General features: G+C 36.3%; 1 protein-coding gene and 1 long non-coding RNA gene across 4 annotated transcripts; one reads left to right on the top strand and one right to left on the bottom strand.

The window, feature by feature from the left end:
- Positions 1 to 64,252: 64,252 nt before the first annotated feature.
- Positions 64,253 to 274,495, top strand: PDGFC (platelet derived growth factor C). Of its 3 annotated transcripts, none has more exons than XM_004040554.5 (6): positions 64,253 to 64,463; positions 185,213 to 185,408; positions 225,129 to 225,309; positions 263,231 to 263,438; positions 268,121 to 268,338; positions 272,902 to 274,495. In XM_004040554.5, the coding sequence occupies exons 1-6, from the start codon at positions 64,346 to 64,348 to the stop codon at positions 273,016 to 273,018; spliced, it is 1,038 nt and encodes a 345-aa protein (XP_004040602.1). In that variant the 5' UTR covers positions 64,253 to 64,345; the 3' UTR covers positions 273,019 to 274,495. The 3 variants fall into 3 exon arrangements, with proteins under 3 accessions (XP_004040602.1, XP_055240081.1, XP_063561690.1); XM_055384106.2 differs by having other exon boundaries at positions 64,331 to 64,463; positions 268,121 to 268,149; XM_063705620.1 differs by lacking the exon at positions 64,253 to 64,463 and adding an exon at positions 67,659 to 67,677.
- LOC129532860 (uncharacterized) lies at positions 148,409 to 160,017 on the bottom strand. Its single transcript, XR_008678792.2, has 2 exons — positions 159,812 to 160,017; positions 148,409 to 148,703 (listed from the first exon to the last, which is right to left on the bottom strand). It is a non-coding gene; the product is annotated as an uncharacterized lncRNA (long non-coding RNA).
- Positions 274,496 to 288,358: the final 13,863 nt, after the last annotated feature.

Here is a 288,358-nt window from a genome sequence, read left to right as displayed (position 1 = left end):
CACCTCTCAATCTCTTGAATAAACAAATAGGTTAAGATTTGGTTCTACAATTCCCTCTTTTGAGTATAGATTTGGACATGATCCCAGTGAATATATTACCAAGGCATAACGGAGGATTTTCTCTAAGCTGTAACACTTTAAACCCAATGCCATCCAATTGAATCTTAGAGCCTTCTAAAACCTATTTAATTCATAGCTGTTTTGATTATGCATACAAAGTACACAATCATTTTAACTGGGACTAGCCAAAGGGAAAATGTTGAAAAATGTATACTTATAAATCTTTATTAGTCTACATGCTTGGGCTATAATTCTAGTATGATTCTGATTATACACTGCAGTAAGGTAAGGAGCTAAAGACATAGCTATTTTCCAAGGTTCTAAGTAGTAATATAAGTAGGACTCACTACCAAGAAACTAGGCTTACCAGCTGGGGCAGACAGTACAGCGAAAGGTAGACCTGTTAGAAAGTATTGACTGAACTTCATGCATGACTACCAAAACAAGTATGATAAAGTACACTCTTGAGTCTTTAGGCCTGTAGTTGAGCTGAGATACTCCAAAATATGGTTCTGGGTAGCTATTCATATCTTCTCGAAATTTTATAGTTGGGTTGGTTGTCATAGTCAAATTAAATAAAACATTGAGACGTTTTGGGGTTATGGCCCAAATTGGTCTTATAAATATTTGCCCCAATTCTGTACCTCACTGTGGAAGCTTGCTATAGTAGGGATGTTGCAGAAAAGGAAAGCTTAAGAACTCTAAATATTAATAGCTTGGAATTCAATGGTGTACACCACCAGAATTTTAGCGGCATTGAAATTTAATCCAAACCCTAGGGCTTCCTTTATTTGAAAGCACTTGATGCAATTTTCTTCGCTTTTGGTTGAGGAGAATGCTGACACCTTAAGCTCAGCATCTGAAACTGTACATTAAAGTATAAAAATTGGCCTGGTGTGGTGGCTCACGCCTGTAATCCCAGCACTTTGGGAGGCCGAGGCGGGCAGATCATTTGAGGTCAGGAGCTGGAGACCAGCCTGGCCAACATGGTGAAACCTCATCTCTGCTGAAAATACAAAAATTAGCTGGGTATGGTGGCGCACGCCTGTAGCCTGTAGCTACTCAGGAGGCTGAGGCAGGAAAATCGCTTGAACCCAGGAGGTGGAGGTTGCAGTGAGCTGACATCACACCACTGCACTCCAGCCTGGGTGACAGGGCGAGACACTGTCTCAAAAAAGTATATATATATATGCATAATAATATATAATTATAATAATTACATTATATATAATTATATTATATACAATATAAATATAATTATATATTAAATTATAATTTAATTATATATAATTAAAATCTGAAATTTTGAATATGTGAAACATGATACGAAGCACTTGAAGAGATTATTAATTCCTCTATTTTCATTTTGGGAGATAAGTTTTCCTTGAGAAAGAATTTGCCCTAAATTTTTGCTATCGTGTCTCAGAATCAACATGAAAATCCCTGTGCTCAACTCCCTAGAGATTCTGATTTAGTAGGTTGGCAGCGTGTATCCTAGGTGCTTCCATTTTAAATGGCCTACAGAGCACTCTGGAACACACTGCACATTGACCTGCCCTGTTGTAGAATGCATATAATTTTCAAAGCAGCTGTTGCTCTCCCAAATGTCAGGAATTAATCTGTAATGAGCATGTGTGTGTTAAACGAATCAAATTGGGTATTTAATTTAATTTTGTCTAACATTTGATAAGTCTATGAAGCATTATGAGAGAAAATTTTGCATACCCTCCTTATCGTTTAAATCACTGCTTTAATTTCCACTATCAAGCACCATGACTACTGCGTGAAAAAAAATGAGGTCTGATAAATGATGAAATATATATATATGTATATATATATATATATATATATTTTTTTTTTTTTTTTTTGAGAAGGAGTCTTGCTCTTTCGCCCAGGCCGGACTGCAGTGGCGCTATCTCGGCTCACTGCAAGCTCCGACTCCCGGGTTCACGCCATTCTCCTGACTCAGCCTCCTGAGTAGCTGGGATTATAGGCGCCCGCCACCACGCCTGGCTAATTTCTTGTATTTTCAGTAGAAACGGGGTTTCACTGTGTTAGCCAAGATGGTCTCGATCTCCCGACCTCATGATCGGCCCACCTCGGCCTCCCAAAATGCTGGGATTACAGGCGTTAGCCACCGCACCGGGCCTAAAAATTGTATATTTTAATAAATCAACATCTGATAGTGTTTTCCTGTCATAATCAAGTGTGCGTGTGTGTGTGTGTGAGAGAGAGAGAGATAGAAAAAGAGAGCAAAACAGAAACAGACAAAAAGATAGAATATTCTTGGTTGGAACAACTGAAGACACAGGAAACCATGCCTGAACACAATGCAGTTGTAGCATGGGACCACATCCCCAAATAAAGGAAGACCATCAGCAGATGCTGGTTGTTACAAAGTGTGGCTTATGTCTCTTACACAACAAGCCTCTACAGATTAGTGATGGTAGTCCACCACTTTAAAGTTCTCTTATGAGTTAGTCAAGTTGTTCTTCAGCAACAATACTGATATTATAGTATGATGTTATGAGATTTAGTGTCTAAAGAAGGCACCATGGATGGGAAGAAGAGATGTTAACAAGGTAACTTAGAGGGAGAAGAACTCTGTAATTATTAAAACTTCCTAGCTTTTGTAGACGTTTATGGCTAGGTGGAATTGTTTCGTTCTATTTCTTATTCAAGTTTAGGTAACCGTGTTGAGAATCTAGATGTTTTTCTAAAAATAAAAAAGACAGAAACTGTTAGACAATATCACTATCATTGGCCAGTTCCTAGATCTTGCTTTTAAAAGCTAATATTGTATAATATTAATTGTATAAAACCTCTAGATGATATGTAAAAATGTACATGTTATCTCTTTAATATTTTATATATTACATAACTTTCTGAATTAGTTTGTGTCAAATTTATCTTACTTTCCTTTTAGAATTTTGGAATCTAAGACACATTGTGGCAGTCTTTCCTAAATCACGCATTTATCATTTTATAAAATTTGTATCAGACATGTAGAAGAATGTCATCTGCAATAAGCACTTTAAAAATATAAATGAAGTAGACACCAGAAGACTTTGCCTACAGGCCTTCCTGAAAATACCAAAGAATTGTTCCTACATATTTCCCTCTCATGACTGTAAATCTTCAATGTCCATATGCCCTTATGCCGCACAGCATCCGAATGCCTTCTGCAATCCTATAGATTGCCCCATCTTTGTGCCTCCTTTTCAGAACCCTTCTAGTTATAGTGATAAGTCTTATTATTTTCTTTATGTATTTATTAGTTGGCAAATGTATTTACTCTTTTCTAAAATAAACACTTGAGGGTAGTTAACAGCTTTATAATTAGATTATTATTATTATTATACTTTAAGTTCTGGGATACATGTGTAGCATATGCCGGTTTGTTACATAGGTATACATGTGCCATGGTGGTTTGTTGCACCCAATAACCCGTCACCTACATTAGGTATTTCTCCTAATGCTATCACTCCCCTAGCCCCCCACCCCCCAACAGGCCCTGTGTGTGATGTTCCCCTCCCTGTGTCTATGTGTTCTCATTGCTCAACTCCTACTTATGAGTAAGAACATGTGGTGTTTGGTTTTCTGTTCCTGTGTTAGTTTGCTGCGAATGATGGTTTCCAGCTTCATCCATGTCCCTGCAAAGGACACAGACTCATCCTTTATTATGGCTGCATAGTATTCCATGATATATATGTGCCACATTTTCTTAATCCAGTCTATCATTGATGGACATTTGAGTTGGTTCCAAGTCTTTGCTACTGTGAATAGTGCTGCAATAAATATACTTGTGCATGTGTTTTTACAGTAGAATGATTTTTAATCCTTTGGGTATATACCCAGTAATGGGATTGCTGGGTCAAATGGTATTTCTGGTTCCAGATCCTTGAGGAATTGCCACACTGTCTTCCACAATGGTTGAACTAATTTACACTCCCACCAACGTGTAAAAGTGTTCCTATTTCTCTACATCCTTTCCAGCATCTGTTGTTTCCTGACTTTTTAATGATCACCATTCTAGCTGGCATGAGATCGTGTTTCATTGTGGTTTTGATTTGCATTTCTCTAATGACCGGTGATGATGAGCTTTTTTTCATATGTTTGTTGGCTGCATAAATGTCTTCTTTTGAGAAGTGTCTGTTCATATCCTTCACCCACTTTTTGATGGGGTTGTTTGTTTTCTCTTGTAAATTTGTTTAAGTTCCTTGTAGATAGATTCTGGATATTAGCCCTTTGTCAGATGGATAGATTGCAAAATTTTTCTCCCATTCTATAGGTTCCCTGTTCACTCTGATGATAGTTTCTTTTGCTGTGCAGAAGCTCTTTAGTTTAATTAGATCCCACTTGTCAATTTTGGCTTTTGTTGAGATTGCTTTTAGTGTTTTAGTCATGAAGTCTTTGCCTATGACTATGTCCTGAATGGTATTGCCCAGGTTTTCTTCTAGGGTCTTTATGGTTTTAGGTATTACATTTAAGTCTTTAATCCATCTTGAATTAATTTTTGTATAAGGTGTAAGGAAGTGGTCCAGTTTCAGTTTTCTGCATATGACTAGCCAGTTTTCCCAACACCATTTATTAAATAGGGGATCGTTTCTGCATTGCTTGTTTTTGTCAGGTTTGTCAAAGATCAGATGGTTGTAGATGTGTGGCGTTATTTCTGAGGCCTCTGTCCTGTTCCATTGGTCTATAGACCTGTTTTGGTACCAGTACCATGCTCTTTTGGTTACTGTAGCTTTGTAGTATAGTTGGAAGCCAGGTAGCATGATGTCTCCAGCTTTCTTCTTTTTGCTTAAGATTGTCTTGGTTATACGGCCTCTTTTTGATTCTATGTGAAATTTAAAGTAGTTTTTTATAATTCTGTGAAGAAAGTCAATGTCAGCTTCATCCCTGGGATGCAAGACTGGTTCAACATATGCAAATCAATAAACATAATCCATCACATAAACAGAACCAATGACAAAAACCACATGATTATCTCAATGGATGCAGAAAAGGCCTTTGATAAAATTCAGCACCCCTTCATGCTAAAAACTCTCAATATACTAGGTATTGATGGAACATATCTCAAAATATTAAGAGCTATTTATGACAAACCCTCAGCCAATATCATACTGAATGGGCAAAAGCTGGAAGCATTCCCTTTGAAAACCGGCACAAGACAAGGATGCCTTCTCTCACCACTTCTGTTCAACATAGTATTGGAAGTTCTAGCCAGGGCAATCAGGCAAGAGAAAGAAATAAATGGTATTAAATTAGGAGGAGAGGAAGTCAAATTTTCTCTATTTGCAGATGACATGATTGTATTTTTAGAAAACCCCATTGTCTCAGCCCAAAATCTCCTTAAACTGATAAGCAACTTCAGCAATGTCTCAGGATAAAAAATCAATGTGCAAAAATCACAAGCATTGCTATACACCAATAATAGAGAGCCAAATCATGAGTGAACTCCCCTTCACAACTGCTACAAAGAGAATAAAATACCTCAGAATCCAACTTACAAGGGACGTGAAGGACCTCTTCAAGGAGAACTACAAACCACTGCTCAAAGAAATAAGAGAGGACACAAACAAATGGAAAAACATTCATGCTCATGGATAGAAAGAATTAATATCATGAAAATGGCCATACTGCCCAAAGTAATTTATTGATTCAATGCTGTCCCCATCAAGCTACTGTTGAATTTCTTCACAGAATCAGATATTTAATACACATTTAATATGACTTATAGTTAACAGTTTCAGAGGTAGTTTTGTATTTTATTCTTAGATATGATTTTAGAAATTGATAGTTTCCGATGAAAATATCTTAAATCATTGTTTAAACTGCTTTCATAAAAGTCTTATTATATATATATATATATCTCCCTTTCCTCCCCCTCTCTCTCTCAAGACAGGGACTTCAAATTCAGGTTGTACTTGACTTTTGAAAGTACTTCACTGAATTGTACACAAGGATATGTTGAGCTCCCTTTAATTCTGATAAATTTAAATATTTTCAATATTTCATAATAAGCAATTCATTTTCTTTTAAATTGGGGATATTTCAATCTATAATTAATTTTAATAGAATTATACAAGTAAATAAGCAAGAGGGAAAATAAAACCTATAACAATAAATAACGACCAGTAAAACACTGGAGAGAAATACTTGATTTTTCACACAAGCCCAGGGAAAAAATGTGTAAAACTAGTACATGTCAAGCCAAGGGATATATATATATATATATATATATATATATATATAGTTTTTGAGACAGACTCTTGGTCTATTGCCCAGGATAGAGTGCAGTGGCATAATCTTGGCTCACTGCAACCTCCACCTCTCGGGTTCAAGCAAATCTCCTGCCTCAGCCTCCCAAGTAGCTGGGACTACAGGCACCTGCCATCATGCCCGGCTAATTTTTGTAGAAAATTAATTTTTAGTAGAGATGGGGTTTTGCCATGTTGGTCAGGCTGGTCTTGAACTCCTGACCTCAGGTGATCAGCCAGCCTCGGCCTCCCAAAGTGCTGGGATTACAGGCTTGAGCCACCGTGCCCGGCCCAAGCCAAGGAATTTTATAATAAAATTCGTGAATAACAATGAAAAAATGTTGAAGTACGTGTTGAAAAGACACGCATTAAACTTCTAGTCTTATAAACGGTATTTTTGCTTTTTCCACTATTTTAAATTCAAAACTTTTTTTCTGTTTTGCTATATATATGCTCATATCTAACAGAATTTCCTTTTCTGGATAGCACTCTAGAATAGTACTTTGGATATTAAGGTCTTCAGGATCTTGCATGAGACCACATTTAGAACATAGCATCAAATTAAATATGTAATTAATACAGAGGGAAGGAATTTCTAAAATGACTCAAAACTTTAGAAGGCTTAAATTCTTTCTGCTCATAAATGGAGACATTTCGTTGGTCAGCTGAGAAACGCAAGTTCAATTCTCTTTTAGTCTTGTTACAAATGACAAACCTCAGACTTCATTGATTTGCATCAATATGTAGACATGGTATTGGCAATTCTATTTCACATCCCCTGAATTTTAAGCTGATGCAAACGTAGAATAAGCCAATATACTGACAAACCAAATAAACTTGGGAAAAAAAAGTCCCAATTCTCAACAACATTAATCATAATATTTTTCTCAAGAATTCTTGAGACCTCGTTTGTGATTTGTTTACTTCCGGTTGTATTAGAAAAAAATTATTGGTGGACTGTCTTTTCTTTAGGGCAGTTTTCCTCAGTATTGAGATATTGGTGCTTGTCATCCTTTGTCAGAAACACAATGGACTCCAGGTCAATATATATTTTGGAAAAAATATATTTATTATTCTTATATTTATATGAATAAATACAAATGACGTATTACCCCTGGTGCTTCTACCTGTTTTATTCACCATGTTTCAATTGCAAGCTTTTGCCCACATGAAGAAAATATACATTTATATTTTACATGTTAATTTGGTAAGCTTTAAAGATTCACTTTTAATGCAGGATACACCTCCTTCATTTATTCAAAAGAGACTGATTGAACATCTAAAATTTAGGAACTGTGGAAGATACTGGGAAAAATTTAAAAATTTATATATGTCATTTGCATATTTTTCTAGTAGTTGTTACTGAGTATATACAAGGGGCTAAATCTCAGAAATAGAACTAGGATGGATATCGAATTACATTAAGGCATACTTGCTTCTTTGCAATAATTTTTTTTTTTTGGAGATTGAGTCTCGCTCTGTCGCCCAGGCTGGAGTGCAGTGGTACAATTTCAGCTCGCTGCAACCTGTGCCTCCTGGGTTCAAGTTATTCTCCTGCCTCAGCCTCCTGAGTAGCTGGGATTGCAGCATGCCCAGGAATACACCATGCCCGGCTAATTTTTATGTATTTTGTAGAGACAGGGTTTCACTTTGTTGGCCAGGCTGGTCTCAAACTCCTGACCTCAAGTGATCTGCCCGCCTTGGCCTCCCCAAGTGCTGGAATTACAGGCATGAGCCACAGCGTCCAGCCTGCTTCTTGCAAGAAGAAGAATGTGTGTGAGGAGAAAGGATCCATTAAAGGGGGAGGTTGTGATAAATTACAGATCGCTGTAAATGCAAATTCTTTTCCAATCTTTCCTCTGAGAAGTGAACTTCAATTTAATCTGGACTGTCATTAGTGATTTATATTAATAATAGAGTGCATTAGAAGTAATATTGTGGGACTTTTAAGGCTAGGTCATCAAATGACGTCCAGCTTCATCCCTGGCTCTCTGGAAATGCTCATTCTTGGGAGATTTTTCCCTCTAAGAACCCAGTAGGCATTCAGTGAGAGGCTGCAGGGCTTGTGTCCTGGTCAGAAGGCACAACTGAGCTCCCAGGTGAAAGCCAGCATCAGCCACTGGCCTGCAAATAAGCCATCTTGGATACCCAAACCAGGAGAACTTACAGGTAACCAGAGCCCCAGATGATGTCTATCTTCAACTCTGGTAGAGACCCCAAGTTACAACCAGGGTATGGTATACTTTAAGTTTTCTAAACAAGCATTTATAAATGTAATTTTATTCCCTCAATATTAACTCACCATCACGAAGTAGGTGCCTGGAGGTCATTTACATTCAGTGTTAATGTATGTTAGAATATAGCATGGTAACGGCTGGGGTTGGTGGCTCACGCCTGTTATCCCAGCATTTTGAGAGGCTGAGGTGGGTGGATCACGAGGTCAGGAGATCGAGACCATCCTGGCTAACATGGTGAAACTCCTTCTCTACTAAAAATACAAAAAAAATTAGCCGGGCGTGTTGGCCGGTGCCTGTAGTCCCAGCTACTCGGAGGCTGAGGCAGAATGGCGCGAACCCGGGAGGCGGAGCTTGCAGTGAGCTGAGATCGCCCCACTGCACTCCAGCCTGGGCGACAGAGTGAGACTCCATCTCCAAAAAAAAAAAAAAAAAAAAAAGAATACAGCACGGTAACAAACTGGGAAATCACAGTGGCTCAACACATCAAGTTTTTATTCCTTGATCACAGTACATATCCAACTTAAGTTGGCAGGTGGCTCCACTTCATCAATTATAAAAGGATCCAGGTTAATAGATGCACCACTATCTCATAGCTACACCTCCTGGAACGCAAGTTCTCCTTGTGTGCTGAGGCAGGGGAACTAGAAAACTGGAGAATCACATATGGGCATTTCAGTCTCACTCTTTCACTTTCGCTTACACTGACATTTAATTGGCCAGAAGTAGTCAGATAGCTCTCACATGTAGGGGACCATGCAAATATAGAAGAGCAATGGGAATATTTGGTATTGCTGACTCTTCCACACTCACAGACTTGGATTCCAGTCAGATATTTCATGAAACATCTAACTTACATACTAATGTTAAGTGTGGACATAGATAAATTCAATGAAAATGTAGAAGCTTGAAAAATAAAAGAAATAAGAGGAACATGACCAAGAATAGAAATAATAATATTAAGAGGGAGAAGAGTGAAAATAAGAAGTGACGTTTATTTCAAATTTATGGTACTCTAGGTATGTTCTAAGACCTTAACATGTGTAGGCATGTTCTAAGATCTTAAGATACATTACTGCATTTAATCATCACAACTAACTCTAAAGTAATTATTATTATTATCATCTGATATGGTTTGGCTGTGTCCCCACCCAAATCTCATCTTGAATTGCAACTCCCAAAATTTCCACCTGTTGTCCGGGGACTGGCTGGGAAGTAATTGAATCATGGGGGCAGGTTTTTCCATGCTGTTCTTATGACAGTGAGTTAGTCTCAGGAGATCTGATGGTTTTATAAAGGGCAGTTCCCCTGCACCTCCGCACATGCTCCCTTGCCTGCTGCCACGTAAGACGTGCCTTTGCTCCTTCACCTTCTGCTATGATTGTGAGGCCTCCCCAGCGATATGAAACTGTGAGTCCATTAAACCTCTTTTTCTTTAGAAATTACCCAGTCTCAGGTATGTCCTTATAGCTGCATGAGAATACGCTAATACATCATCATTTTACTGAAGAGAAAACTGAAATACAGAGAAGTTGAGTAATTAGCTCAAGGTCACAAAACCAGATGATGGTGGAACTAGGATTTGAACCCAGGCAGTCTCACTCCAGATTTGACTAAAATTGAAAAAAAAAAAAAAAGAGGTCAACACCTGGAGCAGATCATCTTGTTTTCCAAAGAGCATCACAGAGTAGCATCATTATTATATTAAAATGCTTTAGACCAGAATCTAAGCTTTCTAAACTCAGAAGTATCATGGTCTCTCAGGAGTGACTGCAGACTGATATATGATAAGATGTCACTACATTAATTTACAATGAGGCTTCATATTCTCCAAGAGATTCAGTCTCTTTGTTTAGAAAAGCTGCAAGTGAAATATAACTCTAACAAAGGTACTTGTTTATTACTTTATAATTAATGGTACAGCTGCTAAGTAGACTGAGTACCCAAGTTCTCAGACTAGAGCAACCTTGCTCTCAGGGAAGTTGACATTGAACCTCAAAGATGCCTGGTGATGAGGAAGTGAAACCAGAATAAGTTAATCATGAGACTCCGTTATTTACTGGCATTAAAAAGAGTAGAATGATCCCCTCTCTATGATAAGAATTATACTTGCCACTGAGATGAGTCAAGTGTAGTCTCTATCCAAACTGACCATCACCACTCGTCCCCACTCAACAACACCAGAGTCTCAAATCTTCTCAGTTCACGGTGCCCTTAGTGTCCCCAGTTTTTTTTAAATAATGTTGGCTAACATTATTAAAAGAAATACCTAACAGTTCTTTTATTAAGTAGTGAGGGCCAAACAATTTAATAAGTATTCATGTCCTATAACTCAGTAACCATATGAAAAAAATGACACATACATTTAAAAATTAATATTTATACATTATTATTTATTAACCACATTTATTTACTAATGGTAGATGAACACCTACTGGACCTACTCAAGTTCTCAAACTTTGAAGTCAGATTAGACAACAGCACCTAATTTCCTGTTCCTTGTTGATTTTTAAAAGGTACTTGACTTCAAAACTTAGATTCTCAAGGGTATGATATCACTGAAACGAAGGTAGTCCAATCTACTGTTTTATGTAGCTTGTACTTCCAGCTTCACAAGTGACCTAGTAGTCTGTGCAGTGGCCAATAGATGTCGGGTATGACTGTGCCTCCTTTGAAAATGACTAATACAGTAATTTTGAGCACTCAGTTGCTCAGGCTACTTAGCAGCTGTTCCATTCATTATAAATTAATAGACAAGTACCTCTTTTTAGAGTTATATTTCCCTCACAGCTTTTCTAATCAAAGAGAATGAATCTCTTGGAGCATATGAAGCCTCATTATAAATCTCCTGAAAAACACCACACTCCAGTGTGAACCTGGGGGCCTTAGACAATGTGTAGACAGGCACAGTCAAGATTTGTTTCTGAGAATTTGTCCATACTACCTTGAATGACCAATCTGCCTTTGACTTGACCCATTCTTGCTTCATTTATGTTAATATATTCTAACTGATACTTTGGCCTGGGGTGAAGTCCTTAACTTCTACTATTGACTACACTTCTTCTCAGACTTTCTCTTCTGTTTAACACTCAGATGGCAACTTCATTTACTTTGTTGCCAAATTCTTAGGGAGAACTTCAACATTGCTTCCATGGACAAATAAGAGAAACTACGCAAAAGTACTCAAGGATATGGTATAAAACCTACAGTTATAAAGTTGGGCAGATCATGAATCTAAAAAGCTTTGGTCTAGGCACTGTGCTACTTTTAATATCAGCCAAGTCTCAAATGAAACATGTATGCTAATCTTTGAGACATCCAGCTCTTCACCTCCACCACTTGGACTTGTTTTATAAAATCAGCAACAACATACATGACTAACGTCTCAGACCAGGTGAGGTTCTCATAAGTATCAAAGCATCCTCTACACCTCAATATACAATGTTTCTTTCCTTCTTCCTCAATTTAACAAAATATGTTTTATTGTTTCTATCATAAAGAAAGAAAATAGTTAAATAATGAATTTGACTAACTGTGAATATATTTATCTACTCAGTCACCACTGCTGCAGATAATCCACCTTAGAGTCAAATTCTTAGGATGTAAATGAAACACAGTGTTTAAAAAGAAACTACAGATTGCTTCTATTCAATTTATATTTTATAGATTTTAGTAATAAAGAAGCATTTAAATTTGTTTTTTTTAATTTGTTTTCCCTTTTCAGTGCAGTATCACTCAGGAATAAAAGGCAAGTACATAAAATAAGGGAAAAATATTGGTTCAATTCCTTTTTCCATAAAAATGATCCCACTGATTGTAAAAATCCTCCACTATAAAAGATGAAAGGCTATTATCAATATCAAACACCTCTTTTTTTCAAACATCTTTCTTTACCCTTAGCAAACCATTGGAGGGAAGAGTGAAGATCGCTTAGCAATAATACAATCTTCCCTTCAATATGTGTAAAGAAAAGCTAGAACGGTTTTATTTGTTAAGATTATCTCTTAGCCTGTTTCCTTAATAGATTCTGATACTTCATCTTACAAATATATTGTATTTATTTATTTTTTAGGACTATTGAACATGATATTTGATTAAAATCTGGCACAAACATTAGGCAATAATCTTCTGGCTCTATTTCTAGAAAACTATTATCTTGAAAATTACTCTATTAGTCAGATTTCACTGTGGTTACCTGAGGAATAAACATTGTCAAAATCCCAGGAGCTTCTAACAACCATATTTACTTTTCTCTTATATTGTATGCTAGTGGGTCTGCTCCAAGGCTATGGGTGAGCTTCAGATGTGCTCCATACAGCTCTTATCATTCCAGGGCCCAAGTGTGCAGCACCCCTACCTTCTATTCAATTTATATTTTATAGATTTTGTGATGCTCATGTGATGAGAGGCAAGAACATAGGGAGCTGGTGAGAATTCAATGCTCCATGAAGCCCCATCTCAGACTTGTTGCAATGTCACTTCCATCCATATTCCATTGACAAAAACAGGTGAGTGGTGAAGGCCAACCTCAGTGAGACGGGGAAACAGGGTTTTCCCAAGCAGGGGAAAACAGAGAGGAGAATGAATACTTGTTGAACAATAATGCAATCAACCTCCATCTGTCACGTTCTCTTGCTTCCTTTCATGTACATAATTGACTCACTACTGCTCAAAAGGAAGGTGATATGGTTTGGGTCTATGTCTGTGCCCAAATCTCACATTGAAGTGTAATCCCCAATGTTGGAGGTGGGGCCTGTTGGGAGGTGATTGGATCATTCAGTCAAGTTCTCATAAATGGTTTAGCACCATTCCCCTAGCCCTGTTATCACGATAGAGTTCTGTTGAGATCTGATTGTTTTAAGTGTGTAGCACCTTCCCCTCCTCTTTTGCTACTGCTCTGGCCATGAATTGCCTTCCCCTTCGCCTTCTGGCATAATTGTAAGTTTTCCTGAGGCCTCCCCAGAAGCCAAGGAGATGCCAGCATCATGCTTCCTATACAGCCTGCAGAACCATGAGCCAATTAAACCTCTTTTCTTTATAAATTGCCCAGCCTCAGATATTTCTTTATAGCAGTGCAAGAATGGGCTAATACAGAAGACATTGAAAGTCTCATCTAATCATGGCACCAGGATGTAAGTACATGATCTCATGACAGTCTCTGCATGAAGTCTTAGTGTGAGTCTGTTTGATTTTGAGGCCGATGAAATATAAAGACAAGTGATCTACCCTCACATATACCCTAAATACAATTGTAAGACAAAGCAGGTTAATCACAATAAACACTCCATCTGAAAATAGGAAGAGCGGGAGATGCAGAGCAGTCACTGGCTCATGAAATTCTGAAACCTTGCTGGGCAAATGTTGCAGACATCCTCTCTACTGAAGATAGCACCTGTTTTTGTGATTAGGCCCCAGTTTGTCTTCCTGCGAATGGCTCCTCAGTCTATTTTCTCCACGGCTCTTGGAACCACCTTCTGGGAAGCCCTTCCTCTTTAGTTCTTCCGTCAGATCTTAAGAGGCCTTTGGGGTTTCTGACATTTAGGGTGGTTGGGATGCTTTCTCAGCCTGCCTCCTGGCCATGGAATTGGCACACAAGTGATAGTTTGTGTTTAATATAGTGATACTCTTTTTTTAAAAAAAAATCCAGGCTAGCAGTAGCATTAAGCAATCCAACTTGTTCAGAAAGTTTATTGACTTATGTTCTTTATTCTAGGCCTGTAGTCATGCCAAAATTCTTTTTGAGCCAGGTATCTGTCACTAGACTTAATTACAAGTACTTCTTACTTATCAACGCTCTCAGGGACCAAGTCCTTTGTCACTTTTCCTCAGCCATTTTCTTCCAACTGAAAGGAATTATTGGAGGCCACAATCTGAAATTTTAAAGAAATGTGTGATTGGCACGCACCTTGATTTGTTTTTGCTCTGAGGTTGTGTCTTGAATAGTAATCCATATTTATGGCTCAAGGGATTTCTCAATTTTATCTTTTACTAACAGAAATGAGAGACTACTTCATTCTCCAGTGCTCCAAAATTGCTTAGACTCTCTATATAACCCTCCATTCTCACAAACATTATAGTTCATATCTGAGCTTGTCCTTTGTGTATTAGCTTGAGAAATAGAGCAAATGGCAACAAACTCCAAACACCAAACGCATTAAGTGCACGCGTAGTCTCTCATATATTCAAAAGCACTTAAAAGTTTAGCCAAATATTTCCTGATTGCCTACCATAGGTTGTCATTTTTCCAGATTCCTGTAAGTTTCCTTACCACACAAACCAGCTCCAATCTAGTACTCGAACACTCAATTTCTTTGTTGTCATTGTGAAAAACACTTCATTTCTAGGTACTGATATTTCTAGTTGTAAATTAGTTTCCATAACAATAAGAAAAATAAACAATCTCAAAATCTCAGTGGCTTATATTACAATTACTTATGTCTTCTTCATATTGATCATTATTGGCTCTAGCTGTGAGCTGCAGCAGTGCTCAGCCCGTGAATTGAATTGGATTCAGATGTGCTCCACAAGATAGTAGGAACTGGTAATGTCTTTTAACGTCCAGAATTGACAATGTGCTAGTTCTGCCTACATTCTATTGGCCAAAGCAAGCCATATAATAAAGCTCAACACTGATAGGATAGCAAAGTACATTTATCTCAGTAGCAAGAGAAGATGGAATATTTGTTGACGGGTAATACAGTTTACCACAGTTGCTAAACATTTTGGTCTAACTATGATGTCAATCAATGAAAAGAAATGAAGACATAGAAGGATCCATATTATGTGACTAATGATTAGATGCCTTTATGCTTCCAGTATTTACATAATATTTATAATAATAGTTTAAATAACTAGTTATTATTTTGAAATAAAGCTAAGGCCTATCTACTCCTTGCTCTTCAGAAATTTCTTTATTAAAATACTGTCCCAATTTTCTTACTGCTAGCACATATCCTGAAGTAAGTGAGCATGCAGTAAGATATTTAGGTCTGTATAACACGAGTTATATGTGACTCAGGATAGCAGTGGGAAGTGATAATAATTTCTTTACCTGCAATATCAAAACATATAAAACTGAATCTATCTCACCTTTGGACAAACTTCAACCTTTTCTAGTCCATATAGTGCTACACTGAAGTATATTTGGCAAATATGTTGCCTTTTAGTACTACCATAATATTGTCAATCTGCCTATCAACTAGGTTTACCTTGGCTTTCCGTTTAAGAAATACGTTTTTCTATAACGTGAACCAGGTATAAAGTAAAATCTCTTCAACCATCAAACCTGCATTCTTTCTTCCCAGCATCATTAGTGGAAAGTTTGGAATTCTTTTGAGTTATATAAATTTTTAGCTTTTATCCTTTGGATAATATTTACATACACCAATCAGACTTAGAGAAGTCATCCTGAAGCCTACTGCTGAAAGGAAAGTGTGAACAAAGGCACAGTGTGCTTCTCTGATGAAGAATTTGGCTTATCCAGTCTCAGCACCTTTAAAAATATCACTCAGCACCTGATAGTCATTTCAGAATGTTAACAGATCTTTGGCAGTCTGCAATAAGCAACTATATCAGTGCCATTAGCCTTATACGTGTGTCCTATAATTCAGCCATTCTATGACTATTATGTTATCTGTCTGTCAGATTTCATAACTGTAGGGAGAAGGGTAAAAGATTCAATGCTTCTAAAGGAATTTTATACCAGCTGCTCATGTCAGTTGTCTGCTTGTTCATTTTATAACAAGCTTAAATTCATAAGGAGGGGTATAACTACTTTGAAGACAAAGACAGGGGCCATTACGAGGGTTGGGACCATCTCTCATTTCTTCAGGGGCACCATGTCATTTCATTCACTCATCACAGCAGTTGGACCTGCCCTGGGATGCCAGCTGGAAAATTCTAGAGAGGGAAGATGAAGTAAATTGCAGACTTCTGATTCTTAGGGATATAGGCTTCATCTGAAATCTCCTCTTGGTGCATAAATCAAAGTCAAGTCTAAGATTTAAGGGTGATCTAAGACTCAAATACATTAGTCTCGGATTCTCCAATGTAAACCTCAATTCTCTACTATTTTCTTCCACTTTTCATAAGTAAGAAGGAAGACCTTTGCCTAAAAACAAGTGACAGAATAGTACCATGAGATAAATACTTAAGAAGGAGCACCACACACCCCTATAATAAAATGGCTAAAATCGAAAGCACTGACAACACCGAGTGCCGAGGTGAAGCAATAGGAACTCCCATTCGTTGCTATTGGAAATGCAAAATGGTACAGCCGCTTTTGAAATCAGGTTGCGAGTTTCTTCTAAAAGTAAACATACTTACATGTATGATCTAAAAATTGCACTCTTTGGCATTTACCCAAATGAATTGATAACTATGTCTATATGAAATCCTGCAATGAATATTTATAGCAGCTTTATTCATAAATGCTAAAACATGGAAGCAACCAAGATGTCCTTCAACATGTGAGTGGATTAATAAATGGTGATACACCCATTCAATGGACTATTATTCAACAATAAAAAGAAATGAACTATTAAGCCATGAAAAAGCCTGAAAGAACCTCAGATGCATATTGCTAAATAAAAGAAGCCAATCTGAAAAGGCTGCATAATGCATAAGTCCAACATATGGCATGATAGAAAATGCAAAACTATGGAGACAGTGGTCACCAGAGCTTCAGGGAAAAGGAGGAAGGAGTGGATAAATAGAGCAATGAAACTATTCTGCATAATTCTGTAATGATGGAAACTTGTCATTATACAGTTATGACACAACACGCTCTACAACACAAAGAGTGAACCCTAATGTACACTGTGGCCTTTAATTAGTAACAATGGATCAAAAATGGTTCATTAATTATAACAAATGTACCACACTAGCAGTACCCAACCTTGCTGGCACCAGGGACTGATTTTGTGGAAGACAATCTTTCCATGGACCTGGGGTGGGGTTGGGAGGGGGATGGTTTTGGGATAAAACTGTTCCACCTCAGATCATCAGGCATTAGTTAGATTCTCATAAGAAATTTTACAGGAAGCTTTAAGTTTACTTTCTGCAAACTTAAAACTCAAAAAATTAAAGTCTATTGATGTAAGAAAAAGAATTTAAGACCATACAGCTGTGAAGTGATTAGATTACAACAAATGGCATCATGATTTAAAATTAATTCAACTAATTGCAGAAGTTATGCATGAAAATAAATTTCATGACACATTACTTTTTATTTCAAAACAATTCTGGATTTATTCAGGAAAAAAGTTAAAAAGAAGTTGTGTGAAAACTGACACTATATTTACTATGTATTTAAAAGTCTTATATTTAAAAATATATAGTTTGTTTTCTAAAGAATATTATCTTAAATATATTTTAAAAGAATTTTATAATTTTAAATATTATAAAAAGTAAATATTCTCTTTTAAAATATTTTTTAAGTTGAAGACATCTTTATTTACCCTTAAAGTGCCTTCTGCCATTGCATTAGTTGCAGGTGCTAATTATCTCTTGCCTAGAATACTCATTCATTCATTTGTTCTTCATACATGAAGTACTTACTATATGCTAAGCATTGTCCCAGATTTAATGAAGAAAATGTGATAGAGTTAAATAAAGCAGTACCTCTGACCTCAGGGAGCACACAGATGTTAATGAGACAGAGTGGTACTTTAAATCAAAGTAGGCTTAATTCTGTAACAGTCAAAATCTCAGCAACTGAACAATATTGAAGTCAATTTCCAATTTATATCACATTCTAATGTGGATTGATGTATATGTGGTAGGGGGTGAAATTTGTTGAAGAGAAGCTTGCCTCCATGCGGTGACTCAGAAATTCAGGGTCTTTCTAGCTAGTATCTCTAGCTTCAACATGTGGTCTTTTGGGAAAAAAAAAAAAAGTTGGGGGAGAAGGCAGAAAATGAAGGTAAAATGTACAACGCTGTATATGGTGTTTTACTTGAAGGTATAAGCCTAGTAGCTGTGTACATCACATGGCCCCAACCTAACTAGAAAGGAGGGTGGGAAATAGAATCTTTCTATATTGCCAGAAGAATCTTTTTATATTGCTATATTAAATGGGTTAGTAAAGAACACAGTGTTTTCCTGTCACACAGACACATAATAAAATATTTACAATATAATAATATATATTTTATATAAATATAAAAATATGTACAATATAAAATTGTATATAATTTATAATATAATGTATACAATATAATATATATATTATAATATATATTTAAAATTTAATAAGAAAATATTTACAATATAATATAATATTTACAATATAACAATATAATACAATATATTGTAAATAAGTTATATTTACAATATAACATTGGAGGATGTTATAGCTTTCCACCAATTTTAAGTCATTTTTGCTTAAAAGTTTCTTTTTATTTTCTCAATCTTTGTCTAATATCTTAAAGTTTGCTTTTCTAAATAAATTCATTCTGGCATTTCCTCACATCTAACCTCCATTTCAAAGTTTAAGGTAGATTTTTCAGTTACTGCAGTAATGCCACCACTATAAATGACCTCCAGGTGACAGTGCTAAAGGATATTTGAAAATCCTGAATTGTAATAACATTGTGTGGCAAAATACAGCCCAATATCTCAAAATCACTCAAAGACAGAAACCCATAAATAAATTCACACAATACTGACTAAACATGGGTGGAAGACATGTCTGTTTTCCTGCTAAATTGGTGCCACTGTGTGACGATAATGCCAACACAGTTTACAATTTCCTCTGCCTCATAGTTTTAAACTTATGTAAACTTGATGAATATTTTAAAATTTTATCAGATTCTCAGTATTACCAAGTGTGATATTAATGTTTTTAGTTACTTTTTTAAAAATCACATAATAAACAGCGTAAAATGTGACCAAATTTGTAAACTGCTTTTTCAGTAGCATGGTAAGCTACAGAAAAATCTGTGATAGGTTCTGTCTTTAGCCACTTCTACCTCTTTCCCATTTTCTGTGGGTAACCCATAGAGAATTATAAAGAAGAAGCACAAATCTCATCACGCCACTTCTTTAAGTAAAATGTTCAATACTTCCTCACCCCACCGACTCGATTACCTATAGGAAAAAGGCCAAACTCTAAAGATTTTAAATACAATTCCATATAACAAACATCTAATGAAAATCTGCCAGAAGCCGGCCGGGCGCGGTGGCTCACGCCTGTAATCCCAGCACTTTGGGAGGCCGAGGTGGGCGGATCACGAGGTCAGGAGATCGAGACCACGGTGAAACCCCATCTCTACTAAAAATACAAAAAATTAGCCGGGTGCAGTGGCGGGCGCCTGTAGTCCCAGCTACTCGGGAGGCTGAGGCAGGAGAATGGCGTGAACCCGGGAGGCGGAGCTTGCAGTGACCCGAGATCGCGCCACTGCACTCCAGCCTGGGCGACAGAGCGAGACTCCGTCTCAAAAAAAAAAAAAAAAAAAAAAAAGAAAATCTGCCAGAAGCCAAGTGCTTGCAAGAAACAGAACTGAAAAACTCTTTACAATCTTTGCAAACCTTATTCTTCCATCCGTTTTCTCTACCACTGTCCATCTTTGGCTCTAACATACTTAGCAGTGAGTCATTCCCTGACCACAAGATGTTTTTTATATCTCCTTGCCTTTAAGCATGCTGTGTCAGCCAGAGTTTAGCGTAGGAAACAGGCACTGCAAGCAGAAAGGGATCTATCATAGCAAATGAAATTCTTATAAGTTAATTAGAAGGGCGGGTGCAGAGGGAGTCATGGGACTGCTACTGGACCAATGAGCTCAGAGACACACTTGATGCTGACAGCTAGAGCCAGGTATTCTGATTCTGTCTCCTGCAATTACTATGACTGCCTTTAGCTACAATAGACGCTGGAGCATTAAGTCTAGCTACTACTTTAAACCCTAACTCTCTTTAAACTCTAAAATCTCTGTCGCATTATTTGCTAGTTAAAAAGCACCGAATACAAGGTTCCTACCACACAGCCACATTCCAAATCTCACAGGAATGCATCTAATTAGCATAGCCTACTTTGCATCCAGACTTTGGTTACCAGAAAGTGTAGGAAACATAGTTTTTGACCTCTTTGCCCCCCATAGGTCCCGAATGCACATGGAAGTAAGAATGAGTGCCGAGCCGTATCCAGAACGTAGTTTGTTTCTAATGCCTTGATTGCTTTCCTTCCCTATACGATACCAACTCCAACATCCAGCTCTACTATTTCCTTCTGTGTGATGATTTTCCTGGCTTTAAATCAGGATCACAACATTGCTCAATTCCTAGTAGTACTGTTCTCATAGAATATATTGCATAAAAGGAAAATATAGATTGTCTTGGGTTCTGAGTGAATGGTGCCCCCTGAAATTATTCACCATAATAACCCTGCTGTAGGTCAGACTCCTCTCTGCTTCCACAAATTTACTGTGCTGTGATATTTTGTTCTCGTTGACCCCAAAGAAAGACTGTGAACTTTCAGAAAGCAAAGCCTATATCTTATTCTTATTTATATATTTCTCTTTTCTTTCTGCTATGCCCTAGTGTACAAAAGGCACCTTAAGAAGTGTTTGTTAAATGAGTTAGTGAATGAATGTATGTAGAAATGAATGGGTGAATCAACCAAGCCCTTAAAATACCTTTTAATTATAGATTTTAAATGTCATTTTTGTTTTGGTATCATGAGAACAAAAAGATGACTTCTGGAAACTTTTGTGTATTTGGAGGAAAAGTTTTGCGAAATTTTAGGTATATAGAAGGTTCTTTTTAATCACTTATTTTAAATATCTAAGATGATCATCTGGAAAAAAGCAAAAATACATAACAACTTATATTTGAGAATTACCAGTTGTAAGTCACGTATATTATACTTAGTATTGTTAAAGCAAACTAAATATGGCCTGAGAAGGACTCCGTACTTCTATATTTGAGTCCTTGTGGACAAACTGTAACCTAGCTTAATAGGTAGACAAGATTGAAAACCTAACTTAGAAGTATGCGCCTGTAACAAAAGCTGAGTCTCGGCCAATCCCAGCGGCCATACATCAACCACTCATAGACTGCTAAGTGTTCAAACGGTGTTCAAATAAGGCAAACGCCAACCTGAAACCAATCCAGCTATTTCTGTACCTCACTGCCAATTTCTGTATGTCACTTTCCTTTTTTTGTCTATAAATTTGTTCTGACCACAAAGCATCCCTGGAGTCTCTGTGAATCTGCTGTGATTCTGGTGGCTGCCTGATTCATGAATCATTCATTGCTCAATTACACTCCTTTACATTTAACTGGGCTGCAGTTTTTCTTTTAACGGCATATATGTATGATACTTCATGGCCATGGCCATTTTTTTTTCTGTTTAGGATTTAGAATTAAGCTGGGAACAAAGAGTAGTACCTTAGCATGACTGGCAAAAGATATGATCTCTTTAGAGCTTTGTGGTTACTGAAACTCACTGGAACCATACAACGAGAAACGGGTTTCACTGTGGTAATACACACAGACAAGAGCATAAACTGAAGTTGAAAATCAGTCAGTTCAAGCAGCTCCAAGGATGGCCATCTCCTGTCTCTCTACCTGTTTCTCTCAAGCACATGGCTTCATCACCTCTCTCTTGCTTTCTGTCCATTTGCACTTTTCTCCTCTTGCCAACTTTTAGACTTTATAAAATTATAGAGAAGCTTTATTTTCTGCCTATTTACTCACATTCTTCTTCCTCAAAAGTTTGACTTGCCTAAGATCTTCATGGTTCTGACTAGATTTTCTTGGCATCTCTCTCTTAATCCTTTCAGCTGCTGCTACCTGATTCTGGTTCACATTCAAAATCTTGAGAGAAAGAGCGTGATTGGCCCAGCTTACCTTTTCACACTAGATTACAGCACAGGAAGTTTTCATATCAGGACTGTGTTCTCAGCCACTACGAGGTGGCTTTTCTTTGAGTTGCCGCTAGAAACATTCTAAGGATTCCATGAATTTTGGCCTATCCCAAACCAATGGGAAGATGATTTCTCATAACTCCTTATGCAGTCAGGAATTCCTTCCCACATACCTGTTTACCACAATTATTTGTTACCAGTTATTTCAGGTGCATGAAAGTGCTTCGTTGCTATGTAGCAGACAGTATCTAGGTCCTTAAGCAATATGTAGTAGAGTCAAAAATTGTGAAAGATTTGAGATTTTATCCTGCTTGCAAGCTATGTTAGGTTGCCATAGTTCCATGGATGTGCAGAAGACACAGTCCTTCTTGGTCAGAGAAAAGAAAGTTTATTACTCACAGCAATAGCCATAGCCTAAGTATCCTCATTTTCCTGCCCCAGTTCCATGAGCCCCAGTTGCCACAGGTCAGTGTGACTAAAGCCAGTGGTGCCTGCACACAGGGTGGGTGGTGTTATAAGAAAAGATTCTCTGGTTTAAGACATTCTAATTATTTGTAAGACTGAAAGCACACCTGCACACAACCTTTGCTTGGGAGAGAGACATTATCTTTATTATTATAGTGGACAACAAACAAATCTGCTCTCCATCCCAGTGGGAGACACTATCTCTATTTTCCAAGGCCTTTTGCTGTATAAACATCTGTGAAAAGATAATCCAATATAAAAGCTGTCAGAGCCTCTGCTTGTGAAATATTCATGAGAGACCAGGAGAGAATTTTCTTACATCAGAAGCTTACTCCTTCATAGCCAAAGAGGAATGATCATTTATCTTCATAATTTGTGTAACCAAATGACAAGTTTAATTAACTTTTCTTTTTTTTTTTTTTGTTAATAGCAGGCCTTGCTCTCCTTTTTATTTTTAAATTGTTAATAAATTATAATCATAGGCTGACTCTCTTGATATCAAATATTATTTTGTTCATCAATAGAAAACACAAATTTGCATCAAAATCTTTATTTGGATAATCTTACAATATTCTTTTGATGAATATCTGCTAAACAATGTATTATATGAATTTTTGTTTTTATTCTAGGATTTTGCTAGACTTCTAGCAATTTATTAAAATAAATGATACTAATATTTAATATTGGTTTAGATGGTTTGTAAAAATAAATTTGCATTCCTAATTTGTTGCAATAAAATTTACTATTTTTATGCAAAAATGTCTTATTTTATAAAATGGCAATAAGCAAATACTTTTATTGGCATCTACTAACAGTTTGCTGTCTATGTAGCTATTTTTCTGTGATTCGCAGTAACTTATTTTTTTTTAAAAAAAGAAAACAACACTTTTCTTGATGGGAGCTCCCTAAAATTAGACTTCTAACTAAAACTATGCATTTTTTTCATGTAAAAATGCCTATTTGGAGCAGTGATACAAAAGCTTATATTCTCATTCATGGAATGGAATGAACTAATAAAAATTAGTAAATAAAGATCTTTCTACTGGGTATTTTTAAGTTAGAGGATAATATTATTCCACAGGCATCAGGGCCACTGAAAAGTCACATATTTTTGGTTTTGGTGGAATGCAAAAAAGCAACAAGTCTTGCATTAAGAAGTAGAAAAGATCTACAAATCAAATTACTAACTCTTAAAAGAGAAATAAGCTATTCATATTTCTATGGAAATCACAAGGAAAAGTTCTGTATTAAGATACTCCCAATGCTTGAACAAATTATTTTCTATTATACAGTGCTTTCGTCATCACCTCAATATGAAAAATTATTTATCAAAAAGATCCAATCTATTAATATTCAGAATAAAAATATATTATTTAAGGAAATATAAATTTTGAAATAAACCAATATGCATCTTTATTTTATCTTAGGAAAGTGATGTTAGCCAATTTCCTGGTAAAGAAGGAAAGAAAAGTGAAATATATTGAACCTTTATTATGGATACACTAGACCTTTTCATACACATTGTCTTAACATAAATACAACCTGTAAAATAAATACTATTATCAGTAGTTTTAAGAACAAGGAAATAATATCTCATTGCAGTTCTCATGGCTACTAACATGCCAAAATTCACATTCAGGCCTTGTCTGCCTCCAAAGCTCCTGAATTCACACGGAGTGCTGAGATTTATATTTAGGGAAGAGAAAGACAAAACTAATTCACATAAAGAATATCATAATCCTCCCTGCTCCATTTAATTTGTGATGCATGTCCCTGTAATAGAGCAGATTAGTAGAGTAGATCTTATCATGAGCACATGATAATTCAGAACTTCTCTGCATTAAGGATGTATTCCTGCTGGGTTTCTCTATCTTCTTGCAAGTAATGTATAGGTAATACAGGCTCCAGAGTCAAGCTAAATTTGAATACTTGCTGCACTGTTTTAACAGCTGTGTGATGCTGGGCACATTAGGAAAACTCTTTATCTCAATTTCTTACTTGTTAAAATGGTGGTAATAAGAGTAATTTTTTAATTTTGACAGTTGTTTTGGGAGTGAAGTGAGATAATAAATGTGAAGCAATTTTAACATGCCTGCACAAAGTAAGCGTACACGCTATCTTGTCACTATTCCACTCTTCTCATATACATGCATACATGTGAAACCTGAATGTCACTGGGCCAACCTTGGCTGTGCTGTGACATTACTAAACAAACAAATATAAGCATCTCAAATTCCAAAAGTTCTAATAATAATATAGATCTTACTGAAGGGGTGGCCACACACCATGTAACAAAGCTTCCTAAAAGCAATCTTTCAGCTTCTCTCTTCCCAGGTCCTAGGTAGGCCTTTATCACCCAATTAACTTCGAAAGTCCCCACTTCTTAATATTGATACATTGCAGATAAAATTTCAACATGAGTTTCAGAGGGGACAACCATTCACACCATAGCAAGAAGTCTCTAATTTGTCACATATACTGCATCCCAGAGGGTGAAACACTTTCCTTGGAGACTATTGCCTGTAAGCTGACACTTCAGATACACCTTCAAAAAGCCATTCCAGGAGTTTATGAGGCCAGCTGCTTATGGTTGTGTGCTATGTGATACAATCAGTGGATTCCATAAAAAATGGGCCTACTATCAAACTTCCCTTCATTGGTCGGATGATATGTGTTGTGAGATTTACTACCCGTGGATCAAGTACTCTGTAAGCCTCCAAATAGTGGTGTTGGCTAAGACTCTGAAGGCAGGAAAAAAAACCTCTACCCAAAATAGGTAGCTATTTCCATAAGGATGAATTCTGGCCCTTCAAAGATGATGGGGCCTTCCACCTATGGTGGAAAATCATCTGCATGTTCTACTTGAGAAACGGTGTCATATTGGGGGTTCAGCGTCAGTCTCCATTGCTGGCAAGTTAGATATTCAGAGGCAGTAGTAGGTTAGTTTTGGTAAGTGAGAATCTGTACAGTTTGGGCACATGCATATTTTCCATTTCTGCCATGATGCTCACCTTATCTATGAGTCCATTGTGCCAGTTCTTGAATGGCTGTTGACAAAGTCTGGTCAAGTCACTTGGCTCACATAATTGTTCAGTGCCTTTTCCATGGTGGATGCTTTCTGGTGGGCACAAATGTGTGCTTTTCCAAATATCTTCACACTTCATGCCCATTCCTATATATCCACCTACATGTCTCTACCACCCACTTCTCTATCTCTGATTTTTTAGTACTTTTCTTTCCAGTACTTTTCTGGCCAGGACATTAGCCACTGGTGAAAGTTTTCATGCCTTGTTTCTCTGGGTACTTCTCTTTCCACAAAAGTGGAGGCCCGGCATCACCACTCAAAGTGTCACACATTGGGAATATTTTCCACATCCGTGTTTACATATACACTACTCCCCCAAATATTTTAAATGTCAGAATCACCACAATGGCCAGGACATGTCCCATGTAACCTCTGGTGAAATATTCAGATGTCGGGCCACCAACCTGTGCCAATAATTATCTGTAACCCTCATACCACTTGGGGCAGTATCCTTTACACCAATTAGGCAATGAGTGATCGGTCCACAGACCCTCATCCTTCTTCCTGCTCTCTCAGTCCATGTTCAATACTAACTGCATCAGATTAGGTCCTTCAGAAAGCAGACACCAAGTTGGAATTAGAAGTGCAAGAAATTTATTAAAAGAAACATCATGAAAAAATAAAGAAAAGAGGAAGCAGGAGTGGGCAGTGAGAGCCTACAGACTACTCTGTTGGTCTGACATTTGTGAAAGGAGATTGGCAGGAGGATTGGGTAGAAAGAACCTCTGACTGCAGTGCTGCTTTGAGAAAATCTTGGCCAGACCAGTGGGGAAATTGCATTGTCTATTAGAAGGGCTTCACATCAGGCAGAAATATCTCAACTCCAGTGCCTCTGCCACATTCAGTCACTGACTGAGGGTATCCCAGGGAAAATGTGGTTTCGGTGTGAACACTGCGATAGATCCCAGGTATCTTAATACTTTTTATCTAAAAGCCGGAAGAATTAAAGCAGAGATACAATTGCCTTTGTAAAGAAGCTGCAGTCTCTCATGTTGATCAGAACAGGGGGCTGTTTAGTCCCTTTTATGGTTGCAGAGTCAACTTTTCTTGTCTGAGCGTTGTTTATGTGAGTTAGGAACACCATGGATGGTCTGCCAGCTGAGCCAGTTTTTCACTTTCTCATGATCTTAACAGTGCATTATATTACCTTTTGTTGTCTCTGTGATCTACTAACAGGCCTTTAGTTACTTAACTTACAGGCAATACAGTCTGTTCACAACTATTTGCCGGCATTTGATACTACCTTCCACCTCTCAATTTGGCTTCAACACACTTTTCTGATGGAATCACCCAGTGGCGCCCTACTCTACACATGTTCTCTTCTAACTGGGTGCCTTACAATTGCCAGACCATGCCTTTGTTAATGCTCTTTCCTTGGCCTAAAATAAGTTTGCCCATGTCATAGCTATTCATGATCTTATTAATTTCTTGTTGATTTAACACGAAACACTAACTAACATTAGTAAAAAGTAATATGCAACTCACATCATGCAGCTACAATAAAAGCGTTGACACGTCAATGAATGACCTTGACATTCTGGTGAAAATGAGTCACGGCACAAGAAAATTTGAAATGTCCTGAAATTATACAGTTCACATTTGAAATAAACAAGATGGAGGTTTCCTTCAATGTTATCACAATCCTAAAAATTTACAACATATTGCCAATAACAAGTTGAAAAACTGAAACATCATTTCTAACCCACCAATAATAAGTAAACTTTGACCCACCATGCTATAGAAAAAAATGAGCAATTTCTCTTTTCTCTGTATAATTATTTCTCTATTCTAGCAGGTGTTATTACAAAATTGAGTCACAGGAAGAGGTGAATTCGGCTAGACATCAAATTAATGTAGCAGAAATTTAATAGAAGGATGTATCAGATGGTCAGTTTATTAAAATAGTGTATTATTTTTCTCAATTGTATAATGTTTGTAGAATTTGCCACTTTTTAAAAGTTTATGTTTCATGTGATTTCTTTTCTCTTTCTATACAAAAATGGAGTTTATTATCCAGTTTCATTTTTGTAATTTTGTTTTCTTTTAAAGAGAATGCCTCCAAATTGTATAAGTCCAGGTCTGCACAAAATCTGAATCCACTTCTGATTTCTGCATATATGTTAGAATCATCTAGATGCTCTCTACACTAGCAAAAAACTTTTAAACATATTAATATGGAGTGCTATTTGTGTTTTAAGGTCAGTATGAAAGTATAGTTCTGGTGGGGATGTAAATTTATAGAAACTTCCCAAAATAGCTGGGCGTGGTGGCTCACGCTTGTAATCCCAGCAATTTGGGAGGCTGAGGCAGGCGGATCACCTGAGGTTGGGAGTTCGAGACCAGCCTAACCAACATGGAGAAACCCCGTCTCTACTAAAAATACAATAATTAGCTGGGCATGATGGTACATGCTTGTAATCCCAGCTTCTCTGGAAGCTGAGGCAGGAGAATCGCTTAAACCTGGGAGGAGAAGGTTGAGGTGAGCTGAGATTGCACCATTGCACTCCAGTCTGGGCAACAGGAGCCAAACTCTGTCCCTTCAACAAAAACAATAAATAAAATAAATAAATAAATAAATAAATAAATAAATAAATAAGTTAAAAAGATAAACTTCCCAAAATAAAAATTCAAAAATTTTAAGTACTCTGTGTTTTTCAAAGGAGAACTTTTTAGGCCTTCAAAATATATACCAGACAGTCTCTGTGGTCAGTGAGAGCCCTTATACAGTTACATCTTGACAAAAGCGAAGACAATTTTGTCCCTTTTGATATATTGGCATTGCAATAGAATAGAAAGATAATAGACTGAAAATCACTATACCTAGTTGCTAGTTTCATTTCTACTATAAATTGGATTTTTATCTTCCTTTGGTCAAGATCTTAATCAGTCTCTTTATCTGAAAAACTAGAGGGTTGGTCAAAGTTTCTTGCTATCTAAATCATAGGATGATTATCATCAATTCACCACAATATATAAAAAATCTCCCATTACAAAATACATTCTGCTTTGCACTGTGACACAAAACCAATTAAAAATTTCAAGTATTGTAGCGCCTTAGTGAGTGCTCAGCATTGTGAGTCACTATCAGTGTTTGTCAAGCTCCCACTTAGATGTGTCTCTGAAAATTTTCTATTATATTCAAGGCAACTCCATTTTTAGAGACAAAATGAGAAATAGCTGTAACTGTCCAGGTCAATCAGGCTCTGTATTTCTAGTAACATAGACTCAAATAACAGAAGCTTGAATAAGATATATATATATTTAAGTAAAACAGATCCAGAGATAAGCAAGTCAGAGTTAGCAATGGAAACTTCATGAAGTCCTTACAGACCTAAGTTCCTTTTACTTTCTACTCTGCCTTCTCCAGACCCATGATCCAAAATGGTTGCTGGAGCTTGTCATAGCTATTCTATTTTGTATTTTATTTTTTTGTATTTTTTTAATATTTAAATAACCATTTAAATATGAAATTAGAATAAAATTTAAATAAATAAAAATTTAAAATGTTTTATTTTTTCTATTTATTTTGTATTTTATTTTTATTTTGTATTTTGTATTGTAAGGGAATATGTGTGTTTGTGTATGTGCATGTGTGTGTGTGTGTGTGTGTTTTGTGTACAATGTGTGTGTGTGTGTGTTTAAAGTCTATTTTCTTTGAATTACGTATTTTTAAGTATATTTTCTCTAAGTGTCACACAACCATTTTTACTACAGTTTATTGGGTAAAATTTAGTCGCTCGGCCTTAACTAGCTACAAGAGAGGATGGGGCATGTCCTCAATTTTTCCTGGACTGCAATATGTCCATCTAGCGGTAAGGTTGTTAATACCAACAAAGTAAGGATAGTGCTAGCAGTCTCTGCCACAGCACATTTACTTTACCTTCTAAGAAGTGATTGCAATTTTTACTCTTCATTTCCAAGAATTTGTTTGGGTCCCAGTATTCATCCTCTCTCTTAGGTTTTTCCTGTTTTCTGCTCCATTGCCTTAACCTAATTTCTTTTCATTTTCAGGGAGAATGTCTGGTGATTGTTTTGGATATCTGCCTTATTTCTGCTTTGGCTTCTTCCCAAGACTGTCACTCAAATCATAGTCCCAACTTGGCTCAGCCACTTAAGCCAACTGTCACCATTCATATGACCCACATCCCCATTCCCAAATCCAGCTCAGTTATTTACAACGTGAGCCTCAACCTAACACTCTGGCTCCGTTTTTCTCCAGGAGAGATTATCCACTAACAGCCCAAGCTTTTACAATGAAGACAAGAACTCTAGAGGAAAGCCTTTTCTAAATGTTACTAAAAGATAAGTTTTCATTTTCTAGACCAACTGCTCAGTGACTATATTATTTCATTTTTACTTCCTTTATTACCAAAAATGTATTGAATACTTACCATGCACTGGGCTTTGATTAGCAGAGCGTTCTTTTTCTCTCATATTGACACATTTTTACAAAACACATTCTCAGGACTTAGCAGTAAAAGTGGGTTAATCGTAGATAACTTTTCTCCTCAAGAGAACACTTTGCCACATAAAACAAGAGATCACTGTGGACTTTCACAATGCCCTCCCAGTCTAACATTTCAATATTTCAAGACAGTTATAGCACATTTCCTTATTTATCTCCCTAATTCTTTCAACTCCTAGTCTTCAGTTGTTGGCAGGTATACTTTGGCACTTTCCAGTGGATATTCTTATACACCTTCCAGCAGGAATGGCTTCAAAGATTTAGTCTATTTACTGTTACTGATTATGCAACACATCATTTTTGACAGCCGTAACACTACTTCCTGGAATTATGAGAACACGTTGTACTTAACTGGCAATTGATAGAAAAAGTATAAAAACAATTTATCAAGGAAATAGTCTATGATAAATTAAAAATAATTTAAACCATTTCTTATGTTAAATACTATCAAAATATATTTCAATAATCTAGAAGATAGAGGGGCAGAGAACATTTTTTCAAAGAGTAACGTGATGTAATATAGGCTTTTAGTTTCAATGAGATCAAACTCCTGGCTATAAGGTCAAATTCCTGGCAAATCACCAAACATATGAATTTTAATGTGAGTCCTGGGGATCAGAAGGTAAACAGTGACATTATCTGATGGAAAGGGCTAATTTTATGATCCTAAAACTCTGAAAAGTTAATTCTGAATGTCTTAGTACTCTGTCATCCAATTTTTTTAAATTAGATAAAATATGAAAAATGTACTTTTTCTTCTAGAACCTTGAAAACACCTCTTCTTCCCCTTTTTTTCTTTATCATCAAGGTCCTTCAAACAATTATTTATGATTCTTTTCACCCACTTTGTTATCATTTCTTCATTTCACTTAAAATTTTCTGTATAGTATTACCACAAGTATTATTTAGGATAGGATATAATACAGGAATAAATAAATTCCAAAACTCTATTGGATTCACACACACACACACACACACACACACACACACACGAATGAGTGTATTTCTTGCCTACAGGAAGTCAGCTACAAGGCTCTCCAGGGCAGCTCCCTTCCAAATGAGTCAGAGATCTAGACTGGTTTTATCCTGTGGCTCCAGAATCTCCATATATAGCCACCATAGTCTAAGTGGTTGAAAAAGAATGAGGAGGATCATGCAACAGATTTTCATTGCCTCCATCCAGAAGTGACACATGGAAGTAATTTCCACTCACAAGCTATTGTCATAACTAATCACATGGCTTTGCCTATTTGAAAGAGGACTGGTAAGTATAGTGTTTCACAAATCCACAAAGAAGAGAATTGGCTATCAGGAAGCTTTAGTAATGTCTACCATAACCCTTCATGGAAACCACCCAGTTTATTTTTAAATAAAACAATATAGTATTTCCTAAAGCCTTATATTTCTGAATTTTATTACCATTTCTTTCTTGGATTTATTATTACTGTTTCAAAATTTGTATACACTCACAACTCCTTTTTAACCCTTAGCCAAGGTTGCAGACATCTTTTTAATAAAATGAAAGCATAACAAAAATTTATCTTAGGCTCTGTGGTCTGAACCTCAAAGAATTCACCTAGATTTTTTTTTCTAGCTCTTCATTCCATACATACTGGCTGTGACTTTGTGTCTCTGTTTCCGGTGAAGACTGGAAGCTGTCTACCTCCACACTCAGAAAGGGCACAGAGAACAGAAATCACACTTTATTGTCCACATTAACAGGAGTTTGCTATTACACTGTCTTCATAAGCATAATTTTACTTTCCCTGGAGACTGTTGCACAGGTAAATGATCTGCCTGTTAATTCCAAGAACTTTCTCAAAGACCCATCAACTTTTCAATGGAAAGCATCAATAATTTGAGCCCTAAGATTCTTTAATTTCCTCTCTTCAAAATCCTCATGTTGCTGTTTCCAGCAGTCTTTGACTGTTATATGTGATCATATGCGATCCTAATCAAGTCCCTGCATTGGAAGATTCAACTTAAACCAAACTTCTCATTTTCAATAAATTATGACCTCACCTTCTCCTGCTTTGAGATACTGCCAAAGCTCTGTGGAGGTGGTATTCCTCCTTACAGAGTAAGCAATAAACTCAGCTTTGCCTTAGCAATGGACTGAGTTGGTAGTATCTGGGGAGCCAAGACACTTGATTTCTTACCTGGTTTCTGCCTTTTTGCTTCACTAATTCAGACCAAACCTTTGTGTAGAATGTCTTCTTTTTTCATAATTTAAATTTTACTACTGACTCCATCTTTTATTATTGTTATTATTATCTTTGGCTCTGCGTTTAATAGCCAAGAGTTGGTCTACTCCAGACTTTCCCATTCACAAATCTGGCTCCTTGAAACTTAATCTGAATTTACCTTAACAAATAACTGCTTTTCTAAGAGAACAGAGCAGAACATTTATTAGAAGTCATGAAACCATGTTTTTCCAAGTTACCCATAGTGGATTGAATTAGTGTCTACCAAAAATTGATGTATACCAAGAACCACAGAAGGTGACATTATTTGGAGACAGTTTTTGCAGATAGTGAAGGATCAAGAGGAACTCAAACTGGATTAGGGTGAGTCTTAAAAATCCGATGACTGGTGCCCTTATAAGAAGTGGATGCGCAGAGATACAGAAGAGAAACACAAAGAAGAAGGCCGTGTGAAGATAGAGACAGAGATTGATGTGATGCTGCTACAAACCAAGGGAGCCAAAGATTGCAGGAGTCACCAACAGCTAGGAAGAGGCTAGTAAAGGTTCTTCCCTAGAGCTTTCAGAGGAAGCATGTCCCTGCTAACACCAGGACTTGGGATTTCTAGACTTCAGACCAGTTAGAGAATAAATTTATGTTGTTTTAGGCTACCAGTTATGGTAATTGGTTATAGCAGCCCTAGGAAGCTAATAGAGATTTTTACCTACATTGGAAAAGTTGGAATCATCTTTCACTATTTTCTCTCCCTTCTCTACTCCTATCCCTTCTTGCTCCATAGCCAAAAGAAAAAAAATTGCTGTCAAGTCACATAAATTTTACTTTCTAGTGGTCTTCTTATCTAAGTCTCTGTGCTTTCCAATCTAACCTTCATAGCTATGTTAGATTAAATCACAGAATTGTTCTTATTATGTAAATAACATTTTTAAAAAAATTCTAATAGTTCTGTTTTAAGAATTAAATACAAATTAATTAACTTGACAATTAAGACCCTTGAATGACTGAGCAATATTTCCAGTTATTCTAATCTAGAATCCATACTTTTTGTTTCCTTCTCCTTGAGTACTCTGTATCTTGTTATAATTTGTGAAAATTCAATTTTCTCATTAAGTCGTTTCTGATTATTCTAACCTGTTAACTTATTTTTAAAAATCCAATAGCTTTTTTGCCTTTAAATGAGGTATGCTTTGTCTTTAATATATTTGTATGTATCTTCCCCTTGTTCTGTTCAACTAAAATATAATTTATCTACAAAAAACTGTATTTTTTACTTATTTTGTATGTTATGCATATAGCAGACTTACGAATTAAGTTGGTATTTTTTCAATGAACTTGAATTTGTTAACTAATTTGAAACTGGTAAATCCAGAGACCATGAAATATTGAAAACTTGAAAGAGAAGATACAATTAGCAAACTATTGATCATTTAAGATATGCCACAGAAGGGCAAACTTTCAACACCTCCTCTTTTTTACATAAGACTAACCTCAGTGTTTATTGGCATATTATATTAAATCTTATAATACAAAACAACTTTTTAAAGCTGTATGGCAATTTTACAACTATCAAGTATTGGGTTATATATTTATCATTATCCTGTGAATTTTAAAGACTAGTATCTAGAGCAAGGAAATGTAGGAAAGATACCTGTGCTTCAGTGGAGAACTTTGCATTATCTAGACTCCAGACACTCTTCTGGTTATCTGACTCCTCCCACCACAATGAAAAACAAAAACAAAACAGCAGTTTTGTCTATAACTGTGCCTTCTTTTCAATATTTTTGTTCTATAAATCTATCTCTTCTTTAGATTTTTTTTGAAACAGTAAAAATGTCTGCCTGATGTCCTTATTGATTGTATGAAATCTTTAACATGTATTCATTTTTATATCTACAGGAGTCATGATTTTACTCTTGTTTTGAAGTTAACTTTTAACAGAAGTGGTTTTCTGTTTCATTCTTTCTGGCATTGTTAGAAATCCTGTCTACCATACATATCATAAGTAGAATGTTGGAAAAACTGGAAAATAATAACAGAAGGGTCACCAAAATAGTAAGAAAACTTCAAAACCTGTCATACATTGAAAAATTGAAAAAATTTGGGTGAAATTTAGTTTAAAGAAGAATAGTCTAAATGGGAAATGACCATTGTTCTCAAAAAACCTATAGGGCTACCATATGGATAAGTGAGTTTTCCGATTCAATCTTTTTTCTGACTTTCAAGAAACTCCGATACTAGACTCTGACACTTCCATGGAAGAGGCAATCACCCGTGACTCCACTCACCCCTAAACCCTAAGGAACACAAACTCCCAAGTACTTGGTCCCTGTGTTCAGAGAGAAGGTCTGAGTTTTCGCAGCTTAGCAAACTCAGGAAAAGTGAGCTTTATGACTGCAATTTTTGCTCTGATTTCCAAGTAACTCCAATCCTAGACACTGACTCTTCCAGAAAGTCAAACCAAGCTCAGGTCAAGTTTTATGAGTTTTTAGATGATAAATTTGAAAAATTATGTGAAATACACATATAGGTAAATTTTGACTCGATGTAAATTCAAACTTTTCAACACTTAGAACTATACAGAAATGGTTTGGTCAGCTTTGTGATATAAGGATTTATTTGTCTCTAAGGGGTATTCAAGCCAAGTTGGAAAAAATCTTATTAAAGTTCTTTTACTATTGATTAAATTATTGCCTGTAGAATTGGACCAGATGCCCTATGGAGAATTTTAATCCAGAGTTACTAATTTCATGATTAAAGTACACCTTGGTTTTTGTATGTGCATTTAAGCTCTGGGAGCACCAACACCATCCTAAATATGCTCTCCTAAAGTTACTGTAACTCACCTATTGTGAAGTACATGTTAAGGTGAGACTTTTCCCATAGTCTAGGAGTTTTGGCCCAGAATACAAAGCTGATGACAAGGCATGTTAAGAACCTTTGAAGCAGTTGATTTAAGATAGTCACTTGTAGAAAACAGGATGCTTTTCAGCTTTCCGGAAACATAAAAATGTATCCTCTCATCCAACTGGTTATTTGGTAAGCTGCAGAAATTTAGGTATTTTTAAACACAGGACAAAGTACTTAGTAGTTTCTGACCCTCTGGGTTCATATGAGAGTGATTGGTTGAGACCTTCATAATTGATTATTTCCTAGAAGAGTCTAGGATTGGAGTTGCTCAAAATTCAGAGCAAAGATCGCAGCTGCCAAGGGAGTGGCCAGGCCTTAAAGAATTCTGTGGGCAAAAGAAGTGTAATGTTTCCTAAAGCCAGAAGCAATTGCTTGGAAAGTAGCCAGGTGTGAGTCATCAGAAAAGAACGCTACACTAACTCCTGCTCCTCTGTGAATACCACTGGGGCAAGAGAGGAGTGACAATTGTAAGGAAAATGTTAGCCAAAAAAATGCATTGCTTGGTTAGGAAAGAGTATTGTATTAGAGAAGGGGGAGGGTGAAGATGGAAATGTGGAATTCTCAAATCCAACATGAGAGAAACTTTATTTGGGCATTTGCCATGACAGAAGGCCCATATTCCATATTGCAAGAGCACCAGTCCCTTAAGAACTTGTCCTTTCACTCTCATTCCTCCACCCTTTCCTCATCCTAGGGCAGCCAGCTGCAGCATGATGAGAAGAGAAGGGGTTGTGGAGGGACAAGTTGGGGAAACAGTGAGGCAACCTACTTACTCCCAGGCTCAACCGCAGAATTCATGGCTGCATCTGAGCTGGGATGCATTGAGAGACTGGAATTATGACATTCAATTGGAGCAACGTTTTAATAACTAAAAATGAGATTGTGCCAATATCTGAAAGGCACTGGAAGGCTGTGGCCTCTGTCTAATATATTCGTCAGGCACAGGGGATAAGAATCTAAAACACGGGTTTATAGAGCTGAGGTGAGGGAGAAAAAAGTTGTGTTCAGCTGGCACTCCACCAAGTACAGCTAATTTGATAAACCTGCTTCATTTGTCACAGCAAACTTTCCTGTCCAAACATAAGCTAACCTTTGCTGGTGACTCAGTAAGGTATGGATCTGGTGATAAAATGCCCAATTTTAGAATTTTAATTTCATATCATTCAGTGAACAAAGTTCACAGATTTATACTGTTGGGGAAATTCTTCTTTGCATAACTTGGTAAGATATTGAAGCTTTTTTTGTTTTCCGCCTTTGGCTTTGAAATAGAAAATGCAATAGTAGATTTTGGACATTAGTTATTTAAGAACATTAGTTTAATTCATATGTTATTGTGTGTCTGGAGGATTTTTTTTTCTCCTCAACTTCACATAGGACATCCCACTCTCTATCCACTCTCAGTGTGGACATACAAAGGGGTGGAAGGGAATATTCATATCATAAAAGGGATAGTTTTTAAAAAGTTAATTGGAGGTTGATATAGTTTGAATATTCATCCCTACCAAAACTTATGTTAAATTGTAATCCTCATTGTTGGAGGTGGGGCCTGGTGGAAGTGTTTGTATCATGGGGATCCTGGAGATCCCTCATAGCTTGGTGCTAGTCTCACAATACTAAGTGAGTTCTCACAAGATCTGGTTGTTTAAGTGTGTAGCACCCCCCACCTCACTCTTTCTCTTGCTCCTGCTTTCATCATGCAACGTGCCTGCTCCCATTTTGCCTTCCACCATGAGTAAAAGCTCAGTAAGTCCCCCGCAAAAACCAAGTAGATGCCAGCACCATGATTGTACAGACCGTAGAAGCATGAGCCAATTAAGCCTCTTGCATTTATAAACTACCCAGCTTCAGGTACTTATAGCAATGGAAAAATGGCCTAATACACAAAACTGGTTCCAGAAGAGTTGCTATGAAGATAACTGAAAATGGGGAAGCAGCTTTGGAACTGGATAAAAGACAGAGGTTGGAAGAGTTTAAAAGGCTCAGAAAAAGAGAGAAAGATGAGGGAAAGTTTGGAACTTCTTAGAGGCTCGTTAAATGGTTGTGACCAAAATGCTGATAGTGATAAGGACAGTGAAGTCCAGGCTGATAAGGTCTCAAATGGAAATGAGGAACTTATTGGTAACTACAGCAAAAGTAATGCATATTATGCCTTAGCAAAGAGTTTAGCTGCATTCGGTTCATACCCTAAGTATCTGTGGAAGGTTGAACTTCAGAGTGATGATTTAGTGTACCAAGCAGAAGAAATTTCTAAGCAGCAAGGTGTTCAAGATATGGCCTGGCTGCTTCTAACAACCTAACTCAGATGTGGGAGCAAAGAAATGACTTAAAGTTGGAATTTATATTCAAAAGGATAGCAGAGTGTAAACATTTGGAAAATTTGAAGCCTGGCCATATGGCAGAGAAAGAAAAAGCTTTTTGGGAGAGAGAAATCCCAGCAGGCTGTGGAGCAACCACTTGCTAGAAAGATTTGCATAACTAATAAGGAACCAGGTGCTGATAGCCAAGACAATGGGAAAAAGGTCTCAAAGGCATTTCAGAGATCTCTGAGGCAGCCCCTCTCATCACGGTCCCTGAGGCCTAGGGGGACTGAATGGTTTTGTGGGCCAGGCCTACAGCCCTGCTGCCTTGCACAGCCTCAGGACACTGCTTCTGGCATCCAGGCTGCTCCAGATCCAGCTTTAGCTCAAAGGCACCCAGGTACAGCTCAGCCACTGTTTGCTGGAGGCCACAAGCTATAAGCCTTGGTTGTTTCCATGTGGTCTTAAGCCTGTGAGAGCACAGAGTACCAAAGTGAAGGAGGCTTGGCAGCCTCTGCCTAGATTTCAGAGGATGTATGAGAAACCCTGGGTGCCCAGGCAGAAGCCTGCTGTGAGGAGAAGGAGCACTCACAGAAAACTTTTACTAGAGAAGTGTGGAGGGGAAATGTGGGATTGGAGCCCCCACACAGGGTCCCCACTGGGGCAATGCCTAGTGGAGCTATGGGAAAAAGGCCACCACCCTCCAGATCCCTGAATGTTAGAGCCACAAGCGGCTTGCAACTTCAGTGAGGAACAGCCAGAAGGGCAGAGCTGCTCAAGGCCTTGGGAGTGCACCCCTTGCTTCAGTGTGCCCTCAATGTGGGACATGGAATCAGAGGAGATTATTTAGGAGCCTTAAGATTTAATGACTGCCCTGTTGTGTTTTGAACTTGTGTGGGTCCTGTACCCCCTTTCTTTTAGCCAATTTTTTCCTCTTAGAATGAGAATGTTTACCAAATGCCTGTACACCCACTGTATCTTGGGATTTGATTTTATAGATGCACAGGTAGAAGGAACTCCTTTGCAAATGAGACTTTGGACTTTGGACCTCAGGATTTTGATTGAGTTGATGCTGAACTAAGATTTTGGGGGATTGTTGAGAAGGCATGATTATATTGTGCAATGTAAGGAGGACACAAGATTTACTGGGCCAAAGGCAAAAAGATATAGTTTGAATATATATCCCTGCCAAATCTCTAGTTGAATTGTAATCTCCAATGTTGGAGGAGAGGCCTGGTGGGAGGTGTTTGGGTCATGGGGGTGGATCCCTCTTGGCTTGGTGCTGTCCTCGCAATAGTGAGTGAGTTCTCACAAGATCTGGTTGTTTAAGTTTGTGGTAACTTCCCTGTCCCCACAGCCAGCCTCCACCAACTCTCTTGCTCCTGCTTTCAGCATGTAATGAGCCTGTTCCTGCTTCACCATCCACCATGAGTTAAAGCTCCATGGGGCCGCCCCAGAAGCCAAACAGATGATAGTGTCATGGTCCTAACTTGGCCTTCTCTGCCACTCTGGGAGAATGGGGCAGTGGGATCAAGAAAGGGATGGCCAAAGGCCAGGAAAGCCGCTGTGAGGGATTCAGAGGACTGTGGGGATGGGTGGGAAAAAAGATTGAAAAAGGGAGGGTCAGGGAAGGAATTGCTACAAGTTTCGCCCCTAGAAGGAAGTCCCCATGTCTGGAAACTGAGGTAGCAACAATATGGAAAGAAATTGGAGCCACCCAAAAATCTTTAGCTCCCTTTGTACTCTGTGTGGGACAAAGTATCCCTCTGCTTTCCTTCTTGGCCTGACTCTAATTCTGTCTTCACCCTGCAACTGGAGTGTCTTTCTAAAACATTGTTTGAATCAAGTCGTTCTTCCTATTTTTCCTTGCCCTTAGGTCAAAGTCCCAACTCTAGACCGGGCTTGCAAACCCTATTTACCTCTCTAGCCTTAGTGTTGACCTCTTCCGTTCCTTAGTCCTTAAGAGCCAGTTAAAATTGCATATCTTTGTTTCAATCCCCTTAGTAAGCCATGCTCCTTTTTGCCTTCAGGTCTGAACATATGATATTTTTTTCTGATTAGAATGTTCTCTGTATATGTATATGCTATAAATTCCAGCTATCTCTGCTTAGAAATACTTCTGTCTAGAAAAGCCATCCCTGCTGCCCAATCTGGGTTAAGCTTCCTATCTAATATTATTCAGATGCCTATACTTTTTCTTTCATAGTACTTGGCACCTTGTGCTAGAATAGCTTGCACACACACCTGCCTCTTCCGCCTGAAGCCGGCTCTGTACATTCGGGGAGCTTTTTTTCACTAGTTGATCCTTACTACCTAGCATTTACCTGGCACCCATTATATACTCAACAAACTGTAGTGAATGGTTGAATATTAGGTTTAGTAGAGAACACCAGATCGTTGAAACAAAAATAAAATTTGAGGTTCTTACCTCTGATAACAGAAACAAACCCAGTGTTGATTTTCTAATACCTCTTCTACAATTCTAGAGTTGATCTCAATCTCCATTTGATCAAATTAGTTCAAGGACCTTTATCTGTGTTTCTGTGGTTTTTATATTTATTTTTTACAGAACTTCTACATTTTATTATAAATATTTAGTTATGAATCTGATCCCTCATTAGACATTCAACTGTTAAGAAACTAAACATGTATTTCTTTATTTTTGTATTGGGTTACCCACATAGTAGGTATTCAATTAAGTGCTTGCCCATGTTTAAAGAGTACACTTACAAAAAAAATCCTTTCAGAAAAATAATTCCTCTAGAGGCTAACCTACATCATTACCTTTTTTTTTTTAATAAAACTCTTAAGTTATAAACCACAGTTCAGCAAAATATTTAAAGTGAGAACTAAATTTTGGTTTGTTAACCTTATTATGTGATATTAACAATAAAACACTGTCTTTTTATGCCTTTATATTGATGAGAAGGGAAAGATGTAAAAAATGAATTATTAATACCTTTAAAATATTAATTCACTTTATTCTAATACTTTTGATCTCTTAATGTATGACTCATAAGAAATAATAATTCCTTAATTAACACCTAAAAGGAAAGCATTTTCAGGTTTTTGTAGGTATATTAGCATATGTTTTTATCAAAAAAGTAAATAATATTGTTGTTTTTCTTACAATGCCAGGCAACTGGTAACAGGGAACATAATGGCTCACTGATACACATTTCTTATTTGAAATTTATTAGATTCTGGATGTACTCACTTGACTGAATGCATGAGCATTCAAGAAAACATTTATTAATCCTCTTCCATTCATCTGAGTAGGGCCTAACTTGTTGAAAAATACTTGTTATTTAATCAAAAACATTCTTAGCAATTTTTATATTGGCTTCACGGGACAAAGGGAGTAATAAAACATGAGTGACTTCAATTTGCATAATTGTTACATGTTGTACTTTCGAGAATTGCTTTTCTAATAGTTTCAAGATATAACAATAATTTATTGGGTTTTTTTGCTTGTTTGTTTTGTTTTTGTTTGTTTTATATTTTTTGAGACATCTTGCTCTGCCACCCAGGCTGGAGTGCAGTGGCATAACTTGGCTCACTGCAATCTCTGCCTCTCAGGTTCAAGCAATTCTCTTGCCTCGGCCTCCCGACCAGCTGGGATTATAGGCATGCAAGCCACCATGCCCGGCTAATTTTTATATTTTAGTAGAGATGGAGTTTCACCATGTTGGCCAGGCTGGTCTTGAACTCCTGACCTCCCAAAGTGATCCTCCCATCTCAGCCTCCCAAAGTGCTGGGATTACAGGTGTGAGCCATTGTACCTGGCCAATAATTTATGTTTTAATCTACGCTTTCACCACAACTATGTCCACAAATTAATATAGCTAATTTTGTTCTTAACAAACATCTATTCAAAAGTACTTTGTTATACTCAAAAGGGTGTTTTGGATATCAGTCCTTATACCAATAGGGCTGACATTACTCAAAATATGTTTGGGGGCTTCTGTATTTTAAAGTATATTTTTCTTGTGTTTTATGATCACATGTATATGCATTTATTCATTTAGCAAATATTTAATGAATATCTGCCATATGCCTGACTTTGGGATACAACTTCTTTCTCAAGTACCTGGAGAGTGGGGTGGGTGGTAAAGACATGTAAATAGATACTTATACCACAGTGTGGTCAATGAAATGATGGAGATGTTCACAAACTCTTCTGGGATCACATAGGAAGAGTCATACAACTCAGCATGGGGATTTCCAGAAAGTTTCCAGAGAGAGAGAGACGATGGCTAAGCTATGACACTAGCCAGGGAGGAGAAATATGTACATGGACATTAGCCAGGGAGGAGAAAATTATAAATAAAAGTATGAAGACAAGAAAGTACATGATATATGGCAGGAAACACATGCAGTTTGATATTACTGAACCTAAAGGCAAAGCTGCAATGTGGAGAGATGAAGGAAAAGAGAGAGCCAAATAGATTATTAAATCATGCCACATTATTTTGTAGTGATGGAGGGCAGTTGAATAATTTTACAAAGGGGAATTACATGGTCACATTTGGATAGAAGAAGTGTGAATTTGAGAAAGATAAGACTAGAAACAGCAGGATGAATTAAGAGGCAGCTAAAATAACTCAGGCAAAGATAATGAAAGTCTTAAAGAGTGCAATATTAGTAGGACCAGAAGGGAGAGAGTGAATTGAAGAAACATTTAAAAGATAAAACTGACAGCATCTGGGCTATGAGAGAGAGAGAGAAAGAACTGAGGGTGAGTTCTTAGACTCTAGCTTGGGTGGCTAATCAGCTACAATAATTTATTTTACAGAGACAGAAAGCTCATTTCAAACTGGCTTTGAAGAAATTTGACTAAAAATCCAGAGGTAGTTCTTGCTTTGGACACAAAGGCTCAAGTGCTCTTAGTGTCTCTGCCTCCACCGCCTCCTTGCTCCTTTTGCTTTCCCCTCAAGTGCTCTGCTGCTGCCCTGCCTACCTCCCTGCTTCCCCAGGAGCCCTGGGCCTGCTCATGATCCACAAACAAAGATTTACACGTGGCCAGCCATGGGACCTCCAAGAATCTTCTCCAGCACTATAGCCAATATGTAGGGTCTGTACAAGTTTTTAAATATCTCAATAGCCCTCATCTGAAATGGGACTCATGGCATGCCTTCACTTTATATTAGACATAGGTAATAAAGAGTACTTTTTTATATGAGATGATGAGGCTGATTAATCATATTTTGTGAATGGGAATTGGAAAGTATTTTGGACACCATAGTAAGACGCATGTGTGCCAGTACATAAAACCTAAAAATGTTCAGAGGCCTGGCACATGCATGAAGTTTTAGGGGTCCAATTATCTGAGGTACACTATAAAGAATTTTCCATTTTGAAAGACATATTGTCATTATTTATATTTTCCTAGAGGCAAGCCTTGAGACAAGGCATAAAATGCAACAAGTTCAATTGGAAAGTGATCCCCAAAAAGCACCAGTAGAGAAATAGGAAACTGAATAAAGATATTTTATAAGCAAATTACCATGGTGTGTAAGTGAAAATTTGTCCCGTGGGAACTCTAGAAGCCAATGATGCTTGATCCACTTGAGGGGCAAAGGAGCTTAAATGTTTATGTGCCCACTCCCACTAGTAATTGGTTAAGAACTGCTATTGAGGGGAGTCAATTCCCTGGCACTTCTGGGCTGTCACACAGTTCTGATTACCAAGCAAGTCAAAAAGTTGCATCTGCTGTAAGTGCGATGTTAATCCTGGAAAGGCGGGGTTGATGATGGGAGCACCATTCAGATCCACTTGTGCCTCCAATAAGTTTATTCTGTCCTGTTACTGCTTCTTCAATATGGTGTCTGATAATAATTTATAATAAAAAGGATTACAGTAGCAGAATTTGTGGAACTGGATGCAGTCTCTGCTGCATCTGTTGGACTCAATGATTCAACTAACATTTATCAACTGCTTCCTTTGCTTCCTTCTTTTCTGGTAATCCTCATCCACAGATATTACTTCTAGTGTTCTAGTTTGCTTTCTCAGTGGCATAACACAGACCTCATTCTTGAGGAGTTACAGCCTCTGGCAACCGTGCCTCTGTCAAACAGTAGTTACTGTAATTGCCCACTTAGTACTATCATGAGCCATGAAAGCGCTAACATGCACTGGAGTGCATCTTTGGAGCTCCGTAATCCTTCCTCCTCTAAAATGCAACATCAATCCTATCTCCTCATGCTAATTAGTGTCAATTTCTCCAGTTAGTATAGGAAACTCCTTTCTTTTATTTTGGTTATGTGGGCATAAAGAATCCAAAGTGACCAGGAGGCAGTTGTACTTTAGCAGAACTCTTAATATTGCCTTTTAATTCCTGCCTCTTATTTAGTAGAACTCTTAATATTGTCTCTTAATTCCTGACCCAACACCCAGGAATCAGGGCCTCTAATACAGAAGAGCCCTTTTACCCTTGATTCTGAAACCATATATTCTAGCTATGACATAGCTCCATATAATGGTCACAGATTTAAAGTATATATTGCCTTTTGAAGGTTAGACTCTCAACTCTACAAGGTGTCATCATCAAGCCGAAGCCTTAGCTACATCTTTACGAAGCTATTCTGACAGTCTAACAGAACAACAGCTTCCCAATCCTTCCATATATGGCAAGATTAGTGGATTCTATTATCAAATGTCCATTGTCTCACTTATTTTACCTTGAAAGGGGTCTCTTGGACTGGGGTGATGTTTTGTAGGATGATTCTAATCTAGACACTGTGAGCCTTTACTAGAACAGCTAGAGAAAATAACCAATAAGGCCCTTGAAGATTTGATCAACACTATCAATCATCTTAGATAATAATTGCAAAGTGTTTATTTTTCTGAAATTTGAACATTCACTCAGATAGACCATCTTATGAGGAGGGCATTAAATTAATACCAAATCCAGAAAAAGACATTCCTAACAAAGAAAACTACAGACTATACACACAAAAATCTATTAAAAATTCAGAATTTTCCAACTGAATAAGAAAATATATAAAAAGAATAATATGCTCTGACAAAGTAAGATTTATTCCTGTAATTCAAAGTTGGTTTAACATTTGTAAAGATATCATCATCTTAAAGGATAAAAGAGAAAAACCACAGTCAGACATCCGAGGTTGTCTGAGGATTCCACATCTGTGGATTAAACCAATCATAGATTGAAAATATTTCAAAAAAGAATGTGGTCAGTACTGAGAATATACAGATATTTTTTCTTGTCATTATTTCCTAAACAATACAGTATGATTGTGAGGCCAGGGAAGAAGGATCACTTGAGACTGGGAGCTCAAGACCAGCCTGGGCAACATAGCAAGACCCCATCTCTACAAAAACTAAAACATTAGCCATTCAGGGTGGCACACATCTGTAGTCTCAGCTTATTGGTAGGCTGAGGTGGAAGGATTGCTTGAGCCCAAGAGTTTAAGGCTGCAGTGAGCTATGACTGTATCACTGCATTCCAACATAAATGACACAGCAAGACCCTGTCTTAAACAAAACAAAACAAAAAAAAGTATAACAACTGCTTATATTATATTAGGTATTATAAGTAATCTAGAGATGATAAAAAGTATATGTGAGAATGTGCATAGGTTATATGCAAATACTACACCATTTTATATCAGGCACTTGAACATCTGCAGGTTTTGGTATCCTTGAGAGACCCTGGAACCAATTCCCCAGGATACTAAGGGATTAATGTATACGATTATTTAAATAGATGTATTTGATAAAATTCAATAAATTCTTAGCAAATTAAGAAGACAGTGGACGTTTCTCAAACTGATAGAAGTCACCTAGAAAAAAACCCACAGGCAACATCATATGTTATGGTCAAAGTCTGAATAAATACTCTCTGAGATCAGGATCAAGGCAAGAACATATATTCACCTCACTTCTATTCCACGTTCTACTAGATGTTCTAGCCAATATAATATCATAAGAAAATCAAAGGCATACAGATTGAGAAGAAAGAAAGAAAAATTATCTTTTTTATACTTGAATATTAATTTCCTAGAGGCTTTATAACCAAGTACCAATAACTGGGTGGCTTAAAACAAAAGAAGGCATTTTTCAGGCTAAAAGTCCAAAATCAAGGTATTGACAGAACAATGTTCCCCCAACATTTCCAGGGAAAGGTCTGGTCTTGTTCTTCCCAGCTTCTGGTGGTGGCTGTCAATCTTTGACATTCCTTGTCTTGCAGCTGTATAATTCCAATCCTTGCCTCCAGCTTTACATGATGTTCTCTCCGTGTGTCTGTGTCTTCATATGGCCACCTTCTTACAAAGGCATCAGTCATATTGAATCAAGATCCACCCTAATGACCTCTCTGAACTTGATTAAATCTGCAAAGATTCTATTTCCAAATGTGTCAGTTCCTTCTCACACCGCTATGAAGAAATACCTGAGACTGGGTAATTTATAAAGGAAGAAGGTTTAATTGACTCACAATTCCACATGAGCATGACGGGGTAGGCCTCATGAAACTTACAATCATGGCAGAAGGGGAAGCAAACATGTCCTTCTTCACAAGGCAGCAGGAGAGAGAAGTGCAGAGTGAAGCAGGGAGATGCCCCTTATGAAATCATGAGATCTTGTGAGAACTCACACACTATCACGAGAACTGCGTGAAGGAACTGCCCCGATGATCTAATCACCTCCCACGAAGTCCCTCCCCCAATTTGGGATTACAATTTGGATTACAATTCAAGATGAGATTTGGGTGGGGACACAGAGCCAGACCATCTCACCAAATAAGGTCATATTCACAGGTATGAAGGTGTATTAGAACTCGAAGTATCTTTTTGGGTGGCACATTCAATTCATAACAAGATGACATGATTGTGTACATAGAAAATCATAAGGAATCTAAAAAAGATCTATTGGCATTAGCAAGTAAATTTAGCTGGGTAAAAAAGGTCAATATATAATGACATTATTTCAATTTACTAGCTAAACACAATTGAAAAAAAGAAGTTAAAAGATACAATTCAATTTATTACAGCAATCAAAACCAAGAAATATTTCAGGGCAAATTTAACAAATATGTATGAAATCTGCAGACTGAAAAGTATCAAACATTGCTGAGAGTAACTAAAGACCAAAATAAATGAAAGACATACTGCTCTCATGGTTTGGATGATTTTACATTATTATGACGTAAATTCTCCCCAAATTTATCTGTAGATTTAAAGTAACCCTAATCAAAACTTCAGCATACTTTTTGGATAGAACTTGACAAACTAATTCAAATTATCTAGGACAATCAAAGCTTTAAAAAAGAAAAAGAACAAACCTTGAGGACTAACACTATTTGATTTCAAGACTCACTTTAAAGGTATAAGAGTTAAAAATAGAGTGGTATTGGGGAAAGAATAGACATGCAAATGGTCCCCCACTTATGAGAGTTCAACTTAAAAATTTTCAACTTTATGATGGCACAAAACCATCCTGATTTTGGCGTAATATGTAGTATTAAAATATTACACGAGATATTCAGTACTTTATTATAAAGTAAGCTTTGTGTTAGATTATTTTGCCCAAGTGTAGGTTAGTATAAGTGTTCTGAGCATGTTTAAGGTAGATTAGGCTAAACTATAATGTTTGGTAGGTTAGGTGCATTAAATGCATTTTCAACTTACTATATTTTCAACTTATCATAGGTTTTTTGGGATATAACCCCATCATCAGTCCAGGGAGGGCTTACAGAGGAGAATAGGTTTAGATCCAGGAAACAAATAATTCAGAAATAGACCTACATATATAGGTTCATTTGATTGTCAGTGAAGATGCCAAGGCAATTCAATGGGAAAAGTAAAATCTTTTCCAACATGGTTTCAGAACAAATAGGTATTCATATAGAAAAAAATAATTTTTAAAACTTTGACCGTATTTAAATGTCAACTTGAAATGGATCATTAACTTAAATATGAAAGCTAATCTATAAAACATTCAGAAGAAAACATAGAAGAAAATCTTAACATAAAAACAAAAACTCTGAAATAAAAACATGATAAATAGAACTTCGTCAGAATGAAAAACATTTTCATTTTGAAAGATACCATTAAGCAACTAAACAGGCTAACCACAGAATGGGAGAAAATATTCTCAATTAAAATTTCTGTCAAAAACTTATATCTAGAATACTTAGAAAACTCTCACAATTTAATAAGACAATGAAGCCCTAAGAGTCAGGGCTGAACCCAAACTGAAAACTACTGAAAAAATAAATAAATAAAGTAAAACTTGTTGTGTTAGTTTTCTGTGGCTGGCATAACAAAATAACCCAAAATGTGTGGCTTAAACAACAAAGATTCATTTTCTCAGAGTCTGAAAGGTGAAGCCCGAGGTCAAAGCATCAGCAGACTTGGTTTCTTCTGCAGTTTCCATCCTTGGCTTGCAGATGGCTTCCTTCTCACCCTCTTCCCATGGTCATTCCTCTGTCTGTGTGTGTTTCTAGCCTTATCTTCCAGTGTGTCTGTATTAGTGTCTTATAAAGGACACCAGACAGACTGGATTAGGGCACACCCTAAAGACTTTATGTTAACTTAATTACCTTTTGAAGACTTTATCTCCAAATACGGTTATATTCTGAGGTACTGGATTGGGGTTAGGACTTCAATTTATGAATTCTGGGGGGACACAATTCAGCCCATAATACTTGTACAGACACTTCAGGAAAGAGTTATAAATAGTTAACAAGAGCAGGAAAAACAAAATACGGCAGAGTGAAACTCATTAGAGAGTCATGGGGCCATGAGCTGAGTGCGTCATGTCACTCCAGCCCCATGTCCCTTGGGAAGATCAGAGACTAGGGTCAGAAGCAGGCTTAACAAGGCTCTCTTTGAGTTGCAAGGAGGTGAATTCCCAGAAAACAGAGCTGCTTGAGGTCAGACGGGGCAGGAGATGCTGTAGACCCCACCCCTGGGGAGGAATTCAGGGGAAGTCTCCTAAGTGAGAGCTTGGAACGGATTCAGTGGAATGAGCTCAACAGCTAAGGTTAGGTACCCCACATGGGGTCCTCATAACTGCTGTCCTCCAACCTCTTTAGAAAGAGACAAGAACAAAGAAAAATGAAAAGATGATCAACACCATCAGGCACTAAAGAGATGCAGATTAAAACCACAATAAAACATCACTACACATTCGTATGAATGACTAAAATTAAAACTATTAAGAATACCAATTGTAGAGCAACTATAGTTCTCATATACTGCTGATATAATCATAAAATGGTAAATCACTTTGAAAAACTGGCAATTTCTTAAAGTTAAATATACATCTACCAATGAACCTACTAATTCCATTCAAAGCTATTTACCCATTGGAAATGAACATATATGTCCTCATGAAGATTTTTACATAGCAACTTTATTTATAATAGCAAAAAAAAAACTGAAAACTATTAAAATGTTCATTAACAGGTAAATGAATAAACATGACATAATTACATAATATAAAGATAAAATCAAATGCCTGCTAGTAATGAAAAATAATAAAGTGCTACACACAGCAACAATGATGAAACTTAGAATCATTATGCAGAGTGAAAAAAGCTATAATCAAAAGAATACATATGGTGTGATTCTACTTACACAAAGTTCTAGAAAATGCAAACTAATCTATATTGATAAAAAGCAAATCAGTGGTTGCCTGGGCATCAGATAAAAGGAGGTAACGACTACAAAATGACAAAAAGAAATGTTGGGGTGATAGAAATGTTCTGTGTCATCATTGTATACATCTGACAAAACTCATAAAATTATACACTTAAAATGCATGCATTTAGCTATATATAAATTATAATTCAGGTCTGGCATGGTGGCTCATGCCTGTAATCCCAACACTTTGGAAGGCCAAGGTGGGTGGATCACCTGAGGTCGGGAGTTCGAGACCAGCCTGGCCAACATAAAGAAACCACATCTCTACTAAAGATACAAAAATGAGCCAGGCGTGGTGGCGCAGACCTGTAATTCCAGCTACTTGGGAGGCTGAGGCAGGAGATTCACTTGAATCCAGGAGGCAGAGGATGCGGTGAGCTGAGATCACACCATTACATTCCACCCTGGGTGACAAGAGGGAAACTCTTTCTCCAAACAACAACAACAACAAAATTTTTAAAATCTCATTGAATTATACATATATATATATATATATTTTTTTTTTTTTTTCTTTTTTGAGACAGAGTTTCGCTCTTGTTGCCCAGGCTGGAGTGTAATGGCGTGATCTCGGCTCACTGCAACCTCCGCCTCCTGGGTTCAGGCGATTCTCCTTCCTCAGCCTTGCGAGTAGCTGGGATTACAGGCCTACGCCACCACACCCGGCTAATTTTTGTATTTTTAGTAGAGATGGGGTTTCACCATGTTGGCCAGACTGGTCTCGAACTCCTGACCTCAGGTGATCCACCAGCTTTGGCCTCCCAAACTGCTGGGATTACAGGCGTGAGCCACCGTGCCCAGCCAAGGTTTTTTTTTTTTTTTTTAATGTGTTGTTTTTTGTTTTTTTGTTTTGTTTTGTTTGTTGAGATGGAGTCTCACTCTGTTGCCCAGGCTAGAGTGCAGTGGCGCGATCTTGGCTCACTGCAAGCTCCGCCTCCCGGGTTCAGCCATTCTCCTGCCTCAGCCTCCCGTGTAGCTGGGACTACAGGCACCCGCCACCACGCCCAGATAATTTTTTTTTGTATTTTTAGTAGAGGCGGGGTTTCACAGTGTTAGTCAGGATGGTCTTGATCTCCTGACCTCGTGATCCACCCGCCTCGGCCTCCCAAAGTGCTAGGATTACAGGCGTGAGCCACCCCGCCCGGCCTTTTTTTAAATTATTTTTAGAAGATCTGCAAGTCACTCTTCATTCTCATTTCATTTTAGCTCCAATTATTACGTTACCACTAAAACATCTTTTGTCAAGGTCACCAATAACTTCTATGTTTCCAAATCTACTGTATAATTTTTCTATTTTCACTATTCTCTATTAGATACACTCCACATCTCTGGCTACTGAAAATGCACTTTTTTTCTCACCTTTCACTGTCCTGTTTTTATTATTACAACACATTCCTGTATTCATTTTACCCCGTAGAGTTGGCTTTTCCTAGTCCCTTTTACTTAATCATTCTTCTTGACCCAAGGTCTGCATATTAGATATTCTCGAGGCTATTCCTGGGCCCTTTTCTTTTCTCCATCTACTCTATCACCATTGTCTCCCAGAACCTAACACAATGCCTGATATTCATAGTTGGTACTTGTTGAAGAAAAGGAGTAAATAAAATAGTAGAAATGCAAGCTCAGAATACATCAGTATCAATACGCTATTATGATTCATGATGTGAAAGGAAATATCCAAGAAGTTAATAATGACACTTTAATTCAAATAGATGCTATGAAGTAAATTTTTTTATCTGTCTCCTCATTCTAAAAATAATTTTGGTTAGTATACTCAAACCAAATATATCTCTTATTTATTCAAATTCCTGTTTATGATTCCTTTTATGTTGCAGATTACAATACACATCAAATAAGTGGCAAAGTTAATGATATGAGACAGATGTGGCTATCTCCAGAGCCTACATACAAAATAATAATTTGAATATTTTTAGAGAAAAACAGAGGATGTGATTTACTATCCATAAAAACTCAGTTTGTCTGTATTGTTGAAATTAGCTATGTTTTCTTTGAGAAGGAAAACAGAAAACATATGACTTCAAAAAATATTTTTCATATGATGTCTAATTCTCAACAATTCTAAAGAAGCTGGACAATAATATTTTAAGTTTATGCATACACGATGGTTGCACTTCTTTTAAAATATGCCTAATAGTCACCATAGTAACAGATGCAGAATCTCCTCTATGTGCCTCCTGGTGTTATCAATGTGAATAACAGCACAGTGTTAGAAAGGAAAAACAACAAATTCATAGCAGCACATCCTGAGATCAGTTTTAATAACTGTAGTGTGTTTAATTTACATTTAAATCTAGAAACTATTAATATTTATTATTATTATCATATAATGATACAGAAAATATTTTCTTTTGTATCTAGAAAATATTAATATTAATGCAAATATAATTTGCATATGTATAGAAGAATAGACAGATCCATCAATCAATATCCTTTTACACTACTCTGTGGAGTTCAAACAATATAGTCTTGTTCCTGCAGGGCCACCAGCACAGGCCAAAACAGAAATTGGCCACTGACATAACTCATATTTTTATGAAAGGATAATGACTAAAGACAACATAAAAATCCTAAATTGTTAAACACTTAAAGAATAATTGGGATAACAGATTTTTCTTAAAAAGGGCATGTTTTGACTAGAAAATCTTTCCTTCTTCCTTGAGAGCTTCCTTCCATTCTTCTTTCTTAGATTCCACTTTCTTTTCCCTGCTCCTATATAAGCTTTTGTTCATTTCCTTGTTTTAAATAATTTTTAATATTTTTAGAGTTATCTATACTCTTCGTCTGGCCAGAAATGTCTTCAAGGCCCAAGTAATATTGCCTTTAGCAATTGTCTTTCTGCAAAAAAAATGAGAGAATATTTTGGTAGAAAACAAATAATTACATATTGAATTAGAAGATGTTGGAAATGGAAGGCATCTTGAAATCAACCAGGGTGAATTACATGTTTGCAGTGATAGAAACCAAGGACCAGAAAAGTTGTTGTTCTTGTTGTTGTTCTTCTTTGTCTTCTTCTTCTTTTTGTTAAAGTCACATATCTAATTGGGATAGAACTCAGAATTTCTGCCTGCGAGTACTCTCCAGGGTACTGTGGTGTCCATTGTTTTGAACCAACAATTGATATGTTTTGAAACGTTTTTTGAACTTTCAAAATTAAATTACTAATGAAAACTCACTCTCACTTAAAAAATATGTGCTAGCTTTTCCCTATGAAGCTTTTTGCCTGATCAATTCATGAGGGACATTTAAATGGAGTAGTGGTAAAAACTCCATACCATGTCAGCTGCAAATGTGTCATTTCTGCATATAAAATGTATCAGATGAAACTTACTAAGGGATAAGAAAAATATCATCATAACCAGTATTTTATATCATGCTAAATAGAATAAATATTTATGAGCTTGAAAAGTCATTAAGTAGTTATATTTTATCTGAGCTCATTAATGTAGTTTTTACTACTCTGCAATGAATTTATTTATTCAGTATAATAAAATATCAATATATCAAAATAATAAATTATTGCCAGACAGGGGAAAAAAGTGGCATGTTTGGTTCATCCCATAGAAGTTTTTCTATTTTTTGACATTAACTCAGATCTGAAGTCTAATTTCATAGTAAAAGTAATTTCTAAAAGCACATGAAATGTAAAATAAATTGTCATTTAACTAATTTACTTTAGGTATGAATAGTCATAAAACCGCAACACTTCATATCCCTTGTGAGCTTCGTGGCTCTTAAAATTTCTTCTGTCCAGGCAGCCATAGGCATCAATTATTTAGAGACCACATTCACACACAAATATACATTTTAAACTGTAACATGAAAACTTCAAAAATAATAAAAAAGAATTATATTTGAGGTCATATTTTCAAAACATGAAGAAGATACTTTCATAGAAGTTATTTTCCAAAATGATGACATCTTGGATATGACAGATTGGTTACTAAATAGACAGAGACTTGTGAACCATCTGCTATGTAAGATTTCTCTATCAAAAAGAATTAACTCTATTTAAACCAATCAGACAATATGAGCATGGGCTGTTTGCCAGTCCTGGGAAATAATCTTGTAATATTGGAAAGAATGTTAACACAGTATTTATGAAAAGACAAACACAGCATTGCTTCCATTTTGGAAAGTACCTACTGGATCCTCTTTCCAATTCACCGAAAAAATGGAGTTATATGCATAATTTTCACTTATGTGTGAGCTTAGAGGTTCAGTACAGCTTGACTGCTGTTTTCCATAATTTAGAGCTTCCTTTTACAAGATCCCCAACTTTGACTGACAGCCAAGCAAGAAAATGAACTCCACATGGCTCCAGTCACCCTAATTATGTCAGATGTTGCTGCTCTTCCTTCTATTTTTCTTTCATGAAGATTTAGCGTGGGTATATCTGCATTTTGGTGACTTCATATTTTTGTTAATTTCACTCAAAAAATAATTAAAGTGCATGTTAAACGTGGAGCACCACATATACAAAGTCCAACACTGGAGTGAGGAGGAGGAGGAGGAGAGATGGTTGGCAGATTAAAACAAAAAGAGGAAAGGAAAATTTCTGCTGTCAAAGATTTTATAGTCAATTGCAGGGAGGTATATCGGCAAAACTATAAAATATAACGATAATATTGGGCAGTGAGGTTGAGGATTGGCATACAAAGTTTTTAGAAGGGTAAGAGAGACTCATCCTGGTATTGTGATGGCAAAAAATAGGATGGACTATAGAAAAAGGCTTCTTTATTTAGTAAAAATAATTATTTAGTATTATATTGATTTTAAGATACCATTGCTTATAAAATTCCCCATTTAATTAAAATAGCCTTTTGGGAAGAAAAAAAATAGTTGTTAAGTTTCTTCTTACATTGAATGTAAGCTATCTGAATTTCAGAAATGTTAAAACAGAAAAAAGTTTATCTCCTAATTAAAAAGAATACAATTACACAATCCATTACATGTTCTGCATGTTTAAAACACACAGGTCATTGTGTCAAAGGCTTCACACGCTTTGTCTCATTTAATTCTTATTATATCTGAAGTAGATTCTGTTATTATCAGTTTGTAGTGATGGTGGGTCTCATGCTGGGGATTATGATTGCCGGTATTTGTTTCCTCAGTTTAGGTAAGGGGCTAAGATGTTAGCTTCTATGTTTGACTCCAGTGCTTGGATCTTGGCTGGGAGTCTACACTGCCTCCAAATACTAGTTGAACACCCTCTGTTACATGAGGCAGAGTGATGTAATGGTCAAGTGCATGAACTATACAAGCTAAAAACCCAGCTCTGCCACTTATCACTTGCGTGGTCGTAAATGAAAGGCTTAGCCCCCAGTAGCTCACTTTCCTCCGCTATAAAACTATTATGAATTTATAATATCTATTTCATATGTTTGTTGTGAGAATAAAGCAGTGAATAAACATGAAGTCCTTAGGACAGTACCTGGCACATGGGGAGACTTAGCAATTATTATTTGATAAGTGCAATATGTTAAGTGCTGGGAAAAAAGAAGATGAATAAAAAGCAAAATAGGGTCAGGTGCAGTGGATCACGCCTGTAATCCCAGCTCTTAGGGAGGCCAACGCAGGCAGATCACTTGAAGCCAGAAGTTTGAGACCAGCCTGTCCAACATGGTCAAACCTCACCTCTACTAAAAATACAAAAGCTAGCCGGGTGTGATGGCACAGGCCTGTAATCCCAGTTACTCCAGTGGCTGAGGCATGAGAAACACTTGAACCCGGAGGCGGAGGTTGCAGTCAGCAAGGCCAGATCATACCACTGCACTCCAGCTTAGGCAACAGAGTGAGACTCTAAAAAAAAAAAAAAAAAAAAAAATAGCAAAATAGAATAGACTCATATAATATATTGGGTTATGCATCATTGTGGAAGGAGCATAACAAAAGATGCAAAAACTAAGTAGGAACATGTAAGTTGCCGTATGTCAGGAAACTACAAGACACTCAGAGAGTGTGAGATTTGGGCACTTAAGGAAGAGCAGATCATTGCTAGGAGTATAGATTTTATTCTGCAGGCAAAGGAAGACTGAAAACTTTGGAGTAGGGCATCCTGATCAGGTTTTTGTTTTAACTAGATCAAGCTGATAATCTGATGACAGTTTGGAGAAGCGTAAAAGTAGCCTAGGTAGAAAGCAGTTGGGAGGCCTTTGTGCAAGGAATAGATAGATCATGGGAGAAGATAGGGTGTATACTTAACATGGGAAAAAGCAAATGCAGATTGATGGGATGTGAAAAATAAGTGGGAGAAATGGTGAGGGCAACAATAATGCATTTTTACTTCCATTGTAACTTCTTGGGCTCAACAGCTTGCTTTAATGTTTCTGACAAATAGCTATTTTGATAAAGTTCAAGATACTCTCAAGGTTAGTAGTAACAGAACTGCCTCCCCCTTACAATCTCACCTTCACCAAGAAAATAGCCAGTCATCGCACTAACTTTGATTTTTCCTGTTATTGTCCTTCAGAAACGTATTTGAATACACCTTTTGTGTTTCCTTCATCATAAGTTGTCAGAAGCAGCAACACTTTAATGGTGATTTTACGGCAAGGTTTTATTGCTAGCAAAGGGCACCATATAATCATTTTTCCTTCACAAGGTTTCAGAAGATTAATTATTCATTTCTAGACCCACTAAAAAGAGTATTCAATCAAGATACAGTATTGCGATGTTTTCATTGACCGAATGCCTGTTTCCTGTATGCTTGAGGCATCCTTCTTTGGATATCAGACAAAATCACTATGATTTATTTTTTGTGGTTGGCCATAGAATTTTAAGTTACATATTTATGACTGGAATTGTGTGTAGTCATAAAATAAACACCAAATGCTTAATATAAATGTATACTTAATAAGTTTTAAATGTGTTTTTTAAGACACGGTATATTTATCACTTGCTACATGACATGAGGCAATGCAAACATGATACTTTAAAGTGCCAGTTCTAAAACCAGTTATCTGAACTCCAAGCCAGGCTTCTATACTTATGAACTGTGTGACCTTGGGTAAGCCCAAAAACCTCTCTGTGGCTCAGTTTTTCATGTTAAAAATGGGAAATTCTATTAATATCTACTCAGAGTTTTGTAGTTAATTTATCAATTGTTTAATATGCAGTACAGGATTCCCTTTCTAGAGTAGTTCATTATGAACATTTCAGTAAAAGGAGTTAAAAATGTGATAGATCCATAAGATATTAAATGAAAGTAGGCAGGCTACTCTATTCCCAGACCAGGCAATAGTTAATTTGTATACCAGACTAAATAGATTCTGAAAAATGAGAAATTTCTTCCCATTAGCAAGTTAGGCATGCTGGATGTGGGTGTATACAGTGATAATAATCTTCTGATGGAAATCCAGATAGACAGAAAGAAAGAATATTATGAAGTGCATTGACTTCCTAAAGTACTGTTTTTACTGACGCATAGTACATAATAATTTACCTCAATAAAAATAAATAATAGGAGCTATGGCAATTAGCTGTGTCCACATTTTTCTATTTAGTTTTACGTGTGTTTTAAAAGCCATTTATGAAGGAAATAAATGTAAAGAATTTTTTCCACTTGCTGTCCAGTGGGACAAAAATGGCACCATAGGGTCTTTTCATATGGTATACCCCTTCAAATACAAATGGAATGTATCTATGGAATTAGAATTTCAATTGAAGACTTTTGCTTGCCTGAGGGCTTAACAAGTCACTAGTCCGTTCATGCAGCAGTCTTTGTGCTTTGAATAACTCCAACTAATCTAAAATACCTTTGTAAAATTATCAATAGGGATGCAAATTTGCCTCACCATGCCACTTAAAAATCTCTTGGACTAAGTATTTTAAATTAGAAACATGTGGAAGGATGTCTATAGGAATTACATATATAAGAAAGGTCTAGATTCTGACATCTATAGCTAATCACAAATTGATTCTTCAAAGGGAGTAACTGGGAAAACAGCATATTTCTTCCTAGCCATGATGCTTCAATTCAGTAGCAATCATGAGTAGAAAAAGAGGAATGATAATTCACTCCCTTTGTCCTCAAAGACAAGGAGATAGATTCTTTGAAATAACTGCCCACAGATGGTCTAGGCTTAGGCATTGGCCGGATGACTAACGTTGGCCAGGATAAACAGGATACTCCCGCTAGCCCACGCCTTGGGTGGGCTTCAACCCCAAGGCTAGCTGCCCGAGGCCTTAGTCACTATCACTGCCTCGGGTAACCCATATTCATTTTGACTCAAACATTTTATTTAGGCTGTCCAGTCAGATAGCTGTGTAATGTTGTATTAGTATTCTTGAACACCTCAGGTTAAACATCGGGGATGACATTCAGTCATTGTGAAGAAAACTTAGAAGAGAAATGTAAGAAAGCTTCAGGTAAGATGATTTTGTCCAAAGTCCAGGGCTTAAAGGTGTCAAATTGAAAAGGAGTAAAAGGAGAAGACCTGGAGTTAAATATTAACTCTACCTGTCATTAATATTGTCACTCTGGGAAAATTAATGCCATCTTTAAGGTTCAGTTTCTCTGCTGTAAAATGGGAAACCTATGACCTTCCTTAAAGGAGAAGCTGGAAGATTAAATGAGAAAATATTAATATATCTTAATGAATCTACAGTTCCTGGGACATAGTAGGTGCTTTTAAAAATAAATTTAAGCAAAAGTAATTCTCCCCTCATTTTAATTTTCCTTGGTTTGCCTTGGTATAACTATAAATCTTTTTGAGTAGCCTGCAAGAGGAAAACATGACTTTTTGTCCTCCTAATTTCTTGTAGGACAATTCAAAGAGGATTTAGATGATGAGAAAGAAGAGAAAGTGGTACAGAGGATGAGGGAAACACAAAGGGAAATTGTGCTGATAAAAACAAAATTTGGGAAAAGAAAATGATCCCTTAGGAGTGTTGCAAGTCTGCTTTAAAAGAAAACAAGCAGGTTTATTACTGCAAAGATGATAAGGAAAGCAGATAGTAATAATCATAATAGAAAGGGGGGTCTCTTGATCTATCTTGAACTTCAAAAACAGTTGAGGATACTTTTAATATTAGATTGGTTAAGACATATTTTCCTTTCTTCTAGCCAGCCAGCAATACTTTTTGATGTTCACTGTTAAGTAGTGGGCTGAGACTATCCACCTCTTTTACAAAGGCTAGTAGCCAAGGAAAGGACTGCATTTGAAACAATGATCACAAAGTGAAAGGCTCCTTCTCCCATGACCTTTGAAATAAGAAGGTCACTATCTGAGAAAGGAGGGTCTGTAGCTGTGTCTTGACCTCTTTACTATGATTTGTCACAATGGGGACAACAGCCTTCATATCCTACAAATGATTTCAAGAGAGAGAAAAATGACACCTTATTGACTCTAAGATATGGACAAAGATAGTGTTGCTGTCCATGTTCTTAGGGGATACCCCTTGCTCTCCAGATTGTTTCACATTCCACCAGTGTGACTCAATAGAACAGTATGAGTTTGACCATCTGTTCTTGGCTAACAACAATATTATTTCCTTAGTGTTTACAACTCAGTTATGTACAATAGCTATTTCTTTTCACCTTGACACTCCGCTTAGGACTGCACTTTGCCTCTTTCGAGGCTGTTAGCATGATAACAACCAAATATTGAAAAGTAAAATGTGAATACCTGCACCTATTGAAGGCCTGGGGATTTATTTGGTTTCCTTGAATTCCATGATATTCCTGTATACTTGCCCTAGCCAGTGATTTCCAAACTCTGTCCCCTCTTCTTTTTGATTACCATTAGAACTTGTTTTTTCAAACTATGGCAATAACAGATACAATAGTACTGCTCTAGTTGAGCAAGTTTAGAAAGAAGCACCTGTTCATTATCTCTTTTGCCAGCCACGAAGACATCTCTGATATGAGGCTAGGAAACTTGTGCTAGTAATTTATTATCACAGAAGCACACTGAAGATGAAAAAGTCTTGCCATCATTATCTATAATAGCTCAGAGAATTTCTAAAGCAGTAGGGGGATCAAGACAGAAGCCAGTGGCGATTCCTCATGTAAGGAAAAGGAAACTGAGGGGCAGAGAAGATTTCTAGATCAAGGTTGTACTGTTTATTAGTGGTAAAGCCAGACTAAGCCCCTGACCTCCCATCTCCCAGTGAAATGATCTTTTGTTGTGGTGGTTCAAAGGTTACTAGGGCTTCTCTTTCTTTACGGCTGATTTCTGGCTAGTTACTCCCTCTGAGTTCTGAGTCAGACAAACACTTCTAAGATTTTGGAAAAATCTATGCATACTAAGCCATGATTTCAGTAAGGAAATAGCAGCTTTACTTCAAAGGGAAAGGCCACAGAGAGCCAACTAAAGTCCATTTCTGCAGGCCACACTTCTCTTAACTCCCCATCCTCCAAATCCATTCCCCAGGAAAGTCAGAATGACAAAGTGTGTCTTCTTCTAGAGCAGAGCCTTAGCAAAACCCTCTACCCTCAGCCTCAGCAGGTAAACCCTTCGCAGATTAGCAGTTGATACACTGGGGAGGTAAAAGTTACCTGATGCTAGAAGAATAAAATGTAATGAAAAGTGTCTCATTTCTTGGTTGGAAAAACAGAGTATTGATATATATCTTCGTAACCTAGAGATAGCAAGGTCGTATTTCTCAAGATGAGGTAGTGGGAAAAGTGGAAAGAGAAGAGGATGACTCTAAGACAGACTACTGACTTCATTTATTTATTTATTTATTTTTTTCCTAACACAGTCTTTATTCCTGCTGTGGTCTGTGGACATTTACTTTGCCTACTAATGACATCTCCAGTCCTGCCTTTTTTATATATATTTGTTACTTGTCAGCCATTCTCAAAACACAATGAGTATTTAGGTAGAAGAAAGCTTTCTGAACTTCAGGAAATCATGCTCAATTATCTGCCACTAAAATACTGAAAAGTTCTAGGAAAAGTCTTAAAATAACTTTGCACATATGCCTCTGTGTGTGTGTGCATGCACGTGTGTGTGTGTTAGGATCAAAACAGAAAAATAAAGAGCAAGAAAACGTAGATTTTTTTTTTTTTTGGTGGCAAAAATATGTCCCCATGGTTCCCGCCCCTTTGAGTGTTAAGTGGCTAGCTAAAGGAGTAGGTTGCTTTAAAATCTTATTTCACTTAAAAACATTTAGTAGCGACACCCCCTCCCCCAAATTATCATTGTTAACCACGAAGTGTATTCTTTAGTAAGAATTTGTGGTAATACTCTTCATGCATGCAGCAGCAATGGGCACTCCTTCTTAAGGTTTAAGAAAACATGAAAACCACAAAGAATGTTTGAAATTATTTTCTCTTGGTTGGCGGAACAGATGCCTTTCATCAAGGAAAATGCCTCTGGCCAAAACAAAGCCATATTCATTTAAAATATATTGTTTAGTAATTGCACAGACTCTGGATTATATAAAATTTACTTTCAATGCAAAGATTTCATTTTTCTAGAAAAGGTTAACAAGCAAAATAGAGCAGGAAGACAGGCAGAGGATAATGTGTTAAAAGAATCAACTATGTCAAGGGCAAGAGCAGTTCAAGAAATGACAATGCAAGTACATTGAAAGGAAATTGGCCAATGTGGATGTGATTTTGTCTAGGGGTCATTCAGGAACACCTGGCTGACTTTATTTATAAGGCGATTGTCAATTCAATCTGTAGAATATGGATGAGGTGAAACGCAGAGGTAGAGTATTATTCTAGATCATCTGTAACTTTTCAAATACAACTACCGCACTGAAATTTCAGGGAGAATGTAAGTGACTCCAATAAAGAAACCTGTCAGTCAGTCAAGAGTGTTTATTTATTATCCCCCTGTGCCAAGCACTGTTCTAGCCAATATGAAATGATACAAAATAAAGAGTAGTCATCACCCTTCCAATCTCCTGAGAGCAAATGGATTACATTTGCAGACACACACACACACACACACACACACACACACACACACACCCCTCTATGTGGGTGGTCAGGAAACTCAACTATATGGAAATATAACAACTTCATTTAGAAAAATGCTGATTAGAAAACTAAACTTACAAAATTAGAAAAACTGGAGAATAATGAATTTTACGAAAAATAGATTACAATGGATTCATAAGGCATGCCTTTTATTTAAGTCCCATTATGTTATTAAAATTGGGAATAACCCTTCACCCTCACAAATTTACAAAATATTTTTGGAACATATTATGCAAATATGGAGTCACAATGGTGTTGTGGAGCTGCTAACTCGAATAAAATACCATACTTGATAAAAAACCTTCTGTCCACTAAACTGTAAATCCCTTAAAGTCAAAGATCAGGCCTTATTTGCCTTTAGTGTATATTTAGTACTCTGTAGATAGAAGGGGTAAAGGGATAAGAATGAATGAATGAGACAGGCGGGTGAAATTTTCAAGAATGAGACAGATGGGTGAAGTTTCCCAAGGTTTCTAAAAGGGAAAAACAAGAAGACTAGGATATTCCAAGCAGAAAGGTCTGGTTGATTGGCCCCAGTTGGTGTCCACGTATAAGAAGAGGGCTTGGCATTTTCTTCACCACTGAAGAAGGATCAGCTTCTGGTTTGGTCCAGTAAGAATATGTTCTTGCCCAAATGCCACTCCTTAGTTTCAGGGACATTGCTATTTGGTTTTCTGTTCCGGCCCAAGTGTTCTTGATGGTCGAATTGTTTGCATTGACTTTTTTCCCACAAGAAGTTGGGTGATATTGCTGATTTGCCTGCCATGGCACTTCCTTGTTTTCATTTTGATTATTACTCAAAAATAGCTTCATTTTAAAATTCAACTTTTCTGACTCTCTGCTTGTACCTTTAACACATTGACAATGATTTTCTGCTTCTCCCCAAAGAAAGCACGTTGGATCCTGTCACAGACATATTTAGCAGACATGGAACCACCATAAGCCCTGCTTGGCATGTGTGTTTCATTTCAGACTACCTCATGAGAACTTTAGGTCTTAAAGCATCGGCCTCTCTCTCCAAGTCAGCCTGAACACAAGCCACATACAGATTTCAGTTCTTTCTCGACCTTTTTGGTGTAAATGTAAACAATTCTATCACCAGGGGTTCAGGGCAGCCTAGTTTTGTTAGAGGCTGTATTGTAGGAAAGTCCAAGGTTGCAGGATCATTCTGAGTCCCTTATACACCATTCTCAGAAGAGCTTGCTATTAGCTTAATGCTGCCCAACCACTATGTATGCTTCACGAGGGCAGGGACTTTTGTCTGTTTTCACTGCTACGGCTCCAACCTCTAAACAGTGCCCGACATAGTAGGCATTCAGTAAATATAGTACTTGTTAAATGAATGTTATTATTTTGGCTGCCTTTACTTTTGCTTTATCTGTCCTGCTTTAGGGAGCTGGAAATTGGAGGAAAGCCTTTGAATTCATTTCCCTTCTTCCTTCTGTTCTGAAACTCTGGTCAAGGGTCCTAGCAAAGACCTTAGGGAGTGGGGAGCCCTCCTGGAAACTAATGACAAGTCAGGCGACAGGGGGCGGGAGAAGGAGAGCTGCAGGAAGTTCTTTCCCACTTCTTACTTCTGCAGCACCCTTCACCACCCATCGTGCTCTGTATTTGGGGTTAGAGGTGTTCCGTGGAAGGGAAAGCAGGGGCCGCCTTGGCCACGTTCCTCTCCTGGGCCACCGGGGTCTTGCCCACAGCGAGTCCCGCAGCACCCCCTGTCTGCGCAGCACCTGTTGACAGCCAGTGGGCGGCCAAGCCCGCTCGCGCGGACGCCTCCCAGGGCTGCCCCTCCCAGAGGAGCCGACCCCTTCCCGCCCCATCGGCCGCCTGCGGGAGAGCCGCTGAGCCGCCCCCGCTCGTCAGGCGCGCGCTCCGCCCGGGCTCGGCCCACGGCCCCCACCTCCCGTCTGCCGCCCGGCGGGGGGAAGGTAGAGAAGGGGAGGGGACAAGCCGGATCCTCCCGGCCGCCCCGGCCTTCCCTCTTCACCCCGTGCGGAGACGCCGCGCGTAGCCCCGAGGTTAGCGCGGAGCCTGAGGCGTGGGGGGAGGGGACGGGGAACAACCGGAGCCCCGCGGTGACCCCGAGCGGCCGAATTGCCCCAGGCTTTGAGGAGCGGGGGACGAGCCCGAACAAGGTGAACTTTGGTCGCGGAAAACTCAAGCCAGGTGCCGGAATCCGTGCTGCGGCGCTCCGGACCCGGGGCCAACTGCGCTCCAGGCTGAGGAGCGGGAGCCCCGCGGCCTCTCTCCGCCTGCGCCCGGGCCGCCGTCGGCCCAGAGCCCCCCGGCCCCGCTCCGGCGCCCCGGCCCGTGGGACTCGCCGCGGCGACCTCGCCTTGTTTCTTCCCCCTCCCCCTTCGGGGGTGGGGGGTGGGGCGGGGGAGAGGGGCGCCCGGAGAGCCGCATCTATTGGCAGCTTTGTTATTGATCAGAAACTGCTCGCCGCCGACTTGGCTTCCAGTCTGGCTGCGGGCAACCCTTGAGTTTTCGCCTCTGTCCTGTCCCCCGAACTGACAGGTGCTCCCAGCAACTTGCTGGGGACTTCTCGCCGCTCCCCCGCGTCCCCACCCCCTCATTCCTCCCTCGCCTTCACCCCCACCCCCACCACTTCGCCACAGCTCAGGATTTGTTTAAACCTTGGGAAACTGGTTCAGGTCCAGGTTTTGCTTTGATCCTTTTCAAAAACTGGAGACACAGAAGAGGGCTCTAGGAAAAAGTTTTGGATGGGATTATGTGGAAACTACCCTGCGATTCTCTGCTGCCAGAGCAGGCTCGGCGCTTCCACCCCAGTGCAGCCTTCCCCTGGCGGTGGTGAAAGAGACTCGGGAGTCGCTGCTTCCAAAGTGCCCGCCGTGAGTGAGCTCTCACCCCAGTCAGCCAAATGAGCCTCTTCGGGCTTCTCCTGCTGACATCTGCCCTGGCCGGCCAGAGACAGGGGACTCAGGCGGAATCCAACCTGAGTAGTAAATTCCAGTTTTCCAGCAACAAGGAACAGAACGGTGAGTCTTTCCCCCATTCTCCCCCTGCTTGTTTCTCGCTGTGTGTGTTAACGTTGGCATTGTGCGTTGGTATGTGATGTATACCAGACTGTGAAGGTATCTTTGGTCTCTCTTTACATGCAAATGCACGCTGCGTTCATTGGCATGGACTGTTAAAGGTTAAGTGTAGTTTGCAACTTCGGGAGCTGCCACAAAGCTCCAAGAGGGCAACGTGAGTGCCACTGCAGAGTGAGGACATTCTGGGAGCGATTGTGAACGTCATTTCAAATGCACATTGCAGGTTCGCTCATTGCCAGAGTTAGAAGTTCAAGCACTGCCTCTAAAAACGAATCCAAAATGAATGAGCCTTGGCATGTTTGACTTTACTCAGATTTGGGGAGGGCGAGGGGGGTCGGTCAGGAAATGTATCAGCCGCATCAATTGAAGCACTCTAGGTCGAAGTCATCAATTAATCAATGAGTAGATAGGAAATATAGAGGTCAAGAGGCTGTGTGGTCGTTTTTAGAGGAATTAAAAAGTGTATTTCTCTTGCTCCCTATTTTTTGTTTTTTAAACTTGCCTTTGTACTCTGAAGTCCTTACCTTTCTGGTGGTGTGTTTTTGTATGTGTTGGTGAATGACTGCTATTCTGTGTGTGCTGGAAACGACTTAATCCTGCATAGGAAATGAGAATTACTTTCAGCTTTCAAGTGTACCTGAAATGTTTAGAAAACTCTCAGATGCAAGTTCCCTTGGGCTGGGATTGCACAGAGCTGGAGAAAGGCTCCTTTCATAAAGCCAGAGCAGCTTCAGGGTGTGTAATTTGCTTAGCCTCTGAACCCATATGATTTACATCATTCAATTTCTAAACTCTTTTTCTCTTCATCTACCATTATGAAGTCATTTTTGAGAATACTTTGTAAATAGAAATTTTATACTGCACATGAAACCACAATGTTCATGTAGGCTGTCTAAAATTGGAATATTTAACGCCCTGTTTACAAGTGGTGGCTCTTACTGTTATTTGAAAAGGAATATACATGTTTTTACTGCTTTGTATATCATCTATTCAGAATGCAAGGATTCTGTCACTTCATTAACCACGCAAAATGAACACAAGTGGCATACCTACAAAATTAAGATAGGATGTGCTATAGTTTAAAGTCACAGTGATTTTTTTTCCTTTTCATATTGGGGTGTTTCAAGACTTCAACTTTGAATTTAAACTCTATGAAGTGTTCATGTTTAAGAAAGCACAGAAAGTTTTAGGGTATAAAAGTAGATAAAATAAGGATTCCGCCGACTTTTGCAAACGTTATTTGTATTTGCTGTTGCGCAGCAAGACATAGTATCACATTTATCAGCTAATATTAGTGTGGTGCTTCTTACAACTTGCTAATGTGATGCCACATGGCACCTGCAGGCTCCTTGAGCTGCTGATCAAAGGGCAGCCTAGGGATCTATCTCTAATCACAGTAGCTGCAGAGGACTGGGGGAAAGTGATCAAAGGAGCCACAGCACCAGCTGTACCCGTGCAGGAAACACATCAGAACAACCTTTGTTCTTTCTCATGTAAAATAAATGTCCAGTTCAAAATATTGCTTCTTACTAGCCAAGCTCCTCCATAATGACAACAATGCACAATATTCCTGGCTTCCTGGCTTCTGTTTTTTATTGTTCCTGTCCCATATCATTTCTCCTATTGCCTTGTCTTATCAAGCCTCTCTTGGCATCTGCCCGAATCTCTTTGCTGACCTGTGCTTCTCTTTGTCCTTTCCTTCTACTTCTCTCTTGTGATCCCCATGCTATCATCACTTTGTAAGGGGCCCAGAGCTGTCATGCAGCATGTGGTCATAGGCCACTTTACCCAAGTAGATTCACACCTCCAGGAGAGATGAGTTCATTAAGCCAGGCCACACACATTCTGTTGCCATCTGAGGCTGGGCCATTTCCATTCCTAAGATGCATGATGCTAAAAATTGCTGCTTGTTTCCTAATCTGTGGGTAGAGGATTAGGCTATGTTTGGGGGTTGGTCTATGTTAAGAATGGCAGCAGGAAGTAACTAGAAGTAGAGGAACTACTTGTAGTTTTTAGCCCAAGGAGAAGTGGCACTGGCCAGCACTAGGGGGCAATATAGAGCTATTTTCTTGCACATGCTCAGGTTGATTTTTATACGTCAATGTTTCAAGATTTGAGGATAACAGGTGGGTGCTGAAGAAGATTCCCCTGGAATGTAACCAGATTTGTTAGAGCTACTGCCATTACCGTTACTACTACTACTTCTACTTCTTCTTCTTTTTGTCTTTCAAATTTTCTATTATGTGGGTAATCTTTTGCCCACATACTGAATTATGATTGAATTTTGATTGCTCTGTTGCTGTCTCAATTTTGACAGTTGTACAGTCCTGTAAATACGAACCCTCCTTGAGGATACCACGTAGAAGATCCCATTGGCCCAGTCTGTGCATTGCATCGTTTTGTGAAAGGTCTTCTCTAACTCTGAAATGTCCAAATTGATATATTATGACTATAGCAGCTCATTCTTGTCTCCAAGGACCCCTCCTCATGATACTCTCTTTTCTTGAGTATTCTAAAGTCCCTAATGGTGATTACTCAATCAGGTACCTCGGGCTGCTCAGTTTTAATATTAACTTGGTATTTCAAGAAGAGGTAGAATTGGAAATTGATTGCTGTAGCCAATGCTGCATACGTGGATTTAGACTGGATCATGTGGACATGGTTCAGAATTAGCTTTGAAGGGTTAGTGTCATTTACACTATTGTTAGGTATCTGGTTTTTGACCTACCATTGGATTGCAATTCTTGCCACTTTTACTGTACTAAGTTTTATCCTCTAATATTATAAGTTGACTTCATATACTATACTTAATTTTTAACCTTACTTCTGACCCTGTCTCACATATGAAAACAAGAGTCTTCAGATTTAACTTGAGGAAAGAGATTAAAAGATAACATTGACTTGCTTGGAGGGTGTCTGGCCTGTATACTTGTTGTATGACCATGGTGAAAAATACTCATATTTTGTGCACACTGGTTTTAGATGAGAATGCCTATTGTGGAATGATTAAGTTCTGGGACGGTGCTTCTGAGTTGTAGCAGAAAGAATCATACACTCAGGAACAAAACAAAACCTACTTTGTCTGTTGCATACAGCACAAAGAGATGTCAATGACAAAGTTGTTGGTGGAGGAATGCCTCTTCTACCTGTGTAGTTGGTGAGTGATTTTTAGTTTACTCATAGATTAAGAGCATGCGTATCATTTTTTTCTCATTTTCTTTAGCCATTCTGAATTTTGATTTGGAATACACCGCTATTCGCTATGGTTGGTCTTATTAACATCAGTTATTGTATGTGTTCTTTTTCTCAAGGGCTTTTGTGGCATGTGGGGCAATTTACTTTGGTCTGCTGGTAGTGCCCTTTTGCCTGTATCTTGTGTTTATGGATTTTCCATCTCTTTTTATCAGTGCCAGCTTTCTCTTCCTACTGTCAATGCTCCTGTATCTAACAAAATTTAAATTAAAAATGGAAAATTAAAAAAGGTGCCCAGTCCCCTCGCCATCATTTTTAGGTGGCAGCTTCAAATCTCTGTTTTATCAAAAACAGATAACCACAATATTTAGAACAGTGTCCAAGAGTAAATAGTCTCTAACTGCAGACTAAAGGGACTTTCCTGTAAGTTTCCCTGTAAGTTTTATTGCGTGACCTTTGTGACATTTATTTTTGTTGTTTAAAGGCTTTTTTACAAAAAAAAAAACTTCCTCCTGGTTCTCTGCTGTTTGAAATAGTTGAGGAAGTTGAACAAGTACAGTGCCATTATGTAATGATGAATTTTGTCTTTTCACAGTAGATGATTAAAAAGCTCTATTATGTGGTAATTTTTCTTCCATATCAATTTTAATCATAGATATTGGATGGATGATATACTTTGCTTTTACCACTAAAAAGTGTTTAGAAAGTACAGAGGTTTGTAGGAAGCCTCAGGGACTAATATATCATTTGTTAAATAGTTGTAAATAGAGGATGGGACTGGACATTAAACTTCCCTCAGTGCTGCCATCTCTTCTACGACCTCTAGCTCTGTCTCAGGCACGGAAGCCTTAGCTTTGTCTGCTTGTATTTCACCCTTCCTGAAACTTATTTCTTAAATATCTTCTGTATATTAGCTTCCACTTCATGTTTTTTTCAAGCTTTAGACTGATAAGGTTCTAAGTTTTATCTATAAACTTTTGCACCCTTTGTGGAAACAAAATTCTGATGATAAAGTGATTTGTTGAATAAGTAATAACAAATTAAGACATTCATAAATTTCATAGTAAAAAAAAAGTTTCCAAGACTGATGAAATTTTCCCAGTAGGTTTCTATTTGTATCAACCAAAATAGTAGAAGTCATAAAATCCCTTCCTTTACTTACTCTGATTTTCATGTTTCTAATTTGGAAGCATTATACATAATCAGAATATATAACTCTGTGTAACTCTATGTAATCTCTATATAACTCATTTATTAAGCAATCTCTGTTGCTTCTTGATCTTTTGGCTAAGATCAGTTGTAAACAATCTGTATGTTGTATTATTTTTCACCACCACTGCCTCCAACTATGATTTTATTTTTCAAATCTCCCGTTTTTTAAATCTCCTAAGGAGACATCTAATATTTGATAATCATTTAGTATGCACCAGTGTTAGTTCCATACTGATTACCAAAATGTTGAAATGTTGAAATATTTCCAATGAGTTGGGAAGAGACTAGTGCAACTCCTCTAAGACAAATGGACCAACACGTGATGAAGCAGAAATTCCAATGCCTGGTACTGCTTAAGGCCTCTAAGATACTTCTGCAACCCTGCTGGCCTCTGTCCTGATCGATCAGTGTTCCTGCCATACTGATTGTTAAGCATTTTGACATTTTTAGCTGTGGACAATTTTAGTTCATATTGGGGTTAAAATTTCTATCTTTTTTCCTCTCTGCTTGGCAGCTCAGGCCTGACCCATGACTTGAAGGACGTGGAGTAAGAAGGGGTATGGCTTCTTTCAAGCTCCCTTCCTGCAGCTCTTTGGGCTTTAGCTCCTCAAGGGTTATGGCTGGGGGAGTGATGAGATGGTGGACATGGCACACTCAGCATACAGTTGCAACTTCCAGTCATTTGCCCCTGCCTCTCTGGCTAACACGAACCAGCTGCTCTTGCATGGATAACACCTTCCCTTCATCTAGATTAAATGATTCACTTCCTCAGAGAGGTCTTTTTTCTGACCACTAAATCTAAATTAACCACCCCTCGCTGTCTTGTCAAGGTTAATTAATTAATTATGTAGTACTTAATACTCCTTGATATTCTTGTTGTTTATTAATTAATTAATTTATTATCTACGACATCCCTCACCCCCACCATAAAATCTAAGTTGTTGAGAGCGTGGACCTTGTTTGAATCGCTTCCTGTAGGAACTCCAGCACCTGAGACAGGTATGGCAGAGTGTGCCTGATGAGTATCTGTTGAAAGGTTCTGGAGGTAGTTAGTATCTTATTAAAGAAAGACTATGCTGTTAACTCTAACAACAGGCCATCTTTTAAGATATCTTTTTGGTCTTAGAGCTTGCACACTACTTGACTTCTTAAATAGGAGGATAGCTTGTTCACGTATTGGTAGTGATGGTTGTGCCAATCAGAGTACCACGTTTTACTCTTGATAAAGATTATGTTACCAAGTGAGCAGGTACCAGGCAAATGGATAGGTTTCCTAGAACTGGTTACTCTTTTAAAAGTGTCATTGCTGTGCATAGCCTTATATTTTCTGAAGATGGGGACTGTCGTGTGATGCAGACCAAGGACTCTTGAAAATGTTGCATAGATGACAAGCCTCCAAAATCTGTGTACTTTCTATATTTTACCTGTGGCTCAAGGATAACTTGCACAGGCTAGAACTCAGCAACATGTGTGGTATGAGGAATGCTAGAGTTGGAAAGACCCCAGGAACTTATCCTCATTGATGTGCAGATTGAGGCCTAGAGAGCGGAAGTTGACTTGACTTTGTCAAGGCCACTAGACAGCCACTATTAAACTGCTAATGTGGTGATACATTTTTCCTTATGTGAGAACCAATTAGGAAAATGGAATCCTAGTTTCAAAATTCAGATACTTTTTATAAAAGCATTTCTTTATTAAGTTAGTGGATTGCATGGTTTTCAGATTGGGAGATGAGGTAAGAATCTGTTGCCTCGGAAATATTTACAGGAACAGTAAGGGAAACAATCTCATAATAATCACATTAGTCAAATGGAATGGTATATATCACTATACATATACTGTATATATGTACTATATATACAGTATATATAGTATCATTATATATATACTGTTATATATATATCACTATATATATATATATATATAGTGATAACTTCTGTTTCTGTAGGCATCTGACAAATTGGCAAATAACTGGAAATACTACCTTTATAATGGTTACCATTATGTTAGAACCATACTTTAAGCAAGTATATAGATGAAGGATGTTTATTTTAATATTTTGGCTTATTCAATGATGGTGATGAGTAATATGGCTGACATTGGCATGCTTGGTTCCACAAGGAAACTTTTTGGTAATAATTTTAACATTTCATTTAACAGTACATCTCAATGATAAAAGTACCATAAAAATGAATAAATAAGCATGTTTAGTGAACGCTAGAAAGTATAACCTATTATTTTTGAAATATATTCAGTGAGTGACCTTAACTTTTATTTACACTATATTCTATGGGATAGTCTATTCAGAAGTTCAAGTTTTTTTTTTTTTTTTGGTCAAGACCGTCAGAAAATAAATTCATAGCTATAAACTTGAATGGCTTGCCTAAAATATTATTAATTTACCTTTTTAAACTTTGGTTTGCAAAGTTCCCAAATCTGAAAACAAAGGGAGCTAAAAATTATAAAGAAGAACTATAATAACTGCATTTATAATTAAAGCCAAGTTGTTATAAGTGAGTGATATTTTTGGTAGCATTCGCTAATTTTGCCTTTTACCTCATGGGAATGCATTTTAAATTTAGTTTTGTTAATTTTATTTGTCATCAGATTTCTCGTTAGAATTCATGTGCCACCTTCAAGCCACTTTTTATCATCCCCTAGTGACTGAGTAGGCTCCTCCCTGGACGGTTGTTTGCCCTGTTTCCACACCAGACTATCTTTGCCAGGCTGGCTTCACTAAATTTGCTCTCTTGCTATTCCACTTAATTCCTCTTTTATTTTCAGACTGTGATTTTTTTTTTTGTACTTAGCTTTTTCCCTTTTGTATTTGCTTTGTTTTGTTTTATTTTTGAGACATGGTTTCACTGTCACCCAGGCTGGAGTGCAGTGGTATGATCACAGCTCACTGCAGCCTTAACCTCCCCAGGCTCAGGTGATGTTCCCTTTTCAGCCTTCCAAGTAGCTGGGATTACAGGTGTGTGCCACCACTCCCTGCTAATATTTGTATTTATTTTTAGAGATGGGGGTCTTACTATGTTGCCCAGGCTGGTCTTGAACTCCTAGGCTCAAGCGATCCTTCCACCTCGGCCTCCCAATGTGCTGGGATTACAGAGGTGAGCCACTGTGCCCAGCCGGCTTTTTTTCTTTAGAATAGTAGTTGGGTTGTTTCTTAGTCCACTGAGGTACGTATTGGGTCGTTGCTGGGGTTTGTGGGGCAGAGGCAAAGTAGAGGTCTGATTCCTTAAGGGAAATCAACATTCTCAAACAGAACAAGGCATTTTAATGGTAAGTGCAAGGATGTGGATTTACATTTCTACTATATACACTATGTGCTGATAAACCAGCATGATCTGCCAGGAAGGACCCGGGAGCAGCAGGATTTAGATGCATTTTAGAGGGTAGTTGGATGGGTCTAAAGGGCTCTGAGTAAGCTTCTAGTTTTGCATTGCTTAATAATGACTCTCCAGGAGTGACTGTTAGGTGCCACATGTGTCCTCAGTGTTTGCAGATAGTATGCAGTATATAAACTCTCCGTGAGGTATTAGGAAAAACACCAGGGCTTCACTGGCTAAGTAGCTTAGCTAAGGTCCCACAGCTGGTAGATGTTTGGACCTTGATCTGACTCCAAGCCAGGACTCAGAGCCACGTGCCTCTTCCTTCATAAGTTAAATGGTCTAATGTTTTATTAGAACATTGTTTTCATTCAGCAAATATTTATGAGCATCTGCTCTCTGCTAAGCTTTGCCCTAGGTGCCGCGTATGCAGAGAAGAAGATGCAGACCTGCCTTTGAGAAACTCGGTCAGAGGATGGCAGATCCTTCCTTTTACTTCATGGTCTATTAGTTTTGTGCTCAAAGTGCTATGGGAACACAGAGTGCTTTATTTCACTTCAAAAATCCTCTATTGATTTACTAAGTGGTTGGTTTTGTCTGGAAGGGAAGTTGAAGGAGAAAAGTTCCCACAGAGGAGGTGATGTGTTTTGAAGCGGGTCTGAGAGGGAGAAAAAGAGGGAAGGATCCTAGGCTGAGGGAACAGCCTGAAGAAAAGAATAGAGGCATGAAGAGGCGTATATCATGGGCAAGAGACAAGAAGCATCGAGAATGTTGAGAGTGAGGAGAGGCTAGAAAAAGTGGAAAGATGTCCTAGACCTATGCATTCAAAGGCCCTGATGTTGTGTGTACTTCCTGCAGGGTTGACAGTTAACAAACAGAACAAAAAGAAAAGTCTTCATGTCTAAGATTCCATCAAAACCCTTTCTATTCAGTTCCTTTCTCAGCAGGCAGGCAGTGGCAGATTTCTGCTTTGGTGTATGCAGATAACTACTTGTTGCTGGAATGTTTTTCAGTCATCAGGCATGTTTGGAAGTTGTGAACAGGTTAGAAGGGCAGGCTGCGCAGCCTCAGTTCCACTCTCCTGAGCTGAGCCTGTGTCCACACTACTCTATATTGCCTTCTTTATGTAAACAAAGAGCTATTTTCACACTTCATTCACAAAACGGATGGTGTGCAGAATGATGCTGGGTGAAGGATCCGCAGTTGGGATAAAAAGGAGGCAGCTTCCAGGACACTGAATTAAAGTAATGAAGCTGTTACATCACAGGCAAAGAAAACAGTTTTAACACTTTTAAGATCTCAAGTTTGTGGAAAATTAATTGCTATGAGTCTACACTTCATTGAGTATCTGCATCATTTTTCCACTGACATTCATTCGGGTCCCGTGTATATAAATGCTGGAAAGATTTTGTGGTATTTAAGGATTTGAAATGACTGAATTCTTTTGGTGGATGTACTATCTTGATGCCATGCCATTTTTTGAAGCTATGCTATTTGCATTCTAGGAAATCCTTGTTCATGAGTGGATACTATTTTAAGCATTTCAATGTTTGCATGATAGAAATATACTTCTGTGCTTAAATATGCCCAGTTGGCCATTGCACCTGCCCTTTGAGTCACTACAGAGATCAGAAATCATTAACAACAGAAGTTGGACTTACATGGTACTTATCTCCTGTTGTTTCTGGCAGTTATTTTGCTGCGTATTTATAAGGACATCTGTCTTTTAAGTAGTCATAATTATCTTTTTTTTCTGCTGGGGAATAAATCACAGCTTGTTTCCCATAATGCCATATATATTCATAGTCTAGGGTGATTAGAAATACAAATTGAGAGTCATTAAAGCTTTATAATTTATTTTGCTATGGTAGCAGATGATATTTAAAATCAGTGTGCTAAGAAGAAACATTTGCTTAAAATATAAGATGTGAACAAATTAGAAGACAGAAGTATTCATTTCTCCTACCGGAAATTTCTTGCTGGGTCTGGGAAAAGGGGGAAACTTGCAGTGTTCATTTCTAATTTACTGTACTTTAAACCTGAGATCTTATGTCAGGCAGGGTGCAAATTGTAAAGAACATAGGAAAAACACAGTAATGATTAGTGTTTTCAGATTGCTCTATGGAAGCATGCTAAAGACTCTCTCTTACTAGAGTGTGATTTGCCTTTGGATTACCCATTAAAAGGATGGATAAAATTTAGAAGAATTTCTTATAGTAGTTGGTGGTTTTGTGAATACACTAAAAACAAGGGAAAAAGTTGGATAATGCTGGTATGAAAAGTATAGATCTGTACATCCGTAGCCTGAGATGGGGTGTCCTAGAGGCAGATCTCTGCTGGAAATATGTTAATTTTGTAGATAATAAAAGGCATTAGGGGATTCTTTGTTTTCAATAGTCAGTGACATCTCTACAACTATGCATTTCATTATTGACTTTACTTTTATTTCTAAACAAAAGTTCACTATTTCTGGAGCTATAAATGAAAAAGAACACACACATATATAGATATACACACACACGTGTGTGCATGTGTATATATGTCTGCATCTGAAGTTATAAGAACACTAGTATGCCATGAGGTCTAGTCTCTTGTATTGTAGAGGCAATACATTTTCATGTAGAGCTCCAGAAATAATGTACTTTTGTTTAGAAATAAAAGTAAAGTCAGTAACAAAATGCATAGTGGTAGAGATATCCCAAATTTATAGTTTTATATATATATATAAAACAGTTATATATATATATATAAAATGGCTTCAACTGTATCTTTGCATTGTGTTAGTCACTGTGGTCAAAACTGTCTGTTTCAAAAGCAGCAATCTGAAAATAGCAGGCAATTTCCCAGGTCACAATCTGGCTAGGCTACTGAGAGATGCTGAGTCGAGATACCTAACTGGTAAACACTCACCCTTTAAAAAGTGGTTTTTATCTGTGTTTTCTTGAGAATATTAGCAGTCTTGAGGTTTTAAGCCATGATAATGAAGAAAAAATTAGTAATTAAGTCATCTCTATTCGTATTTTAAAGAAGTTTTTGCTTCACGGTGGAAAATTTATCTTTAATCTGTACTGATAACTTTTAATAGGCATCGGTTGGGCACCCCATTAAACTAACAGCTTTAAAATGGTTTCCTTTTAGAACTAACATTTACATCCTAGGAAATCAATTAGGGTGTCTGGATTTTACACTTCCCTTGCAATCTTTGTTTGCAGTCATTTCTGAGTGGCCAACCCACCGTAGCAAAAACTCAGAGGTGCAAATCTTCTGGAAGAAGTGTAAATGCCACAAGTTTACTTGGAAAAATGGAAAAATAGGACTTCTTCAATGTATCTGCCGAACATTTAAAACTGCATAAAGCACTGGAAATACTTTTGGTGTGTAGGAATGTGTGGTGTTTCAAAACTACAAACATTGTTCTGAAAATTTCCCCGGTAGTGGTGAATTATATGAGACCACGTCCATCTAAGGAAGGCTTGTTTAACTAGCCTGTGGTTCTGGGGCTCATTCAAACACTCTTAAACAAAATAAAGGGAATGGATGTAATAACTTCTTTATGGAAAGGCCATAAAAAGCTACAGGGCCATGTAAACAAATTGGGTCATTTACTAGATGTTTAAGTGATAGATTTGCAGTCCAAATTTAGGGGTGTGTATTATGTTTTATAGGATGGTGACCATGTTCTACCTTGAGAATGAGGTTGCAAGCTTATTTTTTGTTTATTTGTTTGTTTTCATCTAGTGCGTGGAAATCCATTATTGCTATTTTGTATTGCACTTAGAAAGCATACCTAAAATTCTGAGCAATTGCATTTATAAAGCTTTTCAACTTTGAAAAATGGCTAGAAACTCAGGTATGAAGATTGAATTGATCTGATTTCTGGTATCATTAGGTTCTTTTCAAGGAAAATAAGATGATTGAAATAGAAATTTTCCTTCTGGGCTCAGACATGTCTAAACTAATTGTAAAATAATTGTTCTGGCTTACAAGAGTAGACTCATAACTACAACTATGTTAAGTAAAAAATCTAACAACAGTTAGGATTTATAGTTACTGTCACTCTGCCAGTCTTGTAATAAAACTGCTATTATAACCACCCTAGTGTGAGATTCATTTGTCTTACTTGAGAAGTGGGCAATAAGTCCTATCCAAGTTATCTTGCTTTTAGCAGAGCCACTTTATTGCATTAGGATATTAATTTACCTTCTCTGAAATTGGGTATGATGATTGTGCCAAAATGGTTCAGTAAAGGGGAGTTGGGTGGGTGGATGTATAAAAATATGTTGTGCTGCGCATTAATGGTGATGACTAGTGGCAATGGGAGCTAGAAATAAACTTGGAAATTGAAGTAAGCACAGGAAACGAAATAATTTTTATGTTGATACCATAACATTTATTCATTCTGTAACTTCTGTCAATCATGGTTGGCTCATTTGGCCTTAAAGGAAGTGATTGTGTAAGAAATCCTTAGTAAAACTCAATGAGCCTTTCTAAGTTTTGAAAACTGATGGCATCATACCACACTGGCAACTTTTAAGTGTTACTGCTGGAAGGTTGGCAGCAGAAATAACTGCTTCAGCTTCACAGTCTTAAAAAACAACGGACAATGGTGGATATTATAGTTTCTGTGTAATGTGTGACTTGCTAGTTCCTTTTTTTTTTTTAAATGAGTAACTTGATGGTCTTAAGTCTGTGAATAAACCTAAGACCTGCATTTAAACTGGATTTTCTGTGATCTTGAAAACAACTCACACTTTTGTGCCTTAGGCACCTGTCTGAAGCTGAGGCATTGTGGAAAATGCAAAGTGAAATTAGGCTTAGTCTCTGCCTTCAAGTAGTTTATAGTCAAAGGGAGAGAGAAGACATGCAGTTAGGTATATTAGAGAATAAAAAGCGATAGTATCATGTTTGGTGGGAATTCAGAGAAAGGCAAGATTATTTAGTTGAGCCATTAGAAAAGGCTGAGAAAAGTTGTTAGGGGAGATATATATATTTTGAACAAAGGGGCCAGGAAAGATGAGCATCATTTGCATGTGCAGAATCAAAGGTGGGATAGGATTTTGGCAGCTGGAAACCTGGTGAGTAGATATGCGCAGTAAGGAAGTGTGGGAAATTCATGCAGTCTAAAGTGCAGTTTGTTTTGAGGCAGACCTCAGAAGCAGGTTCAGTGGGAAGGTCATTGGAAATGGGAGGCACAAAGGGAGGAACATTGATGTATGACTTGGGCTTGAGTAAACAGAAGAGTGATTCTTCATGCTTTATTGTGAACTCCTTTATCCACCCGCCCATCCCAGCTATGCGGGCAGCCAAATTATGAATTAAATCTGATTCCTGATGGCACATACAAGACAGAAACAGAATGAAGGTTGCTGAACAGTGAAGAATAAAGTCAGAAGGAAAAGGAAACCTCACAGGAAGAAATCCCCTGAAGAGGAAGCCATGAAGGAAAAAAAGTCAGTGCCGTCACAAGGTGGGGAGTGAAGGATGCCAAGGAAGGAGAGAGAGAAAAATCACAGAAATTGGCCCAGATGATAAAATACAGCAGAGACTGAAAAAAACGAAGACCAATGAGTAGCCTATGATTTTTCCAGGTTGACACAAAGAAAAAATCTTCAGTGTAATAAGTGGTGTAGAAGAATGGACGTGGAGTAAAGTGAGGAAGTGAGACATCACGTTTTTAAGAGAGAAGGAGATAGTGGTTCCAGGATGGAAGGAAACGTGTTTTGTTTCTTTGCTTGTTTTGGAGGTTTGGGGGAGAGCCAGAGGAGAGGAAAAGATTAAATGTGTAGCAAGAGATAAGCCTTCTATTTTAGAAAGTTCTCCTACCGTTGATATTGGAACACAGGTGAAATAACTGTAGAGCATTAAGCCGCATACCAAATAATCACAATAAGAACTGAGCTTATTTGATAGGGAAGTGGGTACTAAGTTTTGGAGGAAGTGATCCTTGAGATAATTTTTGACCAAGCGAGGGATTCAGCATTCATAGAACAGCTTCTCGCCATTTTTCTTGAAAATCCGTCTTATTGCCACTTTGATGTCCTGGTACCTATCTTGTGGAAACCTCAGTTCCACTGGAACATCCAATTAACGTGTATATTTAGAGGACTTACTATGTCTCATAATCTGGGCTGCTCTTAGCACTCCAAGTCTGAGAAAGCAACTTAAAACTAATAGATTTTGTCCTGCTTAAATATTATTCCTTCACAATATTTCAAAATATATAATATAGTATGTTAAGTAAGCATGGAATTATTGTCAAGCTAATAAGTACATATTAACATTGCTATTTTTAGGTAAAATAATTATCTTTACATTTGTAAATTTCCTCATTCTCACTGTCATCCCAAACCAGGTGCTGGTTACCTATGACCTAAACTGTGGCACAATGTTCTTCTTCTTCCTTCTATGACTCAGGCTTTTCCAATGCCGTGTCACCCGCAATCGATCATTTGCAGGAGGTTAATGTCAGATAATCTTCTTATAATAGAGTTCTGGTTGTGTCTACTCTAGTCAAGCTTGGATTGGTGCTTCGTAAACTGTAATATACATACAAATCACCTTATTAAAATTCAGATTCTATTTTAGTAGGTCTTGAGTGGGACCTAAAAGTTTGCATTTTAACCATCTCACAGGTGATGCTAATGCCATTGGACTGAGGACCAAACTTTGAGTAAGGAAAGTCTACATTGTTGTTCTCCATTGGCTACTGTGCTGTCACCCCAGTCTTCTAATACAAAAATTACACAAAACTGACCTCTGCTCACCCCAGAGATCTGTACTTTCCTAACTCCATGTATTGCTCTGCCAACTCTTTCAAACAATAAATTAATTTAATCCAATACACAGAAGTGCATGTTGTGATGATTACTGTGTCACATCCTGAAAACAGGTAAACAAAATGTCCTTTGTGTGCTTGATGTTCATAATCAGTGTTGTTTGTATTACACTAGACATATGCTTAGAATGCCCAAGGACTCAGGGATGTTCTACTTTTGGGTCAGGAAGTGCTTCTCACGGGGTTATCATTGAGTAGGGTCTTGAAGGACAAATAATTCACCGGAAAAGGAAGAGAGAGTTCTAAGAAGATGGTGCGGACTTGTGAGAGAGCACAAAGCCTATTCAAAAATGAACTGCTTTTGGTGAGAAGTAAGATTGAAAAATTATTCATTAATTTTGAGGGCTGTGTCAGACATACTAAGAGCATGCTTAGATGCAAACTCATGAGATGCTTGGGCACCACTGAAGGACCCTGGCTGATGGGTAATGATTATAGCCTTCTGCGCCAATTCCTAATAATAAGGGTTTGTCTTTTTGTTTATGCTTGTATTCTTACACCTATAACAGATCATTAAATATTCATAAATTAATCAGGTTTGATTTTTGTTTTTTAAATGCATTTTACATTTTTCGTATTATTATTTTATCAGCAAATAGGGTTTTTCCCAGCTTTGAGTATAGCTGACAATTAAAAACTGAATATGTTTACCAAATAAAATGGAATGTTTTGATATATGTATACATTGCAAAAGGATTACCACAATCCAGCTAATTAATTTATCCATCACCTCACGTAGTTATCTTTTTTTTTTCGTGGTGAAAACATTTAAGACCTACTCTCTAAACAAGTTTCAAATATATAATTGTTTTCTTTCCAAAATAAAGGTACTTCAGGATGATTGTAAAGGACAGAGAAGCTAGAGGCTGGGACAGCATTTTGAAGGCATTTGCAGCCGTTCAGATGCCAGATAGTGGAAAAATAGCCAAGTGAGTTAGTGCCTGGGGTGTGGAATAGAAGGGAACCATCATCTCTCCTTCATGCTGCGTGTTCAAAGCCAACGTGGATTTAAGGCCCTGTCTGACTGGTCCCCTCTCCGCCCCATAAAGCCTTCCCTCTTGCCTTCAGTCTAATATGTCTCTCTTCTCTAAACTCTCAGAATAGTGCAGAATTGACCACTTTCTACCTTGGATTCTAATTATATATGTGTTATAATCTCCCATAATTTTCAAGTGTCAGAGAATAAAATGTTGAATAATCTCTAGCCTAATGCCCCACTGGATGGTAGATCTTTTAAGTGAAGTGAAAACAGCCCACTTAGACCCAACACAGCTTGTTCTGCTGCAGTCTTGGCATCTGGTGTCATAAATCATCATTGATGGGTTCTAAACGAGTCATATGCCTTATTTCACAGCTGGGGGATGCGCCTAACGTCTGGCTTCATTTTAAGGAACTACAAGGGGCTAACTGGAGAGCCTCAATCTTTTTGCTTAGACTGAGTAAAATGAATGCACAAAGAACATGATTGGCAAAATTATAATGATGACTGCTTAGAATGTTATTTCCTCAATAAGAAAAACAAATGTATCATTTCCAGGAAACTTATTTTTAAACAGGGAACTTTAGGATAAAGTTTTATTGCAATCAATTTATTATAGAGAAGAGCATGACCATCGCAAGTTCATTTTCAGTAACTTTGACGTATTTTTTGTTTTGAATTATTTCCCCTTTTGCTCTTTCTAGTTAACATAAGATATAACTCATGTGCTTTCTTATTTTTAGTTTGTTTTTCTTTTTTGCTTTGAGGTTTTGAGATTGACAACTGTGATTTATCCCAGAGAAGGCAAAAATCTTGAAAAAGTCAGTCTTTTAAAAAGTCACTCAAAGAATATAGTTTTTTTTCCCTTGGAAATAAAGTTGATTTTCTCAGCTCTGATCCTATGAGATTATGGGCAGAACTAAATAGTCCTTAGTTCTGGCATGTGGACAAAACAGAAGCAGACCCTGGAGAGAGAGTTCAAAATTCATGACAGTAAGCACATGTTCGGTATGCCAATATTTATGGTGTCACAACCAAATTGAAACCATAACCCTCTGCTATTTACGTAAGTATGGTGCCCAGACTGCACAAGGTTATGCCTATGTTTCCCAGTAAATTTAAGGCAATAGAAATGTTCAGTACCCCTAGAGACCAGACTATTTATTTTCATGTTCATTTTGTTTCTCTATATGAGGCAGAGTGAATTGTCTTAATTTATATTCGTATTTGAAGTCAGCCAGAATGAGAAGGAATGGCATTTAGTGAGGATAGAGACTGGTTTTGTGCTTTCATATGTAATGTATCCAGGCCATTGTGTCCTGGTATTCTTAGTTTCTGAGCTGGGGTGAGTTGGGGGTATTGATTATTGATAGTGAACATAGACTGCTTCTTAGATGGTTAAAGCTCAACGTTCGTATCTTATGTCTTATGCTCTTAGAGAACCTGGGTTTCACCACTTTGGTCAAAAACAGACACACATACTGTTGGTAAGAAGTCATGTTTTATGTCTTTTTATAGCAACTTTGAAAGTATTATCATTCTAAAGTATTTATCATCTGGTAAAATTTTAAGAACAATGAAGTTTCAGAACCACTATTGAGATGAGAGTACATCTTTTTTTCTCTACTTTTTCAAGACAAAGATATCTAGTAACTTAAATTATAGTAACATCGTCATGCACTTGTACAGCAGTATAAATGAGAAAGATAATAGAAAAACCAAACAGCATATCACATTTGCTGAATGTGAATACATTCTTAATGAACCTTTTTAGAATCTCAGACTCCTTCTGATCCCTTTACCATTAGTTGACTTTAGTCTGGAAAACAACTTGAACAGTAACCAGATTGCTAGGTGTCTTTAGTAGGTTGGCTGTTTGATTTGGCTCTTTGAGAGATGGTCCTATATCTCTGTCAAGGGAAAGTTTTTCAAAACAATTGGTGACTGGAAAATGAGGAATGTTTTGTGCAAGAAGGGAGGCTTTCTCGTTTACAGGATAAAAGACATTTTGGAAGAGTAACTCCCAAGTAAGCAAATGAAGCTTGACTATGTAAATCCTTTTACTTAAGGGATAGAATCCAAGATATTTAAGAAGTCATTTTATTTCTTGAGTTCAGTTATTTAAACATTGTGCTTAGGCTTTTTGTTGGTACTCCAGACATTTTATTAAGATTTCCCTTGGTGTTTTCATAAAAAGACAAAATTCATTATGTTTTATTTGTAAATAATTGTCTTAAACCTAGATGAAAGAGAAAACAAACTTTTCTGTACCATATTCTTTCAGACTAGTTATTCAGTGTTTTTTATGCCCCAAATTTGAAAATGATCACAAATTTTTCACTGATCTGTTTATGTCTAATTTTGGTGCTGGAAAAATAAAAACAGATTACTTAGGGTGTTTAAATCCTGTACAGATTAGTAAACAATACCAAGGAAATTTACTTGGTGTTACTAGAAGGTTGAGGAAGGTTACTGGCTTTTGCAGTCCATTAGTCGATCAATTTGTTAAATGTTTAGTGCTAGGAATCTCATTTATCAGGAAATATCTTAGGCATTGGGGAGAATTGGCCTGTGGTATTTACATTTTAGTCTAGTTGCCAAAATTGATTTTCACATTTTGTGTGTGACTTAGCTCTTTGTACTGCAGTAGATCCCAGGTTAAAGCATAGTTCATATCTTAAAACATTAATAGATTTTGTTTCAGTGCTGCCAATAATTTCAGTGAGTAACAAAAAAACTCCTCACTTTCATTAAAATGTTCTTAATGATTTCTGTTTGATTTTCTACGTAGTGATAAATGTTGCCATTTACCCCAGCGGTTTAATGACAACAAATAAGTATTACATTTTGAAGAAACTTAGCAGTATCATTGAATGCCAGTGTGTAATAGCTAATCTATAATTTAGGTTAATTCCATCATTAGTTTGTGACTTGAAATTCTTTGTTTCTGACTGTTTCATGACTTCTTTAAGCACAAAGAGGATATTGGTAGAATCAGGTATGTAGCAAAAGGTCTAGAAATACAGTTTTGATTATTTGAAACACTAGTATTTTAAAATCCAGCAGATGCATTCCTTTGCCTAAATATATTGTGTCTTATGCTATAAAGAGGACATGTTTTGTTTTGTTTTAGTGTACATATTAAAACAGTTTATATCCCAAATAAGCTAATATGACTAATGGTTGTCACTGCCCTAATTTTGGGGAAGAAAGTTTGAATCAGAAAAGTGTTCTTGGAAGAAGAATACTCTTTTTTCCTATCTATTTAGGCATTCACTGGAACTTTCTTTACTCCTAAAATTTATGCTTGAAATGGCTCAGAGTTTGTGTATGTGGAGCATATTGGAGGTTGATTGTATCTGTGAATTTAGGAAAGACTTAACTTGATCCCTTGTGCAATGAAGTCTTTCAAAGAAAACCAGGTTTTTTTTTTGTCTATAAGGTAGAGTGGATATTCAGGCTCAGATTTTAGCTAAATTAAGAAGGACCTTTCTCTGTCCAGAATAGTATCACAAAATTAAGACTGGCTCTGGAAGAGAGACAGAGGATGCCCTCTTTTCATTGTCATACACCATTTGAATTGTGTTTGATAAATTTATATCGTGACCTTGAAAATGAAACCACTCAGAAATCCTGGTTAATTTCTGCCCCATGCATCAGTCTCAAAGGGGAGACCTGCCTTTGCCAACAGACCATTCAGTAAGAAACAAAAATATTAAAACTCCACAATCACAACTTATATGGTCAATAATGGTTTCAAAAATTAAAAAAAAATTGATCCTGGCATATTTATAAGCAATCATATATAAATACAGGAACATGTATATTATGAATTTTCTTTAAACTATTTGCCTGCATTGATTATAGAGAGAATGAAGCCTCACAATGAAATCTGATTGAATAAATTTAAACACTGTTGTGATCACGAGCGTTGTTTTATTAAGTCACTGGAATGTAAGATACATGAAGCCTGAAATTTTAGTTGTTGTTATTGGAGGTTTATTTATTTTCTCCTACTGCTTTATCTTCAGGATCTAGAACCTTGCCTGGCAGGCAGTAGGTACTCTAACATTATTTGTTTAGTGAACGAAGAGAAGGGTGTAAGAAGCATCTACCTCTGGAGATAAAAATACAGTGAGGTGAAAGAGAAGTATATATTTTCCTTTCTCCTTGTTTAGGTTATAAACTGTCATATCCATAGCACCTAGATCAGGGCTTGGTAGTTACTCTGAAATTGAAAGATTCAATAAGTGAATTTTTACATGAGTAAAAATGTGAACTGCTGATTTTATCTGTTATATCAATTGTCATTTTACTTTTGCTCTTTTTGCCAACTTCTAGAATTTTTTTCTTATTTATTTCACAAATTTGTAGTCATTTAGCAATTCAACAATTATAAACATTTGGAAGTTCTGTGTATTTGTGGGTATAAATAGATTTTTTTTCTGATTTAACACCGCTTTCAAATTGCTTATTGAACTATAGTGGAGAGGAAAAAAAAAGAACTTTTCTTCTACCTCTTAGGTTTAGAAGTTAAACTACAAATTAAACTGACAAAAGACAGAGTAACAGGAGAAAAGGCATATTAATTTTATTAATATTTTAAATTTTATGTGCATAAGGGCTTCAAAGTAAGGATGTGAAAATCTTAAAAAGCAGTTAGACTTGGGATTTTCTATACCGTTTTAACGAATGGTGATAAATTGTGGAGGAGTGACTAGACAATGGAAAGGGGATTTGAGCTTCTAGCGCCAATGAAGTTTGGGAAAGTGACCAAAAAACATGGGGAAACTAATATTATTATCTAATCATAACAGATAATGTTATTGTAGTAAGGTTATTTTAGTTAAGTCTGCATATACAGTCTCATTCCAGCACCAGCTGTTTGTCTGTGGTAAGGGTCACTTTCCTCATCCTGGAATGGAGGGAAAGGGGGCATTTATGTCATCTTCAAAAAGGAAAATTTATGTACTACTTTTCGGCAGATAACTGGAGAACAGAGAACTTTTCCCAAATCTGTTTATTCTTACTTGTCTTCAGCTCAAAATAATCCTTATGCCAAAAAGGCATATTTTAGGGTGTCATACTCGAGACCCCTTCATAATCATTGATTAAAACATATGACTGTTTCTGATAGCATATATAGCCTAGGAAAAATGTCATAGGTAGTGCTGGTGGTTGTTGGACATGCTGGTGCTTATGTACCTTTGAGTGAAGCTATTTTTATTTCCTGTTATGCTTACTGCTTGTTTTCCTGAAGGTAAAGCTGTAAGTTACAAATACATGTGACCCAATTCTTAACAGCTTCTGCCAGGACTGACCCTATATCATCTCAGGTATGTCCTCAAGGGGACGTAGGGGAGGGGGAAACAGTTCTGTTTTCTCATTTGTGCCGTCTTGATTTCCATAGAAAGTCAAAAGTCATTCTAGTAATACACACTTGGGAAATGTGAAGTGCTATGACTCATTTTATTTTGGCTTTGCACAGTGTAGAAAATTTCTTGGCTAGGAAGAAATTCCTTTTCAAACTACCAGTCCTCCCCAAACAATTCTCCTCCCTTCTGAATAGGTAGTTCTCTCTTTGCACAGACATTCTTCTGGGCTTAGCTGCTGTGTAACCTCTTAACCCTTCATTAATAATTTCCTGAGGCCAGTTTGTTATAAAGAAATATTGCAGCACAGACAGTGTGTGAGCAAGAGAGAGAGAGAGAAAGAGAGAGAGAGAGACACACACACACACTACTTTTTAATGACCAACTAGAATGGGATTAATGCTCTGAAAGAAATGAAAAAAAAGTACACATTAGACTTTTTCCCCATTACTTTGCATGTTAATCAAGGAGATCACCCCCTTAGGCAGAAGGTAATAAATGCTTTTCAACTTCTCTCCGTTATTCAGAATAAATGGCTCATTTCTATATTGTACACATATTTAAATGCTTTGAGTATTTAAAAGAATAATCATGAATCTTTCAAAGAATTCTTAATAGTAGGAGACCGTTGGTGAGTAAATTTATCTCTTTTTGGTTCTTAACAAAAGAGATAGTCTCTCTTTTCTTGAAGAAATCACCAAGGAACTGGATGTGTTCAGAGATGGACATTTGGGCTTCCACTCTCCTGCGCTATAATCCTTTCTCACCTTCCTCATATTTCAGCAGCACAGAACCTCGGTGAATTTCACACTGGTCCCTTGGCTAGCCAGTAGAGCAATAAACCTCCCATGAGACATGCTGTGAATTATACAGAGCTGTCATTACTCAGGGGATACGGGGCAATGATCAAAATGCTGCCTCCACAGAGAAATGCTCACACTCTAATGTTAAGTGAAAAAGCAGGGTGAGAATAAGATTTTAAATATTTTTATGTATGCCCCCATAAATATTTCTATGTATGTAGAGGAACTAGAATGAAATACACTAAAATGTTGTAAGTATTTCATCTATAAAGGCTGTAGGGCAGCGGTGGGGGTGTTGGTACTTTCCTTTCTAAAATACATAGTATTTTCCAAATTTCCGATAGTAAGCTTATATTACTACTATATTAGAAACAATGCTGTGCTAATTCCTTAAACCTAATTTAAACAGAGGGTTCAGGGAAGGCAAATACAAATAGCATTTTCTCCTATTCTAACGGAAAGCACCTTAATATGCCAAGACTTTTTTTAGAAGCGTAGGAGATGGCATTCTTAAAGGTGGCCCTTCAGGCTTAAGATTTAAAATTGGCTCTTAATTTTATCCCAGAGCTCGATGTGGATATAGTCAAAGCGGCCGCAGCAGTCGGTGCAGGAGAGCCATCACAACAATTATCTATGTTGTTTTTGGCAGTTTATAAGAAATGTTGTTTTCACAAGACCTAAGAGTTTTGTCTGGGAAGAAAGAAGATAGCTGCCAACATTTGGCACCATATGGGGTTTTCGTCTTTTCCTTTTTTTTTTTTTTTTTTTTTTTAGCTTAGTGTGTAGTCTGTACATCCCCTCTTAAGCCTTGAAGATCAAGACAATATTCTGGGAGGTTTTTTTTTTAGTACACTTGTTGGAAACATCTGGAAAATGCCATTAGGTTGCACACCACGGTCTTCATTTATAGACAAGTGTGTGAGATAAAAAACATGGAAAAAAAATCCCTGCTTTGCAGCTGCATTCTATGGCACGCCATCCACAGTGTGTGTGTAGACCGTAGAGACTTGCTATTCACACTTATTGAGACTAGCAGATTGAGAAACTGTAAATTAATTTCCCTTTCTAGGCATAGAATGTCCGTCAACCATACCAGAACCTGTCCCTTATTGAAGTCAGGCAGTTTCTGATTTTGTTGCTACTTTGCTTTTACCCTAAGGCTGCATGCACATTCACACTCTCCACAGTATATGGACATCATAGTCAATGTAGAATATTTTGTCCTAGGAAATATTATTTAGTTTTTGGAAGAAACACTGCAAATTGTGCTTATGACACTAAACTGAATTAAGGATTCAGTTTAAAGGATTGAGGGAAAAAGACTGATAGTGACAATCTCGTTTCTTAGACCTCTTTTTGCTGTTATACCTCAACTAAGGCAGTTGTTTTGTGATACCACCTCTCATTAATTTATCTACACATAAATAAGGAACTAAGCAACAAATAAATAAACAAGGAAACAAAACCACACAGTTTTATTTCCTGAATTTCAGTTTTTCTTGTTGTCCTGTCTTTCATTGTCATCCTTCATTTTGATGTTTACTTAGTTTAATTCCATGTTTCAAATGAAAACTACTGTCTGCAGAGTCTAGAACCCCTGAAAGTGCATTAGCTAGGCCATGTCAGGGGGGAACTTTAAATTAAAAGAGAGTTTTGAGTAGGAAAGTAAATGTGGAGTCTTTTGAGTAGGGAAATAAGTGCCAAAGTAACCCTCTGTGTAACCTGCAGCTAGTCCATCCATAGCAGAGGGTTACAGAACCACAGCTGTTCATACACACAGATCCTGAATAAGAGATGGCTGGGCAGAGGGCTTGTGTGCTTTCCTGCTTTTACCCCTTTTGGTCTTTTTTCTTGTTTACTTCTTAGGAGCTAGAATCCCAGCAGATGAGAGGGCGATCTCTTTGGTCCACTCTGCTGACCTCCCTTCTTTATGTCATTTGAGGTTTGTAATGTTGACTCATTAACACTGCTTTACTAGGCTAGCTGAGCAGAGAGATTCCTATTTCTGCTTCCAGCCTTCTTAACACTGAAACTGAGATTTCTCTGCTCCTGCTTCTTTTTCACTGAAGTAACATTAAAAATTATTTCAAGCATTCCTAAGTAAACTGGGTGATGTCTTCTTACTGCTTTTGGTCTGGAAATTTTCAAGGGCAAGAAAGTCTTAACACATATGAAAACATGAACTGGGAGTGATTGAGATACTGTGTTGCCTAGCCCTCTCCTTCTGGTCTAAGTGAGGTCATTTTCTAGGAGGTGAAGTCATTATCTTAGTCATGTATGTTGTTGGCAGCAAGACTATAACACAAGTCCAACTCTCAGTCCCAGGCTCTGTCTGTCTCATCATGACGTGTCTTTCTGTTCCTGTGGTCTTGATGATAAATAGATAAACTCTGGAGAAAAGACAGTAGCTCTTCCTTCGGGGACCTTGGCAAATTTGAGCTCAGTATTACCTCAGAAAAGGGGTTGTTGTTTAAAATTCTATATAATTTCTAATGCCATGCTCATTAAATAAAATAATACCAAGGCCATTTTTCATCACAAAGGTGGAAACCTCACTATAGCATGCTTGTTTATAATTTTTATTGATAAATGAAATCATCTTGGATGAAATAATATATAGTATACGTTAAAGGGGGTTGGTTGCTTTTCCTAAGTTATACTTTCTATATTTCTGTTTACCATATGCTGTGAAACCAAAGCTATTATTTTTGCCTCATTCTGATAACATAGCCCATATTCTAGGTGGTAGATAAAGAAATATTTCAGCATTTACCTTAAAATTCTTGTTTTTTTAAAGTTGTTTCCTCTCTGTCTTCTCTGCCAGACGTGAGTAATACTAACAACTAGTACTTTCTGTAGGATTCACAGTTCTGTCTGCATATTCCATAGGCTGTTTTTAATAGGCAGGACATAACCTACTTTCATTCAGTTTTTCATAAATATAACAAATGTTACATAGTTTACAAGAAGAAATATCAAGGCTAAAGCCTCTTGTTGGCATGATAACTATTGCCAAATCAAATATGGGAAGAGGATAGAATATGAATTATAATTTCTTAGTTCCAGTAGTTGATTTGGATCAGATGCGATCAGCTCCTGGCAGCAAAGGGCTGAAATCCTTCTGATAATGAGCCTGGTGATTTAGGAGTCAGATTGGGCCCATGAGTGAATATTATAATAGAGGGAGAGAGTGGTACAATGTTGGATGTTTTTCAGAGAGAATTGAAACTAAACTGCTGAGTCTCTTTGGTCATTAAAATTCCCAAGGTGCTTTTTGCAAGATTATGAGTTTTTAGCCAGCATCCTGACCAAATGAGTAATTGCTCTGCCAATCGCTCCTGCAATTTCATTTGTACAAGGTCATTGCATCCACTTCCTGAGCTAAACTGTCACATTAAGGGAGAGTAGCCTCTTTGAGAGAGAGTGATCTCTTTAATTAACAAAATCATTTGCCCCCCTGCTTTGGGAAAAGAGACAGTAGTTGCTTAGCATCTATAAATAGGAGCTATATTTTTTCTGTTTTTTCTTTTTTCTTATAAATCTTTGGTTTTTGGTTTAGACTTCTGTCTAGAAGAAAGCATATTACTGTTGTGAATTTTCCCTACTGATTATATATATATATATATGTATGTATATGTATATGTATATATACACATATATATAATTTAAAATATTAAGAGACGTCTATAAAATCTGTTTATTATTCATTTAACAACTATTTAGTTGGCATTTATGACATATGCAGCAAGATACTAGTCGCAGATTAAAAAGCAATGAGCAGAATGTACAAAACTTGTGGTCTCCTGGAGTTTACATTTCTATTGAGGGGAGATAAAAGGACAAATAACATAAATAAGTAAACTATTGGTATGATAGAAAATGGTCAGTGCTGTGTTTTGGGGGTTAGAGAGTGTGGGGATAGGGCACATTGTTGCAGTTTGAAATAAGTCACCGAGGGCTGACTGAGAAGGTGACTTTGAGCACAGATCTTGCAGAGATGGCAGAGAAGGCCTTCACAGACAGGGCCAAGGGGAGAGGCAAATGCCCTGGGTCAGAATGTGCCTAGCAAGATTGAGGATCAGCAAGGGGGATTGTGTTCTGGAGAGGGGCATGCAGATGAGTGATGAATTTTATATAGAGATGATTATTTCTGCCGAGTGAGAATACACTGTAGGGGAGCAAGGGAGCAAATGCCGTGATAGTGACTTAGGCCAGAGCAAAGTAGGTAAGTGGTCAGGTTTTGGATTTATTCTGAAATGAGAGCTGTTGGTATTTGCTGGAGGACTGGAAATTGGGAGTTGAGATGGATTGTCAGGTGCCAGCCTGAATGTGCCACCTGTGGGACTTGGCAGGCAGTTTTGTCTTCACATGCAGTTTTTGTCTTGAAAATCTTCAAGCTACTTGTTAATTGCCCTAGCGTGGTAACAGTGGACACATGAATTGATTGTGATGGTGAAAGTATATAAGAGACACACATTGGTGATGGATTTTATTTTTCATTTTTAATCATGATAAGAAGTCAGTGCATGTGAGTAGATCAATAGAAGAGAAAGAAGCAAACATTGCATTGATTTGGAAGCATTTAAATAATGCCTAGTGGAAGACAGGCCCTTTTTTTATTTACAGAGGAAGATGTGCCAGAATAAAGAATTCCATTTAATGATAAATATAGCTAAGACATACTCAGTGTTTACCATCTACTAGACATGCATGTAAGCCCTTAACACATATTGATACCTTTAATGATCACAGAAGACATTTGAGTGAAATTACTAGCATTAATCCCAATCTAAGAAGAATTTAAGCCACAAGGCCAAGGTCATGTGGTTTTCAGCAAGGGCAGTCTGGCTCCATGGCACATGCCCTTAATCGTTACAGTGCCTCTAATAGCCACTTTAATTTGTTAGAACTAAAGCTCTAATTTGGCTAGGTGCTAAGCAGACTTGCTCAATTTACAGTTTCATTTCTTAAATGTAGACAAGTCAACGAGAGTTCTTAAATACCTTGCAGTTTATTCTTACTAACACAACATATTTGTTTTAAGGGAAAGCCTGGACGTTTGGGATGAGGAAAATCCATAGTGGAAGAAAAGGCAGAGTGTGAAAATATGGCTTAGTGAAATTGGGTTTAAACTCTGGTTTATTCACTTTTTAGTTACACGATCTTGACTTCACCAGTTAACCCTTCTGAGCACTTAATTCTCTAATTTGTGAAATGTTAACATTAAGAACTAGTTCACAGGGACTTCTGGCAACATGCTTGGTCTGCTTAATAGATTTTAGTTTCTCTGCCCATCTTCTTGGCTAGATAGACTGAAAATGAATGTAGGGGTTTCTGAAAACAAATTGGGTCAAGTGAAAAAAAAAAGGTTTGATACAGGGAGGCCAATGAAACACTCCAGTGTAGCTCCACAGGAGAACATTTAAAGCAAGAGGTTTTGTGCGCTTATAGTGGTGCTTGTCAGAGTTCAAAGTGCATTTGAATCCTCCGGGATCTTGTTAAAATGCAGATTCTACATCAGTAGGCTTGGGGGTGGGGCCTGAGATTCTGCATTTCTAATAATTTGATGTGATGCTGATCCTGCTGGCCTGTGCACCACACTTTTACTAGCAAGGACATATCAAAATAGATTTATGAAGAAGTATCATGGGAATTTAGAGTGAATAATATCAAGGTTGATACCAGTAAAACAGTTTAACAGAGCTTCTCAGAGATGAAATGAGCTACATCATAGGTATTAATTCCCTGCCTAAGGCTGTATTTGCGTCATTTCTGATCTGTGCTGTTGATATATTGATACACCGGGGGGTTGAGCCAGACTTGAATTTTCTGTTACTCATTGGTAGGGGTTACCCTTAAATAGAAGTGCGTAGAGCATTTAAGCATTATTAGTTACATAGGTTCCTGGGCTATAGGGCACCAAGCACAAATTTTTTCGAGGGAATTCACTCACTGAAAAGATAATCAGATTAAATGACTACCAATGCTCATTTTAACCTTGTGATAGGACGTTAAGTCACACATACTCTAGCCGAGAGGGATAATCTGAGATCTGTATGGTATCTGTCTAACACATATTACTAAGCAGAAATCTCAGAATTCCTTAAAGGTTGTAAGAGGAAATTATTCATTGTATTCATAATCATTCATATCCATTTGATTGCTCTCTAATCACAATATTACAATTATACATAATTATATATTGTAATTATACATGTAGTTACAATATAATTATAATTATACATATATAATTACAATATAATAATATTATAATTATATAATATACATGTATATTATATACATGTATTCCTTTAGTGTATTGCTAGCAGTATTTTTTTTGTCTGTTTTAGGTCTTGGTGATTTGTGCCCTTACTGTTTCTCAGAATTTTTCAAAATTTAGCCTGTAAGTTACTAAGAAATGTAAATGGATAGGGCATGGTTATTGACACAAATAGATTCTTCTTTTCCCCTCAATTTTCATACAGCTGTAGTGTTACTAGAAAAAAGTATCTATTTATGGGAAGTGTTTTTCTCTTCTCCTGTGGAATCTTAAAGGCTTATTTTCAAGTATTTCTAGAGCTGCCACCTGTAAAATTATAGTAATTCTATGCTTTGTAGATATTTTTTAATCATGAAAGAAGATAAGCTAGAAAAATAAAGTACATTCGATGTTGGAAAAATGTTATAGGCTTTTTGAATCCTGTTTGCGTTGAGCTCTTGGACCCTCCTCCCCTGGCCAGCCTTCTGGAGCGCCTGTGAGCACAAAGGAATGGCATGTATTTATACTTGTGTAAATACGATCCTGTATGCTCTCCACTGAGAACATGCAGGCGGCCCTTTTATGGTCAACAAGGGGTTTTCCCTCTCGTCTTTAGGCAGACCACAGGGCTACGTGCTCAAGAGTGTATTTTTGATGCCATCCATCAGAATGCTTTCATAATCTGCCTCCCTTTTATAAAATCTTGGAAATGGCTTTGTTATACTTGCCTTTATTCACTAATAGGTCATCCAGGAACTTATGAAGACTTTCATGTAAAACGTCAAAGTTCTTTTATTTTTTTCTAAGCCACCTCTGTTCCTGTTCAATTTTTACTTTATTAACAGGCTCTTCTTGCAAAATAGACCATGTCACCTTATTATTTTGATCACATATCTCAGGACTCTCAGAATTGTTGGTATTCCTTCAACGAATATATGGTATCTTATTTTATCATGTAAGTAACTTCAAATTTTGTCTTTGATGAAGTCTCACGTATTCATATACCAAAAAGAAATTGTTAACCGGCCCAAAAGTTGAAAGAAGGATCATGAGTGGGTAGTGTTTGGAAACAGCATTGAGCAAACACATTATTTGGTATTTTCTTTTGCCTTGGCATTTAAAAAATAGCAAATAATAATAACATTGATTGCAATAACATTATTTTAAAACTGATGCATTCTAGAAAATGATAAAGCTAATGATAAACCACCTTGTTTCTCTCAGCACAGTATTCCTGTGAAAGCTGTTTGGATGTCCAGCTCTAAAATAAATGTTCTGTCTAAAATTACAGAATAAAGTTTGTGGAGAGGCAATAACCTTTCATGGTTGTTGACCGTCATCCCGTGCAGTTTCTCATTTGTAAGAGAATATTTCATTTTCAATCATTTTCTATAAATTGCTTAATTGCATGGGAAAAAATGTTAAATAGCATTACTTTTAAACTGTATACGTTTTTGAAGAACCCCTTCATTATATTTCACTTACCTCACAGATCTCTATCTATCCCTTCAGATTTCAGCTCAGTGATCACTGCGCCAGTATGGTCTTCATTATTAATTCACAATTTAGTTTACAAATACTTATTGAACACTAACTATGTGCTAAGCCGTTGGTCTTTTGGGTCTTAAGAGTCCCTTATACCTGTGAAGACTGTTGAAGATGCCAAAGAGCTTTTGTTTGCATACATTATATCTATTGATAGTTACCACATTGACGTTAGAGCCAAGAAAGTTCAAACATATTTATTTGTTATTCATTTAGAAATGGCAAGGATAAACACATTAACATATTTATGAAAAAATATTTTCCAAAGTAAAAACAATTAGTGGGGAGTGTGGTATTATTTTATAGTTTTGAAATCTGCTTATGTCTGGCTTACTTGAAGACAACTGAATTGTCATATCTGTCTCTGCATTCAGTGATATCACACAGTAGGTAGCCCCAGACAAACTTGACTGTACACTTATAAGAAAATGGGAGTGAAAAAGGCAAAGAAAACACCTCTTATTATTATCCTGAAAATACTTTAGATGTTACAGACCCACAAAAGGATATTCTGGACAGACACCCAGAAATTCCGAGACCACACTTTGAGAACCTTAGACATTGGGTATCGATCAGTGCACAAAAAGGCACAGATCTCTTCGTTTGAGGGCCTCTGTTTATTCTAATAGTACCAGGCAATTTCCCTTTTTAATAGTTTAATTTTCCCATGGCAAGGTAGTCTCCAGAAATGTCAGGGACTTGTTTTTGAATCTCACGCATTGTTTTACATTTCTGATCTCCATTATTAAACATTTATTGAGTAAATAGATAAAATCAATTGTCCAGAGTGTTGAATATATATTTCATAACCTATATTTAGGGCATTTACTTTACTATTTAATAATATAGACAAGATTCCAAAATTTTAGAAAAGACTGGCTTAACTCTCTGGATTAAGTACTGTAATTCTTGAACTTTTTCAGGACACTTGGAAATATTTAAGTACCCAGGAAGGAAAGGCTGATCTTGAAATTGGAAAACAATTGATTTGATGTAATAACTAGGTAGATTTCAGTATGGTTCTTTGACTTCAAACCAGTAGTTTGATTCTTTAAATATGTATTTTTAGTAATTCACATTGTTGAGCAATTAAAGGCTTTCATATGTGAGTAATCTACTTGAATTATTGTTGATTGCTTCAGATATTCTGAGGAAATGAGAAAATCAGCTTTTTCCTTTGCATGTCATTCTATGTAGGGAACAGTGCTTCTAGAAACTAGTGTTGCAGAGCAACTGCAATTGTTTACCAATTTCAGTAACTTCCTTTACAGTAAGCTTCTGTTAACTTTATATACTGTAATCCCAAGTAGTTATATTTCCATTTTTATGTTGCATTCTGTCAACGTGAGGCTGGTAGCAGTTTTAGAAGTTTTGTATTATCTGGGTAATATTTAAGGCATAAGGCTTGTAGAGGAATGATCAGAGTTAGAAATCAATTAACGCTTCTTAGAAGGGGGTGTTAATTTAATTTCTGCTGAGGACACATTGATGTCAACTTGATTTTGAAAGGCATTTTATGTAACAAGCCACAATTTAAATATAAAACGATAAAACATTTTGTGCATATATTTCATTTGGCTAATAATACAAGTCTGATGTGAATTCCACATTGTCATTTAAGTGAAAAATGTGTTTTCTTACATATAAGATTTGTATAGACTCATCTCTTCAAGCCCACTTTTATGAGCCTAATTTTGTTTTTTAGGTTTATGTGAGAAAATCCAGTAACTGAGAATAAGGCCTTGCTGACTATAGGATTTTCTTTCATGTAAGGTTGAAATTGCCTGTTATTTCTTGTTTCTATATCTGACTCATCGAGTTATTTTTCTAGTGAATTCACATTGTTCATGATGTCAGTATTGCAAGTTTATGCACATATTATTGTATAATACAATGTAAGATAATCAGAAAAAGATATAACTTTAAAGCGGTGATCTAGTAACTACAGTAGAGCTTTAGGGTAGAGCTTGGCATACCATTAAGCCTAAAAAACGATATGTAAATTAAGTAGCCAAAGTTCTTTAGTTAATTAATAATACAGGCCCAGCCTTTATTCATCTTAAGGCTGAGAGAGAAGCCATTATATTGTTTGGGTGCATTCATGGACAATACTGAATCACAAATTGCAGACCCAAGGAGGGCTGTATTCTGTATGGTTTTGACCTCTTGTTAATAGGAATTCTGATATTTGATGGGATTGTGGTTTTTACTCCAAGTGAATTTGGTTTTAAAATTTAAAATTACTATACCTATTTTAATACTTAGATTATTTTTCTAAGTATTGAACAATATAAAATAAATTGTATTTATATTAATAATAGTTTACTTATATTATTTATTATTTTGTTGTGCTATTATATTAGTATTTTCATTAAAGTATTAAATATACAGATCATAGATAACTTTTAGATTTTTGCTTTTGAATAAAGTGCCTAAAATTCACTTGCAAATAACCACTTTTAATATTTTCTTACACAGCTTTTTATAACTTTTTACGTATGAATACTTACTCATATCTTTATTTTTTACAAACATGAAATTTTATATGTATGTTATTAAACATGCTTTTTAAAATCTGAGTTTTGTCAGTTTTTTAAATATAAATATTGACTTGTAAGAACCATTGCCATGGTTCTTACACTCTTTTAGATCATTTGATATTATAAAGAAATCTATGGAATATTTCCTTCCCTCAAAAAATGTATCTGCAAGAAAATATGTAAAGTTTTATGGGTCCCAGGACCATGAATCTCTGATCAAGAGTCATTGGTCATGTCATCAGTTCTTAACTGCTTCATGGATTCTAACTTAAGTTTACACAGCTTAAGTTTTATTTAATCAGCACGTTATGACTGGATTCTAGGATTTTTTTTATTTAGCGCTTAGGATCTGCTCTACAGTGAATACCTTGGTATCTACATACCTTTTACATATCTTTATATTTCTTTCATTAGAGTGACTTCCTAGAACTTGAATGATTGGATCAAAATTTTACCTTTTTTCCTAGTATGTTATATATATGTGTGTGTGTGTGTGTGTGTGTGTGTGTGTGTGTGTGTGTATTTTCATATAACAAACTAACTTAAAATTGTAAAAATTTGTCCTTTCATAAGAAATCTGTATGTAAAAGTACTGTTTCACCTCATTTGGCATAATTCTCCAAATCTTTGCCAACCTGATACTACACAAATTTAATATATTAATTTAGTAGGTTGTAAATGTATCATATTAATATTAAGCACATTATTAAAATTGAGAATAATTTTTAGTCCCTGGTTTTATTTCTCTGTAATTTCTTCATTATTCTCTAAAGAACTTTATCTTAAGGTAATTTTTTTTCCACCATGAATCAAGTTGCTACTGAAATACATTTGCCTTTCAACCAATATTAGGGTTGTATTGTATTGTGTAAACACAGGAAATAGTTTAGAGATTTCAGGCACTTTAGAAAATATGTTTCCACCGTGTTCAGATAGGTGAATATGCCTTTCTTATTTATTTATTTAGAAAGGTTTTGTTTTGTTGCCCAGGTTAGGTTGCAGTAGCACGATCACAGCTCACTGCAGCGCCAACCTCCTGGGGCTCATGTGATCCTCCCATCTCAAGCCTCCTGAGTAGCTGGGACTACAAACTGCTACCATGCCCAGATGAATTTTTGGTATTCTTTGTAGAGATGGGGTTTCACTATTTTGCCCAGGCTGGTCTTGAACTCCTGGGCTCAAGCCATTTGCCCTCCTCAGCCTCCCAAATTGCTGGGGTTACCGGTGAGCCACCGTGCCTGACCACCTTTCTTATTTTTAATTATTCAAGTAATTTCTTTGAATCTTCACTTAGGGTTTCATTGTGGTGGTCTGCAGAAGAAATACCTCATATTGGGTTTGTGGTGGAAAGATAAGATTTTATCCAGCTTTAGACATAATTTTGTGTGTTCAAATTATTGAGAAACAAGAATCAATGCTTTAAATGATGATGTTTCCAAGATTGCATCCTTGATCCATTCTCTTAGTATATCCTTTTGTTCGGAAATGCCTTCTATCACTATGGCTTCAATAACCATGTATTTATTGATAATTTCAAATCTCTCTTTTCAGCACACACCTCGCTTTTGTCACTCAGACTCATCTGTCCATATGTGTGCAGTGCTGTCTACGTGGATGTTCCTTTAGTGCTTCAAGTTTGACATGTTCAAAACTGATCTTATTTCTCAGCTCTTAAATTTGGTTCTGGTCATGAATTCCATTGCATAGAGCATAATATTTTTCATCAAATTGTTCACATCAGAAACCTGAGTCCCTCTTCTTCGTTCCTATTTTCAAATGTTTTCCAAGATCTGTTTTTGCTGCTTCGTTGACATATCTTAGGCATTCCTTTCAGTCCCCTGTGCTGCTTAGTTCAAGGCAATAAGATAGTATTCCCGATTACTGCGGTAACCTCTAATTTGTCATTCTTCTTCCGTTCGTCTACTCCATCCCATCCATCAACAATGCTGTCCGATATGTCAGTCTTTTAAAATTTCTTCACAGCTCTGCTTTGCATTTGGATAAAAGTCAAGTTCCTTTGCAAGACTTTCAAATATTTCCTCTTTTTCCAATTGCCTTTTCCTGATTCTTCCCTAGTGTTTCTTCTATCCTACACTCTTCATCTACCTCATGATCTAAATACATGGAGAAGAACAGAAAGCTGAGTGCTGGGATTGGTAGGTTCCAGAGAAAGGGTAAAAAACTGTTGTTGTTGCTGTATTTTTTAAGACAAAGTAATCATTTATTAAACCAACTAATTGTATTAGTTCTTCCCTCTCCCTTGGTTAGGAATGAGTTGAGAAGTGGAGGCCAAGGGGGAGAGAGACCTGAAGTGTGGTAGAAATTCTCCTCTGAGAGTTTCCATTTCTCCCAATTCTGATCCATTCTTGAGATGCAGTCAAGGTTTGAAGTTTGAATACTCTCTAGGGGAACAAGGTCCACCTCATAGTACCTGAAGAAAGATACTTTTTGAAACTCATTCTATTACGACGTTGGGTGGATACTGATTTCACTAAAAGACAGATCCAACTGTGATGGGAAGTCACAGAGCTAGCAAGTAGCAAGGTGTTTTTAGTATTTTCTGACACCAACCAAAGAGAGTGCTTATTTATATTTTAATATTAATCTCCAATGACCATAACAGGAAGAGGAAAGATACTGATTTGTAATTACAACTTCACATGTATTTTCATTCTAGCAATTGTCAGGTTTTTTCCTTCCCTGTCTATGACTCCTAAATAGTCAGTATATAGATTTTATAAAATGTGTACTTGACATTTTAATTTCCTTGAGGGCAAGGACCTTGTATAATTTTGTATTCATGTTGTTTAACACGAGATCTAGCATATACAGTGTAGTCTCATTTTTCATGGTATTGATGGTCTGTAAAGCCATTGCAAACACTAAATTAATGAACAATGAACTGTTGCTGCTATGGCTCTTACAAGATTAGGTTCCTGCGAGTTCCTCGTCACAACATATTCGTCAGCTGATCAATACAAACCTTATTTTATGTGTGTTTCTGTATAAAGACATCTTATTTAATATATAGTCATGTGCTGCATAACCATGTTTTGGTCAATGATGGACCACATATATGACAGTGGTCTCATCAGATTTTAATGGAGCTGAAAAATTTCTATCCCTTAGTGAGGTTGTAGCTTTGTAATGTTGTAGTGCAGTGTATTACTCACATGTTTGTGGTGATGCTGGTGGAAACAAACCTCCTGCACTGCCAGCCCTGTAAAAGTGCAGGACATAACATTATGTATAGTGCATAATACTTGATAAAGATAATGAATGACTGTGTTACTGATTTTTGTATTTGCTATACTATTTATTATTTTAGAGTATATTCCTATTACTCATATTTAAAAAGTTAACTGTAAGTCAGACATGGTGGCTCACGCCTGTAATGGCAGCACTTAGGGAGGCTGAGGCAGGCAGGTCATGAGGTCAAGAGATCGAGACCATCCTGGCCAACATGGTGAAACCCTGTCTCTACGAAAAATACAAAAATTAGCTGGGCATGGTGGTGCACGCCTGTAGTCCCAGCCACTCGGGAGGCTGAGGAAGGAGAGAATCACTTGAACCCAGGAAGCAGAGGTTGCAATGAGCCGAGATCATGCCACTGCACTCCATCCTGGGGACAGAGCGAGACTCTGTCTGAAAAACAAACAAACAAACAAAACAAAACAAAAAAACGTTAACTGTAAGACAGCCTCAGGTATGTTTTTAGGAGAGATTCCAGAAGAAGGCATTATTATCATAGGAGATGACATGTCCATGCCTATTATTGCCCCTGAAAACCTTCCAGTGGGATAAGATACAGAGGTGGAAGACAGTGATATTGATGGTCCTGATCCTGTGAAGGCCTTGGCTAATGGGTGTGTTTGTGTCTTCTGTTTTTCATTAACAAAGTTTAAAGGTAAAACAAAATAAAAAAAATTTAAAATTAGAAACAAGCGCATAGAATATGGATATGAAGAAAGAAAATACTTTTGTGTAGTGATGCAATGTGTATTTTAAACTAAATGTTATTGCAAAAGAGTCAAGTTAAAAAACTTAAAAAGTTTGTAAAGTAAAAAGTTACAGTAAGCTAAGGCTAGTATATTATGGAAGAAAGTAAAATATTTAACAAATAAATTTAGTGTAGCCTAAGCATTTAGCCTTTATAAATTCTGCAAAAGTGTACAGTAATGTGCTAGGCCTGAAATTCACTCACCACTCACTCACTGACTCATTCAGAGCAACTACCGGTCCTGTAAACTCTGTTCATGGTAGGAACTCTATACAGGTGTACCATTTTAAATCTTTTATATTGTATTTTTGCTGTACCTTTTCTATGTTTAGATATATAATACTTACCGTTGTATTACAATTGTCTACAGTTTTCAGTACAATAACATGCTTGACAGGTTTGTAGTCTGGGAGCAGTAGGCTGTACTACGTAGCCTACGTGTGCAATAGGCCATACCATTTAGGTTTGTTTAAGCATGCTCTATGATGTTAGCACAATGACAAAATTGCCTAAAGACACATTTCTCAGAATATATCCCAGTTGTTAAGTGACTCATGACTGTATATTGGTGATTCATTAACATTAAGCACAAGGCACTATAATTCATGCCTGAAGGAAGCTTATCTAACACACATATTTTCTCTGTAAAGTCATGTGTTAGTTCATTTTCACACTGCTGTTAATATAAAGAACTACCTGAGACTGGGTAATTTATAAAGGAGGGAGATTTAATTGACTCACAGTTCCACATGGCTGGGGAGGCCTTGGGAAACTTACAATTATGGCAGAAAACAAAAGGTGAAAGGTGAAGATGAAGCAAGGCACGTCTTACATGGTGGTAGGAGAGAGAGAGGCGGGGAAAGTGCTGCACTTTTAAACCATCAGGTCTTGTGAGAACTCATTCTCTATCACAAGAACAACGTGAGGGAAAACGCTCTTATGATCCAGTCACCTCCCACTAGGTCCCTCCCTTGATATGTGGGGATTACAATTTGAGATAAGATTTGGGTGGGGACACAGAGCCAAACCATATCAAGGCACATCATAGCCTTGTGTCAAGGAACACTAGACAGCACTTCAGCACTATGCTTTGGGAAATTTTAAACAGCAAAATTACCGAATAATAGCAAAAAATTGAGAACAACCTAGCACTAAATATGCTGCAGAAAGGATGCTTGTTTACAGTTTGGGAGTTGGAACAAGAAGGCAGAGCATATCTTTGCTCCACCTCAGCTGTGAACAGCATCATCTTGGGTGACTCAAAGTTTTGTGCTGCTCTGTGTCTGTGCATCTCTGCCAACGACCACAAAAGATGCCGTGTATTGATTTTGGGGTTGCAAATTAATTGTAGCCAGTAGGTGAATTCACCAATATGGAATCTCCAAATAGTAAAGATCTACTGTAGTAAGTTTGGATATTTTATTAAATATATGAGCAGCATTTCATTTCACTTTATGACAAGAATATACAGCTAATAGCTAGTGATATCTACTGTGGGACTGCATTTCATTAGATTTCCTTCATTTAGGTCTTTAAAGAACCCTAGGAATTAGCTGACTTTCTTGTACAGGTGAGGCAACCCCGATTCAGAGAAGGCATGGGATTTGCCCAAGGTCTGGCAGGTAGGGAGCGGCAGAGACTAGGTTCTCAACGGACAAGCCTGCCTCCACCATGTGATGATTATTAACTTTCATCCTATACTTTTGTTTACTTCACTCTTTGTGTGTGTGTGTTTGTGTGTGTGTGTGTTAGAAACTTCTTTTTTTTTTAAATTATACTTTAAGTTTTAGGGTACATGTGCACAACGTGCAGGTTAGTTACATATGTATACATGTGCCATGTTGGTGTGCTGCACCCATTAACTCGTCATTTATCATTAGATATATCTCCTAATGCTATCCCTCCCCCCTCCCCCCACCCCACAACAGGCCCCGGTGTGTGATGTTCCCCTTCCTGTGTCCGTGTGTTCTCATTGTTCAATTCCCACCTGTGAGTGAGAACATGCTGTGTTTGGTTTTTTGTCCTTGCGATAGTTTGCTGAGAATGATGGTTTCCAGCTTCATTCATGTCCCTACAAAGGACATGAACTCATCATTTTTTATGGCTGCATAGTATTCCATGGTGTATATGTGCCACATTTTCTTAATCCAGTCTATCATTTGTTGTACATTTGGGTTGGTTCCAAGTCTTTGCTGTTGTGAATAGTGCCACAATAAACACATGTGTGCATGTGTCTTTATAGCAGCATGATTTATAATCCTTTGGGTATATACCCAGTAATGGGATGACTAGGTCAAATGGTATTTCTAGTTCACCATGCTCATGGGTAGGAAGAATCAACATCGTGAAAATGGCCTTACTTCACTCTTTGAACACAAACAGAGTGTGTTGTTCCTGAGTTTATACTTCCTTTAACTACATAAAGTAAATATTATGCTTGCTTTGATTGCTGAAAGGTAAACTCAAGTGTATTCACTTAGAAAATTAAAAAAAAAATCCCTTAAAAGTGTAAATTGTAGGAAATGTGAAGATGAATTAGACTCCAGATCAAAACAGAGCACATTAAATGTTCTTAATAATAGATTAAATTAGCATTACATTAGTAAGTAAATATCCATCTCTTACCTCTTTTGTTTATATATTTTCTAAAACTTTGAGCTATTTTTACCTCAAATCATATACTATAAATGTCAGGGTTAGTATTGCAGATGCTCTTTAAATGTTGCTGTAATATATTTCTTATGAGTAATGTATAGAACAATTTTGAAAAGAAAGAAGGCTTTAAAATAAAAAAGATAAAAATACATTCCACTACCTAAGTTTTCTGTTCAACACATGTAGTTTAACAAAAAAAAAACTATAAATGTAGTGTTTAAAATCCCTGCAAAGATATGTTCCACTGTAAGTGTAAACCATAATTCTGAATAAATATCTCCACTTCAGTTTAAGAGGATAGTTAACATAGCAAATGTCTGGGTGGTCCAAACTTTCGTGAAGCTTGAACATTCTAGGGAGTAGGGGCCAGTAAACTTAGTTTCTAATATTAACAGCCTTGCATTTGTCTATTGTCTTGGCCTTAGTTGTCCCAGCTCTAATAAACAGTTAAGGTGTGATGCTCTTGAAGATTACTGTGGGTTGTTTTTCTTGGATAGTTATGAAAGAGAATCACTGTTGACTCACCTCCCCCACAGGCCAGCTCTGTGATTGTCAAGTGTTCCAAAGCACATGCAATAACCGAAGACGTGAATGCAATCCTGGGTGACTTAAGCCTTCATGGATCTTTGACTATAATTTAAGTTTCCTTCCCAGTAGAAATATAATACTCTTTGTCCTGTAGCTTGGAGGCACTCTTAACAATCTTTTTATTGTCACTGTTATCTTTTCAGAAACTCTACATTAGCCTTCGGAAGGTAAGCCAAAAAAGTTTTAATAACAGGAAATACCTGCCATTTTACCCCTAATACAAAAGAATTCATGTTTATCGGTTTCAAGTTCTGGGAGGTCAGGATTCTGAGGCTGTCACGCCTTTTGCTTTCACAATTTTTTGTCAGTTTTGTCTATTCAGGATGATTTTACTGCATTCCACACTTGGCTGGCTACCCTCCATCCCCTCAGCCCCTACCTCCAACAATAGGTAGGAGGAAAAAGAAGTTAAAATACAGTTACGGGATTACTGGGCAGGGAAATTAAAACCAATAATAAGATGATAAGGGAAAGCAGGTGAGGCTGAATTTTATGTATAAACCTATACATTTTAAACCTAAATTCTTTTATTTTTATTTTTATTTATTTTTTTGAGACAGAGTTTCACTCACCCAGGCTGGAGTGCAATGGCATGATCTTGGCTCACTGCAACCTCCGGCCTTCCTGGTTCAAGCAACCCTCCTGCCTCAGCCTCCCGAGTAGCTGGGATTACAGGTGTGCACCACCACTCCCAGCTAATTTTTGTTTTTTTAGTAGAGACAGGGTTTCACCATGTTGGCCAGGCTGGTCTTGAACTCCTGACCTCAGGTTATCTGCCCACCTCGGCCTCCCAAAGTGCCGGGATTACAGGCATGAGCCACTGCGCCCGGCCTAAACCTAGATTCTTAATAATTGTCTTGAGTATAAGGAGTCTTAACGTTATAATGGGATTTCATTTCTGTTTTCAATTACATAGTTGTTGTGGAGATGACTTATTTAATAAAATGTCTTTTAAGGTAGTGTAAACAATTCATTCTCCACATTGGTTCCCGCCAAAAAAATGTGATATTAGGATTTGCTAGCCTACAGATCCTACAGATTGATTAAGCTCAAAAATCTTATTGCAGTCTGTGGATATCCTTTCAGTTCCTCAGATTTGATGATGTTTGCCTGATTTTGCACATGCTCTTGGCTCACTGCAACCTCCGGCCTTCCTGGTTCAAGCAACCCTCCTGCCTCAGCCTCCCGAGTAGCTGGGATTACAGGCGTGCACCATCACTCCCAGCTAATTTTTGTTTTTTTAGTAGAGACAGGGTTTCACCATGTTGGCCAGGCTGGTCTTGAACTCCTGACCTCAGGTTATCTGCCTGATTATTATCTGCCTGAAATTATTTTTACACAGGTCTGCCTGGAAAAATCATATAGCAATAAGGACAAACTATATAGGATTTTGTGAATTAAATCTACTTTTGAACAAAAATCTCTTAAATGCAGATTTCTTAAAATCTGCTTACAATGTAGGCGAGTTACCCAGTATTCACACAATGGCATATAAGGGAGATGAAAATTAAAGTATGCTTTTAAGAAGTTAGAAACATGTGAGTCTAATGACAAATCAATCCAGTTAGTCAACCAGTTCATTTAGCTTAAATCCAGAATTGAATGGCAACCCATTTGGTGTTGTAACATCTGGCATATCACCATGTGTGACCCAAAGATTTTTTTTTTTTTAACATTTCTACTTGTGTGGGCCTTTGAGCAGGGCTGCACACTTCTCAGGACACTACAAGTTCTGGCCTGTCAACACAGGCATCTTGAAAGGACCATTTGAAAGTGGGAGAGGTAACTTGTGAAATCAAATATTTAAGAATGTTATCAACTATTTCTAATATCCATAAGTCACTAAAGGATAAATAGCCAGAGAATATTTTCCATTCTACTCTGCATAAAGATTGAGTGCTAGCTCCCTCTTTTCTTATTAGCTGACCTGAGTTAACCCTTACTGAACAGTAAATCATTCACTGAAGGAAGAAGAGGGGAAGAGGAAAGATTTTGTCTCTTTGGATAACTCTTTTGTGTTTTGGTATATTCCGGAAGGCTGTAAGAAGAGAGATTTCATGTGCAGATTCCATGGAGCAAAATGAGTTTTGTTTTTTTAAATGGAGAGTAGTTCTGTTTTTTTTATTGGCCTTTTCTTTCTTTTGCTATGAATGTTGATTTTATGAACTATGAAAATGGTCATTATAAGATATACCACTTTTCTCCCTTTTATTTCCTTTCTCTTTTCTTCCCAACTAATATCTCACATAGATAGTTTGGGATATAGAATGCATTTTTTTTCTGTAATTTCTAAGGTTTGAACAGATACTGATAAAATTTCTTTACAAATATGTAGATACTTGAGTATTTGATTAAGACTTTTATTATTGTTGAGTCATTTCCCAAAAAGTTGACTGATTTGTATATTGTATCTTTTTGCTGGTTGCCATTTTGCACAATTTTTCTTTTAAAACTATTTCCAAATTGAGGTCTCAGTCTATTTCAGAGTATTTAAATAGCAAGGGTGTTACTGCTTCTTTGACTATTGCTCCCAGCTGACCCTCCTACATTGTCCCTTATGGATTCATGTATAGTGACTGTTTCTAAGTATTCCTTCTATTTGGAAGAGTTCATGCATACTCTTTATCATTTCTTTGACCGTTGTGTTTTATTATTTTGCTTGGCTCCCGTGTAAGTACAATCGTGTATTGTTAACAGACAGTTCTCTTAAGAACCAACATCATAGAGATAAACAGTCCTTCAGTAACTATAAACTTTATTATTAGGATAACCAATATGAGAAAAAGTGGAATCTCTTGTAAGCAATGTTTTCCAAAAGTCTATTATGGCTAAATTCTGTTCTTCAGGAGTTGTATACTAAACAGTCTTTAACACCATAAAAGGATGTTTTTCATAGTCTCTTAAAAATGGTAAAAAGAAACTGAAGCAATGGATTTAGATTCAGGGATATCTGGAGACAAGTGTAGAGCATGGATTGGGGTGCAATATCTCTTTGCAATCTATGCATCTTCGAATCTCCTCCATTTGCCATTCAGGCCTCAGCCATTCTTCCTAGCAGCAAGTACCCTGGTATTTTACTGTTCAGCCAGCTATTCTGAGCCTGTGTTTCACCTATGCCTTACCCAGCCAGGTCTTTTTCATTTCTTTTATCCTGAAGCAGTAGCTAGTAATCCCATGGTTACAGATCTAAGTGCAATGTATGAATTTTCAATCTTTAAAGTTAAAATCAGGTAGAGCTGCAGTTCCAGCTACTTGCAAGGCTGGGGTGGGAGGATCTCTTGAGCCCAGGAGTTCAAGACCATCCTGGGCAACATAGCAAGACCCATCTCTTAAAAAAAATCATATAGACGGATAGATAAATGAGTGCTATTAAATGATCTACTGACATGGTTTAGCTCTGTGTCCCCACCCAAATCTCATCTTGAATTGTGCTCCCATAATTCCTACGTGTTGTGGGAGGGACCTGGTGGGAAATAATTTAAATCATGGGGGCGGTTTCCCCCATACTGTTCTCATGGTAGTGAATAAGTCTCATGAAATCTGATGGTTTTATCGGGGTTTCCGCTTTTGCATCTTCCTAATTTTTCTCTTGCCGCCACCATGTAAGGATTGCCTTTCACTTCCCACCATGATTCTGAGGCCTCCTCAGCCATGTGGAACTGTAAGTCTGATTAAATCTCTTTTTCTTCCCAGTCTTGGGTATGTCTTTATCAGCAGCATGAAAATGGACTAATATAGTAAATTGATACCAGTAGAGTGGGGCGCTGCTGAAGAGACACCCAAAAATGTGGAAGGGACTTTGGAACTGGGTAACAGGCAGAGATTGGAACAGTTTGGAGGGCTCAGAAGAAGGTAGGAAAATATGGCAAAGTTTGGGACTCCCTAGAGACTCATTGAATGGTTTGGCCGAAATGCTGATAGTGATATGGACAATGAAATCCAGGCTGAGGTGGTCTCAGATGGAGATGAGGAACTTGTTGGGAACTGGAGCAAAGGTGACTCTTGTTATGTTTTGGCAGAGACTGAAGCATTTTGCCCCTGCCTTAGAGATTCGTGACTTTGAACTTGAGAGAGATGATTCAGGGTATCTTGTGGAAGAAATTTCTAAGCAGCAAAGCATTCAAGAGGTGACCTGGCTGCTGTTAAAAGCATTCAATTTTAAAAGGAAAACAGAGCATTAAAGTTGTGAAAATTTGCAGCCTGACAATGCAGTAGAAAAGAAAAACCCATTTTTGAGGAGGAATTCAAGCTGACTACAGAAATTTGCATAAGTAACAAGCAGCCCGATATTAACCTTAAGACAATGGGAAAAATGTCTCCAGGACATGTCACAGGTCTTCATGGCAGCTCCTCCCATCACAGACCTGGAAACCTAGGAGGAAAAAATGGTTTCCTGGGCCAGGCCCAGTGTCTCTCTGCTGTGTGCAGCCTAGGGACTTGGTGCCCTGCTCTCCAGCCACTCGGGCCACTTCTAAAAGGGGCCAAGGTTCAGCTTGTCCTGTGGTTTCAGAAGGTGCAGTCCCCAAACCTTGCAGCTTCCACATGGTTTTGTGCCTGCAGGTGTGCAGAAGCCAAAAATTGAGGTTTGGGAACCTCCACCTAGATTTCAGAAGATGTATGGAAACACCTGGATATCCAGGCAGAAGTTTGCTGCAGGGGTGGGGCTGTCATGGAGAACCTCTGCTAGGGCAGTGTGGAAGAGAAATGTGGGGTCAGAGCCCCCACACAGAGTCCCTACTGGGACACCACCTAGTGGAGCTGTGAGAAGAGGACCACTGTCCTCCAGACCCTGGAATGCTAGATCCTCTGACAGCTTGCATCGGGTGCCTGGAAAAGCCACAGACACTCAACGCCAGCCCACAATGTCAGCCAGGAGGGAGGCTGTACCCTGCAAAACACAGAGGTGGAGCTGTGCAAGACCAGGGAAACCTACCTCTTGAATCAGTGTGACCTGGATGTGAGATATGGAGTCAAAGGAGATCGTTTTGGAGCTTTAAAATTTGACTGCCCAGTGAATTTTGGACATGCATGGGGCTGGTAGCCCCTTTGTTTTGGCCAATTTCCCCCGTTTGGGATTTTGTTCCAAATGTTGCTGGAATGCAACATTTGGGCATGAAAATAGGAGTGCCTGTCCTCACATAAGTCTGATGGAAGAAGTCCGAGGGAAGAGGCTAGAGAGTGGAGCCCTTGCCAGGGACCCTGCCCTTATCTACCCAATACTTCCCTGCTCCCCTCCTGTATCACTTTTATGGTTTTGTCATGTGGAAATAATCTCTTTTTTCCTGAGTTTTCTTGGTTCTATCATGGTCAGTCTTTAACCTTTAAGGGTCATTAAGATCCTAAGCACTTAGGAATGATAATTCATTTATCCCACAGTTTCCAGTGTAATGCAGTAAATTGATTTGATATTAAATAAGCATTCATTGAATGAACAAAAGAATTAATTAGCTGTAGTAGTGATTACTGTCAGACAACAAAAGATTATTGACATTAGTCAATAGTGTAGTGTAGTGGATCCCTGTCTTTCTGTCTTTTTTTTTTTTGAGACAGATCGTACTTTCACCCAGGCTGGAGTGCAGTGGTGTGATCATGGCTCTCTGCTGCCTTGACCTTCCCAGGCTCAGGTGATCCTCTCACCTCAACCTACTGAGTAGCTGGGATTACAGGCATGTGCTACCACATCTGGCTAATTTTTATATTTTTTTGTAGAGACGGGGTTTCACCCTGTTGCCCAGGCTGGTCTCAAACTACTGGGCTCAGGCAGTCTACCCGCCCCGACCTCCCAAAGCATTGGAGTTACAGGCATGAGCCCTCATGCCCATCCCCCATCTCTCTTTTTTTTTTTTTTTAGTATAATACTGCCTCTAGGACACTACATCCAATCTCTTGCCTTCAAATACTGTATGTATGTAGATGATCTCCATGTATCTATATCTAGAGTTCTGATGTTTCTCTCTAATTCCAAACCTGTATAATTATCTATCTGCAGAGATCTCATAGGCCTCTTAATTTCAACATGACCAAAACAAACTCTTCATTTTCTTTCCTCAAACGTGCTTTTCCCCTATTTTTCTGCCTTCTTAAAGGTACCCGCCAGTACCATGTGCAGAGTTGCTAATGAAGAAAGTCTCAGTGGTTCTGTATCTGCCCTGATTGCATCCCAGTTCATCAACAAGCCAGTGAACTTCCTTCCTATTGACTGCCACCACCACTACTGCACCACAGTAGCATCTTGAGCATCCTGAGTTGTTTGCTTCCACTCATGATTGCCACTATTCACTTGGACCAGAGAGTTTTTAAAAAAATGCACGTAAGAGCCTGTCCAGCCTTTCTTACCCTGGTTTCTGAAGCCTTTATTGATCTGGCCTTTACCTGCTTTACTGACAAGATTATATACTAGTTTTTGCCTTTGCCCATACAGTTTTGGCCAACTGACTTTAAGCCAAAGTCCTGTAAGCTCCTGTAAGCACATGGAGCTCCAGCTTGTCTGGCAAGTTTTTCAGTCCATCCTGTTCTGATGATTTCCTCAGTCTGGAATCTTTTATCTCTGATTATTCTTTCAATTTAGATTCCAGCATAAAGTTCTCCTCCTTCCTGAAGCCTCCTGCAGACCCAGCCCTATGTGCTGCCCTGACTCTTTCACTGTGTGAGGACAGCTGCCAGCACCTGTATTTCTTTGCCTGCATCCTGTCTCTTCCTGGCTTGAGCCTCTTTTTGCTGCCCAGCAAAAAGAGGGCAGCAAAAAGATTGCCCAGACTTAACTGGGGAATCCTTCTCCCCTTTTAGTTCTGAACTAGTGACCAGTAGTATTTGGTGTATAACTATCCCAAAGCTTCCCCACCCCTTAGGTGCATAGCTCAGAAATGTGTCCCAGAATCTTCTCAGTGGGATTTACTGAAGTTGCTCACAATGGTGGTTTTTCATGATAAGGGACCCTTCACTGGTTACTTCATTTCATTGCCCAATTTTTCCTGACTGACGTTTCTTCCACCTCCCTAATAAACTTTTTGCATTTTAATCTTGTTGCAAGATCTACTTCTGGGGGAATAAAAATTAAGACACCTTCTGTGACCCCTAAAGGAGCTACCTTGTCTTTTTCACATCACACCATTTTAATTCTCTGCATGGCTCTTACCACCACCATTTTGCTTGTTACTTTAGGTACAATTTATTTAAAAACTTTTTTTTTCCCACTGAATTTTAAGAACTAGGAAAGCAGGGTATTTTTCTTACTTTAGTATGTCCAATAACTAAAAGAGTGCCTTCTATATTACAGGTGTTCAAGAAATGATTGATGAATAAGTGGGTAAATGATTTTACACAGAATAAAAGGACCTGATTTCAAGAATACAAATTGTAGGTTGAAACTATTCGGCTGCCCATGAATAAACACTTGACTGTGTGCTATTGAAATTTTAACTTTTATATGGAACACTTTGCAGAGAGCAAAAATTGTTAGCTATTCGTTTGGCCAACATATTGAGTGGCTTCTCTGTGGATTTTAGGCTAGGCTGTTTGGCTGGGGTGGCATATTAAGCAGGGCTTTAAATGAATAAAGAATAATATTTGAACTGATGTAGCTTGTTAGAAGAGAGGCCATTTCTTCTCAGGAATAGACATCAGCAATTCCCAGTGGCAGTCTTTTTTACTATTTCCTTCCCCACCACACACAGCTGTCTTCCCACTGGTGGCTCTGTTCCCCCAAACCCCAATATCCCTGTTTACTGCTTTTCTGTCTTCTTTTTCAGCACTATGAGCTGCATAAGTGCAAGAATGGATTTTTTTTGCCATCTCTTTGTCCCCAGTTCCTTACATGTATTAGTAAATGATGAATAGATGTTTTCTCACTGATATGATGTTTGTCTGTTGGTGTGTGAGTTTACCTGTTGCATCATCATCCAGTTTTGGGAATTTTATAGGTTATTTTTATGAGCAACTAGTAGCAAATGTTGGTTACTCTAATGATACTGAATGGAATTTAGAAAAAGAATATTTGCTTTTATATTTCATTTTAAAAGATGGCTTGACGAAAATGGCTTAGAGTTTTCTTTGAAACTGCTTCTTTCTTTACAAATTAATCGCCTTCTGCAGCATTTCCTTTAGTTTTAGTAATTAGAATTGTTTTGAAGTAATTAGTAACCACATACAGTCCTAGTTTTCTATATCTATTCATTGAATACAATTGAATAGTGGGGCTATTTTCTCTTTATTGTTTTTGAGCTAGTTCTCTTAAGCTATTTCTTTTAAGGCTCAAAGGCTGGAGATGTGAACGATGAGAAAGAAGCAGCTATGCCGGGACCGGAGGCAGGTGCATCTAGGCAGAGGGGATAGGAAGCAGCAAGGCCCTGAGTGAGGACCAGGTCAGCCTGGTGAAGGAGCAGCAAGAAGGCCTGGGTGGCTGTAAGGGGATCTAGTGGGGCAGAGTGGATCAACTGGAGAGGCTAGCAAGGGGACTGATTCCGCAGCACAGCTTTGCAGATCATGAAAAGCAGTTTGGAGTATATGCTGAGAAGACTCTGGAAGATTTTGCAGGGAAATAAAGCAATCTGATTTATTTAAAAAATATAGTCTGGCTTTTGTGTAGAGACTATATAACATGTGGGCAAGCATAAAAATCTGGAGTAAAAGGGGTCAATTTGGAAGTTATTAAGTAATTTAGGAAGTGAAGGTGATAACTTGTATCAGGGCAGTAGTGGTCAGGGTGAATGGAATTGCTTGGCACTTTTCTTACTGTCAGAGTAACTACGATGTATCCTTTTTCACAGTCTCATCCATTCTTTGTTTTTCTTCTTTTTTGACCCAACTTCCCAGCTTTCCTCTGCTTCCTCGATCTCTTCACTGGCTTATGTGGAACACCCCCCGACCCCCAACCCAACAGCATCTCATAAAGATTTAAGCTGTGTTCACCATAATCTTCTATAAATATTGCCTCTACCTTCTTGTATTAATTGGCTCACTTCTATTGCAGTTCATTCTCGCACCTCTCTGTAGGTAAACTTACAGTCAGAGTCATAAATGCCCAAAGATACTTCCTATCTTCCTGAAAACCGTGAGTCTTTTGAGGTCTGTGCCATTCTGTCATACTAGACGGCACTCTGCCCTTGCTTTTGATGTCATTGTAACATTCATCACACCATATGTTAATTGTATGCTACTTTCTAATATTTATAGTATATTAAAACTTGTAAGTTGGAGCTGGGTACATTTTGTCCAGGATTATATTCTCAATGCCTGCTATAGTACTTAGCATATGTTAGCCATTGAGTGAATGAATGTTTCCATGTTTGGGCGGAGGAGGTTATAAAACAAAAGATTCTATCCTTCCCAATTCAGTACACATGAACAATGTTTAGCTGAATGCATACTTTGTGCAGGAACTGAATTAGGAACCAGATACACACACACACACACACACACACACACACACACACACACTATGAATCCTTGTGAGATAGGCACAACACTACAGGTCCCTGTCTTCTTTGCTCCTTACAATGTATTTATAAATATCCCTCATTGTAATGATTTTCATTTTCTGATTTCTCACTGGCTAAAGCTCCCTTAATGGTGGGGTTGGACCATGTTCATCACAATTGTCTCCCTACCTAATATTTGCACAATTAAGCAGTTTATTGCATCGATCACTGCACTGGGACTGTAAGGAAATACTAGTGTGTGTTTGTGTGTGTGTGTGTTGTCAGTGTGAATGAGAAGTGTGGGAATAGCTGCTGAGGAGGGAAGAATATTGACAAGGCAGCTAATATGTGGGGGAAATATCAACCAAGGAAATGCAAATCAGTAGAAACAGTTATCTGTGTTTATTTGGACATCACTTTTCTTCATTTATACAATGGAGGGGATTTACCTAGATGAACTCAAAAGACTCTTCCAGTTCTAATAGACCATGATTTTTGCTCAGAGTGATAATATTACTCAGCTAAAAGCTTCGTTGTAAAGGTGTCATACTGAAAACACATTTCTGTGTCTTGGCTTGATCACCCAGGGGAAAAAACCCACCCAGCATTTGTCTTTCTTATCAACCCTCTCTCTTCTCTTTCTACTTTTCTTTTTTTTCTTTTGTTTCCTTTCCTTTCTCCTTCTCCTCCTCCTTTTAGTAAACTTACAGTCACCAAGTTCTCTGGATGTCTGGAATCGCATTCTCTTAATAACCAAATACATCCCATCTCATTTGTTATGGGAAGTTCAGCACCATTCTCAGTATTTTTGAGGCTGGGGTGTGGGTAGTTTTTCTCTGATTATCTGTTGTTCTGAATACATGATGATACCTTGATTAGATTCTGATCACCACCGCTTCTCTCCCTGCCACCCTTAATTTTGTAGCGTTACTTCACGCATGCAGCAGTTCCTTTCTTTTCTATTGGCACAAAGCATTTATAGATTGTAGACCTTCATTGTAGTCTTAGGGATAAATAAGGAGAAGGCTTAGCACAGCATGGGAAGAAAACAACTTAAAATTGCTTAGGAATCTTAAAATTTTTTGACTGCTCTTTTATAGAGACTGTCTTATTGGTTGTCTTATTCTTTTGGTCCAGCTTCTAGTCATATTCATAGCATTCAAGAGGTTCATTCTCAGTTACAATCCATTTTTCATCTCCACTTCTACCTGTCTCCTCAGAGTTACAAATTTTTGTTACTTGATTATGTAGTGAAATTTAACTTTCGATCTGTAACAACTACACTCCAGCCTACCTTGGCATATTCAAAATTGTTCATTATATTTCCCAAACAAAAGAACCGTCTACCAAACCATGCACTTTTAGAGTGACAGAAAAGTAGAAAAAGGTTGGCAATTATAGTTTTTATTTAGGCTTGGCCAGAGCAAATTCTTAGGCATAACTATTCCCAACCCACAGGACAAACTGCAGTGTGTGTGTGTGTGTGTGTGTGTGTGTGTGTGTGTGTTTTCTTTTCCTGTTAAGCTTTTCTAAACCAGAATTTATATATTCCCAAAGTATACTTTCTTATATCATTTTTTTCTTTTAATTAGGGACATCTGCTATTTCAGTTCTTTAAAAAAATTATCTTGAAACTAAAGACATTTTATTGAGGCATTGCAGAGGGTGGGAGAGAGGATCGACTTTGGAGGCAGACTCATCTTTGTTCACATCCCCATTTACCATTTATAGTATTTGGTCTGTAGTGTCAATGGCTTTCATCTGTAGAAATGGTGGTATTAACGGCTACCTCACAGAGTTGTGAAATGGAGAAAATAAGACAATGTTTAGGCAGGGGCCATTTTTCTATGTAATGCATTTCTTAGATGTAATTACAATTCAAAACAACCGGTTGATGTTAGGCTTTGTGTTGGTATGTTTTGTGTTGCTATAAAGGAATACTTGAGACTGAGTAATTTAGAAAGCAAAGGGGTTTATTTGGCTCACAGTTGTACAAGCTGCACAAGCATGGTGCTGGTATCTGCTCAGCTTCTGGTGAGGCCTTCAGGAAGCTTAAAATCATGAATTACAGAGAAAGGAAAAGGGGGAGCAGGCATGTCACATGGGGAGAGGGGAGCAAGATGGAGGGGAGGAGGCGCCAGGCTCTTTTTGATCTGGCATGAACTCATAGAGTGAGGATTCACTCATTACTGGAGGGAGGGCACCAATCCATTCATGAGGGACTGACGCTCATGACCCAAACCCCTCCCACTAAACCACACTTCCAAAATTAGGGATCACATTTCAACATGAGATTTAGAGGGGACAAATATACAAAGTGTATCAGGTTTGTATGTTAATAAGGACAGCTCTGTTCCTAGAGAGCTAAAATATTTTGAAATTCCAATTATGTTTTATACAGGTAACTGTCCAAATTATTACTGTCTTGTCACTATCCAAATGACTACAGGAAGTCATAGCGGATGTGAGTTACTTCAGGGGCAGGCAGCTTCTCGGTGTCCATATCCCCAGAGATGCTAAGGACATCTAGGTGAGCCATCTCTCTGGTCCTCAGCTTCTTGTATCCTCTGTGCTGGACAATAACCAGTTAGGCAATTGCTTGAAGGGTATAGGAAATCTGATAAGCAGGTCTGATAAAGAGGATGATGAAGATAAATAGGAAAAAATGCGTGTGAGAAAACTGAACCAGACTGTCACTTGGGCTGTCTGCTTTCTTTCTCTGGAGTAACTCTCCCTCTTCAGTTGGGAGTATCAGAAGACTTACAGATAAGTTATTTGTACTGCCCCATTTCTGTATCACCAAATTCTCTACTCAGATTAAGATTGTGAATTTGAGGGTCATTTAGGAATGTTGGGGATCACCTGTATGTAAAGCGCATGCATTTTCCTGTATTCCGTTGTCAGTTTTTCTTTTTAAATTTATAATAAGATTAGTGAGAAAACATGATTTTTAAGGCCAGCCTACTTTAAAGACAATGCTTTGCTTCACTTTATTCAGATATCCTTCTATAAATAACTGTCAAGTGCAATACGTTACCAACTTGTATTGCTTATATCAGATGGAATATGTATTCGGAAAGAAGTAAACGAAACATTGTTAACATTTTTATCGATCTGAAAAGAGGACATTTAATATTGTTGGAAGCATGTTCATGCTTGGTAAGTCGTGTTGTAAAATCACTGACTTTTTGGCGTTAGCTTTATTATAGTACAATATAATTAAATATAATACCAAAAACCATCATGAACTGTACATTCAAAACAAGTTCTTTTTGGGAAATTGGGTGATACCATTTTTGAGAGCTTATTTTACCTTTCAAGGATGTACAGTCTAATAAATTAGTGTAAAATATTGATAAACATTTAAGGAAGCCGTCCATGATCTTTTTGGCACCAGGGATCAGTTTCACGGAAGAGAGTTGTCCTTCAGACCGGGGTGGGGAGAATGGTTTTAGGATGAAACTGTTCCACCTCAGATCATCAGGCATTAGAGTCTCATAAGGAGCACACAACCTATGTCCCTCGCATATGCAGTTTACAATAGGGTCCATGTTCCTGTGAGAATCTAATGCTGCTACTGATCTGACGGGAGGCGGAGCTCAGGCAGTAATGCTCACTGGCCTGCTGCTCACCTCCTGCTGTGTGGCCCAGTTCCTAACAGGCCAAGGACTGGTACCAGTCTGCAGCCAGTGGTTGGACCCCTGATTTAAGGGACATGGTCTATAGCTATAACCTTTCTAATTCCCCGTTTCGCCTTTATTTCTTCTAAAGAGATTGTGTAAGCTTTTTCACATCCTATTTGTTGCATATCTTTAGTGTTAAAATAATTGACTTCTTACAGTAAATCTCCCTAGAATAGTTACTTGTTTGTTATGGGAGTATGGGGGAAAATTATACTGAGTGAGAATTTAATTTAAAACTTTTTTGAAATTTGTGAGAAAAGGAATAGTTATTTTTAAAGAGATATATAAGAACAACCAAATTTAAAGAGTGTTCCTGAGACAAAAATATAATGACATGTATTTAATTATGATTTGAAAATTATGTGGTAGAAGTATTTGATTTAAGCAATGCCAGCTTTGTAAAGTATTAGGTTGGTGCAAAAGTAATTGCACCAAGTAATTACTTTTTGTACTAACCTAAAGAGATCAAGGTCCAAAACAAAATGCACTGAGGTATGCATCTAAAATTCAAAAAAGCATTTTTCCCCATTAATTAATTTGATCTGAAAAAATTAAAATGTCTTCTGAATGTTGAAACAGATAAGTGGTTTAGAGTATGAACCTACTTGAACGTCTAATGAAAATAAAAGATTATTATTTATAGTTTGTACGAAGTGGTCCTTTAGCATCCTGGAAGTTTGAAAGCTTAAAAACTTTGCATATTAGCAAATTATTCAGTTGAGTGTAACTCATGTACATTAGGTAGGTTAAAATTGGATTAAGTTAATTTGTTAAAGATTTTGCAAAATAAATATTTCACTAACCCAGAAGACAATGGATGGTAGGCACAGTGGAAATCTATAATAGGCCAAATCTAACATATTGATTCTATAATCTGTCCAGTAAAATGAGTGCCTCAGTCACTGTTCAGTTCCAAGGATAAGTTCCACGTGGGAATTATTTTTCTTTAACAAGATTTTACTTACTGGTAAGGCTGTTGCTTGTGACAGGGAAAGGCTTCAACACAGTGGGAAATCATACAAATCATAACCAAGACAAATTTGTTTCCTTGAGATGGTGGTAGCTGGATAAAGCCCATCTGCCTTATCTCAGAAGTTCATAAAGGCAAAGGATAAATTTCCCATAGAACTATGAATAGTTTTTCTAGGGCTGTGTTTGGGATAGACTTGCCATGTGTGATGAAATGTGAAGTGTGACCTTTGGGACGGTTTCTAGTAATATTTTTCCCCAAAGAATCATTCAATCGGTTCCCAAATGGGTTGAGTGATGAATAGTATTTAAAAATCGATCTTGAAGGCCATCTGTCAAGACTGGTCTCTTATTGGGCCCATACCATAGGTTGGTTTTAGGGTCATGAAAACTTCCTGGAGTTTTCCTTTTTTTCTTTTAGTTTGGGAGGCTATCTGTTGCACGTTGAGGATGCAATTTTTCATTTTATCAAATTGATCATTAGAGGGCTTAAGGGGATATTGAGCTAAGGGCAGCTGGTTCACAGAACCTGTGGCTTTTGCAGTTACATCAGCCAAGTAATTTACCTTCTTTAGTATCAGTTTTTGAGTGTCCTGGGATTTTCATTATTGCAACAGACTTAGAGTTTTGGATAGTTTTTAGTAATTTAGGACATAGTAGCTGTTTTTTATCTTTTGGCCAGTAGCAGTTAGAAAACCTCTTTGTTTCCAGAGTGAACCAAAATAATGTGCCACCCCAAAGGCTCAGCAGCTGTAAGTGTAGCTAAGTGCAGTCCTATTAATTGACAGTATAGGTATTCAGAGAGAGTAGCAAGTTCTGCCTGTTGGGCAGAAGTGGCCTTGGGTAGGGAACCACTTTCGTTGGTTTCAGACAGCGAGACAACAGCATAGAGAGCTTGATATTTCCTTGAGTTATTTTGAATGTAGGATCCATCAGTGAAACAGACAAGCTCAGCATTTGGAGTGGGGGTTTTCTATAGATCCTATCTAGGGCCTAGTAAGGTATGTGACATCTTGTCAGAAGGAAGAAATAAGGTCTGGATTTATAGAGTTGTGGAAAGCAATAGTACCTTAGAAGGTCTTGTTAGAAGTGAGTCTGCTAGCAGAGAGATGCTCAGTATGAAGAGAGTAAAGTAAGACCTTAATAGGACGAGGGACATAAACAACTAATGGATAGCTCATAATTAACTCTTCAATTGCCTTTAAGAAATTTGCAGTGGCTGTGATGGCTTGCATACAGGGTGAGAGGCCCTTTGGCAACAGGGTCTAACTGTTAGACTGTAAATATCGTAAAGGCCTCTGGTTGTCTCTCTGCCTTGGGGTAAGAACCCCTAAGATCTTAGAATTTTGTTCATGAATGAAATAGGAGAAAGGAGGTTTATAATTAGGATACCCTAATTATATGAGCAGTGGGCTCAAGAAGGTTCTTCTTAATATTCCCAAAAGAGGAGTAGGCTTCTTTTGGCCATTGTAGAAGTGTGGGGTGGTCAGTTTTTTAGAAAGGAATAAATACAGAGTTAGAGCTATCACAGAGAAACTTGGAATTCATTTTCTACAGTATCCTGCTAATCCCAGGAACCCACAGAATTTTCTTTTGGTCATGGGGGCAGGAAAAGCCGTTGCTTCTATTCTTTGGGGATCAAGCAAAAGACTATCTTAAATACTTGGGAGAGAGTTAGTAGCTTTTCTTATGAAACTTTGTGATTTTCTTTTCTTTTTTTAATTAAAGCAGAGTCTCACTCTGTTGCCCAGGCTGGAGTGCAGTGGCATGTTCTCCACTCACTGCAACCTCTGCCAGGATTCTTCTGCCTCAACTTCCTGAGTAGCTGAGATTACAAACACGCACCACCACTCCCAGCTAATGTTTGTATTTTTAGTAGAAATGAGTTTTCACAATGTTGGCCAGGCTGGTCTCAAGCTACTGACCTTGGGTGATCAGCCTGTTTTGGCCTCCCAAAGTGCTGGGATCACCACACCCTGCCCCTCCGCACCTTGTTTTCAAGAACTGAAAATAAAGGGACAGAGTTCAGTGGGTTCCTTGAGGATTCCCTCTTTAGTAGTTTTTTCCAATGCTAATTGCATTTCCCCCTTTTGAGAGAAAGACACATGAGCTTTGTGGGCTTCCAGAAAATTTCAGCCAATTAAGTGGACGGGAGCCTAAGAAGCTAATAGAAACTGATGAGCACCTTAGAGTTCCCTGAGTTAAAAGGCTATGAGGAGAGATTGTAAACTGTCATTGGCTGATTTGAAACCCTAAGGCTTTGTATTTTGTTGTTACTTCAAGGAAGAGGAATAGAAAGCATGGTTGGAAGAAGGTTTAGATTTATAAAGTTTTGGGGATTCATTCAATGCTAGTTGCTGCATTTGGTAGTTGATAACTTTTGCAGTTTGGATCTGAAAATCTAGGACTTTAGCAGCATTTTTTTGGCCATTTTTTTTTTTTTTGTGTGTGTGGTTTTGGAGAGTTGTCCCACCATATTCAGTAGGTTGGAGGTTTCCATAGTCACCCAATTTAATTGCTTATTTTTTATTAAGATGCTAATTTACTCCTCTAAACCATTAACAAAGCTAGGAATAAACAGAAGGGAAGTTTGATAGTCAATTTTATCCAATCCTGGGTATTGTAAAGAGACTTTCCCCAGTCTGTCATAGTATTTATAGACTGGTTCCTAAATACTATCAGGTTCTTAGTGCATTGTTGAATCTCTTTCCAGTCTGTAGTTTGGAAATACTCAGCAATCTGAGCATGTAATTCTCTGGCTGATTTTGAGCCTTTTAGAAATCACCAGGTTTTGTTTTCATTTCTTCCCGTGGGTCATGTAAAGGATGATGCCAGCTTGCTTTACTTAACCACGTTTGAACATGGCTTTCGGCTACCAACACATGGATCAACTGGTAAAGATTAGAGTAACCTGGTGGATAGGTTTTAGTAAGGAGGTTGAATTATTTGGTGAATCTGACAGGATCAGTTAAGGGATCAGTGATAACTTTGGCAATAGCCCTGAATTCTTGTTATAGTCCAGGGAGTATAAGTAACAGAATATTCAGAACCTTTTTCAGTTTACATTTAATAAGGGTTGGATGACTGGAGGAGATTCACTAAGGGGTTCATCAAACAATGGAAGTTCAGATCCAGAAGGCTATATAGGCAGTAAGCAAGAGGGTGCCCAGTATGGCAGTAGGATGGAAGGGGTAGGGATAGGAGAAGGAGGCAACACAGAACAAGGACAAGCAGATAGAAGCACACTTGGTTCTGGTTTTGTTTTTAGAAGCTTCTGAGATCTCCCCGCCCACAATTGAGAGAGTTTTTGAGCTAATTTGGCATTGTTATCCCTTAGATTCCTGGGGTATTCACTTAGGCTATTTAATCTTGCTTTTTAGTCCTTCTGATTGTGTGCAGAGGAAAACAAGTTTTGGAAGATCAAAAATCCCCAATTAATTGGTCATTGTAATTCCAGATCAATTCTAATGATGTTTTTCCATCAAGAAAGAAATTTACAGGATAACCTACCATAATTTTTGTGCATAAAACCAGCAGGGATTCTAGAAGGGGATGACTCAGTACCTAATACCCTTAGAAGTCCCCATGAGTTTTCACTGAAAAGGGAAAAATCCCTTTGTCAACAGACAGCAGCAAAGGACACCTGATAAAAGCCTGAACCTCAACCAAGGTGAGAGGTTTTGGGAGAGAGGACTCACCAACATGGCCTGGGGCCATTAGAGAGGTGGAACATGAGGGGTCCTTGCAGGTACCATTCCTAAATCTGCTGTAGCTGTGTAATGCAGAGGAGAGGCACTTCATATCCCACTTCTGACACCACTTAATGTCACCTAAGAAGAAGCAAAAGACCAGACTGAAAAGTAGTAAGATAAGGTGTTTATTGGGGTCTTAGGAATTCTAATTCAGGAGACAGATTTGGCGCGAAGCCTCAAGAGAGGGAGGGAAATACGGGCTTTTAAAAGGAAGCTAAAGGTGAATGCACAAGTTGTTTTGAAAGACTTATTTCTGGTAGAAGCAACTGGCTTAGTACCTGATTCCATAGTTCATTGGTTGTCACTGTTCCAGTTGCATCACTTGCAAAATTCAGCTGTTTTTCAGGATATTGTAGTCATTGCAGTTTGGCCTGGTACAAAGGTTCAGGTCCTATTTTTTTTTTCTTTTTAAAATATTTCTTGCAAGCCTGTAGGTCATGTAGGCAGTCCTTGTTAGAAGGGCTTCCCAACTCCGTTGTAGGGCTCTGTACCACCATGACACCATTTTATATATCACATTTCACAAGATATAGAAAATTTTGTTAGAAATAGCTTGCTGTACTGAAGGATGGAGGTAAGGACTGGTACTGGAGAGTTTTTTTATGTATTAGTGATAGTTGATGCGAAGGGTATGTATATCTTTCAGGATGTCATTCACTCCTTGAAGAAGAAGGGGGTAACAAGAGACCAACTTTTAAGAGCCAAACATTTTGAATCTAAACATTACATCTGGGTTTTCCTGTTAGTGGATCATGAGAGACAGCCTCTCAACTGGAAGCTTATGTCCAAAATATAAGAAGGGGTGTGGGTTATGTCTTAAAAGACTATAATCATAAAAATGAAGGGAAAGATACCTCTTAAAAGATTTTTTTAATCCCTGCAGCTATTTTAGCAGCATTCCTTTTATTTTATAGTCTATAATTAAAAAATTCTGGGTAGTCTGTGTTGCATCCTACCGTGAAGGACTTCCAGAATCCAACTACTTGCAATGTAGAGAAAAAATGTACATATTTATATAATATTTAAAGTATACTTACATATTTCTTGTGTTCCCATTTTCTCCCTTAAGATTATGATGATTCATTTTATTTAAATTGTATTTAAATCTCAAGTAGACATAGGAAACCCGCTTAATTCATAGTGGACTTCTAGAATACTGTCAGTTTCAGAACTTAGGAATACTTTTGTGGCTTTGCCCTCCACATACATTTCTCCATGTTATTTTGTTGTCTACCAGAAAGAAAGGAAGGAAGATAGGAAAGAAAGGAAGGAGGAAGTGGGAGACAGGGAAGCAAGCAGTCAGGGAAGTTTTCTAAGGACATGTGCCTCGAGAACCCTGACCACTTCCACATAATGAAAGGTTAAGAATTAATAAGCATTTGTGCATTTGAGCATGTAATATACCAGGAACTGAGTTCTTAGATATAGTAGATGCAGTGTTTGTTGAAAAAGACAAGATTTCTGTCCATGAGTTTACCAGCTTATTTCTAGTTGGTCCTCTCAGCCAAATGAAATATATGAGGTGTCTAGCTGCTCTCAATTTTGAATATATTTTTTAAGGTTTCCCTTGTTCAATCTTGATTTCCTATCCAGTGCTCTAAGAAGTGAATACCCTGTTTTTGTACTAGAATATTTTTTCCTGACCTCCAGAAAAAAATCATCGTCTAAGTTCTAAACTAAATTTGCTCTCAGTTTCTGTTATTCTTTGTCTAAGTCCTAAGAAAACTTTCCTTAGTCTCTCAGATTCATACTCTAGTTTATCTTTTTTAAATGTTGAAACCTTGACCAAAGCCACTTAACTTCTGCCAAAAAATTTAGACATTCGTTGTTTAACAATAATTAGCCAGGTCTCCAGTCATCATACTATCATAAGTAAATCACAAACATATCTCCACATAGGACATATAACTTTTGCTTACCAACGCATGTGCATTAATTACGGAGACTTATTTTTAATATTTCATCTGCCTTATCACTCCACTATTTAGTGTCTTTTCAGATTAATTAGCTTTGTTGTGCTACAGGAATTAATTCTGGAATCAAACAAATGGATTTATGTCTTATCTCTACCACTTACTAGCTCTGTCAGTTGACCACGTTATTTAACTTCTCTATTCCTCAGAATTTTCATGTATGAAATGAGAATAATAATATGACACTTAGAGGTTTTTTCTCCACTTAAGATTTAATAAATGAAAGCAAATAATATGCATAGCATAAAGTCTAGTATATATAATAAGCCCTGCACAACCTTTAACTATTATTACTGTTAATACTAGTATCATTATTTACAACACTCATCATAATACCTCAAAATACAGTATTAATTTTATGACTCTATTTCTTCTCGAAAGAGAAGGGAAATAGTTCAGTGTAGTCGAGGAATAGGGGGAATTTGTTTCCGTTTCACAATAAAAGAAAAAAACTAAGCATATGATATCCTCTATATGAGACTTTTATGTGTGTAATACATGTGCATGTTTAAATGGATGTAAGAGATTTTCAAATAAAGCACAGTATTTAAGTGAGATGTAATACATTTAGGGTTCTTTAAAAATGCAATTCTTCATTGAATGTCACTCATTAACATGCAAGTTCAATTTTCCTCATGAAACCTTCTCATAAAAATTTAGAAAATATCTAGGGTTAGGCAAACAGTACTTAGATATGATCCCAAAAGCACACCCGACAAAAGGAATGACTGGTAAATTGGGCTTCATGAAAATAAAACTTTTGCTCTGTAAAACACCGCGTTAAGAGGATGAAAGGACGAGCTATGGATTTAGAAAAAATATTTACAAACTACATATCTGACAAAGGATTTGTGTATATGATATATGAAGGACTCTCAAAACTCAACTGTAAAAACATGAACAACCTAATTTGAAAATGGATAAAAGACATGAACAGACATTACACAGAAAAGGGATCTACAGATGTCAAATGAGCCTATGAAAATATGGTGAGCATCTGCCATTAGGTAAATGCAAATTAAAAGCCACAATGAGATAGCACCACACACCTATTAGAATGGCTAGAACAAAGAAAAATGCTGGTGATGCCAAATACTGGTGAGGATGTGGAGAAAATGGATCTCCCATATGTCGCTGGATGTAAATGCTGCAGCCATCTCAAGAAGTAAGTTGGCAATTTTTTTTTAATAAAAGTCAATATGCATTTATCATATGATTCAGAAATTACACTCTTGGGCATTTATTTCAGATAAGTGAAAGCTATGTTCTCACAAAATCTACATATGAATTTTCATAGCAGCTTTATTTGTAAAAGCTACAAACTAGAAAACAGCCTAAATGGCTTTCAAGAAGTGGACTGTTAAATAAACTGGTACCTTTGTACAGTGGAATACTGCTCAGCAATTAAAAAGAGCAGTTATTGATAAATGCAGCATGGTATTTACTACAGTAATGTAATGATATTGTACTACAGTCATGAAACATGTCAACATTAGCAGAAGAGAGTGAAGGGTTTAAGGGACATTGTGCACTATTTTTGCAACTTTGTGAGTCTACAATCATTACAGAATTTTAAAAAGTTAAAAACCACAACATATAATTGTTTTCTAGGGCTGTGGTAACAAACTGCCCCAAGCAGGGAGGCTAAAACCAACAAAAAACAATTCACAGTTCAGAATGCCAGAAATCTGAAATCAAGGTGTCTGCAGGGTGGGTTCTGTCTGCACAGTTAGAGGAAAAATTTGTTCATGACTGTCTCTAAGCTTTTGGAGGTTGTGATAGTATTTGACATTGCTTGGCTTGTAGATTGATCATTCTAGTTTTTACCTTTATTTTCTCATGATTTTCACCCTGTGACTCTGTTGTCAAATTTCCCTCTCCTTTCTCTTACAAGGGCACCAGATACTGGATTTAGGGTACAATGTAAATCCAAGATGCTCTTATCTCAAGATTTAACTTAAGAATCTGAAAAGACATTGTTTCCAAATAAGTTCATTTTCAGAGGTTCAAGGGGTTAGGACTTGGACATATATCTTTGAGGGAATACTGTTCAGCCCACTACAGTAGTCAAGGACACAGTAAAAGAAAATCAGTGATAATTCTATTGTTCAGAGAAAACCCACTGTTAACATTGGAATGTATTTGTATGTGGATATTTGTGGAAATACATGTGTGTATACATGAGATCATATTATATCTAATGTTTTATATCTTTCCTATTTACCTTTGTTTCATAAACAGTTTTCAAGGAAAATATAGTAGTAGTTCACTGAGTGACATGTACTTATAATTATACAGATGTAAATTACACTCTCCCAAATGTGTTTGTATTTCTGGCTCACTTGTTTGGTTACTTTCTCCTCTGAAGTTTATTTTCTGGCCATAATATTTGCAATGCTAAGAGAGAATTCTGTTTGTCCCAACATTAGAGAAGTTTAGGTAGATGAACTTGTGGAATGGCTTTTTATAAAAAGCAAATTTCACTTTATTTTAGGAATTTCTCATCTTAATAATAGCTTTATTGAGATATAATTCACATACCATAAAATTACCCATTTAAAGTATCCAATTACATTGTTTTTAGAATACTCACAGTTGTGCAACTTTAGAATATTTTTCTCTTCTCAAACTCAGAATATTTTCATTATCTCAAAAAGTAATACTCGTTAGCTGTCACCTCCTTATTCTCTCAAATGCTGGTATTTATTCCCCCATATGCCTTATTCTCTAAGCAAATACTGATTTACTTTGTAGAAATTACCTATTCTGTACGTTTTACAAACATGAAATTGTATATGTGTGGTCTTTTGTGACTTCTCCTTTCCCTTACCATAATGTTTTCCAAGTTCATCATTTGTTGCATATGTCTGTGTTTTCTTCCTTTTTATGGCTGAATAATATTTTCTTGTATACATGTGCCACATTGTGTTCAACCATTCATTAGTTGGACATTGGATTATTTCCAACTTTTTGGTTATTATGAATAATACTCTTGCACTTGTCTGATTGTTACATAAGTCTATTGAACTATAATTTCAAGCACAAGTCGTATTAAGAGATAACTGGCTTGGATGGATGGGAATAATTAAATGTATGGTAGGTTTAGGTAGCCAGAAGTCAACACAGAATTACTGGATGGGAAAGAGGTCATTGAAAGGATTGGGTGTTTGCAGAAGCAGAGGTAAGATATCATCACAGTTCTACTAGCATTTTGCCACATAGGTTATTTTGTCCAATGTTGTGATGACAATTTCCTAGTGCCAATTTTGTTCTTTGTATTACTTAGAATAAGAAAAAATGCCATACTTCTGTTTTACTAATTGGCAGCTATTATCATTTATATAAATATTCTAATTCTAATTTGGCATTTCTAGATTGAAATAAATATTTATTTATTTATTTACACAAATGAGCATAAATAAAGGAGGTAAATTATCTAGTAAATTGCCTTTCACAAAGTGTTATATGTTGACACCAACTACTCTAGGTAGTTAGAATAATGTGATAATGCATCATAAATCTCTTAATATTTTATTATTGATCTATTAATATTTTATTATTGCCTTAAAGCTAAGCTTTGTTTTGTTAAATGAGATATAAAGGAAAGCTGCTGCTTTTTTCTTTTTTGGAATGGAGTCTCACTCTGTCGCCCAGGCTGGAGTGCAGTGGCACGATCTCGGCTCACTGCAACCTCTGCTTCCTGAGTTCAAGTGATTCTCCTACCTCAGCCTCCCAAGTAACTGTGACTAAGGTGCATGCCGCCATGCCCAAGTGAGTTTTGTATTTTTAGTAGAGACGGGGTTTCACCATATTGGCCAGGCTGGTCTTTAACTCCTGATCTTGTGATCCTCCCGACTCGGCCTCCCAAAGTGCTGGGACTATAGATGTGAGCCACTGTACCCAGCCAAGCTGCTGCTTTTATATAACACTGGAGGAGACAGTAGGAAGGACTGGACATGTTTGGTGACCTGGAGTGTGGGGGCATCTGCTTCAGGACACAGAAGCCCTAGCCAGCATGGAGGCTCAATCCAAGAGGTTAGGGCCACTTCATCCCAGGTTAAGGACCCCCAGTCACAGCCAGGAATGCCTAGCACATGCCTGCTTATAGGTAACCACCACATCCATCTTGAGATGCCCACACCCAGAGGCCTGGCAAGAGCTCCACCCACTGACTGAGATTTGACACACAAGTCTGAAGGTCCCAACTCCCTCGAAGATTCTTTTCAACCATGAGGACTAGTGAGTGGGGGGCCCTCAATGTCTCTAGACATTGAGGTGAATTAAAAGATGCAAATTCAGATGAAACAATCTTTATCTCATTCATCTTAAGAGATGAAACCCCTAAACCTTTATGTTCCCTTTCTCCAGGTGTAGATTGCTAAAGTAAACTCTTTGTATCCTTGGATTTTCTTTTGTTTGCATTTTTGGCATGCATTTTATATTATGTAATCTCACTCATTTGTTAGCAAATGTGTGTTTTATGATTAGAATTAGGTGCTAATGTAAGAAAATCTGGCCAAAAATCAACATGTATAAAAACAGTTGTTTTTTTTTTTTTACATTACAAAGATGTGAAAGACAGGTGTTACTTAACAAGGCGTGCATTTTAAACATCTCTTTAAAAGTCTATCAGTAATCTCTTTTTGGTCCATTTATATTTTTAAGTCATGGTGGTGGTATATTCTCCTAACCTAAGATACTGGGCTCCAAGTATTTACATGTTCTGAGTAAAATAAATAGATTTCATAAACAGTAGATTGTTATTTGTTTATTAGACAAAAGTACATTTTCTTCCTGCAAGACTTAATTTCTGTTATAAAACATGTTTTGGCTGCATCCACGTTAGTTCATCAGTGTATCCATGCAAGGTGAAATGGAAGGGGCAGAGCTGAGATCCCAGCATAAGCCAGCCTTCTATTACCAGTGAGGCTTTCTTTGGAAGTGAGTGTAAAATTAAAGAATATCAGGTATTATTCTAGAAATTAAGGGAAACTTATGATTGACTTTTAACTTCTATTAATTTTTGTTGTGACTCCCTCAGAACAATGACTAGAGTAGCCAGAAACCTAAGTCTGCAAAGAGGAAATGCTCTTGTAAGGGCAATATGAACCAGAAGTCTATTTATGCTGTAATTATATCCCAAAACTTCAAAGATAAACCTTTGTCCGTGCTCAAGATTTTTAAAAGTACATCATAAATCTTTTTTAAAACTGTCCCCCTAAGCTACCTTCCAAGAATTCTTAATTACAATGTAGTGGAAAACCAGGAAGTCAACTCCTGTTACTCATCTGTCTACTCTTAAAATTACAGTTTTACATCCCATTGTATCACGTTTTACAAGTGATTATAAAAATATAGTAAATCAAAGGGTGAAAGTGATTATTCCTACTTTACACTACATAAAAGAATAAGACAAACCACTCCTCACCATGAGCCATAAACATTCAAGAATTTTAAACAATGGAATAGAAATTGAATTTACTATATTTAACAATGGATATAATTGAAATGGAAAAAAGGGCAGAGAAAGCTTAAATTTGTCGTATTCAAAATTTATGACATTAAGAAACCTGAGCAAGCAGTATTTTAAGTGATTTGTATTTAATTGTTTGGGTACACCAAACTTATGAAATATTCTTGTTTTTAAAATATTCTTATTTGTTTTGAAAATTTCTGATAACTTCAGAAGTGCTAGTATGTAAAATGTGTGTTATATGTCTATAACATATATACATAAACATGCATATGTATAGATTATAAATGTATATCTCAGTGTATACTTACACAAGTATCTGATGAAGCATCTTTTAATACTGGGTTTCATGTGTTGCTTTTGGTCACTGAGACTTTACGTAACAGGCTTGTAAGCAGAGCTAGGATGTATTTTTGAGGTGATGTATCTACAGTATATTAAATGTGATATAGTACAGGGCAATTATGTTGCTTTATTGTTTCAGATCTAGAATGTAGGTCTTGCGTGTAGATGTAAGCCCTTGGGTAACACAGCATAATCTTTCTAATGTAATTAAAATAAAGCTGAGCTCTTCAAACTCTAGATAGACTTACTTTGGTATCTGGGCAAATAGTGTTTCTTTGAGAATGAAGCAGTGATTAGATGCAGATATTCTGAATGGTTGACAGGAGAGAGAACTAGAGACATAATTTTCTACTCCAGGTTGAACTGCTTGATAGTTTGGAAAATGTTGATCAGAAATGTATTTTAGACAGAATGTGAAGCTTTGAAATCACAGGCTTGGGTATGCATCCTGGCTCTAACACTTCAAACTCTGTGTTATTTGGGTTAATTTTATTAATCTCCTTGAGTCATGATTTCAGTTTATGCATTGCACATTATGGGCAACTGTCTCATCTTTGAGAGAAAAATAAACATAAATGATTATAAATTGGCACATATAATACAAAAGTGATATTATGGTCACTATGAGGCTTTTTTTGAGAATTGAGTAAAGTCATGAATATAAAACATCAAAAACAGTGTCTGTCATATAAGGGACATTCAAAATATGGTGTCATTATTCAGTAGGTGCTGTCAGATTGCCAAACTTTTATTTGCTAAGGAATTATGATTAATTCGTTCAATAGAGCTTGAAGGTTATATTTGAAATTAGTATTTATTTCTCAATCTAAGCCTATCTCAAGATGATCCCAGCTCCAGCGTCTTGATCATTTTTGTATTTCCCTTTTGTGCAAGAGGCACAGAATCTGGTTTTACCAATCCCATAGTGTCCAGTGTAATGCTAAGGAATTTAAGCAAGTGTTCCATCAGCTCAAAAGATAATTTTCTTTTTAAGAGATGATCTCCAGGTAATTTTATTTTTAACATGTGCTTGTATTGAGCAAATATTTATTGGGCAAATATTATATGCCACCAATTCAGCAGCAAACAACATATCAATTCTCTGCTCTCGCTGAGCTTTACTTTGCAGTGGGGATAGGCAGTCAGTAAACATTTAAGTATAGATATGTCAGTTGGTAATGAGTGCCAAAAACAAAAATAAAGCAAGAATAAAGGGTTAGTGAGCCTAAATGCACCTGTTGGCAGGTACTATTTTACCAGCCTGGGAAGGATTTGCTGAGGAGGTACATTTGAGCTTCAGTTGAGAGTAGCTAGTTGGAACAACTAATACACAAGCACAAATATACACTTGATGGTGAAATTCTCTTACATGTCTTTGTATCTACTAAGATATGTCACATAAAAATCTTAAGAGATTATTCATTCTTATTTGGATCTTGTAAATGAAGGAACTAGTGTTTCGAGCAATAGAGAAATGAAGCCTATTTTTATTATGTGAAAGATAAATTTCTATGGACAAGAGAAATAAGTGCAGGACACTTCCCAGGTGTTATTTTATTTAATGTTCAAGATGGTTTTAGTGTGTATTTAGGTATAATTAGCCCTATTTTAGCAGTGTTAGAAGCACAGTAAAATTAAGTAATTTGCCTGAAGTCAGTATTAATGACTGACCATAAAAGGCTTTTAATTATGATCTCTTTCCTTTTTCCAGCTTTTATCCATGACTTTTCATGTTAAATTAGGGCACCAGGAGATGAAAATCCAAGTCAGTTGATAAGGAACTCCATTTTCTGTCCAATGAAAGATTCACTGATATTGCCTTATTTCCCTCATCCCATTTTAATCCCAATTTAATCCAATTTTTCTGTAAATTGTATGCTGTAATATCATTGCAAGAATATGGCACTTAGGCCCACTTTCATTTACAAAATCAATTATTGTATTTTTTGTAGTTGTTTTAAATTTACAGGGAACCTGGTTTTGGATACTAACAAGCATTCAAAGGCAGGCATCACTATGAACATTAAATCACACTAGTGAGATTAAAATTGGCCTTTAATACAGCTCTATCATGATCTTTGGGTCTAGAGTCTTGCTTCCTTTCCTCTTCCTGCCAAACTATAGGTAATGGTTTGTCTTCCTACACTTTGCTATATTTTAAAATTAAGCTTGAAATTAATCAAGAGATTCTACAGAATTACTCGTTTTACAGAAATGGGTTGTTGGCTGGTATTTGGGAAGGCACACTAATTGCACACTTGGATTTATTTTTGTTTCTGATTATTTCATTGGCGGGTATACTGTCTTGAATTGCCATGTTCATCTTATTTTAGTTTCATTAGTCAGAATTCATTCTTTAATTATTGGATCTCTTTTATTCTTAGTATCTATTCTGAGCTTGCTATGTGTTATTTTGTAGTTTTAAATTTTAAATCATTCTTTCTAATTTTTATAGGGGAAACCATCTGCTGTGTTATTTGGTACTGTGTAATATTTGTAATACGTCTAGATGGGGAGAAGCACTTAATTTTACAGTCTTGGAACATTATAAATCCTTGTGGTCAGCTCTTTGTTCTATCACCTTTGCTTAATTTGGTCTTCTACTTGTTGTTTTCATTAAGTGCATGTTTTCCCACTAGGACTTAAATGTATACATGTATATTTTATTAATTTGTTCATTTTATTATAAAATGTTATTGTTTAATTTGTTCTATAAATTATTTTCATAATCATATTCTCTGTATTTGTATGTAAGTGTAATATTTCATGTCACTACAAAATTAAGGTTTCTTTGAAATAACTGCCCTTTTCACTGTAATACATATGTGATCTAGTTTATACACACACACACACACACACACACACACACACACACTCTCTCTCTCTCTCTCTCTCTCTGTCCTTATTGGTTTTGATGTTCTTTTTCTTCATTATTAGTGTCATGAGGGTGGAATTTATTTGACATGACTTTTATGTTACTCTAAAAACTGAAACTTAGTAGCGGCTCTATCAATCGATTTTCAGGAACTAGATATTTTATTTATCCAATAAATAATTATCAAGTGCCTGTTTTTTTGCTCTGCATAGTTGAAGATCAAGAATTTTACAGGGACGTAAAAAAGAAAGAAATATTGAGTGCTAATGTGCTAATGCTAGGAAAAATATTTCAGGCAGAGCAATCAAATGAACCAAAGCTAAACATCTGTGCCACATGAATATTTAGGTTCCACATGTGGTTGGTTTGGCTGGGGTATAGAATGCAATGGGTTGTTAACCACCGGTTCATCAATAGGAAATTGTATGAGTAAACTGTGGTAAATTTGTACAAAATACTATTCAGTAATGATAAAAATATTTTAATTACTTTTTACACAAAGTAAACATAATATTAAAGTTATTAAAAAGTTAATTGCATATGATTCTTATAGTTTCATAGAATTTATGTAACATGTGGAAACATGGAAAGCAATAAGGTATATTGTTTATGAATGTACACATGTTAGAGTTAATATAAAAACATGCAATACATGATTAAAATGAGATTCAAGACAAAAGTTACCTCTGAGGAGGTAGGGAGGGATACAGGATTGTGAAAGGAAACAGGGTCTTCAACTGTGACTTTATGTTAGTTTCATTTTAAAATTCTGAAGCAAATTTGACAGAATATTAAGACTCATTAAATCTGGGTAGTAGATACCAGTGTTTATTAGAATCTTTTCTGAACTTTTCTATTTGTTTGAAATATTTGATGACAAAAGTCACAAGTATATTTTATAACAAGATATGCAGAAGACAGCGGTTAAAAATAAGCTCAATAAGTAGTCAGGAGTCAGATTGCAAAGTATCTTCTGTGTAGCCTGCTAGGTTTTTGGATTTCCTATATAAGCATATTTACTATTTTGGTCTTTGTTACTCATCTTTATGTTGAGGACTCCAAAATCATTCAGCTCAACCCAACCCATCCTGCTCCTCTGGATGTCAGATTTCTCTGTCCTACTTCCCTTATCCTGGCATCACTGTCAATGTAGCATGCTCAAAGCTAGACATGTTATACCTTAATCTACATACCTGGCCAGGCTCCGTGGCTCGTGCCTATAATCCCAGAACTTTGGGAGGCCGAGGCGGGCAGATCACTTGAGGCAAGGAATTTGAGACCAGCCTGCCAACATGACAAAACCCTGTCTCTACTGAAAATGGGAAAATTAGCCCAGGGTGGTGGTGCACCCAGCTCCTCAGGAGGCCGAGGCACGAGAATCACCTGACCCCAGGAGGCGGAGGTTGCAGTGAGCCGAGATTGTGCCACTGGCACTCCAGCCTGGACAACAGAGCAGGACTCTGTCTCAGAAAAATAAAAAGTAAAATAATAATAATAATAATAATAATAATAATAATAATAATGATAATAATGAAATAGATACCTGGCCATTGGCCTGCTCTCTCTCTCTCACTACCAATATATAAGAAATAGGTATGCGTTGTTCTCCAACTTCTTATTTCATTTCCCATTGCTGTATGTCATGTACTCTGTGACCATCCTTGCCTGCATTACTTGAGTCAGTCATTCTTTCCTGGTCTCCCTCTGTGTCCCTGATGGTGTCCCTGATGGTATCCCTGACTTAGACTTAACCTCTTCATATTAATCCTTCACATGCTTTCTAGGGAGCTTCGTTAAAAGCCAATCTGACGTTTACATGTGCTTGCTCCTTGCTGAGAAACTTCTCACGACTCCCCAGTATCTCTAGGAGCATTTGTAGAATTCACGGGTGTCTCAATATGAAAGCCACCCATGGTCAATTTAAAAGATGTGGATTCCCTCATATGGATACTGATCTGATGAAATGGAATCTCTATGGGTGGGTCTCAGATCAGTATTTTTAAGAAACATACCAAAGGATTTATGTGCATGATACAATTTGAGAACCACCAATCTAGCAGAGAAAATACAAGCTCTTTTGCTGAGTATGGTAAGCTTACTCTTCACTTTTCAGTTTCATCTTTTGCATTCTCTCTTTTGTACACTCACTTCTCTGCCCTCTTCTCTTTTTTCTTCCTCCCTCCCTCACTTCCTCCCTCCCTCCCTCCCTCACTTCCTCTCTCCCTCCCTCCCTTCCACCCTCCTTCCCTCCTTTCCTCCCTCCTTCCTTCATCCTTGCTTCCTTCCTTCCTTTCATTCCTTTTTGAGACAGGGTCTCTCTCTGTCACTCAGGCTGGAGTGCAGTGGCAGGATCTCCGCTCAGTGCAGCCTCAACCTCCCAGGCTGAAGCCATCCTCCCACCTCAGCCTTCTGAGTATCTGGCATGTGCTTCCATGCCCAGCTAATTTTTAAAATATTTTTTGTAGAGACGATGTTTTGCCATGTTGCCCATGCTGGTTTTGAACTCCTGGGCTCAAGCAATCCACCCATCTCAGCCTCCCGAAGTGCTGGGATTACAGGTGTGAGCCACCCCACCCACTTCCTATCCTCTTCTTTAATTAGTTCATTCTTGTTCATCATTTAAGACTGAATACAGCAGCATTTAATCTCACAGGCTTACCCTATTACTTCTCTGATGCCACCCATTATGTCTGTTACTCTAAGTGTCCTAGTTTTGCTGCCCATTCCTTCATTTAAATGATCGTGATTCCCAGGTTAGGAGATTCTTGTTTACACAACATGTATCAAGGTAACTGGCATGTGGTGGACTTTTTAAAAAGTTCATTAAATGCATGGCATTGCTCTTTAGAGGACAGGGAACCAACTAAGGATTTTGAGCCTGGATTTTAGGTATGACATTCAGGAATTTCGGGAAAAAGAGAGAATTAAAAGTGGAGATGGTGAATTCTAGTAAGAATTCATAAAATTAGATATTTAGTTGATCAAGATTGCAGATTGGGATTAGTTGAAAGTAGAGATGACTGGGTAGATGAGGAGGATGAGACTTTAAGTTTCACATATCTTTGATTCAAGTTTTCTGTTTATTACTTTAATATAGATGAATAATATTTATTTAGAGATGCAGGTCATGATCTTAGTTTATAAATGAATTATGATAAGTCAGATTACCAGAAGAGTAGAAGGTTTCAGAGGGAGAGAGTGCTCAGCTATACCTGGTTCTGCAGAAAGGTCTACTAAAATAAGGACTGAAAATTATCTTTTGGATTTTGCAATTAGGATGTCAGTAGATGCCATAAGAAAAATAATTTTAATGAATTAATTAATCTTTTTGAGATGGAGTCTCACTCTGTCACCCAGGCTGGAGTGCAATGGCACAATCTCAGCTCACTGTAACCTCCACCTGCTGGGCTCAAGCAATCCTCCTGCCTCAGCCTCCCTAGTAGCTGGGATTACAGGTGTGTGCCACCACCCTCAGCTAACTTTTGTGTTTTTAGTAGAGACGAGGTTTCACCATGTTGGCCAGGCTGGTCTCAAACTCCTGACCTCAAGTGACCCATCTGCCTTGGCCTTCCAAAGTGCTGGGATTACAGGTGTGAGCCACCACACCCAGGCTAATTTTAATTTATTAAATACAAGTTAAGAATAGAAGTCATTGGAGTTAGTAAGTGAATGGTCCATGAAGACATATTCACAATGAGAAGAAACTCTGTGTTTAAGAAGCTTGAAACGAGAACAGCAGGACAGTAAGGCAATATCGTTATCCCTTAGGATCTGTGACTCCCATGGATACCAAAATCCAAGGTTGCTCAAGTCCCTGCTATAAAATGGTCTAATATTTTAATATAACCTACACATATTATCCTGTACACTTCACATGATTACTTGTAATACCTGATACAATCCTACACATCATTTTGTGGATTCAGTATAGTACTGGGTACGAGACAATTTCAAGTTTTGCATTTTGGAACTTTTAATTTTTCTGAATATTTTCAATCTGTGGTTGGTTGAATCCACAAATGTGGAACCCATGGATATGGAGGGCCACTTATACTATATTTTACTGGTTTTGTTTTGTTTTAATTATATGTGTAACCTGAACATGTGTAAATGCCAAAGAGATGGAAAACCTGGAAAAAGAAAAGTTCCTTAAGAACCTTGGTACATTTTTGGTATTAAGAAGAATGGGGCTGGGCTCAGTGACTCATGCCTGTAATCCCAGCACATTGGGAGACCAAGGCAGGTGGATCACTTGAGCTCAGGTGATCAAGACCAGCCTGGAAAACATGTGAAATCCCATCTCTACAAAATATAGAAAAATTAGCCAGGTGTAGTAGTGCACACCTGTAGTCCTAGCTACTCTGGCGGAGGCAGGAGGATTTCTTTGGCCCAAGAGAAGTTGAGGCTGCAGTGGCCTGTGTTTGTGCCAGTGCACGCCAGGCTGGGTGACAGAGCTAGACCCTGTCTGAAAAAAAGAGCAAAAGAAAAGAAAAAAGAAAAAAAAATGGAAGCTTCTATTATCCTGAGCATAAGAAGAGGAAATTTAAGTTGCGTAAGAGGACAAATGCCTCTTCCTCTGGAACAAAAATGACAGAGCAAACACAAGTTGCAGTTGCAAATTGTACTTGTGAAGAAGTGAAAGTGAGAGGGCTGGGAGGATAGATCTGGAAGGCTTGTCCATACCAAACTCATTTATTTTATTCTCACTTATAGGCATTTGTCAATACCTATCACTTCAGTAGTTATTAGTTATCACTTCCAATAGTGTATTTATCTTGTTTTTTTCCTTAGTCTGTTCGAGGTGCTATAACAAAGTACCATAGAAAGGGTGGCTTATACACAACAGATTTCTATTTCTCATGGTTCTTGAGGCTGGGAAGTCCAAGATTGAGGTGCTGGCAGATTCGGTGTCTGGTGAGGGCCCACTTCTCACTTCATAGATGACCATCTTCTTCCTCACATAGTGGAAGAGGCAAGTGAGCTCTCTGGGTTTCTTTTATTCAGACATTAACTGCCTTCATGAGGCCTCCACCTTCCTGACCTAATTGTTCCCAAAGGCCTCACCTCCAAATGCCATCACATTGAGGATTAGCTCTCAAGATATACGTGTTGGGAGGACACAACATTCAGTCTATAGAATTCTGCCTCTACTACTCCAGTTCATCTTCTTACATGCAAAATACATGGTTTTTAAGATTACACAGAGCTTCATATCATTCATCTCATGCAGACGGACAGCTTTATGGTGTGAAGCTCATGATTTTGTTTTGTTGTAAAGCCACTACCATCATTAGTTACTTAAGTTCTTAGTTATAATGAAGAGTTAAAGGGGCTCTCTCTTCAGAGTGTAACTTTTTATGTGTTTTATTCATTAGAGAGTATCTTCTGTTTGTTGATTGAGTTGCTCATAGGAATCTCTAAAAGTTGAAATAATTTCAATTATCAGTAACATGTAGACATAAGAATGCTAATGTCTATTAATGTAGATATTGATTACAAACTTTCTCAAAGTCTATGTAGGTTTAACATTTAGTTGACTCATTTTCTCCTATTTCAATTCATTTTTAATGTAGAAAAAAATATATATAATTTTGCATCAGCCTCTCTCCTGATAGGAAAGGTGGGCTCACTCAGTCAGTTTAATATAAGCAAAGAATCACATGATTTCAGGGCCAGAAAGTGTATGTGTAGAGAGAGGGAGGGCAGAATGAAAATTTAAAAATGGTTAACCTAAAGTGTGTTGAGTTCGAAATAATGCTTTTGACACACACACACACACACACACACACACACACTCTCTCACACACACTCTCTCTCATATTCTCTCTCTCTGTCTGCCTGTGTGTGTGTGTATTTATTTATTTATATAGTTAATTCAAGCAAATTCTTTTGTTGAATTATTAAAGAAAACCCAACTTTAAAATTACTAAGAAAGTGAGACTTACTTATTTTTTAGTCAAATGTCTCTCTGTTTACCTCAATAAAACCTGAAGAATTAACCTTACTGCCTCTTCATCCCCAAATAAGTTTTCTCTCCTACTTCCTATTTTACATAGAAGTATGTACATTTTAAGATTTCTTTATTACTGCAAAGAGGTATCGACTGGGCTCCTTTAATGTGCATATTAAATTATTCTTCTCATAAAGTGAGTGAGATCATTTCTGCCAAAAGTGATGCCATCATTTTAACAGATGGTCATAGACACATTGTTAGTCTCTTTTTGGATCAATTTCAAATCTTGAGAGAATACTTGCTTCTAAAACAAAAAGGGTCTATTTCCAGATGTGGTACTTAGTGATATTTAGCTTCCATGGTTTTCTCATGAAGTGTCTTTTAGTGGCCGCCTATATTTTCATGGGTTCCTGTGCCTGAATGGCTGAATAACTTCCTACCCTCTATCCCCTTTAGTTGCCATAGTAACTTGCTGTTCAAATAACACAGTGGTATCTGCACAGTTTCCTCTCTATTTTCACCTCTTAATGCACTTTTAATGTGTTATGTATGACTTTTCTAAATATGTAACTGAAATTTTGATTGTCCATCTTAAATATTGCGTCAACTCTTTAATTAAAATTTTCCCAGTTTAAATTGGGATTAAAGGTGTTCTGGGTATGTTGAAAGTCATAGCTATGATACAGGGCTGGAGGAATCCTGGTCAGGTGGCGTTTCTCTTTTCAGTCTAACCTTTAAAGCTGTGTCATGACCAGGAGCATGTAAAACTCCTATATTCCTAGGTTTTTCAGCTGTAAAGTCAAGATACCACACACCTGTCAGGGTTGTTTCGAAGAATAGATGGGAATGGACTTATGAAAGCATCTAGCACTCTTCCAGTCATAGGCCAGATACTCATAAACATTGGTGGAGAGTTGTTAATCCTCAAAAATTTCCTCAAAACAACAGTGATTTTTATATCTAACCTTAGGCATTATAATTATTAATATATTTTGAATTATCCTAATAAGGATTAAATTATACTCTATATGTTTCTGAATTATGTATTTGGTAAAGAGGTACATTACGTTTGATGTGTTGGTCACTTTAATTAATATTTAATTAACCAGAATTCTTTAATCCTGATATCATTTTTATTATTCATTTTCTTTGTAGTCTGTAATTAAAATGATATAATCATTTCCAGTCTCACTTAATTTTTTTGGAGATTTAACTAAATTAGCTTCTTTTGATTCAGTCAAATGAAAGTGGCTTAAGTATTTTTTAGCACCATTAATGTTAAATATGTTAATCATGTTTGCTTTTCCAGTAAATCAACACTCAGCTACTCTCACTGTAACTTTCCTGTTTTGGCATTTCATTCTTAACTGTTCACTTACTCTCTCTCTTTCTTGTGTGACCCGTGTCTCATATTTTTGTTTAAAACCACTTATGTATTTTATATATATGTTATATACAGGTATACTCACATATACATAGATTTTTTCATCTCTGAGGAATAAAGTAGAATTTATTACTTTCAGAAACTCTGATGGCACCCACTTTTTTTTTTTTTTTTTCTGAGACAGAGTCTTGCTCTGTCGCCCAGGCTGGAGTGCAGTGGCACGATCTCGGCTTACTGCAACCTCCGCCTCCTGGATTCAAGCAATTCTCCTGCCTCAGCCTCCTGAGTAGCTTGGATTACAGGCACCCACCACAACACCCGGCTAATTTTTGTATTTTCAGTAGAGATGGGGTTTACCATGTTGGCCAGGCTCATCTTGAACTCCTGACCTAGTGATTTGCCCACCTCAGCCTCCCAAAGTGCTGGGATTACAGGTATGAGCCACTGCTCCCGGCTGACACCCACTCTTTTTCTATTGATTTGCTATCCCAACTTTTATATAAAAGTATTTAAATTTTTGTATATCATATAGAATTTGTGTGTTAACATTATGATTTTATTTAGAAATAGAAGACCTTGAGAACTAAGTGAACAGTCCATGCTGGTTTGGTCTGTCATTGCCCCTTATTAATAGTATAGCTCCCATTTACTGTCAAAAGGATGTCTGAACAGTAACTTACATAGTCATCCTGTGGGCCCTCCCCTTTAGGATGCATATAGTAGTAGCTTCTGTGAGAGGAACAGGAGAAGTGTGATATGTTTTCTGAACTCAAATAATTTCTACTGTCTTACAAACCTGAGAGTAACAAATATAAAATGGACACTTCATAGTTGGATTTAATTATATACTCGTTTGCATGCAGAATTAGTAAAATACATTTCCAGGGGCTGTGAAAATCCTGAGGGTCATAATAACTAGAGATTCTTCAGAGAATGTGGGAATGGATCCAAATCTACAAAAAATTGATGGAACCTAAATCTGAATCAAATGGACTAAAATGAGTGATGAGCCTTTTGTTTGGTTTTTGTTCATTTTGTTGTTACCTTTTTAGAGAAATTCTGTCTTCTGACTTGTTAACTATAGAGTTCTTTCAATTTCCTATGCAGTGGAATCCCAATTATTCTGCAGCCTCATGCTGTCAATTTTATCTTCTATTTAACATATTTCCTGTTGTGCTATCTGCCTCTGAACTAGAGGATTAATCAGTATTGAATACATAATTTTTGAGTTTGAAATATTGGTATATATTTTGCTCAGATTAATTGCATTATTGCTGAATTTTTAAAATTGTATTATAAACTCCTATTGTATGCATTATAGTAGTGATGGTATTAACCTTGCTGTAATGGATTATTCATAATGAACAATACTATGATGCAATGCTGAAATGGTATATGACATATTTATGGAGAGAGACTTAAATGCTAGGCTATAGCATGAATCTGGGGGAGAACTGGATAATAAAATTGCCCAGTTAGGAGGTTAGAATGGTAATCTAGATGATAAAATCCTACATTATGTATTTAGACTATAATTAGGCTATTTGTTTCTGAAAAGGTTTTGAACTGTCCAGTAAAAAGTCAAGATTACTAAGATAAAATGTAGTTAATCAAAACTCTAAAGGGGGATAGTTAATACACTTAAATTGTTGCTAATATACTTACAGTGATGAAGTAATAAATTTAGGCATGGATATATTTTTAGCCATGGAATAATGAATGTGAATAGCTGATCAATTAGTATAACCATTATTTTGAGGCACCTGATACTTATCAGTCACGTTGGAAGATGTCAGGGATGAAAGGTGAATGATACATGGTTGTGAACTACAGGAAACACACAGTCTAAGGAGAGGCCTCAAATTCTAGTTGTGTGAGAGAAGAAAACTAATAAAGAGAAAAAAATTATGTAACCTTTGGCTTGCTTTTTGTGGATGACTTTAACATATAATATGTGTTTATATATAATATGTCTATAAAATTCGTATTTTCTAAGATAAAGTTTTGAATTTCTAAATTGTAATTATTTTGATTGCCCCTTCAGTTTCTTAGTGTGTGTCATTGCTGGTCAATGAAGCATACTAACAGACCAATCTGAGCAGTAATTGTCCTTGCATAAGCAAGATTTTTTTTTTTTGATGGTAATGAGTGATTTCAAAAATACATCTAGGCTGGGTATGGTGGTTCTTGCCTGTAATCCCAGCAACTTTGGGAGGCCAAGGTAGGAGGATCACTCGAGGCCGGGAGTTCATGACCATCCTGGTCAACAGAGTAAGACCTCGTCTCTGCAAGACAAAGCAAAATAAAATAAAATAAAAAACTTAAAAAATCATGCACCTATAGTCCCAACTGCTCAAGAAGCTGAGGTGAGATTGCTTGAGCCCAGGAGTTAGAGGCTGCAGTGTGTGATTGCCCACTGCATTCCAGCCTAGGTGACAGACCAAGACCCTGTCTTAAAAAAAAAAAAAAAAAAAAAAAATCTAGTTAGAGCATTTTTTACTTGTTGCGTCTATATGGTCTGTCTTACCATAGATCACCTGAACGAAGTTAAAATATGTATTGCTACTGCTTAATGTAATAAAGAAAATAGCTCTTCTTACATTAATGAAACTAGGCTTTCTTCATACCTTAACCTTCCTTTTTTTCATTAAAATTCTCTTGGTGACTCACAGAAAATTTAAAAAGAATTATGACAAATACTGTTAGTCCGTTTCCAAATAGAGGATATTGCAATGCCAAATATAAGGGGTAGATCATTGGGAAGGGATTTTATAAGGTCCTGGTTAAGACTTGTCTGGTGGTATGTAATAAATCTGTGTGGTAGGGGTGGATAGTGAGGACCTTGTCAGACATCTGCCAGCTATCTACATGGTTTCACGCCAGTGCACTTAGTAGGAAGGTCAAGTCCTCTAAAATACCAGCAAGTACCCAGATGTTAAAGCCTAGAATCTTGCCTTGGACAGTTTGACGTAAGAAGTATAACAGCTTTAGTGATAACTATTGAGTGCTTCAACTGCAGCAAATGATACTGTGGTTCAACATGCTTATGCAGTTCAATTTATGTCATCAGCTGTAGAGAAATTATAAATCCAACCAAAATCCTTTGCCTGAATGGTTCTTTTATGGAATTCCTCTAGTAAGGCATGTTTAAGTTTCTATTTATTTTAAATTTATTATATGTTTATAGTTTTGTTTTCTCTAACTTTTCCCACCATAATAATCCTTTGGGATTTTTATATCCTTTTTTTGGATTTCCATTTCACCATTCATCAAAGATTAGGACAGCATTCTGTTATGATTTATGTTTCATTTCTATTTGAGAGTTGTGGTAAAAGAAATGGTGGTACCATCAGGAAATGAAAAAAATAATAATTAAAAATGGCAACAACAAAAATAAATAATAAATCTTAACTAAGAATGTTTCTGGGGAAGAAACCATTAATTTTGCTTTTGATGTATTGAGTTTTAGTTGCTATCAGGATTTCCAAGCTGAGTAGAGAAGCATGTATCAGTTTAGTTAATTATGCTTTAATTAATGTATAACCTACTGAAGAAAACTCACTGTGATTATTGCAACAATATCTGCCACTATTGGTTCCCAGCATTTACTGGTGCTTTATTTATACTTTTTATTTGTTTTATGAGGTAGGTGCTATTTTCCCTCATTTTATAAAAATTAGGTATTTTAATTGATTCGGATTATATAGCTGGTAGAGCTAGCATTTGAACCCAGTCAGGACTATGTTTAGAGCTTACACAAGGCTTCTCCTTGACCTGAAGCCTGTGGCTCAGTAAATGCTGGTTTGATACACAACCAGCACGTACTTCATGTCTAGAATACTGTATTCATTGTTATCATGGCATTTTGAATAAGAGTACTAGTTTGGGTTTATGTTCCAGTTATTCAGTTATAAAACTCTTTAATGTACATTGACACCCATGGCAAGTTTCTTTTTAGGGGGAATGATCACTTTTAATCAAAGCTTTACCTTTGGCATTACGAATGGTGAATTATTCTGCTGTAAAGCCAGCTACCTTTAGTCACCACTATGTCTTAGGACACATATTAAAGCAAGGAGAAAGGTTTATATTGTTCAGCTGAATCTGTACTTAATGTTATTTATCTGAACACTGTAAAAGTTTGCTGAAAGGTTAATCTGAGGTTATTTCAATTTGTCTTTTCTTACTGGCAAGGTGGAAAACACTGTTTCTCAAAGCACTTCATAAGACTTTCAGGATAATGTCCTCAGCGATGCCAGACCTCACTGAAAAGGATTTGAATGTAAACGCCAATAGAGAATCATGCTAGTCTTAAAAATTTTACCCTGTTCTTATAATCTCCTGAAACACTTTATAAATTAAATTTAGTTCATATTTTTACCAAAAATCTTGTGCGTGTAGAGGCACATGCTGCAAAACAACATTTTGGTCAACAACAAACTGCATATACATATGAAGATGGTCCCATAGGATAATAACACTGTATTTTTCCTTTTTTTATGTTTAGATATGTTTAATTACATAAATACTTACCTTTGTATTACAGTTGCCTACAGTATTCAGTTTAGTAACATGCTGTACAGGTTTGTAGCCAAAAAGCAATAGGCTATACCATAATAGTGCAGGTGTGTAGAAGGCTTTTACATAAAGGTTTTATGACCTCTATGATGTTCACACAACAACAAAATTGCCTAGTGGTGCATTTACTATAACATATCCCATCCTTAAGGGACACATGAATGTATATACACACACACACACACATACACATATTACCAAATGGATACATACATGGTTACCTACAGAAAAATTTAAACTTTGAAATAATACTCTTAGGGAATGTTACCTTTTTAAAAGATATTCTTTAAACTTATATTTGCTATTATGTTGCCTTAGCAATATTCACATGTAACATTGCACATTTCACTAAGGGATTTTTTATATTAGCATTTTAGTCAGCACATTTGTTGTCTATTTACCCTGTGTTACGAGTTAGATAAAAAGAGATCTTGTTCCTGCTTTAAAGAGATCTCAGTTTAGTGACAGATAAGTAAACCAACCAAAGAGGGTGCATGTACCCCGGTAGCCTGGGTAGGAAGAAGCTTTCACTCTTGGTAGTTAAGGTGATGATGGGATGGAGGACTGTTCAGGAAAGACTGGTCAGAAAAGCTCAGACTTGTCTAAGTATGGAAGGGTGGGAGGAATGAGTTAGGTGGGAAAGGGCATTCGAAACAGAGACAGCAGCGCATGCCAAGTGCTGAAGCAGCATAGCCTGGCATGAGGAGGTACACAGTAATTTGACTCAGCTGGAATGATGGGTGCAGGGGGCGGATCCTCATTTTCAGACTCACAAGACCTCAAAGCTAAAGAAGGAACATGCTGTTTTTTGCAGTGGACAAATCCCTGCCATTCTGCTTGCCACTTTCTGGATGAATGCTCAGGCATCTCTTCCTTTCTGATTACATCCCTGACTGCTTTTCTATGTCACTCCATGGATTACTGCTTCAGGTTTATACCCCCTTCCCATATGATACAGTCACCTCACTTGACACATGTAGGTTCCAGACCAGTGCCCTCCCTTTCTGTAACCTCATGTACTAACAAGGTGTAGATATTTAATACTTATTAACCCGGATGATAGCATGTATTAACTCAGAGGAGCTGCTTACTTATAAATAAGTAAAAGAGTTAAAAAATAATCGTCAATGAGTCAATCAAATAACTTACCACATAGCTTTCCCCCCAATAAACCAACACTTGGACCATTCAACATTTTTTTATTCACTATGCATGCAGCTTTAGCTATGACTAAACTTTTACAAATAAGACTTGCAGGGTTACCATTTAGACGTAACATGCACTAGATTCCATTCATGGAGGAAGCCAGTTGGCTGCTGTTGGAGATTGGGCAACCGACAAGATTAGAAAAAAAACCAAAACCAAAACAATGCCTGTTAGCTTCAGATCTCCTTTTAGTTTTGGAGTTTGCTGTATTAAACTGTTCCATTACACTTTGTAGAATTGTGTGGAGTGGAGTTCTGTTGATCTAAGAGCTTAATACCCATGACAAAAAGGTTCAAGTTTTGTATGTGAACTCCTACTTACAGTATTGTCATCATAGACATGAAGAATGTTAAGAAATGCAATATGGCAATTAAGAGCACTAACCTTGAAGGTGACCCAAATTGGAATCCCAGTTTTAATTCTTGGCCAAATATTTTAACTGTACTAATTCAAAGTTTTCCTGCATGTGTCATGGCAATAATTTCTGTTCTTTTTCATTAACCTTGGGAAATTATTAATATGAAGATTATGTGACATCTTATTTTTGTACGTATCCTAGAAAGTATAAAATGTGATATGAATTAAGTTGGTATTAATAGAAAGGTATAATGTTCAGGGAAAATATCAGACCTGTATGTGAGATTTTGTAATCACCACTGGGTATTTGAGTAGAAGAAAACATGAGAAAAAAATAATAATGTGCATAGTGTTAAGAAATCATGGCTGAGAAGAAGGTAGGCCTCTGTCTGGGCAAGAAAACTAGGTTTTTGAAGATAATAGCTTTGAGTGAAAAATGAGAGATTTGTAATCATCCAGAATAATGGTGTCTGAATTCTTTAGCACGTGGTAGTAGACACACGACGTGTTTGTTGTCTCAGAATTCTGAGGGCAATTCACAAAGAAATTGTTACAAACCATGAATCATTACACAACATTAGAATACCTCAAAAGAGTGAGTAACTCAAAGCTCTTAACAGATCTTGAGAAACTCGAAATAATAGGCATGTTTTTCTTGGGTAAGCAATCTCTCTAATTATGTGAGAGTTGTGTGTGCCCTTTCCTCCTCCACCATATTATGAATGTTTAGTGTAGAGAATTACTGAAGGTTGGCACACCAATTGGTAAAAAATGCAAAAATTACCAGTAGTAAATATACAAGATTGTTTGGGTAGGGGCAGGGACATTGGAGAAAAAATGAAAGACTAAGAAAAAAGTGACGTGAATTTTAGAAAAACACAAAGATTAAGCAAGGTTGAGTATTTTGAGAGGAAATCAAAGCAACAGGTAAAAGAAACCAGTAACACAATTAGTTGACTTTTTTAAACTGAGAGATTTCTCAAGAAAGATTTCTTGATAATAGAGTAAGAAAGAAACATCCTGTGATGGGGATGTTCTTTACAGAATATTTTGATCTCCAATTTAATTTTGTGTCTGAATTTATAATCAGAAAAGGTCTTGTTTCCTTATGGTTTCATCAAACTAAATTAAATTGTAATTGCTCAGATGGTATAAATATGTGCACAAAGTTGATTCTTGAACATTGTATAGTGGCCAGTTGGCTAATTGTAACTCTAAATGACACCATAATATGAAGTTTTGTTTTTATTTATATTGTTCTCTAAATACCAGGGTGAGTATGATGTTTCTGATAAGTGCATAAAGAAAACATGAACTTATAACTGGAGCAATAGGGCAAGGCTGCATCTTTATTACTTAACTCTCCAGTTGTCAAAACAAGTACTACGGTTGACAAGACACCTCTCCATGGATACCTCCGTAATTGTCATAAATTTAAATTTATTGTAATGTTTTAGACCTGTTTGAACTATAGTACACAGCCCATTATAACCATGTTTGAATTATATTTATCAATCTTTTTTTTTTGTTTGTTTGTTTTTTTAAGACGGGGTTTCACTCTGTTGCCCAGGCTGGAGTGCAGTGGCAGGATCTCAGCTCACTGCAGCCTCAACCTCCTGGGCTCAAGCGATTCTCCCACCTCAGCCTCCCAAGTACCTGGGACTGCAGGCACATGCCACCACTCCTGGCTAGTATTTTTTGCAGATTTTCACAGAGACAGATTTTCGCCATGTTGCCCAGGCTGGTCTCAAACTCTTGAGCTCAAGTGTTCGGCCCACCTCAGCCTCCCAAAGTGAGGGGTTATAGGCCTGTGGCACTACACCCAGAAGACAATAAAATATTTTTTAAAAGTGGATTATTTGTAAGGGAGATATCTATTAGAAAGCTTTTTGAACTATTCACGGAATAAGTTTCAATTTTCTATTTTTTCCTACTAGTTCAATATTGAATAAAAATGTATACATTATTCTTCTCCTGGTATCAATCAACCTGGACTCCTACATTTTCTTTGCTAATGATTGATTTCTTTTTTGGAATGATACGATTACTTTTGTGACATTGTCACTTAAACAATTACTAAGAAAAAGTTAAAATATATGACCTCAGGTAGACTCTTAATTTTCATATTTAATGAAAACATGCATAACCAGTTCTTACTCCCCAAAAATATGTAAAATTACAAATGAAAATGGCATGATGACATTAAAATGAGCAGCTTTGTATATTTTCTGCCTTGTTACTAAACAGCAGAGATAAAGGAAGTCTCCTTATCAAGTTGACAGAATTTAAATAAATAATCTATGTAGATAATTATTATAAATTATTTGTTAATGTAAATCAGGTTTTTAGACCTATAGTAAGCTGTGATGCTATGATATAACATCCTGAATGATGTTGATTCATTTTTACGTCTTAATGAAGTATCATCTTCATTAGAATATTTGAATATAGAAATGTTTCTTTTTCATTTTTAGAAATAACTTTCTTAATAGTGGCTCATATGGCTTTGTTTTAGGATGTGTATTATGTGTGAATACATACAAAAATTCTAATAAAATATCCTAACATCAGTTAGGATACTTCTAGCCACAGGTAAGAAAAGACCCAAATCATAGCTTAAATATTGTTTATTGTCTCATATAATAAGATGTCTATAGTTAGCACAGTTTCAGGGTTAATTCAAGGGCTCAGTGGCATCATCACCAGGTTAGTTAAATCTTTTATTTTTTCCTGTCATCCTCAGCCTGTGAACTTCAGACAGTAGGCCTGTTCCAGCATCACCTCCTCACATAGTTGTGTCCAGATATAGAAAAGGGAAGCTTCTCCACAACCATTTCTTTGCAAGTGCAACTTCTCCATTATTGGTCACAGTCAGATCTTATGATTCTGTTTAGAACAGTCACTAGCCTAGGGGAAATGAGGCAACCATTAATTATATTCAACTGTGATTCAGAGCTGGGGGCATGTTCGACCTTCATGAAGGTCATGGTCAGTTTGAGGTGAGAGAATAAAATCAAGATTCTGCTTAAAGAGTATGCTGAGTGTAGGACGATAGTTTGGTTGGTGATAAAAGTATGTCCGCCAAATAGCAATTCAGAATATTTTCTAGAATCTACTAAACAAAACTTTATTTTGTTTTAAGCACACAGTTAAAAAATATTAATCTAAACTAGAAGTACAAGTCTCATGGGTAAAATCTTTTGGGATGAAGTAGCAGTTAACCTTTTGGTCTTTTAGAAATACTGCACTTATTGCAAGAGAGTTATAGCACATTGGCATTTTACTAACAGAAAACTGAAGTCTCTAAAAAATTGCCCTTCCCACAATGTTATTACACCAATAATTTAGATATTATGTATAAGAATTTGCCACAACTTTCACATTTTATCTTCTAATACCTCCTTTTCTTATTATTCCCCACTATGTTCCATTTCTGCCCTCTCTCAAGTGTTATTTCCTGCTAAGCCTTTTATATTTTGACTTTTTAAATGCAAGATTTTAATAATTTAACAAGCATTTTAGCTGATAATTTTCACTGCAGGAGCTGTGAACTGTAATGCAAGACTAAGTATCAGTCTAAGAGCTAGGATACCTAAGAAGTGCCAAAATTATTCTGTTATATTGGAAGTTGTAAATAGGGAGGATAGAGGCCTGAATTTTATTTATTTATTTATTTATTTGGACAAGATCTTGCCCAGTCTGCAGACTAGAGTGCAGTGGCATTTATATCTCCCTGCCACCTCCAAATCCTGGGCATAGGCAGTTCTCCCACCTCAGCCTCCTAAGTAATACAGGCACATAACACCATGCCTGGCTAATTTTTTGTGATTTTTGTAGAGGTGGAGTCTCGCTGTGTTGCCCAGGCTGGCCTTGAACTCCTGGCCCAAGCAGTACTCTCACCTCAGCCTCCCAAAGGTGTGGGGTTACAGGTGTGAACCACTTAGCTTGGCCATGGCCTAAATCTTATTACACAAAATGAAATGTCAGCAATTTGACAATAATAAAAGCATACTCTAAATTATTGCTGAAGTTTATATTGTTATAGACATTGATATTTAAATTGTTAGAAATTAAAGGCATAAAGCCATGTATGCTGCTTTTAAAGGGTGCACAAATATTCTAAGCCTCCTTTTAAAGAATTATTATAGTCTACAAAATTTTAAAATTTTCATTTTCATTTATCAGTGTATTAAATGTAATGCCAATTATTTATTTTAGGCCATTGATGTAATGCAATGCAGTTACATTGATGGAATTCACTGTATCTTAGTAAAATGGAAGAGACAAGATGAAATAAGCACACATATATCTTCTGTTATGGAGTAGAACTGAGGCTAAACTGTGTAGTGTTTGGATATTACTAAATGCTTAGGTAAAGTGTGTGTGTGTGTGTGTGTGTGTATGCACATACATGCACAAGTATATTTTTCTCCCCATATTCTATTTCTGCCTAGGTTACGACATTCATTCTGAAATGTCTAACACCAGAAACATTATTGTTATGATCTCTCCAAATACGAAAAACAAGTAAAAGAAGCTAAAGGGCAAAAGTAGGGAATTTACCTATATAATAATTGAGTTTATATTAAGAGTTTGTTTTATGGAATTAGAAATGAGTTTGTGATAGACTGGATGCCATGTTGTATATGTATCTTGTTAAAACTTGTTTGTAAACAGGTTTGAAAACTTGATCCATCGTGCAGTAGAGTCACATATTCATTAATCTTTTTGCATGTTCAATGAAATGCTTTCTATTGAACTAGTTTCCTATTATGTATATGTGATATCAGTGTATTTGGATATAGACAAATTGAATTTCACAATGTGTTTTAAATATTTAAATTATTCTTTTTACTTTTGAAAACAATTAGCAAATCAGTATACAAATACCAGTAAAATGTGTTCAAAGATAATGTGGACAAATAAAAATATTGAAATTTTTCATTACTTTTACTTCTGCATCTTTTGCATAGGAAGTATGAAAAGGCAGTATCTAGTGGTTGTTTCACTTCTTTGGATCTAGATACTCAACTGTCTAAGATATTAAACTGTTAGATATATGGCTGGAAACTCCTATCTGTGAGTCAGAGTTTTCTTCAGGCTGGTAAAATGTAGCTGTCTTCCATGCTAGGTTCGGTGTGATCTGCAAAAAGGCACTTTCTTTATTGCCAGCCCACTGAATTTCTGAATGATGACCTTGCAACCCATAACAAAGTCTTTCATGCAAGCCTCGACTGGCTGGATATGGGGTCTGTTTCTTGTCTCTTTTACCTTGGAATCAGCTCTGAGGGTTGACCTTACACATTTTTATCATTCTAGCTGAGAAAGAAGGAAGTCAGGTAAGAAGATAGGAAATGCCCTTCCCAAATAGGCAAAGAAGGCACCAACTCTCTTTGCTGTGTCTGCATTTCCCTAGCTTTCCTCCTCATCTTGTTTAGCTTTCCTTCTTGGAGGCATCCTTTAAGTAGGACGTGAGTTCCTTGATGATCCAGAGAAGAATAGTTGCCTTTAGTTCTTGTACTAAAAATCATGAGTGGATTAATTCTAAGTGACCCATTTTGATAGAGATCCCTAATTTCCTTCTGAAGATTTGTGTGAGCATTGTTTGTGACCAGAGACCTTTATCTTGAGGATATACATGGATTCAGGATAGATAGTCTTAACATAAGTGAATGCCAGTTGAGAAGTAGCACAGAATCCCTAAATGACCCCCCTCAGGTATAATAATATTGTTAATTACATTTTCAATCAATTGAAATAACAATTTAGAAAATAATGGTTTAGATAAACTCCTATCCAGGTTTTCTTTAAGGTACAATGAGAGAAAGAGAAAGAGAAAGAAATCTCAGATCATCAAAGATATCCTTAATAAAGTTAAGAAAACACACTAAGACTGCTGTAATTCAATGATGTATAGTAGTAAATGGTCACTGGCCGTATTCTAGTTAATTTGTTTTCTTCTGCATATTGTTAAGTGGGCAGTGTAATTAATCAAAGCAATCAATCAATACTAACTTAATTTGTATTTTTTAGGTATTTCCAAAATAATCTAACATAAACCTTGCCTCAAATGTATTATTCTTGGGGTAAAGTAAGTATGAAAGAGAATGCAATGTAGCAGGCTGCGATGAGTTGTACACTAAGAGTCTAAAAATCACCTGGGTTCATTTTTAGTTTCAGTACCCAAAACCCAATGACTTTAATCCAATGACTTTAATACAATCTTTCCATTGAGTATAATCAAATATGTTTCATATGTAAACAGAGTTGGACCTACTGATTTCTAAAAAATTCTTAACTGTGCAATATTATGAAATAATAGAAAAATATAACACTATAGAAAAGCACTCAGTTTAGACTAATATAAAGACAGAATCAGAAGAGTGCTTAGAAATGGTACTACAGCTAGGGCAGGGTTGACTTCAAGTGAGAGTTACTGAGTGGCATTTTCTTTTTTTTTTTTTTGGAGACAGAATCTTGCTCTGTCGCTCAGGCTGGATTGCAGTGGCGTGATTTTGGCCCACTGCAAGCTCCGCCTCCCGGGTTCACACCATTCTCCTGCCTCAGCCTCCCAAGTAGCTGGGACTACAGGTGTCTGCCACCATGTCCGGCTAATTTTTTGTATGTTTAGTAGAGACGGGGTTTCACCTTGTTAGCCAGGATGGTCTCGATCTCCTGACCTTATGATCTGCCTGCCTTGGCCTCCCAAAGTGTTGGGATTACAGGCGTGAGCCACCATGCCCAGCCTGAGTGACATTTTCTAAGTTAAATTTTTGAATCTGAAAGATGCACGTGTCAAATAATACAGTCACAACTCAAACTTGTGCTTAAAATTGTTTTAGAGAAATATATTTCAGAATTTACTGTCACTTTTAGCCAAAAGATTGACATAGAATACAATGTAAGCATTTTTAAGAAAGGCCAACAATCCCTAGCAACATGCAGTTGTCTATAATTACAAGTATTATGGGTGATACATGTTAACCTTCTATACCCTGGATATTTATATATTAAGGACAGTAATCTTAACTATTTCAAAATATGTTTTTGAAATCTTTCTTAGGTTGTCTTATACTTAGAACATTAAATGTAAGTTTAAGAATAATTACCTAAATATTGTACTTTTTGTTCACATAAGGTAGATTCTGTGATGAGCTATATTTTTGTTATTTTTACTTTTTGGCACTAGGGAGAGAATTGTCTTAAGATTTTTAAGTCTTGGAGAAATTTGTTTATCTTAAAATACTTCGGTCAGAGCATTCTTTGATTAGAATTATGAATAACTACACAAAATTTAAAGTTAGATAATGAATGCCAAGCTTAGTGGACTCAATTTTCAACTTAAAGAATTGATTTTCTTAACAATGTATTGTTTTAGTTGCGGAATAATGAAATAGCAGGATACTTAGGACTTGGGAGACTTACTACTATAGATACAGTCATACTTCAAATTTATTGCGTGTTTGCATGCAGAGACAGTAATAAAACAGGTGGTCAATAAAGGGAGTGTATTAGTCCATTTTCATGCTGTTGATAAAGACATACCTGAGACTAGGAAGTAAAAAGAGGTTTAATGGACTTACAGTTTCACATGTCTGGGGAGGCCTCACTATCATGGCAGAAGGCAAGCAGGAGTAAGTCATGTCTTACATGGATGGCAGCAAGCAAAGAGACAGAGAGCTTATGTAAGGAAACTCTTGCTTTTTTTTTTTTTTTTTTTGAGACTGAGGCTCGCTGTGTCCCTGGCTGGAGTGCAGTGGTGCGATCTTGGCTCACTGTAACCTCTGCCTCCTGGGTTCAAGCGATTCTCCTTCCTCAGCCTCCCAAGTAGCTGAGATTACAGGCACATGCCAGCATGCCCCACTAATTTTGTATTTTTAGTAGAGACAGGGTTTCACCATGTTGGCCAGGCTGGTCTCGGACTCCTGACTCCAGGCGATCCACTGCCTCAGCCTCCCAAAGTAACTCCCATTTTTTAAACCATCAGATCTTGTGAGAGTTATTGCTTATCATGAGAACACCACAGGAAAGACCTGCCTCCATGATTCAGTTATCTCCCGCTGGGTCCCTCCCACAACACGTGGGAATTATGGGAGCCACAAGATGAGACTGGGGTGGGAACACAGAGCCAAACCATATCAGGGAGTCACACAGATATTTTGATTTTCCAGTGCAGATAAAAATTATATTTGCACCACCCTATAGGCTATTCATTATACAGTAGCATTATATCTAAACAACAATGTACATACCTTAAGTAAAAAAAAACACTTTATTGCAAAAAGTCTTAACAATCATCTAAGCCTTTAGCAAGTAGTAACCTTTTTTGCTGTTAGAGGGTTTTGCCTCAGTGTTAATGGCTGCTGACTGTTCAAAGTGGTGGTTGCAGAAATTTGGGGCGGCTGTGGCAGTTTCCTAAACTAAGACAACAATGAAGTTTGCTGCATCAATTGACTCTTCCTTTCACAGAACATTTCTCTGTAGCATGTCATGCCGTTTGACAACATTTCACCTATAGTAAAACTTTTTTCAAAATTGGAATCAACACTCTCAATACCTGTTGTTGCTTTATCAACTAACTTTATGTAATATTCAAATCCTGTGTTGTCATTTTAGCAGTATAACAGAACATCTCCATCAGGAGCAGATTCCATCTCAAGAAATCACTTTCTTTGCTCATCCATAAAAACAACTCCTCATCCATTCAGGTTTTATTATAATTTTGCAGCAATTCACTTACATCTTCAGGCTCCACTTCTAAATTTCTTTCTCTTGCTATTTTCACATCTCTTGTTATTTCCACCACATCTTCCACTGCACTGTTGAACCCCTCAGAGTCATCCATGAGAGTGGAAACAACTTTTGAGATCCATCTGAGGAATCACTATCTCTGGACAGCTATACCCTAAATAAATGGATTCCTTAAATAATAAGACTTGAAACTTCAAATTACTTCTTGATTCATGGGCTTCAGAATGGTTGTTGTGTTAGCAGGCATGAAAACAGCATTAATATCCGTGTACATCTGCATCAGAACTTTTGGGTGACCAGGTGCGTTATCAATGAGCAGTAATATTTTGAAAGGAATCTTTTTTTCTTTCTGAGTAGTGGGTTTAAAATCTTCAGTAAACCATGCTGTAAAAATAGATATACTGTCACCCAGGCTTTGTTGTTCTATTTCTAGAACACAAGCAGAGATTTAACATAATTCTTAAAGGATCTAGTATTTTCAGAAAGGTAAATGAGCATTGATTTTAACTTCAGTTCACCAATGGTATTAGTCCCTAACAAGAGAGGCTACTTGTCCAATGATTCTTTGAAGCTAGGCTTTGACTCTTTCTCTCTAGCTATGAAAGTTCTAGATGACACCTTCTTCCAACTGAAGACTGTTTCACCTACATCGACGATCTGTTGTTTAGTGTAGCCACCTTCATCTGTCAGCTTAGCTTATCTTCTGGATAGCTTGCCACAGCTTCACTTTGTCCTTTTTTGTTATGGAGACAGCTTCTTTTCTTGAACCTCATGAACCAACCTCTGCTGGCTTCCAGCTTTTCTGCAGCTTACTCACCTCTCTCACCCTTCATAGAATTGAAAAAAGGGCTTTCTGTGGATTAGATTTTGGCTTAAGAGAATGTTGTGGTTGGTCTGATTTTCTGTCCAGAGAACAAAAACTTTATTTAGCTCAGCAACAGAAAGTTGTATCCTTGAAAGTCACCCTGGTAATTAATATATGATCAGAAAAGTAATTGACAATTTTACTTTGTAGGTTCCTGGGGGCTTTGAAAGAACTATGTTTATTTCAGGAAAGGAACAATAGTATGTTATCATTTGAAATGAAAACAGTAAAAATCTGCACTTTCTATTTAGTAGCCAGAAAATGTCCATAAATCCTGTTTTAGGGCACTGGAATTTGGAGTAAATGACCTATTGTTTGTATAAAGATTTAAACAAAGACTGATCAGCAGCTTTGTTCTTTATTATTAATGTCCTGTGCTTGTTAGTAAAACCCAGTTGCTTGGGTTTTTGTATCCCTGGAGAGTTTATTTTTGTTATCTTTTTCACTGTTAGGCTTCTTACTAAAGAGGGATTCAAGTAAGTAAATAACTTAAGAGAAGCAACAGGAATTGAAATCTATAAAACTTTGTTTTCTCAACTTGGCACAACTGCATATGCCTTTGCAGTCTGGGATTGGATGATTGATTTTATATCTTGGAAGCTCATTTTTATATGAATGTGAAATGAGTCTTTCAAAATACACTTTGTGAAGATAACATTAATTAGTTACTGTCATCAACCAACAGGGACAAACCTCTCCTTTTTGTGATTTCTACAGGAGGATTGATTTAACTGTTAAATTTTGTCATGTTTTTCAAAGAGCAATAAAGAATCCCCCAGGAGGAAGAATGAGAAAAGAAGCAGCTCATTTTTGAGGATATGCTATGTACAAAACACCTCATAAGGCAACTGACAGTACCTACCTTTCAGACAAATTATCTGAGTCACAGAGAAGTTACATAAGTTAGTCGTGATCACATAGCAAATGGTTGAGAAGATTTAAAGTCAAACATGTTTCCATTATTTAGGACCTATAAAGTGTCAAGCATCATGGTAGTCTTTGGACACATAAAGTCAACACAGGGCTACTTGGTAGGAGTTACTTCTAGGTAAAAGTCATTGTTCTCTAAAACTCTAGCCCTGTTAGTGTATTACAGAATGCTATTGGAAATGGAGCTTATAGACTATATGAAGAATCTGTAACAGAAGACATGGAAGCAGGGAAGTTTTTTTAATGTTAGACCAATGATTTGTATTACATCTGAAATGCTCCAAAATCTGAAAGTTTTTGAGTGTCAACATGAAGCTCAAAGGAAATTCTCATTCGAGTATATTGCATTTTGCATTTTCTGATTAGGAATGCTCAACCGGTAAGTATATATAATGCAAATATTACAAAATCTTAAAAAATTCAAAATCTAAAATACTTCTGGTCCCAACCATTTTGGATAAGGGCCACTCAGCCTGTATCACTGTCAGTTCTGTACTGGGAAGCCATACGTGTTTTTGAACAAAGGAATTATGTTATTTAGATTGACTTGTTAATTGTAATTTTTAATAAAAATTTACAATTTTCTGGTGAATTTTATCCTTAGTAAAATTTAGTCTGTGATATTTTGCTTACATTCTACTTTGCTAAACCATTTCCTTATTCCTAAGCACAGAATGATTGGCTCTGATGACTGGACTTCACTGCTCCTTGCTCTCACCCTCCTCAGCAAATTTCAGTTTTACCTCCTCTCCTCTCACAGTTTTAATTCCTAGGTCTAAATTACAGATAGCCATCTGCCTACCCCCAACTCATGCACCTATTTACTAATTTCACAAATATTTTTAAGCGCTTTCTATGTGCCAGGCCTTGAGTGCACAAATATTCGTTAAGTGCTTTCCATGTGCCATGCCTTGGGGCATGGTGGTGAGTAAGGCAAACCTAGTCCTATACCTAGGGAACTTACCTTCTAATTGAGGAGGCAAACAAGAAACAGCAATTAGTCTAATTGCTTTATTATATGTGCAATGAGAGTCAAGGATAACATGTTAGGAGAGCATATTACAAAAGGGGTGAGAATAGGGAATTATCCTAGCAGGGTAGATCAGGGAGATGACATTTGTGCTGAGACCTAAAGAGTGAATAGAGTTAACCAAGCAAAAAAATGTGGGATGCAGGTTGCCGGGGAGAGGTTGGGTGTCAGCTGGGGTCACCAAAGGGATGAACTCAGAAGAGGAAGTATATTTTATTTTATTTCCCATCTGAATTTTCTAGCACCATAGTGTCTGCACATTTAGATTTTATTAAATAAAAATGTAAAGTAGTATATTTTGCTTCACTTCCTGATTGCACATTCCTAGAATATTGGAATTTATATTTTAACTACCACAGTGCCTCGAATAATCCTTTGCATATAATATTTTCTCTACTGGTACTTGATTTAATATACTAACATTTTTTGCTAGATTTGGAATGGAGTCGGTAAAGAAGAAAGAATTTTTTTATAAAAATAACTTACATAGTCATTACTTACCCTATTATAATTTCACAATTGACTTATAATTATTTAGTTATGGTCATTTGAATGTGCTACTTAAAATTTGTCATGAGTAATTTTTAGATTAAAGAAGAGCAATGTTGAAAATGAAACTACTTGTATACTTAGAAAGGTGATTACAATTGACAGTATTTTATTTTACGTTTTAAAATAACTAAGAGAGTAAAATTGGATTATTTCCGTAACACTGAGAAAGGATAAATACTTCAGGTCATGGAAACCCCATTTTCTCTATTATATATAATAATGTGATTATTAAGCATTGTATGCCTGTATCAAAATATCTCATGTACCTCATAAATATATACACTTATTATGTACCCACAAAATTAAAAATTAAAAAAAGAAAAAGGAAAACAGAAAGGTGTGTAGAAGCTATATCATTTAGTGGTGTTGAAAGTTTTAATTTGAGATGTTTAGATAAATGGACCACTCTTTTTCAGGTTGTATTGTTTTTGACTGTTGAAAAGCAGAATGCAGACAGATTCATTTTATTAATTGTAGAGTTCTTATACTTTTGAAAGAGAGCAAGTTATTGTGCTTTAGAATTGTACTGACTTTTTTTTGTTTTGATGGTGTCTTAACGAATAAAAATAATCTTATTAACAACAAGAAAAATTCCTAGATTTCTTAGCTTTAATAAAGATAACTCTTATCTCACCAGGTAATATGAAAAATAACATACAGTTTTAAGATTCCAAGGTTCTCACCAGAAGCTCTATATTATGAAGAAGAGACTGCTGTTATAATTTTGTATATAAAGAAGAATCAAGCAGGGAAGTTAAGGAGAAATCCAAGTAACCAAGACCTTTAACAGTGTACACAATGACTGAACTTTTTATAGGCTTTCTCAAACTTTTTCATTTTCATGCAATATATAAACCCTGCCCCTGCAGTCATGTGTATTTCCCTATGACTTAATTTTCTCATCTGTCAAATGGGGTACTAAATAGTACCTGTTTCAGAATGTATTGGAAGATTAAGTAATTTGAAGTTTAGAAGATGTCTAATACTCAGTGAGTACACAATTGATATTAGCTGTTGTTTGCTCAGTAGTCCAAATGATCAAGTAACTTTTTTCAATAAGGAAACATATCTTTTTGAACCTTTTGTAAACAAGTTCTTTAGTTGTTTTTACATAACTAAACAAATACTTATTTGGGTTAATTTGGTTTCTTTAAGGAGAACCTTGAAGAACTTTTCCCCAACATTTAATAATTTAAAATATTGTGAGAAAGTGACTAGAAATAGATACTTTTCCATTAAGTTTATAAAGGACATAGGGAAACTATATGCACACTCAGGTGATTTTTTGTTTTGTTTGTGGTTTTTCAATACAAGAAAGTATTTGCTTTTGATTCTTTTTCTGTTCCAACTCATGTTTTCTTCCTCGGGAGCAGCTGTCATTCTTAGGTAGAATCTCCTTTCTTTGTGTACTCTATTAACTTCTCTTCCATGTCAGAGTAATTGGTTCCTCAGCATTTTATTGATGATATGGAACAGCTTTTGAAATAATTTCTTCAGTTTTCTGTGCGAAATCACTTTTTTTCCCCCCCAACAGGGTTTTGCTCTGTCACCCAGGCTGGAGTGCAGTGGTACAACCTAGGCTCACTGCAGCCTCTGCCTCCCAGGTTCAGATTACAGGCGTGCAGCACCACACCTGACTAATTTTTGTATTTTTATTAGAGACGGGGTTTCACCATGTTGGCCAGTCTGGTCTCAAACTCCTGACCTCAAGTGATCTGCGCACCTCAGCCTCCCAAAGTGCTGGGATTACAGGCGTGAGCCACTGCGCCCAGCCTTAAATCACTTTTGAGGTAGATGTTTTTCTTTCCGATATGTCAGGACAAAATTACCTTTTCTTGTGCTGCAGCATTTTTTTCATAGTCTTCATATATTTATTTTACTATTTACCTTGCTTGAATGAAGAGACATCTGGTGAGACTAGGTTTTTACTGGCAGATAAGATGTGTGGACTTTCTTCTAATGGCTCCACTTCCACATGAGTGATGGTCATATTCCCTTTCCATCTCTGTAACTAGAAGGAAGGTTGATAAGCTTAGATTCAGCCCAGTTCTCAGTGGCTAGCATCATATGAAATGAAGTCAGGGTGTCTTTAATCTCTGTTGCCTCTGATTGTTATTGTGTTCCATATGGTGACATCATAGACATCTACAAATTCCGCCATATGCAGTTACCAGGGTCATCCCTGAATACACCCTGTTGATAACAGTTAACTTGCGGGTGTACCTCCTGCACTGCAGGCTTAACAGCTGCCATCTCTGTTTCTTTCTTCTTTCACTCATCAATTATTTTTGCTTTTTTTCCCTGTTAATTGCAATATCTGAATGGCCATACACATAGGAGGTTGTGAATAGTACTCTGGCCATTTAAAAATAATGTTTAAAATAGGGAAATAGGCCAGATCTGGTAGCTTGTGCTTGTAATCCCAGCACTTTGGGAGGCCAGAGTGGGCACATTGCTTGAGCTCAGGAGTTAGAGACAAGCCTGGACACCATGGCAAAAACCCTTCTCTACAAAAAAAATACAAAAATTAGCTGGGCATCATGAGGTGAACCTGTAGTCCTAGCTACTCAAGAGGCTGAGGTGGGAGGATGGTGTGAGCCCCATAGGTAGAGGTTGCAGTGAGCTGAGATTGCGCCACTGCACACAAACCTAGGCAACATAGTGAGACCCTGTATTTAAAAAAAAAAAAAAAAAAATTAAAAAGAGAGAAAATGTATTTAGTCTTTTATAAATGCAGTGTTTTTGGCTAAGAGGCAATTCAAGGGAAGATGTTAAACATCTTCTTTCCTTTTTCTCAGGTGTGTTGGCTTTTTTGTTTCTTGAGCTAAATCATAGGTAGGCTACTGATTCATTTTTTATTTCAATTTCATTGACTTTGTTATTTGTAGAAATTCTTGGCAAAGCATATAAGGACTGTTTTGCTAGTAATAGGTTTCAGTTATATTTGAGTTTTCATCGTTTTTAGGGACTATCTTAGAAATCACTTTATACTTAAGCCTCTCAAAGGAGAGGCTTAAGTTGGAGTGCTCAAAACTAGCTATTTAATAAATGGTTAAACTATTCAAATAAATATTACAGAGCTAATGATCTATAATATTTTTCCTTCTTAATTCTATGAAAAAGGTAATTTTATGGTGTCTATTAATTTTTTCCTTTTGTATTATGGTTAAGACAATTTATTAACTGTATAATACACAGCTATATTTTATCATCTGTGACATTTTGTGAACATCCCATAAGTTAATGTCACGTATCAGAGATAATGTTCAAAGCTGTTTATTTTCTAGAAAATACTTTATGTCTAGTATTTGACCATGCCACACTGCCATCAGTATTGTAAGTCTCCTGAGAACTACTGCTGCACATGATGATATATGCATATGACACAATAAACACCAGATCATAGTTGTAATTCATGGATGAGGTTGGGCTTTCAGTGTTTTGAGCAGGAAAGACTTGATAGCTTCAGACAATTTAGTGAGTAAGGGGACGATCTTTTGGAGGACTGGGATGTAAGTCGTCTTTGAATTACTTTGTATAGAGGACTGTCATTTACTCAAAGCTGATATTTTTCATTTCTTTTAAAAGGCAGGACCTGTCAATTAAATTCTTCCAGCAAATGCTGTGAATTGCAAAATAAGTCCAAGGACTGTTCTGGCAGGGATCTTGGGATGAAAACAATGAACACATTAGCCCTGGTGCCATGTTCATGGACCTTCGAGCCATTATATTACATTTAAGAAATTGCATTACATAGTGTCACAACTTTTACCAAACCATATCCTTTTGTGCTATTATTCAGTAAATATTTTTTCTTACATTGGGCAAGGAATTTTTTCTTAAATGAATAGATTTCAAAAAGAAGTTATAGGAAATGTCTATGGAAACAAAATGCGATTTATGTATACTGAATATTTATTAATTATCAACTATTAAGATGAAGAACATGCCCTTTTATGTAGTGCTTGAAATCATATTAAGAACAATTAATGGTACAACTACCACACCTTCAGAAACAGTGGTTCAGAATCATTCTGGAACCAAATACCTGGAAGGAGATTGTCTATCACTATCATTTCAGGAATTTGGGAGTAAGGGGTGGGCACTGTTCTCAAACTGTTCTTCCTGAAACCTGTCCCTAGTGAGCTCCTACAGTTGATGAGTAAAAAGGAATTGAAAAACACTAGTCTTGCAAGTGGGGTTTGTAATAAATAATATATCTTTTGTGTCTTTTGTAATCTCATTATACATTTAGAATTATATATGAGCATTCTTCTTCCTTATGTTTTTAGTTTGAGACAGGGTCTTTCTCTGTAGTCCTGGCAGTGGTGCAGTCACAGCATACTGCAGCCTAAAATTTCTGGGCTCAGGCGATCCTTCTGCCCTCAGTCTCCTGAGTAGCTGGGACTACAGGTGTACAACACTACACCTAGATATTTTCTTTATTTACAGTAGAAATCAGGTCTCACTGTGTTGCCCAGACTGGTCTTGAACTCATGGGCTCAAGTGATTCTCCCACCTTGGCCTCCCAAGGGGTGGGATTATAGGCATGAGCCATCGCACCTGGCTGACAGTCTTACAATGTAAAAACTTTTAACAAGAGACTATGGATACAAATAAATTTTTAATTTCCTAGCAATCCTAGAACAGTTGTGTACTTAAATGTTTATTTGGTACAGAAGCATTTCTTATCAAAGGTCGAGTCATTTGAGATTATTCAGCAGAATTAGCATGGAATGTTGGAATATATAATAAGACATATTTTGTGAGCTTAAGTAATTTCTAATCTAGTTAAAGAGATGAAACTTAAAAACATACTTTAATTAAAGAACCATGAAGGCCTATAAGCTTAAGTTGCAAAGTGTGTGAGTCTGAAGGATGTGCATCAGGCATTCAGATGGGATGAGAGGAGTGTGTACTAAGGGTCCGGGGCCCTTGGGCAAGAAGTCAGACTCTGGCACTTTGAAGCCTTGAGTCAATGGCGTGTTCCAATTGGAGTGCATCGAAGCAATACCACCAATAATGTTTGCTAATGTATGTGCTAGAAAAAGTAAATTCTTAATCAGTTTTTTTTAGATTTGAAGATTTTGTCTTGTTTGCCTGTCTTCTGTGCCATAGCTTCATTGCTTGGATTTCTCAGAAATCCACATCTTTGTCATATTGTTTGAAATTGGGCTTATGTACACATACACACATACATTTAAGTATATTATATTAGCATATATTAAGTGGCAAGCACACTAAATGACAACAGCTGTGACTGTCATGGTTTAATCAGAGTGTGCAAAGCTGATATTTTTAATCCATCATGGTAAATAAGAGTTTTAGTCGTCTTCCATTGTGTATAGTCTTTTATTAAGAGGTTTTCTTTTGTTGTTGTTGTTTGCTCTTTAGTTTATTAATTTGTTTTCCTTAAAATTTGCCATTGCTTTATTGGGAATCAATGAAACCATGGATTTATTAGGAAAACTATTTGAGAAATAGCCTTTAGCGTTATCTAGTAAGCAGTAGTACAGAAGTATAAGCATGCTGTCAATACATCTTCAGGTGCACTTTTATCTTTCTGTGTGCAAAACATGACTGGCATTCTAATGTTTGTTTACAAGAATACTTAAATATGATACACTGTCCTGTAACACTTATAAGTCATCCATAGACTCAATTTAATCTGGAATAATATTTTTAAAATAGTTTTTAATTAAGCTCAACAATAAAGTACTTATATAGTATGTTCTAAGCAATATAGTCTTCTTAATAAATTATATTCCCAGGTGTGTCTCGACTAATTTGCATTTGAATTAAAATATTTTAGGCACATTTTCTATTTAGTTTATGTATAAAAATATGTACATATTGAGCAAAAATTGTTGAAGGCTTTAAAATAAGCCAAGATTGATAATAGATAAGGTCTTTTACACATGACCCATTTATGCCTGGTGTATTTCTTCACCCATTTTAACTTTTTGATTGTATGTGCATCATTTCTTATCTTCAGTCACATTTGGAAATCAGAATCTCAGAATAATGCATTAATTTTTTGGTTAGACTCACTGGGTCCTTGTAATTGCTAGTTTTCTCGATCTGCAGTCTTTGCCAGGGGGGGAAAAATAAATCTAATCCCTTTTAGGCCTGTTTATGTATAAATTCTCTAGTTTTGTTCCAGTTCCTGCCATTCATTTCTGTTTTAGTGCTAATATTTTCAAGGAGTTTCTTGCGCACTTCCCATTATAAGCTGATTAAAACCCCTGTCTTGGCGTCTACTAATAGAAGTTGCAGCTGCTCCTATAAACTGAGCAGTTAATAGGAAGGAATACGAAGGATTATAGCCTTTTCCTTTTCACATTGTTTTTCCTGCACCAGACTCTACATAAAAAGCTCCTGCTTGTGAAGAATCATTTTGTTTGCCTATAGGATTTTCTCTCTGCATTAACTTTTAGTGTTTTGAACCACTCAGCATTCAATGTTTTTTACTCTCTTTTAAACTTTAGGTTTTCCTTTGTGCAACTTCTTTAATGAAACTTTCCAATCGCTTTACAGAGGATAGATTTTTTTGATCCTCTAACTATAGCAAGACATAGTATACACATACATTACACTATAACTGATTTCAGCTTTGGAAAACTGTGTGAACATGTATCAGTGAGAAAGTCACTTAGTTACTTTTAGGAAATAACTGTGTGTCAAAAGGAGTTTTAATCTTCTGTCATGTTTATGCATCAACGGCTTAGGGTTGAACATTCTTTTGAAGAACTCATCCTGTATTTTGTTTTAAATAAATTTGGATTAATAAGCCTTGTGGAAGTGTCTTTGTAATATTAATTTATTTATAAGTGAGGAGGAGAAGATCCATTTAAACACAACAGGGATAATACTTTGTTCAGGAATTATAGAGAAGAGTTAATTCCATAGAAACAGAATAAAGGAAACTCTCTATGAAGTAGAAGATAATAATATATCAGGTCCTCATCTTTTCATTCAAGACTTAAGACAAAAATGTCTCCTTAAATTCACTTCAGCCTTGTGGTTTTCTAACGTTATGAAATATTGTCTGTTTTGAAACACTTTAAGATTTATTTTCTGATGAAATTCCTTTGGAGGCAATACATGGGTAAGAGGTGGAAGGAGAGGAAAAAAAATCCTATTAAGCTAATAAGAGAAAAAAACTTGTTAAAGTATTATAAATATATAGAAAGAATTGAAAGGAAGAAGACATGTTAGAGAGATGAAGTGGGGAAGTAAATGAATCACTTTGGTTAAGTGGATTCTTAATTTATTGCTGGCTACTAACCATGATCTTAGTTTTCTTAATTTTCATTGTGATACATGAAACAGAGAATGGGGAAAGTCTGAACCTTACAGTAAGTGATATTTAGAATCTTAGCCATCAATAGGGGAAAATACATGTACCATTAAAAAAAGCTGTTTTTTTTTTAAGTTTGGGAGTTAAATGTACAATAATATCTTTTTGACATTATGAGAGTTATATTTTATTAAATTAGATACAAAAGACTCAGAATTTGACTGTATTAAAATTAAAATATTTATTTGTGTATGTGTGTGTGACAAAAACCATAACAATGCTTAAGGAATAAAGTCAGATCAGAAACAGTATTATTCTCAATCTTGTTCACTGAAATGTTTAATTTAAAAAGACACGAATAGGCATATTTGGTGGAATATTTTTATTTCCTCAGCTGATTCTTTAAGAAAGTATGAAATTATCAGTATTCATTTTATTATAGAAAATTTGTTTCAATTTTAGTTCAATATCCAGTGGTACACAAATGTAGTATTGATTAAATGAAGTATTGATTAAAAATTACAAAACTCTTGTGTTGAAGGGCTGGAAAACTGAGGTTTTCTTAGAGAAGAGGAGGATTACTGTATGAGAAAGCTAAATAATCCATATTGAAGACAATTGCAAAAACAACAGTAGCTATGTGATAAGCATTATTCATATGCTAGGATCATTTTTTTTTTTTGAGATGGAGTCTTGCTCTGTCACCCAGGCTGGAGTGCAGTGGCGCAATCTGGGCTCACTGCAAGCTCTGCCTCCTGGGTTCAAGCCATTCTCCTGCCTCAGCCTCCGGAGTAGCTGGGACTACAGGCACCCGCCAACATGCCTGGCTAATTTTTTGTATTATTAGTAGAGACGAGGTTTCACCCTGTTAGCCAGGATGGTCTCGATCTCCTGACCTTGTGATCCGCCCGCCTCTGCCTCCCAAAGTGCTGGGATTACAGGCATGAGCCACTGCTCCTGGCCGATCATTTTTATTTAAAACCTAATTATATTAAATTGAAGATCTTTTCATCAACAGAAGTTCAAGTAAAAAAATTATCAGATTTTGAGGCTTACTGGCAGTGAAATAGTGATTCCATTAATTGAAATTAGAAACTAATGTAGAGGAGAAACTAGAGTTCCTAAACTGATCGTGAGTTTGCAGTAGGATATATTGAGTTTGGGACATTTTGGAATGTGATTTTGTGGTTTGAAAAAGAGTTCTGAGCTATTGCTATAGATTTAAAGAGGATGTGTTTGTGAAAGTACTTGAGAGCACCAAGGATTTATGATTATAGAAAGAAGACGGAGGATAGAATCTTGAAGAAGAACCAACTGCAGGTATAAAAGGATACAGTTCTATAGAATATCTAAGATAGTAAAGGAAGCAAGAAGTGCTGCCAGTAACACAATAAAATATAGCCATTAAAAGATCAATTAAGAACTAGCAGGTGGTTCACTGATAGAGAACTGTTATAACAGTTTTATAATAGAAACAGTTGAAATAGAAAACAGTTGAAAATATCTGTATTGCTTGCTGTTTTAAGTGATACTAAAAGATAGTATGCTTCGAATTTTGGGAGAGTTGCTTTTACATATCCTCTTTGGGTTTTCCTAGGATGTTTTTGTTCATCGTAAAGCATCACTAGGTTGATCTTCTACCAGATGTACTGAGCCTTTCTTTGCTGTTTTAAATGTTGGTGACAGGTAATCCTTAATGGGTAGTGTTCACACAGGACTCTTTCAGAACAATTTATTTTTCCAGCACTAAAATCTTCTTTGACTTTAAAGTGACCTGTGAAAGATTTAGTTTCTGACTCAACAATTAATTTTGCATTACATAAATATTTCATTTGAAGTTTCAAAATGCTCGCCTTTATTTTTGGTGACAGGTATGATTGTCACTAAAACTTTCATATTTGTGACATTCATAGGATTTAATATACTGCATTTTTTGTCAAAAAGTATTTAATTTTCTTTTATCACGTACTTTTGTCAGTGAATCAAGTGATTTGGTCTTGGCTGGGTGCGGTGGCTCACACTTGTATTCCCAGCACTTTGGGAGGCCAAGGTAGGTGGTTCACTTGAGGCCAGCTGGGTATGGTGGTGCACACCTTTAATCCCAGCTACTGGGGAGGCTGAGGCACAAGAATCGCTTGAACCCAAGAAGTGGAGGTTGCAGTGAGCCAACATTGGGCCCTGTACTACAGCCCGGGCGACAGAGCAAGACTCTGTCTCAAAAAAACAAACAAAAAATTGATTTGGTCTTTTTAAATTTGAATCTAACTTCCACATTTTTTCTTTTACATAAATTTTTAGCACTCCCATCAATTCCTTTGTTTGGGGTTTTATATTTTCAGTTTTATGAGCTTTGTTTAATATGAAAACAGTATGAAACCTAGTGGTATCACAAGTTTGTGAACAGCAGGAGCGATAAGTCACTTAAAATATGAAGCTCATGAGGTTGTGTTGATTATTTTTCAATTCTCTAATCTTTTTCTAGATGACCTGCCGCTCTTCTTAAGGTAACAGCAGGGTGTGGGAGAATTGATACATTAATACTCTTGAATTGACAGATAAGTACACTTGGCTTTGGTGATGATGTTAACATAGCTCTGTGTGCACCCCTTTCACTACCATGACCATCACCCATTACCACCATCTCCTGAATCAAAAACAAATCTTAAAGATTGTGAATGTGAAGACATTGCATGCTTTTAAAAGTCACTTAGTTTAAGAGAAAAAAGTATCACCTGGCATTATTGCCCAGAGCTCTGTCGTTCACGTAGATTGCACTGGTATGTGTAGAGCAAAGGGCCGGGGCTTCAATGCAGCAGGCTGGCTGCAGGTTGTATGCAATGAGTATTTGTTGATTGTTGACTGCATATTTATATGTAATTATAAAATCTAGATCTACTTAGAATATGATCCATACATGATTTATTAAAAATTTCAGCTTAATATTCATGCTAACGTAATTACTGATTTTAAAATGAAATATTAAAAAAATTATAGTTTAACCCCTTTATAAGGATGCCTATTATACTCTACTTTTTTTATAATGTACTCCATTGTTATACTTTTTTATGGAAAGGAGTAAGTGAAAAATAAGGCGATCCCAGTTATTAACTGTCTTCTCCATTCCACTTACAACACTCAGTAGCAGGTACAGACATGATGATGATTCCAGAGCATTATATGAGTCTGACTCCGAGTAAGATTAGAGATGCATTCACTGTATACCATTTTACCATACATTTACTGTACTGTGCTCACTAATGGATTACAGGTGAGAACCTATTTACAATACTGTTGTCAAGAAAAACTGTTTTAATTAATGTTAAGCAAAAAATTACATTGCGTATATAATACTTAAATATAGATAGTACTCGTTATTTTTTTAAACTTTCTTTAATATCCTTTATGAAATAGAAGGTCTGATGGTATTGGTCAAATGGTACAAAGTTTCAGGATGAAATGAGACTTGATGTACCAATTGGGGCAATAGTTACAATAATGTAGTGTATGCATGAAATTGGCTAAGAGGATAGATCTTAAATAAACACACACACACACGCACACACCCACACACGTCCCCCCACCCACTGCACATGGTAACTGTGTAGAGGTGAGAGTTATGTTAAAGTAAGTCTGGTGAAAGATTTTAATTATGTCATTTCAACAGTTCCTTAGGAACTAAAAAAATACAACATATGCAATCCTTGTGTTTGTTACTACTTTTCAGTCTGACCAAATGAGCTTTTTTTGCTGTTAAAAAGAAAAAAAAATGTGGCACATACACACAATGGAATACTATGCAGCCATAAAAAATGATGAGTTCATGTCCTTTGTAGGGACATGGATGAAACTGGAAACCATCATTCTCAGCAAACTATCGCAAGGACAAAAAACCAAACACTGCATGTTCCCACTGATAGGTGGGAATTGAACAATGAGAACACATGGACACAGGAAGGGGGACATCACACACCGGGGACTGTCATGGGGTGGGGGGAGTGGAGAGGGATAGCCTTAGGAGATATACCTAATGCTAAATGACGCGTTAATGGGTGCAGCACAGCAACATGGCACATGTATACATATGTAACAAACCTGCACGTTGTGCACATGTACCCTAAAACTTAAAGTATAATAATAATAAAATTTAAAAAAAAGTAAAGGAAAACTTTTTATGGTGTTTTGTTAAACGAAGCACTATTAACTTAATCAAAACAAGAACGAGGATCAAATTAAATCTATTTTATGCTACCCGACCCACCTACATCGCTCAAGAAAACCACTGCTCATTTTAAAACATATGAACTCCTGCTACAACTCACCCCAAGGGTACTGTTTACTGTTGCCAGAGAAGGAAGCAGCTTTGTCATCAATCTATGCCTGTGGTTTGGACCTTCCTCCCTGGTGAGGTTCACGATTTTTATTACTTTTTTCTCCTGTTTGTTCATAATGTCTTCATTTAGTTAGAAGTTTTCTAATTGGTAGAGTGGTGATGGTAGTGTCTTTTACAGTATAGCTTTAAGATAATTCACATGAGTGACTAACAGTTTATGGCTCATTCTAGATGGCCCCAAATTGTTAACAGCTTTTGTCATTTTCCCTTAAAAACTATTGGAGTAAATTCATCCTTTTAAGGATGTACAATTGAGTTATCTACTATATTCTTTTCTATATACATTTTCTGATAAAAAGCTTTTTAAATTTCTCCAGAAAAGTTAATAATTTTTAAAATTATGTCATATAAAGAATTCCTAGATTGTTCTAAATTACACATTGGATATGTGTTTTTCCTGACAGTATATCAACTAATTTTATAGAGTTATGTTGGAAGTATGTGAAATGATACCCCTGTGTTCATGCAGGACCACTTTGTGTATGTGTTTGTATCTGCGTGTGTGTGTGTGTGTGTGTGTTTGTGTATGCACACATGTATCTTCTAATCCTAAAGTGAAAAATTTATCCACTGTTTTGCTTCATGATGAAAAAGTTATTTTTGGAGAAAGGGTTCTTAACCTTAATTTCATAGATAAAGTGGTTCGTAGATGGCTTCTTGGGGTCTGGTGAATATTTTGAAATTATATTCTATTGTGTGAACGCTGAGAGTGTATATAATTTTAGATTGTACAGATATATAATTTTCTGATTTGACCATCCATAGCTTTCATCAGATTCTCAAAACTTTCTCAAGCCATTGGTTTAAAAGGATCAAACGTAACTTTGGTTTTTAAGTAGTTGGTTCAGAAGTTTAACATACTTGAGGAATTTTGAAGGCTAGTTTTATAATTGGAGCAATTATAAAGGAACAGAGGATTATAGACATTATTTAGCAAATCATGTTAAGGTTTGTTTTTGTCTCAAAACTTTCTTCATCATTATATTCTTCTGTCTGGGTCATCCTTACTGGCATGCTCTTTATCATAATGGTGCTACTCTATTGTACTGCCGTACCACAACACCAGAATATCAGTTCTAAACATTACCTTTCAAACCCCACATCCAGCACAGAAAAAGGCCATCTAAAAAAAAGTTTTCATCTTGGAATTGTGGTGAGGAGGGGAATTGTGAAGAGAAAATCTCAAATTTGTTAATGATTAGTATACACGTTTTTCCCAAGTCAAGCCAAGAAAATGGCATTTTATTTTTAAAACAATATTTGACTTTTGACTTCAGAAAGGAAAAAATAATTTCTTCATGTATATGATACTTTTTTGAAGTTGCTAGTTTTATTTCAGAGATCTCATATATCATGGTGAATTAATTCCAAGTATGAATTTAATATAACTCTATTCCATAGAAACAGATCTTATGACACGGTAATCAGTTGCTGGTGTCTTTTTGTAGAATATGGGGGATCTCAGTCAGTTCTTAACACAGTGGCCTTCAGTAAACAATGGTAGTTCAGAAACCAACCCTTATGTTACCCTTTTTATCCACCAAATTTTATTTGTAAATACGTTTGCAGGTGAAATATAAACTTTTTTTCTTAGGCAGTTTAGCCAGTCAGCAAATATTTATTGAGTGTCTATTATGTGTGAGGCACTGTGCTATGTGTTAGGAGATACAGTAGTTAAAACAAACAAATGAACTAAACCAAAACAAAACAACAACAACAAAAAAAACAGGAAACAAACAGAAGCTTTGGCCAAAAAAAGTGATTTTATTAATTAAATTATGCACAGATACTTTAAAAACTAAGTAATCAAATAATTAAATGAATATATATGTGAAACTTGAATTCATTGTGAGGGATATGAAATGTTTACTTTAATAAAGATTCAGTTTTTCATATTTTTAACCCTAATCAGTAAACACATTTGAAATGATCTCTTGTCTTCTCTAAGTTAATATGAAATTTACCACTTTTTAAGAGTATCAAATTTGGGAACTGTATTTATAATCTGAAGTAGAATTAATGTTAACCCTACTGATGCAAGCAGTGGAGTGAAGCCGGAATCCAGCAAATCATTAATAATTGGTAAAGTTGTCTCTTACTTCATTGGTAATATTAGAAACACCCCACAAATAACCCACTGAAAAGCAGTAAAACTGTTATTAGGATCATATTAGTTATTAAAGTTATTAGGATTGTTACTGTTTTTGTTGTTTTACCTATTTTAAGATAAAGTACTGTAAATATAACAGCTATTGCCAAGTTTACGAAAACAAAGAAAAAGTTACACTCAGTGGGCAGAGTTGAATAAAGAGGCAATAGGAAAATATACACTTGTGAATTAATCACACAAACATCCAGTTTGAAAATTTTCCTGGAGTAGTGTAATATAGTGGAAAGAAAATAGTATTTAGACTCAAAAGATTTGTATTGAAGGTTTATGTTGTCATTAGGAAAATTATAGCGTCCAATTTTTCTGAGGATATTCACAGTTTATGTCTGTTTGTCTGACATAACATCACTCTCTTTTATTCTCAAAAATGTATTGTTTAGACAAGATATTATATGATGACCCTTATTTATTGTGACAACTAATTCTGTTTTCATAATAATTAAGTGTGCATGATACAATTAGTTTTTATTTGTTGTTTTAGCTGGTAAAAACTTATGTATGAGAAGGTTTTTTGTAATCGGAAAATCATTGTAAGAACTATAAAGAGATATATAGGCCGGTTGTGGTGGCTCAGGCCTATAATCCAAGTACTTTGGGAGGCTGAGGTGGATGGATCATGAGGTCAGGAGTTCAAGACCAGCCTGGCCAAGATGGTGAAACCCCGTCTCTACTAAAACTACAAAAATTGGCCAGGCGCGGTGGCAGGTGCCTGTAATCCCAGCTACTACAGAGGTTGAGGCAGGAGAATTGCTTGAACCCAGGCAGCAGAGGTTGCAGTGAGCAGAGACTACACTCAGCCTGGGTGACCAAAAAAAAAAAAAAAAAAAAAAAGAGAGATATAAAGATGTTTGTATTCATTTGGGCAAAGTGATTAAGGTGACTATAAAATAGAGTAGTTTTATTTTTATCATATCACTCTTAAACAATTAACATTGGTGTTTTTTGGATTATTTGTGTAATGTCCATTCTCTGAAAGTGTGTTGTGTTGAAATCAACTCACAGACCATGACAACAAGCAATATTAAAACTTTGACATTGCCTTTGATAAGGATAAGAGATATATTTCATTGAATTAAAATTCAATGGGTTTACTAAACTGAGTGAGAAAATGGAAGAATTATTTTGTAGTTTCATCAGTGTTCAATTTTGAATGTTCTTCAGTTTATTCTCTTTATCATCTTCAAGAGGTACCTCATGCCTTTCTATTAGCTTTGAAAATGAAAATAATTTTATTATTTCTGTAAGTCATTATCAGCAGTCACAGATTTTAATGTTCTTCCCTATTAATTTGATCTTAAGTGTGCAATTGTCAAACACTTCTGTGCGGCTCTATTCATGAATCCTGTTTTATTTCAGAGGATTTATTTTATTTCTATAAAATGGTTGCACCTTTGCTTTTAAAATTTCTTCCTGGGAAGCTATTGGAGGATTTGTATTAATTTGAAACAAAAGAAAACAAAACCAATTTTTACACTAGTAAATGAATTTCTAACTTCAAGGTCCCTTTATCAATAGCAAGAAGAAACTTATTCTGCCTAAATCTGAGAAGTCTTTAACTCACCATCGGGAGGACTACAAAACCTTGGCAAGCAAGAGTCACCTTACCATATGGAACTTTTAAATATATAGTTTCTGGGACAAGATGTTAAGGGATAATAATTGCTACTTTGCAGGGTTACTAAAAGCATTAAAAGATAATGTATATGAAAGTATCTGGCTAGTAACCTGCAATTTTGAGTAGATACTCAATAGCTATTAGTTGAGTTAATGAGCAAGATCTGGGAAGAATGAAGAGTCAAGGGAATAAATAATGCTCTTTCTTTTATTCCAAATAATGCTCTTTCTTTTATTTTTTTCTATGCCAGCCAAGACCCGCTCCCTTAAAGATTAGTACAAATGTCCATGAATAAAAGTTCATTGACTGACTCAGATAGTCATTTTTACAAGCTTATGTGTCTTTCCAATCATTCAAATTTTTTTAACTTCCAAAATCTGAAATTGAAGATTCTGAACCACCTAGATTAGGATTTGAGGTCACCAAAAGACTCAATTTTACTATCTCCATCTACTGGCAGGGAGGAACTATATCCAAGCATCTGGACTGGCATAGAAAAGAGGAGAAAGAACATTTAAAAGGTAAGCAAAACGTATATTTTTATTTACTCTGAGTTTTTAAACTTTTCTTATCAGAAACTGTTGTACTTTCATGTAATTAAGCTTGATACAATGAACAATATTAGAGCAAGAGAATTTGTTTAGGTAGTACAATACTCTTATCTGATTGATTCTTCAACATGAGCAAGTGTGGATGTGAATGCCTTCCTTTCGTAATGGGAGTACTTTCTGTCTTTGCACTTAGTAAGTTTCCATGTAGTCATTCCAATGCCCTCTTACTGTTTTCACTCATACTCCTAATAATCTTTAAACTGCAAAAATGTCTACATTCCCACTTCTGTATATTCTCTGACATGTTAGAGATAGTTTTACCTGGCAAATTATTTTTATTACCATCATTTAGAAAGAGTAGAAGTATGTTTCTCAAAGTTGAATTTATTATTCTGTTGTTTCTTATATTTTTTCATTGTCTGTTTATAATTATTTTAATTGGGCAGAAAGAACTAAATAAGTTTCTTGTTAATTGACCAGTAATAATTATATCAGTTCTTTTTAAAATTGATATTTTGCTTTTCCCTCAAAAATCTTGAAATTTCCTTGGTTTACTTTTCACTATGATCAAAAGTTGCAGTGTGATAACTGCTATAAAAATGCTTTGAGGGTTTATGTGGTTGTGCAGTAATAGATCTTTAAGTTTAAATCATGTGTTTTAAATAGTTTAATATTTTAAGTCTTACATTATGCATTATGCATATCTTTCTTTAAAAAGCCATATCTACACTTGAGAAAAGAAGTAAAAGACATTTGTCAAGATAATTAGTATTATTACTGTTGCTGCAATTAAATAAGTATAATTTGTGCTTTTTTTTTCCCAATTAGTTTTCTCCTCCACGCCCCATGTCAGGTGTTTGTTCATATCTTTGCTTTCTTTCTTTAGATAGTGGTACATTTCTTTTAGAGGGATGGATGGATTTATAAGGAACATAGTGGAGAATTTTCAACTACAGAATTAGATTTCATGGAAAAGAATTGTCAAGGAAATGGTATTCCAACATGTCTCTTCACTTGCTCGAATGTCGTGAATGCAGCCAGTCCATTTGCTGGGTAGGGGATTACACTCACATAAACAGTGCAAATGCCATAAAGGAGGACACTCAGATCTTCTTGTGGCATCTGACAATGTCCAGTCTGACAGATAACTCTTCAAAGTTGGCCCTGAGATCAGAAGACAAGGAAGTAGGTATTTTTCAATAATGTTGAAGGAACTAGTGATAATGGGGTGTTAGAGAATAATCTCACCTTGCTAACAGAATTTTGGTGAGCCTCATAAAGTCAGTTCAGTCTCTATTTTGAATAAAAGCATATGTCTTCTCAAATTTATTCCATTCTGTCTCAACTCCTCTTTTAGTCCCACTGTCCCTTGATCTTCAGATCAATTTGAAAGCTGTTGTCATAAAGCTAGCTGTTGCTGAAGAATTTTGCTAGTTGTTATAGTCAAGCCAGTTCTAGAATAAAGGATACTTAAAAATCTTCATGTTTAAGCTTTTCACTCTTTTTTTTTTATAGGCCAGCTAGATGATAAAAATAATGTGCACTGAGGTGGAATAACAGTACAATTGGGTATTCTCATTGGTATTAAAAATGTCTTTGCTTTGAGAAATAAAATTTAAGCAACCCGTCTTCCCACAAACTATCCAAGCTTTCTTATTAATTTATGGTTTTAATTTCTTTAAAAACCTAATGTTTATATTTTTCGTATTTTGACATCACTTTAAGATTGACAAAAATTGTTACAGGTTGGGAGTGTGGGGTAGGGAGGTAATTTTTCTAGCAGGGCTGAATGGATAGGATGTTCACGAGCATATTTTGTTTAAACTTAGCCTTTGAGGGGCAATCATGTTCCAGGATAATTGCCCTTTATTTATACCTGATAGAGTTATGTGGAATTACTGCTGAAATCAAACATCTTGCTACAAATATAACTTCCAAATTTCAAATATCGTGTATGCAATCGTAAACACTTTAGCACTTATTGACATTATTTAATCACATAAGATAGAAGGACATGATTTGTATAGAAGTGACCAAATTTAGTATTTTTCTTGCCCTCAATTAGCATTCCTAAGAAAATCATAGGTTCATCACGTATACATTATATACATTCACTTTTGAAGCTAAAATGCTAAATGTAACAGGAAGCAGTAAACTCTCATTTTCAGCATTAATATATTAATCTGAATATAGTAAGACTAAAATGAATATGTTTCTATTTTCTTATTTTTTAAAATTCATTTGTTTTGCTCAATTCAGAGCTTAAAAAGATAATTTTAAGTATCTTTTAAATATTCATTAAAAGCATAAACTGATGGGCTTATTTGCATTTTTTCTATGAAATAGCAAATTTGTTTTGGTTATCTTTTTGTTGTTACTTTCATTGGTAAATTTTAAACATTTTCCTGTCAAAATGTCAGTACTTTATCTAGATGTTGTATGCTCACAAAGTAATAGGTAGCTACTTTCCATATTTTAAATTGCTTGTAAATTCTGCTCCGAATGTTGTAAATTATATGTCCAACACAGGTAGAAAATTAACAGATGCTTAGTCTCCAAAACAGATGAAATTCTTTATTGAAAATATTTTCCTTAAAGTTGTTTGTTTAAAGGATATATAATGTGAATTTGTGGTTAACCACGTTAGCCAGTTTTTGCCACAACAGTATTATTAGGTGTAAATGTATTATTCTGCTTCAAATATTTTAGAGTGCCTAATATTTTATGTGAACTTTCTAATTTTAATTCAATAAGAGAGTTGATTACATATTTAAAAAATCAATAGTGAACCTTTAAGGTGAATGCTTCTTTTGTAATATGAATTACTCCTAATTTTTTTTCTTCCACATTCTGGTTTTGGCCTCTTTAATGTACAATTTAACAGAGTAAAATACTTACAGTATTGCCAAACATGTTTCACTAAGTGGGGTGTGCAATTGTGTGTGTATGCAATTATATTCATTACTAATTGGTATGTAATAAAGGCTTTGAGGAGATTCTGTGTGTATATACTTGGCCATTTATCCTATTTCACAATAGGTAAGAAGATTACTGCTTATTTTTCTTCCATAATTGAGCCTTCATTTTAAAACGTCATATCCCATTGTATAGAACAAAAATAAGATTATTTTTTACCATTACCCTAAGGCAAAAATGCCATGTTGTCAAATCATTAACATTTCTATATCACATGCTTCAGTGCCAGAAAAATTTTATAGATCCTCTCTGCTGAGTCTTTTATGATGCAAATTGGGATATTTTCAAGGGCAGAAATAGTGGCACGCATAATAATAATCGCACCAGGATAACAGACTTAAATAAGGCTATTCCAGGTAAACTCAAACATATATTCACTGTATAATTATTTTGGCTGTAAGTATAGAAAGTTCTAACTCTTATTGGCTTAATAATAAAAGTTGTTTATTTATTCACAACACTGAGAAACCTAGAGTTGCAGTGATTTTATTGTGTTATTTGATGGGATCTAGCTGCATTTTTCAATACTACCGTATATTTGCCCACTTTTGTGCATCAACTTTTTCATTAGGCTAGAATCCATTATGATGGCTAAATGGATGCAGGAGTTCGAAATCTCACTTCCATACCCGAAATTGTCTTGTCCCCAACTTTTCGGAAAAAGCCGTTGTATTTACCCTGATTGGCCTGTCTGAATGGGCTTATATTGATTTTCTAGGAATACTTCTGGCTAGGGTCAGTTCGACCTTTATTCAGTGGCTACTTCATTGTGGTGTTGAGGGATGATGAGAAGATGCTCGCTATATTAACATTCCTTCATTGCACATGGAAGCTTTGTTGTGTACTTCCTGAACACAGGCCCCCATTTCTTACCAAAGCTCATGTACAAGAGGCTAGTGGTTGAGTTCCTGTACTTCTTATTAGATTCATGAGAACTTCAAAGTGTTTTTTAAAGACAGCATCAAGTCAAAGAAATGGTAAAATTTCTACAAAGTTGCTCCTTTTCCTCCTTCTTTAATTAAGCTGTAGAAGGAAATCAGAAATTTGAAATCACTATCTAAAAATCACTGCTTCTTGCTTAATCAATTTGATGTTCGTAAAATCAGAAGGCTTATACAGATGACCAATGATGTGTTATGTCTTACATATGTCTTCTTTTTGATGACATCAGGAAACCTAGTATGTGTGGGTAAATTTTCTCTCTTATTCTATTTGAGTTAAACAATATGATGGCCAGTGGTCTTCCATTTACTTAGATACTGATTAGTAATTCTTTTATACAAATATCATTTCATTTGAACTTTAAATCAACCTGTGATTATCTCCAGTTTATAAAAAAAAAAACCCTCAGATATCAAGTGGCTTTCCTAAAATAACAGATTTTATTATCAAATAGATCATATTTTACAGTTTAGATAAAATAATGACTACAACTGTGGCATTCTCAAGGTGTGGTACATTATAAAATGTGTTCTATTTTCAAAATAAGTAGGTATATTAAGAAAATGGCAAATCTCAATAATGCGTACTCTAAGTCCTATCACTTTCTGCTGAAATATGTTTGTAGGTTATTACGGATGAACTTTGAGTAAGACATCAAATGTAAACTAAGGGACTTTATTAGGGTCTATAAATTGTAAATCATATTATCTTTATCGTATACAGTGTCTGGAAGTTCAGGAGTGAAGGATGAATTGTTGAAGTGATATGTAAAATTGTTTTCTGCCACGTTTGTATAATCTCAAGTTTCTTTAGAGTATCAATAGGTATTAGGTGGTGCCATGTACCAGGAACAGGTTATGGGCTTCAGTAAATACAGCTGACCTTCTAGGAATTGTAGTGTGGTTGAAAAGTGAATCCATAATTATGATTAAAATGTCACTCCTAAAGGGAATGTACACCAGGAATCAGCTATTGCCTTCCAAAAGAGGTAACATCTGAAACTGGCTCATTTACTAGTATAGCTGGTCCAGGAATGAAACCAAATTACAACCCTAGAGGTTATCGCATGAAGAGGACAGGGCTTCATTTTTAAGCACCTGTAGAAGTACTTGAAACATAATAGGTTCTCAATATATAATTTTTGGTTATTTCTTAACTTCAGGAATAAAGTAATTAACTGTCTTCTGGGATAAGCTCAGGAGCCATAACTGGACATATTCTAAATAATTGTAGTAGTTCCGTGGTTTACTGAATATAGCAATCACTTTTTTTACTTTTCCTTAGTGAATATTTATTTGTGTAATTGGAATAGTTGGAGGTAACCAACACTAGCTTTGTTGTTTTATTGTGCTATTTGTCTTAAAGATATGGGAAATGATGATAAAGCAGAAACTAGAGTCGCTTTTCCCTCTAGCCCATCATTATACTTTTATATTAATAGAATTTAAAATATTAAGCATGTAAATGGAGTAATTCTATATAGTTTGCAATTGATGGAGAGAGATTTGTTTGCTCTGTGGACCTCAAGTATACCTTCTCTCTACAGAATCAAATAAGATTAGGATGAAATTACTCTGCATTTCCTAGGCAAAAACACACCAGCTCATGGAGCCAGTGAAACTATATGTGTATATATATGTCAATGATTTTAACTAACAGTTGTTAAAAGTGAATTTTGTTAGTTGAGAATTAAGGAGATTGAAAGCAGGTGCAGAAATAGCTATATCCACAAACTAGCAACATTAGGATGTAGAAAAATTATCACAGGTGAAAAAAACAGTGAGCATAGCAAAGCACAAATTAAATGGGTGAATGTGTGTATTATCAATTTATAGAGTAAGAATGGGGAATACATGCATCTCACTCTAAGAGAAATGCATTTTTACATAGTTTGAAAATAACACATATTTGCAAGCAAATACATCCAAAATGTCACAGGACATCCGTGAGGCCGATCTGTTTACTGGTGACATGTTGCTACAGTCGTGCCTACATGAAACAGAGGAGCAGAATCCACAACTGCCAAACTAAACCAAGATTCGAGACCTACTTCTTTTTACCTAATTTTAGTCTATCATTTCTTTTCTGCTAAAATCAACTTAAAACATTAGCATAAAGACATGGATGATTTTTAGGAGTTGTATATTATCCAGAAACTTCCTCGTTAGTGTTATCTTTATTAATAATGTAGCATTTTGAAGGATTATAATTTGAATTGCATTTTATGATTCTCTTACTAGCACCTTCTTTCACCCATAATAAATATTTTTTTAAAGGAACCAAGAGTATGTAATGCATGGTAAACATTATAGAATTGCTTTGATTTTAAGTGCTAAACTGGCTACTTACAGATATATAGTGATTCTATATAACTGAATTGTATATATACACATATAGTCAACAATTTTACAGTATTTACATTATTAATCTCTCTTCTTTTCCTTTTTTAAATTTTTTATTCATTTTAGTTTCCAGTACCTCTACCTTAAGAGGAGTTGGGTATGGTAATCTGAAAGTGTCTATAATTTTTAAAATGTAGTATTTATACATATTTTCATTTTTCATGTCAGGCTCGTTATCTAAGATGTACAAGATTGATTCTTGTTAAAGTATACAAGAGTGCAAGGATCATGTGATAAATATTTTAGTGATTTGACTATAAACTTTTTTTTTTGGTAATTTGACTATACTGTCTGTTGGATATAGGAAAAGCAAATGTTCAATAAAATATTCTCAAGTGGGTACTTTTCTCATCCCTAAAATACTAGTAAAGTTATATGTTCAAAGAAATGACTGTTAAAACAACAGAATATAAGCACAGTGTCTTAATTTGGTAAACTTAATGTTTGTTGCTTCTTTTTCTTTCTTCTTCTGATTATAGGCCTAGTTGCTTGAGATTTACATAAAACTTTGACAGTCATCTGCAAATCATAAGTGTTTGGTGGCAAACCTCCTTGCATTTCAAGGTGAATTTTTTGGGAGCAGCAATTTAACTTAAAAGAAAATTTAGAATTTTTTTTTTTTTTTTACCACAAATAAGGCCCAGATTTTCAGTCTTTAAATTATGTTTAATTATAGTCTAATTGAATAGTGAATTATAAAGGAAAAAATGTAAACACAAACTTAAGTATATATATTTTAGCCATGCGCTTTATGACTGAAGATATAAAAATAGAATTCAGATCTTTTAATAGCTATGTAGTTTTCTCAATTATATGCCAAACACTGCTATATTTGTAATGAGTGCCTTGGATAAAAGGCATTTGTTTTGAAGCAAAATAGGGTAGATGCTAGGTTTTAATGAATCTGATGGGAAAAAATAATTCATTGAGAATACTAGTTGCCAAAATGAGAAGGATTATTTTTATAAATTACTGTAAGTACCTCTGAAATATGTAGATTATCAGAAGAAACTTTCGACAATAGGGATAAACTCATTTTTGAAAGAAATATTTGAAAATAGTTAATGAATTTACGTTTCAAGAGTTTATGATTATTACTTTCTTTTTAATGTTTTGCTTTTTTATTTTTGAGGCAAGGTCTTGCTCTGTCACCAAGGCTGGAGTGCAGTGGTGCCATCACAGCTCACTGCAGCCTCAACCTCCTGGGCTTAAGCTATCCTTCCACTTCAGCCTCCCAAGTAGCTGGGACTGAAGGCACATGCCACCATGTCCAGCTAATTTTTGTTATTTTTTCTAGAGACAAGGTTTCACCATGTTGCCCAAGCTGGTCTCAGACTCCTGAGCTTAAGGGATCCACCTGCCTTCATCTCCCAAAATGCTGGGATTACAGACACGAGCCACAGTGCCTGGGCCGAGCATTATTTTCTTAATAAAATTTGTCTATGTGGAGAATTCATCTAACTTTATAGTTCCTTCTATATTCTTAGGAGATACAACACTGGTGCTAAATAATATGCGTAGAAAAGGCGTTAATTATTTTATATATATTATTACAGCCAATAGCAGTATCAAATATTAGCATCTATTAAGAGGAAACATGTTCTGTATAGGGTGCTTACTGCTGAGGAAAAATTTTAGCACTGAGAAGATTATTATTTAGTTATTTAATTATATCTCATAAATAAAAACGTTACAATTATTTGCGGTAGTTTAGGATTAAACAGGTTGTTCTTTAACCTTAATCATAGTCTAACTAATATACAACCCTTGACATTGTGTCTTTCAGGAAGTTTCCTAGAGCAACATTCTTAAATTGTATTTTATTAATGTGAAATAATGTTAACATATTTTGATTAACATAAATACTAAATGAAAAGTAGCTGCAGTTACTGCAATTAGTGCTGACAATTGTGAGCAAAAAGAAATACCCATAATTCAAACAGCTTTGTGTGCGATAGAAGGTGTATAAGTTTTCTAATATTATGTAAGAAATTTCTACAAATTTAGCAGTTTAAAATATCCTTTATCAACTTCAGTTCTGTCAGTTAGAATTCCAGGCACCACATGACTGGATTCTTGTTCACGGTCTTAGAAGGTTCAGATGAAGGTGTCCACCAGACTAGACTCCTTTCTGGAGGCTGTAGAGAACAGTCTGCTTCCAAGCTGACCAGGGTCCTCAATCTTTCAGAACTGAGTTGTTCATTTCCTTGCTGGCTGTCATCCTTAGACTGTTCTCAGCTTCTAGAGGCTTCCCACGTCCATTGGCACATGGCTTCCTGCATTTTCAAAGCCAGAAATAAAGACTCACCTTCCTGTTGAAGTATCTCTCACACTTTGAAATTTCTCTGGGTTTAGGAAGGACCCAGTTTATCTTGTGGGCTCATTTGATAAAGTTAGACCCACCCAAATATGATTAGCTCAAAGTCAACTAACCTAATCATGGGAGTAATATCCCATTAGATTTCACACACTCAAGGAGAGGATTATGAAAGGATGAGGGACAATTGGAGATCATATTAGAATTCTACCTATCATAAAGGAAGTGAGATCACTAGTGCGAAGATAAAAGAAGATACAGACTTTAAGATATTGAGTAGAGAGACAGAGAATAGTTTGGTGGAAAGGGACTTAGGTTTCTGGAAGTAAAATAAATGAAGAAGAGGAAATGGCAGAAAGCTATAATACAAAGACAAAAGGAAGAAAGAAGAAAAATGTAGGGTTTAATCTAAAATGTCGTCATTTCATAGGACTTTGTAAACTCTGTTACACAGCTTGATGGCACATATCCAAAAGGCAGTGAATACAATGATACTTACCTTATTTTGGAGAGTAATTAAGTATATATAAGACAGTGGATGTCGAGGGGCAAATGAATGAATAATGGTGCTTATAAAGTAATGGTAATCTCTCCATGATGTTACTGCAAATACAGTGTTCAGTGTTGTGCAGCATATCTCCAAATTATGAATACCATTGAGGCATTGCTAAAGACTGTTGTGATATTATGAGTATATAAAAGTTGCACTATACCCCGTCTCTACTAAAAACGGAAAAAATTAGCCGGGCGTGGTGGCGGGCGCCTGTAGTCCCAGCTGCTCGGGAGGCTGAGGCAGGAGAATGGCGTGAACCCAGGAAGCGGAGCTTGCAGTGAGCTGAGATTGGGCCACTGCACTCCAGCCTGGGCGAAAGAGCAAGACTCCGTCTCAAAAAAAAAAAAAAGTTGCACTATAAAATTGTCAGATATCCTACCATGCATATCACTTCATGTGTTCAATGTCCAGTCTAAGGCTTTTACTTTTTTTGAAATAAAATAGTATTAGAAATTCAATAAGGGATATTTAAAAGTTTGTTGTTGTTGTTGTTGTTGTTGTTTTTCTCATTGGAAGTTAGCATCCTTACACGGAATTTTTTTTTTTTTTTTTTTGAGATGGAGTCTCATTTTGTCGCCCAGGCTGGAGTGCAGTGGCGGGATCTCCCCTCACTGCAAGCTCCGCCTTCTGGGTTCACACCATTCTCCTGCCTCAGCCTGCGGAGTAGCAGGGACTACAGGCGCCCGCCACCGCACCCTGCTAATTTTTTGTATTTTTAGTAGAGACGGGATTTCACCGTGGTCTCGATCTCCTGACCTCGTGATCCACCCGCCTCGGCCTCCCAAAGTGCTGGGATTACAGGCGTGAGCCACCGTGATGGCCCTTACATGGATTTTTATGGCCTGGAGCCTATAACTAGCCTAGTTCTTACATTTTTTGGAGTGGTTCAATGACTGCTTATTTTATAACTTATCAATTGTGGGTTTTGTCTCATTATTAACTCTCAACTGGTTGGGTATAGGAATACTTCTTTTCTCAGCAGTGCCAACTTGCCCTTTCTCTTAATTCTTTCCCCAACATTTTAATAAAAAGGAAGAGAGATATTATTAACAGTATATTTTAGCATTTCATAAATGTGAAAAGGTACCTTGCCTAACAAACTTGGAAGCCATTTTGTACTATACTCTGCCCTTGGAGATTTAGAATTCATATTTGTGTATTCATGCATTGAGAAGTGCTGCAACATTTTTTATATTTTAATATTTTCATGTACTGCTAATAGATCCCTTATAACAAGAAATTGAGACCATTATTTTGATCTTGCTTTACTTTTCAGAGTCACTTAAGATTTGAGGTTATTTAGTAATTCCAGTTCACGTGAAGCTCTGAACTTGTATTGCGTTCCTTTTTTGTTTTTCCCAGAAGTTATGGGTCCAAATAATGAGCTGTTATTAAGAACGTTTTGCCAGCTCAGTTCCTAAAGCAATGGTAATAAAAAGAGGTTAGAAGCTGTAAATAGTGTGTCGTATGGTATGCTAATTGACATTTCAAAGATCAGTGAGAAAAGCTGAAAACAGTCTTTTCTACTAATCCACTTCTACCTCTTATCCTCACATTTCACTTTCTTCAACTATCTTAATACCCTTCTTATTTTGCCATATATAAAATTAATGCAAATCTTTGAATAATTAGTTGACTGTAGCTCTGCAGCTTTTATTTTTAAGTTAGAGAATTAAAATCATTATTTGTATTTTTAAAATAGAATTATATCTAGTGTATTTTTATTCTAAAATGTCTCATATTTGATAACTTCTCAAAAATTTGAATGTTAACTCAGCTTTATTGTGATTTTAGGACTCCAAAAGAGTTTGTAGTTGATGTTTCAGTAATTAAATTCCTTAAAAGGGTAATTTGCTATCTTCCTTCAAGTATAAATATGAAACAGGTTTTTATTCAACAATGATAAAATAATCTTTTTTCTGGATCAGTTCTGGAAAGAGTGGTATTTGGCATGTATCATATAAAACACACTCAGCACTTGTCTGAGGTAAAGTGCGAATAATAAACACTTGCTTTGATACCTATAATTTTTGAAATCTAAATGTATGTCTATGTCTATGTTTTTGCTTTAGGAGTACAAGATCCTCAGCATGAGAGAATTATTACTGTGTCTACTAATGGAAGTATTCACAGCCCAAGGTTTCCTCATACTTATCCAAGAAATACGGTCTTGGTATGGAGATTAGTAGCAGTAGAGGAAAATGTATGGATACAACTTACGTTTGATGAAAGATTTGGGCTTGAAGACCCAGAAGATGACATATGCAAGTAAGTGATCATACTTGAAATCCCAACAATGTAACAACTGTTAAAAGTCTTTCAAATTGCTTAATTTTGATGATCTGATTTTAAATGACATCTTTTGTTTTATTTTTCTGATGATCTAAGAAATTTCCAGCCTTATTGAAGCTATGTTTTATTTGAAGTCTTCATTTAAAATCGGAAGACACATTGTGCATACAAAGTCATTGTTTTCTACCTACTTCTAAAATTATTTAATATAATTTATGGTAAAAAAAGTATACATGGAATAAAACCATTTAAAATAAGGATTAGAGAATACAAAGCTGTATAAAGGAATGTAGTTGTGCTAGAAAACCAAAGTCGCGGTTACTGCTAAAAATCTTATATTTGACCTTCCTCATAGCCAAATCAATAAAATAAATGATAAGCTACTGAAAGAAAAAGTTCTATCCACAGGTACATATTACCTGGATACATACCCATGCACAGGACTAAGAAGTTTGAATATTACATCACAAAGAAGAAATATAGTTCAGAAAGCAGCATTAGATATTTAGGCTAACGTTATGCCTTGCCAGGTAGGAATTCGTCATAATTATCCTAGAAGCATTCATGAACCAAAGTCAGCTGGAGTATTTCACCCACGCAAAAGACCACCTACTGTATGTCATACAAATATTACTCTGTAAATCCCATATGAATACACTTGTCAAGGTTGGGTGGTCTTACTGAAGATTTTTCACTTCAATGACATTTGTATAACATGAAAATATTTTACTTGAACTTCTTCACTGGATTTTTTATTTTCTCTTTGATATACAAGTTAAAAGAGAATTTTCATCTCATGGTATATTGCAGATAAATATTTCAGTACAAATGAAATAAACTTTGTACTTGCTGTCATCACAGTTTTTATCTTTAGCATTTACATAGTTACATATTCTTCACATTTGTTCTTTCTGTGACTGTGCATTTCATGTTGTTGTTTTTCCTTACATCTATAATTTTAGACTTTGAGAACTAGAAGCTACCCTGATTATCTTTAGAAGACTACCAGAGGAGTAAAGCAGATGCCCTCGATCTCATTCAGATTTGGTACCTAAACAAATGCTAAACCCATTTTTCCTAACACCTATTTAGGCAGTTTTTCATCATGCTGTACTGCACCTCTTGTCTTTTTTTATATATAAACATAATCTTGTCAAAAATTACAAGGGGTGTAAGATTTTGCCCTACTTGCAAAGTAGTAAGTAATCCTATCCCTTTTGTGGATGCTAATGAAGACAGGAGACTTCTGGGTCAGAGACAAAGGACTTCATTACAAAAGTAGCAGTCACTGGAGTATTATTAGCACTTTCTTGTGCTTTCTCCTAGAGTTCCAATTCCCACAGGTCAACACCAAGAGAGCCATGTGACACCAGCTACCCATATTCCTTCCTGATTACACCTTCTTCTTGTCACTGCAAATATGATCATTGTCCTAAATTTTGTTACTCATTCTCCTGATTTTCTCTATAATTTCATAAGAAGTACATATTTCTCATGTGTGATCTTACAAAAATACTTAATTCCTTGGCTGTTTTGAAATATGTATCAATGGAGTAATACCATGTGCTTTCTTTTATGATTTAACCTATGTTTCAGAACAAGCAAACCTAAAAAAATTATGCTTTTAAAATTAGTTCATATTGAGGCAGATAGCTTATTAGATCATTTGTTGTCTTTGACGTATAATATTTCATCATAGAAATAATCAACCTTTTTTGTGTCTTCTGCTTTGAGGAACATTTGACTTGTTTCCAGTTCTCCTTGTGCAAAAGAGCAATAAAACTTTGAGACTTTCTGACAATGGTTTCAGTGTTTTAAGACATTTATATTTTCAGCTTTACTAGGTAGAGTTAAATTGTTTTTTCAAAATTATCAGTTTATACATTTCCCAACAATATACAAAAATTTTTGTTGCACAGCATTCTCACCAACTTCTGATCTGTCTTTTAAAAAACTGTAATATGGGTAAGTGTGAAATTGTACCTTATCATTGGTTTTATTTTGTTTTTCTGATTACTAATAAGGTTGAGAAATTTTTATATTTATTATCAGCCATTCATATTACCTTTTTATCATGCCTGCTCATGTCTTTTGCTCCTTTTATATTGATCTGTTTGGCTATTTAAATTCTGCCTTTAATTTTTCTTTATTTATCTGGAATTTACTTATGTTGGTGGTATGAGGTTTTTTGGGAGGGTATCCAATAGTATGCCAGCATCATTTATTGAATAGTCATTCTTTTCCCCAGTGAAGTGCAAAGTCAGCTGACTTGCAGATTGGGTTTCTATATGTAGTCTGCTCTGTTTCTTCTGTTATTTTGGTCAATTTTGTTTTTCTTAAATGAATGACACTGTCTTAACTGCTGTAGCATTCTAGAAGCTTTGTGATAAGCAAATCTCACCTTATTTTATTCCCATTTTGGAGCATTGTGGATGTTTTGCTTTTTAGTATAAAAATAGGTCATAGAGTTCATTGAAAGCTACTGTTTTCAACCTTGAGAAATAGTTGTAAAGTTCATTGAAAACTACTGTTGTTATTTTTATTGTAAGAACATTGAATGTATAGATCATTTTGAAGAGAACTGACATCACAGTAATAATGACGCTGTCCTTTATTTACATTGCTTTATTTACATTGCTTTATATACAAATGGAGAACTTTATTTACATTGCTCCATTTATTGAAGTCTTGTTTAATGTCTGTATGGTTTTAAAATTTTATTCATAATGATGTTGCACATCCATTATTTAGAGTTAGTTCTAGATTCCTTATAGGCTATTGCTAAAATCTTTTTTTGACACTACATTTTCTAACTGTATATTGCTGGTGTTTAGAAATGCAATCAATTTTTTAGTATTGATCTTATGTCTAGAAAACTTTTTAAGCTTTTTCATTTATTTTGACAGTTGTTGTGGAAATTATATTTTATTTATGCAAAAGATGGTATCGTCTGTGAGAAGAAAGATTTTTTTCTTCCAAGTCTTTTACTGTTCCTTTTCTATCTCTTATTATGTTGTTGATTGAATTAGTATATACCTTTGTCTTCTTCCTGCTTTTATTCTTCGTTTTAACTTAAACTTTAAGATTTGGAATAACTTTAGATTTACAAGATGTTGTAAAGATAGTACAGAGAGTTGTGTATACTTTTAACCCAGATTCCTCCAATGTTAGCATCCTACATACTTTGGCATATTTGCATAACTAAGAAATCAATATTCATACAGTCTTATTAACTAAACTACAGGTCTTATTTGGATGTCAGCAGTTTTTCCAGTTTGTCACCCTTTTCTGTTTCAGGATCTTTTTCAGATTAAACTCATTGCATTTAGTTGTAATGTCTCATTAGTCACCTAGAATCTGTGACTGTTTCTCTTTCCTCGTGTCTCATGACTAGACAGTTTTGAAGAGTACGGTCAGGTATTTTGTAGAATGTCCCCCCTGTTTAGATTGTTCACATGTTTTGTCATGCTTACACTGAGATTATAAGTTTTGGGGAAGAATTCCAAATAGGTGATATGCCCTTATCCTATCAGGAGGTACATACAACCAGCCTTACTTATTAGTGATGATGTTAGCTTTGATCACTTATGTATAGTGGTATCTGCTGGGCTTCTGCTCTGCTACGGTAATATATTTTCCTTTCATATTCTATTATTTGGATGTATGTAGCTAATTCTAGCCCACACTCAAGGAGATACTGATTATGCTCCACCTCCTAAAGGGTATATGCATATATTATTTGGAATTCTTCAGCAAAGAAGGTTTTTCTGTCCTTCCTTTTTTCATTTCTTCCTTCTGTCATTTATATTAGTAAAAATTAATAATATTTATTTTATTCTTTGTGTTATAAGCAAAATCTATCATTATTAACTTTCTTGCTGAAATTGTTCCGTCTGCGGCCGTTGGGACTAAAGGGTTTGCTCTTAACATGTCAATATTGAGTATGATGGTTGATGAAGGTTTATGTTTTGTTTTCCTTCAATTTACTTTTTCATTTGAAGTGCTTTCCTTAGTTTTTATTTTGCTAAGAGGCATTTTCCCCTTAGGGAAAATATCTTTATTATTCTTTTCTTTTGGATTTAAAAGTAAGCTGCCAACATTATGACACTTTGTACCCACTGTGTGTTGTTTAAGAACAAGGATATTTCCCATCGAACATTAGTAGCAGTAGCATGTGAAATAAATTTAACATTAATATGAAACTCTTACCCAGTGTTTCCCATCATCCCCAAATGTTTTTTAATCATTTTTTCATCTTTTTGATCTAATAAAACATTATAATTGCATTTGGTTATTGTAACTCTTTCGTCTTCTTTAGTCTGGAAGAGTCTTCTTGTCTTTTCTTACCTTTCATGACATTGGTCAGGAATTTTGAACAATTCCTGACCATTCTACAGACTGTCTCTCAATATTAATTTATCTGAATATTTATTCATAATTAGATCTCTCAATATTAATTTATCTGCATATTTCTTCATAATTAGGTCCTGCTAAAATATATTGGCCAGAATGCTCTTTGTAAGTATTTCTGATTGCTTATAATGTCACTTTCTTGTATTATCAGTGACATGAGTTTGATGACTATCCACCAGATTTCTCTGTGCTTTGTTTTTCCACATTGTAATTAATGTGATTTATGGGGATATACTTTAAAAACATGCAACTCTTGTTCTGTGGCAGTCTATCACCCAATTTTTTTAGCATCCATTTATGAGTCCACTTTTAAAGACAGTTATTCATTTTATGTTTTCTAGGCATTTTTTTGAAGTTTTAGTTTTATTGTCATTAGTATTTTCACAATGTGTCCTTAATAGATTTTAATTTCTGCTGCATCTTTATGTCTTTTGTTTTATTGCTAATATTGTTTTGTGCTCACTCCTCTTCATTTTGCTTTGCTTTTCTGTTTCCTCAGTTAGTCTTGCCTATGATTTGGTTTATTCATTGTTCTTTCAAAGAAACAAATTTTGGCTCTGTTATGACTGTTAAAGAATAATGTTTTCAAAAGGTAAAATTTGACTTCTCTGTAGATATTAAGTAAACACGTATTAAATGTTTTAACTTATTAATAAAGGGGTCAATCAGATGTTATAACCAGTTTAATAACAATTCAAAGAACAGACACAATTATAGATTAGGAATATAGAAATAAATGTGCAAATGGAGGCAAAATTGGCCTCTTCCACAGTGAGGGAGAGAAGTCCATTAAACTTCCACTGGACATAGTTTATTTATATGTCTATAGACAATAATTATTTTTATTTGATATAAATCATTTATACCTTACTGAGTTGTAAAATAGTTCAAAGGCAATGAAAGGTGCTGAGCTCCGACAGAATTGGAATTAGATAGCCAGGAGGGAATTATTCAAAGCAGAAATTATGAATAATTTTCCACAAAGCACAACTCTTTCTGCACATGGCTAGCTTCTCTCTCTGTGTATATATATATATTTTTTTTTAAATTTATTTTCTTACATTCATTATGTCCTTTGTTCTCTTCTGTTATGAAGTACTTTCTAACTTCTGAAGTTGAATGTTATTTTAATTGTTTTATTTTTAAATTGTTCATATAAACTTAATAATTTCTTTATAGATATTGTGTAGATGCACCCTGCCAAATTTGATAATGTGGTATTTTATTTTCTGTCCAGTTCAAGATTTCTACAATATCTATTGTTCTCTTCTTTTAAAGCATAGATTATATAGAAGCAATTTTTAAAGTTTCGTATGTATATGAGTTTTTAAAATGCAGTTACAAATTTCTAAGTTAATTGTGTTTTGAATAAAGAATTAGGTTGTTTGAAATTTAATAATTGCTTCATTTGCTTCAGATATTTAGTTTTTTCAAATATTCTTTGTTCAAAGAATGCATGTTTTTGCAGTAGTGTATTTATGTTCCTATTACATCAATTTTTGCAGTTGTGCACAGCATCTGTATCTTTTCTGATATTTTCTTTGTGATATATCAATTTCTGAGACAGTTGCATTAAATTATTTTAATAGAGGTTACATGTATTTGCAAATTTCACCTTGTTGGTCTGTTGAAAGCTTTATATCATTTAAAATTATGTTAGTTGATGCATACAATTTCAGAAATGTAATATTCTTTATTGTTACTAATCTTTTGTTTTAGCCTCAAGAAGTATATTACGCCTAATGTTAATGTAGCAACATCAAGTAGTTTTGGTTATTTTTGTCTGGCATTCTTTCCATTCTTTTACTTTCAGCTTTCTTATGTCCTTGTTTGTATGTGTCCAGTCATGTTAGTATGTGTGTCTGTGTATGTTATAGTTGTCTCTCTAGAAAGGAACATGAGTAGCATTAAAAAAATTCCAAAGAAATATTCATATTTTCACTGTGGAATTTAATCTAGTACGTGGATTGTTTGTATGGATATTTTGGATTCTATTCTATTACTTCTTTTGTACTCATTTTCTGTTGCTTCAGTTTCCTTTCTTGCATTCATTTAGCTTGTTTTCTTATTCCATTTTTCTTTTCTACTAATTTAGACTGTACATCAAATTTCTATTTTTAATGACAACTTTAGAAATGCACACTGAACTTAAAAATATCTAAAGCCAATCAATGTTTGCCCTATGCCAAATAATATAACTGAGAACAATTTAACTAACTAAATGCTAGCTTCTAAGACACCATGACACTATGTTGAGAAAACAGAGCTGAGTTTATTTGCTTTCTGTGGTGACGGAAAATTTTACCTTGACAGATTTATTTAATAGTGAATTGGAGGAAGAAAAGCTAAACCAGATTTTGTTAATTTGGAGTTTGGTCTAAGATGAATTTTTCAGTGTGGGGACTTGATTAGGATTGGGCAAGAATCAGGATATAATAGTTTAGAAGAAGCAGAAATAGCAAGGCCGGGATTTTGAGGACAGGAGTTCAGTAGTATTAGATAGTAAACTGTTGATGCTTCAGTTGAAGGAGTTAACAGTTCTTTTGGGAAGTTCCTATGATGAACAGTAAAGTTATTGTCCTTGGCAAGAATCTCCTGGAGTCTACTGAAGACAATAAAATAGATAAGTTACTGTAAACAGTGAACTGGGGAGGGTAGGTGGTTTTGGTCCTTATTGTCCAAGCTGGTTTTGGTTCTCACCACAGTTACTACCACTCCTGAGAATATGTAACTGGGTTTTGGAATGTAATTCACAATTTCAGTCTTGTTCATGATGGCAGGAAAAAGACAGGATAAACAAACAAACAAAAAATTCAGTACCTCTTTAAGATATGTTGTGGGAACCCTACTATAAGGTCAGCTAAGAACAGTTGCCCGGTGTTGTGGAAGATGCTATGGTTCCTTTCTGTGGTATGCCTATCTCAGCCGCTGGCAAGGAGAAGGGGAAGCAGATTAGCTTAAAGTGTTCATTACATATCCCCAAGACTTGCTTTAGGAGCTCATCTGTGCTGGAGCACATGCATGGTGGTTACTGTCTCATCCTGTTTGGACTGCTGTAACAAACCATAAACTGGGTGGCTTATAAAGCACAGAATTTTATTTCTCACAGTTCTGGATGCTGGGAAGGCCAAGATCAAGGCACCAGCAGATTGTGTATCTGGCGATGGAGGACCAGCTTCCTGGTTCAAAGATGACTGTCTTCTCTCTGTGTCTTCCCATTGTTAAATGGGTGAGGGATCTCTTGTGGGCCTCTTCTATAAGACTGCTGATCCCGTTCATGACCTAATCATCTCCCAAATACCTTACCTTCAAATACCATCACCTTAGGGGTTAGGATTTCACATATGAGTTTTGCAAGGACACAAACATTCGAACCATACCAGTGACCTAAACAAATCACCAAAGCTTTAAGGAAGAAGAGGAGGGTGTGTTGTAGTTGTGTAGGCAAACATAGTGTCTGCTACAGTGCTGTGGCTTTAAATAAGAAGTAATCTAAGTATTGAAGCATAGAAAGATTAGTCATAATGAGGAGATATATGGGAATGCAATGTATATTGGGCCTTGAAGTATAGGCAAGACGTCTGTAGCTGACTAGGACCTAATGGATACTCACGAACAGTTACTGAAAATAAAATAACAGGTGGGTTACAGATAAATGAGAACTACAAATAGTGTTAGACTGGAGACAGAGAAAATAATTTGAGAACAATGTGTTTCTCTGGAGCCTGAGATGCCTTGGAGGTGTGGTAAGTGGTAGGTGTGTAACGGTAGAGAGGATCAAATTGTGAAGAACCTTGACTACTATAAGCCGAGAGATTTGAACTTCCCTTTTTAGGCTATCAGAAGAAATGGTTTTGTTGCAGAACAGGGTCATGTACTGGTCTATATTTTAAGAAGAGAATGCTGATAGAAGCATGCAGAGTATGTTGAAGGAGGGATTTTGTTATTTTTTAGTTGGAGATATTTTGTTATTTCTCAAACACAAAACTTTAGAGGTATATATTTTCTCAGACTTAGAGCTTGGCCAATTTTTTTTTTTCTGCTTGATGGATTAATAGAAAGCGTGTTGCTCTATTACCACTACTTTTTTCTTTGTTATCACTCTGGGTAGGAATGGGAATAGGGTTGTCTGTGCACTTGTGTGCAAAGAAAACCTTTAAATCGTCCCAGTCCTTTTTATTTGAAAGATATATTATCTTTTACCCCAGAGCACAAGCTGTGGGAGAAACAAAATGACCAATTTCAATATTGCTGACATTATAAACATTTATACTGAAGACAAACCAAAGAATAATTTAGAGTGTTAAATGTCCATTCTGTTATAGAAGAGATGGCCTTTCTGTTTTTTCTTCGTGTTGAACAGGGAAATTTTACATGGGACCTGAGAAGAGGAGAGACCAATATTGCATCAGATCTAGAAATAATCATACCATTCTGCTAGAGATATGCCATAATAAAATAACTTTCCTGAATAGGTAAAGGCTTACATTGAAACATATAGGGATTCATACAAGGAAGTGTTAATTTAAGACTCTTTTATCAAATGACCACAGATAGTTAGCTAGTGTATTAGTCCATTCTCATGGTGCTATAGTGAACTGCCTGAGGCCAGGTGTGGTGGCTCATGCCTGTAATCCTAGCACTTTGGGAGACCAAGATAGGTGGCTCACCAGAGTTCAGGAGATTGAGACCAGCTTGGCCAGTTTGGTAAAACCCTGTCTCTACCAAAAAAGAAAATGAGCTGGGCATGGTGGCACGTGCTTGTAATCTCAGTTACTTGGGAGGCTGAAGTGGGAGAATTGCTTGAACCTGGGAGATGGAGGTTGCAGTCAGCCAAGATTGTGCCACTGCACTCCAGCCTGGGTGACAGAGTTAGATCCTGTCAAAAATTAAAAAAAAAAAAAAAAAATGCCTGAGACTGGGTAATTTATAAAGGAAAAAGGTTTAATTTACTCAGTTCCACAGGGCTGGAGAGGCTTCAGGAAACTTACAATCATGGTGGAAGGGGAAGCAAACACATCCTTCTTCACATGTCAGCAGGAAGGAGAAGTGCTGAGCAAAAGAAGGAGAAGCCCCTTATAAAACCATCAGATCTTGTGATAACCCACTCACTATCATGAGAACAGCATGAGGGCAACCACCCCTATGATCCAATTACCTCCCATCCAGTCACGCCCATGATGTGTGGGGATTATGGGAACTACAATTCAAGATGTGATTTGGGTGAGGACACAGCCAAATTATATCATTCCTCCCCGGCCCCCCTCCCAAATCTCCTGTCCTCACATTTCAAAACACAGTCATCACTTTCCAACAGTCCCCCAAAATCTTAACTTTTTCAAGCATTAACCCAAAAGTCCAAGTCCAAAGTCTCATTTGAGACAAGGCAAGTCCCTTCTGCCTATGAGCCTGTAAAACCAAAAGCAAGTTAGTTACTTCCTAGATAAAATGGGGGTACAGGCATTGATTAAATACACCCATTCCAAATGGGAGAAATTGGCTTAAACATAGGGGCTATAGCATGTAACATGTAATATAACATGTAAGTCCAAAATCCAGTGGGGCAGTCAAATCGTAAAGTTCCAAAATGAACCCCTTTGAGTCCATGTCTCACTTTCCGATCATGCTGATGCAAGAGGTGGACTCCCATGGCCTTGGGCAGCTCTGCCCCTGAGGCTTTGCAGGGTACAGCCCCACTCTCAGCTGCTTTCAAAGGCTAGCATTGAGTTTCTGTGGCTTTTCCAGGTGCACAGTGCAAGCTGTTGATGGACCTACAATTCTGGGGTCTGGAGGACAGTGGCCCTCTTCTCACAGCTCCACTAGGCAGTGCCCCAGTGGGGACTTTCTGTAGGGGATTCAACTCCACATTTCCCTTCTGCATTGCCCTAGCAAAGGTTCTCCATGAGGGCTCCACCCCTGCAGGAGACTTCTGCCTGGAGATACCAGTGTTTCCATAGATCCTCTAAAGTCTAAGTGGAGATTCCCAAACCTCAATTCTTGTTTTCTGTGCACCCACAGGACCAACACTACATAGAAGCTACCAAGGCTTGGGGCTTACACTCTCTAAAGTAACAGCCTGACCTGTACCTTTACCCCTTTTAGTCATGGCTGGAGCTGCTGGGATTGAGGGCACTAAGTCCCTAGGCTGCACACAGCATGGAGACCCTGGGCCTGACCCAGAAAACCATTTTTCCCTCCTAGGCCTCCATGCCTGTGATGGGAGGGCTGCTGTGAAGGTCTGTGGCATTCCCTGGAGACATTTTTCCCATTGTCTTGGTGATTAGCATTTGGCTCCTTGTTACTTATGAAAATTGCTGTAGCTGGCTTGAATTTCTCTTCAGAAAGTAGGTTTTTCTTTTCTACTACATTGTCAGGCAGCAAATTTTCCAAACTCTTATGCTCTGTCACCTCTTGAATGCTTTGCTGCTTAGAAATGTTTTCCACCAGATACTCTACATAATCTCTCTCAAGTTCAAAGTTCCACACATCTCTAGGGCAGGAGCAAAAAACCGCCAGTCTCTTTCCTAAAGTATAGCAAGAGTGACCTTTAATCCAGTTCCCAACAAGTTCCTTATCTCCATCTGAGACCACCTCTGCCTCGACCTCATTGTGCATATCACTATCAACATTTTGGTCAAAGCCGTTCAACAAGTCTTTAAGAATTTCCACACTTTCCCAAATTTTCCTGTCTTCTGAGCCCTCCATGTCTCAAGGAAGTTTCAAACTTTCCCATATTTTCCTGTCTTCTTCTGAGCCCTCCAAATGGTTCCAGTCTCTGCCTGTTACCCAGTTCTGAAATTGGTTCGACATATTTGGGTATCTTTACAGCAGCACCCCACTACTCCTAGTACCAATTTACTGTATTAGTCCATTCTCATGCGGCTGTAAAGAACTGCCCAAGACTGGGTAATTTATAAAGGAAAGAAGTTTAATTGGCTCACAGTTCAGCAGGGCTGGGGAGGACTCAGGAAACTTACAATCATGGTGGAAGGGGAAGCAAACACGTCCTTCTTCACATGGGGGCAGGAAGAAGTGCCTAGCAAAAGGGGAAAAAGCCTGCTATAAAAGCATCAGATCTTGTGAGAACTCACTATCACAAGAACAGCATGAGGGTAACTGCCCCATGTTGGGAGAAAAGCTGAGTGTTGGGAGAGAAGCTGAGGCAGGGCTTGCATATCTGACATAATGTAAAAGAGTCTTGGAACATGTCGAGTCCAGGGTCTAAAACCTCTTGTGGCCTTTGGAATGTGTCTAGACTTGCTGGCTCCTTGCTTCTAGCACTCCCATTATCTCAAGTAGCCATATGTTTCAAAGAAAATGTTAAACCATCACAGCTTTAGCTCATTCGCTTGATACACTGCTTCCTTTCAACCCCCACATCCTCACCATCTGTTTCTTTGTTTGATCACCAATAAATAGCATGGGCTCCCAGAGCTCAGGGCCTTCGCAGCTTCCATACTAGCATTGGCCCCCTGGTCCCACTTTATCTCTTAACTTGTCTTTTCTCATTCCTTTGACTCCTCCGGACTTTGTAGCCTCCATGGCCTGGTGTTGGGTCTGATCACCCCAACAGCCCCAGTGATTCAATTACGTTCCACCTGTTCCCTCTCACAACATATGGAGATTATGGGAACTAAAATTCAGGATGATATTTGGGTGGGAACACAGCCAAATCATATCAGTAAGTGATTGTAACTAGTAAAAAAAGGAAATGTTTAGATTATGATACTGAAGATTTTAGGCATAGACTTTATTTAGTATCTAAAATGATGCCATCAAATCTCTTTTGGTATTTTTCTCTGCCTCTGTTGATTTCTCGGTTGATTTTTCTCTGCCTGTATAGATTCGCATTCTACTAGTTGACTTCATTCTCTATCAGGCTGTCCTCAAAAGATAGCAGAGAAAGTCATGAAAGTGTGAAGATATTTAGCACTTAAATGATCTTTGAAAGAGACAAAAACTTTTCCGCAAAAGCTCTGGGAAGAATTGTGATTGGCCTGGTTTGGACCAAGTATCCATATGTGAGCCAATTGCCATAGCAGGAACTAGGAATACGTGTTCCTCTGATTGGCAAGATTTGGGTTACATACCAACCCTGAGAGCCAACTGTTGTCCTATGATTGGTGGAGAAATGGCCCCTGAAAGCAAAACATTCTTTTTTCTTTAGGAGGAGGAAGAGGTGCTGGTGGTACAAAAATAACATTCTCTGCTATTGGTGCTTAGGACAGATAAGCATTGACAGGCAGCTTTCAAATTTAGTTACTGTTTTTACTATGTGCACTTCTGGACACAGAATAAAGTTCTCTTTAGAGTGAAGATTTTGCCAATGCCCTTTCCAGCAACTCTTTTGAATGTAGTTAGTCCAGTGGCATAATTTATAGCTTTGTTGTCCTTTGCACTCTGTAGCAATTCCTTTTGTAACTTAAAAAAAAAAAAAATCATTCCCAAGAGGGCTTAAAATAGAGGGTGGGGATCTGACCAAGTCTGAGATCAAGGGATTCTGCTCTTGGCTAATGAGATGTTTTGGTTTTATATTTTGAAATGTTCAAAATCAACATTCCAAGTAGAGAAAGAAAGTGTCCTGTAACTCCCAACCTCCTGTCTGGCTCACTGTCTCACTAACCCTTTACCTATTTTCCTGCCTCTTATCCTCTCCTCTTCTATTGTCAACACCTCCCTCTCTTCTCTAGCTTTCTTTCTCCAGCTTGTCTGTTTGATATTGCACAAAGATCACTTCCTTGCATCAATTAGAAGAGTTTATGCTCTATGAGCATTTGGGGGATTTTGGAATGCCATTTTTTGTGTCATGCCCTTACTTTCCATAATTGCCTTGATACCACTGAAATAATGATGCAGTCTTTTATTTGAGTCTTCCAGTTGGCACAATGGCTTAAATATGGACAATTTCTAGAACCAAAGAAATATTCATGTTACTATCTGGCTAGCTAGCTAGTTATCTATTGTAGCATTTACCAGGAGAAAAAAAAAAAGCAGTGGCAATAGAACACAAATTATCATTCTTGTTATTATTACTGAGACAGAGTCTCACTCTGTCACCAGGCTGCCATGCAGTGGCACAATCTCGGCTCACTGCAGCCTCCAACTCCCTGGTTCAGGGGATTCTCCTGCCTCAGCCTCCCAAGTAGGTGGGATTGCAGGCATGTGCCACCACACCTAGCCTAGAACACTAATTATTAAAAATAAAGTACTTCTAACTGTATAAATTTAAAAACACACTGTAATAATTCTGTTTTGGCCTTTCTTGTCTCAACCTCATCAATGTTTTGTTTAGATATACCTCCAGTATTGAAATATTAATATCATATTCCTATATGAGCTTTCAAATAACATTTTCTGAAATTCACCTGACCTTGTTAATTCTTGACCCTTGGAGTACTAGATTCTGTTCAGGTTGCAGCTGTCTTTACGGAACAGCCTCACTCCTAAAGAAGCCAATCTTTAAATAGGCTACCTCTTCAGGCTTTTATAATACAGGCAGATTCTGACTTAAAATTTATTCCTAACTGACTGGTTGATTGTTTTTCATTGTTATTTTATTTCCCCTCTAAGGATTTTGTCACAATGACTAAAAAAAAAATCTTTTACAAAAAAAATTTATTGTTTTCCTATACAGTAAAGAAAGGTTAAATTAACATTTAACAAATTCCTTCCAAGTTAAATGTAAAGCAATTTCGTTGCATTTGATTCACATGTGAAGGTACAGAATGGAAGTAAGGACTTCCTTCCCAATTTCATGTAGGTCATACTTACACCTTCATTTTCAGCAGAAGAAATGATATGAATATTATGTCCTAGTCAGTGTTTACTGTAGGTAAGGCAGCATAACTGTGAGTCTCAGGAGGATGATTCTTTGAAGGCAGAGGCAAGTATTATCATTAACCAAAACTTTTGGAAAGAAAAAAGAATAAGGGTTTTCAGTTGGTATATAGACTATTTCTTAGAAATCAAGGAGAAAGTTATTAGATTAAAATATGTAAAGAAAAATTTATGAAAAGATCCTCATTTAAATGTAACTTTTTTAAGTTAAATCAAGGGGAAAACCTTACCTTAATTTAGTGCAATGCTCTAAAGCAGGGTTTATGTAGTTGTGACTTGCCTACAGATTCACTGAAACTTGAATGTTGGTCATGGCAGATGCTCATATCACCCACCCCCTGGCTTAAGAACAATTGGTGAGACCTCTTTGTATTCACCAATATTCATGCAAAGGTGGGAAATGAAGGAGGAGGCCAGAGGTTCCTGCTCCTATGGGGTAAACTTGTCCTCTGTGAACTCCAGTTCAGAGCACTAGATTATGTCATACTCCTTTTTATGTAGCTATGGAAATACGGTCTTGCCTAGAATATTGTATACCTTCATTAATTTTTATCAATAACATGTTTAGGTTATCAGTACACCGAGGTTTATGTTCCTGTTCCCAGTAATTAAAATCCCACAGGAGACTCTGAGGAGAGAAGATTGTTCTTCATGCATCAAGGTAAAATCCTGAATGCATTTTTCAGTACACAAAGTATTGGGATTACTAGTTTGGAAAATGAAGAGATTTTCTCCAGGTGCCATACTGATCGCTTAGATTTTTTGATAGGACAAATTGGCAGCATATTTACATGAGGGAGTTAAACTGACTGGTAAAAACACTGGCGTGTAATGTTTCCAGTTCAGTTCTATCACTTACTACTAGGAATATGACCCTGGTTAAATTACTTTGCCTATTTTATCATTGTGTGCTTAAAATATAATAGGATTTTAAAAATATAATGGGATTGGGTTATTCTTAAAATATAGTGAGATTGGGTTATTGGGTTAAAAGAAAGGGGTTGACTTCCAGATGAAGATTCAAATCCCTTCCAGCACTAGAAGATCTGGTTCCCAGGATTATCCACAAATATACAGAGACACTAACATTTTTTTTTGCCGTCATCCGATCATATAATGTTTATAAAAGCTCTTTTAAAATATAAATTTTAAATAATATGATTCAGATTTCTAAAATGTTGACTTATGTATGATCCCTTGGATTAAAATTCATTTTCAGCTTGGCTGAACTAATTGACATTCCCAACAATATTGAATAGGAGTTCCCTTTTCTCCACGGCGTCTGTTATTTTGTGCTTTTTAATAATTGCCAGTCTGACCGATGTGAGGTGATTTTCATTATCTCCTGATTTTCATTTGCATTTCTCTGATGATTAGTGATGACATTAGTTTTAAATGGTAAATGCTTAAACTGCTGATAAACTCCATTTGTAATCAGTTTAAGAAAATCAATTTTCTGGAAGTGTCACTTCTGTAGCAGCCCTCTCCGACCCCATCCCACACCTCATCTAAATGAGTAATGTAACATTTTACCTAGTCCCATTCTTTCATATTTTTGAGCTTTGAGAATCTTTTTAAAAATTAAATATAATATGGCAAAAATTTTACTGCTTAAGAATCTATCAAGCTGTTCAGTTGTGGTTTTTTTTTGCCATTTTCAGACTAACTATATGACTCAAGACCATGAAAAATTGCTCATTGCAGTGGAACCCAGTATTCTTTTGATTCAACATGCTACTGACAGTTGTGAAGTAGTAAAGGGCTTTCTGTTACCCATAATGCATTTTGAAACTTCAGTGCCCAGAGATTTTTTTCCCCCAAAACAGTTATTCCTCTTAGCTGTTTCAAGGACTTTGAAAATGTTTGAATAAATTTTCAAATCTCAAGTAAGCTTTTCTTTCTGTCTGCTGAGAGACATAGATCGTTTCCCCATATGGCAGCTGATTTAACCCCCTACTCCTTTCTCGCCAGAAATCTCACCAGAAACCCCATGCACTAACTTCAAAAACATCGTCTACTTCTTGACCTTTCTATGTGTAGCTCTCCATCTCAGTCTGTCACTTTGAATAAGCAAGCTAGTTCATGATATCAAAATATTTGTGTAAATGGAACCAGTCATAATTTATTGCTTCTAAAATTATTTCATGGGATTGTGGTAGGCACTGTTTTTGCTGAGGTATTGGGGTTAATCTCAGTGGAAATGAGGCCTGCATTGTATGTTATCTTAGTGTATTTTGAGAAAAAAATCTCAAATTGCAGCAGTTTACCTACTATTTATCTGGATTAAGAACATCCAAAAAAGTGATTATAATAGTTTGATATCATGCTGCAAATTGTGACACTCCTCTTTAAAACTTAGCAAGATTCAGATATTTGTTTACATGTCTCAAGATCTGTAATATGAGGACTTTCCCAAGAGATAAAAATGAAGGTCCAAAATTCTATTCCAAGTTTTCTGTGTAATATACAAAGAAGGAAAAAGAGAAGGTATGAAATGAAGGAGGGAAGTAGAGAGTAAGGAAGGAAGAAAGAAGGGAGGGAAGAAGATACCTCTCAATGTTTCAGGCTATTTGCACTGCATTCATTTTCTGATGCTCTCAAGTTATTGAGATCCTGGGTAGAGAACCCAAGCAAATAGTTGTTATGTAATAAATGCTACCATATGTTGATTCCTACTATTTGCCAAGCCTTGAACTAGGTTGGTTATCCACAACTCTAATCTTTACAGCAGTTCTTCAAGGAGTAGGTATCATTATTCCCTATTTTACAAGGAAGCTTACTTACAGGCTGAAAGAGGATATAAAAATTAACTAAGTTTAAAGAGCAAGTAAATTGTAGAGATAGTATTCACACCTTTGCTCTAAGATATGCTATTATATAAGAATAAAATTATCACTTTTTCTATTAGCTGTTAAATTATTTGCTAGGCAAAATGAAAAAGTTACTGTCTTTCCTGTTCATCATAAAACTAAATAAAAATAACACCTTGTTAAAGAGTGTAAATTATTAAGTAATGTAAGTATAATCACATAAACAATTTACTCTTATTTGATGATTTTGACAATAAAGTATGTGGTTTACAGCACATAACTCCATTCCAAAACTGTTTGCAAACAGGTATTTATGGTCCTCAAATATTTTAAGATTGGTGCAAAGTTAAAGTTTATTCTCTCTGTTTCATTGTGCAGCAGTTAGATTATGTGAACATTTACTCTTCTATAGTCACAGACTTAATACGTGCTTATTGAATGTCCACTACTAAAGAAGCCTGAGTTACACAGTAGAAGCATTAACATAGTCTCTGCCTCAGCGAACCTTTTAACTAGCTGGAGATATCTATGCTTGTGAAACAAGAAAGAAACAAAATCTTATTAAATTAAATGCTGCGTTGTGAAGAATAAAACATATTTGCAAAAGGTAGAAGTCTGAACAGAAATGCACAGCCTTGTGGAGGCCATCAGCAGGCCCGCTGCCAGGAACCTTCAAAAGTTGATATTTGCCTTCAGAAATTCACCACTTGAATGTGGCCTTTTGCTGGGATGACTCAAAATCTGATTTCAACAGTACATTAAACAGTGATCAGTTTCTCAATGACAGATCCATATGAACCAAACTCTCAAAATACCAACCCTTAAGCCAGAATTAAATGGATTACATTTAACTGAAAAGTATAAGTAGTCCCCCAGGGGCCAGCCAGTCAGAGGATTGGTTGCAGGACCTCCCACATACACCCAAATCCGCATATACTATAGTCCAGCAGCAGGCCCTGCAGACCGACATATTGGAAAAGTCGGCCCTGTATATACATGGGTTTTGCATTCCTGAAATACTGTACTTTGCAAGTTTGGTTGAAAAAAATTCCACATAATACTGGACCCACGCAGTTCAAATGCCTGTTGTTCAGGGGTCAACCATATACTACTATAAATCCTGGTTAGTTAAAGAAAATAATGGCCATTGATGGTTTTGTATGTGGTATATGTGGCTTACATACCACTTGTGTTTTAAGAAAATGGCATGGGCCAGGCATGGTGGCTGACACCTGTAATCCCAGCACTTTGGGAGGCAGAGGCGGATGGATCACGAGGTCAGGAGTTCGAGGCCAGCCTGGCCAACATGGCGAAACCCTGTCTCTACTAAAAATACAAACATTAGCCAGGCATGGTGGCAGGCGCCTGTAATCCCAGCTTCTCAGGAGGCTGAGGCAGGAGAATCGCTTGAACCCGAGAGGTGGAGATTGTGGTGAGCCGAGATCGTGCCATTGCACTCCAGCCTGGGCAACAAGAGCAAGACTCCATCTCAAAAAAAAAAAAAAAAGAAGGAAAGAAAGAAGGTGGCATGATAAAATGAGGCCTGTTTTTAAGGAAGATAAGCCTTGAAGTGGTGTGGAGAAATAGTGCATGGAGGGAGGAGAAGAAAGAGTATTGGCTGTAGATGCCTTATGGGAGACAACTGGAATAATTTCTAATATTAAGTTAATGAGGACCAGTAATAATGGCATTCATTTCCATATTAAGAGAGAAACTAGAAAAAAAATTTAAAAAGACAAAACTATTTGAAGTAACAGTTTATAGGATGGGGTGTGTGTAATAAATAGACCATGGAATTAAAACCCAGCAAGTTGCATAACCTGTGTAAACTAGTGTGCCAAATGTATATAGCAAATCAAAGTGCTCACTGTGGGAATGGTGAGCATGTGAGAAGATGAAGGATGATTGATATTATAATAAGGTTTGAAAAATTGTATCTAATGTATTACTCGAAATACAGTCTAGTGTCCTTGTTTTTAAAAAGCCAGTTGCATTTTTTTTTTCTTTTTTCAAGAGACAGGGTCGGCCGGGTGTGGTAGCTCACACCTGTAATCCTAGCACTTTGGGAGGCCGAGGTGGGTGGATCACTTGGTCAGGAGTTGGAGACCAGCCTGGCCAACATGGAGAAACCCCATCTCTACTAAAAATACAAAAACTAGCTGGGCATGGTGGCACATCCCTGTGGTCCCAGCTATTCAGGAGGCTGAGGCAGGAGAATTGCTGTAACTCGGGAGGTGGAGGTTGCAGTGAGTCGAGATCACGGCACTGCACTCCAGCCTGTGCGATAGAGCAAGGCTCCATCTCAAAAAAAAAAAAAAAAAAAAAAAAGACAGGGTCTCATTATGTTGTCTAGGCTGGCCTCAAACTCTTGGGCTCAAGGGATCCTCCTGCCTCAGCCACCCAACTAGCTAGGAATACCAGCATGTACCACTGCACCCAGCTAAATTTTTAGAAAATTAGGTATACTTGTATTTAATATGAATAACCACAATTAGAGAAAAAAATGTTCAAGAGTACAAATATTGGTTATATAGGGATATTTCAACAGCACAAGTGTAATTTTGATTAGTCGATTGCCTACTCTGTGCATATTTGTATATGAACGTGTATGTTACTCTATTACGTATGTGCGAATTCACTCCTCTGTCTATCCATCCATCACTCAACAGTCATATAGTCCTCTCTATGTATGGAGGAAATACCATGCTAAATATTGGGGATACAAAGATTATTAGATGGGCCCCTGGCCTCTGGAAAGCATTGAATAGTAAAGGGATAGGCATACAAAAAATATAATTCTAAATAGTCATGGGTGTGGTAGGGACCATGCTGCAAAGACATTGCAATCTCTGCCTATAGGACTCACAGAAGGCATCTCTGAGGAGTAATATTTAGCTGAAATCTGAAGGAGAAGTGGAAGTGGGCCAAGTGAAGTGGAGAAGGTTATAGTATTGGTAGTAAATAACTTAATTGATCACATTTTTCAATATTGAGCACGGAATCTTTTGTTTTAAAGAATTGCATGCTCGATATTTTGAAAGCCACCATTAGATAGTTTTTAAGAATATCCAATGAAATGTACCACCGTATGTGCTTGGAACCCATTAGTCATAACTTGGTTATATAAAGTACGTTCTTGACCTATGACAGGACTATTATTGCTGGAGTTGCTGTACCAAAAAATGTGATCATATTTGCCATCTGGTGAAATATACTGTCTCACCCAGGTTGAGGTCCACAAGTGACTAAATGACCAAAATGACTAAAGCCCTAAGTAGCCCACAATTACTCAGTTGCCTGTAGGTCCACATGGAGAATGGAAAGTTGTGTTTCATCAGATCTCTGAACTGAAGGTCATGGTGGGGGCAGGGAAAGGATGCACAGTGCTTTATCTTTTATTTTCCTTTGTAGTTTGAGGTGCGTAAGTTCTCATATCAACCAAATGGAATGGTATAATGCTAGTGCCATAGTGTCACACAGTTGACAAGGTCTGAGGACATGAAGTTTTTTTTTTTTTAATGCAATTCCTGTCTTCAAAGAGCTTATTTTTAGAATTGCATTTGCTGTATATTTTAAGACACTTATATATGTACTTTTCATATTTTAATTCTACTTTATGTAAAAATACAAACAACTTAGTAATTGAAATCAGAGTAAGTATATTGCTACAAATGGCCAATTGTTGGGCCTCAGTTTTGCTTATATGTGTAACAATTAACACAGCTTTTCAGATACATTTTTGAAGTAATGGGCCCTGTTTCTATTTGGTTCTATTAAATTACTGAAGTAGTACTAGTGGGAAGGTTCTCACACTACCAAGTGGTTTGAGACTCTTGTACTTAATTTTTAATTTTGTTGTCTATAAGATTAATAAAATTGAGAAGTGATGCACGATTGATCCTTGGTGTTTGCAGAGAGGGATATTGAGGCTCAGTGAAATAAATGGGTAGATAAAAATTCTGAATATATGAATATAACTCACGAGATAATAATAGCTTTTATTTAAAAGCTATCCTACCTCTTCTGTCAAGGAGAGAAAAATCTAAGAAATAACATCTGGAACAAAAGAGGAAATGAAGTGAGTGATATATTTGAAACTGTCAAAAACTGCCAAATTTTCTGGTGACACAAGAGACTATCAAAGGATATGGTAGGAATCCTAGATATTAAAGCACTTTGAAGGGGTAATTTAAACAGGATAAAGAAATAAATAAATAGAGAGCAAGAGGAAAATTTTAAAGTGAGAAAAAGAAAATAAAATAAACCTAGGGCCAAAAAATCTCTGCCTAGGGATATTGCCCAGGATGGTAGATTTAGCCAAGTGGGCACTCAGCCTAGAATTTCTTATTTCCCTTTTCATGCTACAAAATATGAAGTAATCGCTTTAGCAGGACTTATTACAATGATGAAATCACCTAACAATCTGAAATGCTGCTTCCCTTTATATGAAGATATTTGTTTTGTTTTGCTTCTTCAGAATGGCAGTCTTTCTTTCTTCTTAATTCCTCGTTCAACAATCCATTTCTGTGAAAAATATAATCCTGTATATTCCATAAACCCCTTGGCATTGGAAATAAGAGTGATGATCCTAGTAGAGCATAAGAGTTAGAAAGTTGTTTTCCTGCTTTTAACATGTGATAGGAATAAGAAGACTTCTATATCTAATTTCTCAAATTCTAAATTTCTCATAATAGAAGTTAAATTATTTTTCTTTTGTTCAATATCTGAAGTCTCAGAAAATATTAATGTCTGTACTTCACTAAATTTCCATTAAATAGTTTAGTTTCCACAGAATCCCATTCTCTAGTGAAGATTGATTTTCTTAAAATTGCTAAGTAAACTTTATTTTAAAAAAATGTGTATACTCACTTTAGCTAATTCTGCCTCTGGAGTCTGCATTTTTTTGGATATTTTTATGTTGTTTACAGTATTCCAAGAGATTGATTTTATTGATTGGTCATGAATATTCTTAAAGTATATACAAGCTTACTTAGGAAGTAATACATAAATGAAAGTGATGTAAGTAGAATTTTACCTGTTCTATCTGTACGTTAAATATACCATAAGAGCACACACATGCTAATTATATTTCCAGAATACAATTATATATACATGCATATATATACACACACATATACATAATTACATATATACATATGTGTACACACATTATTTTTATAATGGTCACTGAAGAAAAGGGAGAAAAAGCAAAAAACCAGTCAAAATTTCTGATAGCTCTTTGAGTCATTCTTGCACCTTAAATTAGAAAACAGAGGTAAATTTCTTTCCTAGAAATCTGGAACACTAATGGAGTTTTCATTAGATAATTAAAACCTCTTCCACTTATTAAGCACGGTCTGATGCCGGATCTCATCTGTCATTACTTCTTGAAACTGTTCTGATTGGCACTATATCTGATAAGAAGTAAAGGACATAATTTGTATCAGAAGAGTGAGATGGGGCATGTGTCAGATGTATCCCAATGTGTGCTTTTGTGTTCTAAACGGTGACCTTTTAAAGTGTGATTTGCGCTGCAAAATGTATAAGAAAAAGGATTTTGTGCTGTTAGAAGGCACCTGTGGTCTGCAGTAGTCAGAGATCTCCAGAGCCAGAGTGCTCCCTCACCCGTCAGCACTTTGGAAGAGTTTTGTGAAAGTGACAGAGTGAGGAAGAGGTATTATATTATATAACATATCCGGCGGAAGTAGCTTCATTTGCCTCAATGGGATGAGAGCTTCTCCTGGTCTTTGGCCTGCATGTTCGGAGGAGAGGCCTTGCAAAGTCCAGGACTCCACTGTTTCACGCATTTGCTTTGCCTCTCAACACTCCCATATGTACATGTGTGTTTTCTTATTTCCTAATAGCAAATCTTTGAGGACCTCATCATATACTGGTGTTTATAGTTGGTTCCCATGGATTGGATATTACTTGTAGAAAATTATTGTCTTTGGTAATAACAGTGCTGTATTGACCTTGGAAAATAATACAATTTTCTGGCAAATGTAGTAATGGATATGTGTGTGTATGTATGTACATATGTGGGTATTACGTAAGCATGTAGTCTAAGCTGCATATTTTTTGACATAACAGCACACATCTAACTAAATGTGATTTTGTTCTTAAACAAGAAAAAAAAAACTAAGATTTAAAAAAATGGTCTTCAGGACCATTGGATTTAGTTTTTTGTTTTGCTGAAGAGGAACCTGAAGTCTAACCCATTTTTATATTGAACGCCTACTTCTTTAGAATCATCAGTCATCAGTCAGCATTGAAATGCTCTGCTCATTTGCTTGCGTTTGTCGAAGTACAAGTGTATCAATCTGTTCTTTTTTTTTTTTTGAGATGGAGCCTCACTCTGTCACCCAGGCTGGAGTGCAGTGGTGTGATCTCCCCTCACTGCAACCTCTGCCTCCCACATTCAAGCGATTCTCCTGCCTCAGCCTCCCGAGTAGCTGGGACTACAGGCGCCCGCCACCACACCCGGCTAATTTTTTGTATTTTTAGTAGAGACGAGGTTTCACCATGTTAGCCAGGATGGTCTCGATCTCCTGACCTCGTGTTCCACCCACCTTGGCCTCCCAAAGTGCTGGAATTTCAGGCGTGAACCACCACGCCCAGCCAATCTGTTCTTACTAAAGGCAAATTTTGAATAATGAATTATCTTGGATGAACAGAATTTTTCTTAAGCTTCAGAGAGTAATTTTTCAGATGCATTTATAGGAAACCATTTCATTATAGAATAGATATTCATTAAACATAAATGCTTAAAATACTTCAAAAATGCTCATATTTGGGAACCGTACCTGAAATTCTCTAATATCCTAAAAGGAACAATATTTTTATTTCACTTTGGTTTATTCTAAAACAAACTCATTATTTTTCATTTTCATGGACATCACCAAGACCTAAATTTGTATATATAAATGAAGAATTAAAATGGCTTATGCTGCTGGTCAGCTGTTTAAATATTTTCTTTTAAAATCAGGCTTGAAGTCATGGTATTGCTTTGATAAGCCTTTAATAAATCCTTTTCAAATTTTATTATCATGCTACTTAAATGTTTCTCTCAGCTTTTTATAAATCCATATCTAAAGTCCATCACCTTTTGCAAATGTAGCAATAATACAGAGCAGATAAAAGTTGAAAGAACCTAACCTATAGTAAATCCTTTAAAGATGCCTTGATTAATTGTAAAATGATAAAAATTTGACTCATCTTCACCTTAAACAGAAAATAATTTCCTTTACAGTCACCAAAAATTGCAATGGCACAGTGGCTCATTCCTGTACCCCAACACTTTGAGAGGCCAAGCTGGATGGACCACCTGAGGTCAGGAGTTGGAGACCAACCTGGCTAACAGGGTGAAACCCTGTCTCTACTAAAAATACAAAAATTAGTTGGGCGAGGTGGCAGGTGCCTGTCATCCCAGCTACTCAGGAGGCTGAGGCAGGAGAATCGCTTGAACCCGGGAGGCAGAGGTTGCAGTGAGCCAAGATCACACCACTGCACTCCAGCTTGGGCAACGAGAGTGAAACTCCATCTCAAAAAAAAAAAAAAAAAAAAAAAAATTCCAACTCAAAGCTGGATATGGTGGCTCATGACTGTAATCCCAGCCCTTTGGGAGGCCAATTTGGGAGGATTGCTTGAGCCCAGGGTTTGAGCAGCAGCCTAGGCAATAAAGACCCCTTCTCTAAAAAAATTTGAAAAATTAACCTGGCCTGGTAGTGTGTACCTGTAGTCCCAGCTACTTGGGAGGCTGAGGCAGGAGGATCCCTTGGGGCTAGGAGTTAAAGGTTGCATGATTGTGCTACTGCACTCTAATCTAGGTGACAGAGTGAGACTGTCTTCAAGAAAAAAAAAAAAAGAAAATTGCATAATCATACTAACATGGTCCTGACTTTTTATAGATATGTTTAGGCAATACTGTTCAGCTATTCAAAGAACATAATTTGGTTGAGAGGAAAACAGTGTATCAAAGAAGGAGCAGCCTATAGGGTCCCTTCCAACAGAGAGTAAACTACGAGTTTCTTATACCTGGAACACTCTTGCCATTGGGTAGGTGAGAGAATATATTTATAGCCCTTCTTTCTTTTCTTCTTCTTCTTCTTCTTCTTCTTATTATTATTATTATTATTATTATTATTATTATTATTATTTGGAGACAGGGTGTTGCTCTGTCAGAAAGTCTATAGTGTGGTGGTGAGATCATGGCTCACTGCAGCCTTGACCTCCCATTCTCAAGTGATCCTCCCACCTCAGCCTCCCCAGTAGCTGGTACTACAGGCAGGCATCACCAGCCTGGAAATTTTTTTTTTTTTTTTGGTAGAAACGGGGTTTCACCATCTTTCCCGGGCTCTTCTTGAACTTCTGAGCTTAAGCAGTCTGCCCACCTTGGCTTCCCAAAGTACTGGGATTACAGACGTGAGTCACCATGCCTAGCCTTAAATTTTTATGCCCTTTAAGTATGCCTTGATGTGGACATTCCCATCTCTATATTCCTAGATACCCTAAACTCAGTAGTTGGAATGCATTTGAGGAGGGCCTACCCTTTTCCTGCATCTGCCTACCTCGACTGTGTTCAAAGTAAAAGGGGAAATGGCAAAATGATAATCCATGAGGTAAAAATTTTACTTAAATCTAGATATGTTAATTTTATTTCTTAAATTTAGTTTCTCAAATTTCTTTCAATAATGCAGTGATTTAGTTGTTGGCACATGTATTAAGGCGTTATGTCTATGAACTGTTACTTAATTATGACTGATTTAATAGTGACTCACTCTATATATACTCTACAGACAGCCACATACCACAGGACATCACACCCAGCAGGCCTAAATATTAATGAGGTTTTTTATAAAACTAATTACAAGAAAGTCTCTCATGGAGAGTACAGAAAGTGGTCCTTAGAAGAGAGAGGACTATGAATAGTGTCCTTTGTCATGGAAGCCATCTCTCAGTTAACATTAGATGTATTAGATGCCTAAATCTTGGCATTATTTCAGTAATAGTACAATGGTATGAGGTGATGTTTCCATAAAAGTGCTTATCTACACATGGGTGGTAGCTAACTGAAGATAGGTAATCACTTATGTCAGGAACTGATCAGTCATAGGAAAGAAATGCTGAGCCAAGTAGGTGAGCACTTTTTATACATGAATGTATTTAATCCTATGGGTTACAAAATGCAGAAACAAAAATTAAGTACTCAATATTTTTGCTAGTTGTTGATGAATCTGTCTTCTACTACTGTGAAGGAAGTGAGTGTTAATTATAGTAAACGTGTATATATATATGTGTGTATATATATGTGTGTGTATATATATGTGTGTGTATGTGTGTATATATATATGCTTACATTGTTCTAGACGGGTTAAATTCAGGACAGTTACTCCCACAGATAAGAAGGGCAAAAAGCCTAGTTTTGGAGCCTCTTTAGTTGAAATTAGTGATCTTTGCTCACAGTGTAGTGCAATAGGTTACTAAAACTTATTCCTACAGTCTAACGAAAACTTTGTACCCTTGGATCAACATCTTCTCTTTCCTCATCCATTCCAGCTCCCTTTAGCCTCTGGTAACCACCTTTCTAATCTGTTTCTATGAGAGAAACTTTTTAAGATTCCAAATATAAATGAGATCATTTAGTACTTGTCTTTCTGTGGGTGGCTTATTGCACCTTGCGTAATGTCCTATTCCGTTCATGTTGTCATGAATGAAACATTTTCTTCTTTCTGAAGGCTGTATAGTATTCCAATGTTTATATATACTACACTTTCCTTATCCATTTATTCGTTGATGGACACTTAGGTTGCTTTAATATCATAGTTACTGTGAATACTGCTGAAATGAACAAGGAGGTGCAGATATCTCTTCGACATATTGATTGCAGTGGATATATACTGAGTAGTGGTATTGCTGGGTCATATGGTATTTCTATTTTTCTTTTTTTGAGGAACCTTCACAGTATTTTCCACAATGGCTGTACTAGTTTACATTCCCACCAACAATGCTCACAACATGACATTGTACCCCATAAACTCACACTATTGTATTTTTCAATTAAAATTATTATTTTTTAAAGTAGTGATCTTTGCATGAGGAGCTTTGTGATCTGCTTTGCCACAGAGGTGAAGTCTTCCATAGGTTGCATGTATTGTTGCAATAATAGCAATAATAAGAATAGAACAAAACAAAACTATCACTTACTGAGTAACTTATTGCTAGGCACTATGCTAAACACTTTATATACATTCTCCCTCTGTTTAATCTTCGCAACAGTCTTGTGAGTTAATAAATATTTTCCCCATTTTACAGATAAGGGTCTGGATAGTTTAAATTAGAATTTTCACAAGTGATAATGAATAGTCACATTTTATTTTATTTTTATTTTTAAACTCAGAGACAGGGTCTTGCTCTGTTGTCCAGATGGGTCTTGAACTCCTGACCACAGGTGATGTGCTCAGCTCCGTCTCCCGAACTGCTAGGATTACAGGCGTGAGCCACCCTGTCCCTGGCCAGTAGTGACATTTTAAACTGGATGATTCTTTGTTCTGTCCTGTTTAGCTAGAGAAGTATCATGTAATGGTTAAGAATATGAGCTCTGGGCTGGGTGCTGTGGCTCACGCCTGTAACCTCAGCACTTTGGGAGGCTGAGGTGGGCAGATCACCTGAGGTCAGGAGTTTGAGACCAGCCTGACCAACACGGAGAAACCCCATCTCTATGCCTGTAATCCCAGCTACTCGGGAGGCTGTGGCAGGAGAATCGCTTGAACCTGGGAGGCGAAGGTTGCAAGGTTGCAAGGTTGCAGTGAGCCGAGATCGCATCATGGCACTCCAGCCTGGGTAACAGGAGCAACACTCCATCTCAAAAAAATAAATAAATAAATAAAAGAGAATATGAGCTCTGAAGCTTAGAGTAAGGTTTCTGCTCCAGGTCTATTACCCTTACCTATATGAGTTTTCCCTTGTTACATAATCTCTGTGTATGTCTAATGTGGGTATAATAACAGTAACCAGATGGGGCTGTGTTTGAAGACTGGATGAGTTGATATTTATGAAGTTTCTGGTTCATAGTATGCATTACATGTTGATTTTTATGTTTATTATTGTATGTGAATATTTTACAAGCCTTATTGTGATTTTGATAAAAATAAATTCATGCCTTTTTGTCATTCAGTAATATTGTATGTGCTTCCTCATACAGTAATATTGTATGTGCTTCGTCATACAGTATTCACACTTTATTGGTTAAATTTATTACTATGCACTTTTTTTTTTTTTTTTTTTTTTGAGACAGAGTTTCACTCCGTCTCCCAGGCTGGAGTGCAGTGGTGCAATCTCGGCTCACTGCAAGCTCCGCCTCCCAGGTTCACGCCATTCTCCTGCTTCAGCCTCCCAAGTAGCTGGGACTACAGGCGCCTGCCACCACGCCCGGCTAATTTTTTGTAATTTTAGTAGAGATGGGGTTTCACCGTGTTAGCCAGGATGGTCTTGATCTCCTGAACTCGTGATCTCCCCGCCTTGGCCTCCCAAACTGCTGGGATTACAGGCCACTTTTTAAATTTCACTGTGAAAGACATTTTTATCCCTGATATTCAGGTTTTGTTTTTCTCTGTCTTAAAGAAAAATTTTTGATATTTGTATATTGGTCCTAAATTCAGTCCCTTTACTGAATTCCCTTATTAGTTCCAGATAGATTATAAAAGCCAGCAGTTTTGGAATCATTTTTGACCCCTGTCATTCTCTCATACCCCACACTAAGTTCTGTGAAATCTACCTTAAAAGTATATCCACATTGGCAGCCAGGCACGGTGGCTCAAGCCTATAATCCCAGCACTTTGAGAGCCAAGGCAGGGGGATCAGTTGAGGCCGGGAGCTCAAGACCAGCCTGGCCAACATAGAGAAACCCCTTCTCTACTAAAAATACAAAAAATTAGCCAGGCCGTGGTGGTGCACACCTGTAATCCCGGCTACGCCAGAGGCTGAGGAACCGGAATCGCTTGAAGCCAGGAGGCAGAGATTGCAATGAGCCAAGATCATACCACTGCACTCCAGCCTGGGCGACAGAGCAAGACCCTGTCTCGAAAAGATAAAATAAAATAAATATACATAGAGAGTGGTGGTTCACATCTGTAACCCCAGCGTGTTGGGCGGCCGAGGTGGGAGTATCACTTGAGCCCAAGAGTTTGAAACCAGCCTGGGCAATATAGTGAGACCCTTATCTCTACAAAAAGTTAAAAAAAAAGAAAAAAAAATTCAGGTGTGATGCCTCGCACCTGTAGTCCCAGCTGCTTGGGAGGCTGAGGTGGGAAGAATTGCTTAAGCCCGGGAGATCAAAGTTGCAGTGGGCTGTAATTGCACCACTGTACTCCAGCCTGTATGACAGAGTGAGACTGTTTCAAAAAAATTGTATACTCACACTCTTTCACACACATTCACACACACACATACACACACACACACACAACAGGCAACATTCCTTGGGATGTCTCAACTTTCATACTATATATACTCCAAGCCATCTTGTCCCACTCCTGAATTATTGCCAGGCTCTTCTAGCCTCTGTGCTTACCCGACCACAATCTGTTCTCATGGGAATCTATTATTAACTAAGGATCGTTTGTCTCTTCTGTATCTATTACAACTTTTTATATTATTCTGTTACTAAAACAGCTAGAGCCTTTTTCCAAAATATTGGAAACTAATGGTGAGAATGGCCAGCCCTATCCTTGTTCTAACTTTAATGAGAATTACCTTTAATTTGATCCAATATAATGCCTCTAGTTTCTGTTGAATAATGTTTTACCTTGATTTGAAATTTTATGCTATTCACAGTTTACCCAGTTTTGATCTAAGTTGTTGATTTTATTATATTGTTTCAGTGTTTATGAGTATGATCACATATTTTTTTCTCCTCTTACTATTCTGAAGGGTCATTCTTAGTTCATCTTCATATTCATGAACTAAAGCCATACTCAGTCATAAAGTATTACAGGCGTACCTTGGAGATATTGTTGGTTAGGTACCAGATCACTGCAATAAAGCAAATATCACAATACAATCACGTGAATATTTTGGTTTCTCAGTACTTATAAAACTGAAGTTTACACAGTACTGTAGTCTATTAAGTATGCAGTAGCATTATATCAGAAATTTGAGTTGTCATCTTTTTGCTCACATCCTGCCTCAATGTGGTGGCTGCTGACTGATCATGGTGGTGCTTATTGAAGGTTTGAGTGGCTATGGCAGTTTATTAAAATAAGACAACAATGAACTTTGACATGTTGATTGATTCTTACTTCCATGAAATATTTCTCTGTAGCATTAAGTGCTATTTGCTAGCCTTTTACCCACAGTAGAACTTCTTTTGCAATTGTAGGTCAGTTCTCTCAGACCCTGCTGCTGCTCTATCAACTAAGTTTATGGAATATTATAAATCCCTTGTTGTCATTTCAACAGTGTTCATGGCATCTTCACCAGGAAAAATTTCAACCTTGAGAAACCATTTCGTTTGCCCATCCATAAGAAGCAACTCCTCATTCATTCAATGTTTATCATGAAATTGCAGCAATTCAGTTACCTGTTCAGGTTCCACTTCCAATTCTAGTTCTCTTGCTATTTCCACCACCTGTGCAGTTACTTCCTCCACCAAAGTCTTGAACCTGTCAGATTTATCCATGAAGATTGGAACCAGTTTCTTCCAAACTCCTGTTAATGTTGATATGTTGACCTCCTCCCATGAATCATGAATATTGTTAATGGCATCAAGAATGGTGAATCCTTTCCAGAAGATTTTCAATTTACTCTGCCCAGATTCACCAGAGGAATTACTATCCATGGCAGCTATTACCTTGTGAAATATGTTTCTTACATAATAAGACTTAAAACTCAGAATTACTCCTTGGCCCATGGACTGCAGAATAGATATTGAGTTAGCAGGCATGAAAACATAAATCTCCTTGTATGTAAATCTCCTTATATGTACATCTCCATCAGAGCTCTTGGGTGACCAGGTGGATTGTCAATGAGCAGTAATATTTTGAAAGAATCTTTTTTTCTGAGCAGTAGTACGTTTAAAATATTTAGTAAACCATGCTGTAAACAAATGTGCCATCATCCAGGCTTTGTTGTTCCATTGATACAGCATAGGCATAGTAGACTTAGCATAATTCTTAAGAGCCCTAGCGTTTTTGGAATGGTAAATGAGCATTAGCTTCAACGTAAAGTCACTAGATGCATTAGCCCCTAACAAGGGAGTCAGCCTGTCCTTTGAAACTTTGAAGCCAGGCATTGACTTGTCTTCTCTAGCTATCAAATTACTAGATGTCATCTTCTTCCAATAGAAGACTGTTTGATCTACACTGAAAATCTGGTTTTTTCCTGGCATATCCACCTTTATCAATTATCTTAGTTGATCTTCTGGATAACCTGCTGCAGCTTCTCCATCAGTACTTGCTGCTTCACCTTGCACTTTTATGTTATGAAAATGGCTTCCTTCATTCAACCTCATGAAGCAATCTCTGTTAGCTTCCAACTTTTCTTCTGTAGCTTCCTTACCCTTCTTAACCATCATAGAATTAAAGACAGTTAGGACCTTGCTCTGGACTAGGCTTTGGCTTAGGAATGCTGTGGCACATTTTGGTAATTTGAGCTATTATTTCAAACTTTTTCATTATTATGTGGCAAGGTCCTCTCCCTCTCCTTGAGCCTCCTTATTCCCTGAGATACAAGAATATTGGAATAAGGCCAATTAACACTAAAATGGCCTCTAAGAGTTCAAGTGAAAGAGTCACTGTCTCTCACTTTAAATCAAAAGCTAGAAAGAGTGGGCCGGGCGTGGTGGCTCAGGCCTGTAATCCCAGCACTTTGGGAGGCCCAGGCGGGCGGATCACGAGGTCAGGAGATCGAGACCATCCTGGCTAACACAGTGAAACCCCGTCTCTACTAAAAATACAAAAAATTAGCCTGGTAGTCCCAGCTACTCGGGAGGCTGAGGCAGGAGAATGGCGTGAACCCAGGAGGCGGAGCTTGCAGTGAGCCAAGATCGCGCCACTGCACTCCAGCCTGGGCGACAGAGCGAGACTCTGTCTCAAAAAAAAAAAAAAAAAAAAAAAGCAGCTAGAAAGAATGACGCTTAGTGAGGAAGGCATGTTGAAAGCTAAGACAGGCTGAAAGCCTGGCTTCTTGCACCAGTTAGACAAGTTGTGACTGCAAAAGAAAAGTAGTTGAAGGAAGTGATGAGCACTACTCCAGTGAAGACACTAAGTGATATGAAGGCAAAACAGCTCCATTGCTGAGTTAACACAAAATGTGACCCAGGAACACAAAGTGAGCACATGCTGTCAGAAAAAAATGGTTCCAATAGACTTGCTTTTCACACAGGGTTGCCATAAATTTTCAATTGTAAAGAACGCGGTATCTGTGAAGAGCAAGAAAATGCATTATGAGTGTATATCTTTTAATCAAATTATATTTGATTACAATTTACTTGGGAATTTTTGCATTTTATTCTATTTAAGAGTGAAATTAGTCTTAATTTTTAGTATCTAGTATTGCCATTTCAAAGAACTTTGATACAAGATTTAGCCTAGAATTTTTTTTTTTTTTTTTAAGACGGAGTATTGCTCTTGTCTCCCAGGCTGAAGTGCGGTGGCGTGATCTTGGCTCACTGCAACCTCCACCTCCTGGGTTCAAGCAATTCTCCTGCCTCAGCCTCCTGAGTAGCTGGGATTACAGGCATCCGCCACCACGCCAGGCTAATTTTTGTACTTTTAGTAGAGATGGGGTTTCACCGTGTAGGCCAGGCTGGCCTTGAACTCCTGACCTCAGGTGATCTCCCCACCTCGGCCTCCCAAAGTGCTGGGATTACAGGCATGAGCCACCACGCCCAGCCCTAGCCTAGCATTTTAAAATTTAATGGGGAGGATAGCTGCGCTGGTCAAATTAAAAATTGTTTATATAAAATTGGAATGATATGTTCTTTTAAAGTTAAATAGAACTCTCCTATGAAACTCCATGTTACTGCATCTTTTTTCTTAAAAGAGAGAGGGAGACAGGGTCTTTCCATGTTGCCCAAGCTAGTCTTGCTCTCCTGACCTCCCAAGTAATCCTTGACAGTCCTTTTCACTTCTTCTAGAGTTATTAGTATCTTAACTTTTTCTACTTTTCCAGTAAATACTGATACTTTGCATTTTCTTAGTCATCCATTTTATCTAATTTTTCAGGTTTAATTAGCATAAAGTTACATAAAATATACTTATACTTTTAAAATATATTCTTACCTGTGATTATATCTTCTTCCTCATTGCTAATTTTGTAAATTCTCGATTTATTCTCTCTCTAACCCATTGTTGAGAATCAGCTTTTTGTTTTAATTCTGAATTTTAACTTTAATTTTTATTATATCTCTTACAGCTTTTGTCTTTATTAATTTTCACCTGATATTTTGTTTTGATTTGCTTAATTTTTCTAGCTTTGTAAGTTGACCTCATGGTTTATATATTTGTAGTTTTTTTCAGTAATAACATGGTTTTAAATGAGTAGTTTCTCACCACATAACATTTGTAAGCATTTCTCACAAGTAGAACTCTTCATGGTTTCATAAGAATTACCCATTCATGTGTTGTGAGTCCTGTGAAGCATGCCTATTGGTTTTACTTACACATTTCCATGTAGGGTTAAAACTCTTCATAAAGAATTTAGAGTGGCTGTTAATAAATATTACCAAATTAATTAAAATAAATCTCTGTAAAATTTATAGGCCCAAATTACCACGTTGACTATTCAGTTTTATCTGTATGGCCCTAATATTTCTCCAGTCGCTGAAAAAGACCTTTTGGCCAATCTGAATAGAGATACAGAAATTCTCTGCAGTTAGGCTTTAAAATAAAGCAGATATAATTATATAGGCATATTTTAAATATAATAAGCAATATGGCTTAGCACTTAAGAGCATGGGCTCTAAAGTTTGACTCCTGAGAATGAAGCCTTCGCTTTGCAGTTAGTTGCTGGTGTGACCTTGGCCAAGTTACTTAGCCTTTCTATATTTTGTAACTAATAGACTGGATGGAGGAAAAGTGTTAATTTTTACGATTGTTGTGAGGATTAAATGGGTTACTATATAAAAAGTACCTAAGAAAAAACAGTGTCTGTCACATAGGAATCACTTAGTAAATGTAATTATTATTATTTTAAAATTATTTTTATTATAATTTAAAGCATAGATAAACAATTTGCTGTTGAAGTGGTAATCTAATACTTCTATTTTTGTGTACCAGTTGCATTCTGATAAACTAAAGTATAAGCCAATACACACTGTAGAATGTTTGTCATCTTCTTAATTTTATTACCTTTCTCAACAAGCTCAGACTCCAGTTGACATTTGCAGGGCTGGGCCTTTTTAAAATCCACATTCATTTGTTGGCAGGGTTTCTTTCACACTACCGACAGGTTTGATAATTCATGGGGTAGATTTAATTGACAGGGTTTTAGTTAGCATGAACTAGAAACAGCCTGTTTTGCAGGCTTGGTTTATTTTTGCTGAAAGAAGCTGAGTGTCTGACAATTATGTTTACTAATGAATTCATTTCTTTGGTATACTCCTTAAAATTCTCAGGAGTAAGAAAGACGTCCTCATGGCCTCACAGTTTTCTAATTCCCACATGAGAACGAAAATTTTGTCTACAACACCAGACTTGTTTGTTAAACATAAAAGAACATAAATCCTCCACAGGTCCCCAGGGGTGTGTTAGAGAAAGGGAGTGATCATTATAAACCACTTAGCCCTGTATGCTCTGTATCATGTTGCCATGAGAAAGTGATGTTTGATTGGCTCATAAAATAGGTTTAGTAAATCCTTTAAATACTGATGTGGCCAATTGTGCACATTGGAAATTAATACCTGAGAGTGTATTATAAGGATTACCATGTCTCCAGAGCAGTCACCTGGGCATGTGTAGATTTCTGAATTTAAGGAAGACTGTGTTTTGTGGTTTCACTTTTATGTGTCAATATTGCTTAGTTTTATCATCCCCCTTTCATTTTGCTATGGCCCACAGATAACGTTTTTCATCATTGTTTTCTCTCTTCATTCTCTTCTTGATGTTTGGGCTATGTTAGCATGTATCAGCCAACCAACCTTTGCTATGAATCCCATATTCTGCAAATGGTGTTGTGTCAGAAAATAAGAAAAATATCAAGTTGTTAAAGCAGATGACTTGATTTAATGCATTATTCTTTTTCTATCCTCACTATGCATTCCCAAACCAGTTGAAAGGAAATATGGAATGAAGTGGCAACCGGGTGTGTGTGTGTGTGTGTGTGTGTGTGTGTGTGTAAATAATTATTTCATTAATAACTTTAAATTCCATAGACATCTTAATAGTTATTGCGTGTGACCATAAAAATTAATGGTAGAATAATTGCAGGAATTTTAGAATTATATATTTTTGTATGACACGAGTTCTGAGAAAATCTTGAAATGCCTAATTTACTGTGAAACAATTAGTAGCATACGCTAAGTTCTACTGTTTTACAGACAAAGAACACAGTACCTTATTAGATGTTTGTTTCACTTAAACTTCATGGAGAACAAAACTATATAGATTTTTCAAAGCACTGTCATAAATATATGCACTAGACTTGCATGAGCATGTAAGAATTAGTTGCCAGCTGTCTCACTGCAAATCCAGAAATTTTCATAAGGATTATTTTCCAAATGGCATCAAATTAAGTTGGAAATCTTCATGAAATAAGTAATAATATGCTCATCACCCTTCTCCTATTTACAGGACAGTGGATTTTGTATCGACATAAATCAGAGAAGGCAAAAGTTAAGATATTTTTGTTTCTTAATAAAGTGTTAACATTTTAATCTAGATATTTTTGTGTCGTTAAAGCCCTTTTTAAAATACTTTTAAAGAAGTTACAGATCATATAACATATGAGGTAGTTTATTTTTAAACAGAAATAAAAAAATAATATATAGTAAAGTAGCTATTTGAGTTGTTAATTTTAGACTTCCTGAAGAGAATATTCTTTTCTCTTTAGCATGCTTTTTATATTAGAAAGATTAAAATGGTTATTTTGAAAAATGGTCTCAAGAAAATTTTGTACACAATATGTTCTGCTGAAGCAGTTTATTGAAATGACTTCATCCTGGCCAAATCCAGTGATACTTTTTAGTTTTCACCTCTTTGATCTTTCTTTGGCACTTGGCATTATTGATCACTCCTGCTTCAGGTGAAATTCTCTCTTCTCTCTTACCTTAACATCTGCACCTTCCCTCACAGTGGCTTCCCTCTTATTTCCCTGACTGCTCCTTCCCAGGATGCTTTTGTTAAAGGATCTTTTCTGTTGACCCACACTTGAAATGTTACTGTTTCCTCGAATTCCTCGAACATGTGGTGATTACCTGTCTGTGTTACTCCCCTCTATGAAGCCTCCAGCGGCTCTGCCTCTTAAGTGAAAGGGTGGCCAACTCAGATGCCAAAGAGCAAATATAACCAAATGAAGATAATCTGGATTGTTTTTTAAATCATAGAAAGTAGATAGAGATTTTTAAAAACTAGAAAGAACATGCCTCATGTGAAGCATTTTTCATTTAGTCCCAGCCTCAGTTGCTATGAAGACCAAGTATTCATTCCTTCACTCACCAAATACTGACACAGCGTTTACTATGTGCCTGGGGTGTAGGTGCTCAGGATAAGACAGTAAAGTAAACAAAGATATCTCCTTTGCTGGAGCTGACGCGAATTCTGGAGATGAGCCCTCGTGGAGTCACCCAAAGCTAATGATATTTATTATTACCAGATCTTCAATTTTTTAAAAGCCAAACATCCAGGTTTTCTATGAAGTTCCATTTTTTAAAACGTTGACAAATTTTTTAAAGAGACATCGAGCCCATTGGAATGTGCCTACATGTTTTCAACATTGACCTACCAAATAATCCAACGTCTTATTACCATGCAATACCAAGACCTCACCTGCATCTATTTGTCCACCATGATCTCCATCTGATTTTTGTTTCCCACCCTCAGTTCACAATGGACCATGCTTAGCCCTTTCTTTCTTCTTTACATCTTATGTATTGTACTTCTTGCTAGAATGCATTTTCATCCCCCACCTCTTTCACCCCTCGTCAGTCAATACTCTGAAAGCCCAAGTGTCAAGTCCTTTGTAAGCTGACCTTCATCTCACTGTATAAAATTACTCTCTTTCTTCTACTATTCCACAGTATTTCTTACATACTCTAATTAGAGCACTTACCAATGTGTTTTATGGACCCAGAACCCAAAAAAAGCTTTAGTTATGTGTTTGTACCCTGAGAATCTAGCAGAGCAGTTTGCGCCAAATCAGTGTTTCATAAATCCCTGTCGAATGAGTGGTGGTAACCTGCATCACACAGGCTCACCTCCCAAGCACAGAACAAACAGATCCTTATGAATAGAAACTTTGTTTCATGTGTAGACAACCCTGATGTAAAAATTACCATTCGATAAAAATGATAATTATCAACGTTTCTGCCAGATAGATCTGAAATATCTACTTACGTCTGCTATACCCACCATCCCCGAACCACACACATACACTGCCTAACCCTTCCACATCCCGCACACACATACACTAAAACTCCTGGAATGGTTATACTGGCTGGCTTATGTATATGTAACTTATAACCCTGGACTTCTCATGTGATATAGCAAAATCATATCTCCTCTTTGTCTTTGTGTTTTCTTATTTACTGCTTTTAAACTTCCAAGGTTATGTTAAAAAGTAGGTGTGCAGAGGTTGGAGGGGTGCAGGACAGAGATGGGAGACAAACTTTCTTGAGTGGCAACTCTGTGCAAACAATGTTTTAGGTGCTGCACATGTGCTGTCCCATTTTTCCTTTCTTCAAATGTCTCTGAGTTAGGTAGCATGATTCCCAGTTTACCAGTGAGGAAAATGAAGCTGAAGTAGTTTAAGTTCCATGCCTTAAGAGAATTTTGGATACTTCAGATTTATAAGTATAATTGTTTCATTGTACACTTTGTCTTTTTTCAGCAACTTTTTCTTTCATATATTTAATGTTATGTAAAATGTAGTATTTTTGGTAGTCTGGTATCTACTGAATTTAAAATTTTGAAAAAAATCTATCAGTGGTTTACAACCATGTCAGACTTCCTTTTAACAAAAGTTTTGCAATGCCCTGCTTAGTATTCTGAAATGCAAGTCATAGAAGCAATTATCTGTTTACATGTGAAATTGTTTTAATAATAAATATATTGTCTGCATGCTATATAAATCTATTAAAATAGCAAAGTAATTTGTATTAAAATAATATGTTTCAATATATAAATGAACAGTAACAATTACCCTAGAAAGATAAAGGGAAAATGTTAGCATCTTTTAAGTCGACTCATTGCGAATGTAACAGCTATAAATATAGACTAATAAGAATATGTTTGTTTTAGTTGGGATGAAAATGGTATAACTAGTATTCCTGTTAGTGACATGTTTTTCCAAGTGAGTAACTCTTGGTTAAGTTTAAAACAAAACACAGAAAATCCCTTCAATTTACTCTATAGTTGACATTATTTAAAATTTATCTTAACTAAAACAGTGAAAAACATATATGCGTTTATACATGAGATGATGTAAGATTCCAGACTTAGATGAACTGTAGTAGAATTTGCACCTGCATGAAATGTCCAGTGAAATATTTGAAAGGCATGGAGGACATGGGGCAAATACTAATTTTCAGAACTTTCCATTGTTGGGCATTCGTGGACCTTGCCTGCTACATTTCAATCACTCCCTTCTCACCCCCAATTATTGAGACAACCTAAAATGTTCCCACAGATTTGTGAAACAGTCTGTCATGGGGCAATAATGGTCTCAGTGAGCACCACTGATCCAAACCTTCCAAACCAAAAGTTGACATGTGTTTAAAACAATCATTTATTCCTCTGTTTAAGATACTGTGTATAGTGAAATGTAAAATAGAAATATGTAAGAACTGGTTCCTTTCTTCAAGGATTAACAGCTTAAGAAGATGGATCACTTATACACATATATGGTTAGTTAGAAATATGTGTTTATCAAAACGAGAAAGATGACAGTGAGCTGAGAACACCCAGGAAGGTCACAGAAAGGAAGAACAGTACCAAGTGAAGTGCGAAAGATGCGTATACAATGAAGTGACTCTAGGAAAACTTGCATCACAGATGAGGAAAGAGAGCCAAGGCCCCTGGCCAGGATGAAAGAGCTACTCTCAGAAAATAAAGGGCAGTAATAATAGGAATTAAGAGTGGAGTCACACTGTCATGTCCAAATGAAAATTATATTCAATAATTCATGAATCGAATGTCAGATAGGGTTGCTCCTTACAAAATGTTTAAGTTTTAGGATGGTTATTTAGTGAATTTGGAATTCGTAAACAGAAAAACTAAGGACTCCAAAGAGACTCATATTTCTTCAACTGGGCCCTCATTTTCAGTTGTGTCTCTTCTTTAGAATTCTTAATTATGTGTTCCCGGTTAAATTTTGGATTAACTCACTGCTGTGGTCCGTAGAGTCATAGCACCCACAGACATGAAACTTGTAATTGCCAGAATAACAGATTGTGAAATGATGTCTCTTTCCCTTTGTCTTTTTGCAGGTATGATTTTGTAGAAGTTGAGGAACCCAGTGATGGAACTATATTAGGGCGCTGGTGTGGTTCTGGTACTGTACCAGGAAAACAGATTTCTAAAGGAAATCAAATTAGGATAAGATTTGTATCTGATGAATATTTTCCTTCTGAACCAGGGTTCTGCATCCACTACAACATTGTCATGCCAGTAAGTACCACTTTCAGATCCCTTTATTTAATTGGATCAGCTTTTTGTTTCTTTTTATTTTTCTCCTCTTACACATGAGAATCAGAAAACGAACCTAGCTGGGATTTCATTTTTATGTAAATAAAAACTCTTACATGCCAAGCCAGCAACTCGTTAGGCAAATTCGAAAATATGAAATCAGTATTTACCATTTTATATCATATTCATGTGTATTGTTAAGCAGAAATTTCCCTGTTTGATTGCTCAGGAGTCTATGAAATATTATCTAGACAACTGATTAAATAAAGGAAATTTAAGTATTGGTTAAGGGTATAGCTAAAAAGAAGCAATACAATGCAAACTGAATTTTGAAAATGACAATTTATTCATTTAGTAATAATAGAATCATTTATCATGTATGATTGAAGTTAAAGGAGAAATCTCTGAAGTATGTTATAAATGTTTTAAATTGTGTATATTATAAATTGTGAATTTTGATCAGTTTTATTATGTAGATTATTTAAGATATCCCAAACTCTACTCCATTCTGAAATACTTTTTGCCAGTATATATTCTGTTCCATTTTCTTTGTTCCTTTCCAAAACTTTTTAAAGTTTAATATAGTACTTTAATATTTTTAAATTTATTTAATAAAATAACAATTCTACCTATAAATGAAAAATGTTAATGATAGACAAAGATGTACATTTTTATTAATAGGCAATAGTTTAATACTGATTATTTGCTTGATTAAAGCCACTAAGAATCTGTTTAGTATACTTTTACAGTATCTTGTTTCACAGAACTTAGTGAGTTTAATATTTTTTAGGCTAGGGTGTTGTTGAGGGCCATGGATACACTTTCACAAAGTGAAATATTTCTCAAATATTTAAATATGGGATATATTAATTGTAGTAAAAAACATACTAGCAGGTCTTTGTGAGAGCAAAGGTTTTATTCATCCCAAACATGTGACAAAATAAACTTTAAATTAAGGATATTATTTATATTTTAAATGAACTCCTGTCTATATTATATTAATTTAAATGTGTATAAATAGCAATCTACTGTCCTCCTATAGAATAAAACACAAAAGCTAACATATAAATATCACTACTGAAGGTTTTTTTTTCTGATTTTGTGACTACATAGATTATCTGGTTGTGTAACCCAAGGAGTTATATGGATTAAATCAAATATGTAATGATAAAAGCATACTATATGTATGTATTACACATATACATAGTAGACATAGTATATGTATGGTATTTATAGCAGCTAGCTCAGTTCTGAGCACATAATAGTCTCTCAGTAAATACTTGAATGCTGAGTTGATCATGCAATTCAGTCACCCAGCTTAACTAATAGAGGATTAACTGTATATGTGTGAAAGTTGTCAGATTCATGAGACTTGTGATGAAGTAAGAACCCAAAGGTTGATTGAAAGTGCCATCCATCCTCTTGGCTAAGAAAAGTCCTGTCACCAGGGTTGACCTATTATCAGAGATTTACTGTGACTGAGACCAGACACCACATCTGGGAGACTTTAGGCCAAATGTATGTCATTGGTTCCATTATTGAAATTAAATTGACCACATTTTTAAATGATTGTTTCATCATTTAACAATGATTGGTAAGTTGTCAATATGGACTTCAATGGGCTATTGTCAACTCTCCTGGACTCTATTGAGCCAGGCTTTGTGTGGCAACTACATTGACCTATACTGGGCTGTAGATAATGGAGATATGTGGGGAGTAAAGGCATAGGAGTTCTTGTAATTAAACTATGTTTAGGAAAACAATAGGCTTTTGGACTGGAAGAAACAGGAGAGCATGAAGGTAGTGTCCTACATTGCCTAATAAGTATAAGTTGGTGATTTTCATTTTTAAGATTGCTTTCTGGAGAAATTATATGAATTTTACAATCTCACAAGCTTTGTTTTTTCTGTGTTTAAATTTACGTTGACAATTAACCTGCCATTTCTTCAGCTGTCCTTTGTCTTGATTCCATATATCCATTCATCTCTCTACTTACAGCCACATTCATTCTACTCTTAATAAACTGTCTGCAGAAGGGTGAGATCTGATTAGTTAGAATTTGACAAGTGGTTATGCTGTTAAGGCTTGCAGACTGTTTTGAATTCTCATCGTGTACTCCTGAATTACACCCCTCCCTCCATGCACCCCCTCCACCCCCCACACTTTGCTAACAGGGTGCAATCCATCAATCTTATCTGTGTAACAGATTAATGAAAGCCTAAAGCAAGAAAGTGTGCCTCCTGGACAGCAGACTTAAAAGTTCTTGAGGCCTTTGCTCAGGGGCAAGGGTCCCTCCAAGCCCCTGGATCATCTCTGATGCTTTTATTTTTCTCTTTTTGCTCTGGATAAACTTCATGTCAGCACACTCTGTTCCCCAGAGGCAGTGGTCTCATTGATTAGAAACCTACCTCTGCAAAATTCCACTTTAGATTCCACTGGCCACGATGATTTCTTTGTAATAGTAAAAATAATATTAACTACTAGTTTATAGTAGACAATTAACTTTCTGCGTTGAGGTTTGTCAGGAGTGCCTAGCACAATGCCATTCACATTGTAGCTGCTCATTAAGATTTCATAGAAATTCAGCCATTTCATCTTAGAGTTGTCTAAAACCCACAGGGAGCTATACTACCTTCCTATTTATTATATGTCACCTTTGTTCCTCTCACACAACAGAGATAATTCATAAACCGGAAAGCAGTAGACTCACAGGAATGACACCAGATTTTCTGCTGTCCTAATATATTACGCTATATTACCAAAGACACATTCTTGCATTAGTTAAAGAATTGCCCTGGTTTTCTTTTTAGGGGAGGCAGTGAGGAGTGGGAATTAGTGGGACATCCACTGAAGTTAAAGAATTGAGTGCATACTAATGATTTTATAAGCATTAGTATATACAGTTAACATTATCTGCTTTTCATAATCAACCCAATGAATATTTTGCATGCATTACTATACAGAAAAAATTTTAAGTGAGTTTAATCACATTTTTTTCTAGGACAAATTATGGGTAAAGTTTATTTTAAAATTCTTTATATTTCACAGGTAAAGAGATAACCCTGTAGCCTTCTTTGGGAATATAAATGGATATCTGGTTCTGGTCAACAGTTAAGACTCCTTGGTTCTGATTACCATGTGTCTTAGAGGCAGAGTTTTAATACATTAGTTAAAATTTTCAGAAACAGTTTTTGCCACACAAGTTGCCATTAAAAATTATGTTCTCCCTTGTGAGATGATTTACCCACTCTTTTTTTCCTCAGTTTATGAATAACAGAGCATATAGTTAAATAAGAGATGACTTGTTCATTTGAATAAAGTGATGCTGTTCTAATATTTAAAGATTTTACATATTTATTATAAATATCAGTACTCTCCTTTACAATGTTGGGATTTCCATATCATTTTCTTGATTCACAGGTACCTTGCAATAAGACATAATTAAAATTTCTCTCTCCATTTTTTCATTTGTTGTTATAAACTAAACCTAGTTTTAGAAATAACTTTAGCATATGTTATTTACTTGAGGTTATAGCTAGTTATAGCTTTTTAAAACAGTAGTACTAGAATTGCTACATAATTTTAAAATTACAGCATTTCAATGATATTTTAGAGAATTATTTATAGAAATATTATTCTCCAGTCATGCTCCATTAATAACTAATAAAAAATAAATTTCTGCAAATTGATGCCAAATGATACATACAGTGTTCAACTTTTATGATTGTGCCTAAGGAGTTAATGTCTTTGATTTTTTTCCCTTTCTGCTAAAAGAGAAAAAAAAAAAGACCTGGTAGATTAGCAGTGAGAGATTGTTTGGGAAGAAATGAAGCAAAACTGAAATAAAACAGTGCAAGCTTGTTTCTGTTTGGAGGCCACACACGGTGAGAGCCCAGAACACATTTCAGATCTTTTAGAAAGAAAGGAAAATTTCTTGTTTAATTTTGGAGTAATTTATAATAGATTATATATGTTTTACTCTGTGTACTGTAGCATAAGCACCATTATTTAAAATGGTAAGAAACCTAAAAAGGCTGAAATAATAACTTTTCCTCCAGAATCAAAAGACTTTATTAAAAGTTTTATTTCTCAGTTCTAAAAGTAAAAAGTACTGCATATTTTTTGGTCAGAAAACTGCGTCAATTAAACCATACCTATTTTTAAGTAAAATATACAAATCTAAATCTGAATTTTTAAAGTTATTTTAGTCTTATATTTAGAACTATTCTTCTTGAGTACAGTGCTATTTGTTGTTTTTTTAATATCTATGAGATTTGAAGATTTTCTTATTCTCCCTCCAATTTGGTTAACATTATGAAAAATGATTACCACTGATTTTTCTTAAATGGTTTTATTGAATATTATATTTTTCAGTCTCTTAGTCTAAGGTTTCTGATCCAAAGTAATGATAATGTTTACAATAATTTATTTACTTTTTTCCATTTAATGAGTATATCAGTTTATATTAAGAGAATTAGAAGTTATAGCCACCATACAAATTGAGTCAATGTATATTTACCCTCTTTTTCTTTGCCTGATAAGCTGGGCAGGGGGTGGATGAACTGAAGAGTACTTTAACTCACAACACTTCAGTGAACTTCATCTTCCTTTAAGTTGCCGCCTGATTTGTTCTATCACTTCTATGATTTTACATTTTAAAAAACTATGTATAATCAGTGATACTTGTTTGGTTATTGAATCTTGTTTATTCTTGTTATTAAATTATATACAAAGATTAATAATATAGTATAGTATATAAGTATTATAGCCACATTATAACCCCCACTGTGTGTTTTTCTTAATGGTGATTTTGTAAATGACTTATCCAGAGTTCAGAGGGCGTACTGGCCAGCATGCCCTGTGGAAGGGTGTAGGGTTTCTGTGGGGAGGGGTTAGAAGGACACTTGATGCCTGAGGTGCTATTAAGGAATGCATGACTGATTGCCAAAGTGGTTATTAATTATGCAGGATATGGTGAACAAAGCAGCACAGTGAATATTGAAGTGAGAGGGGGAGAAGAGGAGGGAGGATATTTTTTTTCATCCCTTCTGACATATGCCAGTAGGTTATTTCACTGTTAATATCAAGTCAAGAAAAGTCTTAACTGAAAGCCAAATTTGCTTTTATGTTCAGGTTAAGAAAAACTCCAACCAACTCTCAAACAAGGCTTCAAATATATTAATTCACTTTCTTTCCTAGGAAAAAAAGCAGCATGCCTGGAATAAAAATACTTAGAGCAATATAATAACACCAATCCTACAGGAAAAACATTAGTGGTGGGATGTACTCAAGATTTTTTTAAATGTTAAATTTTCATAACTTATTGCATTGCATTCCCCTATTGTTAAACCAATTCTAATAAGTCGACATTTATTTGAAAACTTACTTAAAAATAGATTTGTATTTACCTCGAGAATTAAGAAAAAATTTGATTCTTAGAATTTTTTTGTATTTAGAGACTGGAAGAGGTATTTCAAATACTATTTATCTATACTGTAGTCTGAAGCACTTGTTGAATGATTAGATTTTTATTAAAATATACAATATACATGTATATTTATTCAAGGAGTCTTGAGATGACAGTATTTTATTGCAGCTAGGAAATTATATAATTGCTATAGAGACTAAACTCTTACTTGGCTAAGAATTGCTTAATATATTTTTCAATTCCACTTCTCCATGGGCACAATGCTGTCTTTCATATGACGATCATGGTGTCTCTGTTTCATTTCTACTGATTCCTTTTGTTCCAATTAATTTCTTGCTAAGAAAAAATTTCACAGATGCTATGATTTGTAGTTAGAAAGAAAAAGGCAATCAGCACTATGCAAGAATGGTAAATGGCAGACAGATTATTGTAAGTCATTTTATAAGAGGGTTGTAAATAAAATCGTAGATTAATTGAAAACTTGAGGTTTGATTGATTCATATTTTATAGCTAAAGCCACAAAGATTTAAAAGCTTGGAGTTAAAATGGCAACCTCACAACTCTTTCCATCTAAACCTGATGGAAAGAGTTGTTTTCTAGAAATAAGTATGGTGCAAGTTAAAATTACAAATTAAATAGTTTTTCTTCAATATTCCTACCCATTCAATACCCTAAATCCCTTAATTGATCAGATATTTGTTGAGAAAATTCAAAGATGTATATAATATCTCCCTTAGTCTCTGATAACTTATCTCGTTTTGGAGGAAAAAAATACCTATAAAAATGCAGTATGTGAGTGTCATGTTGAGTGGTTTGGAAAGATTTTGAGAAGGAAGATGGGAATGTGGAGAGCAGAGGGATGTCATAACCCTTAGATTAAAGAAAAAAATCAATAAGCAATCAAACAAAAAGTCCAGGAGCTATTCAGTATAAATTTTTTCTCAAATGTGTTATAAAAATCTCTCAAGAGCTTATTAAAAATGCTTGTTACCAGGTTAGTCAGAGATCCTCATTTTCTTGGTCTGGGGTGATACTCAATTATCTGTGTTTTCATCAGATATGCTTGGAGATTCAGTTGCTCTAAACTATAGTTTGATCAGAATATGATTACTTTTTTTTAACTTGCCAACATTAGCAGTTATTTATTTATTTGTTTATTTATTTTTACAGTTACTTTTATTTCAAGATTTTGGTGGATTTTTTTATATTCAAACAAATGAATTTTATATGAATAGATTGGAAACTCTGCACACATATTTAATACATGTGTTCTCTTTATTTTTCAGGGTTACAAAAAGAGTGGGACTTTCCCATAAAATTAGGTAGATATATTTCAGTTTCTAGCACTTGTATTTATTGTACCAACTCTTCCAAGCATTATATTAAAGACTATCAATTTTGTCAACGGTCAGTGTCTGTTACCCACAGAACTATGAAAGATTGTCCTCTGCTGCCTTTTCTGTTCAACACTAAACTTGTTTGGTAATTCACAGATGACATAGTTCCAGCATTGAAGCACAGTTCTGGAATAGATATTCATTCATTCTACAATGTTAGACACTGTTAGTAAAATAAGACATTTCCAGTTGTCAAGAAATATTCTTTCATTTTCTGTATACATTTTTTACATTTAATTTTAATTTTGTCAGTTAATTTTGCACTTGTTTCTAAATGACAAATATTTCTCTTACAAATTTGTTACAAAAATAGCAGTTCATACCACTTTCCCCTTCCTAAATGATTTTTCTGCTTTTGTAGGCAGGCACTTCCAATTTTTTGAAATAACTCTTTTGAATTTACCTCTAAGACTCTATTTAACATGCTTTTATATCTACTTCTTCACTCTTTTACAAATTACCTATCGATTTCTCACTGGAAGATGAAGCCATCTTTCACTTTCTGTCACCCTCCTGCCTTTACCACACATACAGATATTTCCCAGCACCCCATCCTCTATTATATCTTGATTATATCAAATCCAAATTCATTGTGTACATTATGGTGGCTCTGTAGTCATTTTTCACAGCTGAGCCATGAACTATATACCATGACTACATTTCCGTTTCTGTTCTTTTTATGTTTCCCTTAGAATTATTTTTTGGCTTGTTTAGCTTTTATATTCATCACTGATTCATCCTGAAACTGTTCCTCAGATTGTGTAAATCTCCTCTCAGTACAATCAGACACATTTGGTTTTCTAATAATTTCGTCTTCTTCAAGAAATCTTTGCTGAAACCATCTGGCCTGCTCCAATGTGGACTGCTTGCCCTTTAGAATGGCTGCACAACCGTCATCCTTGCAATCTCCTTCTGCCATCATCCTGAGTATTCCTTTTGACGTTTTCTTGCATTAGATCCTCTGTTTGCTGGATCTTTTGCCTTACTGTGTCTCAATTTACTTCCTTGTTTGCGAAGAGAGTAAAACTTCCATGAATATACTGAGAAAATGGAGCATCAGAGATAAAATTTTTGCAGCCTTGCATAACTTAAAATGCTCTAAGTATTAACCTTCAAACTTAAATGAATTCTGATTAAGTCTAGAATTTAAGCTGGCCACTTAAAAGTTGATTGGACATTCTGTGCATGTGGATGGGCTTGCCCACTATTGTCTTTACTGTACTGTGTGCTGGCTTAGTCAGTTTCTTCAAAACACTCTGATTCCTCTCATCTCTTTTCTAAGAGTATAAATGCTGGTTACCAGTGTTCTGAACTAGGAGCTGAGTTGATTAACACTGAGATATTTGGCATTGTATATATCTAATATATATATATATAAGTTTTGTGTATGTAAAATGTATATGTGTGAGTGTGTGTGTGTGTGTGTGTGTGTGTGTGTATGTATGTTTCTACTCTACCTTCTCCATACCCTCAACTCTGCTTGGGTTTTCCACAGAACAAATCTGAACTGTCTTCTGCCAAGAGGAAAGCAGATTTGGGGTATCTGGCAGTTTCATTAACAGATTTTTAGTCATTCTTTTATTGTTCCTTTATGTATATTTGATTGCTTCTTGTCTATGCCCCTGCCAAATTTTGCAAAGCCCACCAATCCAATGACGACACATCCACCTCCTTTTTAGTTTTCAGAATTTTATTGCTGCTGACTCCTTTCTGACTTTCTTTGGCCTTAAGGGTGTAAGCCAAAAAGTATGTGAGACTGATCTCAATCAATTTAGAAGTTTATGTTGCCAAAGTTAAGGATATACCCAGAAGAAAACAACACAGAATCATCAAAACAGTCTGTGGCCCATGCCTTTCTCCAACGATGAATTTGAGGGCTTCAGTATTTAAAGGGGAAAGGTGGGCTAGAGGGGAAAGAGGGAGTATATAGTAACCACATGTTGCAAGAAAAAGGGGGCAGGTAGGAAAATAGACAATTGTGTATTTGTCTCAGGCTCACTAATTTGGCTTTTTGTGTAACATAAGGTGAACATAGAGTAGCTAGCTACCTGTCAAGATATTTAACCTTTTATCTGTCGCTGTCTACTTAGGAACAAAAGGAAAAGCAGTGTCTTGTATGACTGAGGTTTCAGCTTAATTTTTTGCTTTTAGCATAATGAATTGGGGTTCTGAGTTTTTATTTTCCTTTCACAAGTGATTATGCATTTTACAAACACCTTTAGAATTAATAATTTCAGGAGAGAACAGAGCCACAATTACCATCTTTGCATTCTTTCTTTATTAGTGGAATTCATATATTGATGTTCATATTAAAGATTGACTTTATATTTGATTAATAAAATATTCAAAACACTGCACAAGTATATTAAGGACATAGTATGTGCCAAGTGCCATGCTGTATAAATGGCTTCCAAGGAAGAACTCTCCATTTCCCTCCCATGCCAGATAAAATGACCCCTAGTAGGAGACGCTTTGCATGATTATCCTAATATCGTGTTTACTTTTTTTATGCAAGAAAGGCATATGTAGACGTTGGTACTGTAACCTTCCAGGGGGCTCTTTTTGTCAAGTGCCCAGATAGAGCTGATTTATCAAGACAGGGGAATTGCAATAGAAATAGAGTTTAATGCACATAGAGCCAGCTAAACAGGAGGCTGGAGCTTTATTATTACTCAAATCAGCTTCTCCAAAATTCAGAGGCTAGGGTTTTCCAAGGATAGTTTGGCAGGCAAGGGAATGGGTGCTGCTGACTGGCTATGGATGCAGTCATAGGGGCATGGAAATGGGTCCTTTTACCCTGACTCTGCTTCTGGGTGGGGGCCACAGGACCTGTTAAGAGTCTGAGTGGAGCTATTGGTCATCAGAAATGCAAACGTCTGGAAGGACATCTAAAAGACCAATCTTAAGTTCTACAATAGTGATGCTATCTGCAAGAGTAACTGGGGAAGTTGCAAATATTTTGACCTTGGGAATAATGGCTCATAATCCTTTACTTCTACACCTTAACAAAGTTCAGGCTTCTCTCATCCTCCTAACCTCATAGTGTTTCATTCATTTTACAGTGACAGTTGAGTTTGGGGAAAGGTGTATTAAAACTTAAGCTATAAACTAAATTTCTCCCAAAGTTAGCTTTGTCTAGGAATGACTAAGGGCAGTTTGGAAGTTAAAGGCAACATGAGGGTTGATTAAATCAGAGCCCTTTCACTGTCATAATCTTCTCACAGTTACAATTTTTGTAAAGACAGTTTCAATATTGGTGAGCTATTTAGCATGTCTTGAACTCTAACATTAATGTAATGTCTAGTTGTATCCACTAGGATGCCAACCCTGCTTCATTCATAATAACATGGCAAGTGTCACCAAATGACTTACCATATGATCCACACATTTGAGAAAATGCTACTCTCATCAGTATTCTCATAAATAATCAACAATTTGCCTATTTTAGTAATGCTATTAATATATTTAAATGCTTTGAACATTAAAACTAGAGCTTTTAAAATTTTACATATCTAATTCAGATGATATAATTGTATTTTTATTTACTTAATATTACTTTGAAATCACATGAATCTGATTTTGTATATAACTTTCCATTTTTATGTCCTCTGATAATCTTAGAACAAAGCTAAAAGATAAGTATGATTAGTGTTATATATTTCTAAAGATGTTAATTTTGAAAGGCTCATATATTTTAAGCTTTTGGAAAGAAAATGCTTAATTGTATCAATTTGAAAATACTTGAGTCAGGCAAAAGAGAATGAACATAGATTAAAATAAGTGTGCCTTATGGTGGTTTTAAAAAATATATTATTTAATCCCCATATTGAAATATTACTACCATTTTGTAGATTAAAACTCAACATATATAGAGTGAAGAGAGTTCTCTTTAAAATCAGACTGCCTCTTGACTGGTTTGGAAAATAGGAGAAAGATCATTGAGAAAGAAACAAAAATTTAAGATCTCTTCTGACCATTTTTGTTTTCCTGTTAAAACACCTGTATACTATTCCTGTTGATTATGATGTCATGGATACTTTGGTAACTTTGAAAAAATGGTGAACTAATTAGAATTTACCAATTTTTTTTTTAGTAGTGACAATGGTGATAAATATTGAGGGTTAAACTGTAGTGTCTCCACACAGTAATCTATGAAATTCAAATCCAAACAAGAAGCTTTTTTAAAAAAATGTCACCTGGAGTCTAAGAAAAAGTAAAAATATGAATGCAGTCAATATTTTTCTTATCAGTCATATTTCATCAATATTAGCAAAATTACCCAGTTCCATGATGTATCTTAGCAATCTTGTCAGTGCCAAATTTTTCAGAATTGTATTCTTATAGAACCTTGTAAGGGTAAAATTTATGCTAAGAAATAGGAGAATAAAATTGGAAAGCAAGTATTTCTAGTGAATAGGCTGTCTTCTATTAAACACCTCAGAATGTGTCACTCTGGTATGCAAAAGACTCAGAGCATTTTTAGTTTGAAATTATGCAATCTGTGCACAGTATTTGAAATATCATAGGCACTCCTACAGTAAGTTTGGAGGGGAAAACACAAATCTAAGGACTAATACAATTTTTTTTCGGCTTTTTGCAATGTGACCACATGTAGGCCACCAAAGGCCTCAGAAAACTGAGGGGGGAATTTCCAAGATGTCTTTGTGTCTTGGCCCCAGGGCAAAGGTCCTGTGTCTGCATAGATGTTACCACTCTAGTTAAGTCAGGTTTTGTGTAAGTGTGAATAAAAGCCATTATGGAAATACCTGGCTGATGCCTTTCCTTGTGCTTCTTCACCACAAGTAATTATTCAGGCAAGAGATCAAGGTTGTCATCTCTTGCTTTAAAGGAGTACATGAATTATCTTAGGTTCTTCCAAGGCAGGTTGCTTAAGAAAGCTAAAGTTTATACTAAAAATTTTGTTTTATGGGAAAATAATAGGAAAGACATTGAGGTAGCAATTATCTAAGACTCTAACATAAAATCTGAGGTAGGCATTGGACATAAACGTAGAAGGCTCCAAATCAGCCCAGGCAGCTTCCGATACCTCCTCTGAAATTGGGTTTTTAAATTTGTGTAGCATTGCTAAAGAGGAAGTGCCTTTTTTTCCAGTGGAATAACATTCTGATAGAGTTGAATTTTAAAAGGGCACTTTTCTGCTGGGTACAAGTTAATGAAATAGCATCAAGTGTAATTAGTTTTTTTAGAGAAAGAAATATGCAAGCACTGAATTGTTAGAGAGACAGAGAAACACTGCATGCCAAAACTTGACTTTCAATACCTGAGTGAGGAGGTATTAAAATATATGACACATCCTTTGGATGAGATTCTTGAGAAGCCATCTCAAGCTTTTTGACACCAATATTTTCCTTTCTTTTTGGAATATGATGAGTGATGTTTTGTGGTATCCTAATCCTATTACTGATAAAAGTAATATGAAGAACTCTCACTTCTACCCAGGCCTACAGTGTTTTGTTTTGTGTTAAAGTCAGGGGAATTCTAATAGGATTCCCAATTACGTGAAAGAGGTTCACTTGCCATTCACTGTTTCCTCTACCTTGCTACAGTCTTTATTTGGCATTAAGAGCAATGGCATAATTTCATGTCACTGAGCAATTTGCAGATTTTAACTCTCTGAAAGGTCATAGAGGCTTTTGGTGTGATCTTAGACCTTGCTGTTCTGATGCCCTTTGCGTCTGATTTTTACTTCTCTTAAATGAAGTTTAGCCTAAAGCTGCCTCTTTAAGGTTTTGTTGTTGTTGTTTTGTTTTTGTTTTGTTTTGTTTTGTTTTTGTGACGGAGTCTTGCTCTGTCACCCAAGCTGGAGTGCAGTGTTGCAATCTTGGCTCACTGCAACCTTCGCCTCCCATGTTCAAGTGATTCTCCTGCCTCAGCCTCCTGAGTAGCCGGGATTACAGGCGCCCGCCACCATGCCTGGCTAATTTTTTTGTATTTTTGGTAGAGACAGGGTTTTACCATGTTGGCTGGGCTGGTCTTGAATTCCTGACCTCAAGTGATCCACCAACCTGGGCCTCCCTAAATGCTGGAATTACTGGCGTGAGGCACCGCGCCTGGTCTCCTTAAGTATTTTAATGTCGGTCTAAAGGTTTCTTCTTACATAATGAACTGTAACCTAACTGGATGTGTAAACAGACTGTAATCTACTCTTGTAAGGAGTAGCCTAGTCTCAGCCAATCACAGCAGCCGTACTTCAACCGCTCGCAGGTGACCAACTCCAAGCTTGTCCAACCCATGGCTCGTGGGCCCCGTGTGGCCCAGGACGGCTTTGAATGCGGTCTAACACAAACTTGGAAACTTCCTTAAAACATTATGAGATTTTATTTTTGTGATTTTACTTTATTTCATTATTTTAGCTCATCAGCTATCGTTGGTGTTTATTGTATTTAACGTGTGGCCCAAGAAAGTTCTTCTTCCAGTGTGGGACAGGGAAGCCAAAAGATTTGACATCCCTGGAACTTTAAACCATGTTCAAATGCAGAGCTGTGACCAATCCGGCTGTTTCTGTACCTCACTTCTGTTTTTTGCGTATCACCTTCCTTTTTCTGTCTTTAAATTCTGTCAGACCACCTGACAGTGCTGGAGTTGCTCTGAACCTATTCTGGTTGAAGTGGGGTGTGGGCGAGGGGTGAGCATGCTCCTTAATTCACAAGTATTTTTTTACTCAATTAGGCTCTGTTAAATTTAATTGTCTGAAGTTTTTCTTTTTTTTTCTTTTTTTTTTTTCTTTTAGACTGAGTGTCGCTCTGTCGCACAGGCTGGAGTGCAGTGGTGCAATCTCTGCTCACTGTAAGCTCCGCCTCCCAGGTTCATGCCATTCTCCTGCCTCAGCCTCCCAAGTAGCTGGGACTACAGGCGGCCGCCACCACTCCTAGCTAATCTTTTCGTATTTTTAGTAGAGATGGGGTTTCACCGTGTTAGCCAAGATGAGGTCTCAATCTCCTCACCTCGTGATCCGCTCTCCTCGGCCTCTCAAAGTGCTGGGATTACAGGCGTGAGCCACCACACCTGGCATTTTTCTTTTAATACTTTCTTCTTTGTCTTGCAAGGTTGTAGCAAATTGTGACTTCGCTTAAAGTAAGCATTCATTTGACTTAGAGTTATATGTAATTTTCTATAAGTTTGTATTAAGTTGATTAAAAAAACCAACAGCCTATCCATAGTAATAATGATAGTATGCATCGTTTCTTGAATACTTACTATTATATTGGGTTCCTGCTGTAAGTCATCTCATTTAGTCTTTTCAGTAACTCTATGCTAAATCATCACCATTTTGCCTAAGAGGAAGTACACTCAGAGAATACAGCTTGGCTGAGGTTCAGAGAAAATAAATGGGAAAAATTATAGTGAAATCCGTAATTTCAACTACAGCACAATGCCTCCCAACCAATATTGCTTGAAAAGAACTTACTTAAGTTTTATTTTGAGATAATTGTAAATTGACACCTTTTGTAAAAAAAAAAAAAAAAAAAAATACAAAGGGGTCCTGTATACTGTCCGCCTAATTTTCCCCAAGGATAACATCTTGCATGAATATGTAATAGTATACCACAACCTGGAAACAGACATTGATACTTGGTACAATTCACCAAACTCAATAGGAAATTATGAATAAATAAAAATATAAAACACTATGGGGGTACTAAATAAAAGTATTATATAAAAAGATTTCATTTATAAGTTAAAAAATGTTTGATTAGTGCATAGTTTTAAAAATGGCTCAATCAAGAATATCAAGAAGGAGGGTATAATTTTGTATCACTAAATGGCTTTAGAATATTAACTTGGGTAAGGAGGAAAACTTTTTTTCTGAAGTAGGTAATCTCATAATCTTCATCTAAAACTCTGCAGTGTGGTGCAGAACCATCATTGCAGCTTGGAGCACAACATCTATCATAGATTAAAGATTACAAAGTCAAAAATAATACCACAAATCACTCCTCTTGATGTGGGATTCAGAGTAAACGTGTGAAACATAAATAGTCACTATAAATAAATCCATGAATGAGGCTCTGCTGCCTCCACGACAGAGATTAATGAAGTTTTAGGATACTAAAAGCTCAAGATATAATCTATAGCTTTAAACTGATGTCAAGATTCAGAACTGATTGCTTTAAAAGCCCTTCATTTTTCTAGAAAAGATTGATGACTGTAGTGCAGCTAAATCTCTCCCATGCAAAATTTATGTAATTTGGTTCCAACAGGTATCTTATATGGTAGTTTTACATATTAAATTTAACTATACAATATGTAAAAGTTAAACTGTTTTCAAAGCAGTCCACATTAACACATGATATTTTCAAAGTATTTCTTAATTTTAGAATTCACTGGAAGTCTGCTCATGAACATATTTGGGGTTTGTAGCTGGACCATTAGTTAACTTGAGTAGTTCAGGTGGAGAATCATAAAAATTATGTACATATTGGTAAACATTTAATTTTAATTTTACCACTCATCATTTAGGGCCTGTACTTTTTTTTTAAGCAGGGATTTGCCAACTGGAGTTGTGTTGTATTTCTTCCAAAAATTATAGCCACAATGCCTCAATTATGACTTTCAGTTTGGTTTTCTTTGAGTTAAATTGAAAACTTAAAGATACCTTTTAAAGCAATCTAAGTGCAGAAATCCTCCATGATTTTATGAGGTTTTCCTTCCTGTATTTCACAGTTATCTCTCTCATACCTGACTTAACAGCAGTTTTTTATAGTAACTCATTTTATATGGAGTCCTTCCAAGGCATTCGTCTAAATTTTCAAAGAAGCAATAACTCATATTTAATTGGGTTACATAATATTTGAATAACTTAGTAATTAAAACAACAGGTGCTAGTGACATAAATACTTTTGGGAACAAATACAAGTGTCTCTTGGTAAGTGTAAGATTTAACTGGTGGAAACAGAAAGGATGCCAGTAAGCAGTAGTATTCAGTGAGTTGTCAGTGTCAACAGTCAGTATGCTTCACATGCATAGGAGAAGTGGTTAAACCAGCGATGGCAATAGCTGCTGTCCTTTGTCCTTTGTTCTGTTTCCATCTTGATACTGCATGATATGTCATTGGAAAATCGTAAATTAAATGCATGCGGTCAATAGAGAGGTGATTGGTAATGTGTCTTGGTATATATATATCCAAGTAGCTAGTAATATGCTTGACAAAATGTTGACATTTAATATATTTTTGTTCTCTTCCATGATTTTTTTCTGTAATTAGCTTCACTAGTTTTCAAGCTATTTTTCTATGTAGTTGCAGGCTACTCTGAGTTTGAAGGAGTGAGTGTTCTACTAGAATGATACCCTTTAATAGAATTCCAGATGAAGATATATAATTGGATATTTTTATCTTATTAATAAAAAGCAAAAGGTCTTGTAAAAAATATTACTCACCAAAGTAAAGGAAAAGCAGAGTTTCCTTTTCTTCCTGTCTTCCTTCCTCCCTCCCTTCTTTTTTTTCTTCCTTCTTCTCTTTCCTTCTTATTTTTCTTTCTCTTCTTGAATGCTTCCCTATCTTAAGCTACTTCTTGGTTTGTGTTACTTTGAAAGCTAATATTTCAAAATTTTGTCCAGATTTCCCTACTCTAATGCTTCTTTAGGAAAGAGGCAAACTTTTTTGTTTTTAAATTCTGTAAGTTAAAACAACTCCTTAGTTAAAATCACACATTCTATTTTCTAATATATACCATGCTCTTCCAATATAGAGCATGTCCTGATTTAAGGAGAAAGATGGTTGAATGTGTAAGCTGTAAGCAGCTAAGCTGCTTCAGCTTTCCCAGTGTGTCACCAACCCCAGGGCTATGAAAAGATCAAGCTGAAGAAACACAGTTTAAAGTTATCTCAGGTTTATTTTCCTTACAAGCTGTCATAATCCACACATAGTGCACAGTCAGAGGTGCTGGAATAGGACAATGTTTTATGATACAAATTACATCATCCATGTTAACAGTAGTACTTACTCTTCTAAGACCTTGGATGCTACTAAGGTATTAGTAGCTCCTCAGTTACTGACCTTAACCAAGATCTTTACTGAATCTCACTGCAAGGGTGTTGTGTTCTTATAACCTTGAGTGCTTCACATTTGGCTTGAATTCCCATCCTACCACGAATCTACCTATATAAACCTGGGCAGTAATTTTTTTTAATCTAAAAATGTGAATGACAAAAATTTCTGCCATATATTATTATGAGGATTACTATGAAATGCTTAGCTCAGTGTTTAGCATGTAGTAGTCAACAAGTATGTGTTACCTTTATTTTAAGGTCAGGTTTATTGACATGTTCTGATTCCAGGCCACTGCCCCCCGATTGGTATTTTAAAAATTTTTTTGCCCAAGACCCCACTATAAGGACAAATTTTAAAGTGTGATCATGTATACACACACATATAACATTTTAAAGTCTTTTATATATATATGCACATAATTCATATGTATTATAAAATAGTACTTAACCTTACTATATGAAATTGTTTTTTTTTTTCCTCAAGAATGCTGGTCACAATGCACTAAATTGATTTCACAACTCCACTAAACATGTCACAATGTGAGTTTGAAAAGTCTTAGATTGTAAAAGATGTATCATTTGTACGTGAAAGAGTATGCTCTTTGGTCATTTTACGTCCCTTTCTGGGAAAAGATTGTATAATAACACTAAAATATGTAAAGATTAATTCTTATAGTCACCAAAATTGATATTAAAAATAGTTTCCATTATAAACTGCTACATCTAAAATGGATTTTAGAAAATCTAGATTTTAAAGTCTTCTAGCAACATCTGACTCCTTTTAAGAATTTGTGCTTCATGATAGCTTTTCAGAATTTTACTGTTTAATGAAGATAGGAACTATTTATTGAATGTCTACTTGTATTCTATGATATTAAAATAGACAGCTTGTTGAAATTATGCCCTGTGGTTGAGTTTGCTTCCCCCTTATTTGAAGAACTCATCAATCTCTAGTACAGGAATTTCAGGTTCAGTTAGTAGTTTCTGATTCAACACTCCAGAGTCCATCTGTCCCCTGTAACTGTTTGGTGCCAATGGCAATACGCGGAGGTGAAGGTGAGGGTTTCCTTCATACCCTCTGGAAATCTTTAAGTTTTCAGGGAAACAAAAGAAGAGGCAAGAGTGATGACTTATGGATGGCTGTCTCGTTGTAGTGCTTATAAAATGCAGGTGTGTGAAATTTGTTCTCTGCATTATAATTGGAAATGCAGATTAAAGGTTTTGGAAACCACAGTTATTCATTGTTTAGATAGGTCTGTAGACTTCCTGAACTATGCACACTATGTGGAATTGGCCTTTAGTGGTATTTGCTTTGTGTATTAATGGCATTTCTGCCTGAAGATAATGGCATTTCTGCCTGAAGATAATGTATTTTTGGTAGAAATAACTTGTCATTCAATTGAAACATTTTGCTTGTGAGATGCTGGAGTTTCAAAATATTTATCTGCTCATGTATGCACACCTGTTTCCCTGCTTTTCTGTTTTCTGATCTTGACACATTTGTTTTTGTTTTTAAAAATGTGCTCTGTGATTTTTTGTGGAATGTGACTTTTACATTCTAACTCAATTCCAAATTGGCTCAAGTGTCCCACCAATACACTGCTTGTTTAATTCATATTATGAATAAATTATATTGACAGTTGTCTTTTCCTTCATATATTTGGATTGTACCTCCAGTGGAACCTGTATTTTTTATACTTTTATCCAAATTGTATATTATATAGATATTAGTATTTATTTAATCACTTTCCTAACCACTCACCCACCAGATTCAGTGTGCTACTTTTGAATTTAGAACATTAAGAATTTCAGTTCACTGGTCATATTTGTTTTAAGCAGACAAAGATCCTAGGCCTTTTCCTTGGACCTTGGGATTGAGAGAAATTTTTTACAGATGTTAACCATGGTGAAATTGCTTTTTAAATATCCCTGTTGATCTCTTTGAATAATAAATGGGAGGATTTCATTAGATATATCAAAGTTTCCAGGCTTTCCCGAAATATATTTGAAAGTTCATGGCCAAATGGAGATTAGGTTTTCAGGCCAATCCTAGGCAAGGTGTTAACATTGCTGTTACCACACTCATATGTATTACTCAGTGAAGACATGTTTTTAATATGTTTTAAGATTTGTCTTTGTAATGCATCTTTGTAAGGTTACCACAACTAATGTGTTTTATTACTCTTAGGGAAATTTCAGTGTGGTACGTGGGATGCTAAATAATTAAAGCTAAATAGTTAACATGTAGGAAACAAAATAAATACATATAATTTTGTTTTAAAATTTAAATGTGTAAAATCTATGTTTACACTGCTTTGTATTCAGCAGATTTTCCCCCAGTTAATGTGTGAATCAGTTCTTTGAAATTCAAGCTTTATCTTAAATAATTCTTCTTTATTAGGTCATTGTAGTACATTCTTTACATTATTTCTTCTGTTTTTTTTTTTTTTAACTGTCCTAAAGCTGTTGTTACTATATGCTTGATTAAAAGACAATTTGTTTTTGAGGTTCTCTGAGCTTGGATATTTTAAAGCATGTCAGACTCAACATAATCATTTCTGAGTTTCCACGTTAGTAATAAATACACAATAAGCTGGATATCAACAATAATAATTGTACTCATTTACAGGAATGATGGCAATTCATCCAAATGTCTTGAGATCAGAGCCTGTCTTAACCTTTGTATTTTCACTTTATAGTGGGGTACCTAGGACATAGTAAGCACTCTTAAAATTTTAAGTGAATGAATGGATGATAGATCCATCTTTCCTTGGTGTTCTGGTGGCAGAGACAAATGTTCCTGTGACAGCAAGCAGCACAAGGTCATTAAGTAGTACTGGCTGGGAAAATGCCAGGCTTTGCATTGTATTGTGGTAAACCAAATTCCTGAAGCCCAAAGCCAGAGAGCCGCAGCCCTAAGCTCCATATGAATGTTGATCCTAGGAAAAATCCCTGGTGGTTTGCCTGAGGAATCATTGGCACCTTCAAGATGTGAAATTGATGCCAATGTAGGATGTAAAATGCACAAGCCAGGCAGGAAAAAAGATTCAGATCATGTGGAGTAATAAAAAACATCCAAGTTCCTACCCTGTGCCAGAGGTACTTAATTTATTGGCTTGCCCCGTTCTCAGTATGGCATCACAATAGCTGTACCTAATTTGTATTGTGCCTTTCATGTTACAGAATATTTCACGTGCACGAACATGTTTAGTGAATAATTAGGATGAAAAAATCTCAATAAATAATTGGTATAAGTTTTGGAGTTCACATCTTGAGGTTAATATTTTTGTTGAGAAAAATTGGGATGGATAGAATTTGCAACAGACATACATTGATTGCTGATGACCAATTTAGGGGGAAGATTGTCTTGTGTTGTTAATATTTAAACATGTTTATTCTATCCAAATTCATAAAGTTTCAACATTTGAAGAAATCTTTAAATTGTTTTTGCTTATCTTCCATCTGATTCAATCTCCTTTCCTCTCAAACAAAATGACTTTGTGACCATGGCATAAAATATAAGAATTCATTGTCTCTTAGCTCTTAAGTCCATTCCATTTTTAACTAATATTGTTTTTAGAAAGTTCTTTCCTGTATTAAACAAAAATCTTTCTTCTTTCAACTTCCTCTCACAGGTCCTTATCTTTCCTTTGAAGCTACTTGCAATAATTTTATGACCTTCACCATTGCTAATAATGTATGCTTATTATGTTTTAAGATACAATTATGTGCATTAGTTTATTTGAGCTGCAAAACAACCCATTAAATTAGATAGCTTATGTGTTATTATCTGTCTTACAGATACATACACTAAAATACAGAGAAAATAAATAATTGGCCAGTGATCACACTCATAAAATGATAAATGGTGAATCCAGGGCCTATGCCCAGGTCTTCTGATTTAAAATTCCATGTTCTTGCCATGATACTATGTTTCCTCAAAGTATTCTTTCTTTTTTTTTTTTTTTTTTTTTTTTGAGATGGAGTCTCACTCTGTCATCCAGGCTGGAGTACAGTGGCATGATCTCGGCTCACTGCAAGCTCCGCCTCCCGGGTTCACGCCATTCTTCTGCCTCAGCCTCCTGAGTATCTGGAACTACAGGCACCCGTCACCATGCCTGGCTAACTTTTTTGTATTTTTATTAGAGACGTGGTTTCACCGTGTTAGCCAGGATGGTCTCGATCTCCTGACCTCATGATCCGCCTGCCTCGGCCTCCCGAAGTGCTGGGATTGCAGGTGTGAGCCACTGCACCCGGCCAGTATTCTTTCTAATTTTTAGTGATGTCTCATAAAGTCTTTACTTCTTCAGATTATATATCCTCAGCTTCTTTAGTTTCTCGACTTTGTCAGCCACTTCTCAAGTGACCTGATTTTCAATAAAAGCAGCTAGATGATGAGTGCTAGCTGGTGTGTGTGTGCATGTGTGTGCACACGTGCAGATCTTGAGAAAAGTTCATAGACTTCTGGCTGGTATTTATAAAATGTTTTGTAGTTACACCCAGTCTTTGAATGCCCCCGTACACACAGCTATTTTTTGTTTAGCTGAGTCTATCATCTTAAGTAAAATTTTATGTATTTTCATAAACAAATTTGTACATCATGTGCCTTCTCAGAGGCAAAGAGTTTTCAAGTGAAGAATTATAGGCCTAACTCTTTATTTTCTGTGTTACTATTTTGTCAAACCAGAAAAATGTATTTTTTCTAGGCAGCTGTTTAAGAATCATAAGTTTTTCTGTCTGCACTCTGTATTTGATTAGAGGGAAAACCTCACATCTTACCAACTTCATTCATTCTGGCTAGCACAGAAAATAAATGTTTTCAGATTGTAGCAGTGGATTCAATAAAACGAAAGTATTTCCAGTGTTCACTTAGAAACTGCTTTGCCCAGTAGATACAGGATTATACCAGGATCTAAATATCAAAGGAAGAGGTTACCCTTGTGTCAACAATTATATAATTCTATACTCAAAACCCAAGAACAAACTAACCACTTCCTAAATTATGAATAGCAGTAGCACAAGCTGAAACCACAGTTGATCAGTGCATATAAAACCACAGTTTTCCTAGTACTTGTATATAATTATTTTCATATTTTGCACAAAATAATCAGAAGCCAGAAAATATTTCTGCATCAGTGAATAAGGAAGACATTTAGCAAGATAAATTCTTTTAAAGTAACCATTTCCGAAAAATGGTTTTAAAAACAGCATTGTATTTGTTGCATGAGCATTCATATTAACCAACTTAAATAGTCCTCTTTAAAACTGATTTCTCAGAAACTCTACTGCTTACACTGAATGTTTCAAGTCCCTTGAAGCTAATACTTTGAACCAAATACCGTTTCTTTGAGGCTAATTGGTTAGAAGATGATTAAAATTTGGATTTGAATTTCACCAGTTTTCCACATTGAATAAAAAGCAGCATTGAATTCATTGTGAAGACAGCCAATTGCTCAGTTCAAGTAAGGATTTTTGGCCCTGCTAAGTTTCTGATACTGAAATTTAACTTTTTAATTATTATAAACTTTTATCAACTTGTCTTCAAAAATTTCTAAAATACCAACTCATGAATTTAATCTCTCTTTGCCAAGTTCTTAAAGGGCCTTAGTAACAAAAGTTGCTGTTGATCTTGGTAGCTTTTCGGGGTTCTGGAGATTCTCTGTGGACACCCAGGCATTATTCCTTCAGCTTTCCTGTGTATTTGTCTTTCTTTGCTCTCAATGTGTTCTGTGTGTGTGTTTTTTTTCTCCTATCACTGCAGCATTTGCTTAGTTTGACTTCTTATCGGTGAGACTCCTTGTCGGAGATTATTGGCCAGCACACTTGATTTAAGAACGCTCTGGAAATACTCAACCACAGAATTATGCCCCCACACCATGAATGTTGTCCATGAATGAAATGCTGTTGTCATTCTCTAGACCTGTTTTTAGAGTCATATGTTCTGTAGTGCTACTGTTCAGACACTCGGCATCTTCTTTGTCTATCTTCTCTACTCCTCTCCTAGACTGTTACCTTACATTTTCCCTCTCCTCAAGCCTCTGGCATTATTTCTTCCATCCTCACTCTTAGATGGTAATTTTTTTTCTCTGTCACAAGGAGATTACAAGCAATCAGAAAAGGACTTCTGAACACTTTCCTCACGCTACTTACCTGCATGTCTCATTGGCCCTCAGCAACTGACTTTCCTCCCAGTGACCCTAGGCGAACACTGTTTGTCTTCCTTACTCCATCTCATTCATCTCTTGACCACTCAAGTGTGCCTTCTGCACTCTTCTCTCTCTCTCCTCCTCCTCCTTCTTCTTTTTTCCATTGGCCATTCTATTGGTTCATTACCCTCAGCACATCAATAAGGCTATTACTTCTCCCATCTTTAAAGGAATATGTGCTTCTCCTGATCCCACATCGTCATCCAGCTACCACGCATGTTGTCTCCTCTCTTCTCAGCAACTGCTCACGACAGTTATGTTGCATTCACTGCCCTCTTTTTATTCTCTTCTAAACTCATGCTCATCATATTTTTTGCCTCATCATTTGTCAGAATCGCACTTGGTACTCCATGATGACGTATTGCTAAATTCAGTGGAAAATCCTCAATCCTCCTCTTATCAGACCTATCATCAGTGGTTGACACAACTGATTATTCACTTCTTTTCATTGAACACTTTGACACTGGTATCCAGATCAGCACTCTCTCCCTGTTTTCCACCTATCTCTCTGGCCACTCCTCAGTCCTCTTCACTGGTTCCTCCTTCTCTCTCTCTCAACTGGAATTATGACAGTGTTTCTAGATTCAGTCCCCTTTTTAATAGAGTTCACTTTATAACCATGGCACCTCTTCCTAATAACATTCATTTGACAATCTTGTCCAATCTCATGACTTTTAGTAATATCCATAAACCTCTGGATCTCAAATTTATGTATCTAGCCCATGTAACCTAGAATCTTCTCTTGAATACCCACACACCTCTCAATCTTTCCATTTGGATTATTGAAACTACTACTAAGTGGCCTCCCTGTTGCTACCATTGCCTTCCTGCATTCTGTTTTCAGCACAGCAGTGAGTGTGATCCTTTTAAACATAAGGCAGATGATATAACTCCTTTCCTTGAAACTCTCCAATAGCTCCCAACTACAGTTGCCAAAGTGAACAAATGAAAACACAGGATTGCCTAGTTTTATATGTGAATTTCAGCTAAACAATGAATGATTTTATAATTTTGGGGCCATACTTATACTAAAAGATTATTTATTGTTTTTCTGAAATTCAAATGTAACTGGGCATCCTCTGTTTTATCTGGCAGCTCTACTCCCCAGTCACCCAGAGTAAATTGCTAATACTCACCATGACCTACAGTGTCCCCTTGTAGTCCTATTATCTCCAACCTTTGGTCCAGCCACAGCGTCCCCTCCTTGTCATTCCTTGAGATGAATTTACCTAACATACTTCCAAACAGATTATTTGCCCTGCCATTCCATATTCATGGGATAATCTTCCTCACATAGCCCCACGACTTCAAGCGTCAACTCCTTAAGGTTTTGCTTGCACGTCAGCTTCTCACAGAGGCCTTGCCTGTCATTCTTGTCTTCTTCCTGCTTTACTTTTTACTTCTTCCTGCTTTTACTTTTTTCCTGCAATACACTTTACCATCTAACATTGTATGTGCATTATTTATGTTGTGCATGGTCTGTTTTTCTCCAATAGAATATGTATTACATAAAGGCAGAGATATTTACTTCTTTTGTTCACTGCTTGATCCTCAGCACCTAGAAGAGTGTCTGGCTCGTATTAGTTGCTCAGTATGTATTTATTGCAAATGAATATATATTACATAAATGGTGATAAGATAATCAAGAGCCTATTAGTGTGGTTATGAATGATCATATCATGTTGATTAGGGTAATGGTGATTAGTTTCACAGCACCGTATCTGAAATCAGCTGAAGCAATGAAGGTTTTAGGGAAATAAAGATGATTTCAGAGCATTGTACACTTAGGGCAAAGCAATACAGAATAGAGGGGCAGGGTAAAGAACAAGGCAAAGAAAAGAATGTAGGAAGATATTTTTTCAATTGACCTTGAACTTTGTGGGAAGATATTGATCAACTGACCTAGAACTTTATTAAATCTCACTGTGACTTTGCACCTCCTGAGTATTCTAGCCCTGCCCAATGTAGACATTAGATTCTACATGGAAAAAAATATGCATTATTTTAATAGTCCCGTAAGTTGATCCTAGTTGATAGAATTTTACCTTTTGTAACTATGAATGTTACACTTTGAAGAGTCGGTCATCTCTCACCTGTACTGACAATGCTGTTCAGTCACCCCTTTATCTGATGCTGGCTGCTCCCTTTCCAGACTGTTGTGCACCCAGTAGATTCCTTGCATATCAGATTGAGAATTGATGGATCTACTTTTAGAAGTTTATTAAACTTAGGGCCGGGCACAGTGGCTCACATCTGTAATCCCAGCACTTTGGGAGGCTGAGGCGGGCAGATCACCTGAGGTCAGGAGCTCGAGACTAGCCTGGCCAACATGGTGAAACCCCATCTTTAAAAAATACAAAATACGAAGTGCAAAAATTAGCCAGGTGTGGTGGCGGACACCTGTAATCACAGCTACTTGGCAGCCTGAGGCAGAAGAATCCCTTGAACCCTGGAGGCAGAGGTTGCAGTGAGCCAAGATTGCGCCACTGTACTCCACACTGCAGCCTGAATGACAGAGTGAGACTCCGTCTCAAAAAAAAATTCAGAACAATAACATCTTAGCCTGGGTGTCCTTAGTCTCTGTCTATGCAGAATGTGAATCATCCTGTTTGCTTTATAGTTTATATCACAGTGGCAATCATATCCCTGAGCTGTTAGGGATCAAAGTTTCTACGTTGTTCTCATGTACACTAAAAATTATTGAGAATAAAATGGACCACTGTACATACATAAAGTGTAATCATTTATTTAACAGCCTTCCAATTATGAACATTTGTTTTAAATTTTATTTTTAATTTTCTCTATTAATAATGCTACAATGACTATCCTTGGATTATACTTCTGATTATTTCCTTAAGATAAAAATTCTGAATATGGAATTACAGGATCTGAAAAAATGGACATTTTTAAGACTGCTTGTGGAAAATATTGTTGAATTGTCTTTCAGAAATACTTTGACATTTTAGTCTTCTTTACAGTTCATGAGAAAAATATTTTTGCCCTGTCTTGATCTACAATTGACATTAACTCTCCTCTATCTTCTGATTTCTTTTATTTATTGGCCTTCTTCTTTTCTAATTGCAAATATATACATATTTCTGTACTTATTATATTAAGCTTTTTTCTAATCTTTCTTCTCATAAATCTATGATTCTTTCTTATTTTTTTCTCCCTGCCAAACTTAATGAAAAAGTTCTACTTGCTTTCTCCATTTCACTGCTTTTTAATGGCCCCCTTTCTTCCTTTCTTACTTCGATGAAACTTCTCTATTCCTAAGGTCACAGAACACCACCTGTGGAATAGCTACAGTGGCCTACTTTTACTCCTCTTTCTTGTTGATCTTTCCATCACTTTGATGTTATTCTCCCTCTCTACTCCTCAAAACTCTCTTCTCCTTGGGAGGAAAAATCACTAAGACCTCCAGGCTCTCTTCCTGACCCTTAGATTGATCTATTTTGAGACACCAGTGCTGGTTGATCCAGTGCCTTGGCCATTGGTCTAAGTATGGGGAAATCCCATTTTCCTGTCTTCTATCCTCTTATCTTTTCATGTGTGCTCTTAGCTCATGGCTTTAACATTTGACATTTGTATATGTTAATGATTATCTTTCTCTATTCCAAGTGAGTCCTCTATATTTAATGCCACAAAAATGTTTGCAGTTGTCTGCTGGGTATATGCGTGTCAATACACCTCCACTTATTATAAATTGACCCAACCTGAACTTTTCCTTCTTTCTTACCAATTTTGCTTATATTACATAGTTATGTCACTGTTAATGCATTCCCTGAAGGTAGAATCATTTAAAATTAAGCATATCTCTTCTCTCCCTGATTCCCCATCCCACCAGCTACCAATTCCTGTTGGTTCTACCATGGTCATGTACTTTGCCACCCTTCTTTTCATTTGTTTTCCTCAATGGTGGTAATCAATCATATCATAAAGCATACTCTTTTTAGCACTTCATTGATATTCTGTCAGATCCTGAATACTATTGGAGATCAAAATATCCAAAAGACATCAAGATTTGGCCCCACCATGAAAGAACTTCGAGGCAAGTAGGAGGGACATGTACAACAATTTCAATTTGATATAGTGCTAGACATATGAACAGAATGGTGGATCACAAAGGTCGACCAGCTTAGAGGTAGTCGTGTATATATAGAGAGAGGTCTCACTAGTGGAAGCCTCCTGGAGAAGCTGAGTCTTTATTAGTGAGTAGTGATTAGCCATGTGACAAGGCAATAAAAGCAGTTATTATTAACAAAGGGCAACATCAGGAGCAAAGGTTCAGATGCCAAAGCCTTGTTCATGGCTCCCACCAGAGTCTGCACACCCCCTTCTCCCAACCCAAGGTACCTCCTCACCTAAAATAGAAGTAGAAAGCCAGAAAAATTAAACTTGTATGTATCCCACCTTCCTTAACATCTCTTTTGACTCTTGCACTGCTTTGTGATTAAATCCAGATTCCATAGCATGGCACACACAAAGCCTTCCCAATCAGACCCCAATTCATTCCTGCAGCCTCACCTTCCACCATCTACTCTCCCCCTAATAGCAATGCTTTGTCACAGTCTTCATCTTTTTCTTCACCCAACACCATTTTTTTCCAACTCAGTTTCCTTGTAAATATCTAAAGTGCTTCTCCCTTCTAATCTATATAATAATTACTTTCTAATTCTCTAAGCTCTAGATTAACTTTGATCTGTTCTTTGTATCACCTCCTTAATTCTCTAGGCAGAATTAATCACACTCACAGCACTTGGGTTTTTACTTCCGTTATAGTCATTACCTAAAGGACACAGGTTTTTCCATCAAGAGATACGAACCTCACAATGGCTATATTATTCATATTCTTCATTTGTTGTGAGCACGTGACAGGAGTATAATATAGTCTACTGAATGATTTAACTTTTTATCTAACCCTGTTTTCAGAGCCATATCTTGCTTGTATCAGTAGAAGAAGCCTTCTCAGGTGTGTTTGAGGTGACCGTACCAACTTTTCACAAAAATATTCTATGTTCTCTGTTGCCCCTGGTGATCATTTTGACCTGCCCAGAATTCTGACCGTGAGACACAATCTCATTTTAGTGTAGTGACCGACATGTAAAAACATGACCAAAGAACATATAACTGTTTATGCTTTTATTTTTTGAAAGTGTTCAGATCTGTGCATGAGTACTAAAGATTTTATGGCAGAATAGGGATGTCACAGAGTGATTTAAAAATGTAAAAAAAATGCCCAGACACTTCACAAAATAATTATCATTTATATTTTTCTCCATTGTTGAAATAGGAACGGCATGCTAACTAGTTACTTTACAGAAGTTTCTTTTAATGTAACACTGTACATTGTAATTAAGATACCAGTGACATAGTGGGCCTCAGAGTTGAAATCCTGTATTTTGCATAGGATTTTTTGTTGGTTTCATTTCATATAAAGATTTTATAGGCAAAGAATATGAATTCAGAAAACTGACATAGGAGAAGTGAGCAGCTAAGGATATCATTATGCTTATTTTTTAAGTTCTTTAGCACAGAGGTATTCATGGCCATAAAGATTAATTTGCTGATGTGTAATGCCCATTTCTCCCTCCAGAACAGCTACTGAATATAAATCTGTTTTAGAAGAGAAAGAAGTCTGTTTCAGAATTTTCTTTGTAGGGCTGGACAAGCTCTGATTTGCCACATCAGTCTAGAAAGAATGTTGGGTGGAGATGTCATTGAACGCTGCCTAATGAGGTCATGCCACTCCATGTAACACAGACCAACATCAATCATGAGCTATATTTTTTAAAATAATTATTTATCTTTGCTAAACTTGGTACAACTTGGATAATTAAATATATAATAAAAATGTGTATGATAATCCCTAAATATGTATAGTGCTGAATTGTTTATTAAATTTTTAAAATATGCTATTTTGCTTAATCCTTATAACAGTTTTCCTAGGTAGGTGGAATCATCCCTCCTTTGAATACCTGTTCCTACAGACACACACATAAATGAGGTGTTCATCATGTAATTTTGACAAACGCCCCATTTTCTATGGCTGGTAGGTATGCCTCCCCTACCCTGAAGAAGAGAGTACTGTTTGCATTGTCAGCAGTAGGAGAGTTAATGATTGCCTTCTGACAGGATAAAATGTACCTGGGAGGGATGAATGGCAGGTTGCAGGAGGCATACTGCATTAACCGAGGCTTGTGAAATCTGTACAAAGCCCTTCCATTGAGTTCCACTGTGAATAATCTATAGAATGTTTAAAATAAAGGCCATTTTTTAAGTTTGAAATTTAAAAGCAGGATATTTTTCTAGAAAAGTAATTGGTATTTTTACTAATACTCCATCGACCATTTGTTGTAGAATATGTAAATTTCTGTTATTTAATTCAGACAACAATGGCAAAGGCAAAAACAGGGAGACCAGTTAGAAGACTGTTTCACATGTTGGCCTGAATTGTAAAGTGGCAGCAATGGAAGTAGGGAAAATGGTCAGATTCCAGACATAGTACGAAGATTGAGCCAAGATAACTTGATGTGGGATATGGAATGTAGCACAGAAAAGAGAGGAGCAAGGTACGACTGCAAATTACGGAATTGGCATTTACTGAAATGGTAATAATGTGTTGATAAGAAATAGGAATTTTCTGGTTGTCCGCGTATAAATGATATGCAATGCTTTGAAACTATAGAAGATCACCAAGGGGAAGAATGTAGACAGAAACTAGAAAAGGTCCAAGCAGAGATCCTTGGGACACTCCAGCATGTAAAAAGAAGGTGATAAGGAGGAACCAGCACTCAGAGCTAAGGAGAAGCATCTTGTTAGGTAAAAGAAAATCTGCAGTGCACAGTGTGTGAAAAGCCACTTTCACACACTGATTGGTCAGTTAGTAAGACTGAAAAAACAGACCATTGGATTCAGCCATGTGGGGGGGGGGGGGGTCATTGCTGACCTTTGCATACATTCTAATGGCTTCCACTGAATTAGCTCATTTTTCTCCTCAAAGGAGTTCACTGGGGGATTTTTCTGTTGCGCTCTCAGTTTCAGCTACTTAACACTCTTTTTATACTGTCAAGACATTTTAAAGTAAATAACTCTGTACCCTTATTTCTTACTCAAAGTAAGGCCTTCCACTCAAGGCACATACAAAGCTAGAATGAAGTTGAGTGTATTATCCAACTATTTAACTTATTGAACATATAACTGACAATGTCTACCAATATAGCCACTATTTCTGAGCTAGATTTCCACAAAACATTCCACGATTTCCCTTAATGGTGGTTGAGTGATACATTGAATAAATATTGTACTGTAGGATAAATTTCTGTAAGAAAGTGTCTTCAAAGATTTTGGGTTTGAGGTATATATTCTTTCATGTTTTGCAGTGAAGGTGTGTTTTTCTTCCAATAGTTCTTAGTTTACGTTTTCTTTCATTGGAAGTTCATCACTGTTAGGCGTTATCTTGAGTATTATAACAAAGCAAATCCACAAGTATTCAGTATAAGATTAGGAAAAAAATTCCTGCGATACTTTGCTGTCAAACACTTGCCACTGATAGATGTTATTTTAGCTTTTAAGGCCTGTCACATTGTTTATTCAGAGGAATCGTTTTTCAAATTTTAGTAAAAAAAAAACAAAAAAAAAAAAACCTTAATTTTGGCTTCCCACAGATGCCATTGCGGAAAGCATTCTTAGTACTATGTTATTTAGTCATCCCATGGAATTCTAGTTTTCAACATTGATTATTACTTATAACCCGCAGTTTGACCTAGGAAGTGGGAAACTCTGTGTATTGACTCTGACTCACCAGCCAACAATGAGCCTGCTCTGTGGTGGAGTTGACTTCTGTGGAGACCTTCAAATCTAAAGTGCTAGCACTAGGGTGAAATTTTTTCTTTAGCTTGTAGACCACCAGTGCTTTAGGTGAGAAGGTGTTGAGAGTAACAGTGTTTTAGTTTGTAAATCTGGTTAGATAGTAATGGTTCTCCCGTTTCATGATGACGGGAAAAGTGAGTCCATAGCAGTTGTTTCATCTATCAAGTTGGTAAGAAGGTCTACTTAGTAAATAAACATTACTTTTATTTAAGACAACACTTTTGGCAAAATTAGCCATCTCTTTTTTCATATATCCATTCTTCTCAGGAAGACTTCTGCTCTCTGGGGTTTTTCTGAAACCATGAAACTCGTGGCCTTTGAAGGCCAGTTGCAGGTTTGAGCCTTAAAAAGTATTGCTTTTAAATGCTGGCTCATACGCTTTTCATACTGGACTGTTGCTGTGATGGGTTATATAGATATGTCAAGTTTTATTCAATTGTCATGCTCTTTGAATAAGAACCCCTCAATTTTAAGCCTTGATGTGAATATAATTGGCCACCTTCCCTAGGATTTCTCACTTAAATATATAATCTGCATTACTCACACAATATTAAAACATCTGTTCTTGAGTAGGAATGCAAGCATTTGCTTTTCATTGCCGGCTTAAAAATAATTTAAAAACATGACCCAGATAACTTTTTGAATGAATTCGGATAAGAACATAGGGAAAGGCAAAGAAGCGTGTTTAAATGAATTGTTTCAGGACATTCTTGTGTCTTTACAGAACCTCCCGTGAGTTGTTCCTGGCAGGCATTTGTGTCTGCATGCCCTGTCGGCTGCTTAGGCTCTTTAAAAGTAAGACCTCTGTACAATATATCAGTTTGACATTACATAAATGAGATTGGAGACACCTTTAAGAAGTGATGTTACCCAAGGCTGGACATTTATTGTCTTCTCTTAAACACCTGATCATTTTATAATATTGTTTTGTTTTTAACTCCGACAATAAAACCTAATCTGCATTCCTAACCTTTTGTTAGGTATGAATGAACTGAAAACTTCATCAGTTTGAAGTGTACTATATGCAGTTGACTAGGAAAGTTGCAACATAAATCTTTGTAGGCCCTAATAGTTTTGCAACAGTTGCTATGCTACTCAAGGTAAACATTTATATGTGTGTATTTGTCCAAGGAAGATTCATTTTAAGTGTGTTTTTAAAATTGCACTGGCCACAAAAATCCTAATAAAATGACAAGCTATGGTTTTTTAGAGGTAAGTAATGACTGATTGTGAAATTATAAGTAGTTCAGATAGTACTATTCCAAACAGGAAGTCAGCTTTTCTTTTTTCTAAAAAAGGGGAAAGATGTTAACAAGTGCAAAAAATATTTAAGGTAGCCATAATAAAATACAAAACAGTAAAACACTGACTTTTGAAAAGAACAGTGGAAAAGTCAATAAGAAAACTTAACTTTTGCAGCCAAACTTGCTGTCTTGAGCTTGTTCCTATGGCTATGATTTTGTCTGAACTCCTGGGCTGCCAGTTATTTTTCATTAATAAAAATAGAAATATATTTGTTTTTCAGTAATTCTTACATACTAAGTTCACTTTTTTCTGGTCCACATTCACCAGGATTTGTGTGATACTTGTTTGGTTACTTGTGTGATTCATAACAGCAGATTCTCGTTTTGGCAAGAGAAAACTCTCTTCTATGATGCAGTATACTTGGCTTCTCACAAAGGCAAGCGTTTTCTCTTGTTTTGTTTATAGTGCTCACCTCACAGGTTTTTACTTTTGTTCATTTGTTTTATTTTTTGTTTTTTTATTTTTTATTTTTTGAGGCAGAGTCTCACTTTATCACCCAGGCTGGAGTGCCATGGCCCAATCTTGGCTCATTGCAACCTCCGCCTCCTGGGTTCAAGTGATTCTTGTCCCTCAGCCTCCCAAGTAGCTGGGATTATAAGCGTGGCCAACATGCCTGGCTAATTTTTTGTATTTTTAGTAGAGATGGGGTTTCACTATGTTGGCCAGGCTGGTCTTGAACTTCTAAACCTCAAGTGATCCACCCGCCTTGGCTTCGGGAAGTGCTGGGATTACAGGTGTGAGCCACTGCACCTGTGTGAGCCCTTACAGGTTTTTAAATAAATGCTTGTTGAATGATTGAATAGACATGGTGTAATATTATCCTTTGTTTGCTCCTATAATAGTTAAGTGGAGAAGTTGATGGCATGTATTAGCATTCTAGGGCTGCCTTAACAAAATACCACAGACTTAAACAGTGGTGCCTTAAACAATGGAAACTTGTTTTCTCAAAATTTTGGTTGCTAGAAATTGAGATCAGGGTGTCAGTAGGTTTGGTTTCTTCTGACACCTCTCTCCTTTACTTGTAGATGTTCATTTTCTTCCTGTGTCTTCAGATGGTCTTCCCTCTCTACTATGTCTATGTTAAAATTTTCTCTTACTGTAAGAACGCCAATCATGTTAGATTAGGGTCCACCCTAATTACCTTATTTTACTGATCTCTTTAAAGACCCTGTCTCCAAATACAGGCATTCTGAGATACTGTGAGTAGGACTTTAGTAGAATAGAAATTTTGAGTGAACTCTAATTCAGCCCATAATACAACGTGTGTCTATATTCATTTAAACATTTTTGGTATCAGTTTTCTAAGCACGGACCTGTTTCCTTCAGATTTTTAGGACCATACTGCTTCTATTTATAAGCCAGACATGCCTTTCTAGGATATTTGATGTCTTAAAGAGCAGGGTAAACTTCATGTACTCTCAAAATTTTATATATATATATGTAAATGTAGAATTATCCCACAGTTGTACCACAGGGCAGTGTTTCCCAAAACTCACTCATCTGCTAAAACAACAAGGAGAGTTAAAAGAAAAAAAAAATAGAGTTCAGTCCCATTATAGACTTACTAAGTTGTTTATTATATTTTTGAAGCTCTCAAGATAATTTTGCTGAAGCTGTACTGGACCCTCTTGTATCTGATAATTAAGTAGAATTTTTAAATGTAAAAGCTGGCAAGAAACTTGAAGGTCATTGAATATAGCTACCATATTTTGTAGTGGAGGAAACTGAGGCACAGATTGATTATGCAATTTAATCAAACTCTCTTCCCTACATGTGAGTATCTCTGGGATTTAGAGTCCAGTTCCTTAACTCCTGATCATAGTTCTCTCATTATCATGTTGTCATTCAGAGTAACTTTCATCAGAGAATTTTAAAGACCCGATTTTGCATAGGATCCTTATCTCATGGAGCTGACATCTTAGAAATGTACTGTTTGGCAGGACACTTCATCACATAGATTGTAGATGCTTTTCTGCTCTTTGACAACCTGTCCTTACAAAGTAATAGGCCTAAAAGAGTCTAGGCTAGGGCCACACCCTCACCAAGGTTGTCATTACTGCCCTGCAGGTGATAACACAGAAGCTTTTCTCTGGCTGAATAAGGGTTTTGGTTTAGTTGTCTACATTGCAGAACACCAGGAAACTCTGCTTCCGGTTTGTGTCCATTGCTATCCACTAAATTGTCTTAGCACAACCTATAGCTTAAAAGTACACCATCATATTTTTATGAAGAATAAAAGACATAAACAGGAAATGTGAAAATCCAAGTCAAGGCGTATTTTGCGTATTCTAACCAGTTTAACAGCCCAATCATAAGTGTTTTTAAATATCAAAAGTATTGTTAGAATTTTCTAGATACTAATTATGGGAGAAAATGCTATTAGTCTGTAATGAACAGTGTTACTTTGTTAGAGAGAAAAGTAAAACTTAAAAATTCAAAGCCTGTTTTTTTCTGTAACTTCTTTTTTTCATTGCTCCCCTCTTTCTCTCTGAGAGTCCCTTTAAACAACTTAGAAAAGCAGAACTTTGAAAGTGAACAACTCAGCTCTTTCTTGAACCAGTGGGTGGAGGGACAGTCATGAGAAGGCCCTTAAATAGAAGCACCACTTCCCCTGTTCTGTCCAGGGATTGATTCTTTGAATCCCGAGAACTTATGTTCATTCTTCTTTCCTGTTTTTTGGGTGGGGACCACTGTGTGTGGGGTGTGGTGGAGAAAGAGTTGTCTTTCTAAATTTATCAAATTTTAATTTAAATATTTAGAAGCTTAGAGATTTGTAACACCAACTGATCTATACATACAGTAACAGAAGATGCTTTTCTCCCAACCTTTCACATTTGAAGGGATGGGTATGCAGATTGCAGATACTTCACTGGACCCAAGGTGTGCATCTTTTGTTTGCCCAGTGTTACAGGCTTATCTTGTTTTGCCTTCTTTTGTGTTAATATTTTGAACTGCATCTCAGCAATATTAATTTCAGTTAGAACTTTGAATTGCTTCAAAAGAAATGCTCTATTCAGAGAGTCTCCAACAGACTGGAAGCAAAATAAGCCAAATCATTCTTGGATTACAGTCTAATTGAAATTAGCCTACATAACAATTATATTTTATGCTTAAAATATACATCTGCACCCTGACAATTTAACAAATAATGTATACTTTTTGTATTAACTTACTAGCAACCACTTATTTTATCTGTAAAGGTTTTGAAACTTTCCATTTGTAATAATACTTATTCTTTGACTATTATTGACCCCTTAATTTTTACTTTATAAAACATTTATATACATATATAGGCTTATATTTTTGAAATATGCAAAAATTTGCATTAACTTTTTACACCATAAATTTAATCAATAGTAACTTAATTAGCTAAATTAAAATTAAAACCGTTTTTAGATCAATGTTTATATCTATAATAGAGTTTTCAGTCGTAGTTCTGTCAAAGCAATTTTGTGTTCCTTGGACAATTATAGAAAACACTGGGTAATAAAAACATATTAGATTTAGTTCCTACTCTCAAAGTTTAACAGACTAATGGGTAGAGCAAAAATATCATAAAATAATTAGAAAATATCTTAGTCCTAATATTTTAGCCAGATCCTTGACATTATTGAAATTAAGTCTTTAATAGTAACCATTGTACTGTATATATATGTACTTACACATTTTCCATGTATCTTTGTGTATCTTTGTTTATCCTGTAACATCATGTCATAAACCTCAAATATACAAAATAAAACTTATTTAAAAAACAAAAAGATGAAAGGAGTAACAGCTGAGTGGAGACTTGGAAAGTACATGTGAGTAATCCAGGCAAGGAAGGAGGCCAGACATTGTCATTCCACTGTGCTTTTCTCATAATGCACACACAGGCCCTGGAACACTGTAGTTACTCAATAAACTTTTGTTAAAAAAAAAAAAGAAAAGGATGAAATCATTGTTGGCCCAAGGCTGCCACGTTCATTTCTGCCAATTATACCCTGTAAGAATGTTCCCCTGTGGGCAGCGGGACACCCACAAAGCCAGGAGCCCCACGAGGGTTGTGCCTGTTCAGAGGAGAGGTGCTCCTTTTCCTAGTTTACTGGGCAGCTTCTGCTCTTCAAGCCAAGTGCTCACAGAGCAGCCCACAGAGGGCTGTGGGACAGTGATGACCCTGTTGTGCCAGGTTTCATGGATGAATTGGATTTTTGAAAAGGTCATTGTAATGGTAAAGATTTATGATGTGGATCAACGGGGGGAGAGTTTTTGCATGTCAGGTATGGGGACAGATTTAGCATAAGTTACAAAGTATGAGATGATATTATATGTGCAGTAGTCAGTGAAGAGACTAGACTGATTGGAACAAAATATGCATGTCTCTGATGAGTAGCGGATTAGAGTGGAAGGTGAGCAGAGGTCAGTTTTTGAGAGCTCTGAATGCTGTGTAAGGAATTTGGATTTTATCCTCCAGATGAGAAATCACATAGGCATTTGTCCAAATTCATCATAGGATCAGTAATATCTTATTTAGTAGATTAACCCAGGATTATGCAGCATAGAACAAAAGGAGAGAGAAATGATTAAAGGTAAGGAGATAAGGTTAGAAGCTGCTATTTATAGTACATGTTTTTAGTATGGAGCCCAGGATGGAAGTAATGAGAATGAAAAGGAAGAGCTGATGTGTTAGTGTTTTCCTATACATGGGCATTTAGATTGCTTCCAGTCTTTCTAATCATTGAACATATTTCCATGTGCATAAGTGAAAGAATATTCAGTGCTTATCAGTTACATCAGCTAAAGTGTTGTGCCTACGTACACTAACTTCTGCAGGCAGAGCAGAGGAATTCCAATTTAATCACATCCTCAGTAATCCTTTTTAAAATTCTTGCCAATCTCATCTGTGTGAAAAAGTATCCTTTTTTCGTATGTGAAATAATATCTCTCTTTGGATTTCTCTGATAATGAAGTTCAGCATATTTTCATATGTTTATTGACCATTCAAGCTTTTTATCTGTAATATGCCCATTTTTCTTCCATTGCATTTGTCTTTATTTTTGTATATTCTGGATACTAATCTTATGACAGTCACATAGTTTGTCAGTGTGTTCTCCAGTGTCCCTCCGATCTCTTAATCTTGTTTATTAGGCATTTTATATTAAAAATATATTGTAGGCAATTTATTAAGCTGATCTTTTATGATTTAGATATTTTCTATCTTGATTAATAAGTTCTTTAATGTCAAATGATTTCTAACTATTTTGTTCTAGATCTTTTGGGTTAATTATTTCTTATTCCATTTTTAATTTATATGACACTAATTGGCATAACTACCAGGTAATTTTTCAGATTAAGGAAAATGAAAAGTGGAAAAGAAAAGGAAAATTTGGTAAACTGTATTATAGTTTTCATTCTAAGTTTGTAATTGAACCATGAAGATATTTTTAATTATTTTATATGACCAAAAGATATCCATATCCCTCACGGTTGGTGGTAATGAAAATTAATGTCTTTCTCATTGATTTTACAGGAAATCTATCGGAGTTCATCTTCATGAAGTCTTTGCAGAGTAGTTATTTCTAATTGGATTCAATACAATTTTCCTTCACACATATTTCCAGCCTTAGTCTTTATATTTCTTGCATATGCCCAGAAGGAATACATTGTCGTTTTTAAAACAGTTAACACAGGATTCATTTTACTTTCAGCAATTCACAGAAGCTGTGAGTCCTTCAGTGCTACCCCCTTCAGCTTTGCCACTGGACCTGCTTAATAATGCTATAACTGCCTTTAGTACCTTGGAAGACCTTATTCGATATCTTGAACCAGAGAGATGGCAGTTGGACTTAGAAGATCTATATAGGCCAACTTGGCAACTTCTTGGCAAGGCTTTTGTTTTTGGAAGAAAATCCAGAGGTAAGCTCCCTCTTCAGATTAGAACCTCATTTAATTTTCTTAACAGCTAATGTTTCAGATTCTTCTGCCACAGCTTCTAAAGGGTAGAGTTTAAAATTCATTAGTGATATATTCAATACATTTTCTTATCATTTGAGCATATTTATATATTGAATAATAATAAATACAAAAGGAGGAACTTAGTTATAACCCAGTGGGTGTGGAAAATTGAAAGGGGGATACTTCTGAAAATTCCAGTTATATATTATCTTCAAAAATATCATTTTGATGAAGTCCTTCATTGCATTTTACAAAAATCACTGCTTACTCAAACCTAATACTTGGAATATGTTGATTTTGGGACTCAAAAGAAATTATCATAGCTGCAAAACCAGGTTAGGGATAGAAAAAGGGGATCCTCTACAAAAATGTTTGTCAACAGTATCTCCCATGGGTCAGTATTATATGACTCTGCATTTTCTAAGCCTAGACAATTCTGAAAACTATGAAAAATGGCAACGACCCAACATAAAATAGAATTCATAGTTTTCAAGGCAGGATTCATAGCAAGAAAACAAGAACCTAAAAGAACCCACACCATAATAATTTTTAACTATATAAGTTTGTTGTTGAAATAATCACTTTTGCCCATATGGGTGTATCTTTCTCTAAGAGTGGAAGTGATGTTAATTAAACCTAATTCTGCATGGCCAAGAAATTGGAAATAATCTTAACTGAGTTTTCTATAAAATTACCTAATTTTTTTAGTAACATTGGAATTGGAAAGCATCCATAGCAGACACAAATGAAAACGTATAGAAATAACTGTTTCATTACAATGCACTCAAAATATCTGTTTTAATCTGTCAGAAACAGTGAAATCTACTGCTTTGGAGAATGCAGTGACAGCCTAGAGAATTTATATGAAAGGAACAATGTTCGGTTAATTTGAGCCATTCACAAGGGCAGATTGCACCAGACTTGCTCTTCTAAACCTTGTCAGAAGGAAACCCGATTCCTGCCCTTTCCTGCTCTAAGAGTTGCAGCTTTTTTGGATCATGAGCTTTAATCTCAGCAGGTCATGTTCAGACTTGCCCAGCCCTGGTATTTCACTATGCCAACAGACGTGGTTTCCTTTTGGCAATATTTGAAATCAGTGTTCAAGTGCCTGGGCAGTTGAGTCCTGTCCAGATGCTGAAAGCTGTTACATATTTATAAGATTTGATCTTGGTGAATAACTTGATGAATAACTTACGAGCAACACTTCCCTTCCCTCCCACTTAGGAACAGGAAGATGAAGATCTGCAAGACTAGCTGAAATATCCATGAATAGAGCCCTTGTTAGCAAATTTGAAGTTGATTATCATGTTGATCTGTAAGAAGCAGGGGCAGTGAATCAGGTTCTAAACTGAGATCTAGTTTTTTGACAGCTGATTTCTGGATTTGAGCCTAAAAACCTCCCTTCTAGCCAAGGCTTTATGCCTGAAAATGTACGCCTGGTGCTCAAAGATTTTGCCAGAGGCTAGCTTGCATTCAAAAGCATCGGAAGCTGAACAGATCTTTCAGATATTCATTTAACACTTTCAAAATTGAAGCCCTTTGCAGTTTTCCAAATTTATTAACTTTTTAAGCATGCAGTAAGTGTGAGAAAAGCAGTGTACATTTTTGGAACTTTACATAAACTAAAATACAGGTGTGGGATAACATCTATATAGACAAAACCAACTCCCCTCCTGAGAGTATCTCTACAAAGGAATAAGGAGTCAAACTTTTAAAAGCTTCTAATTAGACATTGAAATAGATTTCCCACAGAATAAACATCACAGTGTTACCACATTCATCTTAGAAAGACCACCCTCAGATTACATTACAGTAATAGACTGTCTTTGGACTGAATATCTTAAAAGAATGAACAACTAACAAAGAAAAATATTACTGTTTTTTGTAGCAAAACGTATAATGACATTTGCATTTAAAAATAATGATTTTGGTTGGTGATGTGCTCAAAATCTGCATTCTTTAGAAAAACAAACTAATACCTGTATTTGTTTTCTTAGGAGATAATTATGAAAAGGAAAAAAATCTGAAGACCAACTTTTACAAATATTTGGCAGAGGGAAACTTCTTTAATATTATTATAGTTAAGCTATTCAAAAAGTATGCTTTGGTACATTATCTTTCTTTCTTCTTTTCCTTTTTCTCTTTATTTGCCTTCCCCCCCTAAAAGTACTATACAATGTTTCAAGAATGTATGACATATGACTTAACTTAACGAAGCTTATATGCATTTGAAGCCTTAGCAGTAGGCAGCATAAATTTCAAAATGAAATGCCAAATTTAAATTCCTTAATTATATTTTTAGAAAACTGTGGACTGCATAAATGCTTTACTTTTTTTTCTTTCACTTTCTTCCTCTAGTTCAGGGTTTTCATTCATACCTTGCTACTGCTACAAAAAATTACTGTATTTTCTAAGTCAAGCTTAACTAGTACGTAAAAAGGGCTTTTGACTTTTGTGTCAAACATGATAAATGAGTGGAAGCTAAGTTAAAAGTGTGTTTAAATTTTCACATTGTAGCAGGTATCACAACTTAGTTCACTTGGGAAATCTGTCTAACCTTTTATTGTGGTTAAGTAAACATTTTAAAGGGAACATATACAGTCTCATTTTCTATTATCATGAAATAGCATATTTAAAACTACTTGACATAGGTGAATATGCTTTGAGAGCTGAGAGCTTCTTCACTCACATTCTAAAGAAGTATAATTCTTAAATAAGCATTGAAGACTTTGGCAACCAGATTTTGTGTTTGTGCATATTTTAAGTCTTCTTCCTCCTTGCCCAGGCATTAAATACTAGAGAAAAGCTTCAAATAAGCTCAAATAAGTTGTTAAAATATAGTTTCAACAACTAAAGAGGAATGTATGCATATACTATTAGATCAGCAAAATGAAACCAGGTAAAATATGTGATACCATTTAGCATAATGAGCTCATTACTTTTATTAGGGATAAGTTGGCCTATTCAGAGCATTTGAAAGAAGGATTTGCTTTAAATATTTAAAAGCTTTGCCTTCACAGGATCATTTTCAGATTAAAAAGAAATCTTTCATTAGCCAAATGAAACAATGACTTTCCCTTGAGTTAGAAAAATAATTTTTTAGCTGAATAAGGTGGATTTCTTTGGTGCTTTCCTATACTTGACTCAGGTTTTAGTCTATCATATAGTTTACATACATTTCTAATTTACAATTACCTATGCATAATTTTATAATACGTTTCCTAAAATACTTAAATTATCAAAGACAATTAAGACAATATAAGTATTAAAAACACCTGATCACATGTATAACAAATCCAAGAAAATAAGCATTTGATTCTTACCTTGTCACTTAAAAATTAATAAAACTTAGCTTTTAATTTAAAAAATTGGATTACATCGTGATTATTTCTACTTGAAGCCATCTTTAACCAGAAAATAGCTTTCTTTTTTTTCATTCATGTCTGTGTTATCCATATTAGTGGAAAGGTATTTAAGTAGGCTTATTATATTTTAGATAATATTTCTAAATTTTTAAAAAACTTTATTAGGAGAAAAAAACCCTGAAGGCATATACGTTATCTGAAAGTATTCAATCTCATTGGAATTGCTTTATTTGAATATTTCTAGGGGAAAAAAATAGGCAGAGATGTAAGGCAGAAAATAAATTATATTACAAGTCTTTATCCTAATAGTAATTACCTACTATTCATGTGATATGTATAAATTCACATTGAACAGGGCATGTTATTTTGATATAATTTTCCTGAGGCAGAATCATTTTGTAGTTAAAAACAATGGTTCTTTGAGGATTTACTGCAACAAAGAATATTTTGTTTGGTCCTCAAAAGTAGGTATTCTTCATAGAATAAAGCACAAACAGCATAGTTAACCAACTTGCTAAAGGAGTAGAGGCAGGGGTTATAAATTAGATAAATTAAACATTTCTTCCACCCATTAGCAGGGGAAGGATAGGTATCTGAAGGAGTTTAGTTTAGTTAGTCTGAATTTCCAAGATGGGAAATCATTCAATGCATTTGAAGCATTGCCTTCCAACAGCTTCTGCTTTTATAAAGTATGTCATTTTTTTTCACTCATGGTCTACACAGCTGTCTTCAAATGTGCATTCTCTTCATGCTTTTTTTATATTTTATGATGGTTATTGCCATAGAGATTATAGAAAGAGCTGTTGACACATTTCAATAAATTGTTCTTCACTAATTGTATGAGCCTAAAATCCTTTTAAGAATTATACTTGTTTTTTTAATCAAAGCATTCATCATTTTGCATTTTATTCTTCTCTCCTGTGTTCTCCATGTCTATTTTTTTTTTTTTTTTACTAAGGTTAAAACGTGTGGCCTTTTTTGTCTGTATAAAGTTTCCTATTTATAGCTTTCAACTGTTTTGTTGGCTCTGTTCTTAGTATTACACAATGGCATCTCTTTACTGGTCGCTAAGTCATAATGAAGCTTTGTTTGCTATGAACTAGAAGGTCCAATTTGTAGTTGTATATCTCTAAAATCTACTTACAGTAAGAGCGGATATTGTTATGGATATTGTTCATGAAATAACGTAAGATTTCTTTATGAAAAGAGCTTAATGAAATACATTCAGACTCAAAGCATCAACATCTATTTTTCTTTGCTTTCTTTTATACCGTATAGTGGTGGATCTGAACCTTCTAACAGAGGAGGTAAGATTATACAGCTGCACACCTCGTAACTTCTCAGTGTCCATAAGGGAAGAACTAAAGAGAACCGATACCATTTTCTGGCCAGGTTGTCTCCTGGTTAAACGCTGTGGTGGGAACTGTGCCTGTTGTCTCCACAATTGCAATGAATGTCAATGTGTCCCAAGCAAAGTTACTAAAAAATACCACGAGGTAGGTATACAATTTTCTTTTTGGTTTCCTTCGGGTATTTTATGTCTTAGAACAAAACAGTGAATCTGAAATGCGTTTATGTTTGGAAAAAAGACGTGGTATTCATGGGGAGAAAAACGAGGTCTACAAATAGTTTATGTTTTTATTTTTTAAAATTAGCACCTTTAATTAAAATTCCAGATATTAGGGATTTAGAAAGCATATTCTCTGGTAGTGTCAGTGAAGTTTTTGCCTCTCATACCAAAAATAAAGTGTTTTCTGAGGGAAAAAATGAGTAAAGTTTTTCAACTTTTAAACTTTTCAAAATATGAAGGAAAAATATTTCAAAGACAAGCTCAGAGATAAATTATTGTCTACTTTGGAGAAAGGAGAGCTTTGATATTTATTTTTCTACTTGGGACAACAGAGACTCCTAAGATGACATATTCATAATTATAATAAACTTTGTATTATTCATGTTGCTTCAAATAACATGTTAAACTTTGCGTGGATGTTTTAACCTTTCATCTCTTTATTCTTTGGAATGAAAGAAAATATAATATGACATGTTAGTAATTATTGTTTTTTAGAACCCTGGAAACCTTAGAACTTGTACACTTAATGTTTTTCTTAGTGATGGAGTCTCCCAGTTAAATCCCAACACCTCCCCCAGCAGCATCATACAGCATCATGCTATCAGGAAGCCATCCTTCTTGATGAGTCAACTTGAATTTCTACAAAACATTAACATTAGACAAAGTCAAAATCTGCCCTTCTGACATCATTTCAATATGACTGCCTTTCCTTTCATTTTTCCATTAAATAAGAATACAGAATAAGTATCTACCTAATAAATAAAATGATTTTTCATATGCATCAAGATTTCAGTGAAATCCTTAATGAAGTGAAAGCCGAGCTCTAGAATGGAAACAGGGTCCTTGTCTTCGCGAATCCAGTGCTTTTTTTCCCACTTTATCAATTGCCAACACAATATTGGTGAAGGGCAGGAAAATCATGTCATAGGAAGTGTAGTTTAGGAAACCATGCATGTTTAGGTTACCTAACAGATGAGGGTTTCACTGAACACTTTATGCATATGAAAATCATTTTATTTATTAAGTAGGTATTTATTTCTTGTTATTTTATTTAGTGGAAAAAAGTAAAGGTCATGAAGTGATTTTTAAACGAAGCCAGAAGGGCAGATTTTCATTGGTGTAATTTAAAGGTTTTGTAAAATTTAAAGTTGACTTTTCAAGAAGGATGGTTTCCTGATACATGTATGGCACCTGATGCTGCTGGAGGAGGAGATGGGATATAATAATTGAAGAAAACTAAAAGATACTGAAGCATGATAGTGTTATTAATAAGATTCTTACTTTTTGTGTCAATCACTGGATCTCTTTGTGGGAAGACGTTTTAGCCAAATAAATATATTTTCTTAATGATTTTTCTAACTTCCACATAAGAGTTTTCAGAAAAGCAAGTCAGGAACCTTATATATGTATAAACTTAGATGTTGTATCTTCATTGAAATGCTGGTGTCCTACCAGTCCTAGCATGACTAATTCATCCTCAGCGCATCTGTAGGGCTTCAAAGGTACGCTATTAGAGAACTTTTACTATTTCAAAATTATTGTCTATTTTTCTTTGTTTCTATTGAATTGAGAGCTAAGGAAAACAAAAGTCACATTGCAGTGTAATGCTTGAGAACACAAACTCCAAAGCTAGACATCCCAGTTTTGAACCTAACATTTGTTTGCGTGTGACTTTGAGCAAATTGCTTAGCCCTCGTGCCTAAATTCCTCATCTATAAGGTGAGTCTCCAACCCTCATACTTTATTGTGAGGATTTAGTGGGTTGATATTTACAAAACACTTAGAATTAAGCCTGGCAATTTTCATGCCATTAATATATATTAGCTGCTCTCTCACTTATCTTTGCTTTTTCACTGTGCCTAGTCTTATTCTTTGGTTATGGTAAAAGATCAATAAAGATTTAATGAATTTTGCCCTGAAGCAGGAAAGGTATTCTGGCCAAAAGATCTACAGGATACTCTGACAATAGTAAAATATTTGTTCCTTTTTCTCTGTTCTTACTTGGCTTAATAATTTTCATCTTGTTTATATTTTTACATATTTAATTTTTTATGAAATAATAGTCTTACATTCTTACATTGTGTCTGTTTGTTTTGCACAAACAAACCTAAAAATGTACAGCATTCAGTTGCCTGATTCTAGTGCTGAATCCCTGTTCCCAGTGCTCTGTGGTTCTCAAAAGTTCAAGGTCATTTTGTTTGAACGGGTTGAGCAATGGTCCATGAGCATTTGTTCCTTGCCGGTTCTCTCTGTGTCTTATCTACTATCTTCCACAATCTCTGGCTCAGCTTCTCCCTGGACATTCCTTTTCATGGACTTATCATTTTAATTTCAACCTCTCCGTCTAAATTTTCTGAGATGAACATTAGCCCTGTTTCTTTTCTGGTGGCATAATCTATGTCCTTTTCCTCTTTAATATTGTCTGGGACCTGCTGATCATTTTCCAAGTCTACTTTTCTCCTCCAAAGTCAAAACTTTCAAAACGAGTTAAAAACAAGAACACTAATTGTGTCCTCCACCATTAGAATTTCTTATCCAGGACTTAAATTTCTAGAACATTAGAGATTCTTCTGCTATTTGTAAATCTCCATGAGCATCAGCAGACAAAGACAGGAGACTTTGATTCAGCAAATGCATCTTGGCATATGCAAGCTAGAGGAAGCAAGGATTGCAGCCTGGCCTGACTGTTAGGACCGTGTATGGTGGCCTCTCTAACCTTTACCTTACATAGTAATTTTTTTTTCCTTGCTGAATGGGAAAATGCATACAGGTGGACATAAGCATTGAAGATGTTGGCTATGCCAATATTGCAATTTATCTTACCCACCCACCCAACCTCATTCCAGAAACAATTTGTAGCAAGAGTGTGATAAGGAATAGTGCCAATATCTGAAATGTAGTTAGTCTGACACACTAAATTGTTCAAAAATAATAAATCAGTACTAACATAAAATAATATTCAGTAGCCATTGAGTTAAATTTCACATTAAATAAATAAAGTCAAAGTAATTTTTATTTTAGAATTGTGAAATAGATGAGAAAACTACTTTAAAAGTTTATAATTTCTAATAGTTATTACAAGACTTTGAAGTTTATCTCTTCAGGAAGAAAGTTACTAAATAAATAGAATGTATGAGCAGTGATATTCTGAGTGTATAAAATTATTATCTATCTCTCTAATAATTCATCTCTGGGCTAGGTACAAATAAAGTCTGTGTCACTTACTCTGTCTAAGCCTCTGTTCACTCATGTGTAAAATAGGGGTAATAATTGTAAATTACTTCATAGAATTCTTGTGAGTTAAAGTATGTAAAAACGTTATTATTGTGCCTGGCACCCAGTAAGCATTCAAAAAATGTTAGCTAATTAACCTCTGATATTACCACATACTCCAGTGAGGTATGCATTCTCTGTTTTTCTTTTAAGTCTTTAAATAGAACAGTCATAAGACTTGACTTGTGCCTTTTTGGATTAATGAACATTTTTAGGACTGGTAGCTTTTAGAAATGGCTTTATGAGGTTATCTATGTCGTATCCAAAAAGTAGAGATGCTAGAAAATTTCATATTATTTTGTGCTCTGGCCTTTGTTCATAATCCAAACAAAATACAATTTCCTAAACTTTATTGTTTCTATCATAAGAAATAAAATGTAATACACTTAAATAGGTAGCAACACCAAATACTTTAATTAATATTTTATAGAATACACAACTGCATCTTTTTGTCATAGTATTAAGAGGAAATATGTGTAGTATAAGTGTCAATCTTGCTGTATTTTTATTAAAACCTTGACAATCTGAACTGCAGATAACTTTATTTAATAGAGGCATCATTGTTATTATTGCCAAACCTCTTCTCACTGCACAGTAGGATCCAGCTGCAGGAAGTTAGCTGTGACTGGGGCTGATGTCTATGAAGTACATCTAATCCATCTCATCAAGTTTATAGAGGACTTGAAGTGTAGCCAAGAAAATTAATGAGTGGCATAATTGAGCAGACTCAGCTGTGGAGTGATCATGTTTCTTTCCACAGTATTTCTGCACTTGAGTGTATTGCATCAAGTATAAATATTTGTTAAATGTGTGAATAAATGAATGAGTGAAAGAAAGCGACAAACAGAAAAACGAATTTTATATTGGTAGTTCCAAAATACTTAAGGTGAAATTCTAAAATAGCCAGATAAATAAAATAACAATTGCATGGTGAGTCTTTCCATTCAAGTACTGTTCCTTATTCAGAGACAGAATGCTTCCAAATTGTTGGCATTAAAATGTCTGTGCTTTCATGAAACTATGATGATTTTTTTTTTTTTTTTTTTTTTTTTTTTTTTTGGTGGGAGAGTGTTTTCATAATGCGTGCTCTAGGAAAAATTAAAATGTGTGTCTTTCTTGGGCCGCAAGATTCTTTTCTAAAACGTTACTTGTTTATAAAAGCCAGTCATAGACATTCGTTGATTTTTAAAAGTGGCTTACTATTATTCCCTTTCAGGTCCTTCAGTTGAGACCAAAGACCGGTGTCAGGGGATTGCACAAATCACTCACCGACGTGGCCCTGGAGCACCATGAGGAGTGTGACTGTGTGTGCAGAGGGAGCACAGGAGGATAGCCGCATCACCACCAGCAGCTCTTGCCCAGAGCTGTGCAGTGCAGTGGCTGATTCTATTAGAGAACGTATGCGTTATCTCCATCCTTAATCTCAGTTGTTTGCTTCAAGGACCTTTCATCTTCAGGATTTACAGTGCATTCTGAAAGAGGAGACATCAAACAGAATTAGGAGTTGTGCAACAGCTCTTTTGAGAGGAGGCCTAAAGGACAGGAGAAAAGGTCTTCAATCGTGGAAAGAAAATTAAATGTTGTATTAAATAGATCACCAGCTAGTTTCAGAGTTACCATGTACGTATTCCACTAGCTGGGTTCTGTATTTCAGTTCTTTCGATACGGCTTAGGGTGATGTCAGTACAGGAAAAAAACTGTGCAAGTGAGCACCTGATTCCATTGCCTTGCTTAACTCTAAAGCTCCATGTCCTGGGCCTAAAATCGTATAAAATCTGGATTTTTTTTTTTTTTTTTTGCTCATATTCACATATGTAAACCAGAACATTCTATGTACTACAAACCTGGTTTTTAAAAAGGAACTATGTTGCTATGAATTAAACTTGTGTCATGCTGATAGGACAGACTGGATTTTTCATATTTCTTATTAAAATTTCTGCCATTTAGAAGAAGAGAACTACATTCATGGTTTGGAAGAGATAAACCTGAAAAGAAGAGTGGCCTTATCTTCACTTTATCGATAAGTCAGTTTATTTGTTTCATTGTGTACATTTTTATATTCTCCTTTTGACATTATAACTGTTGGCTTTTCTAATCTTGTTAAATATATCTATTTTTACCAAAGGTATTTAATATTCTTTTTTATGACAACTTAGATCAACTATTTTTAGCTTGGTAAATTTTTCTAAACAGAATTGTTATAGCCAGAGGAACAAAGATGATATAAAATATTGTTGCTCTGACAAAAATACATGTATTTCATTCTCATATGGTGCTAGAGTTAGATTAATCTGCATTTTAAAAAACTGAATTGGAATAGAATTGGTAAGTTGCAAAGACTTTTTGAAAATAATTAAATTATCATATCTTCCATTCCTGTTATTGGAGATGAAAATAAAAAGCAACTTATGAAAGTAGACATTCAGATCCAGCCATTACTAACCTATTCCTTTTTTGGGGTAATCTGAGCCTAGCTCAGAAAAACATAAAGCACCTTGAAAAAGACTTGGCAGCTTCCTGATAAAGCGTGCTGTGCTGTGCAGTAGGAACACATCCTATTTATTGTGATGTTGTGGTTTTATTATCTTAAACTCTGTTCCATACACTTGTATAAATACATGGATATTTTTATGTACAGAAGTATATCTCTTAACCAGTTCACTTATTGTACTCTGGCAATTTAAAAGAAAATCAGTAAAATATTTTGCTTGTAAAATGCTTAATATCGTGCCTAGGTTATGTGGTGACTATTTGAATTAAAAATGTATTGAATCATCAAATAAAAGAATGTGGCTATTTTGGGGAGAAAATTATGTGTGCGTGTGCTCAAGATTTATCTCTTGGACTCTGAGAAAATGAAAGATAAAATTTTCTGTTATGATTTTCATTTAGCAAAAGCATATGTCAATTCAAAAGACAAAAAAAGGGAAGATACCCGTGAGCCTTCTCTGCCTCTTGTTTCCAATGCCTCTGAGCAGTAGTTTTATTTTTCTTACTGGTCTTAATACAGATTTCTGGTAATTTAAGTTTCACCTGACTTGAAAGTTGTATGGTTTATGAAATGCTTGGTGATAGGTGGTATGGTAGTATGAAACTGGGAAAAAACTTGCAGGTTTCCACTCATGTCTTCATTGTCACTGGCAACTACTAAATGGGGTGAGCATAAATTGATTTGGTGCATGGATTATTGTACATTGCACACTTCAAGATATGGTTCCTCAGTTCCAGACATAGATTCCTATTCAGGGCTGGTATCTTCAGCATCCTTTCCTCAGCCTTTCAACTTGCCAGAGATGTCTAGTGTCCAGGGCCTTCTGTCTTCAGACTGCTCTTCAGGCAAGCACCCTTTTCCTGTGCTTTGACACTTGCAGTTCTGCCCTGCCTCCAACTATGTGGAAAACAAAGAAACAAAATGAGCCTATGTGTTCTGTCTTACTTCCTTACCTTTTCCTGGTTTTGTCCTATCCATATAGAGGCCAACTAGATATATGGAATATGCAACGTAGTAAGTAGTTGGCAGTTTACAACTTTCATTAGTATAGTAAAGACTACTAAGTCTTAGTAAATAGCCTGTTTAACTGTGTTTAATCCATTGTTTCCAATCTTTGAACGAAATATATTTTCCCTTTTTTAATATTTATTTTTTGTTTACTTATAAAATCTTGACAGCCAGAAGAGATCATAAAGGTAGCAGTTCTCAGTTGCCAGTCGGTGAGTGGTTACCATGTGAGGACTAACCACTTTATAATCACTTACTCATAGATCGTCCTGTGTATTTTACTAAACACACGCACACACACACATACACACATAAATAGCACATGACCCTAATTTCTGAGAAGTACAGTAAGTATTGACTGTATTGACCACACACCGTTTTGTGTATGATATCTGTTTCAAGCCTTTGTCCTTGAGCCATGGGCTGTTTTGCCCAGTGACGTTTACTAAAATAAAAGCAAGCCTTAAATGTCATGAGGCAGGTGTTCATGTCTACATTTTTCATTTCTGCATCCCATTTCTACATTCCCTCCCTCATCTAATAATTCTCATGTGCACTTGGAAAAGGTGCAAAGACCAAAGTAATGAGAAGCTACACTGTGAGAAACATCCTGGCTATGACTTGGTTACCCTCGGTGCATCCCTGTCTCCAGGTGCATTGACCGTGGTTTGGTTACCCTCGGTGCATCCCTGTCTCCAGGTGTATTGACCATGGTTTGGTCCCTCGGTGCATCCCTGTCTCCAGGTGCATTGACCATGGTTTGGTTACCCTCGGTGCATCCCTGTCTGCAGGTGCATTGACCATGGTTTGGTTACCCTCGGTGCATCCCTGTCTCCAGGTGCATTGACCATGGTTTGGTTACCCTCGGTGTATCCCTGTCTCCAGGTGCATTGACTATGGTTTGGTTACCCTCGGTGTATCCCTGTCTCCAGGTGCATTGACTATGGTTTGGTTACCTCCAGTGCATCCCTGTCTCCAGGTGCATTGACTTCTGCTTGTGATTTGGTTTAAGAAAAGGCAGAAAATGCAAGTTTTACACTTAACGTAATATCCTTATCTCTAAAAGCATAATGTGATAGCCTCCCTTCTGATATGTCGGACTGTTCCAATTATGCATTATAAACACAGTTAAAAATTATGACATCCTTTACATTCACAAGAAGGAGTAGGAAAATTGAAAATACAGCAGAACTCTTAGTTCAGATGCTGTAACAAAATACTACAGACTGGCGAGCTTTTAAACAACAGAAACTTATTTCTCACCGTTGGATGTTGGAAGTCCACCATCAGGGTACCAGTATGGTCTGGTTCTGGTGAAGGCTGTCTTCTGAATTGCAGACTGTCATCTCTGTGATGTCCTCACTTTATGGAAAAGATGGTGAGATAACTCTCTGTGGACCCTTTTGTATGGGCACAATCCTATTCATTCACAATCCTCCACCCTCATGACCTGATTACCTCCAGAAGATTCCACCTTTTAATACCATCCCATTGGGGGTTAGGGCTTCAAATATGACTTTGCGGGGACACAAACATTTAATCCATTGCAATAGATTACTTGCTTTACATACTGTTTTCCCTACATGCCCCATATGTAATCTGTCAGGAAGTCTCATTGACTTTGATTTTTTGATCTGTCTTGTATTTGTCTCTCCCTCTCCATTTCTGTAGCTCCTGCCCTAATACAAACCCTCATCACGCCTCACCGCCTTTATCCTGCAACAGCTCCATTTTTTGACTCCCCCTCTCCCTGTCTCTGTTCTCCCTCTCCTCTGATCCATCCTTTACTCCACTAACAGAGGGGTCTTTCAGACAAATCTGATTGTCACTTGGGTGGAAATTTTATGATGCAACTCCACATGATTAAACTTTAATCTTTGTGTCATGGACAGAATCCTTCAAAATGCCATTGTTTACTATTTTCTGCTCATTTTGTACCATTAAACATAATACAGCTATTTTCTGCTCATTTTGTACCATTAAACATAATACAATTCAATATTATGAATACTTGTGATTTCCTGAAAATACCAATATCCCCTCAAATTTCTGTGCTGGCCCATGCTGTGTTTTCTTTGGAGCACTGTCAGAGTGCTGTTCCTACACTTACCTATCTCTGTCACTTCTGCTTAAGTCTCAGCTCAACTGGACTTTTCAGTGAAGCTTTCTTTCCTACCTTCAGTCCCACTGGCACCATTTCCATTATGCTTCCCGGGATATTCAATTACAAATATTGTCATATCATATTATAATGACTTGCTCCCATTTTGATTTCTCATTACACCCCCAGTCTAATCGCACTCCTAGCAAGAATTATCTCATTCTTCTTTCCCTCAATGCCTAGTTAGGAATTTAATCAAATTAGGGGGTCAGAAACAATTTACATTGATGAGTAAGTAAATATACAAATGAACCAATGTGTTTTTCACTGAATGTGAAACAACTCTAGAGTTCCTAGATATCTCTAAACTTCAGCTACCTAATCTATAAAATGAAGTTAGTAGATTGGAACTGGGTGTTTTTTAGTGGTAAACAGTCCATTCTACTAGTACTGTTGGGGCATCTACCAAAAGGACTAACCCTAACCCTAAAAGGAGCAAGCCAAAAAGTCTTGCTCCTTTTGGTGCAAGGTGATACAATTACTTTTTGTTTAACAGTGCTTTGAGAATGTGTTTGGTTTTCCAGTGAATGACTTTCCTGCCAACCCTATCTCAGGTACCATGACAGATATCTCAGATAACTCTTTTTAAAGTTACAGAGATTAACACATTTATGTATTATTTGTATCTTAGACACTTTTTCCATAGTATGATTAAATACTGTCAATTTAAAACTATATTTAAAATATGAATATATGAAAATGTCCATGATTGATGATTATGAATAATCCTGACTGACTGAAAAAATGCTGATTGATTTTTGCATCATCAAACCTAACGTACAACTCTAGTGAACACTCAGTTTCCTGAAAATACTGATGTCTCCATATATCTCCATGCTAACACATACTGTGTTCTCTTTGTGGGGCACTGTTCCTGCACTTACCTAGCTCAATAATTTCCTCTCACTTTACTAAAATGCTGATTATATCTCTTTATTCTCTGCCTCAGAAAGCATTTGCACACCACCTATACCAGATTGAGTTTCTTCCAAAACTGCTAACCTATTGCAGTAAATCTTATCCAATATAAATTTATATGCAATTTAAAGAAGAATTTAACTATTTCTGTAGAGAGTATGTATTTTTGGATTAATAACTATAATTTTTTAAAATTCCACATGCAATTCCAGCTGGCCTTTTTACAGAAATTGACAAAGCTGATCCTAATATTCATATGGAAATGCAAGACTCCCAAAACAAAATCTCGAAGAAGTGAAAAGTAACACTACTCGATTTCAAAACTTACTACAAAGCTACAGAAATAGTGTGGTAAAGTTAATAAAGTTAGACATGGAGATCAATGGAATAGAATTGAGAATCCAGAAATAGATCCTTAAATGTATAGTCAACTGATTTTTGACAAGAATTACAAGAAAATTCAAAGGATAAAGAATAGTGTTTTTGACAAATGGTGTGAAGACAACAGTATATGCACATGGAAAGGAATAAGATTGGAACCTTTCCTCATACCATGTGTAAAAATTAACCCAAAACGAATCAACGACCTAAATGTAAGAGATAAAACCTTACATTTAGAAGAAAATTTGTGTGTCTTTGTATTAGGCCATGGTTCTCAGGACACCAAAAGCACAAACTACAAAAAAAAAAAAAAATGGATGAGCAAGATATCATCAGAATTAAAAGTATTTGTGCTTCAAAGACACCACAACAAAATGAAAGTGTTGTTGAGGATGTGGGGAAATTGGAACTGGTATATTGTTGGTGAGATTATAAAATGTTCCAACCACTTTGGGAAATGTGCAGTTGTTACAAATGTTAAACATAGACTAAATATGACTCAGCAATTTCATTCCTAGGCATATACCCAAGAGAACTGAAAATTCTGCACAGAAATAGTCTTCACATTTTTCACAATAGCCAAAAAATGGAAATTGCCAAAACATCAGTCAACTGATAAATGGATGAACAAAGTATGGTATATCTAAGCAATGGAATATTATTAGGTAATTAAAAGGAATGAAGTACTTATACACTCTACAGTATGGATCAACCCAGAAAACATTATGCTAGGTGAAAGAAGCCATTCATATTCTATGATTCCATTTATATGAAATATTCAGCATCAACAGATCAATAGACACAGAAACTAGGTTAGTGCTGCCAAGGGCTACAGAAAGGGGATAAATGGGGAAAGACTGCTAATGGGCTCAGGTTTTCCCAGAGTAATGAAAATATTCTGAAATTAGATAGTGGTAATAGTTGTAAAAGTGTGAATATACTAAAAACCAAAGATTTATACACTTTAAAAGGGTGAATTTTTCAATATGTGAATTGTATCTCAATAAGGCTGTTTTCTTTTAAAAAATTATAGTTGTATATAATGTAGTATTTAAGAAATAAAGTTTTTCTCCCCCTCCCACCAAACAAGGAATAAAGTAAAAGAAAAATCCCCCAAATTCTGTCACCTCAGTGTACATCATTTCAAGCTACTCTCTATGAATAGAAGAATATAGGTAAAAAAAAATGGATGATGTGATAGAATCATTGGTCTCAGTTCTGTCTCATACAGTAATATTTGACATCTGTACTTTTGCCATGGCCTAATGGTGATGGGAGTATATTTTCCCACTTGTTGAATTTAGTCTTTGTCATATGTCTTGCTTGAACAAAAGGCGAAAAAAGTGCCTGTAATGTGTATTAAGGCTTCAAATGTGCTTGCACAGATGGGTTTGATTTCTTTGACTTCTGCTATCACCAGGGGAAAACATGCAGCAGATTTGAATCCAATCCATGCTGTGTTGTCAAATCCAACTGAGTCCAGACAATCCACAGATCCTTCAGTGAGAAATTAATGCTTCTTGTTGGAAGCTACTTATATTAATTCTCACTCTGCTATAAAGAAATACCTGAGACTGGGTAATTTATAAAGAAAAGAGGTTTAATTGACTCACAGTTCTGCATGGCTGGGGAGGCCTCAGGAAACTTACAATCATGGCAGAAGGGGAAGCAAACACTTTCTTGTCACGTGGTGGCAGGAGAGAAAAGTGCAGAATGAAGGGGGGAAGAAACCCTTATAAAGCCATCAGATCTCATGAGAACTCACTATCATGAAAACAGCATGGGGGAACTGCCCCCAAGATCTAATCACTTCCCAGGAGGTCCCTCACCCAACACATGGGGATTATAGTTTGGATTACAATTCAAGATGAAATTTTTGGGTGGTGACACAGCCAAACCATGTCATTAATAAATGTTGAGAGTGTTGTTATGCAGCATTATTTGGCATGATTGACTAATAGATATTATTTCATTTAACATGGGGTCACATGGGGTGACATGGTATTTTTTAGTGAAACTTGAAACTTATAAACAAAAAATTGAAATGAAGCAGGAAAAACATGCATTTTGGAAAATGTTTTATCAACGTGAGATATAACTTTCTAAACAATCACTAAATCTGCAAAAATTATTGAAAACATTAAAAGCATGGAATTATTTCCTAAGCACCTGCTTTTATTTCAGTCAGTATGTGTTCATTTGCTATTAAGAAAGAAGAGGAAATAAGCCCTTTGAATAACTTAATTGTACATTTTAAAATAAAAGAGAGTAACTGGATTGTTTGTAACACAAGGGATAAATGCTTTAGGGGATGAATAGCCCATTATCTGTGATGTGATTATTACACATTGTTTGCCTATAAAAAACACCTCATGTATCACACAAATATATAAACCTACTATGTATCCACAAAAATTAAATATAAAATTTTAAAAAAGCTGCAAAAATTAAGCCCTCTGACATCTTAGCCTACCTCTTCAACAACTATCTTCATTTTTGTTTATTATATTATTATTTAATAAACATTGAATAACAATATACATTTAATATAAAAAAGTAAAAACATTTAGTAAACATTTAAGTTATGTTTATGTCTTAATAAACACTTGTATAATGTGAAGCATTTGGGGAAAATTTCCTCTGTTTTTTAGGTTATTTCTCTTTCCAAACTTGTTTATTACCTCTGTCTGTGTGTGTCTCTCTGTCTCTATTTCTGTCTCTCTCTTCCTCCTCCCTTCCTCTCCCCCTTCCTTTCTTCTTCCTTTTCTTAACATAAGATATTTGCATAATTCTCATGCCTTTATTTTTTTTTCTGATTATTTACATGGTTGATAGTTTATGTCCTGGTTACTATTTACTCTGATGTGGGAAGAGTGAATTCTTGATTCCATTTTCACTTTTCTAAAACGGATTTGCCAAACTGAGCTATAATTGAATGATTAGGTACAGTCTACTTAATCTTCTATTTCATTTGGAAAAAGAAGCTTTAGAACAACTGGAGGAAAGTGCAACCTTTTGATGAAGGAATTCTGCTCAGCTCTGTCACGATATCTTTTGCTGGGCTTAACTCTGGTACAGGCTTGTATCCATTCCTCATGCAGTGCACTAAGGGAACAGCTGAAACAGGCTTTGGATCTTATTCATCACTCAGTGTGAAGACGTCGAGGCAACACTTTCATCTGAGGGCATCAGTCCGAACTTTTCAATACCCATGTTTCACCTGAATCTCCCCCCAAACCATGTTTTCTTCCCCTCTACTTGCAACAGAGAAAAGAGAATACTACCTCCTCAAACTGCTTCAAGCTTGGCCGTATTAGTGAGGATGCTTAGAATTTTATCTCAGGACTATGAGGTTAGAATGAGATTTATCCTAAGTCTCACCATCAGCATAAGCTACTCCTTCATTCCTAAATGATCATGCTCTAAAATGTATAGCATGAAATGTGTCTCTTTCATTGAATTCTATTAGTAAATTAACTCTTTGTTGGAATTTTGTTTCTGTGATTCAGCTCCTTTTCACTACTAATATCCTGATGTTAGAAAACATTTTAAGATCATAAATTGTTATAATTTACCAATAATTTTATTTTTGCTTGAATGCTTATTTTTTATTGAGATGTTATTTTCATTTTATAGTTATAAACTAAATAGTATATGACCCTATACAAACATATGCAGTCTATATTTCAATCTTGCTATAGATTCAATTAAAACTATTATTAACGCTACTTCATACTAGGAAAGATGGATATTCTGCCCATCATGGAGAACACTGGGATATCACCCTAATCTCATTTGTGACATAGGCTCTTCTACAGAACTCAGGTAGGAAATACAATAATTTCCTAAGCTAAATTTAAGATATTATCTACAAGTGTTTTTCATCTGTTTAGGAAAAATCAAATTAGTATAAATTTTATAATGATCTTCAATCCAACTTATAAGTAAATATTTTACCAAGTTCAACTTTTAACTCTGCTTAAAGATCTCAGTATTACTCCCTTAAATGACAGCTTCAATGTAAGTCTAATTCATGACAGCCCACTAAATACTATTCAAGTTCATATTAACCAAGGGATTGTAGGGGGCAAAAATCAGTTTTTATATAGTTATTCTAAGAAGTAGCTGCCTGGACTTACCAATAGACAACCAGTTCCAACGACATCCTCAGACAGAGCGATGTATATAAAATATAATTTGTGTGAAATAACCTGGTTTCTAACATAACTAAAATGTCTATATATTTAATGATAATAAGCAATAGACAATTTTTGAGGAGTAATCTTTAAAATCTGAAAAATAAGATGTATTATTGCTGTCTCATGTTTAATTTGAACAACAAGTAAAATTAATGTATCCTAACCTTTAACTTTTTTAATAATAGTACCTATATTAGTGGTTGTCTTCCAAATTTCCAGATTGATAACCTTAATTTCAAATGTGTTCATAGATCAACAACTAAACCATGTCATATATATTGAAGGAAAAAATCTATTACAAGGAAAGTAGAAATTACATGAATAATTCATTGACATGAGTTTGATTTGCTTTGTTTTCAGTCCTAAAGCAGCAATCTGAAAACTTGATTTTGCCAGCAATTGAAGTATAATAGTGGTGGAGTGGGGAAGAGGAAGAGGACTGAGTCTGCTTCTTCTGGCCTAGATCATCAAAGAACTAGAGCTCAAGGGACTATTGTACTTTTCCACTGTGATAAGTAAGAAACTGACCTCAAGCATAAGGTATGACATGAAAAGGCTTAAGCTTACCAATTTTACTTTGAGTATCTTTATATATGTTCTGGAAGATACAATAATTCAACCAAGGAATTTTGATTATCATTATATATTTTGATGGCTTATTGTGAATGATTTGTTAAATCAAAGTCTTACTGTATTACATAAAGTTTATCTGTTTTGACAATATATTTTGTCATCATTGTGAAATAAAAGCACACAAATTGTTGTTAGCAAGACATAAGTCTTATTGCAATCTTAACTGGTCATAAATCACAGTGATTTGTTTTTTAAACTGTCTTTTATCCAAAGATGCTTAAATACTTCATAATGATTTCTTTTGTGGAAAGTTTTTCATCTTAATTTTTGCAGCTGGTGATTCACTCAGGAAGTGGGAATGTGACATGACTGAATAATTGGTCAACATCACACACAATGCTGTAAAAAACATTTGAAGAAAAGTACGAGGTTCATATTTGGTTTCTATTTATGGGAGAAGGCAAGCTATTTTGCACAGACATACATCTGCTTTTAAATTTAGCTATAAGATTCCCTGAGTAAACAAAGCCTATGTCCTCCTTCTGTAAAAGCAAGCTTCATTTTTAGTTTGGAGCTGTATTAAAGGTGTTTCCCAATATCTACTTAAGAAAACCTCTGTCCTAGGTGTGCAGCCAAACCCTGGGATCAAAACAGGTCATGAAACCCTCTACCCTTTATCCACAGACGATTGCTATTTCCATCAGGCATGATGAGGGTTGCATAAAGTCATGAATGAGCCACCTCACCACCCTATAGTTACAGCTGATCAACTTTTGGTTCAAAGACACTTAAATACTTTGACAAGGAATGGCTTCAAACTTTCAGCCCAGCTCTTCTCTTCCTCAAATTTTATGGGCAGCCCTAGGACATCAGTCATCCCATAGAAGTAAATTCATCACACCATGCTCAAAAAGCAGTCTAAGATTTCACACCTAGTAACTGCTCAATTAATTTTGAATTGATACATGTAGAAATAGATATCCAAATTACTTTTCTCAGGCCTTTAATTTTTTCAGTTGGTCAATGAGATAATTTACAGTGACTTAATCGTGTGTAACCATGGTTAAATGCCTCCATAGTGTTTTGATGTAATTATAGATGCAAATTCCTGATATTTTTCAGAAACCCTCCTTCCCATGCCCCTCCCCACAAAAAACTAAATTTCCCTTTTTGTTTGCTTAATGAGTTGACCATCAAATTTGTCTGTAGAAATGTACATAATTTCTCCAATTTATGAGTGTAAGCGATAGAGTTAAAATTACCTTTTAGGTCATCAAGTCTTCAATGCAGTAACTAGTTTCACAACATAATCTGAGTGCAACATACATTCTGCCTCCAACTCTCCTCTTCATCTGTTAGATCTGTAAGTAGTTTGAACCAGGTAATCTCAGAGATTTCTTCCAGAACTTAAATTTAAAGCTTTGTTTGAAACCCTTTGCAGAGAGAGAAGACATTATTCATTGGGCTGGGATTCTGTTGAACAATCTACAAACAACAAATCAGCCTCCCTAGAACTTTCATTTATGAGACTAGGTCCTAACCTTTTTAACAATTAAGACTATCTACTTCAAATAAAAAAACAACTTCCAAATTCTTCCCATGTGTTATTTTCCACAAGTAAAGCTTACTAGTGCTTGTAACCAGACTTCAGATACTGTGGTTTGATTATTGTGTTCTATGTGTTCCCCACTTATCTTAAAATTGGTTTTCAAGTTACAAAGAACACTGAAACTAGAACCTCCTTTGATGTAGACATAGTGATCCTGTTAAAGCAGCCTACACTTACATTAGCTGATCTAGCACTTTGCTACTAGAAGTGGAGTTCACACACTAGCAGCATCAGCAGTAGCTGGAGTTTGTTAAGAACTCAGAATTTAGGGCCCTACCACAGACCTACTGAATTGGAGTCTATATTTTAACAAGTCTCTCAGTGATTTCTATCTACTGTAAAGTTTGAGAAGTACTGAATTAGTAGAGTGATACAAGTGTTGATGTGACTTGAGCTTGTAGTCAATGACAACCACTAGTTATTTTGCAAGTCAGAATTCTTGAACCTGATGCTGATGCAACTGACTTTTACAAAAGAAATGCATGACTTTATATTGTAAGGCTGTCAGTGAATATGTGTGATACTACTCTTTTTTGAAACTCTTTTTCTAGTTTCACAGTATACACTTATTCTTGCTTCTCTTTCATGGCCTTAGCTGTCAGTGCATGACCAGGTTGTCGGTGAATATGTGTGATACTATTCTTTTTGGACCTTAACATTGCATTCCATCTCCTATGCTGATTGCTGTCTATGCATTCTTGTTTCTTTATATGCTTTTCCTGACTCCACCCTTGCACTTTCATGACTTCAACTATCAGCCCTATGTTGGTTAATTCATACTGTATACCTCTAGCCCTGCTCTTGTCTCGGAGCTCCAGCTCACTTCAATGGAACCACCCACCTGATGGTTCTCTACCACTTAAATGGAATTCACACTTATCAATTTCCTTTCTCACACCTGCTTCTACTCTTTGGTTTCTCAATTAGTGAGTTACTGGCATCCACCTTACCTCCTAAGGCTAATAACTTAGGGAGCATCCTGAACGCCCCCCACTCTCCATGCCCACTGTTCATCCTGTCAGCTACCTCAGTTCCACTGTTGTGTTGGCCCTTTCTGTACCCTCTGCTTCAGCTTAGGCCACTATTGTTTTCCAAGCTTTATTATAAATTTCTTTCTTTTTTTTTTCTTTTCTTTTTTTTTTTTTTTTTTTTTTGAGACAGAGTCACTCTGTCGCCCAGGCTGGAGTGCTGCAGTGGCACGATCTCTGCTCACTGCAACCTCCACCTCTCAGGTTCAAGTGATTCTCATTCTTCAGCCTCCAGAGCAGCTGGGATTGTAGGCACACACCACCACGCCCAGCTAATTTTTATACTTTTAGTAGAGATAGGGTTTTGCCATGTTGACCAGGCTGGTCTCGACCTCCTCACCTCCGGTGATCTGCCTGTCTTGGCTTCCCAAAGTGCTGGAATTACAAGTGTGAGCCACTGTGCCCCGCCTATTATAAATTTCTTAATTGATATTTCTTCTTGCCAATGATTACTCTTTCTGCACTACCTCTGCCCCTTCTCCAGCACCTCAGTCTCACAAAGACACAAAACACTATTGCTGCAAAGATGGATTTAAAACACAGATCCCTCCTTTTCTCAAAAACCTCCTATGTCACATCATGCAGTAAAGCTCACATGGCTTTATGCTACTCCGAGTCCTGACACTTTACTAACCCTACTCATCAGTCATTTCTTCCACCATGCCTTGTCTCAGCTCAGTATCTTCATAGGTGCTATTTTTTTCTGCCTTAAATGTCTTTCCCTTTTTCTTTTACTGCAAAACCTATACTTTTTCTAGATCTAGCTCAAACGTTGTGTGTATGCTTCATAGATTGCCTTAAACAACAGTTACCTTGTGTTGTTTTGCAGGGGCTTTGGAGTCAACTCTCAGTCCTGGCAGTAACTACATGATTTTTGGCCATTTATTAATCTCTTTTGATTTATCACATTGCTCATGTATAGAGCAGAGATCAGAGGATCTCTCCTGAGAATTAGATTATGAAAATAAAGTATTAAGTAAAGTGGGTGTTACACACTAGATGTTAGTAATCTCTTGTGCCTTATAGGCACCTGCAACCATGGTATTTGATTTCTTCTCTCAGTAGATTGTGAACAACAACCTCAAGGAGGCACAGGTCCTACTCAACTCACAACGTCTTCAGCTTATCCTAGAACAGGCACTCTGAAAATGTTTGCTAAATCAAGATCTTCTTCAAATATGATGTTTTGCTTCAGTGCCCTTTTAGTAATTACAATTCAAAAAAAAATTCTCAAACCCTAAGTTCTCAACTGTGCTGTACATGGCACGGTTGTCTATGGAATAATCCAGCAATATTACTCTTTTGATTATTATTTTTTTTAAACCCAAATACGCCTCTTTTTCTGCTTTCTTCAACAGAGAATATTCTTACATTTCCACACTCCTCTCATTAATTTCATTGTACTAATTTTTGTCGTAGCCATAAAATATGTTTTATAATCCTTTACTATTTATCCCACTTTTTTTTTTTTTTTTTTTTTTTGAGATGGAGTCTCGCTCTGTCTCCCAGGCTGGAGTCCAGTGGGGCGATCTCAGCTCACTGCAAGGTCCGCCTCCCGGGTTCACGCCATTCTCCTGCCTCAGCCTCCCGAGTAGCTGGGACTACAGTTGCCTGCCTGCCACCATGCCTGGCTAATTTTTTGTATTTTTAATAAAGATGGGGTTTCACTGTGTTAGCCAGGATGGTCTCAATCTCCTGACCTCCTGATCCACCTGCCTTGACCTCCCAAAGTGCTGGGATTACAGGCGTGAGCCACTGCGCCCGGCCTCAACCCATATTTTGTTTATTGAACAAATAAAATTATTCTATGTATTCCTCTACAAATATTTTAGTCAAAAAGCCACTCTTACCTCTGTTTCTTAGACAATCCCTTCACTGAGGTTCTTTCTAGGAGATACTTGTATTTTTCAAAGTATTCTGTTTAATCTCCTGCCATCTTGAGTTGCAAACTAATTCAATCATGTTGCCAACTCACAGGCCAGAGATGTATTTTGACAAAGATGGCCTAAGAAAGTATAGAGGTGAAGGATAAACATATCTTTTGTTAGAAAAAAATACATGCAGAATTTTTCCATTAAGATAAATTACACATCCTGCATCTCAATGTGTTGGCTTAGTATTTTCTTCAGGTTTAAAAATTTGTTGTTCATTGATAATTTGTTTTAGGAATGTTACTGTGTTTGAGGGATTCTTCTTTCTAAGAATAATTCTATTGCATCTTTAGATAAAAACAAATTATTTAGCTATGAATATCTACAATTGCAATGTAAATCAATGGGAAAGCAGGATTCCATTATAGAATTTT

Source organism: Gorilla gorilla, chromosome 3 (genome assembly GCF_029281585.2).
Source record: "Gorilla gorilla gorilla isolate KB3781 chromosome 3, NHGRI_mGorGor1-v2.1_pri, whole genome shotgun sequence".
NCBI lineage: Eukaryota > Metazoa > Chordata > Mammalia > Primates > Hominidae > Gorilla > Gorilla gorilla.
The sequence above is the reverse complement of the archived record's forward strand: the minus strand, read 5'-3'. Positions and strand labels throughout refer to the sequence as shown.

Coding starts and splice junctions, on each gene's coding strand:
- PDGFC (XM_004040554.5), top strand. CDS start 64,346: ATGAGCCTCTTCGGGCTTCTCCTGCTGACATCTGCCCTGGCCGGCCAG. Junction 64,464..185,212: donor CAGCAACAAGGAACAGAACG/GTGAGTCTTTCC, acceptor TTTTTGCTTTAG/GAGTACAAGATCCTCAGCAT. Junction 185,409..225,128: donor CCAGAAGATGACATATGCAA/GTAAGTGATCAT, acceptor GTCTTTTTGCAG/GTATGATTTTGTAGAAGTTG.